General features: G+C 44.8%; 7 protein-coding genes and 65 non-coding genes across 78 annotated transcripts; 3 read left to right on the top strand and 69 right to left on the bottom strand.

The window, feature by feature from the left end:
* The first annotated feature begins 14,830 nt into the window (after positions 1-14,830).
* plekhf2 (pleckstrin homology domain containing, family F (with FYVE domain) member 2) lies at positions 14,831-48,988 on the top strand. 3 transcript variants are annotated; one of them, XM_046302350.1, is made up of 2 exons: positions 14,831-14,849; positions 44,867-48,988. In XM_046302350.1, the coding sequence occupies exon 2, from the start codon at positions 44,878-44,880 to the stop codon at positions 45,622-45,624; it is 747 nt and encodes a 248-aa protein (XP_046158306.1). In that variant the 5' UTR covers positions 14,831-14,849; positions 44,867-44,877; the 3' UTR covers positions 45,625-48,988. The 3 variants fall into 3 exon arrangements, with proteins under 3 accessions (XP_046158306.1, XP_046158305.1, XP_046158304.1); XM_046302349.1 differs by lacking the exon at positions 14,831-14,849 and adding an exon at positions 23,841-23,975; XM_046302348.1 differs by lacking the exon at positions 14,831-14,849 and adding an exon at positions 30,451-30,744.
* A 7,079-nt stretch (positions 48,989-56,067) lies between these two features.
* LOC123998357 (serine/threonine-protein kinase pim-3-like) lies at positions 56,068-62,122 on the top strand. Its single transcript, XM_046303489.1, has 7 exons — positions 56,068-56,208; positions 56,448-56,831; positions 56,914-57,008; positions 60,550-60,600; positions 60,770-61,148; positions 61,344-61,520; positions 61,772-62,122. Exons 1-7 carry the CDS (start codon positions 56,172-56,174, stop codon positions 61,861-61,863), a joined length of 1,215 nt encoding a protein of 404 aa, XP_046159445.1. The 5' UTR covers positions 56,068-56,171; the 3' UTR covers positions 61,864-62,122.
* A 10,729-nt stretch (positions 62,123-72,851) lies between these two features.
* LOC123997790 (T-cell differentiation antigen CD6-like) lies at positions 72,852-87,009 on the top strand. Of its 2 annotated transcripts, none has more exons than XM_046302345.1 (12): positions 72,852-73,096; positions 75,535-75,615; positions 76,647-76,946; positions 77,213-77,527; positions 79,765-79,824; positions 79,967-80,110; positions 80,643-80,756; positions 81,141-81,287; positions 81,532-81,615; positions 81,732-81,866; positions 82,068-82,169; positions 85,493-87,009. In XM_046302345.1, exons 1-12 carry the CDS (start codon positions 73,045-73,047, stop codon positions 85,633-85,635), a joined length of 1,677 nt encoding a protein of 558 aa, XP_046158301.1. In that variant the 5' UTR covers positions 72,852-73,044; the 3' UTR covers positions 85,636-87,009. The 2 variants fall into 2 exon arrangements, with proteins under 2 accessions (XP_046158301.1, XP_046158300.1); XM_046302344.1 differs by having other exon boundaries at positions 79,964-80,110.
* cfap418 (cilia and flagella associated protein 418) lies at positions 84,870-91,235 on the bottom strand. Of its 2 annotated transcripts, XM_046302347.1 has the most exons (8): positions 90,919-91,235; positions 90,549-90,645; positions 90,206-90,255; positions 89,639-89,704; positions 88,930-89,025; positions 87,755-87,908; positions 85,780-85,871; positions 84,870-85,610 (listed from the first exon to the last, which is right to left on the bottom strand). In XM_046302347.1, the coding sequence occupies exons 1-7, from the start codon at positions 91,098-91,100 to the stop codon at positions 85,797-85,799; spliced, it is 720 nt and encodes a 239-aa protein (XP_046158303.1). In that variant the 5' UTR covers positions 91,101-91,235; the 3' UTR covers positions 84,870-85,610; positions 85,780-85,796. The 2 variants fall into 2 exon arrangements, with proteins under 2 accessions (XP_046158303.1, XP_046158302.1); XM_046302346.1 differs by having other exon boundaries at positions 84,870-85,871.
* trnas-aga lies at positions 90,009-90,088 on the bottom strand. The gene has a single exon. It is a non-coding gene; the product is annotated as a tRNA-Ser (tRNA).
* A 27-nt stretch (positions 91,236-91,262) lies between the features above and the next one.
* Positions 91,263-91,344, bottom strand: trnas-aga. Its single transcript has one exon. It is a non-coding gene; the product is annotated as a tRNA-Ser (tRNA).
* A 4,490-nt stretch (positions 91,345-95,834) lies between these two features.
* Positions 95,835-95,916, bottom strand: trnas-aga. The gene has a single exon. It is a non-coding gene; the product is annotated as a tRNA-Ser (tRNA).
* A 579-nt stretch (positions 95,917-96,495) lies between these two features.
* Positions 96,496-96,567, bottom strand: trnae-cuc. Its single transcript has one exon. It is a non-coding gene; the product is annotated as a tRNA-Glu (tRNA).
* Positions 96,568-98,636: 2,069 nt separating this feature from the next.
* Positions 98,637-98,718, bottom strand: trnas-aga. Its single transcript has one exon. It is a non-coding gene; the product is annotated as a tRNA-Ser (tRNA).
* Positions 98,719-99,299: 581 nt separating this feature from the next.
* trnae-cuc lies at positions 99,300-99,371 on the bottom strand. The gene has a single exon. It is a non-coding gene; the product is annotated as a tRNA-Glu (tRNA).
* A 3,541-nt stretch (positions 99,372-102,912) lies between these two features.
* Positions 102,913-102,994, bottom strand: trnas-aga. The gene has a single exon. It is a non-coding gene; the product is annotated as a tRNA-Ser (tRNA).
* Positions 102,995-103,574: 580 nt separating this feature from the next.
* On the bottom strand, positions 103,575-103,646 carry trnae-cuc. The gene has a single exon. It is a non-coding gene; the product is annotated as a tRNA-Glu (tRNA).
* A 2,076-nt stretch (positions 103,647-105,722) lies between these two features.
* trnas-aga lies at positions 105,723-105,804 on the bottom strand. The gene has a single exon. It is a non-coding gene; the product is annotated as a tRNA-Ser (tRNA).
* A 580-nt stretch (positions 105,805-106,384) lies between these two features.
* On the bottom strand, positions 106,385-106,456 carry trnae-cuc. The gene has a single exon. It is a non-coding gene; the product is annotated as a tRNA-Glu (tRNA).
* A 3,557-nt stretch (positions 106,457-110,013) lies between these two features.
* trnas-aga lies at positions 110,014-110,095 on the bottom strand. Its single transcript has one exon. It is a non-coding gene; the product is annotated as a tRNA-Ser (tRNA).
* A 578-nt stretch (positions 110,096-110,673) lies between these two features.
* Positions 110,674-110,745, bottom strand: trnae-cuc. The gene has a single exon. It is a non-coding gene; the product is annotated as a tRNA-Glu (tRNA).
* Positions 110,746-114,318: 3,573 nt separating this feature from the next.
* trnas-aga lies at positions 114,319-114,400 on the bottom strand. The gene has a single exon. It is a non-coding gene; the product is annotated as a tRNA-Ser (tRNA).
* Positions 114,401-117,123: 2,723 nt separating this feature from the next.
* trnas-aga lies at positions 117,124-117,205 on the bottom strand. Its single transcript has one exon. It is a non-coding gene; the product is annotated as a tRNA-Ser (tRNA).
* Positions 117,206-117,785: 580 nt separating this feature from the next.
* trnae-cuc lies at positions 117,786-117,857 on the bottom strand. Its single transcript has one exon. It is a non-coding gene; the product is annotated as a tRNA-Glu (tRNA).
* Positions 117,858-121,420: 3,563 nt separating this feature from the next.
* Positions 121,421-121,502, bottom strand: trnas-aga. Its single transcript has one exon. It is a non-coding gene; the product is annotated as a tRNA-Ser (tRNA).
* A 580-nt stretch (positions 121,503-122,082) lies between these two features.
* trnae-cuc lies at positions 122,083-122,154 on the bottom strand. The gene has a single exon. It is a non-coding gene; the product is annotated as a tRNA-Glu (tRNA).
* Positions 122,155-125,722: 3,568 nt separating this feature from the next.
* Positions 125,723-125,804, bottom strand: trnas-aga. The gene has a single exon. It is a non-coding gene; the product is annotated as a tRNA-Ser (tRNA).
* Positions 125,805-126,383: 579 nt separating this feature from the next.
* Positions 126,384-126,455, bottom strand: trnae-cuc. The gene has a single exon. It is a non-coding gene; the product is annotated as a tRNA-Glu (tRNA).
* A 3,562-nt stretch (positions 126,456-130,017) lies between these two features.
* trnas-aga lies at positions 130,018-130,099 on the bottom strand. The gene has a single exon. It is a non-coding gene; the product is annotated as a tRNA-Ser (tRNA).
* Positions 130,100-130,679: 580 nt separating this feature from the next.
* Positions 130,680-130,751, bottom strand: trnae-cuc. The gene has a single exon. It is a non-coding gene; the product is annotated as a tRNA-Glu (tRNA).
* Positions 130,752-132,817: 2,066 nt separating this feature from the next.
* On the bottom strand, positions 132,818-132,899 carry trnas-aga. Its single transcript has one exon. It is a non-coding gene; the product is annotated as a tRNA-Ser (tRNA).
* A 581-nt stretch (positions 132,900-133,480) lies between these two features.
* On the bottom strand, positions 133,481-133,552 carry trnae-cuc. The gene has a single exon. It is a non-coding gene; the product is annotated as a tRNA-Glu (tRNA).
* A 2,066-nt stretch (positions 133,553-135,618) lies between these two features.
* Positions 135,619-135,699, bottom strand: trnas-aga. The gene has a single exon. It is a non-coding gene; the product is annotated as a tRNA-Ser (tRNA).
* A 580-nt stretch (positions 135,700-136,279) lies between these two features.
* Positions 136,280-136,351, bottom strand: trnae-cuc. The gene has a single exon. It is a non-coding gene; the product is annotated as a tRNA-Glu (tRNA).
* A 3,566-nt stretch (positions 136,352-139,917) lies between these two features.
* On the bottom strand, positions 139,918-139,999 carry trnas-aga. Its single transcript has one exon. It is a non-coding gene; the product is annotated as a tRNA-Ser (tRNA).
* Positions 140,000-140,579: 580 nt separating this feature from the next.
* On the bottom strand, positions 140,580-140,651 carry trnae-cuc. Its single transcript has one exon. It is a non-coding gene; the product is annotated as a tRNA-Glu (tRNA).
* A 2,065-nt stretch (positions 140,652-142,716) lies between these two features.
* trnas-aga lies at positions 142,717-142,798 on the bottom strand. The gene has a single exon. It is a non-coding gene; the product is annotated as a tRNA-Ser (tRNA).
* A 580-nt stretch (positions 142,799-143,378) lies between these two features.
* trnae-cuc lies at positions 143,379-143,450 on the bottom strand. Its single transcript has one exon. It is a non-coding gene; the product is annotated as a tRNA-Glu (tRNA).
* A 3,571-nt stretch (positions 143,451-147,021) lies between these two features.
* On the bottom strand, positions 147,022-147,103 carry trnas-aga. The gene has a single exon. It is a non-coding gene; the product is annotated as a tRNA-Ser (tRNA).
* A 580-nt stretch (positions 147,104-147,683) lies between these two features.
* Positions 147,684-147,755, bottom strand: trnae-cuc. Its single transcript has one exon. It is a non-coding gene; the product is annotated as a tRNA-Glu (tRNA).
* Positions 147,756-151,319: 3,564 nt separating this feature from the next.
* Positions 151,320-151,401, bottom strand: trnas-aga. Its single transcript has one exon. It is a non-coding gene; the product is annotated as a tRNA-Ser (tRNA).
* Positions 151,402-151,980: 579 nt separating this feature from the next.
* Positions 151,981-152,052, bottom strand: trnae-cuc. The gene has a single exon. It is a non-coding gene; the product is annotated as a tRNA-Glu (tRNA).
* Positions 152,053-155,609: 3,557 nt separating this feature from the next.
* Positions 155,610-155,691, bottom strand: trnas-aga. The gene has a single exon. It is a non-coding gene; the product is annotated as a tRNA-Ser (tRNA).
* Positions 155,692-156,270: 579 nt separating this feature from the next.
* trnae-cuc lies at positions 156,271-156,342 on the bottom strand. Its single transcript has one exon. It is a non-coding gene; the product is annotated as a tRNA-Glu (tRNA).
* Positions 156,343-159,900: 3,558 nt separating this feature from the next.
* On the bottom strand, positions 159,901-159,982 carry trnas-aga. The gene has a single exon. It is a non-coding gene; the product is annotated as a tRNA-Ser (tRNA).
* Positions 159,983-160,560: 578 nt separating this feature from the next.
* trnae-cuc lies at positions 160,561-160,632 on the bottom strand. The gene has a single exon. It is a non-coding gene; the product is annotated as a tRNA-Glu (tRNA).
* A 3,564-nt stretch (positions 160,633-164,196) lies between these two features.
* Positions 164,197-164,278, bottom strand: trnas-aga. The gene has a single exon. It is a non-coding gene; the product is annotated as a tRNA-Ser (tRNA).
* Positions 164,279-164,856: 578 nt separating this feature from the next.
* Positions 164,857-164,928, bottom strand: trnae-cuc. The gene has a single exon. It is a non-coding gene; the product is annotated as a tRNA-Glu (tRNA).
* Positions 164,929-168,488: 3,560 nt separating this feature from the next.
* On the bottom strand, positions 168,489-168,570 carry trnas-aga. The gene has a single exon. It is a non-coding gene; the product is annotated as a tRNA-Ser (tRNA).
* Positions 168,571-169,148: 578 nt separating this feature from the next.
* On the bottom strand, positions 169,149-169,220 carry trnae-cuc. Its single transcript has one exon. It is a non-coding gene; the product is annotated as a tRNA-Glu (tRNA).
* Positions 169,221-172,775: 3,555 nt separating this feature from the next.
* On the bottom strand, positions 172,776-172,857 carry trnas-aga. Its single transcript has one exon. It is a non-coding gene; the product is annotated as a tRNA-Ser (tRNA).
* Positions 172,858-173,435: 578 nt separating this feature from the next.
* trnae-cuc lies at positions 173,436-173,507 on the bottom strand. Its single transcript has one exon. It is a non-coding gene; the product is annotated as a tRNA-Glu (tRNA).
* Positions 173,508-177,056: 3,549 nt separating this feature from the next.
* On the bottom strand, positions 177,057-177,138 carry trnas-aga. Its single transcript has one exon. It is a non-coding gene; the product is annotated as a tRNA-Ser (tRNA).
* Positions 177,139-177,717: 579 nt separating this feature from the next.
* Positions 177,718-177,789, bottom strand: trnae-cuc. Its single transcript has one exon. It is a non-coding gene; the product is annotated as a tRNA-Glu (tRNA).
* Positions 177,790-181,340: 3,551 nt separating this feature from the next.
* Positions 181,341-181,422, bottom strand: trnas-aga. Its single transcript has one exon. It is a non-coding gene; the product is annotated as a tRNA-Ser (tRNA).
* A 580-nt stretch (positions 181,423-182,002) lies between these two features.
* trnae-cuc lies at positions 182,003-182,074 on the bottom strand. Its single transcript has one exon. It is a non-coding gene; the product is annotated as a tRNA-Glu (tRNA).
* Positions 182,075-185,632: 3,558 nt separating this feature from the next.
* On the bottom strand, positions 185,633-185,714 carry trnas-aga. The gene has a single exon. It is a non-coding gene; the product is annotated as a tRNA-Ser (tRNA).
* A 579-nt stretch (positions 185,715-186,293) lies between these two features.
* trnae-cuc lies at positions 186,294-186,365 on the bottom strand. Its single transcript has one exon. It is a non-coding gene; the product is annotated as a tRNA-Glu (tRNA).
* Positions 186,366-189,916: 3,551 nt separating this feature from the next.
* Positions 189,917-189,998, bottom strand: trnas-aga. The gene has a single exon. It is a non-coding gene; the product is annotated as a tRNA-Ser (tRNA).
* Positions 189,999-190,576: 578 nt separating this feature from the next.
* On the bottom strand, positions 190,577-190,648 carry trnae-cuc. The gene has a single exon. It is a non-coding gene; the product is annotated as a tRNA-Glu (tRNA).
* A 3,551-nt stretch (positions 190,649-194,199) lies between these two features.
* Positions 194,200-194,281, bottom strand: trnas-aga. The gene has a single exon. It is a non-coding gene; the product is annotated as a tRNA-Ser (tRNA).
* A 579-nt stretch (positions 194,282-194,860) lies between these two features.
* Positions 194,861-194,932, bottom strand: trnae-cuc. Its single transcript has one exon. It is a non-coding gene; the product is annotated as a tRNA-Glu (tRNA).
* A 3,553-nt stretch (positions 194,933-198,485) lies between these two features.
* On the bottom strand, positions 198,486-198,567 carry trnas-aga. Its single transcript has one exon. It is a non-coding gene; the product is annotated as a tRNA-Ser (tRNA).
* Positions 198,568-199,145: 578 nt separating this feature from the next.
* On the bottom strand, positions 199,146-199,217 carry trnae-cuc. The gene has a single exon. It is a non-coding gene; the product is annotated as a tRNA-Glu (tRNA).
* A 3,562-nt stretch (positions 199,218-202,779) lies between these two features.
* Positions 202,780-202,861, bottom strand: trnas-aga. Its single transcript has one exon. It is a non-coding gene; the product is annotated as a tRNA-Ser (tRNA).
* A 579-nt stretch (positions 202,862-203,440) lies between these two features.
* trnae-cuc lies at positions 203,441-203,512 on the bottom strand. The gene has a single exon. It is a non-coding gene; the product is annotated as a tRNA-Glu (tRNA).
* A 3,731-nt stretch (positions 203,513-207,243) lies between these two features.
* trnas-aga lies at positions 207,244-207,325 on the bottom strand. The gene has a single exon. It is a non-coding gene; the product is annotated as a tRNA-Ser (tRNA).
* Positions 207,326-211,524: 4,199 nt separating this feature from the next.
* Positions 211,525-211,606, bottom strand: trnas-aga. The gene has a single exon. It is a non-coding gene; the product is annotated as a tRNA-Ser (tRNA).
* Positions 211,607-215,809: 4,203 nt separating this feature from the next.
* Positions 215,810-215,891, bottom strand: trnas-aga. The gene has a single exon. It is a non-coding gene; the product is annotated as a tRNA-Ser (tRNA).
* Positions 215,892-216,471: 580 nt separating this feature from the next.
* Positions 216,472-216,543, bottom strand: trnae-cuc. Its single transcript has one exon. It is a non-coding gene; the product is annotated as a tRNA-Glu (tRNA).
* Positions 216,544-220,107: 3,564 nt separating this feature from the next.
* trnas-aga lies at positions 220,108-220,189 on the bottom strand. The gene has a single exon. It is a non-coding gene; the product is annotated as a tRNA-Ser (tRNA).
* Positions 220,190-220,767: 578 nt separating this feature from the next.
* trnae-cuc lies at positions 220,768-220,839 on the bottom strand. Its single transcript has one exon. It is a non-coding gene; the product is annotated as a tRNA-Glu (tRNA).
* Positions 220,825-230,700, bottom strand: LOC123997305 (CD83 antigen-like). Its single transcript, XM_046301449.1, has 5 exons — positions 230,673-230,700; positions 230,449-230,581; positions 227,860-228,025; positions 221,101-221,173; positions 220,825-220,931 (listed from the first exon to the last, which is right to left on the bottom strand). The coding sequence occupies exons 1-5, from the start codon at positions 230,698-230,700 to the stop codon at positions 220,825-220,827; spliced, it is 507 nt and encodes a 168-aa protein (XP_046157405.1).
* Positions 224,402-224,483, bottom strand: trnas-aga. Its single transcript has one exon. It is a non-coding gene; the product is annotated as a tRNA-Ser (tRNA).
* trnas-aga lies at positions 227,129-227,210 on the bottom strand. Its single transcript has one exon. It is a non-coding gene; the product is annotated as a tRNA-Ser (tRNA).
* A 23,059-nt stretch (positions 230,701-253,759) lies between the features above and the next one.
* LOC123997787 (CD83 antigen-like) lies at positions 253,760-256,127 on the bottom strand. The gene is made up of 5 exons (XM_046302340.1): positions 255,919-256,127; positions 255,689-255,825; positions 255,302-255,539; positions 255,036-255,136; positions 253,760-254,896 (listed from the first exon to the last, which is right to left on the bottom strand). The coding sequence occupies exons 1-5, from the start codon at positions 256,046-256,048 to the stop codon at positions 254,744-254,746; spliced, it is 759 nt and encodes a 252-aa protein (XP_046158296.1). The 5' UTR covers positions 256,049-256,127; the 3' UTR covers positions 253,760-254,743.
* A 21,776-nt stretch (positions 256,128-277,903) lies between these two features.
* On the bottom strand, positions 277,904-280,278 carry LOC123996788 (CD83 antigen-like). Of its 3 annotated transcripts, none has more exons than XM_046300486.1 (5): positions 280,150-280,278; positions 279,922-280,058; positions 279,532-279,772; positions 279,266-279,366; positions 277,904-279,120 (listed from the first exon to the last, which is right to left on the bottom strand). In XM_046300486.1, the coding sequence occupies exons 1-5, from the start codon at positions 280,175-280,177 to the stop codon at positions 278,968-278,970; spliced, it is 660 nt and encodes a 219-aa protein (XP_046156442.1). In that variant the 5' UTR covers positions 280,178-280,278; the 3' UTR covers positions 277,904-278,967. The 3 variants fall into 3 exon arrangements, with proteins under 3 accessions (XP_046156442.1, XP_046156443.1, XP_046156444.1); XM_046300487.1 differs by having other exon boundaries at positions 279,532-279,763; XM_046300488.1 differs by having other exon boundaries at positions 279,532-279,760.
* Positions 280,279-282,641: the final 2,363 nt, after the last annotated feature.

Here is a 282,641-nt window from a genome sequence, read left to right as displayed (position 1 = left end):
TTCACCTTAAAGAACGTCACAGAGGGCCAGGTCGTTCACCCAGGGTAGTTTTATTTATGATAAATGATGTATTGTCCTCCCTGTTGTGAATCATTAGTCAGTGTGTTCCAGACCCTGATGACCTCTTCAGACTAGGCTACCCTAGCTCTTCTGCCCTTAACAGAAGGGAAAGTCCTACCATCACTTTTTTTCTGGCTGGTCTCAATGATGCAGAGTGCTGTTGCATTCCAGGGATTCATTGGGTTCTATGTTCCCAAGCAACCCTCTGTGCTACTTCTGTCCCCTTAAGGCTGTTTCTCATTTATGCAAATCCCTGTGGCCATTCGTTATATCGATGTTTCATCCTACCATGGAAATCTTGATGCAGTCAATGGACTACTGATAAAATTAAGTTGGTATCATTCACTGGAAGCAATCCAGTGAAGTCCTGGACAAGTGCCATGTTTTGATGAGAAGGGCCTTGTACTTCCAAAGGGAGAGACCGTGAGGGAGAAAGAGGCTAGAAGAGACCTAGGATCAAAGGATGTTTGATATGTTGGTTTATACCTTCACCCAAGATGAGCGAGCATTGTCGCAATTTATCGATTTTTCGTCGCCAAGCCTGTGACGGCCAAAATAAAATAACATGCAAACAGGCAGAACTCAAATCAAATGCACCTTTTCTTTTGAACCAAGATGCCAGCATGTGATGGCCAAATATGGTGTGTGATGGCCAGTCAGTTCTCTATAGTACTACTACTACTACTACTGTCTCTTTCAGAGAGAGAACACTGGTATCATCCAAAGTGTTCTATTCCACATTGGTTCAGCGTCATTTCGTTTTATACACACATTTATTCAACCAGTGTGTGCCCAGTGGATCAGAATTAAACCAACTTGATTGTCACCTCGCCATTTGACTTCCTGCATTGTGTCGATGCATTACATTTACATACATTTAAGTAATTTAGCAGACGCTCTTATCCAGAGCGACTTACAAATTGGTGCATTCACCTTATGACATCCAGAGGAACAGTCACTTTACAATAGTGCATCTAAATCTTAAAGGGGGGTGAGAGGGATTACTTATCCTATCCTAGGTATTCCTTAAAGAGGTGGGGTTTCAGGTGTCTCCGGAAGGTGGTGATTGACTCCGCTGTCCTGGCGTCGTGAGGGTGTTTGTTCCACCATTGGGGGGCCAGAGCAGCGAACAGTTTTGACTGGGCTGAGCGGGAACTGTACTTCCTCAGTGGTAGGGAGGCGAGCAGGCCAGAGGTGGATGAACGCAGTACCCTTGTTTGGGTGTAGGGCCTGATCAGAGCCTGGAGGTACTGAGGTGCCGTTCCCCTCACAGCTCCGTAGGCAAGCACCATGGTCTTGTAGCGGATGCGAGCTTCAACTGGAAGCCAGTGGAGGGAGCGGGGTGACGTGAGAGAACTTGGGAAGGTTGAACACCAGACGGGCTGCGGCGTTCTGGATGAGTTGTAGGGGGTTAATGGCACAGGCAGGGAGCCCAGCCAACAGCGAGTTGCAGTAATCCAGACGGGAGATGACAAGTGCCTGGATTAGGACCTGCGCCGCTTCCTGTGTGAGGCAGGGTCGTACTCTGCGGATGTTGTAGAGCATGAACCTACAGGAACGGGCCACCGCCTTGATGTTAGTTGAGAATGACAGGGTGTTGTCCAGGATCACGCCAAGGTTCTTAGCGCTCTGGGAGGAGGACACAATGGAGTTGTCAACCGTGATGGCGAGATCATGGAACGGGCAGTCCTTCCCCGGGAGGAAGAGCAGCTCCGTCTTGCCGTGGTTCAGCTTGAGGTGGTGATCCGTCATCCACACTGATATGTCTGCCAGACATGCAGAGATGCGATTCGCCACCTGGTCATCAGAAGGGGGAAAGGAGAAGATTAATTGTGTGTCGTCTGCATAGCAATGATAGGAGAGACCATGTGAGGTTATGACAGAGCCAAGTGACTTGGTGTATAGCGAGAATAGGAGTTGGCCTAGAACAGAGCCCTGGGGGACACCAGTGGTGAGAGCGCGTGGTGAGGAGACAGATTCTCACCACGCCACCTGGTAGGAGCGACCTGTCAGGTAGGACGCAATCCAAGCGTGGGCCGCGCCGGAGATGCCCAACTCGGAGAGGGTGGAGAGGAGGATCTGATGGTTCACAGTATCGAAGGCAGCCGATAGATCTAGAAGGATGAGAGCAGAGGAGAGAGAGTTAGCTTTAGCAGTGCGGAGCGCCTCCGTGATACAGAGGAGAGCAGTCTCAGTTGAATGACTAGTCTTGAAACCTGACTGATTTGGATCAAGAAGGTCATTCAGAGAGAGATAGCGGGAGAGCTGGCCAAGGACGGCACGTTCAAGAGTTTTGGAGAGAAAAGAAAGAAGGGATACTGGTCTGTAGTTGGTGACATCGGAGGGATCGAGTGTAGGTTTTTTCTGAAGGGGTTGATAGAGGAATTTTTAATTCCCTTATGTTTTATTGCCAAAACCAATTAAATTCGCACTCATTTCTAATTCATGATAAGTTGTAAGTTTATCATTTGCATGAATTAGCAAGAGACCAGTCTTAAAAAACAAGTTCAGCATTTATTCTCGATGAGTACTGACCCAAAATACAAAGAACATTACATTTTAAATCTGAAGACATAAAATGACGTCATCAGTTACACCCCCTCTCCCAGTCTTACAATGGCGTAGTATTCGGTCCTGGAGATAGTTTCACTCCCCTCAAACTACATTCCAACCTGCCTAAAGGATATACTTCTCTCTGCTAATGGAATCCAACCAAAACATTCTTATCTGTTTGAAGTACTATCTTATCTCTGCTTTAAAACTTTCCCAGGAGACACAGACACAATTAATTTCTGCTTACATTTTCAGTAACAGTACAATTAAGAACCCATACTTTTCAAATCATAACATAATAGTATTAGCATGAATGGTTCTAATCATTAAAGTATACATAATTGATCATCTAAACATATTTTCCTCTATCAGGGTGCAACTCTCGCTCTCTTGAAGACGGAAGGGACGTAGCCAGCGGTCAGGGATGAGTTGATGAGTGAGGTGAGGTAAGGGAGAAGGTCTCCGGAAATGGTCTGGAGAAGAGAGGAGGGGATAGGGTCAAGCGGGCAGGTTGTTGGGCGGCCGGCCGTCACAAGACGCGAGATTTCATCTGGAGAGAGAGGGGAGAAAGAGGTCAGAGCACAGGGTAGGGCAGTGTGAGCAGAACCAGCGGTGTCGTTTGACTTAGCAAACGAGGATCGGATGTCGTCGACCTTCTTTTCAAAATGGTTGACGAAGTCATCTGCAGAGAGGGAGGAGGGGGGAGGGGGAGGAGGATTCAGGAGGGAGGAGAAGGTGGCAAAGAGCTTCCTAGGGTTAGAGGCAGATGCTTGGAATTTAGAGTGGTAGAAAGTGGCTTTAGCAGCAGAGACAGAGGAGGAAAATGTAGAGAGGAGGGAGTGAAAGGATGCCAGGTCCGCAGGGAGGCGAGTTTTCCTCCATTTCCGCTCGGCTGCCCGGAGCCCTGTTCTGTGAGCTCGCAATGAGTCATCGAGCCACGGAGCGGGAGGGGAGGACCGAGCCGGCCTGGAGGATAGGGGACATAGAGAGTCAAAGGATGCAGAGAGGGAGGAGAGAAGGGTTGAGGAGGCAGAATCAGGAGAAGAGGAGAGAGTAGCGGGGGAGAGAGCGAAGGTTGGGACGGCGCGATACCATCCGAGTAGGGGCAGTGTGGGAGGTGTTGGATGAGAGCGAGAGGGAAAAGGATACAAGGTAGTGGTCGGAGACTTGGAGGGGAGTTGCAATGAGGTTAGTGGAAGAACAGCATCTAGTAAAGATGAGGTCGAGCGTATTGCCTGCCTTGTGAGTAGGGGGGAAGGTGAGAGGGTGAGGTCAAAGGAGGAGAGGAGTGGAAAGGAGGCAGAGAGGAATGAGTCAAAGGTAGACGTGGGGAGGTTAAAGTCGCCCAGAACTGTGAGAGGTGAGCCGTCCTCAGGAAAGGAGCTTATCAAGGCATCAAGCTCATTGATGAACTCTCCGAGGGAACCTGGAGGGCGATAAATGATAAGGATGTTAAGCTTGAAAGGGCTGGTAACTGTGACAGCATGGAATTCAAAGGAGGCGATAGACAGATGGGTAAGGGGAGAAAGAGAGAATGACCACTTGGGAGAGATGAGGATCCCGGTGCCACCACCCCGCTGACCAGAAGCTCTCGGGGTGTGCGAGAACACGTGGGCGGACGAAGAGAGAGCAGTAGGAGTAGCAGTGTTGTCTGTGGTGATCCATGTTTCCGTCAGTGCCAAGAAGTCGAGGGACTGGAGGGAGGCATAGGCTGAGATGAACTCTGCCTTGTTGGCCGCAGATCGGCAGTTCCAGAGGCTACCGGAGACCTGGAACTCCACGTGGGTCGTGCGCGCTGGGACCACCAGATTAGGGTGGCCGCGGCCACGCGGTGTGGAGCGTTTGTATGGTCTGTGCAGAGAGGAGAGAACAGGGATAGACAGACACATAGTTGACAGGCTACAGATGAGGCTACGCTAATGCAAAGGAGATTGGAATGACAAGTGGTCTACACGTCTCGAATGTTCAGAAAGTTAAGCTTACGTAGCAAGAATCTTATTGACTAAAATGATTAAAATGATACAGTACTGCTGAAGTAGGCTAGCTGGCAGTGGGTGCGTTGTTGACACTACACTAATCAAGTCGTTCCGTACGTTACATGCGTTAAAATAACGACAATAGCTGGCTAGCTAACGTAGAAAGTCGCTCTAGACTACACAATTATCTTTGATACAAAGACGGCTATGTAGCTAGCTATGTAGCTAGCTACGATCAAACAAATCAAACCGTTGTACTGTAATGAAATGAAATGAAAATGTGATACTACCTGTGAATGCGACCGGGTTGTTGAGTCTATTCGGTAGACGTTCGCTAGCTGTTGGCTAGCTGTCGGCTAGTTGTTGGCTAGCTGTTGGCTAGCTGTTGGCTAGCTAGCAGAGTCTCCTACGTTAAGGACGACAAATAGCTGGCTAGCTAACCTCGGTAAATTAAGATAATCACTCTAAGACTACACACTCTAAACTACACAATTATCTTGGATACGAAGACAGCAAAGACAGCTATGTAGCTAGCTAACACTACACTAATCAAGTCGTTCAGTTGAGTGTAATAGTTCTACAGTGCAGCTAATCGGTGGACGTTAGCTAGCTGGCTAGCTGCTGGGCAGAGCAGTGAAGACTACCTCTTGAAAACAGTTTGTTTAATAATGTAGGAATGATGACTTTGTTGAAAAGTGACTTGCAGTCTGAAGGGTGACCTATAATATGCTTAGGAAAGATGTTTCTTCCAGTAGATGCCACTTTTCTTGTCTTACTAAGTATTGCTAGAATGTCAGTGGGGTGGTTCAAGGCTAACTGAACTGTGTGAATCTAGAACGATTGGTGTAGTGGCACTGCTGCTGGTACAAAGCATCTGGTCCTGTTATACTTCAAAGGAGGAGAGCATGAACCAGGTATGAGTCATCAAGCCCCCAACTAGAATGCTAATGATCAAGCATCATTAATAGGTCGTATTATGATCTGTTGCTGTGGAAAACTGCTCATCCTTCCAAGACTGATAAATTGTGTCAATGGTAAAGATGTTGATTGTTATTCTAAGTACTATAGGCACACTAATCCAAGAGATGTTGACCTGTGGTTTAGATGTACAACTTAATTGCATCAACGTGATGCCAATTTTACTTTTATATAACCATTTAGTGTCTAAATGCAGAATTGCATTTAATGGGATTGTCAAGCTAAATAAATTGCTGTGATGCACAACATATTGAGATTACATTTAAATTGTGTGCTGAACCCTATGTGACTTGACAAGGCTCCCTGTAGTCAAAAGCCTACTAATTCCATATTGCAGGAAATATAGGTCCATCCCAGCACTTGATCCATTCTGTACCAAACAAAAATATAAATGCCACATGGAACTATTTCAAAGATTTTACTGTATTACAGTTCATCTAAATTAGATTACGACCTAATGAAAATAAATTCATTAGGTCATTAGATGACTGGGAATACAGATATGCATTGATTGGTCACAGATACCTTTTAAAAAAGTAGGGGCATGGATCAGAAAATCAGTCCGTATCTGGTGTGACCACCATTTGCTATTTACCTCTTGAGCCGTCTATCCTCCTGACTGGTGTTTCTTTTTTTTAAAGAAACTTAATATGCTTCCCTGCATCTCTGCTAAAATCTGGGTAAAAGATTGAAAAGAATGTGAGTCTTATCCAGTACATTTAGTAGTTGCTTGCTTTTCTAAGGTCTACCAACCTTGCCAGCTAAAATACAGGTAACTGCCAAAATAATGGAAACACTTGAGGAAATGAGAAATACAAAATATATTGAAAGCCGGTGCTTCCACATGTGTGGTTCCTAAGTTAATTAAGTAATTAACATTCCATCATGCTTAGGGTCATGTATAAAAATGCTGGGCAGGCCATTATTTTCACTATTATTTTGGCTACATTTACATTTAAGTCATTTAGCAGACGCTCTTATCCATGTCTCTGCCCCAATAGGATCACAATGCCCCCATGCACAGGGCACAAGTGGTCACTGAATGGTTTGATGAGCATGAAAACGATGTAAACCATATGTCATGGCGGTCTCAGTCACCAGATCTCAACCCAATTGAAAACTTATGGGAGATTCTGGAGCGGTGCCTGAGACAGCGTTTTCCACCACAATCAACAAAACACCAAATGATGAAATTTATCGCGGTAGAATGGTGTCGCGTCCCTCCAATAGAGTTCCAGACACTTAGAATCTATGCCAAGGTGCATTTATGCTGTTCTGGCTCGTGGTGGCCCAACACCTTATTAAAACATTTTATGTTAGTGTTTCCTTTATTTTTGGCAGTTACCTGTAGTTGGACAAGCTAGCTACTGTAACTTGATTGATAGCATGAAATGGCTTTTTGGTAGCTAGTTATGAGGTTGGCAGATAGGTTTCCAATCTGGGCTAGCTTAATTAAGCCAACTTCATAAAATGCCAGTAGTATTACAGAAAAACAATACTTACATTTTTTTTTTAAACAGGACAAATCTGTGCCCCCTATGGGCATGACACCTCTGTATATGAACATACAGTGGGGCAAAAAAGTATTTAGTCAGCCACCAATTGTGCAAGTTCTCCCACTTAAAAAGATGAGGCCTGTAATTTTCATAGGTACACTTCAACTATGACAGACAAAATAAGGAAAAAAATCCAGAAAATCAAATTGTAGGATTTTTAATGAATTTATTTGCAAATTATGGTGGAAAATAAGTATTTGGTCAATAACAAAAGTTTATCTCAATACTTTGTTATATACCCTTTGTTGGCAATGACAGAGGTCAAATGTTTTCTGTAAGTCTTCACAAGGTTTTCACACACTGTTGATGGTATTTTGGCCCATTCCTCCATGCAGATCTCCTCTAGAGCAGTGATGTTTTGGGGCTTTTGCTGGGCAACACGGACTTTCAACTCCCTCCAAAGATTTTCTATGGGGTTGAGATCTGGAGACTGGCTAGGCCACTCCAGGACCTTGAAATGCTTCTTAAGAAGCCACTTCTTCGTTGCCCGGGCGGTGTGTTTGGGATAATTGTCATGCTGAAAGACCCAGCCACATTTCATCTTCAATGCCCTTGCTGATGGAAGGAGATTTTCACTCAAAATCTCACGATATATGGCCCCATTCATTCTTTCCTTTACACGGATCAGTCTTCCTGGTCCCTTTGCAGAAAAACAGCCCCAAAGCATGATGTTTCCACCCCCATGCTCCACAGTAGGTATGGTGTTCTTTGGATGCAACTCAGCATTCTTTGTCCTCCAAACACGACGAGTTGGGTTTTTACCAAAAAGTTCTATTTTGGTTTCATCTGACCATATGACATTCTCCCAATCTTCTTCTGGATGATCCAAATGCACTCTAGCAAACTTCAGACGGGCCTGGACATGTACTGGCTTAAGCAGGGGGACACGTCTGGCACTGCAGGATTTGAGTCCCTGGCGGCGTAGTGTGTTACTGATGGTAGGCTTTGTTACTTTGGTCCCAGCTCTCTGCAGGTCATTCACTAGATTATCAGTGGTCTTGTATGTCTTCCAGGTCCTAATAATTGCTTCCACAGTTGATTTCCTCAAACCAAGCTGCTTACCTATTGCAGATTCAGTCTTCCCAGCCTGGTGCAGGTCTACAATTTTGTTTCTGGTGTCCTTTGACAGCTCTTTGGTCTTGGCCATAGTGGAGTTTGGAGTGTGACTGTTTGAGGTTGTGGACAGGTGTCTTTTATACTGATAACAAGTTCAAACAGGTGCCATTAATACAGGTAATGAGTGGAGGACAGAGGAGCCTCTTAAAGAAGAAGTTACAGGTCTGTGAGAGCCAGAAATCTTGCTTGTTTGTAGGTGACCAAATACTTATTTTCCACCATAATTTGCAAATAAATTCATAAAAAATCCTACAATGTGATTTTCTGGATTTTCTTTTCTCATTTTGTCTGTCATAGTTGAAGTGTGCCTATGATGAAAATTACAGGCCTCTCATCTTTTTAAGTGGGAGAACTTGCACAATTGGTGGCTGACTAAATACTTTTTTGCCCCACTGTATGCCCAGTCACACCCAGAAACAACAGACAGTTAAATAATTCTGGAGGATCTATTGTGACTGTTGAAACCGAAGTTGAGAATGTGTCTGATAGGAAATGAAAAGTGTGAGGAAAAGTGTGAGGAACAAGGAGTTAGGAGTAGTAACTCGAAAACAACTCCTGCTGTTCTGTTCAACTTCTTCAAAGGAAGTGGTGGGTGAGTAGGGAGGCTCCTGATGCTTACCAACTTGAAAAGATGCACAATGGTTCCTGCCCTGTGCGTGGGGGCAGACTGGTTAGCTAATTGGAATTTTTGTGACTGATCCAGATTCTTGCCAGATAGGTTCATGCCAACATCAGATTGAAGCCTTTTTATAGCCACATTCCCTCAGCAGGATTGTATAATGAGACAAGAGGGGAAATCATCAGAGAAGAGTATACTGGGAATAGATAATGGAATAAACTGAGATTATAATTTCTCTCATGTCAAATCCACTATTCACATTTTATCCTTTGAAATGACTGGCAGGTAGAGATAATGAATATGTCACCCATACCAGTCACAGGACTTCTGTTGCTTCAAGCAGGTCCAAATAAACTGCATACTCAGGCCCTAGACATATTTAAATGAATGCAGTTTAATACATCTGGTCTCCTTCTGTAAACAGCATTTTTTATGAGTACATGAATCCTAGAGTGTTATGTAGCATAAGAATTATATTTCTGAGTTATCCTGCTGGACACACTGTTCCGGGTTTCGATTCATTTAGACGTTCGGTTTTTATGGAGATTACAAAATGTATCTCTGGGAAGTACTTAATACTCCCTGGTTCCCCCACAATAGATGTTTACAGAGGAGCTGTAAAGGACTAACTCTTAAACCACCTGAAAGGCCCTCCCACATGCACCGAACAAACACTACAATCCTTTTAGCCATAGATTTGATGTACTTCTTAAAGCAACTTGTAGATATTATTCTATGTCATTACTGTGATGTTACGTAAGAACCTCAAGGTTGTATGGGTTTATTCAGAGAACTTGGGTATTTCATGAAGTTCTACTGTTGCGTGGTTTACTGGTTGGAAACACTTGGTTAACGTTATGGACTTGATGTAGCCTACAAGATAGAAATGACAATCACAACAACCGTCTGCTGAATATACTGTAAGTAACGCTGGAGGAGACCACATGCTAAATCAAACACGTCAAAAAGGGGGCAACCGAATCAATATAATTAATATTTCATAACTACTTGCTGAGAAAGACAGCAACATCAATTTACACCCTTTAGTCGTGGCATCTTGCTTCTCAGATGTTCATATCTAGAGGAAATTACGTTAGTATACAGAGTGAAACATGGGGAAATATAGTACATTGTTTTTTATAAGCACTGGACACATACACTAAGTCTCTTAAAGCTGATAGTGTTTTGTCATTTAGGAGTGTCAAATTAAGAAAATGAAGAAATGGAAATACTGGATGAGCTCCTTTCGTCTGCTCCGCGGTTATGCGTGTAATGAAAATGGCTCTGTGTTCTACTCATTTATTTTTGTCACCAAGTATGCCTACTTTTCACATAATTGTTGTGGACTTCACCCCATTGAAACACTGTATGTGATAGGCTGTGAAAGTGCTTGACAGAAAGCTCAACTTTTATTCTTGAACTGTTACCCTTTTTAGCTGTTGTGTGAATAATGTAGAAGCCTGCTATGGCCTGCTATAATCACTTTATGGCCTTCTATAATCACTTTAGAGGCTACTTCTTGATAACCAATTTGTTCTTATTTTTACAGTATCAGCATGAAGCATGTTGGTTAGGCTAGTTAGTTAAGCTAGTTATAGCCATGGATAATGAAGGAAGAGTGGAAAACAAAATAATGACATGAGAGAGGGAAGACAAATGCCTTTGGACTCTCTTAGATTAAGGTCAATCTTATTCACTCAGCTGAGGAAAGGATCCTTATTCCCATCATTCGTTTTGCACTTTACAGTTTAAAAGGTATTTATTGAAGTGACGTAAACATGAGCCTTTTCATGTAAACAGCAAAGGTAATAATGCCACAAATGAAGTCTGAGGTATGTCAGCGCCATGTTGCCTGTTAGCTACTGAGAGACCCCTAATCAAAGGTTATTTCAGTAGAACTATTGTGTCTTTCTAAAGAGGACTGTAGGTAACTTCAATGTGTGTATGTGTGTGGTGTGTGAGAGAAAGAAAGTGTGTGCATGTATTATTGCAGGGCAGTCGCTCGCTCTCTCTCTCCCTCTCTCTGCGGTGACGTACACATGTCAACCTCACCATGTGTATGTACATGTATTGCAGTCACTCTCTCTCTCTCCCTCTCTCTGCGGTGACGTACACATGTCAACCTCACCATGTGTATGTACATGTATTGCAGTCACTCTCTCTCTCTCCCTCTCTCTGCGGTGACGTACACATGTCAACCTCACCATGTGTATGTACATGTCATTGCAGTCACCATGTGTATGTACAGTCACTCTCTCTCTCTCCCTCTCTCTGCGGTGACGTACACATGTCAACCTCACCATGTACATGTATTGCAGTCATGTACATGTCAACCTCACCATGTGTATGTACATGTATTGCAGTCACTCTCTCTCTCTCTCCCTCTCTCTGCGGTTACGTACACATGTCAACCTCACCATGTGTATATACAGTGCCTTGCGAAAGTATTCAGCCCCCTTGAACTTTGCAAACTTTTGCCACATTTCAGGCTTCAAACAAAGATATAAAACTGTATTTTTTGTGTAGATTCAACAACAAGTGGGACACAATCGTGAAGTGGAACTATATTTATTGGATATTTCAAACTTTTTTAACAAATCAAAAACTGAAACATTGGGCGTGCAAAATTATTCAGCCCCCTTAAGTTAATACATTGTAGCGCCACCTTTTGCTGCGATTACAGTTGTAAGTCGCTTGAGATATGTCTCTATCAGTTTTGCACATCGAGAGACTGAATTTTTTTCCCATTTCTCCTTGCAAAACAGCTCGAGCTCAGTGAGGTTGGATGGAGAGCATTTGTGAACAGCAGTTTTCAGTTCTTTCCACAGATTCTCGATTGGATTCAGGTCTGGACTTTGACTTGGCCATTCTAACACCTGGATATGTTTATTTTTGAACCATTCCATTGTAGATTTTGCTTTATGTTTTGGATCATTGTCTTGTTGGAAGACAAATCTCCGTCCCAGTCTCAGGTCTTTTGCAGACTCCATCAGGGTTTCCTCCAGAATGGTCCTGTATTTGGCTCCATCCATCTTCCCATCAATTTTAACCATCTTCCCTGTCCCTGCTGAAGAAAAGCAGGCCCAAACCATGATGCTGCCACCACCATGTTTGACAGTGGGGTTGGTGTGTTCAGGGTGATGAGCTGTGTTGCTTTTACGCCAAACATAACGTTTTGCATTGTTGCCAAAAAGTTCAATTTTGGTTTCATCTGACCAGAGCACCTTCTTCCACATGTTTGGTGTGTCTCCCAGGTGGCTTGTGGCAAACTTTAAACAACACTTTTTATGGATATCTTTAAGAAATGGCTTTCTTCTTGCCACTCTTCCATAAAGGCCAGATTTGTGCAATATACGAATGATTGTTGTCCTATGGACAGAGTCTCCCACCTCAGCTGTAGATCTCTGCAGTTCATCCAGAGAGATCATGGGCCTCTTGGCTGCATCTCTGATCAGTCTTCTCCTTGTATGAGCTGAAAGTTTAGAGGGACGGCCAGGTCTTGGTAGATTTGCAGTGGTCTGATACTCCTTTCATTTCAATATTATTGCTTGCACAGTGCTCCTTGGGATGTTTAAAGCTTGGGAATGATTTTTGTATCCAAATCCGGCTTTAAACTTCTTCACAACAGTATCTTGGACCTGCCTGGTGTGTTCCTTGTTCTTCATGATGCTCTCTGCACTTTTAACGGACCTCTGAGACTATCACAGTGCAGGTGCATTTATACGGAGACTTGATTACACACAGGTGGATTGTATTTATCATCATTAGTCATTTAGGTCAACATTGGATCATTCAGAGATCCTCACTGAACTTCTGGAGAGAGTTTGCTGCACTGAAAGTAAAGGGGCTGAATAATTTTGCACGCCCATTTTTTCAGTTTTTGATTCGTTAAAAAAGTTTGAAATATCCAATAAATGTCGTTCCACTTCATGATTGTGTCCCACTTGTTGTTGATTCTTCACAAAAAAATACAGTTTTATATCTTTATGTTTGAAGCGTGAATGTGGCAAAAGGTCGCAAAGTTCAAGGGGGCCGAATACTTTCGCAAGGCACTGTACATGTATTGCAGTCACTCTCTCTCTCTCCCTCTCTCTGCGGTGACGTACACATGTCAACCTCACCATGTGTATGTACATGTATTGCAGTCACTCTCTCTCTCTCCCTCTCTCTGCGGTGACGTACACATGTCAACCTCACCATGTGTATGTACATGTATTGCAGTCACTCTCTCTCTCTCCCTCTCTCTGCGGTGACGTACACATGTCAACCTCACCATGTGTATGTACATGTATTGCAGTCTCTCTCTCTCTCCCTCTCTCTGCGGTGACGTACACATGTCAACCTCACCATGTGTATGTACATGTATTGCAGTCACTCTCTCTCTCTCCCTCTCTCTGCGGTGACGTACACATGTCAACCTCACCATGTGTATGTACATGTATTGCAGTCACTCTCTCTTTCTCCCTCTCTCTGCGGTGACGTACACATGTCAACCTCACCATGTGTATGTACATGTATTGCAGTCTCTCTTTGTCACCTTCACCATTGGTCCAGATGCCTTAGTAACATATGTAATTCTGAGAAGAAAGAGGATATACAGTATACTGAACAAAAATATAAACACAACATGCAACGATTTCAATGATTTGACCTAGTTACAGTTCAAATAAGGAAATCTGTCAATGGAAATAAATAAATTAGGCTCTAATCTATAGATTTCACATGACTGGGCAGGGTGCAGCCATGGCTGGCGCCTGGGAGGGGATAGGCCCACCCAATGGGGAGTCAGGCCCACCCATTTGGGAGTCAGGCCCACCCAATGGGGAGTCAGGCCCACCCAATGGGGAGTCAGGCCCACCCAATGGGGAGTCAGGCCCACCCATTGGGGAGTCAGGCCCACCCAATGGGGAGTCAGGCCCACCCAATGGGGAGTCAGGCCCACCCAATGGGGAGTCAGGCCCACCCATTTGGGAGTCAGGCCCACCCAATGGGGAGTCAGGCCCACCCAATGGGGAGTCAGGCCCACCCATTTGGGAGTCAGGCCCACCCAATGGGGAGCCAAGCCCAGCCAATCAGATTGAGTTTTTCCCCACAAATGGCCTTTATTGCAGACAGAAATACTCCTCAATTCCATTAGCTGTCTGGATGGCTGGTCTCAGACGATCCCCCACAGGTGATAAAAGGCCGACTGGCAACATGTAAAGTGTTGTTACTGCCACATTTGATAAAAGAAAACGACAAAAATGTACCTCAAATAATAACATATTCTCTAAAAAATATAAAGGCAACATGTAAAGTGTTGTTCCCATGTTTCATGAGCTGAAATAAAAGATCCCAGACATTTTCCATACACACAAAAATGTACCTCAAATAATATGTTGTGCACATATTCTCTAAAACCACATTGTAGCCAAAAATATAAAGGCAACATGTAAAGTGTTGTTCACATGTTTCATGAGCTGAAATGAAAGATCCCAGACATAGAGAAATGGTAGAGAAATTAATATTAAGAGCATTTTAAATTGCGCGATGGTTCTCATGTGAATGGTCAGTCGCCACAAAAAGAGTGGCAAGCGCAAGGCTGGATATCAGAGAAGAAACTCATGATTGCAGCTCCGCGGAGCCGTAATCCCCAAAACGAAATTTAAGACCGTTTTAGAAAAATTCCAACTCTGCTCAAGATTACCACTGGCAACGTTTGAATATTTTCTCCCTGTGTGTTTGTGCGTACGCGTACGAGTGGGTGTGTGCGTAATCAGATTGACAATGATGGACACTTCGGCCTGCCTATAGGACACCTATAATAGAACAGACGCATTACACATCTTCATCATCATCGTATTCATTCCTTTCAGGCTACCATTTTAATAACCAACTATTATCATTTCTGCACAAAACAAATTCATATGCTGCCATGTTCTTGTTAATGTTGAGATTGACCCTCTGCGCCCTCACACGCCGCACTACCCCAAAGTAGCCTATCAGAGTGAGGTGAGTTGTAGCTCCCGTCTGTGATTATGGTGTTAATAGAAAGTGCAACTTCCACCCATATGAAAAGGCTCCATAAATTGTATTTGTAACAAAAAATACACGTATTTTTAATAGTCAGCGAGCACATTGTGTCAATAATACCACATATTTGAGAAAGTGTAGTACACACAGTTTACACGTTGACAAGTATTGCTGACTAAAAACAATAATTTCACATAATGGCTAAGTGTGCACTGAACATGACATAACCTAAGACACAGCTGCTATACCATCATATTTGAAAACGTGTTATGCTTTTATGATGTCATTTTATTTTTTATTTTTGGACATAAAATACTGGGAAAACAACGGCAAATCAGCTCCAAGTGATTTGAATGTTTGGTGTCTGTTCTGAAGTATTTCAAAAATCGGAGAAATATACACTGAGTAGACAAAACATTAAGAACACCTCTTTCCATGACATAGACAGACCAGGTAAATCTAGGTGAAAGCTATGATCGCTTATTGATGTCACTGTATTAAATCCACTTTAAGTAGTGTATATAAAGGGGAGACTAGTTAAATAAGGATTTTTAAACCTTGAGACATGGATTGTGTATGTGTGCCATTCAGAGGGTGAATGGGCAAGACAAAACATGTAAGTGCCTTTGAACAGGGTATGGTAGTAGTTGCCAGGCGCACCGGTTTGTGTAAAGAACCGCAATGCTGCTGGGTTATTCACGTTTAACAGTTTCCCTTGTGAATCAAGAATAGTCCGCCACCCAAAGACATCCAGCCAATTTGACACTGTGGGAAGCATTGGTTTTCCTAATGTTTGGTATACTGTGTATGTGATCGTAAACAAATGTAACCAATGTTTGAAATGATTGTTATAGTCAAATATGATCTATTTGGGTTTCATGCGGTAAATTTGTAGTCGACACATTATTTGTAATTATGTACCTGCCCCTTGACCAAAAAAATCTGCCTGCGGGCTGAACCTAGTTGATGATCCCTGCCCTAACAGGTGTGGGCGTAAAGCATCGATCACATAGATACTATAGCCTAGCATTTCTCTGTAGGCTGCTTTGATTTCGTTATTACATTGTCTTTGGTACCATTATCATAAGTCCGTCATTTCGACATGTACAGAAATGTCCAAATGGGATTAAGACAAAATGTCCACCGTTTTTGAGGTCCTGGAGACATTCTTGATTTGGGAAGGAATCAGAAGCTTGTGCGCGCGCAGCCTAAACTTCTGGTCTCTCACACTGTATATTATAACATTCCAACAGCTATTCGTAGTCAGTATCCAAAAAGCAAAAAGCGAAAAGTTGCACCATTCGTTTCCAATAACATTTCCCACGACAAAGACGGCAATGGGGGTGAAGGATAACGTAAAAGCCAGCGTTAAGGTCCCTATCGTTTTGGCAGCCTTGATATCAGAGAAAGTGGGTTTGGAGCCGCTTTCGCTTTCAGCCAGATGTTTTCTCTGCTTTGAGTTCTGGCGTATGCTAGACAATGAAATTATATTTATCACCACGGTTCCACCAAGGAGTGTGAAATCAAACGCGGGAAAGAGCAGGAGAATGTTCCATGCCTGGGAAGGAAACGTGTCGATGGTGCCCAGTGCGTAATTGCACATTCTACTACAAAGGTTATATTCTAGGGCAATTTCATTGCTGAAAATCATCGGAGACACAGCCAGAAAGAAACTTCCCATCCATGAGAAGAGTATGAGGATAGTTGTCCGTTTGCGCGTAATGACTGATTCCTTGTGCAACGGCCTCAAAACCGCGATGCTCCGTTCGATAGTAAGGAAAAATATAGTCGTAATGGACACAAAGGTGCAGCCAGCGAAAATGGGGCCAATTAAATTGCACGGGTGAAAAGTTGTTGCTTGTGAATTGTTCACGATCCATTCTGGCGCGGAGTTGTTCAACATAAGCGACACCTCTGCGTAAACGGAGACTGGCACCACAAATATCCCTACCGCCAAGTCAGCCACCGCAAGCGACGCTTTCAGATATCCCTGGGGCGTATGAAAGTGCTTAGTCCCGCACAGTACGGCTAATGTCACCGAGTTGCCGAACAAGATAGCAAAAATCAAGATGACCATAAAAACTACCATCAAAATCTTGTTGGTCACAGTCCAGCAACACAGAGTACAGTTTGTCGGCTCGGTTCCCTCCGGCAGCATGATTGGTCTATTTGAGAAACAGACCATTAACTGAAGTTACTGTAATAAGGATGACTATCCTCCTCTCTTCAACTGCATGTTACAGCAAGAACAGCTGTGGTAAACAGATTTGACTCCAGGACAGGGCACGCGCTGTGCTGTCTCGCGTCGAGCTGTCACTACGAGTAAGGCAATGACGTCTATTTAGTCATGACAGCAGCTGGAATAGTACATACAAATTGTATTATTGGTAAAGTGGATTTCATAACGGAAGTCTTGCAACCCTAATATTTGATATGAAAAAAAGACAATAAAATTTACTAAAAACATAATATTCTAGGCTATTGTTATACAGTAGGCCAATCGCTATTATAAGAGTCGTTATTGCAGATGATAGAAACAACTCACTTACTTTCAATAGATTTTCAAATGATTAGATATACAATTCACCAATATGCTTTATTGGGCGCACATAGGCCTACACAGTGGCTGCATCTTTTGCTCCAATTTAAATATTCCATATATAATCCCTCTCATAAAATAATGAAATATGGCAGATTACTATTCTCAAACCCACTTTTTCAGATGACTCTTGGAGACGAGGACCAGACCCAGTCAGTCCGGGACGATATGACTGGACAGGGCTTGAAGTCAGTATGACTGTATGTGCACTGCACTGCATGGTCGAATATTATAGGCTGAACTAGAGATTATATTTTTACGCAGTCAGATTCAACCCCATTGGCTGATGTCCTTGATGACAATATTTATGTTTAAATTGTATTTTTGACATATGACGTTTGCTTTGCACACTTTTGAGATGGCAAACCTGCTAATTTACAGTTGAAGTTGGAAGTTTACATACACCTTAGCCAATTACATTTAAACTCAGTTTTTCACAATTCCTGACATTTAATCCTAGTAAAGAATTCCCTGTTTTAGGTCAGTTTGGATCACCACTTTATTTTAAGAATATGAAATGCCAGAATAATAGCAGTGAAAATGATTTATTTCAGCTTTTATTTCTTTCATCACATTCCCAGTGGGCCAGAAGTTTACACACACTCAATTACTATTTGGTAGCATTGCCTTTACATTATTTAACTTGGATCAAACGTTTTGGGTAGCCTTCCACAAGCTTCAAATAATAAATTGGGTGAATTTTGGCCCATTCCTTCTGACAGAGCTGGTGTAACTGAGTCAGGTTTGTAGGCCTCCTTGCTTGCACACACTTTTCAGTTCTGCCCACAAATGTTCTATAGGATTGAGGTCAGGGCTTTGTGATGGCCCTCCAATACCTTGACTTTGTTGTCCTTAAGCCATTTTGACACAACTTTGGAAGTATGCTTGGGGTCATTGTCCATTTGGAATTCCCATTTGTGACCAAGCTTTAACTTCCTGACTGACCCAAGCAGAATTGTGGCTGTAATCACTGCCAAAGGTGCTTCAACAAAGTACTGAGTAAAGGGTCTGAATACTTATGTAAATGTAATATTTCATTTGATATATTCTTTTACTGTTTTTTCTTTGTCATTGTGGGGTATTGTGTGTCGATTGATGAAGGTGAATTTTTTGGGGGGTCCATTTTGGAGTGGGGCTGTGGCTTAGCAAGGTGTGAAGGAGGTCAAGGGGTCTGGATGCTTTCCGAAGGCACTGTATAACATTCTATAGGCTACACATACTGAGACAGAGAAGTGCTGTTTCACTGTCCAGACAGCATCAGATACATGGTCAACACATACTGAAACAGGGCGGTGCTGTTTCACTGTCCAGACAGCAAAAAAAAGAAGGAAAAAAGACTTCCTGACTGATGTCTTGAGATGTTGCTTCAATATAACCACATAATTTTCCTACCTCATGATGCCATCTATTTTGTGAAGTGCACCAGTCCCTCCTGCAGCAATGCAACCCCACAACATGATGCTGCCACCCCATGCTTCACGGTTGGGATGGTGTACTTCGGCTTGCGACCCATCCCCTTTTCCTCCAAACATAACAATGGTCATTATGGCCAAACAGTTCTATTTTTGTTTCATCAGACCGGAGACGATCTTTGTCCCCATGTGCAGTTGCAAACCTTAGTCTAGCTTTTTCATGGTGGTTTTGGAGCAGTGTCTTCTTCCTTGCTGAGCTGCCTTTCAGGTTATGTCAATATAGGACTCGTTTTACTGTGGATATAGATACTTTTGTACCTGTTTCCTCCAGCATCTTCACAAGGTCCTCTGCTGTTGTTCTGGGATTGATTTGCACTTTTCGCACCTCCTTCCTGAGCGGTATGATGGCTGCATGGTCCCATGGTGCTTATACTTGCATACTATTGTTTGTACAGATGTACATGGTACTTTCTGGCATTTGGAAATTGCTCCCAAGGATGAACCAGAGTTGTGGAGGTCTACAATTTTTTTCTGAGGTCTTGGCTGATTTCCTTTCCTTTTCCCATGATGTCAAGCAAAGAGGCACTGAGTTTGAAGGTAGGCCTTGAAATACATCCACAGGTACACCTCCAATTGACTCAAATTATGTCAATTAGCCTATCAGAAGCTTCTAAAGCCATGCCATCATTTTCTGGAATTTTCCAAGCTGTTTAATGGCACAGTCAACTTAGTGTGTGTAAACTTCTGACCCACTGGAATTGTGATACAGTGAATTATAAGTGAAATAATCTGTTTGTAAACAATTGTTGGAAAAATGACTTGTGTCATGCACAAAAATAGAGTGTGGAGTGGTTGAAAAACAAGTTTTAATGACTCCATCCTAAGTGTATGTAAACTTCTGACTTCAACTGTATATCGTATCCAGTGGAGAGATGAGGAGGAAAGTATCAGTTGGTTGTGATGATGTAAGTGACCAGGTTGGGAATTTATAAAGGACTATTAAAACCCCTATTTATCATAAAACTCCACTATCACTGTCCTGTGGTGTTGGAGTCATCAGATTAATGGCCCTATTTTTCCAACAGCAGCAACCTGATTTTGTCTACCCATCCATGTACCTAAAATCTACTAGGTCTGACCCTGCTAGATGAAAACCAGTAGAAGGATAGAGGTTGGTGTGGTTTGGTTGACTAAAATCATACAATACTGCACACTGATTAAACGTGATTGTCTATGTTCAGTTTTTAGCTTTGATTGGGTAGAAGTAGACACAAAGAATAACAAAATAATAATCTCATGCCATAGTGGGTGTAGTGTCGTGGTAATGCTCCCTAATCCAGGGTCACCACGTCTGACTCAGGTCCCAGCTCTGCAAAGCTCCATAAACAGAGGAAGACATGCAGCTGGCATCATGCCCATCTCACCAGATGCAACAGTCAATATTTCCTTTATCGCAATTCAACAGTGATAGGAGAGTACCTACCACTGTTGAACAACAGCGCCTCAAAACACATGTGGAATGTTAAAAATGGAAAACTTGAGAAATCTTATCACGGAGATGAGATAAAAAGAAATACAAGGGATTTAGAAAACACAAAAACATGGCTTTGGTGAAAAAAAGGTACTTTGTGTAAATTCCTTTAATGTCCATTAGTAGCTAGCTACCTGGAGAGACAAAGAGTCTCGAGAAAAGGTATTCACTTCCTTTTGGTTTTCTGTTCTACCTGATAATTAATTGCAGACACCCAGTGTCCCAGGTCTAAATCAGTCCCTTATTAGAGGGGAACAAATAAAAAATGCATGAAACTGGCTTTGAGGTCCAGAGTTAAATTTGACGGGTCTAGAGGATGAAGCTGGGATTGAACTAAATCTCCTTGAGGCCACTCGAGCTGATAAGAATGTTTATTTCTCCCTTTGCTCCCAATTTGTTTTTTGGAACTTGCCCAGAGGAGTCTTTTCCTTGTAGTCACCAGAGTACACACTTCAAATGAACAGACTTTCTTGTCGCTACACACCAGGTTTTCTGGACTACAATTTAACCTGTTGTGTGTGTTTATGATCAGTCAATGTAGTTCAGATGATAATCAGTGCATTATCATTGTGCTCTAACTCCTAGCCTGGCTCTATGCTCTAACTCCTAACCTGGGTCAGAATCAGCTGCTAGAGACTAAGGAATATGCTCCTCATAAAAGTGTGAAACATTCAGGTGCACTGAATTAGATGTACAAGTAATTGTACAGGAACATGTTTTCTGAGTGTTCTTGGATATCCCTGACCTACTAGTGCTATGTCTGTGTGTACTAGATGGTTGTCCATGCTTACATGATCCTCCAGGCTATATTCACCTCTATTAAGAGTGTGTTTCTTATTTAAAGATCTAGGCATTGGAGGATAAAGTTAAGAGAGGAGCAAGGATGTGGCATTCTCCTGATCCTCTTAACTACACAAAAATATAAATGCAACATGTAAAGTATTGGTCCTGTGTTTCATGAGCTGAAATGAAGAATCACAGAAATGTCCATACTCACTAAAAGCTTATTTCTCTCAAATTTTGTGCACAAATTAGTTTATATCCCTGTTCGTGAGAATTTCTCCTTTGCCAAGATAATCCATCCACCTGACAGTGTGGCATATCAAGAAGTTGATTAAACATGATCATTACACAGGTGCACCTTGTGCTGGGGACAATAAAAGACCACTCTAAAATGTGCAGTTTTGTCACACAACACAATGCCACAGATGTCTCAAGTTGAGGGAGAGCTCAATTGGCATGCTGACTCCACCAGCGCTGTTGCCGGATAATTGAATGTTAATTTCTCTACCAAAAGCCGCATCCAATGTCGTTTTAGAGATTTTCAACAGTACATCAAACCGGCCACACAACCGCAGTACACTGAGGAGTATTTCTGTCTGTAATAAAGCCTTTTGTGGGGAAAAACTCATTCTGATTGGCTGGGCCTGGCTGCTAAGTGGGTGAGCCAATGCCCTCCCAGGCCAACCCATGGTTGCACCCCTGCCCAGTCATGTGAATTCCATAGATTAGGGCCTAATGAATTTATTTAAATTGACGTATTTCCTTATATGAACTGTAACTCAGAAAAATCTTTGAAATTTTTGCATATTTTTGTTCAGTATAGAAGAGAAATCAGATCAGCTTGATGGGAAAGTGATGTATGTTATTCCGTTCCTGACGTAACGCTGCGTTCAAAAACTGGGAACTCGGAAATCTCAGACTTGCAACTTCAATGTGTTCAAGACAACTGGGAATTTGGGGAAAAAACTAGCTCCAACTGGGAAAAATAGTTTTGAATGGTCATCCAACTCGGCATTCCAAACTCTGGCATCTTTCTAGAGTTCTGACTTTCTGACCTGAAGATCACTGACATCATGATTTGACCTGTTTTTTCCCCCCATTTGTCTTGAAAGCACAATAGAGGCAAAGCAAAAAAAATAACGGTTGCGTGCCATCGACTGAAACATTGCTATATCATCTGGGACGCGTTCCTCTGACCAGGTGTTGGTGACGCATGTCAAATCTTACAATGCCTGGATAGGTACACTATATGACCAAAAGTATGTGGACACCTGCTCGTTGAACATCTCATTCCAAAATCATGGGCATTAATATAGAGTTATAACAGTGTCCACTCTTATGGGAAGGCTTTCCACTAGATGTTTTAACATTGCTGCAGGGACTTGCTTCCATTCAGCCACAAGAGCAAGTGCAGGCCAGTCAAGGCCTTCCCCATACTGTTGTCACAAAGTTGGAAGCACAGAATCATCAAGAATGTAATTGTATGCTGTAGCGTTAAATTTTCCCTTCACTGAAACTAAGGGGCCTAGCCCAAACCATGAAAAACAGCCCCAGACCATTATTCCTCCTCCACCAAACTTTACAGTTGGCACTATGCATTTGGGGAGGTAGCGTTCTCCTGGCATCCGCCATACCCAGATTCGGACTGCCAGATGGTAAAGTGTGATATATCACTTCAGTTTCCTCTGCTCCAGAGTCCAATGGCGGCTAGCATTACACAACTCCAGCCGACGCTTGGCATTGCGCATGGTGATCTTAGGCTTATGTGCGGCCGCTCGTCCATGGAAACCCATTTCATGAAGCTCCTGATGAACAGTTCTTGTGCTGACGTTGGTTCCAGAGGCAGTTTGGAACTCGGTAGTGAGTGTTGCAACAGAGGACAGACAACTTCGCGACTGAGCCATGTTGCTCCTAGACATTTCTATCTCGCAATACCATCACTTACAGTTGACCGGGGCAGCTCTAGCAGGGCAGAAATTTGACTAACTGACTTGTTGGAAAGGTGGCATTCTATGACAGTGCCACGTTTAAAGTCACTGAGCTATTTAGTAAGGCCATTCTACTGCCAATGTTTGTCTATGTAGATTGCATGGCTGTGTGCTCGATGTTATACACCTGTCAGCAACAGGTGTGGCTGAAATAGCCAAATTCACTCATTTGAAGGGGGGTCCACATACCTTTTGTATATAGTGTATTTTAAGTATTAGCCAACCACACTATATGTTATAGTAATCTGTCAGTCAATGACGTGACACGCAACCATTGGTTGATGCATGCAACATATGAGCAGGGGAACCCAACCTATAGGTGGTTAGCTGATAAATACCTATCATGCATTGTAAGATCTGTCAGAAACATCTAAGCAGTGGAACATGACATAAGTATTTACTCAGTAGGGAGTCCAGGCAGTTATCTTCTCTACTATTGTTAGATCCCAATTTACTAGTGGAGTAGCCTGCCTACTTTACAACAGGGTCTGTTGACTAATCCTAAAACAAATGATGGATAAGACAAATAAAGACCAAAAACCATTGTATGCCAGTGAGCCACAATATCCCCGACCCGTCCTGTTTATGACTGCACGTCCCAGTCCAGCACTCACTCCCATATTTTTTTGAATAAGTCAAGTGACGCCACTACTCCCTGTAGCCATATTGTTATTACTTTCAAGGCAACGAGTGAGCCGCTACCCGCGGACAGCAAGGTAGAGGGCGACTGACAAGTGTGGAATTTCATTAAAACGAAGTTACAAGTAAATTGCTGGCCGAAGTTAAAGTCGGGTATGTGCTTTGTTGGAATGATATCTCACTATTTATGTTATATTCTTAGCCATAGTCACAGCTACTGTAGCTAGCTAACGTTAACTCACCACTTGTCCACTGCGCTGCGCTAACACTACAGCAGCTAAGTTAGCTAGTAAGTTGGAAACGGGACCGAATGGAGGATTTAGCTAGCCTTTGCATTAACATTGTGGCTAATGAGCTTAGCTAGCAACTAACTAAGTTGATCTATACACCAATTATGTATTATATTGAGATAACATTAGCCAAGTTAAACACGCGAGTCATCTTAAACTAGTAGCTAATGTTAGCTAGTTAACCAGTACACCATAGACGTCGTTTGCGAACTATCTTATTTAGCGCCCATTGACGATAGTATCTGACTGGGGGTGTTTTGTTTAAGAGCCCCGACGCTTGTTCTAAACGTTAACGCATCGTTTGCGGTAGGGTTATGAAAACACAAAGTACGTATCTTTCATATCAGCAGGTGGGAAAAAGTACTCAGTTGTCATACTTGAGTAAATATAGCTTAATAGAAAATGACTCAAGTAAAATGGAAGTCACAGTAAAATACTACTTGAGTAAAAGTCAAAATATTTGGTTTTAAATATACTTAAGTAGCTATCAAAAGTAATTTGAATTGCCAAAATATCAAATCAGAGACAGTAGGGATGAACAGGGATGTTCTCTTGATAAGTGTGTCAATTGGACCATTTTCCTGTCAAAGTGTAACGAGTACTTTTGGCTGTCAGGGAAAATGTATGGAGTAAAAGGTACATGTTATTCAGGAATGTAGTTTCGTAAAAGTTGTAAAAAATATAAACCGTGAAGTACAGATACCCCAAAACTACTACCGTAGTACTTTTTTATTTATTTTTTTACTTAAGTACTTAACACCACTGTATATCATCAAGAAATAATTTCCTACAAACACAGGTTAAATTACACACACCTTTTATAGGGTTATGGCTCCCACAGAGACATTTCCATGTTACACCGCTTGTTTTCAGTAGTGATGGGGAAACAAAGCTTCCTGAAGCTTTGCACATTTCCAGCCAATTGTGTCAAATAGGTTCATTACTCGAGGCTTTGATCGACACTGTGCACACTAGTGGCACCTGGTTAGTCAAAACAATTTAGCACAGCCAATTTATTATAGATGAGATCCCACACAGTAAGGCACAGTGTAAGCTTTTTGTCATCTCCCAAAACAATCAGGTGTTTGGCGCCAGGTAGCCTAATGGTTAGAGCGTTGGGCCAGTAACCAAAAGGTTGCTTGGTCAATCCCTGAGCTGAGAAGGTAAAAATCTGTCGTTCTGCCCTTGAACAAGGCAGTTAACAGACTGTTCCCCGGTAGGCCGTCATTGTAAATAAGAATTTGTACTTAACTGACTTACAAATGATTATTTGTATTTAATTAGGTATGATGAAAAGAAGCTTCGGACGTCATTGATCACGTGCCTTTGATAAAGCATCTCCACACTGCTTCAAAATAAAGTGCTTAGCGATTGCCTTGGTGCGCCAGTATTAAACGTAACATCACTAGTTTATGGAAGACAGAGTGGACTAACAACTTGTGCTAATTAGCTATCTGCATCACTGACACCTGTGTGTAACAAACATCTTGTCACTGAAAAATACTGTCGGGTGCAACTGTGTTAACCGGTTAAAACATTGTACAGTAAGTGTGTATTTGTGAAATTACTTAGTTGTGAGATGTAAGTAGAGGGATTTCTGTTTCTAGAACTGTACTGCAATTTAGAATCAATTCTTTCTTAAGGGCCCTTCCCAACAATGCAGAGAGAGAAATTGATAAACAATTGAAAAATTGTAACACGAGGAATAAATATATAATGAGTAATGATAACTTAGCTATATACATGGGGTACCGAGTCGATGTGCAGGGGTACGAGGTAATTGAGGTAGATGTGTAATTGACTATGCAACGGGATATATAATTAACAGTAGCAGCAGCGTATATGAGTCCAAAGAATTGGTGTAAAAAGGGCCAATGCAGATAGTCCGGGTAGCCATTTGGTTAAATATTTACCAGTCTTATGGCTTGGGGGTAGAAGCAGTTCAGGGTCCTTTTGGTTCCAGACTTGGTGCATCGGTCCTGCTTGCTGTGCAATAGCAGAATGAACAGTCTATGACCTGGGTGGCTGGAGTCTTAGACAATTTTTTTAGGGACTTGGATGGCAGGGAGCTTGTCCCCAGTGATGTACTGGACCGTACGTACTACCATTAACACTTTGCACTTGGATGCCAAGCAGGTGCCATATTCAGTCACTAGGATCAGGATTAAGAAATTGTGATTACGACATTAGCTAGCTAGATTTTCACCAGGTCAGAGCATCAGCGTTGTACAATTATGTTAAAATTAGAGGTATCTAGCTGCTGCTTTTACACACACACACACACACACACACACACACACACACACACACACACACACACACACACACACACACACACACACACACACACACTGCTCACTTTACTGTAGAGTAGCAAAAGGACAAGGTTGTGCAAGTGTGTCAATAGGCTATTGCCTATTGAATACATATGCTGTCATATTTTTCCCCTCGTAGTTTCACGTGGTCAGAGGCAATGCATGAAATGTGCATCTGCAAAGAAGCACCTACAAGTAGTCTTTTGACAGCGGTTTTGTCCCTTGTCTTTTTTTTAGCTTAACAGTGTAAAAACAGTATTCTATGAGCTAGGCCTAGGTGAGGCTAAATGCAATCGACTTGCCCAGGAGGACTCATCCCAGCCTCAGGTAACTAGCTGCTCTGCCACACCGGTACAGGATGTTGCTCTGGTTTCTGTAATCCAATACATTTAATCCAATATGACACTGTTTATAAATGGATGCAGATTAAATACACTAGAATACTTCCCACTCTGAAACAAATAGGTTGCAGTCGCTTTAGCAGCTCACAAATATTGTTAACTTGCTAAAGTGATTGATGTAGTGTATGTCAATTATGCTAATCTTTCTCACCAGAAAGTGGTTATGTCACAGAAAGGCCTATAATGTATTGGTAAATAGTTTCCTGTCCCAACAGGAGGGTTCTTCATATTATGTAAGCGTTTCACTTCTGCATTTGTTGTGCCTGCCTCCCACCTGACGTTTTTGAAAAGGCACAATTCAGACTCACTTTTGCAATGCCCTTTACTTCTGATGTATTGTCTTTGTATGTCTCTGTGAGAGGATTTCACTTGAGAGCTTCACTTCTGTGAGAGGATTTCAGTTGTTAGAACTTCACTTTTATCCAAATGGGAGGTAAGCAAACAGTTAGCAAGATGGGACATGAGTAGCCTAGTTTTTTATTGCTATTAGAAGAGTTTTATTCAAAGTGGCTAACTGCAAGCCGTACCACTCAACCTTTTACCGTTCTCTGCTACCTTTTGTATTAAAATGTCCCAGAAGTGAATATGATGAACGAATGAGCACATCTGAAGGAGTGTAACAGATGTTGTTATGGTGCATTCCTGTGTAGCCAAACTCCTCTCTTGCTGGTTCTGCTCCTATGGTTGAGTTTAACGAGCGCTACCAAAAACCTGGAAAGAGTTTGGAAGAGCAGCCATTTCACATGTCATCAGAAAATAGCATGTGTTAATACTCAAACCGCATATGGAGAGCAGCTACCCTTTTTTTTCACTTTAAACATCAATCTGTAGTGAATGCTGTTGCCTGCTGCTGAGGGAGCGATCATAGCTTTCTGATTGAGTGGTATGAGTAACAACTTCTCCACATAGAAGCAGAGAGCTTAAGGGTCAACCACATGACACAGTACCCTTTGACCTTTACCACAACTCGGTCGGAAAGAGGCGTGTCAGTCGGACTCTTGATCTCCATGGTGATTTTACAACCCTGTGAGCGGTATGAGGCTGAGCTAATGCATAGACTTACTAAAGCTCCCACACTTCCTGTACTGGAAATTGTAGTGCTGGAAATTATGTTGTCAGCCTATAGGCCTAGCCTAAAAAATAATTTTGAGACAAAAAGGTACTTGGATCATACAGTTGAAGTCGGAAGTATACATACACTTTGGTTGGAGTCATTAAAACTCGCTTTTCAACCACTCCACAAAATTCTTGTTAAACTTTAGTTTTTGCAAGTCGGTTAGGACATCTACGTTGTGCATGACACAAGTAATTTTTTCAACAATTGTTTACAGACAGATTATTTCACTTGTAATTCACTGTATCACAATTCCAGTGGGTCAGAAGTTTACATACACTAAGTTGACTGTGCCTTTAAACCGCTTGGAAAATTCCAGAAAATTATGTCATGGCTTTAAAGCTTCTGATAGGCTAATTGACATAATTTGAGTCAATTGGAGGTGTACCTGCGGACATATTTCAAGGTCTACCTTCAAACTCAGTGACTCTTTGCTTGACATCATGGGAAAATCAAAATAAATCAGCCAAGACCTCAGAAAAAATATTGTAGACCTCCACATGTCTGGTTCATTCTTGGAGCAATTTCCAAACACCAGAAGGTACCACGTTCATCTGCACAAACAATAGTATGCAAGTATAAACACCATGGGACCGCACAGCCGTCATAACGTTCAGGAAGGAGACGTAATTCTGTCTCCTAGAGATGAACGTACTTTGGTGCGAAAAGTGCAAATCATTCCCAGAACAACAGCAAAGGACCATGTCAAGATGCTGGAAGAAACAGGTACAAAAGTATCTATATCCACAGTAAAATGAGTCCTATATCGACAACCTGAAAGGCAGCTCAGCAAGGAAGAAGCCACTGCTCCAAAACCGCCATAAAAAAGCCAGACTACGGGGACAAAGATCGTACTTTTTGGAGAAATGTCCTCTGGTCTGATGAAACAAAATTAGAACTGTTTGGCCATAATGACCGTCGTTATGTTTGGAGGAAAAAGGGGGATGTTCGTAAGCCGAAGAACACCATCCCAGCCGTGAAGCACGGGGTGGCAGCATCATGGTGTGGGGGTGCTTTGCTGCAGGAGGGACTGGTGCACTTCACAAAGGGAACATTTATGTAGATGTCTTGAGATTTGTTGCTTCAATATATCAGTCAGGAAGTTAAAACTTGGTTGCAAACAGGTCTTCCAAATGGACAATTACCCCAAGCATACTTGCAAAGTTGTGGCAAAATGGCTTAAGGACAACAAAGTCAAGGTATTGGAGTGGCCATCACAAAGCCCTGACCTCAATCCCATAGACAATTTGTGGGCAGAACTGAAAAAGTGTGCGAGCAAGGAGGCCTCCAAACCTGACTGTTACACCAGCTCTATCAGGAGGAATGGGCTATTATTCACCCAACTCATTGTAGGAAGCTTGTGGAAGGCTACCTGAAACATTTGACCCAAGTTAAACAATTTAAAGGAAATGCTACCAAATACTAATTGAGTGCATGTCAATTTCTGACCCACTGGGAATGTGATGAAATAAAAGCTGAAATAAATAATTATTTCTACTATTATTGACATTTCACATTCTTAAAATAAAGTGGTGATCCTAAGAGTGCATTTTTATTAGGATTAAATGTCAGGAATTCTGAAACTGAGTTTAAATGTATTTGGCTAAGGTATATGTAAACTTCCGATTTCAACTGTATATAGCGTGTCAACTTTTGGCGTAGAGGCAGCTGAAGTCAATTTGGGTCAGTCACTTAGTCAAAGACAATCTTTCAATGATTTCAATCAATTCAAATCGAATCCCATGGTCCATTTCCTGCTCCATTAAATTGTTTCAGAGGTTTTATATAGCCTAGCCCACAACACTGGGGGATGGCTTCCCCTCCTCTAGTCAAATTTAACATACTTTCTGCTTAATGCTTCTTTTTTTTTTACTAGCTTCTGAGTCAGCAAGTTATGGCAATGACGAAAGCTTTCCCTCCAAGGTTCTCAGTAGAGAATAGTAGCTGAATCATTATTTGCCATTTTAAGAGTAGGGTGTTTGTTTTTGTCCCTCCATAACCAGTGTTTTATTTTTTTAAACTCTCACCTGCGCAAGGTTATAATCTAGCCTTATCACCAGGAGGCTTCACTGTAATAGTTTACACCGTGGAATGTCCCACTCCACACCTTCACCTGAAGGTAGAGGTCCCCTAACAAAGGTTAGACTGAAATTCAAATAAAACATTGTTGCAATTGGATTGATAAGGGTATTCTATAAATACAGTGCATTGGACATGCTTTGGTTAGACTGCCCTCTTGCTCTGGTTTAGAGAGCACATTCACAACAGTCCCAAGCAATTGTGCATGTCATGAATTAGGCTTGGGCAGTATATACCGGGGTATTTGGAAAAGCCACGGGATATATTTGTAGATACTTTTTAAGTAAATACCCGCAGTCAACTTGTGCAATACTATAGGAGATAAAGAACATTGCGTTCTTCAGTTCCCTCTGTCACATTCTTATGAAGTTTACGGTAGTCCCCAGTCACGTGTCACATGGTGTTTGTTTACAAGAAAACGACGAGAGACTGGAGCTTTGTGAGTCACTCACTGTTGTGCAGCATGCGCCAGGGGATCTAATTACAGTATGGAATTCACAGCTAAATGTTTGCCAGCTAGATATATTTTATAACGTATGTTACATCAATGTGCTATATGTCTGCAGTTGTGCATTTGGTGTGCAAATTTAGTAGCTAGTTAGCTATCTAGCTAAGTGGTTAGCTTATTCCTAAATCAAGCATTCGCTTGGTAACAGCAGAGAATCCCCTCCTGGATCAAGAGCCTTGTGGGCAAATATTAGTTTTGTGCGTGCAGCAAAATGAGTGAGTAGTGTTTTTGAGTTACTTCTTTAGGTCCGAAACTGTACAAAATGTTTACAATGCGCTCTTTAGCATTTAGTTGGCATTCTCTATTGGGATTTCACAGTGCATTCAGAAACTATTCAGACCCCTTTCCCTTTTCCACATTTTGTTACGTTACAGTCTTATTCTAAAATGGATTATGTACATTTTTACTCATCAATCTACACACAATACCTCTTAATGACAACAGGTTTTAAGTCATTTTTGGAAACGTATTAAAAATAAAATACAAATCTTATTTACATAAGTATTCAGTCCCTTTGCAATGAGACTCAAAACATCCTGTTTCCATTGATTTACATTTACATTTAAGTCATTTAGCAGACGCTCTTATCCAGAGCGACTTACAAATTGGTGCATTCACCTTATGACATCCAGTGGAACAGTCACTTTACAATAGTGCTTCTAAATCTTTTAAGGGGGGTAGAAGGATTACTTTATCCTATCCTAGGTATTCCTTAAAGAGGTGGGGTTTCAGGTGTCTCCGGAAGGTGGTGATTGACTCCGCTGTCCTGGCGTCGTGAGGGAGTTTGTTCCACCATTGGGGGGCCAGAGCAGCGAACAGTTTTGACTGGGCTGAGCGGGAACTGTACTTCCTCAGTGGTAGGGAGGCGAGCAGGCCAGAGGTGGATGAACGCAGTGCCCTTGTTTGGGTGTAGGGCCTGATCAGAGCCTGGAGGTACTGAGGTGCCGTTCCCCTCACAGCTCCGTAGGCAAGCACCATGGTCTTGTAGCGGATGCGAGCTTCAACTGGAAGCCAGTGGAGAGAGCGGAGGAGCGGGGTGACGTGAGAGAACTTGGGAAGGTTGAACACCAGACGGGCTGCGGCGTTCTGGATGAGTTGTAGGGGTTTAATGGCACAGGCAGGGAGCCCAGCCAACAGCGAGTTGCAGTAATCCAGACGGGAGATGACAAGTGCCTGGATTAGGACCTGCGCCGCTTCCTGTGTGAGGCAGGGTCGTACTCTGCGGATGTTGTAGAGCATGAACCTACAGGAACGGGCCACCGCCTTGATGTTAGTTGAGAACGACAGGGTGTTGTCCAGGATCACGCCAAGGTTCTTAGCGCTCTGGGAGGAGGACACAATGGAGTTGTCAACTGATCATCCTTGAGATGTTTATACAACTTGATTGGAGTCTACCTGTGGTAAATTCAATTAATTGGACATTTGGGAAGGCGTGCACACCTGTCTATACAAGGTCCCACAGTTGACAGTACATGTCATAGCAAAAACCAAGGTCGAAGAAATTGTCCGTAGATCCCCGAGAAAGGATTGTGTCGAGGCACCGATCTGGGGAAGGGTACCATATCAACTGTAGTACCTGAAATGTGAAGTGAGAATGTCATCATGCCACTATATCATCAGAGACCATTAGGTCCAATGGTTTGTTTTGAAAGGTCACCCCCCTATATTTGCAGTGAGGGGTTTGACCTTAACTTAGCCCTGTCCTATTCAACAGTTGGAGCTCCGTCTTGCCGAAGTTCAGCTTGAGGTGGTGATCCGTCATCCACACTGATATGTCTGCCAGACATGCAGAGATGCGATTCGCCACCTGGTCGTCAGAAGGGGGAAAGGTTTGTTTTGAAAGGTCACCCCCCTATATTTGCAGTGAGGGGTTTGACCTTAACTTAGCCCTGTCCTATTCAACAGTTGGATGTGGCTGCACTGCACACCTGTTTAGATATCACATAAACAGCCACTTGACACAATATATTTACAACCCCCTTATCTCATATTGAGATCATGTAATCCTCTGTGTAGACATTCTGTGCTCATGGTAAGCCAGGAGTGTGTCCTCTACAAGGCTGAAGTTGTTTGTTGTAAGCTGATGATAACACAGTGCGGTAGTGTTGTCACGATACCAGAATTTTTGGGACTTTTTTTTACTCTATACCACAACAAATAAAGAAGGCATATCAGCCAAAGTCACAATGTCACTTGACCCAGACAGATCTTTTGAGTTCAATATCATTGCATTACAATTTGAGTTTTGGTAAAAAAAATAACGAATTACCTAAAGGTAATCATTTATTTAAATGGTAAATCTTAGGGATGTGTAGCTTTTTTTGGTTTTAAACGATTCGGAGCGATTTGGTTTGATTAGAGGAACGATTCGATGCACTAACATTTGTTGTATAAGCACATTAGTTTTCCATTCTAAATTCTAATGGAGTTTGAGCTGGGTGCCTTTAAGCTGAATCTGTCTGAGCTGACCTCTCACTGTGTGTGTGTGTGTGTGTGTGTGTGTGTGTGTGTGTGTGTGTGTGTGTGTGTGTGTGTGTGTGTGTGTGTGTGTGTGTGTGTGTGTGTGTCTATGGTTTCTGTCGGCACCTGAGCTGAGCCATAAGGATGACTCGGCATCTACCACCCCACTATCAGATAATGGGGATAATGTTTGCTTTTTGTCCCTAAACGTTAGATCTGAAACCCCATCACCCACTAATTATTTTGTCATTTTTGCAAATTCAAAGTGTTTGACCTAGTAATATATCAATATTCATGGTTACAAATTAGCTATGACATAGCCAATGACTATAGCACAATTTTGTATTTCAGCCGTGTCTCAATTGAATGGTTAGACCTTTTCTGATAAACAAAAATAATTAAATATGTATCTCCTGCCGCTTTGCCCATGCAAAAACTAGGGAAGTCAGTTAAGAACAAATTCTTATTTACAATGATGACCTACCCCAGGCCAAACCCTAACCCGGACGACAATGGGCCAATTGGGTACTGCCCTATGTGACTCCCAATCACAGCCGGTTGTGATACAGCCTGGAATCGAACCAGGGTCTGTAGTGATGCCTCTATCATTGAGATGCAGTACATTAGACCGTTGTGCCCCTCGGAAGTATCTTCTTGCAAGTGTTCTAGCCTGTAATGCTAATGAGTGCAGTGGTTCCTCAGGCCAGGCTAGCGAAGAGTAAGTGGAGCAGGCACGGTGCTCTCCCATTATAAGGGGACATCTGCTGCCCTGATAGACATACTTTATCCTCCTCAATCAGTAGACGACATGAGGCACGTTTGAGACTGACAGAAGTACCGAAAGTAACAAACTGGTTTTCATGTTCTATTACTGAAAAGGTACAGAAAGTTTGGTGTACTGTGCTACACTACAGTGAAGTGGTACTTCTCAGTCCCAAGGACTCAACATATTTTTTTCTGGCTGTCTGGTAAGTTCTGTCCTTGGTGATTGGGGCTGGCTGTTGAGTGGACAACTTGTGGTCCTCTGGTTCTTGGACTTCCTGCCATCCTTAAAATGAGGAGAATTTGATACCAAATGGAACAACTCTGTGAAATTGAGTCTACTACTTTTACCAAAATGCAGTGACTCTAGTAGAATCACCTCAGCACGGTATAAGAGGAGATTTGGATTGGAGGAGAAGGAAGAGCAGAGTTGGGTGTAGTGAAGTAGTAGCCTAAATTCTTTTGGAGGTATCTGGTCACTGGTGACATTCGTTCTCAGTGAGGAGGCATAGGCCTATAGCTGTACTGTACTTCAGCTTACATAAACACCTGCTGGTGGTGGTGGTGAAGTCAAATGTGTCACATATACAGTGAGGGTGTGCTTATCCTCTCATACAACCTGTGCTACATGGTCCAAGGTGTTGTGAATCATGAGCTTGGCAGACATACTTTCACTTTAATAGCTGAAATGCTTGAGGTGGATATTCTCTTCCTGTCTGGTTCAATTATGCTATCCTCCATCTTTCATCCAATGCAATGCTTCCTTCAATTAAAGGGGTAATCAGCAATTTCTACATCCATTTGAACTTATACACTGAGTGTACAAAACATTAAGAACATCCTAATATTGAGTTGCACCCCCCCCCAGAACAGCCTCAATTTTGCCCTCAGAACATGGATTCTCCAAGGTGTCGAAAGGGTTCCGCAGGGATGCTATGCCGTTTTGACGCCAATATTTTCCACAGTTGTCAAGTTGGCAAGATGTCCTTTTGGTGGTGAACCATTCTTGAAACACACTATTGGAAAACCCAGCTGTGTTGCAGTTCGTGACACAAACTGGTGCACCTGGCACCTACTACCATACTCCGTTCAAAGGCACTTCAAACTTTTGTCTTGCCTTTCACCCTCTGAATGGCACATACACAATTTATGTCTCAATTGTCTGAAGGCATAACAATCCTTTAACCCATCTCTTCCCCTTCATCTACACAGATTTTGAAGTGACATCAATTTGGGATCATTGATTTCAGCTGGATTCACCTGGTCAGTCTGTCATGGAAAAAGCAGGTGTTCTTAATGTTTTGTACACTCAGTGTAAATTTAATTATATGTTCCCATTTGATTCTTGAAGAATATAACTTAGAAATGACTTAAGTTCAACTGTCGTGCCCTTTCATAACCCCAAATATAAACATGTTTTACTCCCAATCTTTGTCAACAAAATAAATACAAACCCTATATAGCCTTAAAACATGGTTTAAACTATAATTTTGACATCATGGATGGTGAATCCTTGCATCCATAGCTCTATGAATTTGAGTGGTTACATTTCTCAAGCCCGATCCCTTAACTTTTTACTGAAACTTCTGGGTAGGTCGCTTTATTGTTTTAACTGCTGGTTTCTGCTTTAAGGTCATGAATTCGTGTTTTGGTGAAATGTGTAAAAATAACTTGATGCTCATCTCTTTAGATGAATGTGTGCAAGGTAATTACTTCCTCTGTAGGAGGCGGCTGTGGCAAACAAACTGTGCATAAAACAAACTGTGCATAAAACATGAGCCCCCCCAACAGTGATGTTGTTAAGCTACCACGCCACAAGAGTTTCTAAACCCAGAGGTGCAACATTGCGAGGCTTCCAGGAACGCTTGCGAAATAGACTGAGCAGGCTGTGGTTTGGTGTTTGAGAAGTCTTAATTGGTAGTTGAACGTGTTATTACTCCAAACTTGTGAAAGTGACAAACACGTTTTCATTTTTGTCAAAAACAACTTTATATCGAAGGAGTACCTTTACTTTGATGGCCTGCACATGTGCAGTTGTGCACCAGACGACCGTTAGACCCACTGACGTGTTTACGCATGAGCTTAGCTAGCCAATGTTGCCATGGCGTCACCTACTAGCGTGATCGGGGATTTCTTTTGGCGAAGCAGTTTCTGCCTGTCTTTGACCTCTCATATGCAAAAGCAGCAGCATCCTTGTCAGCAACCGAACCCTCTTAATCGATTTGCTTGTTTTGGAGGTTTCTGTTTGGGATAGAGCTAGAGGTCGACCAATTATGATTTTTCAATACCGATACTGATTATTGGAGGACCAAAAAAGCCGATACCGATTAATCGGCTGATTTAAAAAAATTAATAAATAATACATTGTAAAAAAAATTAAATTTTTAAAAAAGTATTTGTAATAATGACAATTACAACAATACTGAATTAACACTTATTTTAACTTAATATAATACATCAATAAAATCAATTTAGCCTCAAATAAATAATGAAACATGATCAATTTGGTTTAAATAATGCAAAAACAAAGTTTTGGAGAAGAAAGTAAAAGTGCAATATGTGCCATGTAAGAAAGCTAACTTTTCAGTTCCTTGCTCAGAACATGAGAACATATGAAAGCTGGTGGTTCCTTTTAACATGAGTCTTCAATATTCCCAGGTAAGAAGTTTTATGTTGTCGTTATTATAGAAATTATAGGACTATTTCTCTCTATACCATTTGTATTTCATTAACCTTTGACTATTGGATGTTCTTATAGGCACTTTAGTATTGCCAGTGTAACAGTATAGCCTCCGTCCCTCCCCTCGCCCCTACCTGTGCTCGAACCAGGAACACATCGACAACAGCCACCCTCGAAGCAGCGTTACTCATGCAGAGCAAGGGAAACGACCACTCCAAGGCTCAGAGCGAGCAACGTTTGAAACGCTATTAGCGTGCGCTAACTAGCTAGCCATTTCACTTCGGTTACACAAGCCTCATTTCGGGAGTTGATAGGCTTGAAGTCATAAACAGGGAATGCTTGACGCACAACGAAGAGCTGCTGTCAAAACGCACGAAAGTGCTGTTTGAATGAATGTTTACGCGCCTGCTTCTGCCTACCACCGCTCAGTCAGATGCTTGTATGCTCAGTCAGATTATACGCAACGCATGACACGCTAGATAATATCTAGTAATATCATCAACCATGTGTAGTTAAGTGATTATGATTGATTGTTTTTTATAAGATAAATGTAATGCTAGCTAGCAACTTACTGCATTCGCGTAACAGGCAGTCTCCTTGTGGAGTGCAACAAGAGGCAGGTCGTTATTGCGTTGAACTAGTTAATTGTACGTTTGCAAGAGTGGATCCCCCGAGCTGACAAGGTGAAAATCTGTCGTTCTGCCCCTTTTAAATGTTTTTTTTTAACCTTTTATTTAATAGGTAAGTCAGTTAAGAACAAATTCTTATTTTCAATGACGGCCTAGGAACAGTACCTGCTCAGGGGCAGAACGACAGCTCGGGGATCCGGTTACTAGTCCAACACTCTAACCACTAGGCTACCCTGCCGCCCCTGAACGAGGCAGTTAACCCACCTTTCCTAGGCCGTCATTGAAAATAAGAATGTGTACTTACCTGACTTGCCTAATTAAATAAAGGTGTTAAAAAAATGTTTTTAATCTGTAAAATTGGTGTCCAAAAATAACGATTTCCGCTTGTTATGAAAACTTGAAATCTGCCCTAATTAATCGGCCATTCCGATTAATCGACCTCTAGATAGAGCATACACATTGCTCTTTCTCTCTTCCTTCTGACACTTTCATTCTCTTAGTATCTGAGTCACTTCTCTGTCTTGCCAGAGTTCATGAGACGTGGCCGGTATAGAACTGCATTGCACTTTCAGACTCAGTGGTCCTCAGAGTATTCTAGTGTCTGAAAGTTAGTTAGGCTAAGAAATCTTGTAGCTCAGCACTGAGGAGAAAGGTTGAATGTCCCCTGCTGCCTCCCTCCATCTGCTTCATGAAGACAATTGTTTTGCAATGGTGACCCATCTGGGGAAACCTTGGATTATTTTTAGATGAACTGTCTCCCAATTTGAGACTGAAAGAAGACTGTTTTGCATGCAGTGCCTCTTCTGTTCAACGTTACAGGAAGGAAAGAGCAAGGAACCATTCATTATGAGAGCCAGGCCTTTTTAAACCTGCTGTTTATTGGCAGTGTCTCCTCCTATACCATTAGTTTATTATGACCATTACACCATGTGTGGCTTGGATGCCCTCCTGCCTATGGAAAATGTTAGCATTATTGGCCTTTATGTTGCCTCAGGAAGATGTAGGGTGGCAACTGTGTTCATTGGGCCCTCCCCACAAACTCATATAAACTTCACATAGAAAATGTTGTGGGGAGAAGAAGAAGAAGAAGAACTAACATCATGAGTGTTGACTTTTTGAAGAAGTCCTGTTTTCATGTCTGCATAATGTTGGGTGTATTTTCACAACCTCAATCTGATTCTGGGCAAAATGGCTAGAAAAATAAACCTGAAAGAGCGAGAGGACAGGGCTCGTAATCTATTAATCATGGGTTTATCTTTAGCTACTGCTTCTCCCGTAACCCGAGGTAGGCTATAGCAACAAGTGTCTGCGTCAGCTAACCGTGCCATTCAAAATTAAGTCTTTAGTCCTGTTACTCCAGCATCTAAAACTATGAAGAGTGCTCTGTAAAAGGTTGTCCTTTTCCCCAACCTGTCCAAGATCTGGTGTCGCTGATGACGGAGGGAAAGTTTGAGGTTCTGAAAGGACCAGCTGGTGATGGGGAAGCCCATAGTCAACCTGGTGCTGGGATAGAGGTGTATTCACCACCTTGCTACCCTCTGCTACCTGGCAACCTTCTCCCACCTGTCAACTTGGCAACCTGTACGTCCACTCAGAGACAAGAGGCACAAGAGCAACCAATCAGCACATGACAACCTAAAACACTCCCAAGTGTTGTTGCCACATGTTGCGTGGTGTCTGACCGGAGTCCAGATTTGTGTGAGGAGGTGGTTATCCTGCATGTGTTTTGGCGTGGTAGTTCTTTTGCAAAAAAAACATCATTTTTTGTTGTTGTTGATATTACTCTTGAAAATCTTTTTTTTATCTGTCATTATTTATAACAGTACTAAATATTTTGTGGACATACGCATGTGTTTGATTCGATGACTCGTGACTAATTACCCTGTTCCAGTGCATATTTTCTTTTGTCACTGATCATTTGGACAAATCACGATTTCACAGGTGTGCGTGCACATCTTTAAAATTTCAGAGAGGGGAGGGGTCATTTGGCCCATAAACTTGCCTGTAACCTGCAAGGCGAGGGGGTGGAGCTACAGCTCTGCTTCCCCTCGTTCTAGTATCTTTTCTGGCAAGTCTGCAACCAGAACTTAATCAAGCATCTGATGCAATTACGTGGGATTTTAGTTATGGATTTCCGAGATTACTTGATACTAGGTAGTGGACCCTGTGTACCCTAACCTATTTGACAGCAGAAGTACATGCACGCACATGCATAGTATTACAAGGTCTAAATGAATTCAGTCCGTATGTGCTTACTCTTTCAGGCAGTGCACTGGTTGACCCGTTGAGCTGAAGGTGGTGTATGGCCCGAGCTAAGCTGAAAGGACATGAGATGTTTTTCTGTCTTCCCCATCTGTTTACTGCGTGTCACACTGAAGAGGAGGCGGTGTGAAAGTGAGGCTGAGGTCATTCTGCTGTTATTTTGGATGAGAGCTGGAATCTGCATCTTCGGAACTAAATGTATTGAATCCACTGATTTGTACTATAGGCCTAAGACACGTTAAGCCTGTTACTTTATAAAGTTAATGCAAAATCTATAGCCTCACTGAAGCACTTTTCTCTGAAATGGCATAGGCCTCCCTCTCCACTCTGTGTTTAACCTTGCAAAGCAGAGGTGAGTCACTAGTTCACACAGTCACAACTAGGATTGGCAGTTGGTTTTGTCCCAACATGTTGGGCCCTTCAGATGAAAACTACCACGCCTAACCTGGTGGGCGCAGAACCTTGCGCCTCAATGCTAAATGTCAAAGCGTCCTCGTATTCCTTTGCCATTTACATGTAGGTGTTTGAATCGATGCCTCCATGCAGCCTCACCACCGCAAAGTATTTTTTTTTGACAGTGTAAAGTGATCAAGATCATCTGTTGTAATCAGATGTGTTGAAAGGTTTAGGCCTCTCTTTCTATTGGGCATTAAATACCAATGAAGAGACCAAGCAGCCTTGTATCTTTCTCTTAACCTAACTCCCTATGATTAATTTCCCTGACACAATCCTTCATCTCCTTTCCTTTTCTCTTGACTGCAGCTGAAGCTTGTCGTCATGGCAGTAGGCAGAGAGGCCTCACTAACAGGGCTAATATAATGACAAAGCAAAAGCAGGATTTTTGAAATTTTAGCCAATTAAAATAAAAATAAAAAACAGAAATATTACATTTACATAATTATTCAGACCCTTTACTCAATACTTTGTTGAAACACCTTTGGCAGCGATTACAGCCTTGATTCTTCTTGGGTATGACGCTACAAGTTTGGCAAACCTGTATTCGTGGAGTTTCTCCCATTCTTCTCTGCAGATCTTATCAAGCTCTGTCAGGTTGGATGGGGAGTGTAGCAGCACAGCTATTTTCAGGTCTCTCCAGAGATGTTAGATTGGGTTCAATTCCGGGCTCTGGCTGGGCCACTCAAGGACATTCAGACTTATCCCGAAGCCATTCATGCATTGTCTTGGCTGTGTGCTTAGTGTCGTTGTCCTGTTGGCAGGTGAACCTTCGCCCCACTCTGTGGTCCTGAGTGCTCTGGAGCAGGTTTTCATTAAGGATCTCTCTGTATTTTGCTCCGTTCATCTTTGTCTTGATCCTGACTAGTCTCCCAGTCCCTGCCTGCTGAAAAACATCCCCACAGCATGATGCTGCCACCACCATGCTTCACCATAGGGATGGTGCCAGGTTTCCTCCAGACGTGATGCTTGACATTCAGGCCAAAGAGTTCAATATTGGTTTCATCAGACCAGATAATCTTGTTTCTCATGTTCTGAGAGTCTTTAGGTGCCTTTTGGGGAGACACCTGAAACCCCACCTCTTTAAGGAATACCTAGGATAGGATAAGTAATCCCTCTCACCCCCCCCCTTTAAGATTTAGATGCACTATTGTAAAGTGACTGTTCCACTGGATGTCATAAGGTGAATGCACCAATTTGTAAGTCGCTCTGGATAAGAGCGTCTGCTAAATGACTTAAATGTAAATGTAATATGTCTCTAAACAATATCCCCTCCAGGCAGGGGCACACAAGGCCCTATACTCCATGGCTCCATATTACCGGTCGTCAATAGTGTTAGCTCTCTGGGCTAGGTGGCTAATGCACAGATAACTGTGAGCCTGTGTGCCCTCCCTGCCTGTAGCTTGGCCCCAGTGCTTATGTTAGTGTTAGCTTCTGCTGCTAATTAGCACAATCCCAGAGCAGCAACAGTGGGGCCAGGCCTGGAGTGGCATTGTGTTGCTATGATCCACTCCATATTACAGATCTGCCAGAGGTGTGTACCTAGGTTTGAATTTGTCTTGGTATCAACATCAAGAGATTGCCTAGTTGAGTAGACTGTGTATGCAATCTGTAGGCTTGATTTGAGATTGAGTGATCAAAAATAATGTGCCTATAGTATTGTATGCATCAGATGCATGTGCATCACCAGTTCAAACAACTGAAGTCTGTCCCTCTTGCAGGGTACAGGCCCACAGGGCAAACACAGCCCATCAATTACCTTTGACCTATATGAATGTACAATTACAAGCTCCTGCTCAGTGCTTTTGCTGGAAGTTGGGTCAAAGCAGATGAACTTCTGTGTTTGCTTTGCTAGTTTTGGATTCACTCCAAAGAGTGGGAGAGATGAGGGTAGCATTGTATTTGTCACATACGCCGAATAGAACCGGTGTAGACCTTACAGTGAAATGCTTACTTACAAGACCTTAACCAACAAAATGAGAGGTATAAAATAACAGTGGTGAGGCTACATACAGGGGGCACCGGTACAGTCAATGTGCTGAGGCACAGATTAGTCGAGGTAATTGACGTAATATGTACATGTAGGTCGAGTTAAAGAGACTATGCATAGATAATAACCATAGAGTAGCGGGAGGTAGCCTTTTGACTAGCTGTTCAGGAGTCTTATGGCTTGGGGGTAGAAGCTGTTAAGAAGCCTTTTAGACCTAGACTTGGCGGTCTGGTACAGCTTGCTGTGCGGTAGCAGAGGACATCTATGACTAGGGTGGAGTCTTTGACAATTTTTCGGGCCTTCCTCTGACACCGCCTGGTATGTAGGTCCTGGATTGCAGGAAGCTTGACCCCGGTGATGTACTCAGACATACGCACTACCCTCTGTAGTACCGGTCGGAGGCTGAGCAGTTGACATACCAGGCAGGGATGAAACCCTGGTGCAGCTGTAACTGTTTTAGGCTCTGAGGACCCATGCCAAATCCTTTCAGTCTCCTGAGGGGGAATAGGCTTTGTCGTGCCCTCTTCACAACTGTCTTGGTATGTTTGGACCATGATAGTTTGTTGGTAATGTGGACATTAAGGAACTTAACTCTCAACATGCTCCACTACAATGAATAGCATTCTCATGTAGGTTTTCCTTTTGTCCATGTGGGAATGAGCACTGTGGAGTGCAATAGAGATTGCATCATCTGAGGCGGTATGCAAATTGGAGTGGGTCTAGGGTTTCTGGGATAATGATGTTGTGAGCCATGACCAGCCTTTCAAAGCACTTCATGGCTACAGACATGAGTGCTACGGGTCAGTAGTCATTTAGGCAGGTTACCTTAGTGTTCCTGGGCAAATGGGGCTTTCTGGTTTCATGCCATGGTTCTGTGACGCTGCAGATGGAAGTGCCCTAAGGATAGAGAGAGTGAGGGAATTAGATTGGGAAAGACAGATGGTGTTTTCTGGGCAGAGAGCGAGGTTAAGGAGGTGAGCGAGTAACGGAGGTTGTCATCGTTATGAAAGTTAGATAGGAGCAGCTTGGTTTTTCTACTGGTACGTCAGAACCTGTTCGAATATAATGTCCCAGTGCAATTCTCTACTGGTACATCAGAACCTGTTAGAATATAATGTCCCAGTGCAATTCTCTACTGGTACATCAGAACCTGTTAGAATATAATGTCCCAGTGCAATTCTCTACTAGTACATCAGAACCTGTTAGAATATAATGTCCCAGTGCAATTCTCTACTGGTACATCAGAACCTGTTAGAATATAATGTCCCAGACAGTCATCATTCTACGTATGGGTGGTGGACATCAGATGCTCTACCAACTGAGCTACAGAAGGACCACCTGGTACATCAGAACCTGTTAGAATATAATGTATAATAATAATATAATATACTTACAGAATATAATGTCCCAGTGCAATTCTCTACTGGTACATCAGAACCTGTTAGAATATAATGTCACAGTGCAATTCTCTACTGGTACATTAAAGGGATAGTTCACCCAAATGACATATTGGTTTCCTTACTCTGTAAGTGGTCTATAGACAAGGTGAAAAGCACAGCAATCCATGCTTTGGTTTAGTTTCAACATTTTCCAAGTCATGGGACTGATATTAGCATTTTTCGTGCTTCGTGTTCAAAGCATCAATAAGTGACTTTATTGAGCTTTACAATCAATGTAGGATACTTTCACATGATTTGGATATGATGCGTGGGGGAAAAAAAGCTATCAGTCCCATGACTTGAATAGGATTTGTGCCACAAATGCTAAAACGTTAGCATGTGGAAACCGTGCCAGACGAACTAAACCAAAGTATGGGCTGTCATACCTTCTCCATCGACTGCTTACAGGGCATAATTAAGTAATTTCAGTGAACAATCTCTTAAAGACCCATATTAAACTCTCTCTTTTTTTTAACACTCATCTTCTGTGGACATCATTAATCTGCAGCTATCAACCTTCATTAAAATGGTTGTCCAGATTATTTTGTGGGGACGATGGGAGTTATTAATACTAAGCATTTGCTTCTCTGTGTGTGTGTTCCTTGAAGCAGTGTTTCCCCTATATTAATTTAGCAGCGGTGCCGCCACTGAAAAAAGAAATATAAATAAAATGCAGATTTCTGCCGAGACGCACTTTTTAAGATCAGAGTGACAAGTTACAACAAGTTGCTTATCTTCCTCAGATTTTCAGTAGCTCGCCCGAGAACCTCCAAGGTAACTTGAAATCCTGGAAGTGTAGCCAACCCATAGAGGGAGAGGATTCGAGAGCCCAAGAGCCCGTTTTTGCATGGGCAGCGCTATTGATGACTTTCACCATTTTGAAGTAGTTAGCAGGGTGGGACTTCTCATGAGTAAAGGAAGGATCACATAATTCCATCCAGGTCATCAGAAGGCATGAGCCAGTGAATTATACTTGTGTGAAAAGGTGGCAGTAAATGTATACCTGTTCAAACAGCACACTTCAGGTGGCAATATGCACCCTTTCACTTTGTTTACCATCTCATAGGAGTAGTAGAGGAAGAACATTTGACTACTTCAGAATGGAGATGGCCTCAATGGCGCTGCCCATGCTCTCACAGTTGCCGTAATGGGACAAATACAATGTTGCGTCCTCTAACTATCTTTTAGCCAACCTTATTAATAGCTGTATGTGATTGTTAACTAAGATAGTAACATTACACTAGCTAAATTACTTTTTGGGTTAATATGGAATGCTCTGGTGGTGTCATTGAGATCAAGAGAGAAAATGAAACTGTCCTCGATTTTCAGAAGTGTTTTTAAAGGAAGATAACATAATTACATGTTCATGTATTTTGGAGTAGGATGTCTAAAGCTCACTCAAAAAGGAGGATTTTCATCTTTTATTAAGTTAATAAAGCAGCTAAGTGAATGAGACTTCAGGACTTGTCCATGGACATTTTTCAGAGGTTCTCAATTGAAATTTGTCTGTATTGCCTGACATATTTCATATTCTTAAAATACAATGAGGATGAGACTTTTTTTTCCACTTTCAATATTTGTATCACAGCTTTGAAGGGGTATTTGCAAAACATTCAAATACAATAGTTTTCTCTCTCACCCTCCTCTCTCTGTCTTCTCCAGGCGAGGCTAAGATGGTGGACCGGCTGGCGAACAGCGAGGCCAACTCCAAGCGGATCCAGGTAGTCGAGGGCTGCTTCGGCGCGGCGGGCCAGCCACTGGTCATACCGGGCCGCGTACTCATCGGTGAGGGTGTGCTCACCAAGCTGTGTCGCAAGAAGCCCAAGGCACGCCAGTTCTTCCTGTTCAACGACATCCTGGTGTACGGCAACATTGTCATCCAGAAGAAGAAGTACAACAAGCAGCACATCATCCCGCTGGAGAGCGTCACCATCGACACGGTGGCTGACGAGGGCGACCTGCGGAACGGCTGGCTCATCAAGACACCCACCAAGTCCTTCGCTGTCTACGCCGCCACCGCTACTGAGAAGTCAGAGTGGATGAGCCACATCGGCAAGTGCGTGGGCGACCTGTTGGAGAAGAGCGGCAAGGCACCGACTGGCGAGCACGCAGCCGTCTGGATACCAGACTCAGAGGCCACCCTCTGCATGCGCTGCCAGAAGATCAAGTTCACGCCCCTCAGCCGCCGCCACCATTGCCGCAAGTGCGGTTATGTGGTTTGTGGCCCGTGCTCTGACAAGAAGTTCCTGCTGCCCAGCCAGTCATCCAAGCCAGTGCGTGTGTGTGAGTTCTGTTACCTGCAGCTGGCCTCCGCAGGAGGGGGGATGGGCTTAGGCCCACGCTCGGACTCCTACAGCCGGTCAGGGTCAAAGTTCAACAACGTGTCGGACGACGAAGATGAGGAGGACAGCAGTGACTGAGGAAGGCCCTCCTGACAGCCTTCCATCTTCCCCTTTTAGTAATCAATTAGCAATATTCCACTTATAATTATAGTTTTTTTCTCTCCACAGCAGGGTTTTGAAGAAAAGTTTTATTTTTTTCTTCTAGCTGAAATAAATGCTTTTTAATGATAATATAGTGAAATGCCTGATGGGAATTGTCGTAAGTTTGGTAAAAATATCCCACACACTATTTGTAGTATGGCTGCTTCCTGTATGGCGTGCTCCACAGTCATCCTCTTTGTTTTCCATTAAACAGTGGACCTTACTACAGGGGAGAATGATGCTAGGAGTCATGTAGCACCTCTCATTGTCCTCTCTGCTAATCTCATCCTCTTCTATTATATTCTTGATTTCATTTCCCTTTTTTTATTTTATTTTTTACAGATGAACCTTAAGAGGTACATGCCTAAATGCTGATATTTCTGCAGGGAGAAGCGATTAGCATTCAGTCACACGTCACATGGTCTACCTACCCATTTAAATATTTCAGGTAAAATACCTATAGTTGCTTTTTTTCTAGGTTTGTAGCTGCTTCATTATTTTCTAACCTAAATAACCCCTCCTTCACTAACCTCTCAAATGACAAATCAGCTAAAGCGTTATGATTGTATGGTGAAGCTCCTCTAGGTGTGTATGTCTTAGCATACAGTGTTGGCCAACTTTCAGTTTTGAAGTTGAAAGAGTTTTTCTACACAGCTTAGCTTGTAATAGCATGTATTTGAAATGCACATATTCAATCATCCCAAAAATGTACCTCACACAGACCTTAATTTTCACACAGTGCCTTCTGAGAAAGTGAGTTGTCTGGGCAGCCCTGTTTTAATGAGATATTGCATCAGACCCTAGTACTGTAACTTCTATTTTGAGGCTGTGTTGTCGGTATAACCCTAAGCTGAATAATGGCTGTAGGGAGAAGTTTGTGTGATCATTGTGTTGGTGTGTGTGTGAATGCGCTAGAAAGCTTTACTTCAGATATTTTTTACTAAATCATAGAAAACATGCACCTAAAAATATTGTCATGCTTTATAGAGTACTGTCCAGTGTTGGAGATATGTGTTAGGTTTTGGTTTATCTAAAGTATTTGGCAAGTTTCTGGCTGGAGTCTCCACTGAGTGCCTCTAGTGTGCTGTGAGAGCAGAACCTTGACCTGTGGTGATCAGGAAATCAGCCCATTGTCTTACTGTGGTCTCTTCAGTATGACTGCTTCCTAACCTGCCCTCACAGTTCCAGGGTATCATGACCTGTCAGAAAATAAAGCTGAACTGAACTTGCCTGAACAGAGAATGGGAAATCATTGCATAACGCACAGGAACTGTACAGGAAGTGTCTACCATCGACTTCTCTGAGGAACCAGGACTGTCCCTGCCCCCCTGTGGCCCTCTTTCAACTGTATTTCCCTAAAAGGTATGGCCATTCTGTGTCAGCTGACACTGACATGTGAAAGGCTTGTTGGAGGACTAATGATGACCTACCCGCAACCACCATCACTTTTTCACGCTGTGAAGCGAATGTCAAATGCACTAACCATTTCAGGTTTTACACTCTGGGACAGACAGATCTAATTCAATCACTTTCAGTCTGGGCATAGTTTATCTTCCTGTGTTTCCATGGGAATCCTTTCTCTCCTTTTTTAAAATCAGCTTGTTTTTACACCTAAGCAGTCAGGCTCACAGGTGGCAAAGACTTGAACTAATTTGCAGTCTTTCAGTGTAATATAGAACGTTTATCCTGAGATTTGTTTGAGTGACAGAACTGACAAAAGGGATCCTTTTTCTTTCCTTTTTTTATTTTTTAGCTTCTCTAAGAAGTAACTGTAGAACCCTATAAAAGTCCATCTCTTTGGCAAGCAATAAAACATGAGATGTCATACAGTACTTCGATGCAAATCACCTATCCCATTGTCTTTGATTATCAGGTTGTATTGTTGCAGATGCTCAAAATACTACATCCCTCACTCTTGAAGGTTTATCATTATACTCAAACAACAAACCGATATTGGGCACAACTATATTCATGCAAATCCTACCATAATCTGTAGTTTCCTTAATCAACTATTTTTTTCTTCTTCTTTCACCTCACTTAAGGAGTATTTTGAAATGACTTCTGTTGATTTTGTATATTTGTATAGTGTTTGGGGTTTGTTTTGTACAGTATACTATGTAGTTATACAAATGCCGCTGTTTCAGGTCTCCTTGTGCTCGTCTTACCTTCATGTATGGACCGGATAAAACACCAGCACTTTACTCTCTTTCTCTGGAGAGAGGTCGTAAACAAGAGCTACATTACCGCTGAGACCGTAAACTGACAGGACTGGATTTCCTGTCTGACATCACCTCAGGAGAGTGAGCTAGGGGTACCTACACAACCTGAGAATTAACATTGTACACCCGTTAAGCAAAAATGATGTCTGAACACAGAACAGAGGGAACAATGTGAGATTTCTGAAAGGAGCATACCATACTTTTTTGTTTGTTTTCTTTGCCTGCTTATCTGGTTTGGTTTGTTAACCTCTCAAGCCTCATGGAATTGAAGTTCTCTCCATTGCTATCGGGTGATGTTTTTTTGTTGTCTTCTCGACTATATATTTTCTTTTTCTGTTGCCATTTAAATTCTCGTTATAAAAGTCTTAAGGGCTTAAACCTGAATGTAATACAACATATCATCATTGGATACTAATTTTCTCTGAATTGAAATATATAAATACCATATTGCCTAAAATCTGTCTCTTCTTTGGCTCGCTGGAAAAAGTCCTCATGGCTACAGGGGGGAATGACTATTTACTATGGTGTTTAGAGGGAGCTTGCTAGGTGGTGGCGACAGTCTTCTCGGGGAGCTGAGAACTGACTGCTCCATGACCTCATAGGCTGCCTGATAGTCACATGGCCTGTAGTGCTCGTAACAATCATGCCATAATCCAGCAGCCAAACTGCTCTGTCAGTGCAGTTTTCAAGCCCTGTTTGTCCAGTGACTCAATGGGAAGCCCAGAAAATTCTGAGACTTATTTTGTTTTCCTTATGCATATCTTAACATTCGTGATCAAGTCACTTTTAGTTATGTAGTAGAATTTAATTAGCCACTGCTTTCTATTCCGAGCATCGCAGAATTCCTTGTGTATTGTGCAATTTAACCAATTCTTACACAATGTTGAGGAATTCTGCCAGGCTCTGCACCAAGCATTTCTGAATGCTATTTTACTCATTCTGAAGATGCCATGTTCATAGCTGTCCTTTCATTTATCTGATCGACATCTTACATTCATCCATTTCTGATGAATTATCAAGAGGCCCTCAACTGAGCCTGTGGTGTCTTGACAAAGTCAAATAAAGTGATGATTGATTATAGGGATGGTTGTTTGTCACATTTACCGTTCCCTGAAACAATAAATTATGTATGAAGCTTAACTTGTCCAACAAGTGCAAAAAGCATTCAAAAAATCTGGAATAGGAATATTTTACTGTCCATCTCCCCGCAGTACAGGTCTACCAAAACGTTCAGGTTGAAGTTGGTGAAATGCCTCCAAATCCCTCTTGATACACCATCCAGCCCAAGTCTTTCAGATACACCATCCAGCCCAAGTCTTTCTGATACGCCATCCAGCCCTAGTCTTTCTGATACGCCATCCAGCCCTAGTCTTTCTGATACGCCATCCAGCCCAAGTCTTTCTGATACGCCATCCAGCCCTAGTCTTTCTGATACGCCATCCAGCCCTAGTCTTTCTGATACACCATCCAGCCCAAGTCTTTCTGATACACCATCCAGCCCTAGTCTTTCTGATACGCCATCCAGCCCTAGTCTTTCTGATACGCCATCCAGCCCTAGTCTTTCTGATACGCCATCCAGCCCAAGTCTTTCTGATACGCCATCCAGCCCTAGTCTTTCTGATACGCCATCCAGCCCTAGTCTTTCTGATACGCCATCCAGCCCTAGTCTTTCTGATACGCCATCCAGCCCTAGTCTTTCTGATACGCCATCCAGCCCTAGTCTTTCTGATACGCCATCCAGCCCTAGTCTTTCTGATACACCATCCAACCCAAGTCTTTCTGATACACCATCCAGCCCAAGTCTTTCTGATACGCCATCCAGCCCAAGTCTTTCTGATACACCATCCAGCCCAAGTCCCACTCACTACAGCCCCTGGCTAATCTCCACTGTACAGTTCCCATGGAAACCGCAGAGGGCTGCAGCCTGGCTGTGATAATGACCCGTTGTTGCAACTTTGACCTCCGTCTGGGTAAGTTTAAGTGCTATTGAGGTTTTTACTGAGACTTCACAGCAAACTATTTTTGGGAAATCCTATTGAGAAAATAGGAAGGTTTAGTATTTGTATGTTGATACTTGAGATTTTTGTGGTAATGTTGCAGATGGTGTTATAGATTGACTCCTTTATCAGGCCAGTATAAACTTGTGGTAGTTATACATCTTAAGATTTTTCTTACTAAAATGATGTCAAGGATATTGACTGGGACCAAACTAAACCTAATAGTCCAAGCTGGGGGGGAGGGGGAGATTCAGCCCCAGCATGGCGACATAAAATAGTGTACAACATCTTCAGAAAAGCATTATTGATTGCTTAAAACCTACGACATCAAGCTGAGGAAACAACGGACAATCAGACGGGGAGCCATCCTCACTGATGTCCATCCGGCATCTAAAGACTGGCAGGTCGACCACCCATGACTGGTTGGGGGAAGAGAAGAGGTATCGATTAAGCTAGCTGCCAGTGGGATGTGGCAGTTTAACACGCCACTAAGAAAGCAAGATGTACATGCTCAGGTCAGGTTGGGTGTTGTGATCAGCGGGGAAGCTGGACCGCTTTGTCCGTGAACAACATGCAATAAATGCACAGACAACCGTTGAGTGGGGTGTTCGGTGTAAAGGTGAGAACTGCTTGTGTGTGACTACTCTCTTACAGATGGGAGCGATGGCTGGTCCTGATGCTGTAACTTCAAAAGCTGCATGGCACTTTCTACTGGCAGACGCTTAAACTGGACGCATGTAGCCTACTGTCGCAGTCTTCTACTAGGGACAGTGTTCCTACTGAGAATAGAAATTGACATTACCGCAGAAGGCTGGTGTGTTGGACAGTTTATGCCACACATGCTATACATCCTCTATTGCAGAGGTTTTGAACTGGAGGAGGTTGGAATGCCTTCTCCTGGCGTTCTCCTTTTCTACTTTCTTTTTGACATAGGGGTGCTACAAAATGCTATATTTAAAACTCATTTTCTATCTGAGAGTACCTTATTCATACTGCTTTGTATGAGAAACCGATTTCAAATGAATGATGGTGGAAAAGCTGTTTTGAAAAGCAGCTGTAATGGTCCATGTGTCATTCTACAAAGCCACGTTGTTTCACTCCACAGGTATTAATAGCCTTACTGTTGTAACAACTAAACACCTGTGCTCAGTTAGCCTGCCTTGCCTCTCCATGGTGGGGTCTGTGATGAACTACCCTGCATCGGAAACAGAGGTGCATTGTTTGAATAGTGATGGCTGTTATCGGAAATGCTTTACTTTAAAAGTGACTTTTATTGTGAGACCCCAACGGGCAACTTCCTCATTTATTTTAGTGATAGGAAATGCATGAACATACATGAGGAAGTTACCCGTTGGGGTCCCACAAAAGTCACTTCAATAATATGTCAGATACATTTCAAAAGACAGGGGCCTAGAGAACAATGCAAAAAGACAGGGGCCTAGAGAACAATGCAAAAAGACAGGGGCCTAGAGAACAATGCAAAAAAACAGGGGCCTAGAGAACAATGCAAAAAGACAGGGGCCTAGAGAACAATGCAAAAAGACAGGGGCCTAGAGAACAATGCAAAAAGACAGGGGCCTAGAGAACAATGCAAAAAGACAGGGGCCTAGAGAACAATGCAAAAAGACAGGGGCCTAGAGAACAATACAAAAAGACAGGGGCCTAGAGAACAATGCAAAAAGACAGGGGCCTAGAGAACAATGCAAAAAGACAGGGGCCTAGAGAACAATGCAAAAAGACAGGGGCATAGAGAACAATGCAAAAAGACAGGGGCCTAGAGAACAATGCAAAAAGACAGGGGCCTAGAGAACAATGCAAAAAGACAGGGGCCTAGAGAACAATGCAAAAAGACAGGGGCCTAGAGAACAATGCAAAAAGACAAGGGCCTAGAGAACAATACAAAAAGACAGGGGCCTAGAGAACAATGCAAAAAGACAGGGGCCTAGAGAACAATGCAAAAAGACAGGGGCCTAGAGAACAATGCAAAAAGACAGGGGCCTAGAGAACAATGCAAAAAGACAGGGGCCTAGAGAACAATGCAAAAAGACAGGGGCCTAGAGAACAATGCAAAAAGACAGGGGCCTAGAGAACAATGCAAAAAGACAGGGGCCTAGAGAACAATGCAAAAAGACAGGGCATAGCTGTCAGAAAAGCTTCAGCTATGCAATTATGATCTTAACGATGTTCTTTACTGACAGAACTACAATGGAACGAACTTGTAAAATAATGCATTGACCATTAATAAACAGGTAATGATAATAGTGACTATGATTGTGTAATCAGCAGTGCTTCACAATGATGAATCATAGCTAACTGAATACAGTAGGAGGTACAATGGCAAGATAATGTTGTACTTGACCTACAACAGTACAACCCTCCCCACACATTTTAAATGATGCCTCTGCTTTTTTCAAACATCTTGAATAGATTTAATTCCCTGTTTTCTGTCCATCACACTGATCTGACTTGACCGGTAACTGGCAAATAATGTATGTCTGTCCACCTCCGTATGAAGCAAATCACTGTAAAGCCAGGATCAGCAAGAGTGAAGCAGTTGCAGATCATTGGGGCACTAATTTCTATAGAAATACAGTAAATCAAATTCAATGTAATTCAAAGTTAAACTTCCACTTTCAAAGAGTTGCTTTGTCTCTGTCAAACAGGTCACATTTGATTAAATGGATGTCTTGTTGACGAGTGCAAAGATGTGTGAAGCACACCACCAACAATCACCCTTCGCCTGTCCTTGTCCATTAGCTCCAGTGAGCAACAGTAACAAGACGACTAGAGAGAGAGAGAGTCTTGACTTAGCTATTGCGAAGAAGAGAGACAGTGGAATGTTATTTTTTTGGACTAAGTGATCGTTTACTTTGGTCTTGTTATTCTGACCACTCGACACAGAACATCACAGCAACAGTTGGTGAAAGTGAGAATTGTTGTTGAGCCAAAGTCCCTTCTTCTGTAGATGACATAGGGTTTCTACAGAACTATCTGGGCATTAATCACCAACTTTGTGGGTGCTTACTGAAGTATGTGATCTGTAGTACAGGGATAACTGTATATGGAGAGTTGTGAGGCAGGGGTGTGTGCTTTGATACACCAATCCGTATCATCATGGAGACCTGACCTACAGTATAGTACTGTAGGGACTCAAAAGGGTTGTGAACCTGGTCTGGAGCAGGATCCATTGGGTAATGTGTTGCAGAGTTGTTACACAACCCTCCCCTATTGAAAAGCATGTCAACACTGACTAACTAGTCCTTCATAGGACTTCAGGAGTGATGGTTGTCGTGGTCACGATTCCACTTCTGCCACCAACATAACAAAGCTTTGGCCTCATGTATAATGGCTATACAGTATATTGGTCTTGTACTGTGTGTATAAAGGACACATTTTTGACAAAAGCACAAGACAAATGGACATCTACTGCCACCTCTTTAAGGAATACCTAGGATAGGATAAGTAATCCCTCTCACCCCCCCCCCCTTAAGTTTTAGATGCACTATTGTAAAGTGACTGTTCCACTGGATGTCATAAGGTGAATGCACCAATTTGTAAGTCACTCTTGATAAGAGCGTCTGCTAAATGACTTAAATGTAAATGTAAATGACATATATTGTTGTCTTCTTGGAACTGCTACAGCATGTCAAATGAGTTTGGGCCAAGTTCTGGGCCCAGGCCTTCTACAGGCCCTTCAGACTGAGGGAGTCTGTGTGTATGGTGCAACCACGTCAATCTCATGGTCAAAGGATTCATGATCAACTGAGGAGAACATCAGGGGTGTAATCATTAGTCCAAACAGTTTATATTGGACAGATTCCAGTAGGTCCCTCTGTTTCATTCCGTACTGGTTATGGGCGTACTGGAGGAGGTTTAATCATGTTGTGTATTCAATGACACCCATAGGATAGGATATTATTTGGTTACGAAATCACACACCTACTCCCTCCTTGGGCATTTGGTCCGAGGCTATATTGAACACTATACCTGAGGTCTCAAAGTGGTTTTGGTTGTGGTGGGAAATGCATCACAGATTTCTTTTGCTTTTTTTTGTAAACAGCCAGACTTAGCAGTCCTGTCTGCAGTCTAGCTGTTTTAGAGGGAGATGATAATGGTTTGTTATGGTAAAAGTGCATTTGTAAGTTGCTTGTCAATGTAGTAGGTAGTATATGAATGTGTTACCGTTGAAAAGGGTGTCTGTGTAAATATGCAAAACTATTCAAACCAATAATTGACACATTAATGAAATGTCTCATTAGATTATATAGGCACGTCTTCTATAACTTTCTCCAATTATAGCAAATTACGACCTTATGCCTCATGCAAATCAGTCTGTTGACATCCACCCAGCCCTCGAGTGGTTCAAGTTGCTTTCCTGTTCAAACCAGAAGCCCCATGGCGGTAGAAAATACATTTAGTTAGGGGGAAACCCTGAGTCTGATATCAAGCCTGGGCTGAGTGTCATTCCAAAAACTGTGGCCTTGTCCATCTGGCCTTAACCAACCTCTTTCACATTGGAAAAGACTGGACATTTGGCATAGGGGCATTGTCGTGCTGAAACAGGAAAGGGCCTTCCCCAAACTGTTGCCACAAAGTTGGAAGCACAGAATCGTGTAGAACGTCATTGTATTCTGTAGCGTTAGCATTTCCCTTCACTGGAACTAAAAAGCCTAGCCCAAACCATGAAACACAGCCCCAGACATTATTCCTCGTCCACCAAACTTTACAGTTGGCACTATGCATTGGGTGGGGCTGCTCGGCCATGGAAACCCATTATGATGAAGCTCCCAACTAACAGTTATTGTGCTGACGTTGCTTCCAGAGGCAGTTTGGAACTCGGTAGTGAGTGTTACAACCGAGGACAGGCGATTTGTACCCACTTCAGCACTCGGCGGTCCCGTTCTGTGAGCTTGTGTGGCCTACCACTTCGCGTCTGAGCCGTTGTTGCTCCTAGTCGTTCCCACTTCACAATAACAGCACTTACAGTTGACCAGGGCAGAAATTTGACCAACTGACTTGTTGGAAAGGTGGCATCCGTTGACTGTCACTGAGCTCTTCAGTAAGGCCATTCTACTGCTAATGATTGTCTATAGTGATTGCATGGCTGTGTGCTCGATTTTATACACCTGTCAGCAACGGGTGTGGCTGAAATGGCCAAATCCACTAATTTGAAGGGTTTCCACATACCCTGTATATATAGTGTATGATAACCACTTATTACTAAGAACAACAGCAGTTTGACTTCCTCCTCACTTTTTATATTTAGATCGCTTGGAGGGTGGAAACTGTTTGAACTGTGTTTGGAGGGAGCAAATCACAGGTGTCTTTGTCCATAAACACACACACACACACACACACAGAGCTGTTTTTAATCTCTCTCCACTGCTTTCTTTCATCCTTGTCTGAGGGTCATTGCCAACAAAGTGCAAATTAATATTTGGCCAATTTTCTCATGTTTTCACATTGGGTGTTTATGCAGAGCTTAAAAGGTATTGGGAAAAAATATATACCTAACTTATTTGTTGTGGATTCGGAGAGTTTAGGGGCATTTTTCTCAAAAACACAGAATTTACAAATATATATTTTTAAACAAAAATGTGAGATAAAGTAGGCCTAATGATGATGATTAAGTTTAACTATATAGTGTTAGGTCATATTAAGCTTTTTGTAACTGATTAAATTTGTCAAGGTTTTGTTGTTGATCAGCTATAGTTTCATCAATTGGTATGGATTAAAACAAAAGCCTGCACAGTATGTGGGTCTCCACTCTCCATGGACCAAGATTTAAAAAACAGTTGTAGGTGTGTGAAGATTTCGACATTTATAAAAAATAAGAAAAAAAAGAATGTGATATTGTTAGCATATGGCGTCACAAAATGCAAGGTAGGGCTGCTTTTATCTTGGCTTTGAACCTTTCTCTTCGTTTCTAATCATGAAATAGAGGAATGGGTAATCTCAGAAATTTTAGGTAAAAGCAACAATTTAAGGGGATTTTGAAAGAGCTAGCAGCGCCCCCTTTTGGATTTTCATGTACAGGCGCAATTGAACTCGTAAAGCAGGCAGTCATTGCTTGCAATAGGTGTGGGACACTTGGCGCGCACGACTCTTTGTTTTACATCATGGCACGTCATAATTGTCACTGTACATTACGTCAGAGCAATAGTGTTTTTTAAGGCCATGTGACAATCTGTCAGACGCAAATATCTGGTTTGATATCCGTTTCAGCCTACCTAAAATCATGGCTGATTTAAGAGGATAGAATTCAACCATGATTACTCGTAGCTCCCAGGAAGTTCTCTCTCCAGGTAAACGAAAATAAAAAGTAGTCTGGGTGCCTAGTCTTGTAAAGTAGGCTAGATAAATACATTGAGGCTATATTGTAAATGGGTATATGGAAGGAGATGGGATGGAAATGACAGAAGAAATGTTATAATCAAACTACATTGACCTTGTTGTTATTATCAAAAAAGTGAACATCCTTTTAAACAGATATTTAAATATTAGGTTATCATCAACTGTTTGCCCCTCTCTGTTCTCCCTATAGTCCCCAACAGCTCTGACCAGGGTTGCGGTCTGAATGGAGGCGGCAGGCGGAAGAGGAAAAGGTCTGGGTTCCACAACGCCAAAACGGCTTCCCCCGACTTAGAATGTAGAGGGTCCAAGGAGCCAAATGCTTTCCAGGATCTATTTGCTGTGCCGGCTCCCCCTGCACCCAAGGTCCTGTGCCGGCGTACAGGGAATGTTAGCCAGAGATGCAATGCTGTGACCTCCAGGGCCTGGGCCCCAGGCAGGGGGGGTTGGATGGAGCCTGTAGGCCATGGTCCAGCCCTGAACCAGACTCAAGGCCCCTGGCCACTGTGCCTGGTGGGGGCAAAGGATGACTGCCCCTCCACTTCCCGTCCTAAAGCCACTAAACGCCACCGCAAAGGTAAAAGTGACCACCAAACAGATTCAGAAATAATTTCCGGTCCCATCAGGAGGGAAGGAATCACAGCTTTGTTTCATTTCAGCCCGACTGGAAAAGCTGTATGTAAAGGGGCCGTTGCTGGGGAAAGGGGGCTATGGCTCTGTCTATGCAGGGACCCGCAAATCTGACGGCATGCAGGTGAGACAACACACAACTCTTCCCTCTCCTGTGAAAACACATGTAGTCTGTGTGACACTTAATATTGTTTTAGTGTCATACAAAATCTTAAGCCAGTCTGGTTACCCAGTCTGTTTCTGCCTCAGCTTTTAGTTTAGTTTATTTTATTTTTACAGGGACAGTGCACATTAATCAACATTTCAGTAAAAGTGCCGGTTTTGGCCAGCCGGCTAATTTTCAACCGCAGTCCCTGGGCAGGTTATTAAAAACAATTACAATATAGACAATAGCACCATAGAACAAGCAAGACATAGCAACATAGGACAAGCAAGACATAGCATACAGACAGAGCAACATAGAACAAAAAGCAGCAAAACAAAATTCATAAAAGCAACAAAGTGTTTCCACACCTCACAAGCTACAGACAACAGACAACATGGAAAGCGGCAACACACAGCTAGGGACCATGTTCACAAATCTGATTGACCTTTAGCCAGGTCTTCAAGCATTTTGTTAAAGTGTGCCAACTTGTTGTTGTCCTGCTTGTTTGGCAAAGCAACAAAGAACTGATATATTGTTGAAAGCAGAAACAGACTGGTAAGTCTTACACGTTTCTACTCTCTACACACTCGCAGAGTCGTCCTACTCGCACACTCGCAGAGTCGTCCTACTCGCACACTCGCAGAGTCGTCCTACTCGCACACTCGCAGAGTCGTCCTACTCGCACACTCGCAGAGTCGTCCTACTCGCACACTCGCAGAGTCGTCCTACTCGCACACTCGCAGTCGTCCTACTCGCACACTCGTCCTACTCGCAGAGTCGTCCTACTCGCACACTCGCAGAGTCGTCCTACTCGCACACTCGCAGAGTCGTCCTACTCGCACACTCGCAGAGTCGTCCTACTCGCACACTCGCAGAGTCGTCCTACTCGCACACTCGCAGAGTCGTCCTACTCGCAGAGTCGTCCTACTCGCAGAGTCGTCCTACTCGCAGAGTCGTCCTACTCGCAGAGTCGTCCTACTCGCACACTCGCAGAGTCGTCCTACTCGCACACTCAAGGGATCTTACCATCATAGAAAGCCTCACGCCCTTGCAAATTCTTATATTCTTATCGTTTGAGACATTCTGTCTCATCGATGCTATAGCTTTTGATTGTCGGCGCTCTATGGCGGTAGACTATTGATTTGTGTACCTTTTGCACAGTGCTTGACTTGGGCAGGAGCTCACTGGAGCAGAGTACCTGCTCCTCACATTTTCTACTGCTTAAACTCCTTTTCCTTTTATAGAATATTAGCTCAAATGTATTGTGTTGCTCCTGCACCTACATGCAAACAGTAACGGCACCCAAAATTAGTACCGCCACATATTTCCGTCCAAGTCAAGCAGTGCTTTTGCATGAAGCTACTGTAGCTTATTTAAGCGGCCAAGGGTATTTAAAACAAAGAGGCTGCTCTCGATTCCATCTTACACCTAAACTCCCATAACTCTTGTCCAGTGTCATGGATCAAGCACACACTCACCTTCCCTGGCCCACCAGGGGGCAAGATCCAACTGAGGCTGGTCTTCTCATACAGTTGCAATGGTAGTCTGAGATATTTTCTTGGTGAGAGAATGGATACAAAATATTCCTCTGGAGCAGTGGTTCACACTCTTTTGTACCGTGACATGGCCACCCCAAAGTCAATGTGACCTGACACAGGAACAAACCCAGGGCCCAGTATTGAGATATAACCCAATTGGACTGAGCTGTGACTAAGCATTTGAGACTGCTCTGCGGTAATACATGCCTTGGGCATGACAGGCCTATTCTCACCTAGGTCCTCCTGTTACGGTACATCTTATTTCCCCGTGGGCTGTCAGTCAATATAATTGTCCCCCCCCCCCCCTCTGTCTTTCGCTCCATCTATCCTCCAGATTTAGCCACTCTCCTTTCCTAACAGTGGCAGTGTAGGAAATTAGTTACCCAACCTCACTAAACTTTCCTTTTTCAATAGAAAATCTCTACTTTCTTTGCATTTAGTGAGATATTGCGTTGCTCCCTTGCAAATCAGGAAGACTGACCCAGTCATTAAACAAGCCTGTAATTATACTGAACAAATATAGAAATGCAACAGGCAATGAGTTACAGTTCATATGAAGAAATCAGTCAATTGAAGTACATTCATTAGGTCCTAATCTATGTATTTCACATAACTGGGCAGGGCTGCAGCTGTGTGTAGGCCTGGAAGGGCATAGGCCCACCCACATGGGAGCCAGGCCCACCAACTGGGGAGCCAGGCCCACCAACTGGGGAGCCAGGCCCACCAACTGGGGAGCCAGGCCCACCAACTGGGGAGCCAGGCCCACCAACTGGGGAGCCAGGCCCACCAACTGGGGAGCCAGGCCTAGCCAGTCAGAATGAGGTTTTCCCCCCATAAGGGCTTCATTACAGACAGAAATACTCATCAGCTGTCCTGGTGGCTGGTCTCAGATGATACCGCAGGTGAAGAAGCTGGATGTGGAGGTCCTGGGCTGGAGTGGTTACACGTGGTCTGCGGTTGTGAGGCTGGTTGCACATACTGCCAAATTCTCTAAAATGACATTGGAGGCTTATGTTAGAGAAATTAACATTTAATTATCTGGCAACAGCTCTGGTGGTCATTCCTGCACTCAACATGCCCATTGAGCACTCCCTCTAACTTTTGACATCTGTGGCATTGTGTTGTGTGTCAAAACTGCACATTTAAGAGTGCCGTTTTATTGTCCCCAGTACAAGAACCACCTGTGTAATGATCATGCTGTTTAATCAGCTTCTTGATAATACATCCACCTGACATGTGTGTCATATCTTGGGAAAGAAGAAACGCTCACTAACAGGGATGTAAACACATTTGTGCACAGCATTTGAGAGAAATAAGGTGTTGGTGTGCAATCAATTCATTTCAGCTCATGGAACATGGGACCAACACTTTACATGTTGTGTTTATATTTTTATTCAGTATATTTTATGTAAAATTAAGCAATAAGGCACGAGGGGGTGTGGTATATGGCCAATATACCACAGCTAAGGGTTGTTCTTAGGCACTCCGCAATAGCCGTGGTATATTGGCCATATACCACAAATCCCGAGGTGCCTTATTGCTATTATCCACTGGTTACTAAAGTAATTAGAACAGTAAAAATACATTTTTTTGTCATAGCCGTGGTATACCGTCTCATATACAACAGCTGTCAACCAATCAGCATTAAGGGCTGGAACCACCCAGTTTATAAGGGAAAATAACTCATGTCTGCTTTAATTGTACAGTGCAGCTAAGCAGCCTGACAACATTCCTTCATAATGGCTTTTTTATGATGGTGTAACTGCTTTTCCTTTAATAACTTTCATATATCTTCACCTTGTCATTTACTTCTTAAAGGCCCTTCGTCATACCTGACCAGCCTCAGCTGTCTCCTGTATGAGTTAATTTTGTATTATTCTCATGAAAGCACTGAGAATGTTATAACAACACATTTTTTATGTATTTTTATTTTTACATGTAACAGCTGTACTTAGACTGTTGTTGCTATTCCTGTCCCACAGGTAGCCATCAAGTATGTGTCCAAGGCCCAAGCTGAGGAGGAGCTGGACATTGTGAGTGTTAGTCTACTGGTTGATTTTACTGCAGGGGTTATATCAGTTATCTCTACTAATGCTAGCCTAACTGCAATTGCTAACAACAGTTCCCTCTCCCCCTCCTCCTTTGCACGTGCACACACACACACACACACACACACACGCACACGCACACGCACACACACAGCCTGGGCAAGAAGGGCCCCTGCCCCTGGAGGTGGCGTTGATGAAGCAGGTGAACGTGGCGCCACAGTGTCCCTACATCATGCAGCTGCTGGAGTGGTTTGACCAGCCATCGCGCTACATCATGGTGCTGGAGCGCCCCGAGCCCTGCCAAGACCTTATCGCCTTCTGCCAGGACCGGGGAGGCACCATGAGCGAGGGCTTAGCGCGCCAGGTGATGGTGCAGCTGTTGAGGGCGCTGAACCACTGCAGCGAGCGAGGGGTCCTGCACCGGGACGTCAAGCCAGAGAACCTGCTGATCCAGACTGACTCTCAGCACGTCAAGCTGTTCGACTTTGGCTGTGGAGACCTGCTGAAGAATACGGCCTACAAGGACTTTGCAGGTTAGAGAGTGTAAGGGAGGGAACGTGGTGGTTGAGAGAGCAGATCACTAAGAATTGCTCAGTGAGAGTGGAAGCAATATGACGGAAACTCCACTTAGCCCTATTGTTGATTTCAGCATGCAGCCTACGCTCTCAGTATGCTTTCAAAAAGGCTACTGAATAATAAGTTTCCTGTGTCTGTCCGCCCCCTCTCAGGCACCCTGGAGTACACCCCTCCAGAGTGGTTCCTACATAGACAGTACCTGGCAGGTCCAGCTACTGTCTGGTCGGTGGGCATCACCCTCTACAACCTGATATGTGGCTTCCTGCCCTTCAGCACCATCCGAGAGACCATCAAGGGCCGCGTGCGCTTCACCAAGGGACTGTCCCCCGGTCAGAGAAAGAGGGATGAGGGAAGGAGGGTTGGATGAAGTAGGGGAAGAGGTTTACATAAAGGGGTAGATGATGTAACCTCATACTACAATAGATGATTATAATATAATAATATATGCTATTTAGCAGACGCTTTTATCCAAAGCGACTTACAGTCATGTGTGCATACATTCTACGTATGGGTGGTCCCGGGGATCGAACAAATTATCCTCTGTCTAATCATATACCTGTTGTTACTTCCTCTCCACCAGAGTGCCGTCAGCTGATTCGCTGGTGCCTGAGCACTAAGGCAGCGGACCGACCAACCATGGAGCAGATCCAGCTCCATCCCTGGCTCCTGTGAGGGGCCACCCAGGCCAATAAAAGATACAATTATAACCTCAGTTCATTCTTGTCTTAGCCATTTGAGTCACTTTTAAGTACTTTAACCGATCACTTTATAGCGTGGTTTAAAAACCCCACCCCAAAAGACGAATAGCGAACGTGCATAAAAATGGCATTGTTTTAGCACCATCCAAAGTTTTTCAACAAAACCTGACACAAATGAAGATGGGTTTGGTGGAACGACTGGTGCTGCAGTTAAATGCTATACTTTTGATTGATTTCCCCTGGAGTCTTCCATTCTGAAAATATCAATATTTATAGGTTTAGTGCTTATACTTTTCTTTAAAAGTAACATTTTTACAAATATCAAATCTTTTATCTTTTTATATGAATGAAATCCTGAAAGTGAAGCTTTTTCAGAGTTAAAAAATAAATAAATTGAAACATGTCTACTGTCACTTCAATCCTAATGACTGTGGGCACTTACTCTCCAAGACCCCCACACACCCATCCACTCACACACAGGAAACAGGCAGGCCTAGGACATAGTTACACACAGACTGAGAAATTACGGGATGAACGGGAACAGAAGATGTGTCAACACAAATACCACTCTTATATCCGTCTTTACCTTCTCCGATACACTCACCACTACTATCATTTCAGTTCAGTCTTCAATTCATCTCCACCATCAATTCAAACTCCCACTGTCAATTACCATCCCCATCAATTCAAACTCCCACTGTCAATTACCATCCCCATCAATTCAAACTCCCACTGTCAATTACCATCCCCATCAATTCACAACAACGTCCAATAAACTGTCTTTACAGACTGTGGTGAAAAAGTACTCAATTGTCATACTTGAGTAAAAGTAAAGATACCTTAATAGAAAATTACTCAATTAAAAGTGAAAGTCACCCAGTAAAATACTACTTGAGTAAAAGTCTAAAAGTATCTGGTTTTAAATGTACTGAAGTACAGTGGTGAAAAAGTACTACATTTTCATACTTGAGAAAAGTATAAAGTAAATGCTATACATCAAATTCCTTATATTAAGAAATTAATTGTCCACAATTTGCTTATTTTTTTATTATTATTTATGGACAGCTCACTCGAACACTCAGACATAATTGTGTGTTTAGTGAGCCCTCCAGATCAGAGGCAGTAGGGATGACAACCTGTTATATTGATAGGTGCACCATATTGCTGTCTTGCCTGAGCATTTGCAAATGTAACGAGTACTTTTGGGTGTCAGAAAATGTATGGTAGTAAAAAAGTACATATTTTCCTTAGGAATGTAGTGAAGTACTCCTCACATTCAAGTTGCTGTATCAGACTGTCATGTTGGTTTGGATGCAAGAATATCTTGACCATCTTATTACCTTGCTCTCTTTCTTCCTTTAACCCAGATTTCTAGTTTGCAAAAAACATTCTTCACAAAACAGACTATGCATATGTCTGAAAAGGGGAAGAATTAAGGTAAAACTGTAAGTACATTTTGACCTCAGTTTGAAAGTCTGGTAAATTATCTAGACGTATTCAGAGTGTAGACTGAGCTTGGAAATGTTTCTAAAATGTTTGTTGGTTATTCAAGCATGACATTGGTTCCAATCTCTACTGTTTTCTGATAAGTACTAACCCTCTGCAAATGCTGGGGCTAGTTAAAAAAGTGAGATATATCTGTAAATGTAATGTTTGAGTTGTGAAAGATTATGTGCTTTATTTAAATGTCTATGTAAAACTTCAAAAAAATAAAGATGGAGTCAAAAAGACAAGTTCCAAAAAGTCTTAAATTCTCTGTGAAACAAATTCTTTACAAAACAAATCAAAACATGAATGCATGGAAGAGAGATAGTTAGAGACTGTAATCAACTCCTTTCATTTCTTTTTTAGATTCTATTCCATGCATTTAATTTTGCTGAATCTCGTTGATAATTATTTTGTTCGTATCCTCGTACTTGGCAACATATTAGCTGCACTACCAAATCAACATGCTTGGTATTCAGTCTGTGTCCAGAATGATCCATTTAATTTCAGTGGAGATGTGCCTCTGCCAGATGAGTTGATGATTTATATGAATGGCTTCTCTGTGTATCTGCCTTCGAGGTTACTGGCATTTTGTGAAGCATACATTTCCCAGACATTGCCTCAGAAATAGTTTTCCCATCAAAAACTGGAGAAGTTAGACATCAAAGCTACACACAATGAATGTATTTCCTAGCAGGTAGCTGTCCTGTAGCACAGCAGAGAAGACAACCAAATAGTTCTAACCTTCATGCATTTGAGTTTCTTCAAAACATTGTTTAGTTTTGGGAACAAAACAATTCTGCCAGTGCAAGAGTTGTTTTTATTAATACAATTATGTGATTGAATAGGGTTCCTAAGTTTACAAAGGGACACCAAAAGTAAGGTTAAATGGGGGGTGAAAGAGGCTAATTGTAATTGGAACATAAACAATGAACTTGTCAAAACATTTGATTTCATAATGCTGTACTATGTTGAATGCAATATTCAACCTGTTTGGGGTTTTGTTCATTTTGATTAATATGATTTCGTCTATATTATCACTCTGAAGCTGAAACACTGTTTCTTTCATTAATCAATAGGAATGGCAGGAACAGTAATAATAATTGTAATAAAAGAGACAAAGTGACCATAATACCAATGTCATTGGGAGAAACCGTGATCAATTGAATAAGATGCTCAAGCCCAACTCTGTGACAGGTAATCTCCATTTCCCATTGTCTGATTGTGACCACATTATGCTAATGATGGGTCGGCATTGCTTTATGCAAGGCCCTGAGGGCAGTGGGAGGCGATGAAGTCACCAGACTGGAAAGGTAGGTAGGAATCGTATTATCATATAAAAAGCAAGAGACATTTAGTCACGGGAACTGACCTTCATGGCATCATTTGGAGATACTCTGCAGGGATAACAATAAAATGTACTGTTCGACATAGAGCCTATAGGGAGGTCAGAGACCTGGCTGGGTGGTGCAAGAATAACAACCTATCTCTCAACGTAACCAAGACTAAGGAGATGATTGTGGACTACAGGACAAGGAGGACCGAGCATGCCCCCATTTTCATCGACAGGGCTGTAGTGGACCAAGTTCCCTTGTGTCCACATCAACAACAAACACCAAGACAGTCATGAAGAGGGCACGACAAAGCCTATTCCCCCTCAGGAAGCTAAAAAGATTTGTCATGGGTCCTGAGATCCTCAAAAGGTTCTACAGCTCCAACATTGAGAGCATCCTGACTGGTTGCCTTGTATGGCAATTGCTTGGGCCTCTGACCACAAGGCACAACAGAGGGTAGTGCGTACAGCCCAGTACATCACTGGGGCTAAGCTGCCTGCCATCCAGGACCTCTACACCAGGCGGTGTCAGAGGAAGGCCCTAAAAATGGTCAAAGACACCAGCCACCCCAGTCATAGACTGTTCTCTCTACTACCGTATTGCAAGCGGTACCGGAGTGCCAAGTCTAGGACAAAAAAGCTTCTCAACAGTTTTTACCCTCAAGCCATAAGACTCCCGAACAGGTAATTAAATGGCTACCTGGACTATTGCATTGAAAATAATCCTGCAGCAACAGGAAATGAGAATTATTATGTGGATTATAATTAATTTTAAAAATGTATAGGGGTTGATAAATCAAGTATCAAATTTCAAAGTGGAAATTACAATCTTCTGCCTTTTTAAACCTCAAATACACGAATAGTTTTACATTTCCTGCCATCTGTATGTTGACTGTATTTGTTATGGTTGATACAGTATGACGTTATTGTATTCAGTCAATCCCCAGGAAGGGAAAGTGAAGTCACCTCTCATTGAGAAGTGTATGTTTTCCATAAACATTTCAGACTCAATGGAGACTCATATAGCTTCTTCTGTGGCGCTATATGACGAATCAAATTAAATGAGAAGCCAACTGAATAGAAACACAATTCTAAAGGGTGGAGCAGGGTCAAGGTGTGTGAAGCATGATTCACTTTCTCTAAAGAGTTAAATGGATAGGGAGGTTGACTAGGCTGACTCTTGGGAGCTCAGCTGTGGTGGCTAAAGGCAGTTTGTATTGACTTCCCTAAGCCTGCCTCCAGGCTGCAACCATAGAGCCAGGCCTGTACTGGCAGCTTCAATAGTCCTAATTAGATTCACTGGAATAGGCCCGGTCTGTGTGGATGAGGAAAGTTCCACGATAACTTCCTGCCTGGCCCTCAGGTTTGTGAGGTGTCTTCAAGGACTGGAGAAATGTTTTTTTTTTTTTCAAATGAAATTACCTTGATGACCTTTGGTAATATGGGTACTCAATTATATTCAAGGTTATGGTACAGCCAAGGCCTTTTCCATTCAAGTTAAGTTCAGTTGCCTCACATAAAAGGAAACTTTTACTTGTTAGAGGTAGTCTTTATTGGTAATAATGGTGGCCTTTGCTTACTGAAGTTCAGGATGTTTGTGAAGTGCTATCATAAAATAGCCTTAAATAGATTCCATTACTGTGTATGGGGACAGCTTCTACACAACTCCTTTAATTGCTCAGACTGTCGAGGCAGACAGGCAGACCTTCCATGCCTTCCCCTACTCTGGGCCTATAATTTACCAACTGAATGGTATTGGAGTTGGTCTTTGTTCACAATCACACAAACAGTGCTTAAATTCTTCTCCAGCCCATGTAAAACACTGATGAAAATCTCTTCGCTTCGATCAATGTTTAATTTAGATAGTAATAATGCAGGTTTAGTATTGCCAGCGGCTACAGATTCTCTCAAAAATGTTCTGGCATATAAAGCTTTAAGTAAATCAATCAAAAATATTTATAAAGCCCTTTTTACATCAGCCAATGTTACAAAGTGCTGTACAGAAACCCAGCTTGAAACCCCAAACAGCAAGCAATGCAGGTGCAGAAGCACGGTGGCTCTGCAAACTCCCTAGAAAGGACAGAACCTAGGAAGAAACCTAGAGAGAAACCAGGCTCTGAGGGGTGGCCAGTCCTCTTCTGGCTGTGCCCCTGTGGAGATTATAACAGAACATGGCCAAGATGTTCAAACGTTCATAGATGACCAGCAGGGACAGATAATAATAATCACAGTGGTTGTAGAGGATGCAACAGGTCAGCACCTCAGGAGTAAATGTCAGTTGTCTTTTCATAGCCGATCATTCAGAGTTAGAGACAGCAGGTGTGGTAGAGAGAGAGTCCAAAACAGCAGGTCTGGGACAGGGTAGCACATCCAGGGAACAGGTCAGGGTTCCATAGCCGCAGGCAGAACAGTTGAATCTGGAGCATCAGCATGACCTGGTGGACTGGGAACAGCAAGGAGTCATCAGGCCAGGTAGTCCTGAGGCATGGTCCTAGGGCTCAGGTCCTCCTAGAGAAAAGAGAGAGAAAGAGAGAGAGAGAGAGAGAGAGAGAGAGAGAGAGAGAGAAAGAGAGTGAGAGAAAGAAAGAGAGAGAAAAGGAGAGAGAGAATTAGAGGGAGCATACTTAAATTCACACAGGACACCGCATAAGACAGGAGAAATACTCCAGATATAACAAGCTGACCCTAGCCCCCCAACACACAAACTATTGCAGCATAAATACTGGAGGCTGAGACAGGAGGGGTCGGGAGACGCTGTGGCCCTGTCCGACGGTACCCCCGGACAGGGCCAAGTAGGCAGGATATAACCCACCCACTTTGCCAAAGCTCAGCCCCCCCACACCATTAGAGGGATATCTTCAACCACCAACCTACTACCCTGAGACAAGGCCGAGTATAGTCCATGAAGACCTCCCCCACGGCATGGACCCGAGGGGGGCGTCAACCCGGACAGGAAGATCACGTCAGTGACTCAACCCACTCAAGTGACGCACCTCTCCTAGGGACGGCATGGAAAAACACAAGTAAGCCAGTGACTCAGCCCCCATAACAGGGTTAGAGGCAGAGAATCCCAGTGGAGAGAAGGGAACTGGCCAGGCAGAGACAGCAAGGGTTGTTCGTCGCTCCAGTGCCTTTCTGTTCACCTTCAGACAACACTCAATCATAGGACCTACTGAAGAGAGCAGTCTTCAGTAAAGACTAAAAGGTCGAGACCAAATCTGCGTCTCTCACATGGATAGGCAGACCATTCCATAAAAATGGAGCTCAATTGGAGAAAGCCCTGCCTCCAGCTGTTTGCTTAGAAATTCTAGGGTCAATAAGGAGGCCTGTGTCTTGTGACAGTAGCGTATGTGTAGGTATGTACGGAAGGACCAAATCGGAGAGATAGGTAGGAGCAAGCCCATGTAATACTTTGTAGATTAACAGTAAAACCTTGAAATCAGCCCTAGCCTCAACAGGAAGCCGATGGCTAGCACTGGAATAATATGATCAAATGTTCTGGTTTTAGTCAAGATTCTAGCAGCTGTGTTTAAATAAACTTCAGTTAGTGCTAGTGCTTTATTTGGGTAGCCGGAAAGTAGAGCATTGCAGAAGTCTAATCTAGAAGTGACAAAAGCATGGAAACATTTTTCTGCATCCTTTTTGGACCGAAAGTTTCAGATTTTTGCAATGTTATGTAAATGAAAAAAGCTGTCCTTAAAATATTCTTGATATGTTCGTCAAAAGAGAGGTCAGGCTCCAGAGTAACGCCGAGGTTCTTCACAGTTTTATTTGAGATGACTGTACAACCATCAATATTAATAGTCAGATCCAACAGGAGATCTCTTTGTTTCTTGGGACCTAGAACTAGCATCTCTGTTTTGTTTAAAAGTAAAATATTTTCCGTCATCCATTTCCTTATATCTGAAACACAGGCTTCCAGGGAGTGCAATTTTGGCGCTTCACCATGTTTCATTGAAATGTACAGCTGTGTATCAAATCAAATCAAATCAATTTTTATTTGTCACATACACATGGTTAGCAGATGTTAATGCGAGTGTAGCGAAATGCTTGTGCTTCTAGTTCCGACTATGCAGTAATAACCAACAAGTAATCTAACTAACAATTCCAAAACTACTGTCTTATACACAGTGTAAGGGGATAAAGAATATAATATATATAATATAAAGATATATGAATGAGTGATGGTACAGAGCAGCATAGGCAAGATACAGTAGATGGTATCGAGTACAGTATATACATATGAGATGAGTATGTAAACAAAGTGGCATAGTTAAAGTGGCTAGTGATACATGTATTACATAAGGATGCAGTAGATGATATAGAGTACAGTATATACTTTTGCATATGAGATGAATAATGTAGGGTATGTAACATTATATTAGGTAGCATTGTTTAAAGTGGCTAGTGATATATTTTACATAATTTCCCATCAATTCCCATTATTAAAGTGGCTGGAGTTGAGTCAGTGTCAGTGTGTTGGCAGCAGCCACTCAATGTTAGTGGTGGCTGTTTAACAGTCTGATGGCCTTGAGATAGAAGCTGTTTTTCAGTCTCTCGGTCCCAGCTTTGATGCACCTGTACTGACCTCGCCTTCTGGATGATAGCGGGGTGAACAGGCAGTGGCTCGGGTGGTTGTTGTCCTTGATGATCTTTATGGCCTTCCTGTAACATCGGGTGGTGTAGGTGTCCTGGAGGGCAGGTAGTTTACCCCCGGTGATGCGTTGTGCAGACCTCATTGCCCTCTGGAGAGCCTTACGGTTGTGGGCGGAGCAGTTGCCGTACCAGGCGGTGATACAGCCCGCCAGGATGCTCTCGATTGTGCATGTGTAGAAGTTTGTGAGTGCTTTTGGTGACAAGCCGAATTTCTTCAGCCTCCTGAGGTTGAAGAGGCGCTGCTGCGCCTTCTTCACGATGCTGTCTGTGTGGGTGGACCAATTCAGTTTGTCTGTGATGTGTATGCCGAGGAACTTAAAACTTGCTACCCTCTCCACTACTGATCCATCAATGTGGATAGGGGGGTGTTCCCTCTGCTGTTTCCTGAAGTGTGAGGTTATTTTCCTGACACCACACTCCGAGGGCCCTCACCTCCTCCCTGTAGGCCGTCTCGTCGTTGTTGGTAATCAAGCCTACCACTGTTGTGTCGTCCGCAAACTTGATGATTGAGTTGGAGGCGTGCGTGGCCACACAGTCGTGGGTGAACAGGGAGTACAGGAGAGGGCTCAGAACGCACCCTTGTGGGGCCCCAGTGTTGAGGATCAGCGGGGTGGAGATGTTGTTGCCTACCGTCACCACCTGGGGGCGGCCCGTCAGGAAGTCCAGTACCCAGTTGCACAGGGCGGGGTCGAGACCCAGGGTCTCGAGCTTGATGACGAGCTTGGAGGGTACTATGGTGTTGAATGTTGTTGAAGCTGTATGTTGAAGCTGTAGTCGATGAACAGCATTCTCACATAGGTATTCCTCTTGTCCAGATGGGTTAGGGCAGTGTGCAGTGTGGTTGAGATTGCATCGTCTGTGGACCTATTTGGGCGGTAAGCAAATTGGAGTGGGTCTAGGGTGTCAGGTAGGGTGGAGGTGATATGGTCCTTGACTAGTCTCTCAAAGCACTTCATGATGACGGAAGTGAGTGCTACGGGGCTGTAGTCGTTTAGCTCAGTTACCTTAGCTTTCTAGGGAACAGGAACAATGGTGGCCCTCTTGAAACATGTGGGAACAGCAGACTGGTATAGGGATTGATTGAATATGTCCGTAAACACACCGGCCAGCTGGTCTGCGCATGCTCTGAGGGCGCGGCTGGGGATGCCGTCTGGGCCTGCAGCCTTGCGAGGGTTAACACGTTTAAATGTCTTACTCACCTCGGCTGCAGTGAAGGAGAGTCCGCATGTTTTCGTTGCAGGCCGTGTCAGTGGCACTGTATTGTCCTCAAAGCGGGCAAAAAAGTTATTTAGTCTGCCTGGGAGCAAGACATCCTGGTCCGTGACTGGGCTGGTTTTCTTCTTGTAGTCCGTGATTGACTGTAGACCCTGCCACATACCTCTTGTGTCTGAGCCGTTGAATTGAGATTCTACCTTGTCTCTATACCTACGCTTAGCTTGTTTGATAGCCTTGCGGAGGGAATAGCTGCACTGTTTGTATTCGGTCATGTTACCAGTCACCTTGCCCTGATTAAAAGCAGTGGTTCGCGCTTTCAGTTTCACGCGAATGCTGCCATCTATCCACGGTTTCTGGTTAGGGAATGTTTATGTCTATGTTTATGTCTATGTTTATGTCTATGGGAACGACATCTTCAATGCACGTTGTAATGAACTCGCACACCGAATCAGCGTATTCGTCAATGTTGTTATCTGACGCAATACGAAACATATCCCAGTCCACGTGATGGAAGCAGTCTTGGAGTGTGGAATCAGCTTGGTCGGACCAGCGTTGGACAGACCTCAGCATGGGAGCTTCTTGTTTTAGTTTCTGTCTGTAGGCAGGGATCAACAAAATGGAGTCTTGGTCAGCTTTTCCGAAAGGAGGGCGGGGCAGGGCCTTATATGCGTCGCGGAAGTTAGAGTAAGAATGATCCAAGGTTTTTTCACCCCTGGTTGCGCAATCGATATGCTGATAAAATTTAGGGAGTCTTGTTTTCAGATTAGCCTTGTTAAAATCCCCAGCTACAATGAATGCAGCCTCCGGATAAATGGATTCCAGTTTGCAAAGAGTCAAATAAAGTTTGTTCAGAGCCATCGATGTGTCTGCTTGGGGGGAATATAGACGGCTGTGATTATAATCGAAGAGAATTCTCTTGGTAGATAATGCGGTCGACATTTGATTGTGAGGAATTCTAAATCAGGTGAACAGAAGGATTTGAGTTCCTGTATGTTTCTTTGATCACACCATGTCTCGTTAGCCATAAGGCATATGCCCCCGCCCCTCTTCTTACCAGAAAGATGTTTGTTTCTGTCGGCGCGATGCGTGGAGAAACCCGCTGGCTGCACCGCCTCCGATAGCGTCTCTCCAGTGAGCCATGTTTCCGTGAAGCAAAGAACGTTACAGTCTCTGATGTCCCTCTGGAATGCTACCCTTGCTCGGATTTCATCAACCTTGTTGTCAAGAGACTGGACATTGGCGAGAAGAATGCTAGGGAGTGGTGCACGATGTGCCGGTCTCCGGAGTCTGACCAGAAGACCACCTCGTTTCCCTCTTTTACGGAGTCGTTTTTTTGGGTCGCCGCATGGGATCCATTCCGTTGTCCTGGATGAAAGGCAGGACACAGGATCCGCGTCGCGAAAATCATATTCTTGATCGTACTGATGGTGAGTTGACGCTGATCTTATATTCAGTAGTTCTTCTCGACTGTATGTAATGAAACCTAAGATGACCTGGGGTACTAATGTAAGAAATAACACATAAAAAAAAAAAACTGCATAGTTTCCTAGGAACGCGAAGCGAGGCGGCCATCTCTGTCGGCGCCGGAAGTACAAAAATAAATAAATTAATAAATTAAAAAATTGTCCGCATAGCAGTGAAAGTTAACATTATGTTTCCCGAATGACATCACCAAGAGGTAAAATATATAGTGAAAAGAATGGTGGTCCTAAAACGGAACCTTGAGGAACACCGAAATTTACAGCTGATTTGTCATAAGACAAACCATCCACAGAGACAAACTGATATATTTTCCGACAGATAAGATCTAAACCAGGCCAGAACTTGTCCGTATTGACCAATTTGGGTTTCCAATCTTTCCAAAAGAATGTGGTGATCAATGGTATCAAAAGCAGCACTAAGGTCTAGGACCAAAAGGACAGATGCAGATTCTTGGTCTGACGCCATGTATTATTGTCTTCTCATGAATCCTAAAACAGAGTTATTTGGGTCCGATTCATTTTACATGCTCCTCTTTATCAACATAAGGAGATAATAGTAAGCCTCTTTAAAATTGCATATGAATTTGAGTTTGTTTGTTTATTCAACCTTTTTTGTGTGTTGCGTTGGGAGGTTAAAATCAGTTGTTGAGGGTGTTAGCCAACAATTGAACCTCTTGTAGTTGTGTGTACGGCAGTGGGTGTATCTCACAGCCAGTCTATGTGTCTGAGAAAGTAGTGTGCTCTACAGACAGAAGCCTATTTGATGTTGTGTCAGAGACGATGCTCATGGAAACCACAAGTTGCAGCAGTGCAAACAGAAATAGAGTGAGTACACAAGTTCTGACATATAGCACACTGCTTGACTCACGATAAGATCAGTAACGTGCATTATTTCTCATTCCATTGTTATTAATATGAAAAGAACAAAGTTGTTTCCGGTTGAGGAGTATTCTCAAAGGACCCCGGCCTGACTGTTTTCAGTGAGATGGAACTGTTCAGGACAACAATACTTCTGCCAGTTCTGGTCCTCTCTCAAGGTAACACAGTTTAATCTAATATTTCAACTTTTTTTTTTGTAACAGTATTTTTATTGGAATTTCACAATTTTCACCCATATTAAGAGATACAACAACAGAGACAAAGCACACAAAAAAAACACAAAAAACAGCACTCACTTACACATATCTACGTATATATATATATATATATATATACATACACACACATACATATACATATACTCATGCATATACACATATATACGCGCACGCACATACATACACACACATACATACGTACACCATTTCCCTCTTCCCGCTCGGTGCTTCTCTCACCCCATCCCCATCATTGCGTCTCTCAATACATACATTTTAAACAAACTTACAAACAGAAATTAAACAAAAAATCTCAGTTTAAACTAAGAGGTTAGGTTCCACACATGGAACGTACAGTGCAGTTCTGAAATACATAGATCCCCGCCATTCTAAGATAATCCTTGCAGCATAATAGCTGATACCTCAGGTTCTAGGTAATTTAGATAAGGTTCCCATACTTTGTAGAACTGGTCTGTTTTAGAATGCAATGTACATGTCAGATATTCCAGAGGAAACCAATTCAAATAGTATCTTATGCCAATCTTTAATAGAAGGAACCTTATCACCAATCCACTGTAAAAGAATGTTCATATTTCGACTTTGATTGTATTCAACTACATTATTTTCAGTGGCTCTTTTGATGGAAAGTATGACGGTTGTACTCATGTACATCAAACACAGCATCAAATGTATTTTAGAATTGTTTGTATGAGTTGTTGGATAATACTGAAGATATGCACATCAAAATAGTCGGCAGTGGAGTCAAATCAAATCAAATTTATTTATATAGCCCTTCGTACATCAGCTGATATCTCAAAGTGCTGTACAGAAACCCAGCCTAAAACCCCAAACAGCAAACAATGCAGGTGTAAAAGCACAGTGGCTAGGAAAAACTCCCTAGAAAGGCCAAAACCTAGGAAGAAACCTAGAGAGGAACCAGGCTATGTGGGGTGGGCAGTCCTCTTCTGGCTGTGCCGGGTAGAGATTATAACAGAACATGACCAAGATGTTCAAATGTTCATAAATGACCAGCATGGTCGAATAATAATAAGGCAGAACAGTTGAAACTGGAGCAGCAGCACAGTCAGGTGGACTGGGGACAGCAAGTCCTGGGGCACGGTCCTAGGGAGCCATCATGTCAGGTAGTCCTGGGGCACGGTCCTAGGGCTCAGGTCCTCCGAGAGAGAGAGAGAAAGAAAGAGAGAATTAGAGAGAGCATATGTGGGGTGGCCAGTCCTCTTCTGGCTGTCACATTTGGTTTTTTATTATGCTTCTACATCACCATATTTTTTAATGAATTTCTGTTTGCTTCTTATTCATGTCTGAATGTACAAGAGCATGTCGTTTTATTCTACTTGTTGACAGCACGTGTTGGTGTGTTCAAGCAAATAATAAAATATTCATACAAAAAAGGGGCTGACCGTAGTGATGCCAATTATGTGTAGGCTAAATGCTGCACAATCCTACAGAGGATTACTTTACTTCCCAATGTAAGGTGTTTACTGCAACAACCAATAGGATTCATCGAACACTAGCGAGCTAAAATTCAAAGGCTGCTTGAAGCAACATAAAAGTGCAGGGAATTCAAATCAACCAATAGTCAACAATGATTGGCTGAGGCGTAATTGTTTTTGTATGACTCACTAGTTTGTCACAGAGTGATACATAAACAAAGTGATAGTTCAAAATGAATTGCTTTCTGAGGAGGAGAGCTGTGACTGGGGATGAAAGCATGAACAATGAATTGCTTTCTGAGGAGGAGAGCTGTGACGGGGGATGAAAGCATGAACAATGAATTGCTTTCTGAGGAGGAGAGCTGTGACGGGGGATGAAAGCATGAACAATGAATTGCTTTCTGAGGAGGAGAGCTGTGACGGGGGATGAAAGCATGAACAATGAATTGCTTTCTGAGGAGGAGAGCTGTGACGGGGGATGAAAGCATGAACAAACTATTATTTTGCTTGACAAAGATGATGCATTATCTGCATTGATTAATTCAACAATGAGCCACAGATGTTATTCATGGCATACCCATCTAACAACTAAATTAACCAATTGAGGCAGTTGATAATAGCTGTTGTGAAAACCAGTGTAAATATAGTGATTTACAGAATCCATATTATATCCGTCTAATGGGACTATTGTGTAGCCACCTTGAAATACCACCAACAGACAGTTTACAAAATGGAAAAGATTATTCTGATTAGAGCCAAATTCAATAACTTGTTTGTAATGTATGTGCCCTGGGCTTCATGTAGCATTGGCAATATGAAGTAGGCTGAAATAACTGATTGGACAGTTGCATGAATACTCCCATCTACGCATAACCACAATAATGTGTCATTTATCTTAGTTTGTTGTTGTTGTTTGTCATATTTCAGCCTTTCTAAATAAAGACCACTCTGTTCCGGGGAACTTCTCTGGGTCCAGAGAGACCGATGAGCAGCAGACATCCAATCTAAGTGAGTTCCAGTTTTATTTAAATGGTTGGTATTATGCTAAAAAGATCCTCAGAACCCGAGCCTCCAATCAAGCTTCATTTGGGTCCGGAGGCGACTGCAATCTACATCGATCTTACTCTCTGAATACCACCCCCCATTCCTTCCTAAACCCCAAATTCCAATCCCTCGTGCCCATCCAGTCCAATTGCTAGGTGCAAAAATAGAGGGATGAATGGGTAAGGTGTCTGTGTGCTTCTTAGAGGGAGGAGACACAACCTCAAGCAATGATCCTGCAGAGAACTTGATTGCTCACAAGTCATTATACTGAGATCGAAATGAGATGAGGCAAAGGCTTTTTTTTTTACTATAATGATACAGGTCACCAGCAATTAAGCCATAGTGAGACAATATTTTAATTGTTCCCAGGGTGATGGTGATGCGCAAGGCTCCACTAGTGCAAAGTGGGAGGAACAACCCACACAAACATAAAATAAAAATAATGGGTCAATTGTCATTCGTGTCATAGAGGATATCAAATGGTCCAGTGGAGTCAGATTATTAAGGAAAATACTATCAATCAGTTATTCAGTTATAATCATACTACACTAACCTGGTTTTCATTCTCTATTTGTTGAACCTCAATGAAGTGCAATTCCATCCACCACATTTAAACAGGGAAAAAAGTGAAGACTGAAGAGTGAAATGCAGTACCAAAGGCTCCAGTGTCATACGGTTTGAAACCACTGAGAGTATTTGGTCCCGTGGTGTTTCTAGAATCAGGTTGGTCGACTTCAGTGTCCCCCTCCGAATTCACCACCCAGTGACATTTCCACAGGACATGACTCACAGGATGTGGCTGCTCTGCTGAACATCTGCAAATAGCACAGAAACCGATAGGCCAACAGACAGCTAGGGCATTCAATGTGTCTGGGTATGTGTGTGTACTATGCTGTATAACATGTACTGTATATGTGACTACACCACATGGGGAAATATCAACAGTCATCTGTATTTCACTCTCATATTGATTCTGCATCTCTCCATCCCTCCAGCCATATCTCACCCCCCCAGGCTATCTCAGCACTGCTCTGGGGTTGTTGAGGTGCTCCATCGAGGGCTGTGGAGGCCGGTGACCTTTGACCTTGGGTCTGCAGAGTGGGCCAAAGTGGTGGAGGACATATGTACCAACCTGAGCTGCGGGGCAGTGTATGAGCGCCGACAGAATGGCACAGCTACATTAAACTACTCCTACTCAACGTGTCTGAGCCAGTGTGTCTACAGAGACCTACTGGTGGAGAACTGTACAGAGCTCTCATACACGGACTGCTCTAACCTGACTGAGATAACCTGTGGTAAGACCGTCATTGCAAAGCTTATGCTTGGATCGGCAAGCATCTTGAGCAACCACAAACACGTTGTTGCAGTAACGCCTGCAAATTGCATGCAATGGAGAGCCATCGTATGGGCTCTCCAAGTGTTTTGTGGATGCTTTGCAACAAGTTCCTCCTTCCAGCGCGATTCCATTTTCAAGCTGCTTTTTCATGATGAGTGAGGCCCAGCTTCTATTGAGGTTAACTGATTATCTATGAACTGATTGGTTGATCTGTCCATTCCTCAGGGCGCCAGGCCGTGCGATTGGTTGGAGGCTCACACCACTGTGAAGGACGGGTGGAGTTGTGGAGAGAGGAAAAATGGGGAACGGTGTGTGACGATAGTTGGGACCTGAGAGATGGGGGCGTGGTCTGTGCCCAATTGGGCTGTGGCCCTGCCTTAAATGTGAGTGGACAGGACGGGTCCTTTGAAGCGGGTGTTGGTCTGGTTCTCTTAGATGAGGTGAACTGTGGGGGGAGCGAGAGGAACCTATGGGAGTGTCCCTCCCTGGGGACAGTCAACGACTGTGGACACAAAGAGGACGCTGCAGTGGTTTGTTCAGGTAAGCCTGTAGCTATAATATTATCATTGTCAGTTACTGTATTCACAATCATGTCATTTAAAAATGACATTTTAAATGTGAATAGAAGCTAAGTCAATGTCATGCCCACTACTTAAAATAGCTATGCTGTTACATGATGTGTGTATGTTCTCCTTAGATCGGTCTGAATACGGATAGTGCAGTAATAACATGTAAAACACATTATCATGACTGAACATCCGGTGTCTTGGTGGCGAACCAAGTCCCCATCATCTTAGCGCTGATTTTCAGCATGCTAAACGCTGTCGACAATCAGGGTTCTGATGATTGCGAATCAAGAATGATTTGGCTCGTGACCTTATCAGCCTGTCTGAATGGATAGCAGAGTCTCAGTCACTCTCAACACTGATACTGACGAACAAGCTTCAAATCCTCCTACAGTAATGCAGAGATCAGGTGATGTGAAAGGTCATATGCCGAAAAGAGACAGCTGCTTTGCATATTAATTATTGTTATTTTTATTAACGGGAAAAGAAAATGAAACACACAGGCAGCACAAAAACACACAGGCCAAAGTAATGCATGTCACTCAGAAAGTAGACATGTCAAACCATAGCTCTGTCTGAGGAAGACCCTCAATGAAAGATGTTCAACCTGGGAGCCAAGTTCAAGAGTTCCTTGGTGAGAAAACATCCAAACTGCCTTGACCTCAACATAACAACAGTTGTTTGGCACTTCCATGGGTTTTAAATCTTGCATCTAAATGAACAATTTTTTTTGACGATGTTTTAATTTTTTTTTAAAATAATTATTTATTACAGAAAACACAAGGGGTGTTAAAGTAATAGAACATGAAGGATAAACAATACAGCATCAAGACACTATCAAACATGTATCAGTCTTTCCACAACAGAGCCATCCTTATGTGTGAGGGAACATGTGCATGATAGTGATATAAAATATATGTCATAGTTTCCTTTTTCATGATCACAATCATGTGAAATCCGAACCCTCCAAGATCCCCCCACAATTCCCCAATAGCTGTCCCTCAACTATTCGTCCCCCAACCAAGAGAATGAACTAAAGAGAAAGAGAGGAAGAGACAGAAGAAAACAGCAAGCAACAATGCAAATTATTTATTTTTTAAATATTACATTTAAAACAAAGGACATCAAGAACAACTGAAATCATAACAGCAATGCCTACTTTATATGTTTGTGTGCATGTCTGGCACTATTACATGTATGTGTGTGTTCTTGTATGCGTTCATTTGAATGAGTGTGTGTATATGCGTGTATATGCATGTGTACTGCCACCTGCCTCCAGTTTTGATCCTTTAGATTGGGCAGACAGACCAGTTCCCTTCCTCCTCCTGCTGCCACCTGCCTCCTCCAGTTTTGATCCTTTATATTGGGCAGACAGACCAGTTCCCTTCCTCCTCCTGCTGCCACCTGCCTCCTCCAGTTTTGATCCTTTATATTGGGCAGACAGACCAGTTCCCTGCCACCTGCCTCCTCCAGTTTTGATCCTTTATATTGGGCAGACAGACCACCTGCCTCCCCTGCCAGTTTTGATCCTTTATATTGGGCAGACAGACCAGTTCCCTACCTCCTCCCACTGCCACCTGCCTCCTCCAGTTTGTATCCTTTATATTGGGCAGACAGACCAGTTCCCTACCTCCTCCCGCTGCCACCCGCCTCCTCCATTGTTGGGGCAATGCTGTAATCAATTGGTTGCACTCTTGGATTGAGCAGACCTTCCCGAACAACTCCATGAAGGACATAACTCTACCATCACAATATAATTTAAGAACAAAATACCCTTTTCAAACATCTTTCCCATAAATACAGGTATTTTATCAACCAGCACATTTGTTGACCATGCACATCAGAACACCTCAAGTGTTTATTATGTAGGCCTACTCAGAAGGCTACATCCATCAATCTAGGAGTCCTACACATTACAAGTACATTTTTTAAAGAAACACACACATTCCTTGCAGTAATTGCCAAATGACTGACTGCAATGTCTAACTCTTGAATAAGAGTCAGATATTGGTTCAGTAGATCATTAGATACACAGATGGACAAACACAACTCCTCTTGGATTTTCAATTGTTGAGCAAATGTTTTTGTTAAACAAACCTTTTCCCCGTCTTTCAAACAAGAGTGCCTTGTTTACTCAGGAGAAGTGAGCCATGCATCTGTTATACATTCTATTTCTCTAACACCCCTAGGACTTTTCCATTTCCCTGACAGGAATTCCATCTCAAGCAGGCAACGAGACGGCAGAACAGAACACCCAGACTTCAACCACAGGTACATTCAATAGATGCTGACACACATGACCCTCCATCTGTGTAATAATACACCAAGAGTGTCTGCTCTGCTCATTAGAACATGTCAAGAAGAATGTGTTATCTAGTTTGTACGCTGCACTATGATTTGTTGTTTCCAGCAGGCTCAGTTCTACTAGTCACCAGTGCAGAGAGCCGGTCCTCTCCTCCCGTAGCTGCTGTCTGGGGCTGCATCGCATTGTCTATAGCCCTCCTCCTCACACTCCTCTCCAATGCTTCACTCTTCCTGTCTTACAGGAGGAGAGCTGGTGAGTCATTGTTTTTCTCCATTTTTCTTTCTCTTTCATTGCCTCATACTCAACTGTCACTCTTCCCATTTGTTCACACCAACAACAACAAACATGCTATCATCAATGAGCAGTAATTAACACTGAGAAACTGCTTTGTCTGAAGGGTATTACATATTCTTCTCAATGGTTTGCCAATTATGATAATACAACAACACAATGCAATGTGATTCAATACAGTACACAAAGCAAATCACCCAACTGGAACAGTATTCATACCCCTGGGTTGGTTGATTGCTCATTAAGAGAGTCCCACCACCAGTGTTGTTTTCACACCAACTTAAAAAAGCAGCATATTTTATTTCACAGGGATGATAATGCTTTGAATATGTGCCATATGTGACGGTGGTCTAATTCAAATATTTAATTGGTTTTGAGATGTATTGTCCTTTTTTTCTTGTCCAACATCAAAGACAACAAAAGGCCAACAAATCTATTATCCTAGTTTCGGTAAAGAGGAGTTTCAAAGGCAAAACTTTCCCTTCATTACTAGCACTTCTGGTTCACCAAAGACAAGATGGCCGTCTGCTGTCCATCCAGTCTCAACACACTGACCGAGGGGAGAGAGTCAACCTCCTCACAGTCACCACAGACACAGCTGATTACAGTGAGTTCCTACTGATGCACTTGTCCTCTCTGTGCCCATTAGTTACTTGCAATTTCAGGAAATGTCTTATTAGTTCAAGTGTCCCATTTGTCAGAATACATTTTCTCTATGTGACCTTTCATGCAGCTCCACAGTACCTTTTCCAAAAACCCACTCAGAATGACACTGATGCCTCATGTGACTCTGACTATGAAAACTATGACTTCAATGACCAACCCTCTGTTGCCATGGCTACTGCACTTGGTCAGTTCATCTTCATAGTTTTGGATGAATAGTGCAATTCTAAAAGAAAAAAAGATGGAAAGTGACACATGGCTATGAAGGGAGAAAGTGGTCCAAGGTCTCACTCAGTGCCAACCAAATGGTCTTTTATGTTTTCATTAGTCAGGGTCCTTGACAATGGAGTGAGCACAAGCAGAGAGCCATGTGAAACCACGCAGACAGCAGAGACTTCTGACGCTCCTGAGAAATATAATATTGTTGCTGAGACAATCAACGGCATTGAGAGAAAAAACCCTGCCACCCAAAGTCGTAAGTTACTGTCGGGTTGGGTGAACCAGATTTTACCATGATCATACTGTGTCCATGTCCGACAGTTTTCTTCTTAGTCTTAAAAGGACATAATGTCCACTTAAAATCTGAGACTTTTCTACAACCGTTTGCAGGACAAGGAATCAGAAAAGGTATCATTTGCAGAAACTTGACATGGTGACAGAAAAGATGAATTAGAGCCCTATCGTAACATACTAACACTAACAACCATTTGTATGTCCAGTGCATTCGCTGGTGTCATCCAGCACGTCTTCTGGGGAATGCTATGAAAACATTGAGACACTGGAGAAGGAGCTGCTGGACTCAGGTCAGTCCAAAATGCTCAATGGCAAATGCTGCAACAGACTCAGTCAGTGCATCTATGAAATCCATTCTCATGAATCAATGATAACAGAGTAACTGTGTGGAATGCTAACCACCCAGGTCCAGATTTGAGAGAAACTGCCCTCACAGACTTGATCTGTGGAAGAGAGCCATCCTTGGGATCGAGTAGTAGTACATCATCAGGGGAATCCTACTACAACGTGGGGATGGCAGTGGAACAGCATCTACAGTCAGGTCCGTTCAAGTCAAATACACAGGAACAACAACACACAATTCATCTGGCTGTGTATAAACACTGGATGGGGTAGACACAACAGCAAAGGCTTTTTGCACTACAGAACAGTACATGAAAGTATTGTCTTGAAAGTTTTGGGGAGAAAGTATGTAGATTCGTAATTACTTCATTGGGAGCACATTTTCTCATTTTCTCCTCAGAGAACACCTATACACATTCCCCTGTGCAATCAACCAGTGCACACCAGGATCAGCAACAGCCTGTGAACAGCAACTTCCACCTACTGAGCAGTCAAAATCAAGGTACCTGATATTTCTGATGAGTCTCTGCATGTGTGTTTCAAAGGTGGGCAGAATTTCCATTGAACCGTGTGATGTTCCCTGCAGAGACTAATTCTCAGTCTCCTTTCTTGTGTCATATTGTGTTTCAAAACGTGCCAAATTAATTTGACGCCACCGGTGTAATCTCTGAAAGAAACAGAACAAATCATATTCAAAGGATTCTCTAAGTTTATAAGCCAATGTGATTTCAAGTTGTGTCAAAACTCAATTCAAAGAGCTAAAATAGTCTGACAGATGGGGCCATTGGGTATGGGGCATAAACATCTGTGAGGATTTAAAATGTACTTAATTCCTTTAGTTTTCGGCAGATTTACTATCACAGTGAATAATGGAAAGGGTAGTGTAGTATTTCTGGCGGGCATATGCTTGAATCCAACAGAGGGAGGGAGAGAGAGTTGAAGAGAGAGACGGTCCTCATTCAGATGGAGGAAATTGCCTGGCTCTGTTTTTCACTCTAATCTGCCATTAAGTTATGGAGAGCTACACCTCAGAATGACAGAGTCAATTAGATTACAGACACTAATACCCATTATAGACAGACTTTAAGGCATTTTGCCTGTATTTGTATTTATTTATCTGGCAATGTTTTACAGACCCAATTCACAGTCCCATTTTTACCACATTCTTGCCGAGATAAGCCTTTTATATCTCCCATGCACATGCCAGCATCATTAGGAGTGGGAGTAGATGTGGGTGGATGTCTGTTTTAATAAATTAATTAAATATACACCATCACAAAGAAATCCATAATGAATGAGTTTTTTGGCAGGTCCTAAGAGACATTATAGGACCAATACAATTTATTTTCAAAAGAATAGAATGGCATATTTAGAGTTTAATGATGTTTACTGGTCTGTGTAGCCCATAGGCTACATGGCTGTGCCATGCATATAAAATCAAGTTATTTTGTTCCTTAAACAGTCAACACACATATATTTTGTCGTAGGCTGGGAATATAATGAAATATAACAGAATAAAAGACATCATATTTTTCCCACACAACTTGCATCACAGCAACATGTAGAACAGCTGTCATATAAAAAAAGAGATTTTGAAACAGAGCCCAAGGCAAAGCCCATGCTTTTTTGATCCACGTTTCATCTCCTTTCTACCCTCCCTCCGCTTTGATAGGGAGCAGGCGTAGGGTCTTACATTGGGAGTATCTTCATCATGATACTGATAGAGAATAATAGCAATCTATATTTTCAAAAGCATGAGTCTCCTGTTCATATTTCACAACCTCTGCAGGCATTTGGAGTTGCCTATACACTATTGAGCATAACAATAGGCCTACGCTTGATTTAAGGTGCATTACTGCATGCTAAATGTTTCTAATCAGTGATAGATGAGCAAACAAATAGATGAGTTACCACCTCTACTTATTTGGTCAGCCAGAGAATTAACCAAATATACAGATGGAGAGTCAGTTGAACAAAATCACATTTACAAGTCACAGGCTTTCGGTTGGGAGTAGGTCTAGGCTGCTATGCGACTGTGAGTAAAGAGGAGTGCGTTTCTCTGCTCATTACAGGAGTAATTACGCCCTAGTTCTCTAATTGTGATTTTTATGTACGTATTATTTATGACTTCATTTCAATTCATTAGGGGGTGCTGCAGCACCACTATTTGCTGTGGCTATGCCGTTCATGCAAAGGGGTGATTAAAATGTTCAAACATTGATGCATTACGATTAAGGGTAGGTTCCCTTGACAAAGATTAAGCCTGGTCCTTGACATTAAGTCATGTTCAATGGCGGCACCAGGTACACGTATTCCCCTACATGGATCACAACTGTGCAGTAGATTCTAGAGTCATGTACTGTCTGTAATGTACATTGCCTTCATAAAGTAGTCATACCCTTTGACTTATTCCACTTTGTTACAGTCTGAATTCAAAATGGATAAAACAAATTAAAAACACATACCCCATAATGACAAAAGTGAAAAAATGTTTTTAGAAATATATAGTTTTTTAAATAAATAAATATCTATTTAAATAAGTATTCACACCCGAGTTAATACATGTTAGAATTACCTTTGGCAGTGATTACAGCGGTCAGTCTTTCTGGGCAAATCTCTAAAATCTTTGCAACACCTGGATTCTACAATATTTGCACATTATACTTTTTTAAATTATTCAAGCTCTGTCAAGTTGGTTGTTTATCATTGCTAGACAGCCATTTCTATAAGGGCACAAGGCGAGACCCAGATGCAGACACAGGAGGCATACAGTTTGAGTCTTTGATATTTATTAATAATCCAAAAGGGTTAGGCAAGAGAACGGTCGTGGAGAGGCAAAAAGTCTAAACCAGTTCAGAGTCCAGGAGGTACAGTGTGGCAGGCAGGCTTGAGGTCAGGGCATGCAGAATGGTCAGGCAGGCGGGTAAAGTCCAGAAAACAGGCAAGGGTCAAAACCGGGAGGACTATTAAAAGAGAATAGAAAAGGCAGCAACCACCATACTTGACAAAATTAAGAGTGGTACTCAGTGATGTGTTGGATGTGTCCCAAACATAACACTCTATATTTAGGACATAAAGTTAATTTCTTTGTCACATGTTTTGCAGTTTTACTTTAGTGCCTTATTGCAAACAGGATGCATGTTTTGAAATATATTTATTCTGTACAGGTTTCCTTTTTTCCCCCATTCAGGTTAGTATTGTGGAGTATGTTGTTAATCTATCCTCAGTTTTCTCCCATCACAGTCATTAAACTCTGTAACTGTTTTAAAGTTACCATTGGCCTCATGGTGAAATCTCTTAGCGGTTTCCTTCCTCTTCAGCAACTGAGTAGGAAGGATGTATGTTTGTAGTGACTGGGTATATTGATACACCATCCAAAGTGTAATGAAAAACTTCACTATTCTCAAAGGGATATTCCATGTGTGCTTTTGTATTTTTTAACCATCTACCAATAGGTGCCCTTCTTTACGAGGCAATGGAAAACCTAGAATGTCTTTGAAGTTGAATCGGTTTGAAGTTCACCGCTTTACTGAGGGACCTTACAGATAATTGCATGTGGTAGTCATTCAAAAATCATGTTGAACACTATTATTGCACATAGTGTTGCTACAAACATAATTCCACTTTGACATTATGGGGTATTGTGTGTAGGCCAGTGACACAAAATCTAAATTGAATCCATTTTAAATTAAGGCTGTGTAACCACATAATATGGAAAAAGTCAATGGGTGTAAATACTTTCTGAAGGTATTGTAGATGCAAATTGCTGAAAACATGTAGCTTATTGTGGATGTATGTAAATGGTAATGTGAGTCCTTTATACAGAAGATTCAAGCAGCTCATCTTCCTCTGAGCTTTATGAGAACATAGAAGTCCAAGATGAAGAGGGGATTGGTGATGTTACCGTGAAGGAAGTCCCGGACCAGTCTCTTTCTGACAGTGACTACGATGACATAACAAATTACTAGCTTTTCATCAAACATAGCAGTGAAATGAGAACTATAAAACAGATTCATTTACATATTAGCAGTTGTTATTATCCAGAAAGACAAACAGGAGCAATTATGTTTAATTGCCTTGCTCAAGAGCGCAGACATATTTTTCTCTCTCACCTCGTTAGCGTGTGGATTCAAACCAGCGACCTTTCGGTTACTGGCCCAACGGTCTTAACCACCTTCGCTTCTCCACTGCACAGAATGACCAGCTTTGTGAACAAACAGCACTGTCACTGATATTGATTCATACGGTGACCTGAGCCACACAACGCACAGTCAAACTTTTTAAACTTGAAATTCAATTGTGTTAATATTATCAAGGAGAAAAAGCAACAAAAATGAAGTGCATACTACATTTATTCAACTAAGACTTGATGTGAATAGCCTAGTGTATAAACGCATATGCAGATGCTTTGTACATAATATGAGCACATGTTTTGCAATCCAAAAGATCTACTTCTGACTGGGCTATCACAACAAATGTCTATTCTGACTGGGCTATCACAACAAATGTCAACTTCTGACTGGGCTATCACAACAAATGTCTACTTCTGACTGGGCTATCACAACAAATGTCTACTTCTGACTGGGTTATCACAACAAATGTCTACTTCTGACTGGGTTATCACAACAAATGTCTACTTCTGACTGGGCTATCACAACAAATGTCTACTTCTGACTGGGTTATCACAACAAATGTCTACTTCTGACTGGGCTATCACAACAAATGTCTACTTCTGACTGGGTTATCACAACAAATGTCTACTTCTGACTGGGCTATCACAACAAATGTCTACTTCTGACTGGGCTATCACAACAAATGTCTACTTCTGACTGGGCTATCACAACAAATGTCTACTTCTGACTGGGCTATCACAACAAATGTCTACTTCTGACTGGGTTATCACAACAAATGTCTACTTCTGACTGGGCTATCACAACAAATGTCTACTTCTGCCTGGGCTATCAAAACAAATATCTACTTCTGACTGGGTTATCACAACAAATGTCTACTTCTGACTGGGTTATCACAACAAATGTCTACTTCTGACTGGGCTATCACAACAAATGTCTACTTCTGACTGGGCTATCACAACAAATGTCTACTTCTGACTGGGCTATCACAACAAATGTCTACTTCTGACTGGGCTATCACAACAAATGTCTACTTCTGACTGGGTTATCACAACAAATGTCTACTTCTGACTGGGCTATCACAACAAATGTCTACTTCTGACTGGGCTATCACAACAAATGTCTTTGGAAGTTAAGCTTTTTTTGTGTGGGGGGGTGGGGGCTTCCCTAATGAATGAATTAGTAGATATTTAATAAACTATCCACAGACTACTTCATTTGATTATGATTCATTTATAAAGTATCAACTACTAGACTGTCAGAGTGAAGTGATTATTTTATCTTTAATGTTTTTCTTCTTCTAAATGTCTAGCACAGATGCAACAGGAAAGGTTTGGGTCATTTAACTTCACACTAACCTCACCTTCATACTATACACAATACATGAATGGTAAGATCAGAAATCCCTTAAAACAGAGAATGCATTTCACTCAAAGGGACAGAAGAGGAAATAAACAAAAGGACAAGGGAATTAGAAAGACAGAAGGAAAGGCTACAGAAAAGCATGTAACAGCATTGTATTTGAAATACTACCAGATAATGGAATGTCTTCATTACTATTTTTATTTTATACATAAAGTACTCTATTCAATTTAGCCTCATCTTTCCTAAGTACCGTTTTCACACAAGTATGGTCTGGCATATACCTGCTCTTAAAACTGAGCTAGCTAAAATCACATCTCTAAAGATAGCAGAAGACCTACCTTGTTCATTTACATTTAAACCCAGAACACACTAAATGTAATGCAGAGAAAGACCTACATCATTCTCAAGGTAGAAAAATGTGTGTTGGGATGTCTATAACAAGAGGACATTGGTTTTCAAGTAACTGAAAAGTGATGGTGTGTGTGTGTGTGTGTGTGTGTGTGTGTGTGTGTGTGTGTGTGTGTGTGTGTGTGTGTGTGTGTGTGTGTGTGTGTGTGTGTGTGTGTGTGTGATAGAGAGAAGGCTGTCATACTTCATGCTTCCCACAGACCCACTTGAGCTGGTGCTGTTCTCTCAGGTCGGTGAGGTCTCGAGCAGAGTGCCAGCTACACTGGCAGGCGTACGCCCGCGCCCCTTTTCTTCTCCTCAGCTTAGCCCGCAGCTTCTGACAGTCTGGCATGTTGTTCCTGCAGAGATACAAAGAGACAAGGCTGGTTAGCTAAGCAATGACCAGTAGGTGAATATCTCTCACAGTATTGGTATGTAGAGTTATAGATAGGATAAGTAGTACTAAATTCACAAAGTACTTGATTATTTAAGTTGGTCATGTGCATGGAACAAAACCAGCCTCCAATAACCCCTGAAAGATTGTGGAATGATTGGTAACATCACACATATTCAAGAGTTAACCTGCAATTTACAGCTGAAGGAATTAATCTGAGTGGAAGCATAATTTGCATAATACATTACGTTGCATTTAACAAGCACATTTAAATTATAAATGAATCCCCATGTCTTGAAGAGGAGCCCTGGGCTCTCAGACACTTAGTAACCTCTATACTTCAGCAAAAAGCCTGAAACCACCCAAGTGTCCACCAGAACAGATAATTAGTTCACTGCTGTGATAACACCGACAGCAAAACCCACATGCTTGGAACGTGCACCAAAACACCAACAACATTGTGATTGAGATAGCCTTCTTTGTTTATCTATTTTAAAATGTTTTTCTCCCATATGAGCACAGCCCTTCTGTCTGTTGTCTTTCTTAGTTTGCATTTCAAGTAAACTCTCACCAATTGTATCAAATTCGTGTAGCCTAGAAGAATTTAATTACGGTCTTGGTGTTAAGAGCACCAAATACCCATGCCTGCATACTCACACCGCTACTGCTATGAGGTCTTCCACTTCACTTCCTTAACTAAGCTTAAGTGTCAGTCTTTGTTATCATGGGCAAGCTCTCTGTCAGTGAAACAACACAATATTGAACCATTTTACATTAAGAATCAAATGAAGATTATTCCAGTTTATTTTCACAAAGTCCCAAAATAAAAAGGTTTACACTGCCCTCTTCTGTTCAAATCTGAGAAATTTGGGATTTTGTTTTCTGTATCAACTTCCAACTTGTTTCAAGATAATAACAATATTTAAATTCCGCAAATAGTTTGTTACCCCATAAAGATACATCAGGCCCAATGAGAGGAGGCTCACCTGAAGAAGAGGTAATCACAAGAGGGGTCCCATTCATGATCGTCAAACATGGCCACCCGAAAGTCACAGAAGATACATCTCAGCTGATCACACGACCTGTCAGCACATGTTAAACAGTGAGTCAAATTAAAATGTGATCCATGCTTTTACACACACTCACACACACACACACACACACACACACACACACACACACACACACACACACACACACACACACACACACACACACACACACACACACACACACACACACACACACACACACACACACACACACACACACACACACAAAATTACAACAGGGTTCCCCAACTGGCGGCCCTTAGGTGATTTTATTTGGTCCCCCGCGTTTTTTGAGCAAAATAAATAAATACATTTTATCATTTTATTGTTGGACATAAGACTGTAAAAACACCAGCAAATCAGCACCAAACAAGTGATTTTAATTTAGGAAATCTGTTCCAAAGAATTCCCACGCATAATATAGAGAGATACAGTATGTGATCATAAACAAATGAAAGCAGGGTTTGAAATGAGTCTGTTGTAGTTAAATATTATATCGGTTTGGGCTTCTTGCAATCAAGTTGCAGTTGACTAATTAACCGTAATTATGTTCTGGCCTCCTGACCATCCTCTCAAGAAAAAAAATGGCCCTCGGCTGAATCCAGTTGATGATCCCTGCACTACAATTAAACAGCACTTTTACCTTTGTGAAACAGCTGTTCCTACACCATTTTCAATGGAGCTTCCACCAAGGAAAACTGGGCAGCATCTGCTCACATAAGAACAAATGGGGATCAAAAGAGAGCTTTTATCAAATGCATGCTTTACCAAAGGCTCACTACTAGATTTTATGGCTCCCCGTGAATTACCATTTTGGTCTGCCTTAAATAATGACAACTGTAAAACATACAATTACATTGACTGCATGCAACAGAGATATACAGATGTCTTAGATAACATTTACTGGGTTTCAATAATAACGTCATATGAACACATTGAATTTTTGCAGTATACCACTGACAGAATGATACAGCCAGATATTATGATTCAACAGGCTGCAACACAAAATAAACCGTTGTCGGCAGGATTCGAACCTGCGCGGGAAGATCCCAATAGATTTCTAGTCTATCGCCTTAACCACTCGGCCGACAACTGCCTATATGTTCGACGACTCAGCCAGGATATGCAACTATGTTTGCACGAATAAGTTATGTTGTTTTATTAAAATGTTTTTTTTTTATTTTTTAAATAGGGTTGTAAGAAAACTTACTTTCTTGTGGACTGTGGCAATGTCTTCGTCATTTTAGGAAGCTGTCCAGTCTGCAAATGTGTAGAGTTAAGCAAATATGAGACCACCTTTTGCAATGTAACGTTAGCTAATGCATTGGAGTCAGAAGGACAAAGATGATAGCAACCTTCCCATTGGAAACAGGCTAAAAACAATCAAACATAGCCTCATCTTTATCTCATTATAGCTAGCTAATACACCAGTGTGATATCCAGACAGCTAACTTTAGCTAGCTACTACTACTGGACAGTAGATGCTGTTAGCAACAACAACAAAAAACTGCATTCAACAATGCAAGGCGATGTAGCTAAGGTTATTTACTCACGTTTAGCGCAAGGGAATCGAAATCATCGTCAAGTATGTCCTCAAGAAGGGCATCTATATCTTCTCTGTCCGTTTTTCTGGGTGTATCGTCAGTGGTGCTGACGGTGTGAAGCGAGGAACAGTTTTAGCAAGCTAACGTTACATAGCTAACTACGTGATTTAGCTAACATGCTTGATGAAATAACAATGCATTTTAGGAAGGCTGGCGTTTTCAACTACGTTACATAGCTATCGTCGTTAGTTACGTTGCATAAGCTTCCACTGTGTCAGTCATGGTCAACAACTTGGTTTGCTAACTTTAGTCCATTCCCCCGTACTAACGTTAGCTATCGTTAACGTTAGCCGGTTGACACTTGCATTTTACTACGCACCAGAGTTTTCTTTCTTTCCCAGTTTGGGTTAAACATTTCCCAGCCGTCGATAAATTTGAGGGAGCTTGAAGTTGTGGCGTCAATGAAACATTGCGACAGAACTTTGTTTCAACCTCATCTAGCAATTCGTCCAAATCGTCCGCCATAGCTTCAGGGTACTGCTGCTTATTGACTGTTGTCATGAGCAGGAGTGCGTGATTGACAGGCGTAACCTCATTTCAAGTAGGTAAAGATTGATACAATTTAGCTAGCGATTTATGTGGAGTGATACAATAACAGATACTGGCAATCTATGATACAATGTAAACGCCTGGGCATTTACCAATCACAGGAGAAAAATATCTCGTTGTCGGCAGGATTCGAACCTGCGCGGGAAGATCCCAATGGATTTCTAGTCCATCGCCTTAACCACTCGGCCACGACAACTGCTGACACTATCGAGAACAAAAACCGGTAATAGCCAACATGAAATTAGAAATATGTCAAAAACTGACATATTATGTTTTAGCTAAACTCAAATTACGTTTTCCAGGCTGTATCACAACCGTTCATCAAAAGTGTTGGAAAACTTGTCAATAATCAATTGACTGGCTTTCTTGATGTCTATAGTATTCTCTCTGGTATGCAATCTGGTTTTTTGGCTCAGGTTATGGATGTGTCACTGCAACCTTAAAGGTCCTCAGTGATGTCACCATTGCCCTTGATTCTAAGCAATGTTGTGCTGCTATTTTTATTGACTTGGCCAAAGCTTTTGATATGGTAGACCATTCCATTATTGTGGAGTATTGGTGTCTGAGGGGTCTGGATAAGAGCGTCTGCTAAATGACTTAAATGTAAATGTCTTTGGCCTGGTTTGCTAACTACCTCTCTCAAAGAGTGCAGTGTAAAAAGTCAGAAAATCTGCTGTCTCAGCCACTGCCTGTCACCAAGGGAGTATCCCAAGTCTCAATCCTTACTTATTGTTTAAACATAAAACACAGGAGATTGGTGGCATCTCCAAGTGGTTAAATCGTTGGACTAGTAACCGGAAGGTTGCAAGTTCAAATCTCAGAGCTGACAAGGTACAAATCTGTTGTTCTGGCAGTTAACCCACTGTTCCTAGAGTGTCACTGAAAATAAGAATTTGTTCTTAACAGACTTGTCTAGTTAAATAAAGGTAAAATACATTTGGGAGGAGGAGCTTGTGGTAATGGCTGGAAGTGGATTCAGTGGAATGGTATCAAACACATAGTTTGATTCCATTCCAGACATTATTAAAATATTGTCTGGGAATCATAAAAGTTATGAGTTCTGCTATCTTTAGATGGAAGAAAGAGTGGACGAAGATTGATATGATTAAGTGGCTAGACAAAGGCAATCTACAATACTGGAAATGTACATTTCCGGAAGAAAATGTGGTGTGCTTGCTAACTTGTTTTAAACTATGGTTTTGAAATAAGTTAGTGTAGTGGTACTGAGTGCAGTAGTAATGGTAATGACTGGTTATAGTTGAAAAAGTAGGTAGCTGTAAAAATGTATTGATTGGTTTGGTGTCTCTAGTTTGAACAGTTCAAGAGTTGTTTTATTCTAATTTATATAGAAATAGTTGTTAACCACTTCTAAGAATTTGAAGTCAGGATAGCCTAAACCTGTGAAAGTTGGTTTGGTGTATCTAGCATGAATGGTTCAAGAGTTACTGTCGGTGAGTGATTTAGTGCTAATTTATGCAAATGTCTATAGTTATAGTTAAAGTTTTTAAGAATTGGAAGTTAGGATAGCCTGAACATGTGAAAGATGGTTTGGTGTCTCTATTTTAATGTGGTGTCTCATAATTATGTGAGGTTTAATGTGTTGTTGGAGGTGCGTCTTGGTCAGTTTAGCTCTGAAAATGTCGCCCTCATCAATCCGCCTAATCCTGCCTATTATGAGCGAACAAATGTTGTGCTGAAAATCTCCCCCCAGTCAGAATTCTCCCCCTTTTAAGAATTCTCCCCCTTTTCTAATGAGGAACAGCTGGGGGAAGGAAAGGGAGAGAAGGTAACCTAATACAACCAGCAGGGGGAAACAAAGTGAAGAGAAAGAACAGGAACAAGACATAACATGACAATACATGACAGTACCCCCCCACTCACCGAGCGCCTCCTGGCGCACTCGAGGAGGACACCTGGCGGCAACGGAGGAAATCATCGATCAGCGAACGGTCCAGCACGTCCCGAGATGGAACCCAACTCCTCTCCTCAGGACCGTACCCCTCCCAATCCACTAGGTACTGATGACCACGGCCCCGAGGACGCATGTCCAAAATCTTACGGACCCTGTAGATAGGCGCGCCCTCGACAAGGATGCGGGGGGGGAGGGAAGACGAATGGGGGCGCAAAGAAAAGGGTTTAACACAGGAGACATGGAAGACCGGGTGGACGCGACGAAGATGTCGCGGAAGAAGAACTCGCACTGCGACAGGATTAATGACCTGAGAAATACGGAACGGACCAATGAACCGCGGGGTCAACTTGCGAGAAGCTGTCTTAAGGGGAAGGTTTTGAGTGGAGAGCCATACTCTCTGACCGCGACAATATCTAGGACTCTTAGTCCTACGCTTATTAGCGGCTCTCACAGTCTGTGCCCTATAACGGCAAAGTGCAGACCTGACCCTCTTCCAGGTGCGCTCACAACGTTGGACAAAAGCCTGAGCGGAGGGGACGCTGGACTCGGCGAGCTGGGACGAGAACAGAGGAAGCTGGTACCCGAGGCTACACTGAAAAGGAGATAGCCCAGTCGCAGACGAAGGAAGCGAGTTGTGAGCGTATTCTGCCCAGGGGAGCTGTTCTGCCCAAGACGCAGGGTTACGAAAAGAAAGACTGTGTAAGATGCGACCAATAGTCTGATTGGCCCGTTCTGCTTGACCGTTAGACTGGGGGTGAAAACCGGAAGAGAACCTGATGGAAGCCCCAATCAAACGGCAAAACTCCCTCCAAAATTGAGACGTGAATTGCGGACCCCTGTCCGAAACGGCGTCTGACGGAAGACCATGAATTCTGAAAACATTCTCAATGATGATTTGTGCCGTCTCTTTAGCAGAAGGAAGCTTAGCGAGGGGAATAAAATGAGCCGCCTTAGAGAACCTATAGAATAACAGTCTTCCCCGCTGACGAAGGCAGTCCGGTAATAAAGTCTAAGGCGATGTGAGACCACGGTCAAGAGGGAATGGAAAGCGGTCTGAGACGGCCGGCAGGAGGGGAGTTACCGGACTTAGTCTGCGCGCAGTCTGAACAAGCAGCCACGAAACGACGCGTGTCACGCTCCTGAGTGGGCCACCAAAAACGCTGGCGAATAGAAGCAAGCGTACCCCGAACGCCGGGGTGGCCGGCTAACTTGGCAGAGTGAGCCCACTGAAGAACGGCCAGACGAGTAGGAACGGGAACGAAAAGAAGGTTCCTAGGACAAGCGAGCGGCGACGGAGTGTGAGTGAGTGCTTGCTTTACCTGCCTCTCAATTCCCCAGACAGTCAACCCGACAACACGCCCCTCAGGGAGAATCCCCTCGGGGTCGGTGGAGGCTACAGAAGAACTGAAGAGACGGGATAAAGCATAACAAACTCGAAACGAGCGAAAAACAGCGCCCAACGAGCCTGACGCGCATTAAGTCGTTTGGCAGAACGGATGTACTCAAGGTTCCTATGGTCAGTCCAAACGACAAAAGGAACGGTCGCCCCCTCCAACCACTGTCGCCATTCGCCTAGGGCTAAGCGGATGGCGAGCAGTTCGCGGTTTCCCACATCATAGTTACGTTCCGACGGCGACAGGCGATGAGAAAAATACGCGCAAGGGTGGACCTTGTCGTCAGAAGGGGAGCGCTGGGAAAGAATGGCTCCCACGCCCACCTCTGACGCGTCAACCTCGACAATGAACTGTCTAGAGACGTCAGGTGCCTGGATTAGGACCTGCGCCGCTTCCTGTGTGAGGCAGGGTCGTACTCTGCGGATGTTGTAGAGCATGAACCTACAGGAACGGGCCACCGCCTTGATGTTAGTTGAGAACGACAGGGTGTTGTCCAGGATCACGCCAAGGTTCTTAGCGCTCTGGGAGGAGGACACAATGGAGTTGTCAACCGTGATGGCGAGATCATGGAACGGGCAGTCCTTCCCCGGGAGGAAGAGCAGCTCCGTCTTGCCGAGGTTCAGCTTGAGGTGGTGATCCGTCATCCCAGACATGCAGAGATGCGATTCGCCACCCGGTCATCAGAAGGGGGAAAGGAGAAGATTAATTGTGTGTCGTCTGCATAGCAATGATAGGAGAGACCATGTGAGGTTATGACAGAGCCAAGTGACTTGGTGTATAGCGAGAATAGGAGAGGACCTAGAACAGAGCCCTGGGGGACACCAGTGGTGAGAGCGCGTGGTGAGGAGACAGATTCTCGCCACGCCACCTGGTAGGAGCGACCTGTCAGGTAGGACGCAATCCAAGCGTGGGCCGCGCCGGAGATGCCCAACTCGGAGAGGGTGGAGAGGAGGATCTGATGGTTCACAGTATCGAAGGCAGCCGATAGGTCTAGAAGGATGAGAGCAGAGGAGAGAGAGTTAGCTTTAGCAGTGCGGAGCGCCTCCGTGATACAGAGAAGAGCAGTCTCAGTTGAATGACTAGTCTTGAAACCTGACTGATTTGGATCAAGCTAACGTTACATAGCTAACTACGTGATTTAGCTAACATGCTTGATGAAATAACAATGCATTTTAGGAAGGCTGGCGTTTGCAACTAATTAGTTATTGACTGTTGTCATGAACAGGAGTGCTTGATTGACAGGCGTAACCTAATTTCAAGTTGGTAAAGATTGATACCGTGGAGCTAGCGATTTATGTGTAGTGATACAATAACAGATACTGGCTATCTATGATACAATGTAAACGCCTGGGCATTACCAATCACAGGAGAAAAATATCACATTGTCGGCAGGATTCGAACCTGCGCGGGAAGATCCCAATGGATTTCTAGTCAATCGCCTTAACCACTCGGCCACGACAACTAGTGATACGTTTGAAAACCTGAAACCGGTAATAGCCAACATAAAATTACAAATATATCAGACACTGACTGATACTATGTTTTAGCAAAACTCAAATTACGTTGGTAACCATTTTTTACAGGCTGTATCACAACCGGCAGTGATTGATAGGCCCAGAGGGCAGCGCACAATTGGCCCTGCGTCATCCGGGTTTGGCAGGTGTCGGCCTTCATTGAAAATACGAACTTGTTCTTAACTGATTTGCCTAGTTAAATAATAAATAAATAAAAATAGCAATAAGGTACCTCGGGGATTGTGGTATATCGCCAAAGGGGAGATCAAGCTGATCCTAACTGTTATAGGCCTATTTCTATTTTTCCTCGTTCATCAAAAGTGTTGGAAAACTTGTCAATAATCAATTGACTGGCTTTCTTGATGTCTATAGTATTCTCTCTGGTATGCAATCTGGTTTTTCGTCTATGAGCCGTCCTCCCCCCAGCAGCCTACACTGATTTAACATTATCATAGTATTATGAAGAGAACATTGGTGAAAACTGTTCGTACAGAGAAAATCTGTTCAGAGCAAAGAAAAACATTATGTTCCCTGACCGGGAATCGAACCCGGGCCGCGGCGGTGAGAGCGCCGAATCCTAACCACTAGACCACCAGGGACCAGTTGTTTCGCTCATGTCGAAGGTCCACAATGGAAATAACTAGGATGGTATTGTTTTCTGATTGGTCTGTGGACTTATTGTACAGGCAACCTGCAAATGAAAAAATAATACACAAATCCTTGAGCAACACTGGAAACTTTAAAAGAGTATATATCAGCACAGAGGAACTCTCTGGGGTCCAATTTAAAACATCCACATGCAGTATACAGTTTGTTTACATACTAAAACAAGCACACAATGAGAATATAACACAATCACCTGTCACTCTGAGGTGAACCTGCCCCTCCTGGTTCTGCTCTCCTACAGGTGCTGCCAGGAGACACTTGTACTTCCAGGTAAAGAATTTTCTTCACATCTCCTTGCCGCATATTGACCTTGTGTTTTCAGCATCCTTCATAATCCTGCTGTGTAGGCAAACTGGAAAAATGTACATTTACATTTACATTTAAGTCATTTAGCAGACGCTCTTATCCAGAGCGACTTACAAATTGGTGCATTCACCTTATGACATCCAGTAGAACAGTCACTTTACAATAGTGCATCTAAATCTTAAAGGGGGGGGGTGAGAAGGATTACTTATCCTATCCAAGGTATTCCTTAAAGAGGTGGGGTTTCAGGTGTCTCCGGAAGGTGGTGATTGACTCCGCTGTCCTGGCGTCGTGAGGGAGTTTGTTCCACCATTGGGGGGCCAGAGCAGCGAACAGTTTTGACTGGGCTGAGCGGGAACTGTACTTCCTCAGTGGTAGGGAGGCGAGCAGGCCAGAGGTGGATGAACGCAGTGCCCTTGTTTGGGTGTAGGGCCTGATCAGAGCCTGGAGGTACTGAGGTGCCGTTCCCCTCACAGCTCCGTAGGCAAGCACCATGGTCTTGTAGCGGATGCGAGCTTCAACTGGAAGCCAGTGGAGAGAGCGGAGGAGCGGGGTGACGTGAGAGAACTTGGGAAGGTTGAACACCAGACGGGCTGCGGCGTTCTGGATGAGTTGTAGGGGTTTAATGGCACAGGCAGGGACCCCAGCCAACAGCGATTTGCAGTAATCCAGACGGGAGATGACAAGTGCCTGGATTAGGACCTGCGCCGCTTCCTGTGTGAGGCAGGGTCGTACTCTGCGGATGTTGTAGAGCATGAACCTACAGGAACGGGCCACCGCCTTGATGTTAGTTGAGAACGACAGGGTGTTGTCCAGGATCACGCCAAGGTTCTTAGCGCTCTGGGAGGAGGACACAATGGAGTTGTCAACCGTGATGGCGAGATCATGGAACGGGCAGTCCTTCCCCGGGAGGAAGAGCAGCTCCGTCTTGCCGAGGTTCAGCTTGAGGTGGTGATCCGTCATCCCAGACATGCAGAGATGCGATTCGCCACCCGGTCATCAGAAGGGGGAAAGGAGAAGATTAATTGTGTGTCGTCTGCATAGCAATGATAGGAGAGACCATGTGAGGTTATGACAGAGCCAAGTGACTTGGTGTATAGCGAGAATAGGAGAGGACCTAGAACAGAGCCCTGGGGGACACCAGTGGTGAGAGCGCGTGGTGAGGAGACAGATTCTCGCCACGCCACCTGGTAGGAGCGACCTGTCAGGTAGGACGCAATCCAAGCGTGGGCCGCGCCGGAGATGCCCAACTCGGAGAGGGTGGAGAGGAGGATCTGATGGTTCACAGTATCGAAGGCAGCCGATAGGTCTAGAAGGATGAGAGCAGAGGAGAGAGAGTTAGCTTTAGCAGTGCGGAGCGCCTCCGTGATACAGAGAAGAGCAGTCTCAGTTGAATGACTAGTCTTGAAACCTGACTGATTTGGATCAAGCTAACGTTACATAGCTAACTACGTGATTTAGCTAACATGCTTGATGAAATAACAATGCATTTTAGGAAGGCTGGCGTTTGCAACTAATTAGTTATTGACTGTTGTCATGAACAGGAGTGCTTGATTGACAGGCGTAACCTAATTTCAAGTTGGTAAAGATTGATACCGTGGAGCTAGCGATTTATGTGTAGTGATACAATAACAGATACTGGCTATCTATGATACAATGTAAACGCCTGGGCATTACCAATCACAGGAGAAAAATATCACATTGTCGGCAGGATTCGAACCTGCGCGGGAAGATCCCAATGGATTTCTAGTCAATCGCCTTAACCACTCGGCCACGACAACTAGTGATACGTTTGAAAACCTGAAACCGGTAATAGCCAACATAAAATTACAAATATATCAGACACTGACTGATACTATGTTTTAGCAAAACTCAAATTACGTTGGTAACCATTTTTTACAGGCTGTATCACAACCGGCAGTGATTGATAGGCCCAGAGGGCAGCGCACAATTGGCCCTGCGTCATCCGGGTTTGGCAGGTGTCGGCCTTCATTGAAAATACGAACTTGTTCTTAACTGATTTGCCTAGTTAAATAATAAATAAATAAAAATAGCAATAAGGTACCTCGGGGGATTGTGGTATATCGCCAAAGGGGGAGATCAAGCTGATCCTAACTGTTATAGGCCTATTTCTATTTTTCCTCGTTCATCAAAAGTGTTGGAAAACTTGTCAATAATCAATTGACTGGCTTTCTTGATGTCTATAGTATTCTCTCTGGTATGCAATCTGGTTTTTCGTCTATGAGCCGTCCTCCCCCCAGCAGCCTACACTGATTTAACATTATCATAGTATTATGAAGAGAACATTGGTGAAAACTGTTCGTACAGAGAAAATCTGTTCAGAGCAAAGAAAAACATTATGTTCCCTGACCGGGAATCGAACCCGGGCCGCGGCGGTGAGAGCGCCGAATCCTAACCACTAGACCACCAGGGACCAGTTGTTTCGCTCATGTCGAAGGTCCACAATGGAAATAACTAGGATGGTATTGTTTTCTGATTGGTCTGTGGACTTATTGTACAGGCAACCTGCAAATGAAAAAATAATACACAAATCCTTGAGCAACACTGGAAACTTTAAAAGAGTATATATCAGCACAGAGGAACTCTCTGGGGGTCCAATTTAAAACATCCACATGCAGTATACAGTTTGTTTACATACTAAAACAAGCACACAATGAGAATATAACACAATCACCTGTCACTCTGAGGTGAACCTGCCCCTCCTGGTTCTGCTCTCCTACAGGTGCTGCCAGGAGACACTTGTACTTCCAGGTAAAGAATTTTCTTCACATCTCCTTGCCGCATATTGACCTTGTGTTTTCAGCATCCTTCATAATCCTGCTGTGTAGGCAAACTGGAAAAATGTACATTTACATTTACATTTAAGTCATTTAGCAGACGCTCTTATCCAGAGCGACTTACAAATTGGTGCATTCACCTTATGACATCCAGTAGAACAGTCACTTTACAATAGTGCATCTAAATCTTAAAGGGGGGGTGAGAAGGATTACTTATCCTATCCAAGGTATTCCTTAAAGAGGTGGGGTTTCAGGTGTCTCCGGAAGGTGGTGATTGACTCCGCTGTCCTGGCGTCGTGAGGGAGTTTGTTCCACCATTGGGGGCCAGAGCAGCGAACAGTTTTGACTGGGCTGAGCGGGAACTGTACTTCCTCAGTGGTAGGGAGGCGAGCAGGCCAGAGGTGGATGAACGCAGTGCCCTTGTTTGGGTGTAGGGCCTGATCAGAGCCTGGAGGTACTGAGGTGCCGTTCCCCTCACAGCTCCGTAGGCAAGCACCATGGTCTTGTAGCGGATGCGAGCTTCAACTGGAAGCCAGTGGAGAGAGCGGAGGAGCGGGGTGACGTGAGAGAACTTGGGAAGGTTGAACACCAGACGGGCTGCGGCGTTCTGGATGAGTTGTAGGGGTTTAATGGCACAGGCAGGGACCCCAGCCAACAGCGATTTGCAGTAATCCAGACGGGAGATGACAAGTGCCTGGATTAGGACCTGCGCCGCTTCCTGTGTGAGGCAGGGTCGTACTCTGCGGATGTTGTAGGGCATGAACCTACAGGAACGGGCCACCGCCTTGATGTTAGTTGAGAACGACAGGGTGTTGTCCAGGATCACGCCAAGGTTCTTAGCGCTCTGGGAGGAGGACACAATGGAGTTGTCAACCGTGATGGCGAGATCATGGAACGGGCAGTCCTTCCCCGGGAGGAAGAGCAGCTCCGTCTTGCCGAGGTTCAGCTTGAGGTGGTGATCCGTCATCCCAGACATGCAGAGATGCGATTCGCCACCCGGTCATCAGAAGGGGGAAAGGAGAAGATTAATTGTGTGTCGTCTGCATAGCAATGATAGGAGAGACCATGTGAGGTTATGACAGAGCCAAGTGACTTGGTGTATAGCGAGAATAGGAGAGGACCTAGAACAGAGCCCTGGGGGACACCAGTGGTGAGAGCGCGTGGTGAGGAGACAGATTCTCGCCACGCCACCTGGTAGGAGCGACCTGTCAGGTAGGACGCAATCCAAGCGTGGGCCGCGCCGGAGATGCCCAACTCGGAGAGGGTGGAGAGGAGGATCTGATGGTTCACAGTATCGAAGGCAGTCGATAGGTCTAGAAGGATGAGAGCAGAGGAGAGAGAGTTAGCTTTAGCAGTGCGGAGCGCCTCCGTGATACAGAGAAGAGCAGTCTCAGTTGAATGACTAGTCTTGAAACCTGACTGATTTGGATCAAGAAGGTCATTCAGAGAGAGATAGCGGGAGAGCTGGCCAAGGACGGCACGTTCAAGAGTTTTGGAGAGAAAAGAAAGAAGGGATACTGGTCTGTAGTTGTTGACATCGGAGGGATCGAGTGTAGGTTTTTTCAGAAGGGGTGCAACTCTCGCTCTCTTGAAGACGGAAGGGACGTAGCCAACGGTCAGGGATGAGTTGATGAGCGAGGTGAGGTAAGGGAGAAGGTCTCCGGAAATGGTCTGGAGAAGAGACGAGGGGATAGGGTCAAGCGGGCAGGTTGTTGGGCGGCCGGCTGTCACAAGACGCGAGATTTCATCTGGAGAGAGAGGGGAGAAAGAGGTCAGAGCACAGGGTAGGGCAGTGTGAGCAGAACCAGCGGTGCCGTTTGACTTAGCAAACGAGGATCGGATGTCGTCGACCTTCTTTTCAAAATGGTTGACGAAGTCATCTGCAGAGAGGGAGGAGGGGGGGATTCAGGAGGGAGGAGAAGGTAGCAAAGAGCTTCCTAGGGTTAGAGGCAGATGCTTGGAATTTAGAGTGGTAGAAAATGGCTTTAGCAGCAGGGACAGGGGAGGAAAATGTAGAGAGGAGGGAGTGAAAGGATGCCAGGTCCGCAGGGAGGCGAGTTTTCCTCCATTTCCGCCGGCTGCCCGGAGCCCTGTTCTAGAAAAATGGAAGGCAAATGTCAAAACGAACCTTGATGGGCGGCCCTTAAAAAAAAAAGATAGAGGTCAATGAGAGTGTCGACTTTGGTCAACAAATCAAATCAAATTTGATTTGTCACATACACATGGTTAGCAATGTTAATGAACAGGGAGTACAGGAGAGGGCAGAGAGCACACCCTTGTGGGGCCCCAGTGTTGAGGATCAGCGGGGTGGAGATGTTGTTTCCTACCCTCACCACCTGGGGGCGGCCCGTTAGGAAGTCCAGGACCAAGTTGCAGAACGACAGATTTTCACCTTGTCAGCTCGGGTATCCATTCTTGCAACCTTGCAGTTAACTAGTCCAACGTAATAACGACCTGCCTCTTGTTGCACTCCACAAGGAGACTTCCTGTTATGCGAATGCAGTAAGCCAAGGTAAGTTGCTAGCCGGCCCTTTTGCAATGTAACGTTAGCTAATGCAGAAGGACAAAAATGATAGCAACCTTTCATTTGGAAACAGGCTAAAAACAATCAAACATAGCCTCATCTTTATCTCATTATAGCTAGCTAATACACCCGTGTGATATCCAGACAGCTAACTTTAGCTAGCTACTACTACTGGACAGTAGATGCTGTTAGAAACAACAACAAAAAACTGCATTCAACAATGCATGGCGATGTAGCTAAGGTTATTTACTCACGTATAGCGCAAGGGAATCGAAATCATCGTCAAGTATGTCCTCAAGAAGGGCATCTATATCTTCTCTGTCCGTTTTCTGGGTGTATCGTCAGTGGTGCTGACGGTGTGAAGCGAGGAACAGTTTTAGCAAGCTAACGTTACATAGCTAACTACGTGATTTAGCTAACATGCTTGATGAAATAACAATGCATTTTAGGAAGGCTGGCGTTTGCAACTAATTAGTTATTGACTGTTGTCATGAACAGGAGTGCTTGATTGACAGGCGTAACCTAATTTCAAGTTGGTAAAGATTGATACCGTGGAGCTAGCGATTTATGTGTAGTGATACAATAACAGATACTGGCTATCTATGATACAATGTAAACGCCTGGGCATTACCAATCACAGGAGAAAAATATCACATTGTCGGCAGGATTCGAACCTGCGCGGGAAGATCCCAATGGATTTCTAGTCAATCGCCTTAACCACTCGGCCACGACAACTAGTGATACGTTTGAAAACCTGAAACCGGTAATAGCCAACATAAAATTACAAATATATCAGACACTGACTGATACTATGTTTTAGCAAAACTCAAATTACGTTGGTAACCATTTTTTACAGGCTGTATCACAACCGGCAGTGATTGATAGGCCCAGAGGGCAGCGCACAATTGGCCCTGCGTCATCCGGGTTTGGCAGGTGTCGGCCTTCATTGAAAATACGAACTTGTTCTTAACTGATTTGCCTAGTTAAATAATAAATAAATAAAAATAGCAATAAGGTACCTCGGGGGATTGTGGTATATCGCCAAAGGGGAGATCAAGCTGATCCTAACTGTTATAGGCCTATTTCTATTTTTCCTCGTTCATCAAAAGTGTTGGAAAACTTGTCAATAATCAATTGACTGGCTTTCTTGATGTCTATAGTATTCTCTCTGGTATGCAATCTGGTTTTTCGTCTATGAGCCGTCCTCCCCCCAGCAGCCTACACTGATTTAACATTATCATAGTATTATGAAGAGAACATTGGTGAAAACTGTTCGTACAGAGAAAATCTGTTCAGAGCAAAGAAAAACATTATGTTCCCTGACCGGGAATCGAACCCGGGCCGCGGCGGTGAGAGCGCCGAATCCTAACCACTAGACCACCAGGGACCAGTTGTTTCGCTCATGTCGAAGGTCCACAATGGAAATAACTAGGATGGTATTGTTTTCTGATTGGTCTGTGGACTTATTGTACAGGCAACCTGCAAATGAAAAAATAATACACAAATCCTTGAGCAACACTGGAAACTTTAAAAGAGTATATATCAGCACAGAGGAACTCTCTGGGGGTCCAATTTAAAACATCCACATGCAGTATACAGTTTGTTTACATACTAAAACAAGCACACAATGAGAATATAACACAATCACCTGTCACTCTGAGGTGAACCTGCCCCTCCAGGTTCTGCTCTCCTACAGGTGCTGCCAGGAGACACTTGTACTTCCAGGTAAAGAATTTTCTTCACATCTCCTTGCCGCATATTGACCTTGTGTTTTCAGCATCCTTCATAATCCTGCTGTGTAGGCAAACTGGAAAAATGTACATTTACATTTACATTTAAGTCATTTAGCAGACGCTCTTATCCAGAGCGACTTACAAATTGGTGCATTCACCTTATGACATCCAGTAGAACAGTCACTTTACAATAGTGCATCTAAATCTTAAAGGGGGGGGGGGGGATGAGAAGGATTACTTATCCTATCCAAGGTATTCCTTAAAGAGGTGGGGTTTCAGGTGTCTCCGGAAGGTGGTGATTGACTCCGCTGTCCTGGCGTCGTGAGGGAGTTTGTTCCACCATTGGGGGGGCCAGAGCAGCGAACAGTTTTGACTGGGCTGAGCGGGAACTGTACTTCCTCAGTGGTAGGGAGGCGAGCAGGCCAGAGGTGGATGAACGCAGTGCCCTTGTTTGGGTGTAGGGCCTGATCAGAGCCTGGAGGTACTGAGGTGCCGTTCCCCTCACAGCTCCGTAGGCAAGCACCATGGTCTTGTAGCGGATGCGAGCTTCAACTGGAAGCCAGTGGAGAGAGCGGAGGAGCGGGGTGACGTGAGAGAACTTGGGAAGGTTGAACACCAGACGGGCTGCGGCGTTCTGGATGAGTTGTAGGGGTTTAATGGCACAGGCAGGGACCCCAGCCAACAGCGATTTGCAGTAATCCAGACGGGAGATGACAAGTGCCTGGATTAGGACCTGCGCCGCTTCCTGTGTGAGGCAGGGTCGTACTCTGCGGATGTTGTAGGGCATGAACCTACAGGAACGGGCCACCGCCTTGATGTTAGTTGAGAACGACAGGGTGTTGTCCAGGATCACGCCAAGGTTCTTAGCGCTCTGGGAGGAGGACACAATGGAGTTGTCAACCGTGATGGCGAGATCATGGAACGGGCAGTCCTTCCCCGGGAGGAAGAGCAGCTCCGTCTTGCCGAGGTTCAGCTTGAGGTGGTGATCCGTCATCCCAGACATGCAGAGATGCGATTCGCCACCCGGTCATCAGAAGGGGGAAAGGAGAAGATTAATTGTGTGTCGTCTGCATAGCAATGATAGGAGAGACCATGTGAGGTTATGACAGAGCCAAGTGACTTGGTGTATAGCGAGAATAGGAGAGGACCTAGAACAGAGCCCTGGGGGACGCCAGTGGTGAGAGCGCGTGGTGAGGAGACAGATTCTCGCCACGCCACCTGGTAGGAGCGACCTGTCAGGTAGGACGCAATCCAAGCGTGGGCCGCGCCGGAGATGCCCAACTCGGAGAGGGTGGAGAGGAGGATCTGATGGTTCACAGTATCGAAGGCAGCCGATAGGTCTAGAAGGATGAGAGCAGAGGAGAGAGAGTTAGCTTTAGCAGTGCGGAGCGCCTCCGTGATACAGAGAAGAGCAGTCTCAGTTGAATGACTAGTCTTGAAACCTGACTGATTTGGATCAAGCTAACGTTACATAGCTAACTACGTGATTTAGCTAACATGCTTGATGAAATAACAATGCATTTTAGGAAGGCTGGCGTTTGCAACTAATTAGTTATTGACTGTTGTCATGAACAGGAGTGCTTGATTGACAGGCGTAACCTAATTTCAAGTTGGTAAAGATTGATACCGTGGAGCTAGCGATTTATGTGTAGTGATACAATAACAGATACTGGCTATCTATGATACAATGTAAACGCCTGGGCATTACCAATCACAGGAGAAAAATATCACATTGTCGGCAGGATTCGAACCTGCGCGGGAAGATCCCAATGGATTTCTAGTCAATCGCCTTAACCACTCGGCCACGACAACTAGTGATACGTTTGAAAACCTGAAACCGGTAATAGCCAACATAAAATTACAAATATATCAGACACTGACTGATACTATGTTTTAGCAAAACTCAAATTACGTTGGTAACCATTTTTTACAGGCTGTATCACAACCGGCAGTGATTGATAGGCCCAGAGGGCAGCGCACAATTGGCCCTGCGTCATCCGGGTTTGGCAGGTGTCGGCCTTCATTGAAAATACGAACTTGTTCTTAACTGATTTGCCTAGTTAAATAATAAATAAATAAAAATAGCAATAAGGTACCTCGGGGATTGTGGTATATCGCCAAAGGGGGAGATCAAGCTGATCCTAACTGTTATAGGCCTATTTCTATTTTTCCTCGTTCATCAAAAGTGTTGGAAAACTTGTCAATAATCAATTGACTGGCTTTCTTGATGTCTATAGTATTCTCTCTGGTATGCAATCTGGTTTTTCGTCTATGAGCCGTCCTCCCCCCAGCAGCCTACACTGATTTAACATTATCATAGTATTATGAAGAGAACATTGGTGAAAACTGTTCGTACAGAGAAAATCTGTTCAGAGCAAAGAAAAACATTATGTTCCCTGACCGGGAATCGAACCCGGGCCGCGGCGGTGAGAGCGCCGAATCCTAACCACTAGACCACCAGGGACCAGTTGTTTAGCTCATGTCGAAGGTCCACAATGGAAATAACTAGGATGGTATTGTTTTCTGATTGGTCTGTGGACTTATTGTACAGGCAACCTGCAAATGAAAAAATAATACACAAATCCTTGAGCAACACTGGAAACTTTAAAAGAGTATATATCAGCACAGAGGAACTCTCTGGGGGTCCAATTTAAAACATCCACATGCAGTATACAGTTTGTTTACATAATAAAACAAGCACACAATGAGAATATAACACAATCACCTGTCACTCTGAGGTGAACCTGCCCCTCCTGGTTCTGCTCTCCTACAGGTGCTGCCAGGAGACACTTGTACTTCCAGGTAAAGAATTTTCTTCACATCTCCTTGCCGCATATTGACCTTGTGTTTTCAGCATCCTTCATAATCCTGCTGTGTAGGCAAACTGGAAAAATGTACATTTACATTTACATTTAAGTCATTTAGCAGACGCTCTTATCCAGAGCGACTTACAAATTGGTGCATTCACCTTATGACATCCAGTAGAACAGTCACTTTACAATAGTGCATCTAAATCTTAAAGGGGGGTGAGAAGGATTACTTATCCTATCCAAGGTATTCCTTAAAGAGGTGGGGTTTCAGGTGTCTCCGGAAGGTGGTGATTGACTCCGCTGTCCTGGCGTCGTGAGGGAGTTTGTTCCACCATTGGGGGCCAGAGCAGCGAACAGTTTTGACTGGGCTGAGCGGGAACTGTACTTCCTCAGTGGTAGGGAGGCGAGCAGGCCAGAGGTGGATGAACGCAGTGCCCTTGTTTGGGTGTAGGGCCTGATCAGAGCCTGGAGGTACTGAGGTGCCGTTCCCCTCACAGCTCCGTAGGCAAGCACCATGGTCTTGTAGCGGATGCGAGCTTCAACTGGAAGCCAGTGGAGAGAGCGGAGGAGCGGGGTGACGTGAGAGAACTTGGGAAGGTTGAACACCAGACGGGCTGCGGCGTTCTGGATGAGTTGTAGGGGTTTAATGGCACAGGCAGGGACCCCAGCCAACAGCGATTTGCAGTAATCCAGACGGGAGATGACAAGTGCCTGGATTAGGACCTGCGCCGCTTCCTGTGTGAGGCAGGGTCGTACTCTGCGGATGTTGTAGGGCATGAACCTACAGGAACGGGCCACCGCCTTGATGTTAGTTGAGAACGACAGGGTGTTGTCCAGGATCACGCCAAGGTTCTTAGCGCTCTGGGAGGAGGACACAATGGAGTTGTCAACCGTGATGGCGAGATCATGGAACGGGCAGTCCTTCCCGGGAGGAAGAGCAGCTCCGTCTTGCCGAGGTTCAGCTTGAGGTGGTGATCCGTCATCCACACTGATATGTCTGCCAGACATGCAGAGATGTGATTCGCCACCCGGTCATCAGAAGGGGGAAAGGAGAAGATTAATTGTGTGTCGTCTGCATAGCAATGATAGGAGAGACCATGTGAGGTTATGACAGAGCCAAGTGACTTGGTGTATAGCGAGAATAGGAGAGGACCTAGAACAGAGCCCTGGGGGACACCAGTGGTGAGAGCGCGTGGTGAGGAGACAGATTCTCGCCACGCCACCTGGTAGGAGCGACCTGTCAGGTAGGACGCAATCCAAGCGTGGGCCGCGCCGGAGATGCCCAACTCGGAGAGGGTGGAGAGGAGGATCTGATGGTTCACAGTATCGAAGGCAGCCGATAGGTCTAGAAGGATGAGAGCAGAGGAGAGAGAGTTAGCTTTAGCAGTGCGGAGCGCCTCCGTGATACAGAGAAGAGCAGTCTCAGTTGAATGACTAGTCTTGAAACCTGACTGATTTGGATCAAGAAGGTCATTCAGAGAGAGATAGCGGGAGAGCTGGCCAAGGACGGCACGTTCAAGAGTTTTGGAGAGAAAAGAAAGAAGGGATACTGGTCTGTAGTTGTTGACATCGGAGGGATCGAGTGTAGGTTTTTTCAGAAGGGGTGCAACTCGCGCTCTCTTGAAGACGGAAGGGACGTAGCCAACGGTCAGGGATGAGTTGATGAGCGAGGTGAGGTAAGGGAGAAGGTCTCCGGAAATGGTCTGGAGAAGAGAGGAGGGGATAGGGTCAAGCGGGCAGGTTGTTGGGCGGCCGGCCGTCACAAGACGCGAGATTTCATCTGGAGAGAGAGGGGAGAAAGAGGTCAGAGCACAGGGTAGGGCAGTGTGAGCAGAACCAGCGGTGCCGTTTGACTTAGCAAACGAGGATCGGATGTCGTCGACCTTCTTTTCAAAATGGTTGACGAAGTCATCTGCAGAGAGGGAGGAGGGGGGGATTCAGGAGGGAGGAGAAGATAGCAAAGAGCTTCCTAGGGTTAGAGGCAGATGCTTGGAATTTAGAGTGGTAGAAAATGGCTTTAGCAGCAGAGACAGAGGAGGAAAATGTAGAGAGGAGGGAGTGAAAGGATGCCAGGTCCGCAGGGAGGCGAGTTTTCCTCCATTTCCGCTCGGCTGCCCGGAGCCCTGTTCTAGAAAAATGGAAGGCAAATGTCAAAACGAACCTTGATGGGCGGCCCTTACGAAAAAAAGATAGAGGTCAATGAGAGTGTCGACTTTGGTCAACAAATCAAATCAAATTTGATTTGTCACATACACATGGTTAGCAATGTTAATGAACAGGGAGTACAGGAGAGGGCAGAGAGCACACCCTTGTGGGGCCCCAGTGTTGAGGATCAGCGGGGTGGAGATGTTGTTTCCTACCCTCACCACCTGGGGGCGGCCCGTTAGGAAGTCCAGGACCAAGTTGCAGAACGACAGATTTTCACCTTGTCAGCTCGGGTATCCATTCTTGCAACCTTGCAGTTAACTAGTCCAACGTAATAACGACCTGCCTCTTGTTGCACTCCACAAGGAGACTTCCTGTTATGCGAATGCAGTAAGCCAAGGTAAGTTGCTAGCCGGCCCTTTTGCAATGTAACGTTAGCTAATGCAGAAGGACAAAAATGATAGCAACCTTTCATTTGGAAACAGGCTAAAAACAATCAAACATAGCCTCATCTTTATCTCATTATAGCTAGCTAATACACCCGTGTGATATCCAGACAGCTAACTTTAGCTAGCTACTACTACTGGACAGTAGATGCTGTTAGAAACAACAACAAAAAACTGCATTCAACAATGCATGGCGATGTAGCTAAGGTTATTTACTCACGTATAGCGCAAGGGAATCGAAATCATCGTCAAGTATGTCCTCAAGAAGGGCATCTATATCTTCTCTGTCCGTTTTTCTGGGTGTATCGTCAGTGGTGCTGACGGTGTGAAGCGAGGAACAGTTTTAGCAAGCTAACGTTACATAGCTAACTACGTGATTTAGCTAACATGCTTGATGAAATAACAATGCATTTTAGGAAGGCTGGCGTTTGCAACTAATTAGTTATTGACTGTTGTCATGAACAGGAGTGCTTGATTGACAGGCGTAACCTAATTTCAAGTTGGTAAAGATTGATACCGTGGAGCTAGCGATTTATGTGTAGTGATACAATAACAGATACTGGCTATCTATGATACAATGTAAACGCCTGGGCATTACCAATCACAGGAGAAAAATATCACGTTGTCGGCAGGATTCGAACCTGCGCGGGAAGATCCCAATGGATTTCTAGTCCATCGCCTTAACCACTCGGCCACGACAACTACTGATACATTTGAAAACTGAAACCGGTAATAGCCAACATAAAATTACAAATATATCAGACACTGACTGATATTATGTTTTAGCAAAACTCAAATTACGTTGGTAACCATTTTTTACAGGCTGTATCACAACCGGCAGTGATTGATAGGCCCAGAGGGCAGCGCACAATTGGCCCTGCGTCATCCGGGTTTGGCAGGTGTCGGCCTTCATTGAAAATACGAACTTGTTCTTAACTGATTTGCCTAGTTAAATAATAAATAAATAAAAATAGCAATAAGGCACCTCGGGGGATTGTGGTATATCGCCAAAGGGGGAGATCAAGCTGATCCTAACTGTTATAGGCCTATTTCTATTTTTCCTCGTTCATCAAAAGTGTTGGAAAACTTGTCAATAATCAATTGACTGGCTTTCTTGATGTCTATAGTATTCTCTCTGGTATGCAATCTGGTTTTCGTCTATGAGCCGTCCTCCCCCAGCAGCCTACACTGATTTAACATTATCATAGTATTATGAAGAGAACATTGGTGAAAACTGTTCGTACAGAGAAAATCTGTTCAGAGCAAAGAAAAACATTATGTTCCCTGACCGGGAATCGAACCCGGGCCGCGGCGGTGAGAGCGCCGAATCCTAACCACTAGACCACCAGGGACCAGTTGGTTAGCTCATGTCGAAGGTCCACAATGGAAAGAACTAGGATGGTATTGTTTTCTGATTGGTCTGTGGACTTATTGTACAGGCAACCTGCAAATGAAAAAATAATACACAAATCCTTGAGCAACACTGGAAACTTTAAAAGAGTATATATCAGCACAGAGGAACTCTCTGGGGGTCCAATTTAAAACATCCACATGCAGTATACAGTTTGTTTACATACTAAAACAAGCACACAATGAGAATATAACACAGTCACCTGTCACTCTGAGGTGAACCTGCCCCTCCTGGTTCTGCTCTCCTACAGGTGCTGCCAGGAGACACTTGTACTTCCAGGTAAAGAATTTTCTTCACATCTCCTTGCCGCATATTGACCTTGTGTTTTCAGCATCCTTCATAATCCTGCTGTGTAGGCAAACTGGAAAAATGTACATTTACATTTACATTTAAGTCATTTAGCAGACGCTCTTATCCAGAGCGACTTACAAATTGGTGCATTCACCTTATGACATCCAGTAGAACAGTCACTTTACAATAGTGCATCTAAATCTTAAAGGGGGGATGAGAAGGATTACTTATCCTATCCAAGGTATTCCTTAAAGAGGTGGGGTTTCAGGTGTCTCCGGAAGGTGGTGATTGACTCCGCTGTCCTGGCGTCGTGAGGGAGTTTGTTCCACCATTGGGGGGCCAGAGCAGCGAACAGTTTTGACTGGGCTGAGCGGGAACTGTACTTCCTCAGTGGTAGGGAGGCGAGCAGGCCAGAGGTGGATGAACGCAGTGCCCTTGTTTGGGTGTAGGGCCTGATCAGAGCCTGGAGGTACTGAGGTGCCGTTCCCCTCACAGCTCCGTAGGCAAGCACCATGGTCTTGTAGCGGATGCGAGCTTCAACTGGAAGCCAGTGGAGAGAGCGGAGGAGCGGGGTGACGTGAGAGAACTTGGGAAGGTTGAACACCAGACGGGCTGCGGCGTTCTGGATGAGTTGTAGGGGTTTAATGGCACAGGCAGGGATCCCAGCCAACAGTGAGTTGCAGTAATCCAGACGGGAGATGACAAGTGCCTGGATTAGGACCTGCGCCGCTTCCTGTGTGAGGCAGGGTCGTACTCTGCGGATGTTGTAGGGCATGAACCTACAGGAACGGGCCACCGCCTTGATGTTAGTTGAGAACGACAGGGTGTTGTCCAGGATCACGCCAAGGTTCTTAGCGCTCTGGGAGGAGGACACAATGGAGTTGTCAACCGTGATGGCGAGATCATGGAACGGGCAGTCCTTCCCCGGGAGGAAGAGCAGCTCCGTCTTGCCGAGGTTCAGCTTGAGGTGGTGATCCGTCATCCACACTGATATGTCTGCCAGACATGCAGAGATGTGATTCGCCACCCGGTCATCAGAAGGGGGAAAGGAGAAGATTAATTGTGTGTCGTCTGCATAGCAATGATAGGAGAGACCATGTGAGGTTATGACAGAGCCAAGTGACTTGGTGTATAGCGAGATTAGGAGAGGACCTAGAACAGAGCCCTGTGGGACACCAGTGGTGAGAGCGCGTGGTGAGGAGACAGATTCTCGCCACGCCACCTGGTAGGAGCGACCTGTCAGGTAGGACGCAATCCAAGCGTGGGCCGCGCCGGAGATGCCCAACTCGGAGAGGGTGGAGAGGAGGATCTGATGGTTCACAGTATCGAAGGCAGCCGATAGGTCTAGAAGGATGAGAGCAGAGGAGAGAGAGTTAGCTTTAGCAGTGCGGAGCGCCTCCGTGATACAGAGAAGAGCAGTCTCAGTTGAATGACTAGTCTTGAAACCTGACTGATTTGGATCAAGAAGGTCATTCAGAGAGAGATAGCGGGAGAGCTGGCCAAGGACGGCACGTTCAAGAGTTTTGGAGAGAAAAGAAAGAAGGGATACTGGTCTGTAGTTGTTGACATCGGAGGGATCGAGTGTAGGTTTTTTCAGAAGGGGTGCAACTCTCGCTCTCTTGAAGACGGAAGGGACGTAGCCAACGGTCAGGGATGAGTTGATGAGCGAGGTGAGGTAAGGGAGAAGGTCTCCGGAAATGGTCTGGAGAAGAGACGAGGGGATAGGGTCAAGCGGGCAGGTTGTTGGGCGGCCGGCCGTCACAAGACGCGAGATTTCATCTGGAGAGAGAGGGGAGAAAGAGGTCAGAGCACAGGGTAGGGCAGTGTGAGCAGAACCAGCGGTGCCGTTTGACTTAGCAAACGAGGATCGGATGTCGTCGACCTTCTTTTCAAAATGGTTGACGAAGTCATCTGCAGAGAGGGAGGAGGGGGGGGGGATTCAGGAGGGAGGAGAAGGTAGCAAAGAGCTTCCTAGGGTTAGAGGCAGATGCTTGGAATTTAGAGTGGTAGAAAATGGCTTTAGCAGCAGGGACAGGGGAGGAAAATGTAGAGAGGAGGGAGTGAAAGGATGCCAGGTCCGCAGGGAGGCGAGTTTTCCTCCATTTCCGCTCGGCTGCCCGGAGCCCTGTTCTAGAAAAATGGAAGGCAAATGTCAAAACGAACCTTGATGGGCGGCCCTTAAAAAAAAAAAAAAAAAAAAGATAGAGGTCAATGAGAGTGTCGACTTTGGTCAACAAATCAAATCAAATTTGATTTGTCACATACACATGGTTAGCAATGTTAATGAACAGGGAGTACAGGAGAGGGCAGAGAGCACACCCTTGTGGGGCCCCAGTGTTGAGGATCAGCGGGGTGGAGATGTTGTTTCCTACCCTCACCACCTGGGGGCGGCCCGTTAGGAAGTCCAGGACCAAGTTGCAGAACGACAGATTTTCACCTTGTCAGCTCGGGTATCCATTCTTGCAACCTTGCAGTTAACTAGTCCAACGTAATAACGACCTGCCTCTTGTTGCACTCCACAAGGAGACTTCCTGTTATGCGAATGCAGTAAGCCAAGGTAAGTTGCTAGCCGGCCCTTTTGCAATGTAACGTTAGCTAATGCAGAAGGACAAAAATGATAGCAACCTTTCATTTGGAAACAGGCTAAAAACAATCAAACATAGCCTCATCTTTATCTCATTATAGCTAGCTAATACACCCGTGTGATATCCAGACAGCTAACTTTAGCTAGCTACTACTACTGGACAGTAGATGCTGTTAGAAACAACAACAAAAAACTGCATTCAACAATGCATGGCGATGTAGCTAAGGTTATTTACTCACGTATAGCGCAAGGGAATCGAAATCATCGTCAAGTATGTCCTCAAGAAGGGCATCTATATCTTCTCTGTCCGTTTTTCTGGGTGTATCGTCAGTGGTGCTGACGGTGTGAAGCGAGGAACAGTTTTAGCAAGCTAACGTTACATAGCTAACTACGTGATTTAGCTAACATGCTTGATGAAATAACAATGCATTTTAGGAAGGCTGGCGTTTGCAACTAATTAGTTATTGACTGTTGTCATGAACAGGAGTGCTTGATTGACAGGCGTAACCTAATTTCAAGTTGGTAAAGATTGATACCGTGGAGCTAGCGATTTATGTGTAGTGATACAATAACAGATACTGGCTATCTATGATACAATGTAAACGCCTGGGCATTACCAATCACAGGAGAAAAATATCACATTGTCGGCAGGATTCGAACCTGCGCGGGAAGATCCCAATGGATTTCTAGTCAATCGCCTTAACCACTCGGCCACGACAACTAGTGATAAGTTTGAAAACCTGAAACCGGTAATAGCCAACATAAAATTACAAATATATCAGACACTGACTGATACTATGTTTTAGCAAAACTCAAATTACGTTGGTAACCATTTTTTACAGGCTGTATCACAACCGGCAGTGATTGATAGGCCCAGAGGGCAGCGCACAATTGGCCCTGCGTCATCCGGGTTTGGCAGGTGTCGGCCTTCATTGAAAATACGAACTTGTTCTTAACTGATTTGCCTAGTTAAATAATAAATAAATAAAAATAGCAATAAGGTACCTCGGGGGATTGTGGTATATCGCCAAAGGGGGAGATCAAGCTGATCCTAACTGTTATAGGCCTATTTCTATTTTTCCTCGTTCATCAAAAGTGTTGGAAAACTTGTCAATAATCAATTGACTGGCTTTCTTGATGTCTATAGTATTCTCTCTGGTATGCAATCTGGTTTTTCGTCTATGAGCCGTCCTCCCCCCCAGCAGCCTACACTGATTTAACATTATCATAGTATTATGAAGAGAACATTGGTGAAAACTGTTCGTACAGAGAAAATCTGTTCAGAGCAAAGAAAAACATTATGTTCCCTGACCGGGAATCGAACCCGGGCCGCGGCGGTGAGAGCACCGAATCCTAACCACTAGACCACCAGGGACCAGTTGTTTAACTCATGTCGAAGGTCCACAATGGAAATAACTAGGATGGTATTGTTTTCTGATTGGTCTGTGGACTTATTGTACAGGCAACCTGCAAATGAAAAAATAATACACAAATCCTTGAGCAACACTGGAAACTTTAAAAGAGTATATATCAGCACAGAGGAACTCTCTGGGGGGTCCAATTTAAAACATCCACATGCAGTATACAGTTTGTTTACATACTAAAACAAGCACACAATGAGAATATAACACAATCACCTGTCACTCTGAGGTGAACCTGCCCCTCCTGGTTCTGCTCTCCTACAGGTGCTGCCAGGAGACACTTGTACTTCCAGGTAAAGAATTTTCTTCACATCTCCTTGCCGCATATTGACCTTGTGTTTTCAGCATCCTTCATAATCCTGCTGTGTAGGCAAACTGGAAAAATGTACATTTACATTTACATTTAAGTCATTTAGCAGACGCTCTTATCCAGAGCGACTTACAAATTGGTGCATTCACCTTATGACATCCAGTAGAACAGTCACTTTACAATAGTGCATCTAAATCTTAAAGGGGGGGGTGAGAAGGATTACTTATCCTATCCAAGGTATTCCTTAAAGAGGTGGGGTTTCAGGTGTCTCCGGAAGGTGGTGATTGACTCCGCTGTCCTGGCGTCGTGAGGGAGTTTGTTCCACCATTGGGGGCCAGAGCAGCGAACAGTTTTGACTGGGCTGAGCGGGAACTGTACTTCCTCAGTGGTAGGGAGGCGAGCAGGCCAGAGGTGGATGAACGCAGTGCCCTTGTTTGGGTGTAGGGCCTGATCAGAGCCTGGAGGTACTGAGGTGCCGTTCCCCTCACAGCTCCGTAGGCAAGCACCATGGTCTTGTAGCGGATGCGAGCTTCAACTGGAAGCCAGTGGAGAGAGCGGAGGAGCGGGGTGACGTGAGAGAACTTGGGAAGGTTGAACACCAGACGGGCTGCGGCGTTCTGGATGAGTTGTAGGGGTTTAATGGCACAGGCAGGGACCCCAGCCAACAGCGATTTGCAGTAATCCAGACGGGAGATGACAAGTGCCTGGATTAGGACCTGCGCCGCTTCCTGTGTGAGGCAGGGTCGTACTCTGCGGATGTTGTAGAGCATGAACCTACAGGAACGGGCCACCGCCTTGATGTTAGTTGAGAACGACAGGGTGTTGTCCAGGATCACGCCAAGGTTCTTAGCGCTCTGGGAGGAGGACACAATGGAGTTGTCAACCGTGATGGCGAGATCATGGAACGGGCAGTCCTTCCCCGGGAGGAAGAGCAGCTCCGTCTTGCCGAGGTTCAGCTTGAGGTGGTGATCCGTCATCCCAGACATGCAGAGATGCGATTCGCCACCCGGTCATCAGAAGGGGGAAAGGAGAAGATTAATTGTGTGTCGTCTGCATAGCAATGATAGGAGAGACCATGTGAGGTTATGACAGAGCCAAGTGACTTGGTGTATAGCGAGAATAGGAGAGGACCTAGAACAGAGCCCTGGGGGACGCCAGTGGTGAGAGCGCGTGGTGAGGAGACAGATTCTCGCCACGCCACCTGGTAGGAGCGACCTGTCAGGTAGGACGCAATCCAAGCGTGGGCCGCGCCGGAGATGCCCAACTCGGAGAGGGTGGAGAGGAGGATCTGATGGTTCACAGTATCGAAGGCAGCCGATAGGTCTAGAAGGATGAGAGCAGAGGAGAGAGAGTTAGCTTTAGCAGTGCGGAGCGCCTCCGTGATACAGAGAAGAGCAGTCTCAGTTGAATGACTAGTCTTGAAACCTGACTGATTTGGATCAAGCTAACGTTACATAGCTAACTACGTGATTTAGCTAACATGCTTGATGAAATAACAATGCATTTTAGGAAGGCTGGCGTTTGCAACTAATTAGTTATTGACTGTTGTCATGAACAGGAGTGCTTGATTGACAGGCGTAACCTAATTTCAAGTTGGTAAAGATTGATACCGTGGAGCTAGCGATTTATGTGTAGTGATACAATAACAGATACTGGCTATCTATGATACAATGTAAACGCCTGGGCATTACCAATCACAGGAGAAAAATATCACATTGTCGGCAGGATTCGAACCTGCGCGGGAAGATCCCAATGGATTTCTAGTCAATCGCCTTAACCACTCGGCCACGACAACTAGTGATACGTTTGAAAACCTGAAACCGGTAATAGCCAACATAAAATTACAAATATATCAGACACTGACTGATACTATGTTTTAGCAAAACTCAAATTACGTTGGTAACCATTTTTTACAGGCTGTATCACAACCGGCAGTGATTGATAGGCCCAGAGGGCAGCGCACAATTGGCCCTGCGTCATCCGGGTTTGGCAGGTGTCGGCCTTCATTGAAAATACGAACTTGTTCTTAACTGATTTGCCTAGTTAAATAATAAATAAATAAAAATAGCAATAAGGTACCTCGGGGATTGTGGTATATCGCCAAAGGGGGAGATCAAGCTGATCCTAACTGTTATAGGCCTATTTCTATTTTTCCTCGTTCATCAAAAGTGTTGGAAAACTTGTCAATAATCAATTGACTGGCTTTCTTGATGTCTATAGTATTCTCTCTGGTATGCAATCTGGTTTTTCGTCTATGAGCCGTCCTCCCCCCAGCAGCCTACACTGATTTAACATTATCATAGTATTATGAAGAGAACATTGGTGAAAACTGTTCGTACAGAGAAAATCTGTTCAGAGCAAAGAAAAACATTATGTTCCCTGACCGGGAATCGAACCCGGGCCGCGGCGGTGAGAGCGCCGAATCCTAACCACTAGACCACCAGGGACCAGTTGTTTAGCTCATGTCGAAGGTCCACAATGGAAATAACTAGGATGGTATTGTTTTCTGATTGGTCTGTGGACTTATTGTACAGGCAACCTGCAAATGAAAAAATAATACACAAATCCTTGAGCAACACTGGAAACTTTAAAAGAGTATATATCAGCACAGAGGAACTCTCTGGGGGTCCAATTTAAAACATCCACATGCAGTATACAGTTTGTTTACATACTAAAACAAGCACACAATGAGAATATAACACAATCACCTGTCACTCTGAGGTGAACCTGCCCCTCCTGGTTCTGCTCTCCTACAGGTGCTGCCAGGAGACACTTGTACTTCCAGGTAAAGAATTTTCTTCACATCTCCTTGCCGCATATTGACCTTGTGTTTTCAGCATCCTTCATAATCCTGCTGTGTAGGCAAACTGGAAAAATGTACATTTACATTTACATTTAAGTCATTTAGCAGACGCTCTTATCCAGAGCGACTTACAAATTGGTGCATTCACCTTATGACATCCAGTAGAACAGTCACTTTACAATAGTGCATCTAAATCTTAAAGGGGGGGGGGTGAGAAGGATTACTTATCCTATCCAAGGTATTCCTTAAAGAGGTGGGGTTTCAGGTGTCTCCGGAAGGTGGTGATTGACTCCGCTGTCCTGGCGTCGTGAGGGAGTTTGTTCCACCATTGGGGGGCCAGAGCAGCGAACAGTTTTGACTGGGCTGAGCGGGAACTGTACTTCCTCAGTGGTAGGGAGGCGAGCAGGCCAGAGGTGGATGAACGCAGTGCCCTTGTTTGGGTGTAGGGCCTGATCAGAGCCTGGAGGTACTGAGGTGCCGTTCCCCTCACAGCTCCGTAGGCAAGCACCATGGTCTTGTAGCGGATGCGAGCTTCAACTGGAAGCCAGTGGAGAGAGCGGAGGAGCGGGGTGACGTGAGAGAACTTGGGAAGGTTGAACACCAGACGGGCTGCGGCGTTCTGGATGAGTTGTAGGGGTTTAATGGCACAGGCAGGGACCCCAGCCAACAGCGATTTGCAGTAATCCAGACGGGAGATGACAAGTGCCTGGATTAGGACCTGCGCCGCTTCCTGTGTGAGGCAGGGTCGTACTCTGCGGATGTTGTAGGGCATGAACCTACAGGAACGGGCCACCGCCTTGATGTTAGTTGAGAACGACAGGGTGTTGTCCAGGATCACGCCAAGGTTCTTAGCGCTCTGGGAGGAGGACACAATGGAGTTGTCAACCGTGATGGCGAGATCATGGAACGGGCAGTCCTTCCCCGGGAGGAAGAGCAGCTCCGTCTTGCCGAGGTTCAGCTTGAGGTGGTGATCCGTCATCCACACTGATATGTCTGCCAGACATGCAGAGATGTGATTCGCCACCCGGTCATCAGAAGGGGGAAAGGAGAAGATCAATTGTGTGTCGTCTGCATAGCAATGATAGGAGAGACCATGTGAGGTTATGACAGAGCCAAGTGACTTGGTGTATAGCGAGATTAGGAGAGGACCTAGAACAGAGCCCTGTGGGACACCAGTGGTGAGAGCGCGTGGTGAGGAGACAGATTCTCGCCACGCCACCTGGTAGGAGCGACCTGTCAGGTAGGACGCAATCCAAGCGTGGGCCGCGCCGGAGATGCCCAACTCGGAGAGGGTGGAGAGGAGGATCTGATGGTTCACAGTATCGAAGGCAGCCGATAGGTCTAGAAGGATGAGAGCAGAGGAGAGAGAGTTAGCTTTAGCAGTGCGGAGCGCCTCCGTGATACAGAGAAGAGCAGTCTCAGTTGAATGACTAGTCTTGAAACCTGACTGATTTGGATCAAGAAGGTCATTCAGAGAGAGATAGCGGGAGAGCTGGCCAAGGACGGCACGTTCAAGAGTTTTGGAGAGAAAAGAAAGAAGGGATACTGGTCTGTAGTTGTTGACATCGGAGGGATCGAGTGTAGGTTTTTTCAGAAGGGGTGCAACTCTCGCTCTCTTGAAGACGGAAGGGACGTAGCCAACGGTCAGGGATGAGTTGATGAGCGAGGTGAGGTAAGGGAGAAGGTCTCCGGAAATGGTCTGGAGAAGAGACGAGGGGATAGGGTCAAGCGGGCAGGTTGTTGGGCGGCCGGCCGTCACAAGACGCGAGATTTCATCTGAGAGAGAGGGGAGAAAGAGGTCAGAGCACAGGGTAGGGCAGTGTGAGCAGAACCAGCGGTGCCGTTTGACTTAGCAAACGAGGATCGGATGTCGTCGACCTTCTTTTCAAAATGGTTGACGAAGTCATCTGCAGAGAGGGAGGAGGGGGGATTCAGGAGGGAGGAGAAGGTAGCAAAGAGCTTCCTAGGGTTAGAGGCAGATGCTTGGAATTTAGAGTGGTAGAAAATGGCTTTAGCAGCAGGGACAGGGGAGGAAAATGTAGAGAGGAGGGAGTGAAAGGATGCCAGGTCCGCAGGGAGGCGAGTTTTCCTCCATTTCCGCTCGGCTGCCCGGAGCCCTGTTCTAGAAAAATGGAAGGCAAATGTCAAAACGAACCTTGATGGGCGGCCCTTACGAAAAAAAAAAGATAGAGGTCAATGAGAGTGTCGACTTTGGTCAACAAATCAAATCAAATTTGATTTGTCACATACACATGGTTAGCAATGTTAATGAACAGGGAGTACAGGAGAGGGCAGAGAGCACACCCTTGTGGGGCCCCAGTGTTGAGGATCAGCGGGGTGGAGATGTTGTTTCCTACCCTCACCACCTGGGGCGGCCCGTTAGGAAGTCCAGGACCAAGTTGCAGAACGACAGATTTTCACCTTGTCAGCTCGGGTATCCATTCTTGCAACCTTGCAGTTAACTAGTCCAACGTAATAACGACCTGCCTCTTGTTGCACTCCACAAGGAGACTTCCTGTTATGCGAATGCAGTAAGCCAAGGTAAGTTGCTAGCCGGCCCTTTTGCAATGTAACGTTAGCTAATGCAGAAGGACAAAAATGATAGCAACCTTTCATTTGGAAACAGGCTAAAAACAATCAAACATAGCCTCATCTTTATCTCATTATAGCTAGCTAATACACCCGTGTGATATCCAGACAGCTAACTTTAGCTAGCTACTACTACTGGACAGTAGATGCTGTTAGAAACAACAACAAAAAACTGCATTCAACAATGCATGGCGATGTAGCTAAGGTTATTTACTCACGTATAGCGCAAGGGAATCGAAATCATCGTCAAGTATGTCCTCAAGAAGGGCATCTATATCTTCTCTGTCCGTTTTTCTGGGTGTATCGTCAGTGGTGCTGACGGTGTGAAGCGAGGAACAGTTTTAGCAAGCTAACGTTACATAGCTAACTACGTGATTTAGCTAACATGCTTGATGAAATAACAATGCATTTTAGGAAGGCTGGCGTTTGCAACTAATTAGTTATTGACTGTTGTCATGAACAGGAGTGCTTGATTGACAGGCGTAACCTAATTTCAAGTTGGTAAAGATTGATACTGTGGAGCTAGCGATTTATGTGTAGTGATACAATAACAGATACTGGCTATCTATGATACAATGTAAACGCCTGGGCATTACCAATCACAGGAGAAAAATATCACATTGTCGGCAGGATTCGAACCTGCGCGGGAAGATCCCAATGGATTTCTAGTCAATCGCCTTAACCACTCGGCCACGACAACTAGTGATACGTTTGAAAACCTGAAACCGGTAATAGCCAACATAAAATTACAAATATATCAGACACTGACTGATACTATGTTTTAGCAAAACTCAAATTACGTTGGTAACCATTTTTTACAGGCTGTATCACAACCGGCAGTGATTGATAGGCCCAGAGGGCAGCGCACAATTGGCCCTGCGTCATCCGGGTTTGGCAGGTGTCGGCCTTCATTGAAAATACGAACTTGTTCTTAACTGATTTGCCTAGTTAAATAATAAATAAATAAAAATAGCAATAAGGCACCTCGGGGATTGTGGTATATCGCCAAAGGGGGAGATCAAGCTGATCCTAACTGTTATAGGCCTATTTCTATTTTTCCTCGTTCATCAAAAGTGTTGGAAAACTTGTCAATAATCAATTGACTGGCTTTCTTGATGTCTATAGTATTCTCTCTGGTATGCAATCTGGTTTTTCGTCTATGAGCCGTCCTCCCCCCAGCAGCCTACACTGATTTAACATTATCATAGTATTATGAAGAGAACATTGGTGAAAACTGTTCGTACAGAGAAAATCTGTTCAGAGCAAAGAAAAACATTATGTTCCCTGACCGGGAATCGAACCCGGGCCGCGGCGGTGAGAGCGCCGAATCCTAACCACTAGACCACCAGGGACCAGTTGGTTAGCTCATGTCGAAGGTCCACAATGGAAAGAACTAGGATGGTATTGTTTTCTGATTGGTCTGTGGACTTATTGTACAGGCAACCTGCAAATGAAAAAATAATACACAAATCCTTGAGCAACACTGGAAACTTTAAAAGAGTATATATCAGCACAGAGGAACTCTCTGGGGGTCCAATTTAAAACATCCACATGCAGTATACAGTTTGTTTACATACTAAAACAAGCACACAATGAGAATATAACACAGTCACCTGTCACTCTGAGGTGAACCTGCCCCTCCTGGTTCTGCTCTCCTACAGGTGCTGCCAGGAGACACTTGTACTTCCAGGTAAAGAATTTTCTTCACATCTCCTTGCCGCATATTGACCTTGTGTTTTCAGCATCCTTCATAATCCTGCTGTGTAGGCAAACTGGAAAAATGTACATTTACATTTACATTTAAGTCATTTAGCAGACGCTCTTATCCAGAGCGACTTACAAATTGGTGCATTCACCTTATGACATCCAGTAGAACAGTCACTTTACAATAGTGCATCTAAATCTTAAAGGGGGGGGGTGAGAAGGATTACTTATCCTATCCAAGGTATTCCTTAAAGAGGTGGGGTTTCAGGTGTCTCCGGAAGGTGGTGATTGACTCCGCTGTCCTGGCGTCGTGAGGGAGTTTGTTCCACCATTGGGGGGCCAGAGCAGCGAACAGTTTTGACTGGGCTGAGCGGGAACTGTACTTCCTCAGTGGTAGGGAGGCGAGCAGGCCAGAGGTGGATGAACGCAGTGCCCTTGTTTGGGTGTAGGGCCTGATCAGAGCCTGGAGGTACTGAGGTGCCGTTCCCCTCACAGCTCCGTAGGCAAGCACCATGGTCTTGTAGCGGATGCGAGCTTCAACTGGAAGCCAGTGGAGAGAGCGGAGGAGCGGGGTGACGTGAGAGAACTTGGGAAGGTTGAACACCAGACGGGCTGCGGCGTTCTGGATGAGTTGTAGGGGTTTAATGGCACAGGCAGGGATCCCAGCCAACAGTGAGTTGCAGTAATCCAGACGGGAGATGACAAGTGCCTGGATTAGGACCTGCGCCGCTTCCTGTGTGAGGCAGGGTCGTACTCTGCGGATGTTGTAGGGCATGAACCTACAGGAACGGGCCACCGCCTTGATGTTAGTTGAGAACGACAGGGTGTTGTCCAGGATCACGCCAAGGTTCTTAGCGCTCTGGGAGGAGGACACAATGGAGTTGTCAACCGTGATGGCGAGATCATGGAACGGGCAGTCCTTCCCCGGGAGGAAGAGCAGCTCCGTCTTGCCGAGGTTCAGCTTGAGGTGGTGATCCGTCATCCACACTGATATGTCTGCCAGACATGCAGAGATGTGATTCGCCACCCGGTCATCAGAAGGGGGAAAGGAGAAGATTAATTGTGTGTCGTCTGCATAGCAATGATAGGAGAGACCATGTGAGGTTATGACAGAGCCAAGTGACTTGGTGTATAGCGAGAATAGGAGAGGACCTAGAACAGAGCCCTGGGGACACCAGTGGTGAGAGCGCGTGGTGAGGAGACAGATTCTCGCCACGCCACCTGGTAGGAGCGACCTGTCAGGTAGGACGCAATCCAAGCGTGGGCCGCGCCGGAGATGCCCAACTCGGAGAGGGTGGAGAGGAGGATCTGATGGTTCACAGTATCGAAGGCAGCCGATAGGTCTAGAAGGATGAGAGCAGAGGAGAGAGAGTTAGCTTTAGCAGTGCGGAGCGCCTCCGTGATACAGAGAAGAGCAGTCTCAGTTGAATGACTAGTCTTGAAACCTGACTGATTTGGATCAAGAAGGTCATTCAGAGAGAGATAGCGGGAGAGCTGGCCAAGGACGGCACGTTCAAGAGTTTTGGAGAGAAAAGAAAGAAGGGATACTGGTCTGTAGTTGTTGACATCGGAGGGATCGAGTGTAGGTTTTTTCAGAAGGGGTGCAACTCTCGCTCTCTTGAAGACGGAAGGGACGTAGCCAACGGTCAGGGATGAGTTGATGAGCGAGGTGAGGTAAGGGAGAAGGTCTCCGGAAATGGTCTGGAGAAGAGACGAGGGGATAGGGTCAAGCGGGCAGGTTGTTGGGCGGCCGGCCGTCACAAGACGCGAGATTTCATCTGGAGAGAGAGGGGAGAAAGAGGTCAGAGCACAGGGTAGGGCAGTGTGAGCAGAACCAGCGGTGCCGTTTGACTTAGCAAACGAGGATCGGATGTCGTCGACCTTCTTTTCAAAATGGTTGACGAAGTCATCTGCAGAGAGGGAGGAGGGGGGGGGGGGGGATTCAGGAGGGAGGAGAAGGTAGCAAAGAGCTTCCTAGGGTTAGAGGCAGATGCTTGGAATTTAGAGTGGTAGAAAATGGCTTTAGCAGCAGGGACAGGGGAGGAAAATGTAGAGAGGAGGGAGTGAAAGGATGCCAGGTCCGCAGGGAGGCGAGTTTTCCTCCATTTCCGCTCGGCTGCCCGGAGCCCTGTTCTAGAAAAATGGAAGGCAAATGTCAAAACGAACCTTGATGGGCGGCCCTTACGAAAAAAAGATAGAGGTCAATGAGAGTGTCGACTTTGGTCAACAAATCAAATCAAATTTGATTTGTCACATACACATGGTTAGCAATGTTAATGAACAGGGAGTACAGGAGAGGGCAGAGAGCACACCCTTGTGGGGCCCCAGTGTTGAGGATCAGCGGGGTGGAGATGTTGTTTCCTACCCTCACCACCTGGGGGCGGCCCGTTAGGAAGTCCAGGACCAAGTTGCAGAACGACAGATTTTCACCTTGTCAGCTCGGGTATCCATTCTTGCAACCTTGCAGTTAACTAGTCCAACGTAATAACGACCTGCCTCTTGTTGCACTCCACAAGGAGACTTCCTGTTATGCGAATGCAGTAAGCCAAGGTAAGTTGCTAGCCGGCCCTTTTGCAATGTAACGTTAGCTAATGCAGAAGGACAAAAATGATAGCAACCTTTCATTTGGAAACAGGCTAAAAACAATCAAACATAGCCTCATCTTTATCTCATTATAGCTAGCTAATACACCCGTGTGATATCCAGACAGCTAACTTTAGCTAGCTACTACTACTGGACAGTAGATGCTGTTAGAAACAACAACAAAAAACTGCATTCAACAATGCATGGCGATGTAGCTAAGGTTATTTACTCACGTATAGCGCAAGGGAATCGAAATCATCGTCAAGTATGTCCTCAAGAAGGGCATCTATATCTTCTCTGTCCGTTTTTCTGGGTGTATCGTCAGTGGTGCTGACGGTGTGAAGCGAGGAACAGTTTTAGCAAGCTAACGTTACATAGCTAACTACGTGATTTAGCTAACATGCTTGATGAAATAACAATGCATTTTAGGAAGGCTGGCGTTTGCAACTAATTAGTTATTGACTGTTGTCATGAACAGGAGTGCTTGATTGACAGGCGTAACCTAATTTCAAGTTGGTAAAGATTGATACCGTGGAGCTAGCGATTTATGTGTAGTGATACAATAACAGATACTGGCTATCTATGATACAATGTAAACGCCTGGGCATTACCAATCACAGGAGAAAAATATCACGTTGTCGGCAGGATTCGAACCTGCGCGGGAAGATCCCAATGGATTTCTAGTCCATCGCCTTAACCACTCGGCCACGACAACTACTGATACGTTTGAAAACTGAAACCGGTAATAGCCAACATAAAATTACAAATATATCAGACACTGACTGATATTATGTTTTAGCAAAACTCAAATTACGTTGGTAACCATTTTTTACAGGCTGTATCACAACCGGCAGTGATTGATAGGCCCAGAGGGCAGCGCACAATTGGCCCTGCGTCATCCGGGTTTGGCAGGTGTCGGCCTTCATTGAAAATACGAACTTGTTCTTAACTGATTTGCCTAGTTAAATAATAAATAAATAAAAATAGCAATAAGGCACCTCGGGGGATTGTGGTATATCGCCAAAGGGGAGATCAAGCTGATCCTAACTGTTATAGGCCTATTTCTATTTTTCCTCGTTCATCAAAAGTGTTGGAAAACTTGTCAATAATCAATTGACTGGCTTTCTTGATGTCTATAGTATTCTCTCTGGTATGCAATCTGGTTTTTCGTCTATGAGCCGTCCTCCCCCCAGCAGCCTACACTGATTTAACATTATCATAGTATTATGAAGAGAACATTGGTGAAAACTGTTCGTACAGAGAAAATCTGTTCAGAGCAAAGAAAAACATTATGTTCCCTGACCGGGAATCGAACCCGGGCCGCGGCGGTGAGAGCGCCGAATCCTAACCACTAGACCACCAGGGACCAGTTGGTTAGCTCATGTCGAAGGTCCACAATGGAAAGAACTAGGATGGTATTGTTTTCTGATTGGTCTGTGGACTTATTGTACAGGCAACCTGCAAATGAAAAAATAATACACAAATCCTTGAGCAACACTGGAAACTTTAAAAGAGTATATATCAGCACAGAGGAACTCTCTGGGGTCCAATTTAAAACATCCACATGCAGTATACAGTTTGTTTACATACTAAAACAAGCACACAATGAGAATATAACACAGTCACCTGTCACTCTGAGGTGAACCTGCCCCTCCTGGTTCTGCTCTCCTACAGGTGCTGCCAGGAGACACTTGTACTTCCAGGTAAAGAATTTTCTTCACATCTCCTTGCCGCATATTGACCTTGTGTTTTCAGCATCCTTCATAATCCTGCTGTGTAGGCAAACTGGAAAAATGTACATTTACATTTACATTTAAGTCATTTAGCAGACGCTCTTATCCAGAGCGACTTACAAATTGGTGCATTCACCTTATGACATCCAGTAGAACAGTCACTTTACAATAGTGCATCTAAATCTTAAAGGGGGGGGGTGAGAAGGATTACTTATCCTATCCAAGGTATTCCTTAAAGAGGTGGGGTTTCAGGTGTCTCCGGAAGGTGGTGATTGACTCCGCTGTCCTGGCGTCGTGAGGGAGTTTGTTCCACCATTGGGGGGCCAGAGCAGCGAACAGTTTTGACTGGGCTGAGCGGGAACTGTACTTCCTCAGTGGTAGGGAGGCGAGCAGGCCAGAGGTGGATGAACGCAGTGCCCTTGTTTGGGTGTAGGGCCTGATCAGAGCCTGGAGGTACTGAGGTGCCGTTCCCCTCACAGCTCCGTAGGCAAGCACCATGGTCTTGTAGCGGATGCGAGCTTCAACTGGAAGCCAGTGGAGAGAGCGGAGGAGCGGGGTGACGTGAGAGAACTTGGGAAGGTTGAACACCAGACGGGCTGCGGCGTTCTGGATGAGTTGTAGGGGTTTAATGGCACAGGCAGGGATCCCAGCCAACAGTGAGTTGCAGTAATCCAGACGGGAGATGACAAGTGCCTGGATTAGGACCTGCGCCGCTTCCTGTGTGAGGCAGGGTCGTACTCTGCGGATGTTGTAGGGCATGAACCTACAGGAACGGGCCACCGCCTTGATGTTAGTTGAGAACGACAGGGTGTTGTCCAGGATCACGCCAAGGTTCTTAGCGCTCTGGGAGGAGGACACAATGGAGTTGTCAACCGTGATGGCGAGATCATGGAACGGGCAGTCCTTCCCCGGGAGGAAGAGCAGCTCCGTCTTGCCGAGGTTCAGCTTGAGGTGGTGATCCGTCATCCACACTGATATGTCTGCCAGACATGCAGAGATGTGATTCTCCACCCGGTCATCAGAAGGGGGAAAGGAGAAGATTAATTGTGTGTCGTCTGCATAGCAATGATAGGAGAGACCATGTGAGGTTATGACAGAGCCAAGTGACTTGGTGTATAGCGAGAATAGGAGAGGACCTAGAACAGAGCCCTGGGGACACCAGTGGTGAGAGCGCGTGGTGAGGAGACAGATTCTCGCCACGCCACCTGGTAGGAGCGACCTGTCAGGTAGGACGCAATCCAAGCGTGGGCCGCGCCGGAGATGCCCAACTCGGAGAGGGTGGAGAGGAGGATCTGATGGTTCACAGTATCGAAGGCAGCCGATAGGTCTAGAAGGATGAGAGCAGAGGAGAGAGAGTTAGCTTTAGCAGTGCGGAGCGCCTCCGTGATACAGAGAAGAGCAGTCTCAGTTGAATGACTAGTCTTGAAACCTGACTGATTTGGATCAAGAAGGTCATTCAGAGAGAGATAGCGGGAGAGCTGGCCAAGGACGGCACGTTCAAGAGTTTTGGAGAGAAAAGAAAGAAGGGATACTGGTCTGTAGTTGTTGACATCGGAGGGATCGAGTGTAGGTTTTTTCAGAAGGGGTGCAACTCTCGCTCTCTTGAAGACGGAAGGGACGTAGCCAACGGTCAGGGATGAGTTGATGAGCGAGGTGAGGTAAGGGAGAAGGTCTCCGGAAATGGTCTGGAGAAGAGACGAGGGGATAGGGTCAAGCGGGCAGGTTGTTGGGCGGCCGGCCGTCACAAGACGCGAGATTTCATCTGGAGAGAGAGGGGAGAAAGAGGTCAGAGCACAGGGTAGGGCAGTGTGAGCAGAACCAGCGGTGCCGTTTGACTTAGCAAACGAGGATCGGATGTCGTCGACCTTCTTTTCAAAATGGTTGACGAAGTCATCTGCAGAGAGGGAGGAGGGGGGGGATTCAGGAGGGAGGAGAAGGTAGCAAAGAGCTTCCTAGGGTTAGAGGCAGATGCTTGGAATTTAGAGTGGTAGAAAATGGCTTTAGCAGCAGGGACAGGGGAGGAAAATGTAGAGAGGAGGGAGTGAAAGGATGCCAGGTCCGCAGGGAGGCGAGTTTTCCTCCATTTCCGCTCGGCTGCCCGGAGCCCTGTTCTAGAAAAATGGAAGGCAAATGTCAAAACGAACCTTGATGGGCGGCCCTTACGAAAAAAAAAGATAGAGGTCAATGAGAGTGTCGACTTTGGTCAACAAATCAAATCAAATTTGATTTGTCACATACACATGGTTAGCAATGTTAATGAACAGGGAGTACAGGAGAGGGCAGAGAGCACACCCTTGTGGGGCCCCAGTGTTGAGGATCAGCGGGGTGGAGATGTTGTTTCCTACCCTCACCACCTGGGGGCGGCCCGTTAGGAAGTCCAGGACCAAGTTGCAGAACGACAGATTTTCACCTTGTCAGCTCGGGTATCCATTCTTGCAACCTTGCAGTTAACTAGTCCAACGTAATAACGACCTGCCTCTTGTTGCACTCCACAAGGAGACTTCCTGTTATGCGAATGCAGTAAGCCAAGGTAAGTTGCTAGCCGGCCCTTTTGCAATGTAACGTTAGCTAATGCAGAAGGACAAAAATGATAGCAACCTTTCATTTGGAAACAGGCTAAAAACAATCAAACATAGCCTCATCTTTATCTCATTATAGCTAGCTAATACACCCGTGTGATATCCAGACAGCTAACTTTAGCTAGCTACTACTACTGGACAGTAGATGCTGTTAGAAACAACAACAAAAAACTGCATTCAACAATGCATGGCGATGTAGCTAAGGTTATTTACTCACGTATAGCGCAAGGGAATCGAAATCATCGTCAAGTATGTCCTCAAGAAGGGCATCTATATCTTCTCTGTCCGTTTTCTGGGTGTATCGTCAGTGGTGCTGACGGTGTGAAGCGAGGAACAGTTTTAGCAAGCTAACGTTACATAGCTAACTACGTGATTTAGCTAACATGCTTGATGAAATAACAATGCATTTTAGGAAGGCTGGCGTTTGCAACTAATTAGTTATTGACTGTTGTCATGAACAGGAGTGCTTGATTGACAGGCGTAACCTAATTTCAAGTTGGTAAAGATTGATACCGTGGAGCTAGCGATTTATGTGTAGTGATACAATAACAGATACTGGCTATCTATGATACAATGTAAACGCCTGGGCATTACCAATCACAGGAGAAAAATATCACATTGTCGGCAGGATTCGAACCTGCGCGGGAAGATCCCAATGGATTTCTAGTCAATCGCCTTAACCACTCGGCCACGACAACTAGTGATACGTTTGAAAACCTGAAACCGGTAATAGCCAACATAAAATTACAAATATATCAGACACTGACTGATACTATGTTTTAGCAAAACTCAAATTACGTTGGTAACCATTTTTTACAGGCTGTATCACAACCGGCAGTGATTGATAGGCCCAGAGGGCAGCGCACAATTGGCCCTGCGTCATCCGGGTTTGGCAGGTGTCGGCCTTCATTGAAAATACGAACTTGTTCTTAACTGATTTGCCTAGTTAAATAATAAATAAATAAAAATAGCAATAAGGTACCTCGGGGATTGTGGTATATCGCCAAAGGGGGAGATCAAGCTGATCCTAACTGTTATAGGCCTATTTCTATTTTTCCTCGTTCATCAAAAGTGTTGGAAAACTTGTCAATAATCAATTGACTGGCTTTCTTGATGTCTATAGTATTCTCTCTGGTATGCAATCTGGTTTTTCGTCTATGAGCCGTCCTCCCCCCAGCAGCCTACACTGATTTAACATTATCATAGTATTATGAAGAGAACATTGGTGAAAACTGTTCGTACAGAGAAAATCTGTTCAGAGCAAAGAAAAACATTATGTTCCCTGACCGGGAATCGAACCCGGGCCGCGGCGGTGAGAGCGCCGAATCCTAACCACTAGACCACCAGGGACCAGTTGTTTAGCTCATGTCGAAGGTCCACAATGGAAATAACTAGGATGGTATTGTTTTCTGATTGGTCTGTGGACTTATTGTACAGGCAACCTGCAAATGAAAAAATAATACACAAATCCTTGAGCAACACTGGAAACTTTAAAAGAGTATATATCAGCACAGAGGAACTCTCTGGGGGTCCAATTTAAAACATCCACATGCAGTATACAGTTTGTTTACATACTAAAACAAGCACACAATGAGAATATAACACAATCACCTGTCACTCTGAGGTGAACCTGCCCCTCCTGGTTCTGCTCTCCTACAGGTGCTGCCAGGAGACACTTGTACTTCCAGGTAAAGAATTTTCTTCACATCTCCTTGCCGCATATTGACCTTGTGTTTTCAGCATCCTTCATAATCCTGCTGTGTAGGCAAACTGGAAAAATGTACATTTACATTTACATTTAAGTCATTTAGCAGACGCTCTTATCCAGAGCGACTTACAAATTGGTGCATTCACCTTATGACATCCAGTAGAACAGTCACTTTACAATAGTGCATCTAAATCTTAAAGGGGGGTGAGAAGGATTACTTATCCTATCCAAGGTATTCCTTAAAGAGGTGGGGTTTCAGGTGTCTCCGGAAGGTGGTGATTGACTCCGCTGTCCTGGCGTCGTGAGGGAGTTTGTTCCACCATTGGGGGCCAGAGCAGCGAACAGTTTTGACTGGGCTGAGCGGGAACTGTACTTCCTCAGTGGTAGGGAGGCGAGCAGGCCAGAGGTGGATGAACGCAGTGCCCTTGTTTGGGTGTAGGGCCTGATCAGAGCCTGGAGGTACTGAGGTGCCGTTCCCCTCACAGCTCCGTAGGCAAGCACCATGGTCTTGTAGCGGATGCGAGCTTCAACTGGAAGCCAGTGGAGAGAGCGGAGGAGCGGGGTGACGTGAGAGAACTTGGGAAGGTTGAACACCAGACGGGCTGCGGCGTTCTGGATGAGTTGTAGGGGTTTAATGGCACAGGCAGGGACCCCAGCCAACAGCGATTTGCAGTAATCCAGACGGGAGATGACAAGTGCCTGGATTAGGACCTGCGCCGCTTCCTGTGTGAGGCAGGGTCGTACTCTGCGGATGTTGTAGAGCATGAACCTACAGGAACGGGCCACCGCCTTGATGTTAGTTGAGAACGACAGGGTGTTGTCCAGGATCACGCCAAGGTTCTTAGCGCTCTGGGAGGAGGACACAATGGAGTTGTCAACCGTGATGGCGAGATCATGGAACGGGCAGTCCTTCCCCGGGAGGAAGAGCAGCTCCGTCTTGCCGAGGTTCAGCTTGAGGTGGTGATCCGTCATCCCAGACATGCAGAGATGCGATTCGCCACCCGGTCATCAGAAGGGGGAAAGGAGAAGATTAATTGTGTGTCGTCTGCATAGCAATGATAGGAGAGACCATGTGAGGTTATGACAGAGCCAAGTGACTTGGTGTATAGCGAGAATAGGAGAGGACCTAGAACAGAGCCCTGGGGGACGCCAGTGGTGAGAGCGCGTGGTGAGGAGACAGATTCTCGCCACGCCACCTGGTAGGAGCGACCTGTCAGGTAGGACGCAATCCAAGCGTGGGCCGCGCCGGAGATGCCCAACTCGGAGAGGGTGGAGAGGAGGATCTGATGGTTCACAGTATCGAAGGCAGCCGATAGGTCTAGAAGGATGAGAGCAGAGGAGAGAGAGTTAGCTTTAGCAGTGCGGAGCGCCTCCGTGATACAGAGAAGAGCAGTCTCAGTTGAATGACTAGTCTTGAAACCTGACTGATTTGGATCAAGCTAACGTTACATAGCTAACTACGTGATTTAGCTAACATGCTTGATGAAATAACAATGCATTTTAGGAAGGCTGGCGTTTGCAACTAATTAGTTATTGACTGTTGTCATGAACAGGAGTGCTTGATTGACAGGCGTAACCTAATTTCAAGTTGGTAAAGATTGATACCGTGGAGCTAGCGATTTATGTGTAGTGATACAATAACAGATACTGGCTATCTATGATACAATGTAAACGCCTGGGCATTACCAATCACAGGAGAAAAATATCACATTGTCGGCAGGATTCGAACCTGCGCGGGAAGATCCCAATGGATTTCTAGTCAATCGCCTTAACCACTCGGCCACGACAACTAGTGATACGTTTGAAAACCTGAAACCGGTAATAGCCAACATAAAATTACAAATATATCAGACACTGACTGATACTATGTTTTAGCAAAACTCAAATTACGTTGGTAACCATTTTTTACAGGCTGTATCACAACCGGCAGTGATTGATAGGCCCAGAGGGCAGCGCACAATTGGCCCTGCGTCATCCGGGTTTGGCAGGTGTCGGCCTTCATTGAAAATACGAACTTGTTCTTAACTGATTTGCCTAGTTAAATAATAAATAAATAAAAATAGCAATAAGGTACCTCGGGGGATTGTGGTATATCGCCAAAGGGGGAGATCAAGCTGATCCTAACTGTTATAGGCCTATTTCTATTTTTCCTCGTTCATCAAAAGTGTTGGAAAACTTGTCAATAATCAATTGACTGGCTTTCTTGATGTCTATAGTATTCTCTCTGGTATGCAATCTGGTTTTTCGTCTATGAGCCGTCCTCCCCCCAGCAGCCTACACTGATTTAACATTATCATAGTATTATGAAGAGAACATTGGTGAAAACTGTTCGTACAGAGAAAATCTGTTCAGAGCAAAGAAAAACATTATGTTCCCTGACCGGGAATCGAACCCGGGCCGCGGCGGTGAGAGCGCCGAATCCTAACCACTAGACCACCAGGGACCAGTTGTTTAGCTCATGTCGAAGGTCCACAATGGAAATAACTAGGATGGTATTGTTTTCTGATTGGTCTGTGGACTTATTGTACAGGCAACCTGCAAATGAAAAAATAATACACAAATCCTTGAGCAACACTGGAAACTTTAAAAGAGTATATATCAGCACAGAGGAACTCTCTGGGGGTCCAATTTAAAACATCCACATGCAGTATACAGTTTGTTTACATACTAAAACAAGCACACAATGAGAATATAACACAATCACCTGTCACTCTGAGGTGAACCTGCCCCTCCTGGTTCTGCTCTCCTACAGGTGCTGCCAGGAGACACTTGTACTTCCAGGTAAAGAATTTTCTTCACATCTCCTTGCCGCATATTGACCTTGTGTTTTCAGCATCCTTCATAATCCTGCTGTGTAGGCAAACTGGAAAAATGTACATTTACATTTACATTTAAGTCATTTAGCAGACGCTCTTATCCAGAGCGACTTACAAATTGGTGCATTCACCTTATGACATCCAGTAGAACAGTCACTTTACAATAGTGCATCTAAATCTTAAAGGGGGGTGAGAAGGATTACTTATCCTATCCAAGGTATTCCTTAAAGAGGTGGGGTTTCAGGTGTCTCCGGAAGGTGGTGATTGACTCCGCTGTCCTGGCGTCGTGAGGGAGTTTGTTCCACCATTGGGGGCCAGAGCAGCGAACAGTTTTGACTGGGCTGAGCGGGAACTGTACTTCCTCAGTGGTAGGGAGGCGAGCAGGCCAGAGGTGGATGAACGCAGTGCCCTTGTTTGGGTGTAGGGCCTGATCAGAGCCTGGAGGTACTGAGGTGCCGTTCCCCTCACAGCTCCGTAGGCAAGCACCATGGTCTTGTAGCGGATGCGAGCTTCAACTGGAAGCCAGTGGAGAGAGCGGAGGAGCGGGGTGACGTGAGAGAACTTGGGAAGGTTGAACACCAGACGGGCTGCGGCGTTCTGGATGAGTTGTAGGGGTTTAATGGCACAGGCAGGGACCCCAGCCAACAGCGATTTGCAGTAATCCAGACGGGAGATGACAAGTGCCTGGATTAGGACCTGCGCCGCTTCCTGTGTGAGGCAGGGTCGTACTCTGCGGATGTTGTAGGGCATGAACCTACAGGAACGGGCCACCGCCTTGATGTTAGTTGAGAACGACAGGGTGTTGTCCAGGATCACGCCAAGGTTCTTAGCGCTCTGGGAGGAGGACACAATGGAGTTGTCAACCGTGATGGCGAGATCATGGAACGGGCAGTCCTTCCCCGGGAGGAAGAGCAGCTCCGTCTTGCCGAGGTTCAGCTTGAGGTGGTGATCCGTCATCCCAGACATGCAGAGATGCGATTCGCCACCCGGTCATCAGAAGGGGGAAAGGAGAAGATTAATTGTGTGTCGTCTGCATAGCAATGATAGGAGAGACCATGTGAGGTTATGACAGAGCCAAGTGACTTGGTGTATAGCGAGAATAGGAGAGGACCTAGAACAGAGCCCTGGGGGACGCCAGTGGTGAGAGCGCGTGGTGAGGAGACAGATTCTCGCCACGCCACCTGGTAGGAGCGACCTGTCAGGTAGGACGCAATCCAAGCGTGGGCCGCGCCGGAGATGCCCAACTCGGAGAGGGTGGAGAGGAGGATCTGATGGTTCACAGTATCGAAGGCAGCCGATAGGTCTAGAAGGATGAGAGCAGAGGAGAGAGAGTTAGCTTTAGCAGTGCGGAGCGCCTCCGTGATACAGAGAAGAGCAGTCTCAGTTGAATGACTAGTCTTGAAACCTGACTGATTTGGATCAAGCTAACGTTACATAGCTAACTACGTGATTTAGCTAACATGCTTGATGAAATAACAATGCATTTTAGGAAGGCTGGCGTTTGCAACTAATTAGTTATTGACTGTTGTCATGAACAGGAGTGCTTGATTGACAGGCGTAACCTAATTTCAAGTTGGTAAAGATTGATACCGTGGAGCTAGCGATTTATGTGTAGTGATACAATAACAGATACTGGCTATCTATGATACAATGTAAACGCCTGGGCATTACCAATCACAGGAGAAAAATATCACATTGTCGGCAGGATTCGAACCTGCGCGGGAAGATCCCAATGGATTTCTAGTCAATCGCCTTAACCACTCGCCACGACAACTAGTGATACGTTTGAAAACCTGAAACCGGTAATAGCCAACATAAAATTACAAATATATCAGACACTGACTGATACTATGTTTTAGCAAAACTCAAATTACGTTGGTAACCATTTTTTACAGGCTGTATCACAACCGGCAGTGATTGATAGGCCCAGAGGGCAGCGCACAATTGGCCCTGCGTCATCCGGGTTTGGCAGGTGTCGGCCTTCATTGAAAATACGAACTTGTTCTTAACTGATTTGCCTAGTTAAATAATAAATAAATAAAAATAGCAATAAGGCACCTCGGGGATTGTGGTATATCGCCAAAGGGGGAGATCAAGCTGATCCTAACTGTTATAGGCCTATTTCTATTTTTCCTCGTTCATCAAAAGTGTTGGAAAACTTGTCAATAATCAATTGACTGGCTTTCTTGATGTCTATAGTATTCTCTCTGGTATGCAATCTGGTTTTTCGTCTATGAGCCGTCCTCCCCCCAGCAGCCTACACTGATTTAACATTATCATAGTATTATGAAGAGAACATTGGTGAAAACTGTTCGTACAGAGAAAATCTGTTCAGAGCAAAGAAAAACATTATGTTCCCTGACCGGGAATCGAACCCGGGCCGCGGCGGTGAGAGCGCCGAATCCTAACCACTAGACCACCAGGGACCAGTTGTTTAGCTCATGTCGAAGGTCCACAATGGAAATAACTAGGATGGTATTGTTTTCTGATTGGTCTGTGGACTTATTGTACAGGCAACCTGCAAATGAAAAAATAATACACAAATCCTTGAGCAACACTGGAAACTTTAAAAGAGTATATATCAGCACAGAGGAACTCTCTGGGGGTCCAATTTAAAACATCCACATGCAGTATACAGTTTGTTTACATACTAAAACAAGCACACAATGAGAATATAACACAATCACCTGTCACTCTGAGGTGAACCTGCCCCTCCTGGTTCTGCTCTCCTACAGGTGCTGCCAGGAGACACTTGTACTTCCAGGTAAAGAATTTTCTTCACATCTCCTTGCCGCATATTGACCTTGTGTTTTCAGCATCCTTCATAATCCTGCTGTGTAGGCAAACTGGAAAAATGTACATTTACATTTACATTTAAGTCATTTAGCAGACGCTCTTATCCAGAGCGACTTACAAATTGGTGCATTCACCTTATGACATCCAGTAGAACAGTCACTTTACAATAGTGCATCTAAATCTTAAAGGGGGGATGAGAAGGATTACTTATCCTATCCAAGGTATTCCTTAAAGAGGTGGGGTTTCAGGTGTCTCCGGAAGGTGGTGATTGACTCCGCTGTCCTGGCGTCGTGAGGGAGTTTGTTCCACCATTGGGGGGCCAGAGCAGCGAACAGTTTTGACTGGGCTGAGCGGGAACTGTACTTCCTCAGTGGTAGGGAGGCGAGCAGGCCAGAGGTGGATGAACGCAGTGCCCTTGTTTGGGTGTAGGGCCTGATCAGAGCCTGGAGGTACTGAGGTGCCGTTCCCCTCACAGCTCCGTAGGCAAGCACCATGGTCTTGTAGCGGATGCGAGCTTCAACTGGAAGCCAGTGGAGAGAGCGGAGGAGCGGGGTGACGTGAGAGAACTTGGGAAGGTTGAACACCAGACGGGCTGCGGCGTTCTGGATGAGTTGTAGGGGTTTAATGGCACAGGCAGGGATCCCAGCCAACAGTGAGTTGCAGTAATCCAGACGGGAGATGACAAGTGCCTGGATTAGGACCTGCGCCGCTTCCTGTGTGAGGCAGGGTCGTACTCTGCGGATGTTGTAGGGCATGAACCTACAGGAACGGGCCACCGCCTTGATGTTAGTTGAGAACGACAGGGTGTTGTCCAGGATCACGCCAAGGTTCTTAGCGCTCTGGGAGGAGGACACAATGGAGTTGTCAACCGTGATGGCGAGATCATGGAACGGGCAGTCCTTCCCCGGGAGGAAGAGCAGCTCCGTCTTGCCGAGGTTCAGCTTGAGGTGGTGATCCGTCATCCACACTGATATGTCTGCCAGACATGCAGAGATGTGATTCGCCACCCGGTCATCAGAAGGGGGAAAGGAGAAGATTAATTGTGTGTCGTCTGCATAGCAATGATAGGAGAGACCATGTGAGGTTATGACAGAGCCAAGTGACTTGGTGTATAGCGAGATTAGGAGAGGACCTAGAACAGAGCCCTGGGGGACACCAGTGGTGAGAGCGCGTGGTGAGGAGACAGATTCTCGCCACGCCACCTGGTAGGAGCGACCTGTCAGGTAGGACGCAATCCAAGCGTGGGCCGCGCCGGAGATGCCCAACTCGGAGAGGGTGGAGAGGAGGATCTGATGGTTCACAGTATCGAAGGCAGCCGATAGGTCTAGAAGGATGAGAGCAGAGGAGAGAGAGTTAGCTTTAGCAGTGCGGAGCGCCTCCGTGATACAGAGAAGAGCAGTCTCAGTTGAATGACTAGTCTTGAAACCTGACTGATTTGGATCAAGAAGGTCATTCAGAGAGAGATAGCGGGAGAGCTGGCCAAGGACGGCACGTTCAAGAGTTTTGGAGAGAAAAGAAAGAAGGGATACTGGTCTGTAGTTGTTGACATCGGAGGGATCGAGTGTAGGTTTTTTCAGAAGGGGTGCAACTCTCGCTCTCTTGAAGACGGAAGGGACGTAGCCAACGGTCAGGGATGAGTTGATGAGCGAGGTGAGGTAAGGGAGAAGGTCTCCGGAAATGGTCTGGAGAAGAGACGAGGGGATAGGGTCAAGCGGGCAGGTTGTTGGGCGGCCGGCTGTCACAAGACGCGAGATTTCATCTGGAGAGAGAGGGGAGAAAGAGGTCAGAGCACAGGGTAGGGCAGTGTGAGCAGAACCAGCGGTGCCGTTTGACTTAGCAAACGAGGATCGGATGTCGTCGACCTTCTTTTCAAAATGGTTGACGAAGTCATCTGCAGAGAGGGAGGAGGGGGGATTCAGGAGGGAGGAGAAGGTAGCAAAGAGCTTCCTAGGGTTAGAGGCAGATGCTTGGAATTTAGAGTGGTAGAAAATGGCTTTAGCAGCAGGGACAGGGGAGGAAAATGTAGAGAGGAGGGAGTGAAAGGATGCCAGGTCCGCAGGGAGGCGAGTTTTCCTCCATTTCCGCTCGGCTGCCCGGAGCCCTGTTCTAGAAAAATGGAAGGCAAATGTCAAAACGAACCTTGATGGGCGGCCCTTACGAAAAAAAAAAAAAAGATAGAGGTCAATGAGAGTGTCGACTTTGGTCAACAAATCAAATCAAATTTGATTTGTCACATACACATGGTTAGCAATGTTAATGAACAGGGAGTACAGGAGAGGGCAGAGAGCACACCCTTGTGGGGCCCCAGTGTTGAGGATCAGCGGGGTGGAGATGTTGTTTCCTACCCTCACCACCTGGGGGCGGCCCGTTAGGAAGTCCAGGACCAAGTTGCAGAACGACAGATTTTCACCTTGTCAGCTCGGGTATCCATTCTTGCAACCTTGCAGTTAACTAGTCCAACGTAATAACGACCTGCCTCTTGTTGCACTCCACAAGGAGACTTCCTGTTATGCGAATGCAGTAAGCCAAGGTAAGTTGCTAGCCGGCCCTTTTGCAATGTAACGTTAGCTAATGCAGAAGGACAAAAATGATAGCAACCTTTCATTTGGAAACAGGCTAAAAACAATCAAACATAGCCTCATCTTTATCTCATTATAGCTAGCTAATACACCCGTGTGATATCCAGACAGCTAACTTTAGCTAGCTACTACTACTGGACAGTAGATGCTGTTAGAAACAACAACAAAAAACTGCATTCAACAATGCATGGCGATGTAGCTAAGGTTATTTACTCACGTATAGCGCAAGGGAATCGAAATCATCGTCAAGTATGTCCTCAAGAAGGGCATCTATATCTTCTCTGTCCGTTTTTCTGGGTGTATCGTCAGTGGTGCTGACGGTGTGAAGCGAGGAACAGTTTTAGCAAGCTAACGTTACATAGCTAACTACGTGATTTAGCTAACATGCTTGATGAAATAACAATGCATTTTAGGAAGGCTGGCGTTTGCAACTAATTAGTTATTGACTGTTGTCATGAACAGGAGTGCTTGATTGACAGGCGTAACCTAATTTCAAGTTGGTAAAGATTGATACCGTGGAGCTAGCGATTTATGTGTAGTGATACAATAACAGATACTGGCTATCTATGATACAATGTAAACGCCTGGGCATTACCAATCACAGGAGAAAAATATCACATTGTCGGCAGGATTCGAACCTGCGCGGGAAGATCCCAATGGATTTCTAGTCAATCGCCTTAACCACTCGGCCACGACAACTAGTGATACGTTTGAAAACCTGAAACCGGTAATAGCCAACATAAAATTACAAATATATCAGACACTGACTGATACTATGTTTTAGCAAAACTCAAATTACGTTGGTAACCATTTTTTACAGGCTGTATCACAACCGGCAGTGATTGATAGGCCCAGAGGGCAGCGCACAATTGGCCCTGCGTCATCCGGGTTTGGCAGGTGTCGGCCTTCATTGAAAATACGAACTTGTTCTTAACTGATTTGCCTAGTTAAATAATAAATAAATAAAAATAGCAATAAGGTACCTCGGGGGATTGTGGTATATCGCCAAAGGGGAGATCAAGCTGATCCTAACTGTTATAGGCCTATTTCTATTTTTCCTCGTTCATCAAAAGTGTTGGAAAACTTGTCAATAATCAATTGACTGGCTTTCTTGATGTCTATAGTATTCTCTCTGGTATGCAATCTGGTTTTTCGTCTATGAGCCGTCCTCCCCCCAGCAGCCTACACTGATTTAACATTATCATAGTATTATGAAGAGAACATTGGTGAAAACTGTTCGTACAGAGAAAATCTGTTCAGAGCAAAGAAAAACATTATGTTCCCTGACCGGGAATCGAACCCGGGCCGCGGCGGTGAGAGCGCCGAATCCTAACCACTAGACCACCAGGGACCAGTTGTTTCGCTCATGTCGAAGGTCCACAATGGAAATAACTAGGATGGTATTGTTTTCTGATTGGTCTGTGGACTTATTGTACAGGCAACCTGCAAATGAAAAAATAATACACAAATCCTTGAGCAACACTGGAAACTTTAAAAGAGTATATATCAGCACAGAGGAACTCTCTGGGGGTCCAATTTAAAACATCCACATGCAGTATACAGTTTGTTTACATACTAAAACAAGCACACAATGAGAATATAACACAATCACCTGTCACTCTGAGGTGAACCTGCCCCTCCTGGTTCTGCTCTCCTACAGGTGCTGCCAGGAGACACTTGTACTTCCAGGTAAAGAATTTTCTTCACATCTCCTTGCCGCATATTGACCTTGTGTTTTCAGCATCCTTCATAATCCTGCTGTGTAGGCAAACTGGAAAAATGTACATTTACATTTACATTTAAGTCATTTAGCAGACGCTCTTATCCAGAGCGACTTACAAATTGGTGCATTCACCTTATGACATCCAGTAGAACAGTCACTTTACAATAGTGCATCTAAATCTTAAAGGGGGGTGAGAAGGATTACTTATCCTATCCAAGGTATTCCTTAAAGAGGTGGGGTTTCAGGTGTCTCCGGAAGGTGGTGATTGACTCCGCTGTCCTGGCGTCGTGAGGGAGTTTGTTCCACCATTGGGGGCCAGAGCAGCGAACAGTTTTGACTGGGCTGAGCGGGAACTGTACTTCCTCAGTGGTAGGGAGGCGAGCAGGCCAGAGGTGGATGAACGCAGTGCCCTTGTTTGGGTGTAGGGCCTGATCAGAGCCTGGAGGTACTGAGGTGCCGTTCCCCTCACAGCTCCGTAGGCAAGCACCATGGTCTTGTAGCGGATGCGAGCTTCAACTGGAAGCCAGTGGAGAGAGCGGAGGAGCGGGGTGACGTGAGAGAACTTGGGAAGGTTGAACACCAGACGGGCTGCGGCGTTCTGGATGAGTTGTAGGGGTTTAATGGCACAGGCAGGGACCCCAGCCAACAGCGATTTGCAGTAATCCAGACGGGAGATGACAAGTGCCTGGATTAGGACCTGCGCCGCTTCCTGTGTGAGGCAGGGTCGTACTCTGCGGATGTTGTAGGGCATGAACCTACAGGAACGGGCCACCGCCTTGATGTTAGTTGAGAACGACAGGGTGTTGTCCAGGATCACGCCAAGGTTCTTAGCGCTCTGGGAGGAGGACACAATGGAGTTGTCAACCGTGATGGCGAGATCATGGAACGGGCAGTCCTTCCCCGGGAGGAAGAGCAGCTCCGTCTTGCCGAGGTTCAGCTTGAGGTGGTGATCCGTCATCCCAGACATGCAGAGATGCGATTCGCCACCCGGTCATCAGAAGGGGGAAAGGAGAAGATTAATTGTGTGTCGTCTGCATAGCAATGATAGGAGAGACCATGTGAGGTTATGACAGAGCCAAGTGACTTGGTGTATAGCGAGAATAGGAGAGGACCTAGAACAGAGCCCTGGGGACGCCAGTGGTGAGAGCGCGTGGTGAGGAGACAGATTCTCGCCACGCCACCTGGTAGGAGCGACCTGTCAGGTAGGACGCAATCCAAGCGTGGGCCGCGCCGGAGATGCCCAACTCGGAGAGGGTGGAGAGGAGGATCTGATGGTTCACAGTATCGAAGGCAGCCGATAGGTCTAGAAGGATGAGAGCAGAGGAGAGAGAGTTAGCTTTAGCAGTGCGGAGCGCCTCCGTGATACAGAGAAGAGCAGTCTCAGTTGAATGACTAGTCTTGAAACCTGACTGATTTGGATCAAGCTAACGTTACATAGCTAACTACGTGATTTAGCTAACATGCTTGATGAAATAACAATGCATTTTAGGAAGGCTGGCGTTTGCAACTAATTAGTTATTGACTGTTGTCATGAACAGGAGTGCTTGATTGACAGGCGTAACCTAATTTCAAGTTGGTAAAGATTGATACCGTGGAGCTAGCGATTTATGTGTAGTGATACAATAACAGATACTGGCTATCTATGATACAATGTAAACGCCTGGGCATTACCAATCACAGGAGAAAAATATCACATTGTCGGCAGGATTCGAACCTGCGCGGGAAGATCCCAATGGATTTCTAGTCAATCGCCTTAACCACTCGGCCACGACAACTAGTGATACGTTTGAAAACCTGAAACCGGTAATAGCCAACATAAAATTACAAATATATCAGACACTGACTGATACTATGTTTTAGCAAAACTCAAATTACGTTGGTAACCATTTTTTACAGGCTGTATCACAACCGGCAGTGATTGATAGGCCCAGAGGGCAGCGCACAATTGGCCCTGCGTCATCCGGGTTTGGCAGGTGTCGGCCTTCATTGAAAATACGAACTTGTTCTTAACTGATTTGCCTAGTTAAATAATAAATAAATAAAAATAGCAATAAGGTACCTCGGGGATTGTGGTATATCGCCAAAGGGGGAGATCAAGCTGATCCTAACTGTTATAGGCCTATTTCTATTTTTCCTCGTTCATCAAAAGTGTTGGAAAACTTGTCAATAATCAATTGACTGGCTTTCTTGATGTCTATAGTATTCTCTCTGGTATGCAATCTGGTTTTTCGTCTATGAGCCGTCCTCCCCCCAGCAGCCTACACTGATTTAACATTATCATAGTATTATGAAGAGAACATTGGTGAAAACTGTTCGTACAGAGAAAATCTGTTCAGAGCAAAGAAAAACATTATGTTCCCTGACCGGGAATCGAACCCGGGCCGCGGCGGTGAGAGCGCCGAATCCTAACCACTAGACCACCAGGGACCAGTTGTTTAGCTCATGTCGAAGGTCCACAATGGAAATAACTAGGATGGTATTGTTTTCTGATTGGTCTGTGGACTTATTGTACAGGCAACCTGCAAATGAAAAAATAATACACAAATCCTTGAGCAACACTGGAAACTTTAAAAGAGTATATATCAGCACAGAGGAACTCTCTGGGGGTCCAATTTAAAACATCCACATGCAGTATACAGTTTGTTTACATACTAAAACAAGCACACAATGAGAATATAGCATAGCCTCATAACACAATCACCTGTCACTCTGAGGTGAACCTGCCCCTCCTGGTTCTGCTCTCCTACAGGTGCTGCCAGGAGACACTTGTACTTCCAGGTAAAGAATTTTCTTCACATCTCCTTGCCGCATATTGACCTTGTGTTTTCAGCATCCTTCATAATCCTGCTGTGTAGGCAAACTGGAAAAATGTACATTTACATTTACATTTAAGTCATTTAGCAGACGCTCTTATCCAGAGCGACTTACAAATTGGTGCATTCACCTTATGACATCCAGTAGAACAGTCACTTTACAATAGTGCATCTAAATCTTAAAGGGGGGTGAGAAGGATTACTTATCCTATCCAAGGTATTCCTTAAAGAGGTGGGGTTTCAGGTGTCTCCGGAAGGTGGTGATTGACTCCGCTGTCCTGGCGTCGTGAGGGAGTTTGTTCCACCATTGGGGGGCCAGAGCAGCGAACAGTTTTGACTGGGCTGAGCGGGAACTGTACTTCCTCAGTGGTAGGGAGGCGAGCAGGCCAGAGGTGGATGAACGCAGTGCCCTTGTTTGGGTGTAGGGCCTGATCAGAGCCTGGAGGTACTGAGGTGCCGTTCCCCTCACAGCTCCGTAGGCAAGCACCATGGTCTTGTAGCGGATGCGAGCTTCAACTGGAAGCCAGTGGAGAGAGCGGAGGAGCGGGGTGACGTGAGAGAACTTGGGAAGGTTGAACACCAGACGGGCTGCGGCGTTCTGGATGAGTTGTAGGGGTTTAATGGCACAGGCAGGGACCCCAGCCAACAGCGATTTGCAGTAATCCAGACGGGAGATGACAAGTGCCTGGATTAGGACCTGCGCCGCTTCCTGTGTGAGGCAGGGTCGTACTCTGCGGATGTTGTAGGGCATGAACCTACAGGAACGGGCCACCGCCTTGATGTTAGTTGAGAACGACAGGGTGTTGTCCAGGATCACGCCAAGGTTCTTAGCGCTCTGGGAGGAGGACACAATGGAGTTGTCAACCGTGATGGCGAGATCATGGAACGGGCAGTCCTTCCCCGGGAGGAAGAGCAGCTCCGTCTTGCCGAGGTTCAGCTTGAGGTGGTGATCCGTCATCCACACTGATATGTCTGCCAGACATGCAGAGATGTGATTCGCCACCCGGTCATCAGAAGGGGGAAAGGAGAAGATTAATTGTGTGTCGTCTGCATAGCAATGATAGGAGAGACCATGTGAGGTTATGACAGAGCCAAGTGACTTGGTGTATAGCGAGAATAGGAGAGGACCTAGAACAGAGCCCTGGGGACACCAGTGGTGAGAGCGCGTGGTGAGGAGACAGATTCTCGCCACGCCACCTGGTAGGAGCGACCTGTCAGGTAGGACGCAATCCAAGCGTGGGCCGCGCCGGAGATGCCCAACTCGGAGAGGGTGGAGAGGAGGATCTGATGGTTCACAGTATCGAAGGCAGCCGATAGGTCTAGAAGGATGAGAGCAGAGGAGAGAGAGTTAGCTCTAGCAGTGCGGAGCGCCTCCGTGATACAGAGAAGAGCAGTCTCAGTTGAATGACTAGTCTTGAAACCTGACTGATTTGGATCAAGAAGGTCATTCAGAGAGAGATAGCGGGAGAGCTGGCCAAGGACGGCACGTTCAAGAGTTTTGGAGAGAAAAGAAAGAAGGGATACTGGTCTGTAGTTGTTGACATCGGAGGGATCGAGTGTAGGTTTTTTCAGAAGGGGTGCAACTCTCGCTCTCTTGAAGACGGAAGGGACGTAGCCAACGGTCAGGGATGAGTTGATGAGCGAGGTGAGGTAAGGGAGAAGGTCTCCGGAAATGGTCTGGAGAAGAGAGGAGGGGATAGGGTCAAGCGGGCAGGTTGTTGGGCGGCCGGCCGTCACAAGACGCGAGATTTCATCTGGAGAGAGAGGGGAGAAAGAGGTCAGAGCACAGGGTAGGGCAGTGTGAGCAGAACCAGCGGTGCCGTTTGACTTAGCAAACGAGGATCGGATGTCGTCGACCTTCTTTTCAAAATGGTTGACGAAGTCATCTGCAGAGAGGGAGGAGGGGGGGATTCAGGAGGGAGGAGAAGATAGCAAAGAGCTTCCTAGGGTTAGAGGCAGATGCTTGGAATTTAGAGTGGTAGAAAATGGCTTTAGCAGCAGAGACAGAGGAGGAAAATGTAGAGAGGAGGGAGTGAAAGGATGCCAGGTCCGCAGGGAGGCGAGTTTTCCTCCATTTCCGCTCGGCTGCCCGGAGCCCTGTTCTAGAAAAATGGAAGGCAAATGTCAAAACGAACCTTGATGGGCGGCCCTTACGAAAAAAAAAGATAGAGGTCAATGAGAGTGTCGACTTTGGTCAACAAATCAAATCAAATTTGATTTGTCACATACACATGGTTAGCAATGTTAATGAACAGGGAGTACAGGAGAGGGCAGAGAGCACACCCTTGTGGGGCCCCAGTGTTGAGGATCAGCGGGGTGGAGATGTTGTTTCCTACCCTCACCACCTGGGGCGGCCCGTTAGGAAGTCCAGGACCAAGTTGCAGAACGACAGATTTTCACCTTGTCAGCTCGGGTATCCATTCTTGCAACCTTGCAGTTAACTAGTCCAACGCAATAACGACCTGCCTCTTGTTGCACTCCACAAGGAGACTTCCTGTTATGCGAATGCAGTAAGCCAAGGTAAGTTGCTAGCCGGCCTTTTGCAATGTAACGTTAGCTAATGCAGAAGGACAAAAATGATAGCAACCTTTCATTTGGAAACAGGCTAAAAACAATCAAACATAGCCTCATCTTTATCTCATTATAGCTAGCTAATACACCCGTGTGATATCCAGACAGCTAACTTTAGCTAGCTACTACTACTGGACAGTAGATGCTGTTAGAAACAACAACAAAAAACTGCATTCAACAATGCATGGCGATGTAGCTAAGGTTATTTACTCACGTATAGCGCAAGGGAATCGAAATCATCGTCAAGTATGTCCTCAAGAAGGGCATCTATATCTTCTCTGTCCGTTTTTCTGGGTGTATCGTCAGTGGTGCTGACGGTGTGAAGCGAGGAACAGTTTTAGCAAGCTAACGTTACATAGCTAACTACGTGATTTAGCTAACATGCTTGATGAAATAACAATGCATTTTAGGAAGGCTGGCGTTTGCAACTAATTAGTTATTGACTGTTGTCATGAACAGGAGTGCTTGATTGACAGGCGTAACCTAATTTCAAGTTGGTAAAGATTGATACCGTGGAGCTAGCGATTTATGTGTAGTGATACAATAACAGATACTGGCTATCTATGATACAATGTAAACGCCTGGGCATTACCAATCACAGGAGAAAAATATCACGTTGTCGGCAGGATTCGAACCTGCGCGGGAAGATCCCAATGGATTTCTAGTCCATCGCCTTAACCACTCGGCCACGACAACTACTGATACATTTGAAAACTGAAACCGGTAATAGCCAACATAAAATTACAAATATATCAGACACTGACTGATATTATGTTTTAGCAAAACTCAAATTACGTTGGTAACCATTTTTTACAGGCTGTATCACAACCGGCAGTGATTGATAGGCCCAGAGGGCAGCGCACAATTGGCCCTGCGTCATCCGGGTTTGGCAGGTGTCGGCCTTCATTGAAAATACGAACTTGTTCTTAACTGATTTGCCTAGTTAAATAATAAATAAATAAAAATAGCAATAAGGCACCTCGGGGGATTGTGGTATATCGCCAAAGGGGGAGATCAAGCTGATCCTAACTGTTATAGGCCTATTTCTATTTTTCCTCGTTCATCAAAAGTGTTGGAAAACTTGTCAATAATCAATTGACTGGCTTTCTTGATGTCTATAGTATTCTCTCTGGTATGCAATCTGGTTTTTCGTCTATGAGCCGTCCTCCCCCCAGCAGCCTACACTGATTTAACATTATCATAGTATTATGAAGAGAACATTGGTGAAAACTGTTCGTACAGAGAAAATCTGTTCAGAGCAAAGAAAAACATTATGTTCCCTGACCGGGAATCGAACCCGGGCCGCGGCGGTGAGAGCGCCGAATCCTAACCACTAGACCACCAGGGACCAGTTGGTTAGCTCATGTCGAAGGTCCACAATGGAAATAACTAGGATGGTATTGTTTTCTGATTGGTCTGTGGACTTATTGTACAGGCAACCTGCAAATGAAAAAATAATACACAAATCCTTGAGCAACACTGGAAACTTTAAAAGAGTATATATCAGCACAGAGGAACTCTCTGGGGGTCCAATTTAAAACATCCACATGCAGTATACAGTTTGTTTACATACTAAAACAAGCACACAATGAGAATATAACACAGTCACCTGTCACTCTGAGGTGAACCTGCCCCTCCTGGTTCTGCTCTCCTACAGGTGCTGCCAGGAGACACTTGTACTTCCAGGTAAAGAATTTTCTTCACATCTCCTTGCCGCATATTGACCTTGTGTTTTCAGCATCCTTCATAATCCTGCTGTGTAGGCAAACTGGAAAAATGTACATTTACATTTACATTTAAGTCATTTAGCAGACGCTCTTATCCAGAGCGACTTACAAATTGGTGCATTCACCTTATGACATCCAGTAGAACAGTCACTTTACAATAGTGCATCTAAATCTTAAAGGGGGGGGGATGAGAAGGATTACTTATCCTATCCAAGGTATTCCTTAAAGAGGTGGGGTTTCAGGTGTCTCCGGAAGGTGGTGATTGACTCCGCTGTCCTGGCGTCGTGAGGGAGTTTGTTCCACCATTGGGGGGCCAGAGCAGCGAACAGTTTTGACTGGGCTGAGCGGGAACTGTACTTCCTCAGTGGTAGGGAGGCGAGCAGGCCAGAGGTGGATGAACGCAGTGCCCTTGTTTGGGTGTAGGGCCTGATCAGAGCCTGGAGGTACTGAGGTGCCGTTCCCCTCACAGCTCCGTAGGCAAGCACCATGGTCTTGTAGCGGATGCGAGCTTCAACTGGAAGCCAGTGGAGAGAGCGGAGGAGCGGGGTGACGTGAGAGAACTTGGGAAGGTTGAACACCAGACGGGCTGCGGCGTTCTGGATGAGTTGTAGGGGTTTAATGGCACAGGCAGGGATCCCAGCCAACAGTGAGTTGCAGTAATCCAGACGGGAGATGACAAGTGCCTGGATTAGGACCTGCGCCGCTTCCTGTGTGAGGCAGGGTCGTACTCTGCGGATGTTGTAGGGCATGAACCTACAGGAACGGGCCACCGCCTTGATGTTAGTTGAGAACGACAGGGTGTTGTCCAGGATCACGCCAAGGTTCTTAGCGCTCTGGGAGGAGGACACAATGGAGTTGTCAACCGTGATGGCGAGATCATGGAACGGGCAGTCCTTCCCCGGGAGGAAGAGCAGCTCCGTCTTGCCGAGGTTCAGCTTGAGGTGGTGATCCGTCATCCACACTGATATGTCTGCCAGACATGCAGAGATGTGATTCGCCACCCGGTCATCAGAAGGGGGAAAGGAGAAGATTAATTGTGTGTCGTCTGCATAGCAATGATAGGAGAGACCATGTGAGGTTATGACAGAGCCAAGTGACTTGGTGTATAGCGAGATTAGGAGAGGACCTAGAACAGAGCCCTGGGGACACCAGTGGTGAGAGCGCGTGGTGAGGAGACAGATTCTCGCCACGCCACCTGGTAGGAGCGACCTGTCAGGTAGGACGCAATCCAAGCGTGGGCCGCGCCGGAGATGCCCAACTCGGAGAGGGTGGAGAGGAGGATCTGATGGTTCACAGTATCGAAGGCAGCCGATAGGTCTAGAAGGATGAGAGCAGAGGAGAGAGAGTTAGCTTTAGCAGTGCGGAGCGCCTCCGTGATACAGAGAAGAGCAGTCTCAGTTGAATGACTAGTCTTGAAACCTGACTGATTTGGATCAAGAAGGTCATTCAGAGAGAGATAGCGGGAGAGCTGGCCAAGGACGGCACGTTCAAGAGTTTTGGAGAGAAAAGAAAGAAGGGATACTGGTCTGTAGTTGTTGACATCGGAGGGATCGAGTGTAGGTTTTTTCAGAAGGGGTGCAACTCTCGCTCTCTTGAAGACGGAAGGGACGTAGCCAACGGTCAGGGATGAGTTGATGAGCGAGGTGAGGTAAGGGAGAAGGTCTCCGGAAATGGTCTGGAGAAGAGACGAGGGGATAGGGTCAAGCGGGCAGGTTGTTGGGCGGCCGGCCGTCACAAGACGCGAGATTTCATCTGGAGAGAGAGGGGAGAAAGAGGTCAGAGCACAGGGTAGGGCAGTGTGAGCAGAACCAGCGGTGCCGTTTGACTTAGCAAACGAGGATCGGATGTCGTCGACCTTCTTTTCAAAATGGTTGACGAAGTCATCTGCAGAGAGGGAGGAGGGGGGGATTCAGGAGGGAGGAGAAGGTAGCAAAGAGCTTCCTAGGGTTAGAGGCAGATGCTTGGAATTTAGAGTGGTAGAAAATGGCTTTAGCAGCAGGGACAGGGGAGGAAAATGTAGAGAGGAGGGAGTGAAAGGATGCCAGGTCCGCAGGGAGGCGAGTTTTCCTCCATTTCCGCTCGGCTGCCCGGAGCCCTGTTCTAGAAAAATGGAAGGCAAATGTCAAAACGAACCTTGATGGGCGGCCCTTACGAAAAAAAAAAGATAGAGGTCAATGAGAGTGTCGACTTTGGTCAACAAATCAAATCAAATTTGATTTGTCACATACACATGGTTAGCAATGTTAATGAACAGGGAGTACAGGAGAGGGCAGAGAGCACACCCTTGTGGGGCCCCAGTGTTGAGGATCAGCGGGGTGGAGATGTTGTTTCCTACCCTCACCACCTGGGGCGGCCCGTTAGGAAGTCCAGGACCAAGTTGCAGAACGACAGATTTTCACCTTGTCAGCTCGGGTATCCATTCTTGCAACCTTGCAGTTAACTAGTCCAACGTAATAACGACCTGCCTCTTGTTGCACTCCACAAGGAGACTTCCTGTTATGCGAATGCAGTAAGCCAAGGTAAGTTGCTAGCCGGCCCTTTTGCAATGTAACGTTAGCTAATGCAGAAGGACAAAAATGATAGCAACCTTTCATTTGGAAACAGGCTAAAAACAATCAAACATAGCCTCATCTTTATCTCATTATAGCTAGCTAATACACCCGTGTGATATCCAGACAGCTAACTTTAGCTAGCTACTACTACTGGACAGTAGATGCTGTTAGAAACAACAACAAAAAACTGCATTCAACAATGCATGGCGATGTAGCTAAGGTTATTTACTCACGTATAGCGCAAGGGAATCGAAATCATCGTCAAGTATGTCCTCAAGAAGGGCATCTATATCTTCTCTGTCCGTTTTTCTGGGTGTATCGTCAGTGGTGCTGACGGTGTGAAGCGAGGAACAGTTTTAGCAAGCTAACGTTACATAGCTAACTACGTGATTTAGCTAACATGCTTGATGAAATAACAATGCATTTTAGGAAGGCTGGCGTTTGCAACTAATTAGTTATTGACTGTTGTCATGAACAGGAGTGCTTGATTGACAGGCGTAACCTAATTTCAAGTTGGTAAAGATTGATACCGTGGAGCTAGCGATTTATGTGTAGTGATACAATAACAGATACTGGCTATCTATGATACAATGTAAACGCCTGGGCATTACCAATCACAGGAGAAAAATATCACGTTGTCGGCAGGATTCGAACCTGCGCGGGAAGATCCCAATGGATTTCTAGTCCATCGCCTTAACCACTCGGCCACGACAACTACTGATACGTTTGAAAACTGAAACCGGTAATAGCCAACATAAAATTACAAATATATCAGACACTGACTGATATTATGTTTTAGCAAAACTCAAATTACGTTGGTAACCATTTTTTACAGGCTGTATCACAACCGGCAGTGATTGATAGGCCCAGAGGGCAGCGCACAATTGGCCCTGCGTCATCCGGGTTTGGCAGGTGTCGGCCTTCATTGAAAATACGAACTTGTTCTTAACTGATTTGCCTAGTTAAATAATAAATAAATAAAAATAGCAATAAGGCACCTCGGGGGATTGTGGTATATCGCCAAAGGGGAGATCAAGCTGATCCTAACTGTTATAGGCCTATTTCTATTTTTCCTCGTTCATCAAAAGTGTTGGAAAACTTGTCAATAATCAATTGACTGGCTTTCTTGATGTCTATAGTATTCTCTCTGGTATGCAATCTGGTTTTTCGTCTATGAGCCGTCCTCCCCCCAGCAGCCTACACTGATTTAACATTATCATAGTATTATGAAGAGAACATTGGTGAAAACTGTTCGTACAGAGAAAATCTGTTCAGAGCAAAGAAAAACATTATGTTCCCTGACCGGGAATCGAACCCGGGCCGCGGCGGTGAGAGCGCCGAATCCTAACCACTAGACCACCAGGGACCAGTTGGTTAGCTCATGTCGAAGGTCCACAATGGAAAGAACTAGGATGGTATTGTTTTCTGATTGGTCTGTGGACTTATTGTACAGGCAACCTGCAAATGAAAAAATAATACACAAATCCTTGAGCAACACTGGAAACTTTAAAAGAGTATATATCAGCACAGAGGAACTCTCTGGGGGTCCAATTTAAAACATCCACATGCAGTATACAGTTTGTTTACATACTAAAACAAGCACACAATGAGAATATAACACAGTCACCTGTCACTCTGAGGTGAACCTGCCCCTCCTGGTTCTGCTCTCCTACAGGTGCTGCCAGGAGACACTTGTACTTCCAGGTAAAGAATTTTCTTCACATCTCCTTGCCGCATATTGACCTTGTGTTTTCAGCATCCTTCATAATCCTGCTGTGTAGGCAAACTGGAAAAATGTACATTTACATTTAAGTCATTTAGCAGACGCTCTTATCCAGAGCGACTTACAAATTGGTGCATTCACCTTATGACATCCAGTAGAACAGTCACTTTACAATAGTGCATCTAAATCTTAAAAGGGGGGTGAGAAGGATTACTTATCCTATCCAAGGTATTCCTTAAAGAGGTGGGGTTTCAGGTGTCTCCGGAAGGTGGTGATTGACTCCGCTGTCCTGGCGTCGTGAGGGAGTTTGTTCCACCATTGGGGGGCCAGAGCAGCGAACAGTTTTGACTGGGCTGAGCGGGAACTGTACTTCCTCAGTGGTAGGGAGGCGAGCAGGCCAGAGGTGGATGAACGCAGTGCCCTTGTTTGGGTGTAGGGCCTGATCAGAGCCTGGAGGTACTGAGGTGCCGTTCCCCTCACAGCTCCGTAGGCAAGCACCATGGTCTTGTAGCGGATGCGAGCTTCAACTGGAAGCCAGTGGAGAGAGCGGAGGAGCGGGGTGACGTGAGAGAACTTGGGAAGGTTGAACACCAGACGGGCTGCGGCGTTCTGGATGAGTTGTAGGGGTTTAATGGCACAGGCAGGGATCCCAGCCAACAGTGAGTTGCAGTAATCCAGACGGGAGATGACAAGTGCCTGGATTAGGACCTGCGCCGCTTCCTGTGTGAGGCAGGGTCGTACTCTGCGGATGTTGTAGGGCATGAACCTACAGGAACGGGCCACCGCCTTGATGTTAGTTGAGAACGACAGGGTGTTGTCCAGGATCACGCCAAGGTTCTTAGCGCTCTGGGAGGAGGACACAATGGAGTTGTCAACCGTGATGGCGAGATCATGGAACGGGCAGTCCTTCCCCGGGAGGAAGAGCAGCTCCGTCTTGCCGAGGTTCAGCTTGAGGTGGTGATCCGTCATCCACACTGATATGTCTGCCAGACATGCAGAGATGTGATTCGCCACCCGGTCATCAGAAGGGGGAAAGGAGAAGATTAATTGTGTGTCGTCTGCATAGCAATGATAGGAGAGACCATGTGAGGTTATGACAGAGCCAAGTGACTTGGTGTATAGCGAGAATAGGAGAGGACCTAGAACAGAGCCCTGGGGGACACCAGTGGTGAGAGCGCGTGGTGAGGAGACAGATTCTCGCCACGCCACCTGGTAGGAGCGACCTGTCAGGTAGGACGCAATCCAAGCGTGGGCCGCGCCGGAGATGCCCAACTCGGAGAGGGTGGAGAGGAGGATCTGATGGTTCACAGTATCGAAGGCAGCCGATAGGTCTAGAAGGATGAGAGCAGAGGAGAGAGAGTTAGCTTTAGCAGTGCGGAGCGCCTCCGTGATACAGAGAAGAGCAGTCTCAGTTGAATGACTAGTCTTGAAACCTGACTGATTTGGATCAAGAAGGTCATTCAGAGAGAGATAGCGGGAGAGCTGGCCAAGGACGGCACGTTCAAGAGTTTTGGAGAGAAAAGAAAGAAGGGATACTGGTCTGTAGTTGTTGACATCGGAGGGATCGAGTGTAGGTTTTTTCAGAAGGGGTGCAACTCTCGCTCTCTTGAAGACGGAAGGGACGTAGCCAACGGTCAGGGATGAGTTGATGAGCGAGGTGAGGTAAGGGAGAAGGTCTCCGGAAATGGTCTGGAGAAGAGACGAGGGGATAGGGTCAAGCGGGCAGGTTGTTGGGCGGCCGGCCGTCACAAGACGCGAGATTTCATCTGGAGAGAGAGGGGAGAAAGAGGTCAGAGCACAGGGTAGGGCAGTGTGAGCAGAACCAGCGGTGCCGTTTGACTTAGCAAACGAGGATCGGATGTCGTCGACCTTCTTTTCAAAATGGTTGACGAAGTCATCTGCAGAGAGGGAGGAGGGGGGGGATTCAGGAGGGAGGAGAAGGTAGCAAAGAGCTTCCTAGGGTTAGAGGCAGATGCTTGGAATTTAGAGTGGTAGAAAATGGCTTTAGCAGCAGGGACAGAGGAGGAAAATGTAGAGAGGAGGGAGTGAAAGGATGCCAGGTCCGCAGGGAGGCGAGTTTTCCTCCATTTCCGCTCGGCTGCCCGGAGCCCTGTTCTAGAAAAATGGAAGGCAAATGTCAAAACGAACCTTGATGGGCGGCCCTTACGAAAAAAAAAGATAGAGGTCAATGAGAGTGTCGACTTTGGTCAACAAATCAAATCAAATTTGATTTGTCACATACACATGGTTAGCAATGTTAATGAACAGGGAGTACAGGAGAGGGCAGAGAGCACACCCTTGTGGGGCCCCAGTGTTGAGGATCAGCGGGGTGGAGATGTTGTTTCCTACCCTCACCACCTGGGGGCGGCCCGTTAGGAAGTCCAGGACCAAGTTGCAGAACGACAGATTTTCACCTTGTCAGCTCGGGTATCCATTCTTGCAACCTTGCAGTTAACTAGTCCAACGCAATAACGACCTGCCTCTTGTTGCACTCCACAAGGAGACTTCCTGTTATGCGAATGCAGTAAGCCAAGGTAAGTTGCTAGCCGGCCCTTTTGCAATGTAACGTTAGCTAATGCAGAAGGACAAAAATGATAGCAACCTTTCATTTGGAAACAGGCTAAAAACAATCAAACATAGCCTCATCTTTATCTCATTATAGCTAGCTAATACACCCGTGTGATATCCAGACAGCTAACTTTAGCTAGCTACTACTACTGGACAGTAGATGCTGTTAGAAACAACAACAAAAAACTGCATTCAACAATGCATGGCGATGTAGCTAAGGTTATTTACTCACGTATAGCGCAAGGGAATCGAAATCATCGTCAAGTATGTCCTCAAGAAGGGCATCTATATCTTCTCTGTCCGTTTTTCTGGGTGTATCGTCAGTGGTGCTGACGGTGTGAAGCGAGGAACAGTTTTAGCAAGCTAACGTTACATAGCTAACTACGTGATTTAGCTAACATGCTTGATGAAATAACAATGCATTTTAGGAAGGCTGGCGTTTGCAACTAATTAGTTATTGACTGTTGTCATGAACAGGAGTGCTTGATTGACAGGCGTAACCTAATTTCAAGTTGGTAAAGATTGATACCGTGGAGCTAGCGATTTATGTGTAGTGATACAATAACAGATACTGGCTATCTATGATACAATGTAAACGCCTGGGCATTACCAATCACAGGAGAAAAATATCACGTTGTCGGCAGGATTCGAACCTGCGCGGGAAGATCCCAATGGATTTCTAGTCCATCGCCTTAACCACTCGGCCACGACAACTACTGATACGTTTGAAAACTGAAACCGGTAATAGCCAACATAAAATTACAAATATATCAGACACTGACTGATATTATGTTTTAGCAAAACTCAAATTACGTTGGTAACCATTTTTTACAGGCTGTATCACAACCGGCAGTGATTGATAGGCCCAGAGGGCAGCGCACAATTGGCCCTGCGTCATCCGGGTTTGGCAGGTGTCGGCCTTCATTGAAAATACGAACTTGTTCTTAACTGATTTGCCTAGTTAAATAATAAATAAATAAAAATAGCAATAAGGCACCTCGGGGATTGTGGTATATCGCCAAAGGGGGAGATCAAGCTGATCCTAACTGTTATAGGCCTATTTCTATTTTTCCTCGTTCATCAAAAGTGTTGGAAAACTTGTCAATAATCAATTGACTGGCTTTCTTGATGTCTATAGTATTCTCTCTGGTATGCAATCTGGTTTTTCGTCTATGAGCCGTCCTCCCCCCAGCAGCCTACACTGATTTAACATTATCATAGTATTATGAAGAGAACATTGGTGAAAACTGTTCGTACAGAGAAAATCTGTTCAGAGCAAAGAAAAACATTATGTTCCCTGACCGGGAATCGAACCCGGGCCGCGGCGGTGAGAGCGCCGAATCCTAACCACTAGACCACCAGGGACCAGTTGGTTAGCTCATGTCGAAGGTCCACAATGGAAAGAACTAGGATGGTATTGTTTTCTGATTGGTCTGTGGACTTATTGTACAGGCAACCTGCAAATGAAAAAATAATACACAAATCCTTGAGCAACACTGGAAACTTTAAAAGAGTATATATCAGCACAGAGGAACTCTCTGGGGGTCCAATTTAAAACATCCACATGCAGTATACAGTTTGTTTACATACTAAAACAAGCACACAATGAGAATATAACACAGTCACCTGTCACTCTGAGGTGAACCTGCCCCTCCTGGTTCTGCTCTCCTACAGGTGCTGCCAGGAGACACTTGTACTTCCAGGTAAAGAATTTTCTTCACATCTCCTTGCCGCATATTGACCTTGTGTTTTCAGCATCCTTCATAATCCTGCTGTGTAGGCAAACTGGAAAAATGTACATTTACATTTACATTTAAGTCATTTAGCAGACGCTCTTATCCAGAGCGACTTACAAATTGGTGCATTCACCTTATGACATCCAGTAGAACAGTCACTTTACAATAGTGCATCTAAATCTTAAAGGGGGGGTGAGAAGGATTACTTATCCTATCCAAGGTATTCCTTAAAGAGGTGGGGTTTCAGGTGTCTCCGGAAGGTGGTGATTGACTCCGCTGTCCTGGCGTCGTGAGGGAGTTTGTTCCACCATTGGGGGGCCAGAGCAGCGAACAGTTTTGACTGGGCTGAGCGGGAACTGTACTTCCTCAGTGGTAGGGAGGCGAGCAGGCCAGAGGTGGATGAACGCAGTGCCCTTGTTTGGGTGTAGGGCCTGATCAGAGCCTGGAGGTACTGAGGTGCCGTTCCCCTCACAGCTCCGTAGGCAAGCACCATGGTCTTGTAGCGGATGCGAGCTTCAACTGGAAGCCAGTGGAGAGAGCGGAGGAGCGGGGTGACGTGAGAGAACTTGGGAAGGTTGAACACCAGACGGGCTGCGGCGTTCTGGATGAGTTGTAGGGGTTTAATGGCACAGGCAGGGATCCCAGCCAACAGTGAGTTGCAGTAATCCAGACGGGAGATGACAAGTGCCTGGATTAGGACCTGCGCCGCTTCCTGTGTGAGGCAGGGTCGTACTCTGCGGATGTTGTAGGGCATGAACCTACAGGAACGGGCCACCGCCTTGATGTTAGTTGAGAACGACAGGGTGTTGTCCAGGATCACGCCAAGGTTCTTAGCGCTCTGGGAGGAGGACACAATGGAGTTGTCAACCGTGATGGCGAGATCATGGAACGGGCAGTCCTTCCCGGGAGGAAGAGCAGCTCCGTCTTGCCGAGGTTCAGCTTGAGGTGGTGATCCGTCATCCACACTGATATGTCTGCCAGACATGCAGAGATGTGATTCGCCACCCGGTCATCAGAAGGGGGAAAGGAGAAGATTAATTGTGTGTCGTCTGCATAGCAATGATAGGAGAGACCATGTGAGGTTATGACAGAGCCAAGTGACTTGGTGTATAGCGAGAATAGGAGAGGACCTAGAACAGAGCCCTGGGGGACACCAGTGGTGAGAGCGCGTGGTGAGGAGACAGATTCTCGCCACGCCACCTGGTAGGAGCGACCTGTCAGGTAGGACGCAATCCAAGCGTGGGCCGCGCCGGAGATGCCCAACTCGGAGAGGGTGGAGAGGAGGATCTGATGGTTCACAGTATCGAAGGCAGCCGATAGGTCTAGAAGGATGAGAGCAGAGGAGAGAGAGTTAGCTTTAGCAGTGCGGAGCGCCTCCGTGATACAGAGAAGAGCAGTCTCAGTTGAATGACTAGTCTTGAAACCTGACTGATTTGGATCAAGAAGGTCATTCAGAGAGAGATAGCGGGAGAGCTGGCCAAGGACGGCACGTTCAAGAGTTTTGGAGAGAAAAGAAAGAAGGGATACTGGTCTGTAGTTGTTGACATCGGAGGGATCGAGTGTAGGTTTTTTCAGAAGGGGTGCAACTCTCGCTCTCTTGAAGACGGAAGGGACGTAGCCAACGGTCAGGGATGAGTTGATGAGCGAGGTGAGGTAAGGGAGAAGGTCTCCGGAAATGGTCTGGAGAAGAGACGAGGGGATAGGGTCAAGCGGGCAGGTTGTTGGGCGGCCGGCCGTCACAAGACGCGAGATTTCATCTGGAGAGAGAGGGGAGAAAGAGGTCAGAGCACAGGGTAGGGCAGTGTGAGCAGAACCAGCGGTGCCGTTTGACTTAGCAAACGAGGATCGGATGTCGTCGACCTTCTTTTCAAAATGGTTGACGAAGTCATCTGCAGAGAGGAGGAGGGGGGGATTCAGGAGGGAGGAGAAGGTAGCAAAGAGCTTCCTAGGGTTAGAGGCAGATGCTTGGAATTTAGAGTGGTAGAAAATGGCTTTAGCAGCAGAGACAGAGGAGGAAAATGTAGAGAGGAGGGAGTGAAAGGATGCCAGGTCCGCAGGGAGGCGAGTTTTCCTCCATTTCCGCTCGGCTGCCCGGAGCCCTGTTCTAGAAAAATGGAAGGCAAATGTCAAAACGAACCTTGATGGGCGGCCCTTAAAAAAAAAAGATAGAGGTCAATGAGAGTGTCGACTTTGGTCAACAAATCAAATCAAATTTGATTTGTCACATACACATGGTTAGCAATGTTAATGAACAGGGAGTACAGGAGAGGGCAGAGAGCACACCCTTGTGGGGCCCCAGTGTTGAGGATCAGCGGGGTGGAGATGTTGTTTCCTACCCTCACCACCTGGGGGCGGCCCGTTAGGAAGTCCAGGACCAAGTTGCAGAACGACAGATTTTCACCTTGTCAGCTCGGGTATCCATTCTTGCAACCTTGCAGTTAACTAGTCCAACGCAATAACGACCTGCCTCTTGTTGCACTCCACAAGGAGACTTCCTGTTATGCGAATGCAGTAAGCCAAGGTAAGTTGCTAGCCGGCCCTTTTGCAATGTAACGTTAGCTAATGCAGAAGGACAAAAATGATAGCAACCTTTCATTTGGAAACAGGCTAAAAACAATCAAACATAGCCTCATCTTTATCTCATTATAGCTAGCTAATACACCCGTGTGATATCCAGACAGCTAACTTTAGCTAGCTACTACTACTGGACAGTAGATGCTGTTAGAAACAACAACAAAAAACTGCATTCAACAATGCATGGCGATGTAGCTAAGGTTATTTACTCACGTATAGCGCAAGGGAATCGAAATCATCGTCAAGTATGTCCTCAAGAAGGGCATCTATATCTTCTCTGTCCGTTTTTCTGGGTGTATCGTCAGTGGTGCTGACGGTGTGAAGCGAGGAACAGTTTTAGCAAGCTAACGTTACATAGCTAACTACGTGATTTAGCTAACATGCTTGATGAAATAACAATGCATTTTAGGAAGGCTGGCGTTTGCAACTAATTAGTTATTGACTGTTGTCATGAACAGGAGTGCTTGATTGACAGGCGTAACCTAATTTCAAGTTGGTAAAGATTGATACCGTGGAGCTAGCGATTTATGTGTAGTGATACAATAACAGATACTGGCTATCTATGATACAATGTAAACGCCTGGGCATTACCAATCACAGGAGAAAAATATCACGTTGTCGGCAGGATTCGAACCTGCGCGGGAAGATCCCAATGGATTTCTAGTCCATCGCCTTAACCACTCGGCCACGACAACTACTGATACGTTTGAAAACTGAAACCGGTAATAGCCAACATAAAATTACAAATATATCAGACACTGACTGATATTATGTTTTAGCAAAACTCAAATTACGTTGGTAACCATTTTTTACAGGCTGTATCACAACCGGCAGTGATTGATAGGCCCAGAGGGCAGCGCACAATTGGCCCTGCGTCATCCGGGTTTGGCAGGTGTCGGCCTTCATTGAAAATACGAACTTGTTCTTAACTGATTTGCCTAGTTAAATAATAAATAAATAAAAATAGCAATAAGGCACCTCGGGGATTGTGGTATATCGCCAAAGGGGAGATCAAGCTGATCCTAACTGTTATAGGCCTATTTCTATTTTTCCTCGTTCATCAAAAGTGTTGGAAAACTTGTCAATAATCAATTGACTGGCTTTCTTGATGTCTATAGTATTCTCTCTGGTATGCAATCTGGTTTTTCGTCTATGAGCCGTCCTCCCCCCAGCAGCCTACACTGATTTAACATTATCATAGTATTATGAAGAGAACATTGGTGAAAACTGTTCGTACAGAGAAAATCTGTTCAGAGCAAAGAAAAACATTATGTTCCCTGACCGGGAATCGAACCCGGGCCGCGGCGGTGAGAGCGCCGAATCCTAACCACTAGACCACCAGGGACCAGTTGGTTAGCTCATGTCGAAGGTCCACAATGGAAAGAACTAGGATGGTATTGTTTTCTGATTGGTCTGTGGACTTATTGTACAGGCAACCTGCAAATGAAAAAATAATACACAAATCCTTGAGCAACACTGGAAACTTTAAAAGAGTATATATCAGCACAGAGGAACTCTCTGGGGGTCCAATTTAAAACATCCACATGCAGTATACAGTTTGTTTACATACTAAAACAAGCACACAATGAGAATATAACACAGTCACCTGTCACTCTGAGGTGAACCTGCCCCTCCTGGTTCTGCTCTCCTACAGGTGCTGCCAGGAGACACTTGTACTTCCAGGTAAAGAATTTTCTTCACATCTCCTTGCCGCATATTGACCTTGTGTTTTCAGCATCCTTCATAATCCTGCTGTGTAGGCAAACTGGAAAAATGTACATTTACATTTACATTTAAGTCATTTAGCAGACGCTCTTATCCAGAGCGACTTACAAATTGGTGCATTCACCTTATGACATCCAGTAGAACAGTCACTTTACAATAGTGCATCTAAATCTTAAAGGGGGGGGTGAGAAGGATTACTTATCCTATCCAAGGTATTCCTTAAAGAGGTGGGGTTTCAGGTGTCTCCGGAAGGTGGTGATTGACTCCGCTGTCCTGGCGTCGTGAGGGAGTTTGTTCCACCATTGGGGGCCAGAGCAGCGAACAGTTTTGACTGGGCTGAGCGGGAACTGTACTTCCTCAGTGGTAGGGAGGCGAGCAGGCCAGAGGTGGATGAACGCAGTGCCCTTGTTTGGGTGTAGGGCCTGATCAGAGCCTGGAGGTACTGAGGTGCCGTTCCCCTCACAGCTCCGTAGGCAAGCACCATGGTCTTGTAGCGGATGCGAGCTTCAACTGGAAGCCAGTGGAGAGAGCGGAGGAGCGGGGTGACGTGAGAGAACTTGGGAAGGTTGAACACCAGACGGGCTGCGGCGTTCTGGATGAGTTGTAGGGGTTTAATGGCACAGGCAGGGACCCAGCCAACAGCGAGTTGCAGTAATCCAGACGGGAGATGACAAGTGCCTGGATTAGGACCTGCGCCGCTTCCTGTGTGAGGCAGGGTCGTACTCTGCGGATGTTGTAGAGCATGAACCTACAGGAACGGGCCACCGCCTTGATGTTAGTTGAGAACGACAGGGTGTTGTCCAGGATCACGCCAAGGTTCTTAGCGCTCTGGGAGGAGGACACAATGGAGTTGTCAACCGTGATGGCGAGATCATGGAACGGGCAGTCCTTCCCCGGGAGGAAGAGCAGCTCCGTCTTGCCGAGGTTCAGCTTGAGGTGGTGATCCGTCATCCACACTGATATGTCTGCCAGACATGCAGAGATGCGATTCGCCACCCGGTCATCAGAAGGGGGAAAGGAGAAGATTAATTGTGTGTCGTCTGCATAGCAATGATAGGAGAGACCATGTGAGGTTATGACAGAGCCAAGTGACTTGGTGTATAGCGAGAATAGGAGAGGACCTAGAACAGAGCCCTGGGGGACACCAGTGGTGAGAGCGCGTGGTGAGGAGACAGATTCTCGCCACGCCACCTGGTAGGAGCGACCTGTCAGGTAGGACGCAATCCAAGCGTGGGCCGCGCCGGAGATGCCCAACTCGGAGAGGGTGGAGAGGAGGATCTGATGGTTCACAGTATCGAAGGCAGCCGATAGGTCTAGAAGGATGAGAGCAGAGGAGAGAGAGTTAGCTTTAGCAGTGCGGAGCGCCTCCGTGATACAGAGAAGAGCAGTCTCAGTTGAATGACTAGTCTTGAAACCTGACTGATTTGGATCAAGAAGGTCATTCAGAGAGAGATAGCGGGAGAGCTGGCCAAGGACGGCACGTTCAAGAGTTTTGGAGAGAAAAGAAAGAAGGGATACTGGTCTGTAGTTGTTGACATCGGAGGGATCGAGTGTAGGTTTTTTCAGAAGGGGTGCAACTCTCGCTCTCTTGAAGACGGAAGGGACGTAGCCAACGGTCAGGGATGAGTTGATGAGCGAGGTGAGGTAAGGGAGAAGGTCTCCGGAAATGGTCTGGAGAAGAGACGAGGGGATAGGGTCAAGCGGGCAGGTTGTTGGGCGGCCGGCCGTCACAAGACGCGAGATTTCATCTGGAGAGAGGGGAGAAAGAGGTCAGAGCACAGGGTAGGGCAGTGTGAGCAGAACCAGCGGTGCCGTTTGACTTAGCAAACGAGGATCGGATGTCGTCGACCTTCTTTTCAAAATGGTTGACGAAGTCATCTGCAGAGAGGGAGGAGGGGGGGATTCAGGAGGGAGGAGAAGGTAGCAAAGAGCTTCCTAGGGTTAGAGGCAGATGCTTGGAATTTAGAGTGGTAGAAAATGGCTTTAGCAGCAGAGACAGGGAGGAAAATGTAGAGAGGAGGGAGTGAAAGGATGCCAGGTCCGCAGGGAGGCGAGTTTTCCTCCATTTCCGCTCGGCTGCCCGGAGCCCTGTTCTAGAAAAATGGAAGGCAAATGTCAAAACGAACCTTGATGGGCGGCCCTTACGAAAAAAAAAAAAAAAGATAGAGGTCAATGAGAGTGTCGACTTTGGTCAACAAATCAAATCAAATTTGATTTGTCACATACACATGGTTAGCAATGTTAATGAACAGGGAGTACAGGAGAGGGCAGAGAGCACACCCTTGTGGGGCCCCAGTGTTGAGGATCAGCGGGGTGGAGATGTTGTTTCCTACCCTCACCACCTGGGGGCGGCCCGTTAGGAAGTCCAGGACCAAGTTGCAGAACGACAGATTTTCACCTTGTCAGCTCGGGTATCCATTCTTGCAACCTTGCAGTTAACTAGTCCAACGCAATAACGACCTGCCTCTTGTTGCACTCCACAAGGAGACTTCCTGTTATGCGAATGCAGTAAGCCAAGGTAAGTTGCTAGCCGGCCCTTTTGCAATGTAACGTTAGCTAATGCAGAAGGACAAAAATGATAGCAACCTTTCATTTGGAAACAGGCTAAAAACAATCAAACATAGCCTCATCTTTATCTCATTATAGCTAGCTAATACACCCGTGTGATATCCAGACAGCTAACTTTAGCTAGCTACTACTACTGGACAGTAGATGCTGTTAGAAACAACAACAAAAAACTGCATTCAACAATGCATGGCGATGTAGCTAAGGTTATTTACTCACGTATAGCGCAAGGGAATCGAAATCATCGTCAAGTATGTCCTCAAGAAGGGCATCTATATCTTCTCTGTCCGTTTTTCTGGGTGTATCGTCAGTGGTGCTGACGGTGTGAAGCGAGGAACAGTTTTAGCAAGCTAACGTTACATAGCTAACTACGTGATTTAGCTAACATGCTTGATGAAATAACAATGCATTTTAGGAAGGCTGGCGTTTGCAACTAATTAGTTATTGACTGTTGTCATGAACAGGAGTGCTTGATTGACAGGCGTAACCTAATTTCAAGTTGGTAAAGATTGATACCGTGGAGCTAGCGATTTATGTGTAGTGATACAATAACAGATACTGGCTATCTATGATACAATGTAAACGCCTGGGCATTACCAATCACAGGAGAAAAATATCACGTTGTCGGCAGGATTCGAACCTGCGCGGGAAGATCCCAATGGATTTCTAGTCCATCGCCTTAACCACTCGGCCACGACAACTACTGATATGTTTGAAAACTGAAACCGGTAATAGCCAACATAAAATTACAAATATATCAGACACTGACTGATATTATGTTTTAGCAAAACTCAAATTACGTTGGTAACCATTTTTTACAGGCTGTATCACAACCGGCAGTGATTGATAGGCCCAGAGGGCAGCGCACAATTGGCCCTGCGTCATCCGGGTTTGGCAGGTGTCGGCCTTCATTGAAAATACGAACTTGTTCTTAACTGATTTGCCTAGTTAAATAATAAATAAATAAAAATAGCAATAAGGCACCTCGGGGATTGTGGTATATCGCCAAAGGGGAGATCAAGCTGATCCTAACTGTTATAGGCCTATTTCTATTTTTCCTCGTTCATCAAAAGTGTTGGAAAACTTGTCAATAATCAATTGACTGGCTTTCTTGATGTCTATAGTATTCTCTCTGGTATGCAATCTGGTTTTTCGTCTATGAGCCGTCCTCCCCCCAGCAGCCTACACTGATTTAACATTATCATAGTATTATGAAGAGAACATTGGTGAAAACTGTTCGTACAGAGAAAATCTGTTCAGAGCAAAGAAAAACATTATGTTCCCTGACCGGGAATCGAACCCGGGCCGCGGCGGTGAGAGCGCCGAATCCTAACCACTAGACCACCAGGGACCAGTTGGTTAGCTCATGTCGAAGGTCCACAATGGAAAGAACTAGGATGGTATTGTTTTCTGATTGGTCTGTGGACTTATTGTACAGGCAACCTGCAAATGAAAAAATAATACACAAATCCTTGAGCAACACTGGAAACTTTAAAAGAGTATATATCAGCACAGAGGAACTCTCTGGGGGTCCAATTTAAAACATCCACATGCAGTATACAGTTTGTTTACATACTAAAACAAGCACACAATGAGAATATAACACAGTCACCTGTCACTCTGAGGTGAACCTGCCCCTCCTGGTTCTGCTCTCCTACAGGTGCTGCCAGGAGACACTTGTACTTCCAGGTAAAGAATTTTCTTCACATCTCCTTGCCGCATATTGACCTTGTGTTTTCAGCATCCTTCATAATCCTGCTGTGTAGGCAAACTGGAAAAATGTACATTTACATTTAAGTCATTTAGCAGACGCTCTTATCCAGAGCGACTTACAAATTGGTGCATTCACCTTATGACATCCAGTAGAACAGTCACTTTACAATAGTGCATCTAAATCTTAAAGGGGGGGGGTGAGAAGGATTACTTATCCTATCCAAGGTATTCCTTAAAGAGGTGGGGTTTCAGGTGTCTCCGGAAGGTGGTGATTGACTCCGCTGTCCTGGCGTCGTGAGGGAGTTTGTTCCACCATTGGGGGGCCAGAGCAGCGAACAGTTTTGACTGGGCTGAGCGGGAACTGTACTTCCTCAGTGGTAGGGAGGCGAGCAGGCCAGAGGTGGATGAACGCAGTGCCCTTGTTTGGGTGTAGGGCCTGATCAGAGCCTGGAGGTACTGAGGTGCCGTTCCCCTCACAGCTCCGTAGGCAAGCACCATGGTCTTGTAGCGGATGCGAGCTTCAACTGGAAGCCAGTGGAGAGAGCGGAGGAGCGGGGTGACGTGAGAGAACTTGGGAAGGTTGAACACCAGACGGGCTGCGGCGTTCTGGATGAGTTGTAGGGGTTTAATGGCACAGGCAGGGACCCAGCCAACAGCGAGTTGCAGTAATCCAGACGGGAGATGACAAGTGCCTGGATTAGGACCTGCGCCGCTTCCTGTGTGAGGCAGGGTCGTACTCTGCGGATGTTGTAGAGCATGAACCTACAGGAACGGGCCACCGCCTTGATGTTAGTTGAGAACGACAGGGTGTTGTCCAGGATCACGCCAAGGTTCTTAGCGCTCTGGGAGGAGGACACAATGGAGTTGTCAACCGTGATGGCGAGATCATGGAACGGGCAGTCCTTCCCCGGGAGGAAGAGCAGCTCCGTCTTGCCGAGGTTCAGCTTGAGGTGGTGATCCGTCATCCACACTGATATGTCTGCCAGACATGCAGAGATGCGATTCGCCACCCGGTCATCAGAAGGGGGAAAGGAGAAGATTAATTGTGTGTCGTCTGCATAGCAATGATAGGAGAGACCATGTGAGGTTATGACAGAGCCAAGTGACTTGGTGTATAGCGAGAATAGGAGAGGACCTAGAACAGAGCCCTGGGGACACCAGTGGTGAGAGCGCGTGGTGAGGAGACAGATTCTCGCCACGCCACCTGGTAGGAGCGACCTGTCAGGTAGGACGCAATCCAAGCGTGGGCCGCGCCGGAGATGCCCAACTCGGAGAGGGTGGAGAGGAGGATCTGATGGTTCACAGTATCGAAGGCAGCCGATAGGTCTAGAAGGATGAGAGCAGAGGAGAGAGAGTTAGCTTTAGCAGTGCGGAGCGCCTCCGTGATACAGAGAAGAGCAGTCTCAGTTGAATGACTAGTCTTGAAACCTGACTGATTTGGATCAAGAAGGTCATTCAGAGAGAGATAGCGGGAGAGCTGGCCAAGGACGGCACGTTCAAGAGTTTTGGAGAGAAAAGAAAGAAGGGATACTGGTCTGTAGTTGTTGACATCGGAGGGATCGAGTGTAGGTTTTTTCAGAAGGGGTGCAACTCTCGCTCTCTTGAAGACGGAAGGGACGTAGCCAACGGTCAGGGATGAGTTGATGAGCGAGGTGAGGTAAGGGAGAAGGTCTCCGGAAATGGTCTGGAGAAGAGACGAGGGGATAGGGTCAAGCGGGCAGGTTGTTGGGCGGCCGGCCGTCACAAGACGCGAGATTTCATCTGGAGAGAGAGGGGAGAAAGAGGTCAGAGCACAGGGTAGGGCAGTGTGAGCAGAACCAGCGGTGCCGTTTGACTTAGCAAACGAGGATCGGATGTCGTCGACCTTCTTTTCAAAATGGTTGACGAAGTCATCTGCAGAGAGGGAGGAGGGGGGGGGGGATTCAGGAGGGAGGAGAAGGTAGCAAAGAGCTTCCTAGGGTTAGAGGCAGATGCTTGGAATTTAGAGTGGTAGAAAATGGCTTTAGCAGCAGAGACAGAGGAGGAAAATGTAGAGAGGAGGGAGTGAAAGGATGCCAGGTCCGCAGGGAGGCGAGTTTTCCTCCATTTCCGCTCGGCTGCCCGGAGCCCTGTTCTAGAAAAATGGAAGGCAAATGTCAAAACGAACCTTGATGGGCGGCCCTTAAAAAAAAAAAAAGATAGAGGTCAATGAGAGTGTCGACTTTGGTCAACAAATCAAATCAAATTTGATTTGTCACATACACATGGTTAGCAATGTTAATGAACAGGGAGTACAGGAGAGGGCAGAGAGCACACCCTTGTGGGGCCCCAGTGTTGAGGATCAGCGGGGTGGAGATGTTGTTTCCTACCCTCACCACCTGGGGCGGCCCGTTAGGAAGTCCAGGACCAAGTTGCAGAACGACAGATTTTCACCTTGTCAGCTCGGGTATCCATTCTTGCAACCTTGCAGTTAACTAGTCCAACGCAATAACGACCTGCCTCTTGTTGCACTCCACAAGGAGACTTCCTGTTATGCGAATGCAGTAAGCCAAGGTAAGTTGCTAGCCGGCCCTTTTGCAATGTAACGTTAGCTAATGCAGAAGGACAAAAATGATAGCAACCTTTCATTTGGAAACAGGCTAAAAACAATCAAACATAGCCTCATCTTTATCTCATTATAGCTAGCTAATACACCCGTGTGATATCCAGACAGCTAACTTTAGCTAGCTACTACTACTGGACAGTAGATGCTGTTAGAAACAACAACAAAAAACTGCATTCAACAATGCATGGCGATGTAGCTAAGGTTATTTACTCACGTATAGCGCAAGGGAATCGAAATCATCGTCAAGTATGTCCTCAAGAAGGGCATCTATATCTTCTCTGTCCGTTTTTCTGGGTGTATCGTCAGTGGTGCTGACGGTGTGAAGCGAGGAACAGTTTTAGCAAGCTAACGTTACATAGCTAACTACGTGATTTAGCTAACATGCTTGATGAAATAACAATGCATTTTAGGAAGGCTGGCGTTTGCAACTAATTAGTTATTGACTGTTGTCATGAACAGGAGTGCTTGATTGACAGGCGTAACCTAATTTCAAGTTGGTAAAGATTGATACCGTGGAGCTAGCGATTTATGTGTAGTGATACAATAACAGATACTGGCTATCTATGATACAATGTAAACGCCTGGGCATTACCAATCACAGGAGAAAAATATCACGTTGTCGGCAGGATTCGAACCTGCGCGGGAAGATCCCAATGGATTTCTAGTCCATCGCCTTAACCACTCGGCCACGACAACTACTGATATGTTTGAAAACTGAAACCGGTAATAGCCAACATAAAATTACAAATATATCAGACACTGACTGATATTATGTTTTAGCAAAACTCAAATTACGTTGGTAACCATTTTTTACAGGCTGTATCACAACCGGCAGTGATTGATAGGCCCAGAGGGCAGCGCACAATTGGCCCTGCGTCATCCGGGTTTGGCAGGTGTCGGCCTTCATTGAAAATACGAACTTGTTCTTAACTGATTTGCCTAGTTAAATAATAAATAAATAAAAATAGCAATAAGGCACCTCGGGGATTGTGGTATATCGCCAAAGGGGAGATCAAGCTGATCCTAACTGTTATAGGCCTATTTCTATTTTTCCTCGTTCATCAAAAGTGTTGGAAAACTTGTCAATAATCAATTGACTGGCTTTCTTGATGTCTATAGTATTCTCTCTGGTATGCAATCTGGTTTTTCGTCTATGAGCCGTCCTCCCCCCAGCAGCCTACACTGATTTAACATTATCATAGTATTATGAAGAGAACATTGGTGAAAACTGTTCGTACAGAGAAAATCTGTTCAGAGCAAAGAAAAACATTATGTTCCCTGACCGGGAATCGAACCCGGGCCGCGGCGGTGAGAGCGCCGAATCCTAACCACTAGACCACCAGGGACCAGTTGGTTAGCTCATGTCGAAGGTCCACAATGGAAAGAACTAGGATGGTATTGTTTTCTGATTGGTCTGTGGACTTATTGTACAGGCAACCTGCAAATGAAAAAATAATACACAAATCCTTGAGCAACACTGGAAACTTTAAAAGAGTATATATCAGCACAGAGGAACTCTCTGGGGGTCCAATTTAAAACATCCACATGCAGTATACAGTTTGTTTACATACTAAAACAAGCACACAATGAGAATATAACACAGTCACCTGTCACTCTGAGGTGAACCTGCCCCTCCTGGTTCTGCTCTCCTACAGGTGCTGCCAGGAGACACTTGTACTTCCAGGTAAAGAATTTTCTTCACATCTCCTTGCCGCATATTGACCTTGTGTTTTCAGCATCCTTCATAATCCTGCTGTGTAGGCAAACTGGAAAAATGTACATTTACATTTAAGTCATTTAGCAGACGCTCTTATCCAGAGCGACTTACAAATTGGTGCATTCACCTTATGACATCCAGTAGAACAGTCACTTTACAATAGTGCATCTAAATCTTAAAGGGGGGGTGAGAAGGATTACTTATCCTATCCAAGGTATTCCTTAAAGAGGTGGGGTTTCAGGTGTCTCCGGAAGGTGGTGATTGACTCCGCTGTCCTGGCGTCGTGAGGGAGTTTGTTCCACCATTGGGGGGCCAGAGCAGCGAACAGTTTTGACTGGGCTGAGCGGGAACTGTACTTCCTCAGTGGTAGGGAGGCGAGCAGGCCAGAGGTGGATGAACGCAGTGCCCTTGTTTGGGTGTAGGGCCTGATCAGAGCCTGGAGGTACTGAGGTGCCGTTCCCCTCACAGCTCCGTAGGCAAGCACCATGGTCTTGTAGCGGATGCGAGCTTCAACTGGAAGCCAGTGGAGAGAGCGGAGGAGCGGGGTGACGTGAGAGAACTTGGGAAGGTTGAACACCAGACGGGCTGCGGCGTTCTGGATGAGTTGTAGGGGTTTAATGGCACAGGCAGGGACCCAGCCAACAGCGAGTTGCAGTAATCCAGACGGGAGATGACAAGTGCCTGGATTAGGACCTGCGCCGCTTCCTGTGTGAGGCAGGGTCGTACTCTGCGGATGTTGTAGAGCATGAACCTACAGGAACGGGCCACCGCCTTGATGTTAGTTGAGAACGACAGGGTGTTGTCCAGGATCACGCCAAGGTTCTTAGCGCTCTGGGAGGAGGACACAATGGAGTTGTCAACCGTGATGGCGAGATCATGGAACGGGCAGTCCTTCCCGGGAGGAAGAGCAGCTCCGTCTTGCCGAGGTTCAGCTTGAGGTGGTGATCCGTCATCCACACTGATATGTCTGCCAGACATGCAGAGATGCGATTCGCCACCCGGTCATCAGAAGGGGGAAAGGAGAAGATTAATTGTGTGTCGTCTGCATAGCAATGATAGGAGAGACCATGTGAGGTTATGACAGAGCCAAGTGACTTGGTGTATAGCGAGAATAGGAGAGGACCTAGAACAGAGCCCTGGGGGACACCAGTGGTGAGAGCGCGTGGTGAGGAGACAGATTCTCGCCACGCCACCTGGTAGGAGCGACCTGTCAGGTAGGACGCAATCCAAGCGTGGGCCGCGCCGGAGATGCCCAACTCGGAGAGGGTGGAGAGGAGGATCTGATGGTTCACAGTATCGAAGGCAGCCGATAGGTCTAGAAGGATGAGAGCAGAGGAGAGAGAGTTAGCTTTAGCAGTGCGGAGCGCCTCCGTGATACAGAGAAGAGCAGTCTCAGTTGAATGACTAGTCTTGAAACCTGACTGATTTGGATCAAGAAGGTCATTCAGAGAGAGATAGCGGGAGAGCTGGCCAAGGACGGCACGTTCAAGAGTTTTGGAGAGAAAAGAAAGAAGGGATACTGGTCTGTAGTTGTTGACATCGGAGGGATCGAGTGTAGGTTTTTTCAGAAGGGGTGCAACTCTCGCTCTCTTGAAGACGGAAGGGACGTAGCCAACGGTCAGGGATGAGTTGATGAGCGAGGTGAGGTAAGGGAGAAGGTCTCCGGAAATGGTCTGGAGAAGAGACGAGGGGATAGGGTCAAGCGGGCAGGTTGTTGGGCGGCCGGCCGTCACAAGACGCGAGATTTCATCTGGAGAGAGAGGGGAGAAAGAGGTCAGAGCACAGGGTAGGGCAGTGTGAGCAGAACCAGCGGTGCCGTTTGACTTAGCAAACGAGGATCGGATGTCGTCGACCTTCTTTTCAAAATGGTTGACGAAGTCATCTGCAGAGAGGGAGGAGGGGGGGGGGATTCAGGAGGGAGGAGAAGGTAGCAAAGAGCTTCCTAGGGTTAGAGGCAGATGCTTGGAATTTAGAGTGGTAGAAAATGGCTTTAGCAGCAGAGACAGAGGAGGAAAATGTAGAGAGGAGGGAGTGAAAGGATGCCAGGTCCGCAGGGAGGCGAGTTTTCCTCCATTTCCGCTCGGCTGCCCGGAGCCCTGTTCTAGAAAAATGGAAGGCAAATGTCAAAACGAACCTTGATGGGCGGCCCTTACGAAAAAAAGATAGAGGTCAATGAGAGTGTCGACTTTGGTCAACAAATCAAATCAAATTTGATTTGTCACATACACATGGTTAGCAATGTTAATGAACAGGGAGTACAGGAGAGGGCAGAGAGCACACCCTTGTGGGGCCCCAGTGTTGAGGATCAGCGGGGTGGAGATGTTGTTTCCTACCCTCACCACCTGGGGGCGGCCCGTTAGGAAGTCCAGGACCAAGTTGCAGAACGACAGATTTTCACCTTGTCAGCTCGGGTATCCATTCTTGCAACCTTGCAGTTAACTAGTCCAACGCAATAACGACCTGCCTCTTGTTGCACTCCACAAGGAGACTTCCTGTTATGCGAATGCAGTAAGCCAAGGTAAGTTGCTAGCCGGCCCTTTTGCAATGTAACGTTAGCTAATGCAGAAGGACAAAAATGATAGCAACCTTTCATTTGGAAACAGGCTAAAAACAATCAAACATAGCCTCATCTTTATCTCATTATAGCTAGCTAATACACCCGTGTGATATCCAGACAGCTAACTTTAGCTAGCTACTACTACTGGACAGTAGATGCTGTTAGAAACAACAACAAAAAACTGCATTCAACAATGCATGGCGATGTAGCTAAGGTTATTTACTCACGTATAGCGCAAGGGAATCGAAATCATCGTCAAGTATGTCCTCAAGAAGGGCATCTATATCTTCTCTGTCCGTTTTTCTGGGTGTATCGTCAGTGGTGCTGACGGTGTGAAGCGAGGAACAGTTTTAGCAAGCTAACGTTACATAGCTAACTACGTGATTTAGCTAACATGCTTGATGAAATAACAATGCATTTTAGGAAGGCTGGCGTTTGCAACTAATTAGTTATTGACTGTTGTCATGAACAGGAGTGCTTGATTGACAGGCGTAACCTAATTTCAAGTTGGTAAAGATTGATACCGTGGAGCTAGCGATTTATGTGTAGTGATACAATAACAGATACTGGCTATCTATGATACAATGTAAACGCCTGGGCATTACCAATCACAGGAGAAAAATATCACGTTGTCGGCAGGATTCGAACCTGCGCGGGAAGATCCCAATGGATTTCTAGTCCATCGCCTTAACCACTCGGCCACGACAACTACTGATATGTTTGAAAACTGAAACCGGTAATAGCCAACATAAAATTACAAATATATCAGACACTGACTGATATTATGTTTTAGCAAAACTCAAATTACGTTGGTAACCATTTTTTACAGGCTGTATCACAACCGGCAGTGATTGATAGGCCCAGAGGGCAGCGCACAATTGGCCCTGCGTCATCCGGGTTTGGCAGGTGTCGGCCTTCATTGAAAATACGAACTTGTTCTTAACTGATTTGCCTAGTTAAATAATAAATAAATAAAAATAGCAATAAGGCACCTCGGGGATTGTGGTATATCGCCAAAGGGGAGATCAAGCTGATCCTAACTGTTATAGGCCTATTTCTATTTTTCCTCGTTCATCAAAAGTGTTGGAAAACTTGTCAATAATCAATTGACTGGCTTTCTTGATGTCTATAGTATTCTCTCTGGTATGCAATCTGGTTTTTCGTCTATGAGCCGTCCTCCCCCCAGCAGCCTACACTGATTTAACATTATCATAGTATTATGAAGAGAACATTGGTGAAAACTGTTCGTACAGAGAAAATCTGTTCAGAGCAAAGAAAAACATTATGTTCCCTGACCGGGAATCGAACCCGGGCCGCGGCGGTGAGAGCGCCGAATCCTAACCACTAGACCACCAGGGACCAGTTGGTTAGCTCATGTCGAAGGTCCACAATGGAAAGAACTAGGATGGTATTGTTTTCTGATTGGTCTGTGGACTTATTGTACAGGCAACCTGCAAATGAAAAAATAATACACAAATCCTTGAGCAACACTGGAAACTTTAAAAGAGTATATATCAGCACAGAGGAACTCTCTGGGGTCCAATTTAAAACATCCACATGCAGTATACAGTTTGTTTACATACTAAAACAAGCACACAATGAGAATATAACACAGTCACCTGTCACTCTGAGGTGAACCTGCCCCTCCTGGTTCTGCTCTCCTACAGGTGCTGCCAGGAGACACTTGTACTTCCAGGTAAAGAATTTTCTTCACATCTCCTTGCCGCATATTGACCTTGTGTTTTCAGCATCCTTCATAATCCTGCTGTGTAGGCAAACTGGAAAAATGTACATTTACATTTAAGTCATTTAGCAGACGCTCTTATCCAGAGCGACTTACAAATTGGTGCATTCACCTTATGACATCCAGTAGAACAGTCACTTTACAATAGTGCATCTAAATCTTAAAGGGGGGTGAGAAGGATTACTTATCCTATCCAAGGTATTCCTTAAAGAGGTGGGGTTTCAGGTGTCTCCGGAAGGTGGTGATTGACTCCGCTGTCCTGGCGTCGTGAGGGAGTTTGTTCCACCATTGGGGGGCCAGAGCAGCGAACAGTTTTGACTGGGCTGAGCGGGAACTGTACTTCCTCAGTGGTAGGGAGGCGAGCAGGCCAGAGGTGGATGAACGCAGTGCCCTTGTTTGGGTGTAGGGCCTGATCAGAGCCTGGAGGTACTGAGGTGCCGTTCCCCTCACAGCTCCGTAGGCAAGCACCATGGTCTTGTAGCGGATGCGAGCTTCAACTGGAAGCCAGTGGAGAGAGCGGAGGAGCGGGGTGACGTGAGAGAACTTGGGAAGGTTGAACACCAGACGGGCTGCGGCGTTCTGGATGAGTTGTAGGGGTTTAATGGCACAGGCAGGGACCCAGCCAACAGCGAGTTGCAGTAATCCAGACGGGAGATGACAAGTGCCTGGATTAGGACCTGCGCCGCTTCCTGTGTGAGGCAGGGTCGTACTCTGCGGATGTTGTAGAGCATGAACCTACAGGAACGGGCCACCGCCTTGATGTTAGTTGAGAACGACAGGGTGTTGTCCAGGATCACGCCAAGGTTCTTAGCGCTCTGGGAGGAGGACACAATGGAGTTGTCAACCGTGATGGCGAGATCATGGAACGGGCAGTCCTTCCCCGGGAGGAAGAGCAGCTCCGTCTTGCCGAGGTTCAGCTTGAGGTGGTGATCCGTCATCCACACTGATATGTCTGCCAGACATGCAGAGATGCGATTCGCCACCCGGTCATCAGAAGGGGGAAAGGAGAAGATTAATTGTGTGTCGTCTGCATAGCAATGATAGGAGAGACCATGTGAGGTTATGACAGAGCCAAGTGACTTGGTGTATAGCGAGAATAGGAGAGGACCTAGAACAGAGCCCTGGGGACACCAGTGGTGAGAGCGCGTGGTGAGGAGACAGATTCTCGCCACGCCACCTGGTAGGAGCGACCTGTCAGGTAGGACGCAATCCAAGCGTGGGCCGCGCCGGAGATGCCCAACTCGGAGAGGGTGGAGAGGAGGATCTGATGGTTCACAGTATCGAAGGCAGCCGATAGGTCTAGAAGGATGAGAGCAGAGGAGAGAGAGTTAGCTTTAGCAGTGCGGAGCGCCTCCGTGATACAGAGAAGAGCAGTCTCAGTTGAATGACTAGTCTTGAAACCTGACTGATTTGGATCAAGAAGGTCATTCAGAGAGAGATAGCGGGAGAGCTGGCCAAGGACGGCACGTTCAAGAGTTTTGGAGAGAAAAGAAAGAAGGGATACTGGTCTGTAGTTGTTGACATCGGAGGGATCGAGTGTAGGTTTTTTCAGAAGGGGTGCAACTCTCGCTCTCTTGAAGACGGAAGGGACGTAGCCAACGGTCAGGGATGAGTTGATGAGCGAGGTGAGGTAAGGGAGAAGGTCTCCGGAAATGGTCTGGAGAAGAGACGAGGGGATAGGGTCAAGCGGGCAGGTTGTTGGGCGGCCGGCCGTCACAAGACGCGAGATTTCATCTGGAGAGAGAGGGGAGAAAGAGGTCAGAGCACAGGGTAGGGCAGTGTGAGCAGAACCAGCGGTGCCGTTTGACTTAGCAAACGAGGATCGGATGTCGTCGACCTTCTTTTCAAAATGGTTGACGAAGTCATCTGCAGAGAGGGAGGAGGGGGGATTCAGGAGGGAGGAGAAGGTAGCAAAGAGCTTCCTAGGGTTAGAGGCAGATGCTTGGAATTTAGAGTGGTAGAAAATGGCTTTAGCAGCAGAGACAGAGGAGGAAAATGTAGAGAGGAGGGAGTGAAAGGATGCCAGGTCCGCAGGGAGGCGAGTTTTCCTCCATTTCCGCTCGGCTGCCCGGAGCCCTGTTCTAGAAAAATGGAAGGCAAATGTCAAAACGAACCTTGATGGGCGGCCCTTAAAAAAAAAAGATAGAGGTCAATGAGAGTGTCGACTTTGGTCAACAAATCAAATCAAATTTGATTTGTCACATACACATGGTTAGCAATGTTAATGAACAGGGAGTACAGGAGAGGGCAGAGAGCACACCCTTGTGGGGCCCCAGTGTTGAGGATCAGCGGGGTGGAGATGTTGTTTCCTACCCTCACCACCTGGGGGCGGCCCGTTAGGAAGTCCAGGACCAAGTTGCAGAACGACAGATTTTCACCTTGTCAGCTCGGGTATCCATTCTTGCAACCTTGCAGTTAACTAGTCCAACGCAATAACGACCTGCCTCTTGTTGCACTCCACAAGGAGACTTCCTGTTATGCGAATGCAGTAAGCCAAGGTAAGTTGCTAGCCGGCCCTTTTGCAATGTAACGTTAGCTAATGCAGAAGGACAAAAATGATAGCAACCTTTCATTTGGAAACAGGCTAAAAACAATCAAACATAGCCTCATCTTTATCTCATTATAGCTAGCTAATACACCCGTGTGATATCCAGACAGCTAACTTTAGCTAGCTACTACTACTGGACAGTAGATGCTGTTAGAAACAACAACAAAAAACTGCATTCAACAATGCATGGCGATGTAGCTAAGGTTATTTACTCACGTATAGCGCAAGGGAATCGAAATCATCGTCAAGTATGTCCTCAAGAAGGGCATCTATATCTTCTCTGTCCGTTTTTCTGGGTGTATCGTCAGTGGTGCTGACGGTGTGAAGCGAGGAACAGTTTTAGCAAGCTAACGTTACATAGCTAACTACGTGATTTAGCTAACATGCTTGATGAAATAACAATGCATTTTAGGAAGGCTGGCGTTTGCAACTAATTAGTTATTGACTGTTGTCATGAACAGGAGTGCTTGATTGACAGGCGTAACCTAATTTCAAGTTGGTAAAGATTGATACCGTGGAGCTAGCGATTTATGTGTAGTGATACAATAACAGATACTGGCTATCTATGATACAATGTAAACGCCTGGGCATTACCAATCACAGGAGAAAAATATCACGTTGTCGGCAGGATTCGAACCTGCGCGGGAAGATCCCAATGGATTTCTAGTCCATCGCCTTAACCACTCGGCCACGACAACTACTGATATGTTTGAAAACTGAAACCGGTAATAGCCAACATAAAATTACAAATATATCAGACACTGACTGATATTATGTTTTAGCAAAACTCAAATTACGTTGGTAACCATTTTTTACAGGCTGTATCACAACCGGCAGTGATTGATAGGCCCAGAGGGCAGCGCACAATTGGCCCTGCGTCATCCGGGTTTGGCAGGTGTCGGCCTTCATTGAAAATACGAACTTGTTCTTAACTGATTTGCCTAGTTAAATAATAAATAAATAAAAATAGCAATAAGGCACCTCGGGGATTGTGGTATATCGCCAAAGGGGGAGATCAAGCTGATCCTAACTGTTATAGGCCTATTTCTATTTTTCCTCGTTCATCAAAAGTGTTGGAAAACTTGTCAATAATCAATTGACTGGCTTTCTTGATGTCTATAGTATTCTCTCTGGTATGCAATCTGGTTTTTCGTCTATGAGCCGTCCTCCCCCCAGCAGCCTACACTGATTTAACATTATCATAGTATTATGAAGAGAACATTGGTGAAAACTGTTCGTACAGAGAAAATCTGTTCAGAGCAAAGAAAAACATTATGTTCCCTGACCGGGAATCGAACCCGGGCCGCGGCGGTGAGAGCGCCGAATCCTAACCACTAGACCACCAGGGACCAGTTGGTTAGCTCATGTCGAAGGTCCACAATGGAAAGAACTAGGATGGTATTGTTTTCTGATTGGTCTGTGGACTTATTGTACAGGCAACCTGCAAATGAAAAAATAATACACAAATCCTTGAGCAACACTGGAAACTTTAAAAGAGTATATATCAGCACAGAGGAACTCTCTGGGGGTCCAATTTAAAACATCCACATGCAGTATACAGTTTGTTTACATACTAAAACAAGCACACAATGAGAATATAACACAGTCACCTGTCACTCTGAGGTGAACCTGCCCCTCCTGGTTCTGCTCTCCTACAGGTGCTGCCAGGAGACACTTGTACTTCCAGGTAAAGAATTTTCTTCACATCTCCTTGCCGCATATTGACCTTGTGTTTTCAGCATCCTTCATAATCCTGCTGTGTAGGCAAACTGGAAAAATGTACATTTACATTTAAGTCATTTAGCAGACGCTCTTATCCAGAGCGACTTACAAATTGGTGCATTCACCTTATGACATCCAGTAGAACAGTCACTTTACAATAGTGCATCTAAATCTTAAAGGGGGGTGAGAAGGATTACTTATCCTATCCAAGGTATTCCTTAAAGAGGTGGGGTTTCAGGTGTCTCCGGAAGGTGGTGATTGACTCCGCTGTCCTGGCGTCGTGAGGGAGTTTGTTCCACCATTGGGGGGCCAGAGCAGCGAACAGTTTTGACTGGGCTGAGCGGGAACTGTACTTCCTCAGTGGTAGGGAGGCGAGCAGGCCAGAGGTGGATGAACGCAGTGCCCTTGTTTGGGTGTAGGGCCTGATCAGAGCCTGGAGGTACTGAGGTGCCGTTCCCCTCACAGCTCCGTAGGCAAGCACCATGGTCTTGTAGCGGATGCGAGCTTCAACTGGAAGCCAGTGGAGAGAGCGGAGGAGCGGGGTGACGTGAGAGAACTTGGGAAGGTTGAACACCAGACGGGCTGCGGCGTTCTGGATGAGTTGTAGGGGTTTAATGGCACAGGCAGGGACCCAGCCAACAGCGAGTTGCAGTAATCCAGACGGGAGATGACAAGTGCCTGGATTAGGACCTGCGCCGCTTCCTGTGTGAGGCAGGGTCGTACTCTGCGGATGTTGTAGAGCATGAACCTACAGGAACGGGCCACCGCCTTGATGTTAGTTGAGAACGACAGGGTGTTGTCCAGGATCACGCCAAGGTTCTTAGCGCTCTGGGAGGAGGACACAATGGAGTTGTCAACCGTGATGGCGAGATCATGGAACGGGCAGTCCTTCCCGGGAGGAAGAGCAGCTCCGTCTTGCCGAGGTTCAGCTTGAGGTGGTGATCCGTCATCCACACTGATATGTCTGCCAGACATGCAGAGATGCGATTCGCCACCCGGTCATCAGAAGGGGGAAAGGAGAAGATTAATTGTGTGTCGTCTGCATAGCAATGATAGGAGAGACCATGTGAGGTTATGACAGAGCCAAGTGACTTGGTGTATAGCGAGAATAGGAGAGGACCTAGAACAGAGCCCTGGGGGACACCAGTGGTGAGAGCGCGTGGTGAGGAGACAGATTCTCGCCACGCCACCTGGTAGGAGCGACCTGTCAGGTAGGACGCAATCCAAGCGTGGGCCGCGCCGGAGATGCCCAACTCGGAGAGGGTGGAGAGGAGGATCTGATGGTTCACAGTATCGAAGGCAGCCGATAGGTCTAGAAGGATGAGAGCAGAGGAGAGAGAGTTAGCTTTAGCAGTGCGGAGCGCCTCCGTGATACAGAGAAGAGCAGTCTCAGTTGAATGACTAGTCTTGAAACCTGACTGATTTGGATCAAGAAGGTCATTCAGAGAGAGATAGCGGGAGAGCTGGCCAAGGACGGCACGTTCAAGAGTTTTGGAGAGAAAAGAAAGAAGGGATACTGGTCTGTAGTTGTTGACATCGGAGGGATCGAGTGTAGGTTTTTTCAGAAGGGGTGCAACTCTCGCTCTCTTGAAGACGGAAGGGACGTAGCCAACGGTCAGGGATGAGTTGATGAGCGAGGTGAGGTAAGGGAGAAGGTCTCCGGAAATGGTCTGGAGAAGAGACGAGGGGATAGGGTCAAGCGGGCAGGTTGTTGGGCGGCCGGCCGTCACAAGACGCGAGATTTCATCTGGAGAGAGAGGGGAGAAAGAGGTCAGAGCACAGGGTAGGGCAGTGTGAGCAGAACCAGCGGTGCCGTTTGACTTAGCAAACGAGGATCGGATGTCGTCGACCTTCTTTTCAAAATGGTTGACGAAGTCATCTGCAGAGAGGGAGGAGGGGGGATTCAGGAGGGAGGAGAAGGTAGCAAAGAGCTTCCTAGGGTTAGAGGCAGATGCTTGGAATTTAGAGTGGTAGAAAATGGCTTTAGCAGCAGAGACAGAGGAGGAAAATGTAGAGAGGAGGGAGTGAAAGGATGCCAGGTCCGCAGGGAGGCGAGTTTTCCTCCATTTCCGCTCGGCTGCCCGGAGCCCTGTTCTAGAAAAATGGAAGGCAAATGTCAAAACGAACCTTGATGGGCGGCCCTTACGAAAAAAAAGATAGAGGTCAATGAGAGTGTCGACTTTGGTCAACAAATCAAATCAAATTTGATTTGTCACATACACATGGTTAGCAATGTTAATGAACAGGGAGTACAGGAGAGGGCAGAGAGCACACCCTTGTGGGGCCCCAGTGTTGAGGATCAGCGGGGTGGAGATGTTGTTTCCTACCCTCACCACCTGGGGGCGGCCCGTTAGGAAGTCCAGGACCAAGTTGCAGAACGACAGATTTTCACCTTGTCAGCTCGGGTATCCATTCTTGCAACCTTGCAGTTAACTAGTCCAACGCAATAACGACCTGCCTCTTGTTGCACTCCACAAGGAGACTTCCTGTTATGCGAATGCAGTAAGCCAAGGTAAGTTGCTAGCCGGCCCTTTTGCAATGTAACGTTAGCTAATGCAGAAGGACAAAAATGATAGCAACCTTTCATTTGGAAACAGGCTAAAAACAATCAAACATAGCCTCATCTTTATCTCATTATAGCTAGCTAATACACCCGTGTGATATCCAGACAGCTAACTTTAGCTAGCTACTACTACTGGACAGTAGATGCTGTTAGAAACAACAACAAAAAACTGCATTCAACAATGCATGGCGATGTAGCTAAGGTTATTTACTCACGTATAGCGCAAGGGAATCGAAATCATCGTCAAGTATGTCCTCAAGAAGGGCATCTATATCTTCTCTGTCCGTTTTTCTGGGTGTATCGTCAGTGGTGCTGACGGTGTGAAGCGAGGAACAGTTTTAGCAAGCTAACGTTACATAGCTAACTACGTGATTTAGCTAACATGCTTGATGAAATAACAATGCATTTTAGGAAGGCTGGCGTTTGCAACTAATTAGTTATTGACTGTTGTCATGAACAGGAGTGCTTGATTGACAGGCGTAACCTAATTTCAAGTTGGTAAAGATTGATACCGTGGAGCTAGCGATTTATGTGTAGTGATACAATAACAGATACTGGCTATCTATGATACAATGTAAACGCCTGGGCATTACCAATCACAGGAGAAAAATATCACGTTGTCGGCAGGATTCGAACCTGCGCGGGAAGATCCCAATGGATTTCTAGTCCATCGCCTTAACCACTCGGCCACGACAACTACTGATACATTTGAAAACTGAAACCGGTAATAGCCAACATAAAATTACAAATATATCAGACACTGACTGATATTATGTTTTAGCAAAACTCAAATTACGTTGGTAACCATTTTTTACAGGCTGTATCACAACCGGCAGTGATTGATAGGCCCAGAGGGCAGCGCACAATTGGCCCTGCGTCATCCGGGTTTGGCAGGTGTCGGCCTTCATTGAAAATACGAACTTGTTCTTAACTGATTTGCCTAGTTAAATAATAAATAAATAAAAATAGCAATAAGGCACCTCGGGGGATTGTGGTATATCGCCAAAGGGGGAGATCAAGCTGATCCTAACTGTTATAGGCCTATTTCTATTTTTCCTCGTTCATCAAAAGTGTTGGAAAACTTGTCAATAATCAATTGACTGGCTTTCTTGATGTCTATAGTATTCTCTCTGGTATGCAATCTGGTTTTTCGTCTATGAGCCGTCCTCCCCCCAGCAGCCTACACTGATTTAACATTATCATAGTATTATGAAGAGAACATTGGTGAAAACTGTTCGTACAGAGAAAATCTGTTCAGAGCAAAGAAAAACATTATGTTCCCTGACCGGGAATCGAACCCGGGCCGCGGCGGTGAGAGCGCCGAATCCTAACCACTAGACCACCAGGGACCAGTTGGTTAGCTCATGTCGAAGGTCCACAATGGAAAGAACTAGGATGGTATTGTTTTCTGATTGGTCTGTGGACTTATTGTACAGGCAACCTGCAAATGAAAAAATAATACACAAATCCTTGAGCAACACTGGAAACTTTAAAAGAGTATATATCAGCACAGAGGAACTCTCTGGGGTCCAATTTAAAACATCCACATGCAGTATACAGTTTGTTTACATACTAAAACAAGCACACAATGAGAATATAACACAGTCACCTGTCACTCTGAGGTGAACCTGCCCCTCCTGGTTCTGCTCTCCTACAGGTGCTGCCAGGAGACACTTGTACTTCCAGGTAAAGAATTTTCTTCACATCTCCTTGCCGCATATTGACCTTGTGTTTTCAGCATCCTTCATAATCCTGCTGTGTAGGCAAACTGGAAAAATGTACATTTACATTTACATTTAAGTCATTTAGCAGACGCTCTTATCCAGAGCGACTTACAAATTGGTGCATTCACCTTATGACATCCAGTAGAACAGTCACTTTACAATAGTGCATCTAAATCTTAAAGGGGGGTGAGAAGGATTACTTATCCTATCCAAGGTATTCCTTAAAGAGGTGGGGTTTCAGGTGTCTCCGGAAGGTGGTGATTGACTCCGCTGTCCTGGCGTCGTGAGGGAGTTTGTTCCACCATTGGGGGCCAGAGCAGCGAACAGTTTTGACTGGGCTGAGCGGGAACTGTACTTCCTCAGTGGTAGGGAGGCGAGCAGGCCAGAGGTGGATGAACGCAGTGCCCTTGTTTGGGTGTAGGGCCTGATCAGAGCCTGGAGGTACTGAGGTGCCGTTCCCCTCACAGCTCCGTAGGCAAGCACCATGGTCTTGTAGCGGATGCGAGCTTCAACTGGAAGCCAGTGGAGAGAGCGGAGGAGCGGGGTGACGTGAGAGAACTTGGGAAGGTTGAACACCAGACGGGCTGCGGCGTTCTGGATGAGTTGTAGGGGTTTAATGGCACAGGCAGGGACCCAGCCAACAGCGAGTTGCAGTAATCCAGACGGGAGATGACAAGTGCCTGGATTAGGACCTGCGCCGCTTCCTGTGTGAGGCAGGGTCGTACTCTGCGGATGTTGTAGAGCATGAACCTACAGGAACGGGCCACCGCCTTGATGTTAGTTGAGAACGACAGGGTGTTGTCCAGGATCACGCCAAGGTTCTTAGCGCTCTGGGAGGAGGACACAATGGAGTTGTCAACCGTGATGGCGAGATCATGGAACGGGCAGTCCTTCCCCGGGAGGAAGAGCAGCTCCGTCTTGCCGAGGTTCAGCTTGAGGTGGTGATCCGTCATCCACACTGATATGTCTGCCAGACATGCAGAGATGCGATTCGCCACCCGGTCATCAGAAGGGGGAAAGGAGAAGATTAATTGTGTGTCGTCTGCATAGCAATGATAGGAGAGACCATGTGAGGTTATGACAGAGCCAAGTGACTTGGTGTATAGCGAGAATAGGAGAGGACCTAGAACAGAGCCCTGGGGGACACCAGTGGTGAGAGCGCGTGGTGAGGAGACAGATTCTCGCCACGCCACCTGGTAGGAGCGACCTGTCAGGTAGGACGCAATCCAAGCGTGGGCCGCGCCGGAGATGCCCAACTCGGAGAGGGTGGAGAGGAGGATCTGATGGTTCACAGTATCGAAGGCAGCCGATAGGTCTAGAAGGATGAGAGCAGAGGAGAGAGAGTTAGCTTTAGCAGTGCGGAGCGCCTCCGTGATACAGAGAAGAGCAGTCTCAGTTGAATGACTAGTCTTGAAACCTGACTGATTTGGATCAAGAAGGTCATTCAGAGAGAGATAGCGGGAGAGCTGGCCAAGGACGGCACGTTCAAGAGTTTTGGAGAGAAAAGAAAGAAGGGATACTGGTCTGTAGTTGTTGACATCGGAGGGATCGAGTGTAGGTTTTTTCAGAAGGGGTGCAACTCTCGCTCTCTTGAAGACGGAAGGGACGTAGCCAACGGTCAGGGATGAGTTGATGAGCGAGGTGAGGTAAGGGAGAAGGTCTCCGGAAATGGTCTGGAGAAGAGACGAGGGGATAGGGTCAAGCGGGCAGGTTGTTGGGCGGCCGGCCGTCACAAGACGCGAGATTTCATCTGGAGAGAGAGGGGAGAAAGAGGTCAGAGCACAGGGTAGGGCAGTGTGAGCAGAACCAGCGGTGCCGTTTGACTTAGCAAACGAGGATCGGATGTCGTCGACCTTCTTTTCAAAATGGTTGACGAAGTCATCTGCAGAGAGGGAGGGGGGGGGGGGGATTCAGGAGGGAGGAGAAGGTAGCAAAGAGCTTCCTAGGGTTAGAGGCAGATGCTTGGAATTTAGAGTGGTAGAAAATGGCTTTAGCAGCAGAGACAGAGGAGGAAAATGTAGAGAGGAGGGAGTGAAAGGATGCCAGGTCCGCAGGGAGGCGAGTTTTCCTCCATTTCCGCTCGGCTGCCCGGAGCCCTGTTCTAGAAAAATGGAAGGCAAATGTCAAAACGAACCTTGATGGGCGGCCCTTACGAAAAAAAGATAGAGGTCAATGAGAGTGTCGACTTTGGTCAACAAATCAAATCAAATTTGATTTGTCACATACACATGGTTAGCAATGTTAATGAACAGGGAGTACAGGAGAGGGCAGAGAGCACACCCTTGTGGGGCCCCAGTGTTGAGGATCAGCGGGGTGGAGATGTTGTTTCCTACCCTCACCACCTGGGGGCGGCCCGTTAGGAAGTCCAGGACCAAGTTGCAGAACGACAGATTTTCACCTTGTCAGCTCGGGTATCCATTCTTGCAACCTTGCAGTTAACTAGTCCAACGCAATAACGACCTGCCTCTTGTTGCACTCCACAAGGAGACTTCCTGTTATGCGAATGCAGTAAGCCAAGGTAAGTTGCTAGCCGGCCCTTTTGCAATGTAACGTTAGCTAATGCAGAAGGACAAAAATGATAGCAACCTTTCATTTGGAAACAGGCTAAAAACAATCAAACATAGCCTCATCTTTATCTCATTATAGCTAGCTAATACACCCGTGTGATATCCAGACAGCTAACTTTAGCTAGCTACTACTACTGGACAGTAGATGCTGTTAGAAACAACAACAAAAACTGCATTCAACAATGCATGGCGATGTAGCTAAGGTTATTTACTCACGTATAGCGCAAGGGAATCGAAATCATCGTCAAGTATGTCCTCAAGAAGGGCATCTATATCTTCTCTGTCCGTTTTTCTGGGTGTATCGTCAGTGGTGCTGACGGTGTGAAGCGAGGAACAGTTTTAGCAAGCTAACGTTACATAGCTAACTACGTGATTTAGCTAACATGCTTGATGAAATAACAATGCATTTTAGGAAGGCTGGCGTTTGCAACTAATTAGTTATTGACTGTTGTCATGAACAGGAGTGCTTGATTGACAGGCGTAACCTAATTTCAAGTTGGTAAAGATTGATACCGTGGAGCTAGCGATTTATGTGTAGTGATACAATAACAGATACTGGCTATCTATGATACAATGTAAACGCCTGGGCATTACCAATCACAGGAGAAAAATATCACGTTGTCGGCAGGATTCGAACCTGCGCGGGAAGATCCCAATGGATTTCTAGTCCATCGCCTTAACCTCTCGGCCACGACAACTACTAATATGTTTGAAAACTGAAACCGGTAATAGCCAACATAAAATTACAAATATATCAGACACTGACTGATATTATGTTTTAGCAAAACTCAAATTACGTTGGTAACCATTTTTTACAGGCTGTATCACAACCGGCAGTGATTGATAGGCCCAGAGGGCAGCGCACAATTGGCCCTGCGTCATCCGGGTTTGGCAGGTGTCGGCCTTCATTGAAAATACGAACTTGTTCTTAACTGATTTGCCTAGTTAAATAATAAATAAATAAAAATAGCAATAAGGCACCTCGGGGATTGTGGTATATCGCCAAAGGGGGAGATCAAGCTGATCCTAACTGTTATAGGCCTATTTCTATTTTTCCTCGTTCATCAAAAGTGTTGGAAAACTTGTCAATAATCAATTGACTGGCTTTCTTGATGTCTATAGTATTCTCTCTGGTATGCAATCTGGTTTTTCGTCTATGAGCCGTCCTCCCCCCAGCAGCCTACACTGATTTAACATTATCATAGTATTATGAAGAGAACATTGGTGAAAACTGTTCGTACAGAGAAAATCTGTTCAGAGCAAAGAAAAACATTATGTTCCCTGACCGGGAATCGAACCCGGGCCGCGGCGGTGAGAGCGCCGAATCCTAACCACTAGACCACCAGGGACCAGTTGGTTAGCTCGTGTCGAAGGTCCACAATGGAAAGAACTAGGATGGTATTGTTTTCTGATTGGTCTGTGGACTTATTGTACAGGCAACCTGCAAATGAAAAAATAATACACAAATCCTTGAGCAACACTGGAAACTTTAAAAGAGTATATATCAGCACAGAGGAACTCTCTGGGGGTCCAATTTAAAACATCCACATGCAGTATACAGTTTGTTTACATACTAAAACAAGCACACAATGAGAATATAACACAGTCACCTGTCACTCTGAGGTGAACCTGCCCCTCCTGGTTCTGCTCTCCTACAGGTGCTGCCAGGAGACACTTGTACTTCCAGGTAAAGAATTTTCTTCACATCTCCTTGCCGCATATTGACCTTGTGTTTTCAGCATCCTTCATAATCCTGCTGTGTAGGCAAACTGGAAAAATGTACATTTACATTTAAGTCATTTAGCAGACGCTCTTATCCAGAGCGACTTACAAATTGGTGCATTCACCTTATGACATCCAGTAGAACAGTCACTTTACAATAGTGCATCTAAATCTTAAAGGGGGGTGAGAAGGATTACTTATCCTATCCAAGGTATTCCTTAAAGAGGTGGGGTTTCAGGTGTCTCCGGAAGGTGGTGATTGACTCCGCTGTCCTGGCGTCGTGAGGGAGTTTGTTCCACCATTGGGGGGCCAGAGCAGCGAACAGTTTTGACTGGGCTGAGCGGGAACTGTACTTCCTCAGTGGTAGGGAGGCGAGCAGGCCAGAGGTGGATGAACGCAGTGCCCTTGTTTGGGTGTAGGGCCTGATCAGAGCCTGGAGGTACTGAGGTGCCGTTCCCCTCACAGCTCCGTAGGCAAGCACCATGGTCTTGTAGCGGATGCGAGCTTCAACTGGAAGCCAGTGGAGAGAGCGGAGGAGCGGGGCGACGTGAGAGAACTTGGGAAGGTTGAACACCAGACGGGCTGCGGCGTTCTGGATGAGTTGTAGGGGTTTAATGGCACAGGCAGGGACCCAGCCAACAGCGAGTTGCAGTAATCCAGACGGGAGATGACAAGTGCCTGGATTAGGACCTGCGCCGCTTCCTGTGTGAGGCAGGGTCGTACTCTGCGGATGTTGTAGAGCATGAACCTACAGGAACGGGCCACCGCCTTGATGTTAGTTGAGAACGACAGGGTGTTGTCCAGGATCACGCCAAGGTTCTTAGCGCTCTGGGAGGAGGACACAATGGAGTTGTCAACCGTGATGGCGAGATCATGGAACGGGCAGTCCTTCCCGGGAGGAAGAGCAGCTCCGTCTTGCCGAGGTTCAGCTTGAGGTGGTGATCCGTCATCCACACTGATATGTCTGCCAGACATGCAGAGATGCGATTCGCCACCCGGTCATCAGAAGGGGGAAAGGAGAAGATTAATTGTGTGTCGTCTGCATAGCAATGATAGGAGAGACCATGTGAGGTTATGACAGAGCCAAGTGACTTGGTGTATAGCGAGAATAGGAGAGGACCTAGAACAGAGCCCTGGGGGACACCAGTGGTGAGAGCGTGGTGAGGAGACAGATTCTGCCACGCCACCTGGTAGGAGCGACCTGTCAGGTAGGACGCAATCCAAGCGTGGGCCGCGCCGGAGATGCCCAACTCGGAGAGGGTGGAGAGGAGGATCTGATGGTTCACAGTATCGAAGGCAGTCGATAGGTCTAGAAGGATGAGAGCAGAGGAGAGAGAGTTAGCTTTAGCAGTGCGGAGCGCCTCCGTGATACAGAGAAGAGCAGTCTCAGTTGAATGACTAGTCTTGAAACCTGACTGATTTGGATCAAGAAGGTCATTCAGAGAGAGATAGCGGGAGAGCTGGCCAAGGACGGCACGTTCAAGAGTTTTGGAGAGAAAAGAAAGAAGGGATACTGGTCTGTAGTTGTTGACATCGGAGGGATCGAGTGTAGGTTTTTTCAGAAGGGGTGCAACTCTCGCTCTCTTGAAGACGGAAGGGACGTAGCCAACGGTCAGGGATGAGTTGATGAGCGAGGTGAGGTAAGGGAGAAGGTCTCCGGAAATGGTCTGGAGAAGAGACGAGGGGATAGGGTCAAGCGGGCAGGTTGTTGGGCGGCCGGCCGTCACAAGACGCGAGATTTCATCTGGAGAGAGAGGGGAGAAAGAGGTCAGAGCACAGGGTAGGGCAGTGTGAGCAGAACCAGCGGTGCCGTTTGACTTAGCAAACGAGGATCGGATGTCGTCGACCTTCTTTTCAAAATGGTTGACGGAGTCATCTGCAGAGAGGGAGGAGGGGGGGGGGGTTCAGGAGGGAGGAGAAGGTAGCAAAGAGCTTCCTAGGGTTAGAGGCAGATGCTTGGAATTTAGAGTGGTAGAAAATGGCTTTAGCAGCAGGGACAGAGGAGGAAAATGTAGAGAGGAGGGAGTGAAAGGATGCCAGGTCCGCAGGGAGGCGAGTTTTCCTCCATTTCCGCTCGGCTGCCCGGAGCCCTGTTCTAGAAAAATGGAAGGCAAATGTCAAAACGAACCTTGATGGGCGGCCCTTACGAAAAAAAAGATAGAGGTCAATGAGAGTGTCGACTTTGGTCAACAAATCAAATCAAATTTGATTTGTCACATACACATGGTTAGCAATGTTAATGAACAGGGAGTACAGGAGAGGGCAGAGAGCACACCCTTGTGGGGCCCCAGTGTTGAGGATCAGCGGGGTGGAGATGTTGTTTCCTACCCTCACCACCTGGGGGCGGCCCGTTAGGAAGTCCAGGACCAAGTTGCAGAACGACAGATTTTCACCTTGTCAGCTCGGGTATCCATTCTTGCAACCTTGCAGTTAACTAGTCCAACGCAATAACGACCTGCCTCTTGTTGCACTCCACAAGGAGACTTCCTGTTATGCGAATGCAGTAAGCCAAGGTAAGTTGCTAGCCGGCCCTTTTGCAATGTAACGTTAGCTAATGCAGAAGGACAAAAATGATAGCAACCTTTCATTTGGAAACAGGCTAAAAACAATCAAACATAGCCTCATCTTTATCTCATTATAGCTAGCTAATACACCCGTGTGATATCCAGACAGCTAACTTTAGCTAGCTACTACTACTGGACAGTAGATGCTGTTAGAAACAACAACAAAAACTGCATTCAACAATGCATGGCGATGTAGCTAAGGTTATTTACTCACGTATAGCGCAAGGGAATCGAAATCATCGTCAAGTATGTCCTCAAGAAGGGCATCTATATCTTCTCTGTCCGTTTTTCTGGGTGTATCGTCAGTGGTGCTGACGGTGTGAAGCGAGGAACAGTTTTAGCAAGCTAACGTTACATAGCTAACTACGTGATTTAGCTAACATGCTTGATGAAATAACAATGCATTTTAGGAAGGCTGGCGTTTGCAACTAATTAGTTATTGACTGTTGTCATGAACAGGAGTGCTTGATTGACAGGCGTAACCTAATTTCAAGTTGGTAAAGATTGATACCGTGGAGCTAGCGATTTATGTGTAGCGATACAATAACAGATACTGGCTATCTATGATACAATGTAAACGCCTGGGCATTACCAATCACAGGAGAAAAATATCACGTTGTCGGCAGGATTCGAACCTGCGCGGGAAGATCCCAATGGATTTCTAGTCCATCGCCTTAACCACTCGGCCACGACAACTACTGATATGTTTGAAAACTGAAACCGGTAATAGCCAACATAAAATTACAAATATATCAGACACTGACTGATATTATGTTTTAGCAAAACTCAAATTACGTTGGTAACCATTTTTTACAGGCTGTATCACAACCGGCAGTGATTGATAGGCCCAGAGGGCAGCGCACAATTGGCCCTGCGTCATCCGGGTTTGGCAGGTGTCGGCCTTCATTGAAAATACGAACTTGTTCTTAACTGATTTGCCTAGTTAAATAATAAATAAATAAAAATAGCAATAAGGCACCTCGGGGATTGTGGTATATCGCCAAAGGGGAGATCAAGCTGATCCTAACTGTTATAGGCCTATTTCTATTTTTCCTCGTTCATCAAAAGTGTTGGAAAACTTGTCAATAATCAATTGACTGGCTTTCTTGATGTCTATAGTATTCTCTCTGGTATGCAATCTGGTTTTTCGTCTATGAGCCGTCCTCCCCCCAGCAGCCTACACTGATTTAACATTATCATAGTATTATGAAGAGAACATTGGTGAAAACTGTTCGTACAGAGAAAATCTGTTCAGAGCAAAGAAAAACATTATGTTCCCTGACCGGGAATCGAACCCGGGCCGCGGCGGTGAGAGCGCCGAATCCTAACCACTAGACCACCAGGGACCAGTTGGTTAGCTCATGTCGAAGGTCCACAATGGAAAGAACTAGGATGGTATTGTTTTCTGATTGGTCTGTGGACTTATTGTACAGGCAACCTGCAAATGAAAAAATAATACACAAATCCTTGAGCAACACTGGAAACTTTAAAAGAGTATATATCAGCACAGAGGAACTCTCTGGGGGTCCAATTTAAAACATCCACATGCAGTATACAGTTTGTTTACATACTAAAACAAGCACACAATGAGAATATAACACAGTCACCTGTCACTCTGAGGTGAACCTGCCCCTCCTGGTTCTGCTCTCCTACAGGTGCTGCCAGGAGACACTTGTACTTCCAGGTAAAGAATTTTCTTCACATCTCCTTGCCGCATATTGACCTTGTGTTTTCAGCATCCTTCATAATCCTGCTGTGTAGGCAAACTGGAAAAATGTACATTTACATTTAAGTCATTTAGCAGACGCTCTTATCCAGAGCGACTTACAAATTGGTGCATTCACCTTATGACATCCAGTAGAACAGTCACTTTACAATAGTGCATCTAAATCTTAAAGGGGGGGGTGAGAAGGATTACTTATCCTATCCAAGGTATTCCTTAAAGAGGTGGGGTTTCAGGTGTCTCCGGAAGGTGGTGATTGACTCCGCTGTCCTGGCGTCGTGAGGGAGTTTGTTCCACCATTGGGGGCCAGAGCAGCGAACAGTTTTGACTGGGCTGAGCGGGAACTGTACTTCCTCAGTGGTAGGGAGGCGAGCAGGCCAGAGGTGGATGAACGCAGTGCCCTTGTTTGGGTGTAGGGCCTGATCAGAGCCTGGAGGTACTGAGGTGCCGTTCCCCTCACAGCTCCGTAGGCAAGCACCATGGTCTTGTAGCGGATGCGAGCTTCAACTGGAAGCCAGTGGAGAGAGCGGAGGAGCGGGGTGACGTGAGAGAACTTGGGAAGGTTGAACACCAGACGGGCTGCGGCGTTCTGGATGAGTTGTAGGGGTTTAATGGCACAGGCAGGGACCCAGCCAACAGCGAGTTGCAGTAATCCAGACGGGAGATGACAAGTGCCTGGATTAGGACCTGCGCCGCTTCCTGTGTGAGGCAGGGTCGTACTCTGCGGATGTTGTAGGCATGAACCTACAGGAACGGGCCACCGCCTTGATGTTAGTTGAGAACGACAGGGTGTTGTCCAGGATCACGCCAAGGTTCTTAGCGCTCTGGGAGGAGGACACAATGGAGTTGTCAACCGTGATGGCGAGATCATGGAACGGGCAGTCCTTCCCGGGAGGAAGAGCAGCTCCGTCTTGCCGAGGTTCAGCTTGAGGTGGTGATCCGTCATCCACACTGATATGTCTGCCAGACATGCAGAGATGCGATTCGCCACCCGGTCATCAGAAGGGGGAAAGGAGAAGATTAATTGTGTGTCGTCTGCATAGCAATGATAGGAGAGACCATGTGAGGTTATGACAGAGCCAAGTGACTTGGTGTATAGCGAGAATAGGAGAGGACCTAGAACAGAGCCCTGGGGACACCAGTGGTGAGAGCGCGTGGTGAGGAGACAGATTCTCGCCACGCCCACCTGGTAGGAGCGACCTGTCAGGTAGGGACGCAATCCAAGCGTGGGCCGCGCCGGAGATGCCCAACTCGGAGAGGGTGGAGAGGAGGATCTGATGGTTCACAGTATCGAAGGCAGTCGATAGGTCTAGAAGGATGAGAGCAGAGGAGAGAGAGTTAGCTTTAGCAGTGCGGAGCGCCTCCGTGATACAGAGAAGAGCAGTCTCAGTTGAATGACTAGTCTTGAAACCTGACTGATTTGGATCAAGAAGGTCATTCAGAGAGAGATAGCGGGAGAGCTGGCCAAGGACGGCACGTTCAAGAGTTTTGGAGAGAAAAGAAAGAAGGGATACTGGTCTGTAGTTGTTGACATCGGAGGGATCGAGTGTAGGTTTTTTCAGAAGGGGTGCAACTCTCGCTCTCTTGAAGACGGAAGGGACGTAGCCAACGGTCAGGGATGAGTTGATGAGCGAGGTGAGGTAAGGGAGAAGGTCTCCGGAAATGGTCTGGAGAAGAGACGAGGGGATAGGGTCAAGCGGGCAGGTTGTTGGGCGGCCGGCCGTCACAAGACGCGAGATTTCATCTGGAGAGAGAGGGGAGAAAGAGGTCAGAGCACAGGGTAGGGCAGTGTGAGCAGAACCAGCGGTGCCGTTTGACTTAGCAAACGAGGATCGGATGTCGTCGACCTTCTTTTCAAAATGGTTGACGGAGTCATCTGCAGAGAGAGGAGGAGGGGGGTTCAGGAGGGAGGAGAAGGTAGCAAAGAGCTTCCTAGGGTTAGAGGCAGATGCTTGGAATTTAGAGTGGTAGAAAATGGCTTTAGCAGCAGGGACAGGGGAGGAAAATGTAGAGAGGAGGGAGTGAAAGGATGCCAGGTCCGCAGGGAGGCGAGTTTTCCTCCATTTCCGCTCGGCTGCCCGGAGCCCTGTTCTAGAAAAATGGAAGGCAAATGTCAAAACGAACCTTGATGGGCGGCCCTTACGAAAAAAAGATAGAGGTCAATGAGAGTGTCGACTTTGGTCAACAAATCAAATCAAATTTGATTTGTCACATACACATGGTTAGCAATGTTAATGAACAGGGAGTACAGGAGAGGGCAGAGAGCACACCCTTGTGGGGCCCCAGTGTTGAGGATCAGCGGGGTGGAGATGTTGTTTCCTACCCTCACCACCTGGGGGCGGCCCGTTAGGAAGTCCAGGACCAAGTTGCAGAACGACAGATTTTCACCTTGTCAGCTCGGGTATCCATTCTTGCAACCTTGCAGTTAACTAGTCCAACGCAATAACGACCTGCCTCTTGTTGCACTCCACAAGGAGACTTCCTGTTATGCGAATGCAGTAAGCCAAGGTAAGTTGCTAGCCGGCCCTTTTGCAATGTAACGTTAGCTAATGCAGAAGGACAAAAATGATAGCAACCTTTCATTTGGAAACAGGCTAAAAACAATCAAACATAGCCTCATCTTTATCTCATTATAGCTAGCTAATACACCCGTGTGATATCCAGACAGCTAACTTTAGCTAGCTACTACTACTGGACAGTAGATGCTGTTAGAAACAACAACAAAAAACTGCATTCAACAATGCATGGCGATGTAGCTAAGGTTATTTACTCACGTATAGCGCAAGGGAATCGAAATCATCGTCAAGTATGTCCTCAAGAAGGGCATCTATATCTTCTCTGTCCGTTTTTCTGGGTGTATCGTCAGTGGTGCTGACGGTGTGAAGCGAGGAACAGTTTTAGCAAGCTAACGTTACATAGCTAACTACGTGATTTAGCTAACATGCTTGATGAAATAACAATGCATTTTAGGAAGGCTGGCGTTTGCAACTAATTAGTTATTGACTGTTGTCATGAACAGGAGTGCTTGATTGACAGGCGTAACCTAATTTCAAGTTGGTAAAGATTGATACCGTGGAGCTAGCGATTTATGTGTAGTGATACAATAACAGATACTGGCTATCTATGATACAATGTAAACGCCTGGGCATTACCAATCACAGGAGAAAAATATCACGTTGTCGGCAGGATTCGAACCTGCGCGGGAAGATCCCAATGGATTTCTAGTCCATCGCCTTAACCACTCGGCCACGACAACTACTGATATGTTTGAAAACTGAAACCGGTAATAGCCAACATAAAATTACAAATATATCAGACACTGACTGATATTATGTTTTAGCAAAACTCAAATTACGTTGGTAACCATTTTTTACAGGCTGTATCACAACCGGCAGTGATTGATAGGCCCAGAGGGCAGCGCACAATTGGCCCTGCGTCATCCGGGTTTGGCAGGTGTCGGCCTTCATTGAAAATACGAACTTGTTCTTAACTGATTTGCCTAGTTAAATAATAAATAAATAAAAATAGCAATAAGGCACCTCGGGGATTGTGGTATATCGCCAAAGGGGGAGATCAAGCTGATCCTAACTGTTATAGGCCTATTTCTATTTTTCCTCGTTCATCAAAAGTGTTGGAAAACTTGTCAATAATCAATTGACTGGCTTTCTTGATGTCTATAGTATTCTCTCTGGTATGCAATCTGGTTTTTCGTCTATGAGCCGTCCTCCCCCCAGCAGCCTACACTGATTTAACATTATCATAGTATTATGAAGAGAACATTGGTGAAAACTGTTCGTACAGAGAAAATCTGTTCAGAGCAAAGAAAAACATTATGTTCCCTGACCGGGAATCGAACCCGGGCCGCGGCGGTGAGAGCGCCGAATCCTAACCACTAGACCACCAGGGACCAGTTGGTTAGCTCATGTCGAAGGTCCACAATGGAAAGAACTAGGATGGTATTGTTTTCTGATTGGTCTGTGGACTTATTGTACAGGCAACCTGCAAATGAAAAAATAATACACAAATCCTTGAGCAACACTGGAAACTTTAAAAGAGTATATATCAGCACAGAGGAACTCTCTGGGGGTCCAATTTAAAACATCCACATGCAGTATACAGTTTGTTTACATACTAAAACAAGCACACAATGAGAATATAACACAGTCACCTGTCACTCTGAGGTGAACCTGCCCCTCCTGGTTCTGCTCTCCTACAGGTGCTGCCAGGAGACACTTGTACTTCCAGGTAAAGAATTTTCTTCACATCTCCTTGCCGCATATTGACCTTGTGTTTTCAGCATCCTTCATAATCCTGCTGTGTAGGCAAACTGGAAAAATGTACATTTACATTTAAGTCATTTAGCAGACGCTCTTATCCAGAGCGACTTACAAATTGGTGCATTCACCTTATGACATCCAGTAGAACAGTCACTTTACAATAGTGCATCTAAATCTTAAAGGGGGGGGTGAGAAGGATTACTTATCCTATCCAAGGTATTCCTTAAAGAGGTGGGGTTTCAGGTGTCTCCGGAAGGTGGTGATTGACTCCGCTGTCCTGGCGTCGTGAGGGAGTTTGTTCCACCATTGGGGGCCAGAGCAGCGAACAGTTTTGACTGGGCTGAGCGGGAACTGTACTTCCTCAGTGGTAGGGAGGCGAGCAGGCCAGAGGTGGATGAACGCAGTGCCCTTGTTTGGGTGTAGGGCCTGATCAGAGCCTGGAGGTACTGAGGTGCCGTTCCCCTCACAGCTCCGTAGGCAAGCACCATGGTCTTGTAGCGGATGCGAGCTTCAACTGGAAGCCAGTGGAGAGAGCGGAGGAGCGGGGTGACGTGAGAGAACTTGGGAAGGTTGAACACCAGACGGGCTGCGGCGTTCTGGATGAGTTGTAGGGGTTTAATGGCACAGGCAGGGACCCAGCCAACAGCGAGTTGCAGTAATCCAGACGGGAGATGACAAGTGCCTGGATTAGGACCTGCGCCGCTTCCTGTGTGAGGCAGGGTCGTACTCTGCGGATGTTGTAGAGCATGAACCTACAGGAACGGGCCACCGCCTTGATGTTAGTTGAGAACGACAGGGTGTTGTCCAGGATCACGCCAAGGTTCTTAGCGCTCTGGGAGGAGGACACAATGGAGTTGTCAACCGTGATGGCGAGATCATGGAACGGGCAGTCCTTCCCGGGAGGAAGAGCAGCTCCGTCTTGCCGAGGTTCAGCTTGAGGTGGTGATCCGTCATCCACACTGATATGTCTGCCAGACATGCAGAGATGCGATTCGCCACCCGGTCATCAGAAGGGGGAAAGGAGAAGATTAATTGTGTGTCGTCTGCATAGCAATGATAGGAGAGACCATGTGAGGTTATGACAGAGCCAAGTGACTTGGTGTATAGCGAGAATAGGAGAGGACCTAGAACAGAGCCCTGGGGGACACCAGTGGTGAGAGCGCGTGGTGAGGAGACAGATTCTCGCCACGCCACCTGGTAGGAGCGACCTGTCAGGTAGGACGCAATCCAAGCGTGGGCCGCGCCGGAGATGCCCAACTCGGAGAGGGTGGAGAGGAGGATCTGATGGTTCACAGTATCGAAGGCAGCCGATAGGTCTAGAAGGATGAGAGCAGAGGAGAGAGAGTTAGCTTTAGCAGTGCGGAGCGCCTCCGTGATACAGAGAAGAGCAGTCTCAGTTGAATGACTAGTCTTGAAACCTGACTGATTTGGATCAAGAAGGTCATTCAGAGAGAGATAGCGGGAGAGCTGGCCAAGGACGGCACGTTCAAGAGTTTTGGAGAGAAAAGAAAGAAGGGATACTGGTCTGTAGTTGTTGACATCGGAGGGATCGAGTGTAGGTTTTTTCAGAAGGGGTGCAACTCTCGCTCTCTTGAAGACGGAAGGGACGTAGCCAACGGTCAGGGATGAGTTGATGAGCGAGGTGAGGTAAGGGAGAAGGTCTCCGGAAATGGTCTGGAGAAGAGACGAGGGGATAGGGTCAAGCGGGCAGGTTGTTGGGCGGCCGGCCGTCACAAGACGCGAGATTTCATCTGAGAGAGAGGGGAGAAAGAGGTCAGAGCACAGGGTAGGGCAGTGTGAGCAGAACCAGCGGTGCCGTTTGACTTAGCAAACGAGGATCGGATGTCGTCGACCTTCTTTTCAAAATGGTTGACGAAGTCATCTGCAGAGAGGGAGGAGGGGGGGGGGGTTCAGGAGGGAGGAGAAGGTAGCAAAGAGCTTCCTAGGGTTAGAGGCAGATGCTTGGAATTTAGAGTGGTAGAAAATGGCTTTAGCAGCAGGGACAGGGAGGAAAATGTAGAGAGGAGGGAGTGAAAGGATGCCAGGTCCGCAGGGAGGCGAGTTTTCCTCCATTTCCGCTCGGCTGCCCGGAGCCCTGTTCTAGAAAAATGGAAGGCAAATGTCAAAACGAACCTTGATGGGCGGCCCTTACGAAAAAAAGATAGAGGTCAATGAGAGTGTCGACTTTGGTCAACAAATCAAATCAAATTTGATTTGTCACATACACATGGTTAGCAATGTTAATGAACAGGGAGTACAGGAGAGGGCAGAGAGCACACCCTTGTGGGGCCCCAGTGTTGAGGATCAGCGGGGTGGAGATGTTGTTTCCTACCCTCACCACCTGGGGGCGGCCCGTTAGGAAGTCCAGGACCAAGTTGCAGAACGACAGATTTTCACCTTGTCAGCTCGGGTATCCATTCTTGCAACCTTGCAGTTAACTAGTCCAACGCAATAACGACCTGCCTCTTGTTGCACTCCACAAGGAGACTTCCTGTTATGCGAATGCAGTAAGCCAAGGTAAGTTGCTAGCCGGCCCTTTTGCAATGTAACGTTAGCTAATGCAGAAGGACAAAAATGATAGCAACCTTTCATTTGGAAACAGGCTAAAAACAATCAAACATAGCCTCATCTTTATCTCATTATAGCTAGCTAATACACCCGTGTGATATCCAGACAGCTAACTTTAGCTAGCTACTACTACTGGACAGTAGATGCTGTTAGAAACAACAACAAAAAACTGCATTCAACAATGCATGGCGATGTAGCTAAGGTTATTTACTCACGTATAGCGCAAGGGAATCGAAATCATCGTCAAGTATGTCCTCAAGAAGGGCATCTATATCTTCTCTGTCCGTTTTTCTGGGTGTATCGTCAGTGGTGCTGACGGTGTGAAGCGAGGAACAGTTTTAGCAAGCTAACGTTACATAGCTAACTACGTGATTTAGCTAACATGCTTGATGAAATAACAATGCATTTTAGGAAGGCTGGCGTTTGCAACTAATTAGTTATTGACTGTTGTCATGAACAGGAGTGCTTGATTGACAGGCGTAACCTAATTTCAAGTTGGTAAAGATTGATACCGTGGAGCTAGCGATTTATGTGTAGTGATACAATAACAGATACTGGCTATCTATGATACAATGTAAACGCCTGGGCATTACCAATCACAGGAGAAAAATATCACGTTGTCGGCAGGATTCGAACCTGCGCGGGAAGATCCCAATGGATTTCTAGTCCATCGCCTTAACCACTCGGCCACGACAACTACTGATATGTTTGAAAACTGAAACCGGTAATAGCCAACATAAAATTACAAATATATCAGACACTGACTGATATTATGTTTTAGCAAAACTCAAATTACGTTGGTAACCATTTTTTACAGGCTGTATCACAACCGGCAGTGATTGATAGGCCCAGAGGGCAGCGCACAATTGGCCCTGCGTCATCCGGGTTTGGCAGGTGTCGGCCTTCATTGAAAATACGAACTTGTTCTTAACTGATTTGCCTAGTTAAATAATAAATAAATAAAAATAGCAATAAGGCACCTCGGGGATTGTGGTATATCGCCAAAGGGGAGATCAAGCTGATCCTAACTGTTATAGGCCTATTTCTATTTTTCCTCGTTCATCAAAAGTGTTGGAAAACTTGTCAATAATCAATTGACTGGCTTTCTTGATGTCTATAGTATTCTCTCTGGTATGCAATCTGGTTTTTCGTCTATGAGCCGTCCTCCCCCCAGCAGCCTACACTGATTTAACATTATCATAGTATTATGAAGAGAACATTGGTGAAAACTGTTCGTACAGAGAAAATCTGTTCAGAGCAAAGAAAAACATTATGTTCCCTGACCGGGAATCGAACCCGGGCCGCGGCGGTGAGAGCGCCGAATCCTAACCACTAGACCACCAGGGACCAGTTGGTTAGCTCATGTCGAAGGTCCACAATGGAAAGAACTAGGATGGTATTGTTTTCTGATTGGTCTGTGGACTTATTGTACAGGCAACCTGCAAATGAAAAAATAATACACAAATCCTTGAGCAACACTGGAAACTTTAAAAGAGTATATATCAGCACAGAGGAACTCTCTGGGGTCCAATTTAAAACATCCACATGCAGTATACAGTTTGTTTACATACTAAAACAAGCACACAATGAGAATATAACACAGTCACCTGTCACTCTGAGGTGAACCTGCCCCTCCTGGTTCTGCTCTCCTACAGGTGCTGCCAGGAGACACTTGTACTTCCAGGTAAAGAATTTTCTTCACATCTCCTTGCCGCATATTGACCTTGTGTTTTCAGCATCCTTCATAATCCTGCTGTGTAGGCAAACTGGAAAAATGTACATTTACATTTAAGTCATTTAGCAGACGCTCTTATCCAGAGCGACTTACAAATTGGTGCATTCACCTTATGACATCCAGTAGAACAGTCACTTTACAATAGTGCATCTAAATCTTAAAGGGGGGGTGAGAAGGATTACTTATCCTATCCAAGGTATTCCTTAAAGAGGTGGGGTTTCAGGTGTCTCCGGAAGGTGGTGATTGACTCCGCTGTCCTGGCGTCGTGAGGGAGTTTGTTCCACCATTGGGGGCCAGAGCAGCGAACAGTTTTGACTGGGCTGAGCGGGAACTGTACTTCCTCAGTGGTAGGGAGGCGAGCAGGCCAGAGGTGGATGAACGCAGTGCCCTTGTTTGGGTGTAGGGCCTGATCAGAGCCTGGAGGTACTGAGGTGCCGTTCCCCTCACAGCTCCGTAGGCAAGCACCATGGTCTTGTAGCGGATGCGAGCTTCAACTGGAAGCCAGTGGAGAGAGCGGAGGAGCGGGGTGACGTGAGAGAACTTGGGAAGGTTGAACACCAGACGGGCTGCGGCGTTCTGGATGAGTTGTAGGGGTTTAATGGCACAGGCAGGGACCCAGCCAACAGCGAGTTGCAGTAATCCAGACGGGAGATGACAAGTGCCTGGATTAGGACCTGCGCCGCTTCCTGTGTGAGGCAGGGTCGTACTCTGCGGATGTTGTAGAGCATGAACCTACAGGAACGGGCCACCGCCTTGATGTTAGTTGAGAACGACAGGGTGTTGTCCAGGATCACGCCAAGGTTCTTAGCGCTCTGGGAGGAGGACACAATGGAGTTGTCAACCGTGATGGCGAGATCATGGAACGGGCAGTCCTTCCCCGGGAGGAAGAGCAGCTCCGTCTTGCCGAGGTTCAGCTTGAGGTGGTGATCCGTCATCCACACTGATATGTCTGCCAGACATGCAGAGATGCGATTCGCCACCCGGTCATCAGAAGGGGGAAAGGAGAAGATTAATTGTGTGTCGTCTGCATAGCAATGATAGGAGAGACCATGTGAGGTTATGACAGAGCCAAGTGACTTGGTGTATAGCGAGAATAGGAGAGGACCTAGAACAGAGCCCTGGGGGACACCAGTGGTGAGAGCGCGTGGTGAGGAGACAGATTCTCGCCACGCCACCTGGTAGGAGCGACCTGTCAGGTAGGACGCAATCCAAGCGTGGGCCGCGCCGGAGATGCCCAACTCGGAGAGGGTGGAGAGGAGGATCTGATGGTTCACAGTATCGAAGGCAGCCGATAGGTCTAGAAGGATGAGAGCAGAGGAGAGAGAGTTAGCTTTAGCAGTGCGGAGCGCCTCCGTGATACAGAGAAGAGCAGTCTCAGTTGAATGACTAGTCTTGAAACCTGACTGATTTGGATCAAGAAGGTCATTCAGAGAGAGATAGCGGGAGAGCTGGCCAAGGACGGCACGTTCAAGAGTTTTGGAGAGAAAAGAAAGAAGGGATACTGGTCTGTAGTTGTTGACATCGGAGGGATCGAGTGTAGGTTTTTTCAGAAGGGGTGCAACTCTCGCTCTCTTGAAGACGGAAGGGACGTAGCCAACGGTCAGGGATGAGTTGATGAGCGAGGTGAGGTAAGGGAGAAGGTCTCCGGAAATGGTCTGGAGAAGAGACGAGGGGATAGGGTCAAGCGGGCAGGTTGTTGGGCGGCCGGCCGTCACAAGACGCGAGATTTCATCTGGAGAGAGAGGGGAGAAAGAGGTCAGAGCACAGGGTAGGGCAGTGTGAGCAGAACCAGCGGTGCCGTTTGACTTAGCAAACGAGGATCGGATGTCGTCGACCTTCTTTTCAAAATGGTTGACGAAGTCATCTGCAGAGAGGGAGGAGGGGGGTTCAGGAGGGAGGAGAAGGTAGCAAAGAGCTTCCTAGGGTTAGAGGCAGATGCTTGGAATTTAGAGTGGTAGAAAATGGCTTTAGCAGCAGGGACAGGGGAGGAAAATGTAGAGAGGAGGGAGTGAAAGGATGCCAGGTCCGCAGGGAGGCGAGTTTTCCTCCATTTCCGCTCGGCTGCCCGGAGCCCTGTTCTAGAAAAATGGAAGGCAAATGTCAAAACGAACCTTGATGGGCGGCCCTTACGAAAAAAAAAGATAGAGGTCAATGAGAGTGTCGACTTTGGTCAACAAATCAAATCAAATTTGATTTGTCACATACACATGGTTAGCAATGTTAATGAACAGGGAGTACAGGAGAGGGCAGAGAGCACACCCTTGTGGGGCCCCAGTGTTGAGGATCACCACCTGTGGGCTCAGTGGAGATGTTGTTTCCTACCCTCACCACCTGGGGGGCGGCCCGTTAGGAAGTCCAGGACCAAGTTGCAGAACGACAGATTTTCACCTTGTCAGCTCGGGTATCCATTCTTGCAACCTTGCAGTTAACTAGTCCAACGCAATAACGACCTGCCTCTTGTTGCACTCCACAAGGAGACTTCCTGTTATGCGAATGCAGTAAGCCAAGGTAAGTTGCTAGCCGGCCCTTTTGCAATGTAACGTTAGCTAATGCAGAAGGACAAAAATGATAGCAACCTTTCATTTGGAAACAGGCTAAAAACAATCAAACATAGCCTCATCTTTATCTCATTATAGCTAGCTAATACACCCGTGTGATATCCAGACAGCTAACTTTAGCTAGCTACTACTACTGGACAGTAGATGCTGTTAGAAACAACAACAAAAAACTGCATTCAACAATGCATGGCGATGTAGCTAAGGTTATTTACTCACGTATAGCGCAAGGGAATCGAAATCATCGTCAAGTATGTCCTCAAGAAGGGCATCTATATCTTCTCTGTCCGTTTTTCTGGGTGTATCGTCAGTGGTGCTGACGGTGTGAAGCGAGGAACAGTTTTAGCAAGCTAACGTTACATAGCTAACTACGTGATTTAGCTAACATGCTTGATGAAATAACAATGCATTTTAGGAAGGCTGGCGTTTGCAACTAATTAGTTATTGACTGTTGTCATGAACAGGAGTGCTTGATTGACAGGCGTAACCTAATTTCAAGTTGGTAAAGATTGATACCGTGGAGCTAGCGATTTATGTGTAGCGATACAATAACAGATACTGGCTATCTATGATACAATGTAAACGCCTGGGCATTACCAATCACAGGAGAAAAATATCACGTTGTCGGCAGGATTCGAACCTGCGCGGGAAGATCCCAATGGATTTCTAGTCCATCGCCTTAACCACTCGGCCACGACAACTACTGATATGTTTGAAAACTGAAACCGGTAATAGCCAACATAAAATTACAAATATATCAGACACTGACTGATATTATGTTTTAGCAAAACTCAAATTACGTTGGTAACCATTTTTTACAGGCTGTATCACAACCGGCAGTGATTGATAGGCCCAGAGGGCAGCGCACAATTGGCCCTGCGTCATCCGGGTTTGGCAGGTGTCGGCCTTCATTGAAAATACGAACTTGTTCTTAACTGATTTGCCTAGTTAAATAATAAATAAATAAAAATAGCAATAAGGCACCTCGGGGGATTGTGGTATATCGCCAAAGGGGGAGATCAAGCTGATCCTAACTGTTATAGGCCTATTTCTATTTTTCCTCGTTCATCAAAAGTGTTGGAAAACTTGTCAATAATCAATTGACTGGCTTTCTTGATGTCTATAGTATTCTCTCTGGTATGCAATCTGGTTTTCGTCTATGAGCCGTCCTCCCCCCAGCAGCCTACACTGATTTAACATTATCATAGTATTATGAAGAGAACATTGGTGAAAACTGTTCGTACAGAGAAAATCTGTTCAGAGCAAAGAAAAACATTATGTTCCCTGACCGGGAATCGAACCCGGGCCGCGGCGGTGAGAGCGCCGAATCCTAACCACTAGACCACCAGGGACCAGTTGGTTAGCTCATGTCGAAGGTCCACAATGGAAAGAACTAGGATGGTATTGTTTTCTGATTGGTCTGTGGACTTATTGTACAGGCAACCTGCAAATGAAAAAATAATACACAAATCCTTGAGCAACACTGGAAACTTTAAAAGAGTATATATCAGCACAGAGGAACTCTCTGGGGGTCCAATTTAAAACATCCACATGCAGTATACAGTTTGTTTACATACTAAAACAAGCACACAATGAGAATATAACACAGTCACCTGTCACTCTGAGGTGAACCTGCCCCTCCTGGTTCTGCTCTCCTACAGGTGCTGCCAGGAGACACTTGTACTTCCAGGTAAAGAATTTTCTTCACATCTCCTTGCCGCATATTGACCTTGTGTTTTCAGCATCCTTCATAATCCTGCTGTGTAGGCAAACTGGAAAAATGTACATTTACATTTACATTTAAGTCATTTAGCAGACGCTCTTATCCAGAGCGACTTACAAATTGGTGCATTCACCTTATGACATCCAGTAGAACAGTCACTTTACAATAGTGCATCTAAATCTTAAAGGGGGGGTGAGAAGGATTACTTATCCTATCCAAGGTATTCCTTAAAGAGGTGGGGTTTCAGGTGTCTCCGGAAGGTGGTGATTGACTCCGCTGTCCTGGCGTCGTGAGGGAGTTTGTTCCACCATTGGGGGGCCAGAGCAGCGAACAGTTTTGACTGGGCTGAGCGGGAACTGTACTTCCTCAGTGGTAGGGAGGCGAGCAGGCCAGAGGTGGATGAACGCAGTGCCCTTGTTTGGGTGTAGGGCCTGATCAGAGCCTGGAGGTACTGAGGTGCCGTTCCCCTCACAGCTCCGTAGGCAAGCACCATGGTCTTGTAGCGGATGCGAGCTTCAACTGGAAGCCAGTGGAGAGAGCGGAGGAGCGGGGTGACGTGAGAGAACTTGGGAAGGTTGAACACCAGACGGGCTGCGGCGTTCTGGATGAGTTGTAGGGGTTTAATGGCACAGGCAGGGATCCCAGCCAACAGTGAGTTGCAGTAATCCAGACGGGAGATGACAAGTGCCTGGATTAGGACCTGCGCCGCTTCCTGTGTGAGGCAGGGTCGTACTCTGCGGATGTTGTAGAGCATGAACCTACAGGAACGGGCCACCGCCTTGATGTTAGTTGAGAACGACAGGGTGTTGTCCAGGATCACGCCAAGGTTCTTAGCGCTCTGGGAGGAGGACACAATGGAGTTGTCAACCGTGATGGCGAGATCATGGAACGGGCAGTCCTTCCCCGGGAGGAAGAGCAGCTCCGTCTTGCCGAGGTTCAGCTTGAGGTGGTGATCCGTCATCCACACTGATATGTCTGCCAGACATGCAGAGATGTGATTCGCCACCCGGTCATCAGAAGGGGGAAAGGAGAAGATTAATTGTGTGTCGTCTGCATAGCAATGATAGGAGAGACCATGTGAGGTTATGACAGAGCCAAGTGACTTGGTGTATAGCGAGAATAGGAGAGGACCTAGAACAGAGCCCTGTGGGACACCAGTGGTGAGAGCGCGTGGTGAGGAGACAGATTCTCGCCACGCCACCTGGTAGGAGCGACCTGTCAGGTAGGACGCAATCCAAGCGTGGGCCGCGCCGGAGATGCCCAACTCGGAGAGGGTGGAGAGGAGGATCTGATGGTTCACAGTATCGAAGGCAGCCGATAGGTCTAGAAGGATGAGAGCAGAGGAGAGAGAGTTAGCTTTAGCAGTGCGGAGCGCCTCCGTGATACAGAGAAGAGCAGTCTCAGTTGAATGACTAGTCTTGAAACCTGACTGATTTGGATCAAGAAGGTCATTCAGAGAGAGATAGCGGGAGAGCTGGCCAAGGACGGCACGTTCAAGAGTTTTGGAGAGAAAAGAAAGAAGGGATACTGGTCTGTAGTTGTTGACATCGGAGGGATCGAGTGTAGGTTTTTTCAGAAGGGGTGCAACTCTCGCTCTCTTGAAGACGGAAGGGACGTAGCCAACGGTCAGGGATGAGTTGATGAGCGAGGTGAGGTAAGGGAGAAGGTCTCCGGAAATGGTCTGGAGAAGAGACGAGGGGATAGGGTCAAGCGGGCAGGTTGTTGGGCGGCCGGCCGTCACAAGACGCGAGATTTCATCTGGAGAGAGAGGGGAGAAAGAGGTCAGAGCACAGGGTAGGGCAGTGTGAGCAGAACCAGCGGTGCCGTTTGACTTAGCAAACGAGGATCGGATGTCGTCGACCTTCTTTTCAAAATGGTTGACGAAGTCATCTGCAGAGAGGGAGGAGGGGGGGGGGGATTCAGGAGGGAGGAGAAGGTAGCAAAGAGCTTCCTAGGGTTAGAGGCAGATGCTTGGAATTTAGAGTGGTAGAAAATGGCTTTAGCAGCAGGGACAGGGGAGGAAAATGTAGAGAGGAGGGAGTGAAAGGATGCCAGGTCCGCAGGGAGGCGAGTTTTCCTCCATTTCCGCTCGGCTGCCCGGAGCCCTGTTCTAGAAAAATGGAAGGCAAATGTCAAAACGAACCTTGATGGGCGGCCCTTACGAAAAAAAGATAGAGGTCAATGAGAGTGTCGACTTTGGTCAACAAATCAAATCAAATTTGATTTGTCACATACACATGGTTAGCAATGTTAATGAACAGGGAGTACAGGAGAGGGCAGAGAGCACACCCTTGTGGGGCCCCAGTGTTGAGGATCAGCGGGGTGGAGATGTTGTTTCCTACCCTCACCACCTGTGGTCCTTCTGTAGCTCAGTTGGTAGAGCATGGCGCTTGTAACGCCAGGGTAGTGGGTTCGATCCCCGGGACCACCCATACGTAGAATGTATGCACACATGACTGTAAGTCGCTTTGGATAAAAGCGTCTGCTAAATGGCATATATTATTATTATTATTATTACCTGGGGGCGGCCCGTTAGGAAGTCCAGGACCAAGTTGCAGAACGACAGATTTTCACCTTGTCAGCTCGGGTATCCATTCTTGCAACCTTGCAGTTAACTAGTCCAACGCAATAACGACCTGCCTCTTGTTGCACTCCACAAGGAGACTTCCTGTTATGCGAATGCAGTAAGCCAAGGTAAGTTGCTAGCCGGCCCTTTTGCAATGTAACGTTAGCTAATGCAGAAGGACAAAAATGATAGCAACCTTTCATTTGGAAACAGGCTAAAAACAATCAAACATAGCCTCATCTTTATCTCATTATAGCTAGCTAATACACCCGTGTGATATCCAGACAGCTAACTTTAGCTAGCTACTACTACTGGACAGTAGATGCTGTTAGAAACAACAACAAAAAACTGCATTCAACAATGCATGGCGATGTAGCTAAGGTTATTTACTCACGTATAGCGCAAGGGAATCGAAATCATCGTCAAGTATGTCCTCAAGAAGGGCATCTATATCTTCTCTGTCCGTTTTTCTGGGTGTATCGTCAGTGGTGCTGACGGTGTGAAGCGAGGAACAGTTTTAGCAAGCTAACGTTACATAGCTAACTACGTGATTTAGCTAACATGCTTGATGAAATAACAATGCATTTTAGGAAGGCTGGCGTTTGCAACTAATTAGTTATTGACTGTTGTCATGAACAGGAGTGCTTGATTGACAGGCGTAACCTAATTTCAAGTTGGTAAAGATTGATACCGTGGAGCTAGCGATTTATGTGTAGCGATACAATAACAGATACTGGCTATCTATGATACAATGTAAACGCCTGGGCATTACCAATCACAGGAGAAAAATATCACGTTGTCGGCAGGATTCGAACCTGCGCGGGAAGATCCCAATGGATTTCTAGTCCATCGCCTTAACCACTCGGCCACGACAACTACTGATATGTTTGAAAACTGAAACCGGTAATAGCCAACATAAAATTACAAATATATCAGACACTGACTGATATTATGTTTTAGCAAAACTCAAATTACGTTGGTAACCATTTTTTACAGGCTGTATCACAACCGGCAGTGATTGATAGGCCCAGAGGGCAGCGCACAATTGGCCCTGCGTCATCCGGGTTTGGCAGGTGTCGGCCTTCATTGAAAATACGAACTTGTTCTTAACTGATTTGCCTAGTTAAATAATAAATAAATAAAAATAGCAATAAGGCACCTCGGGGGATTGTGGTATATCGCCAAAGGGGAGATCAAGCTGATCCTAACTGTTATAGGCCTATTTCTATTTTTCCTCGTTCATCAAAAGTGTTGGAAAACTTGTCAATAATCAATTGACTGGCTTTCTTGATGTCTATAGTATTCTCTCTGGTATGCAATCTGGTTTTTCGTCTATGAGCCGTCCTCCCCCCAGCAGCCTACACTGATTTAACATTATCATAGTATTATGAAGAGAACATTGGTGAAAACTGTTCGTACAGAGAAAATCTGTTCAGAGCAAAGAAAAACATTATGTTCCCTGACCGGGAATCGAACCCGGGCCGCGGCGGTGAGAGCACCGAATCCTAACCACTAGACCACCAGGGACCAGTTGGTTAGCTCATGTCGAAGGTCCACAATGGAAAGAACTAGGATGGTATTGTTTTCTGATTGGTCTGTGGACTTATTGTACAGGCAACCTGCAAATGAAAAAATAATACACAAATCCTTGAGCAACACTGGAAACTTTAAAAGAGTATATATCAGCACAGAGGAACTCTCTGGGGGTCCAATTTAAAACATCCACATGCAGTATACAGTTTGTTTACATACTAAAACAAGCACACAATGAGAATATAACACAGTCACCTGTCACTCTGAGGTGAACCTGCCCCTCCTGGTTCTGCTCTCCTACAGGTGCTGCCAGGAGACACTTGTACTTCCAGGTAAAGAATTTTCTTCACATCTCCTTGCCGCATATTGACCTTGTGTTTTCAGCATCCTTCATAATCCTGCTGTGTAGGCAAACTGGAAAAATGTACATTTACATTTAAGTCATTTAGCAGACGCTCTTATCCAGAGCGACTTACAAATTGGTGCATTCACCTTATGACATCCAGTAGAACAGTCACTTTACAATAGTGCATCTAAATCTTAAAGGGGGGTGAGAAGGATTACTTATCCTATCCAAGGTATTCCTTAAAGAGGTGGGGTTTCAGGTGTCTCCGGAAGGTGGTGATTGACTCCGCTGTCCTGGCGTCGTGAGGGAGTTTGTTCCACCATTGGGGGCCAGAGCAGCGAACAGTTTTGACTGGGCTGAGCGGGAACTGTACTTCCTCAGTGGTAGGGAGGCGAGCAGGCCAGAGGTGGATGAACGCAGTGCCCTTGTTTGGGTGTAGGGCCTGATCAGAGCCTGGAGGTACTGAGGTGCCGTTCCCCTCACAGCTCCGTAGGCAAGCACCATGGTCTTGTAGCGGATGCGAGCTTCAACTGGAAGCCAGTGGAGAGAGCGGAGGAGCGGGGTGACGTGAGAGAACTTGGGAAGGTTGAACACCAGACGGGCTGCGGCGTTCTGGATGAGTTGTAGGGGTTTAATGGCACAGGCAGGGACCCAGCCAACAGCGAGTTGCAGTAATCCAGACGGGAGATGACAAGTGCCTGGATTAGGACCTGCGCCGCTTCCTGTGTGAGGCAGGGTCGTACTCTGCGGATGTTGTAGAGCATGAACCTACAGGAACGGGCCACCGCCTTGATGTTAGTTGAGAACGACAGGGTGTTGTCCAGGATCACGCCAAGGTTCTTAGCGCTCTGGGAGGAGGACACAATGGAGTTGTCAACCGTGATGGCGAGATCATGGAACGGGCAGTCCTTCCCCGGGAGGAAGAGCAGCTCCGTCTTGCCGAGGTTCAGCTTGAGGTGGTGATCCGTCATCCACACTGATATGTCTGCCAGACATGCAGAGATGCGATTCGCCACCCGGTCATCAGAAGGGGGAAAGGAGAAGATTAATTGTGTGTCGTCTGCATAGCAATGATAGGAGAGACCATGTGAGGTTATGACAGAGCCAAGTGACTTGGTGTATAGCGAGAATAGGAGAGGACCTAGAACAGAGCCCTGGGGGACACCAGTGGTGAGAGCGCGTGGTGAGGAGACAGATTCTCGCCACGCCACCTGGTAGGAGCGACCTGTCAGGTAGGACGCAATCCAAGCGTGGGCCGCGCCGGAGATGCCCAACTCGGAGAGGGTGGAGAGGAGGATCTGATGGTTCACAGTATCGAAGGCAGCCGATAGGTCTAGAAGGATGAGAGCAGAGGAGAGAGAGTTAGCTTTAGCAGTGCGGAGCGCCTCCGTGATACAGAGAAGAGCAGTCTCAGTTGAATGACTAGTCTTGAAACCTGACTGATTTGGATCAAGAAGGTCATTCAGAGAGAGATAGCGGGAGAGCTGGCCAAGGACGGCACGTTCAAGAGTTTTGGAGAGAAAAGAAAGAAGGGATACTGGTCTGTAGTTGTTGACATCGGAGGGATCGAGTGTAGGTTTTTTCAGAAGGGGTGCAACTCTCGCTCTCTTGAAGACGGAAGGGACGTAGCCAACGGTCAGGGATGAGTTGATGAGCGAGGTGAGGTAAGGGAGAAGGTCTCCGGAAATGGTCTGGAGAAGAGAGGAGGGGATAGGGTCAAGCGGGCAGGTTGTTGGGCGGCCGGCCGTCACAAGACGCGAGATTTCATCTGGAGAGAGAGGGGAGAAAGAGGTCAGAGCACAGGGTAGGGCAGTGTGAGCAGAACCAGCGGTGCCGTTTGACTTAGCAAACGAGGATCGGATGTCGTCGACCTTCTTTTCAAAATGGTTGACGAAGTCATCTGCAGAGAGGGAGGGGGGGGGATTCAGGAGGGAGGAGAAGGTAGCAAAGAGCTTCCTAGGGTTAGAGGCAGATGCTTGGAATTTAGAGTGGTAGAAAATGGCTTTAGCAGCAGAGACAGAGGAGGAAAATGTAGAGAGGAGGGAGTGAAAGGATGCCAGGTCCGCAGGGAGGCGAGTTTTCCTCCATTTCCGCTCGGCTGCCCGGAGCCCTGTTCTAGAAAAATGGAAGGCAAATGTCAAAACGAACCTTGATGGGCGGCCCTTACGAAAAAAAAAAGATAGAGGTCAATGAGAGTGTCGACTTTGGTCAACAAATCAAATTTGATTTGTCACATACACATGGTTAGCAATGTTAATGAACAGGGAGTACAGGAGAGGGCAGAGAGCACACCCTTGTGGGGCCCCAGTGTTGAGGATCAGCGGGGTGGAGATGTTGTTTCCTACCCTCACCACCTGGGGGCGGCCCGTTAGGAAGTCCAGGACCAAGTTGCAGAACGACAGATTTTCACCTTGTCAGCTCGGGTATCCATTCTTGCAACCTTGCAGTTAACTAGTCCAACGCAATAACGACCTGCCTCTTGTTGCACTCCACAAGGAGACTTCCTGTTATGCGAATGCAGTAAGCCAAGGTAAGTTGCTAGCCGGCCCTTTTGCAATGTAACGTTAGCTAATGCAGAAGGACAAAAATGATAGCAACCTTTCATTTGGAAACAGGCTAAAAACAATCAAACATAGCCTCATCTTTATCTCATTATAGCTAGCTAATACACCCGTGTGATATCCAGACAGCTAACTTTAGCTAGCTACTACTACTGGACAGTAGATGCTGTTAGAAACAACAACAAAAAACTGCATTCAACAATGCATGGCGATGTAGCTAAGGTTATTTACTCACGTATAGCGCAAGGGAATCGAAATCATCGTCAAGTATGTCCTCAAGAAGGGCATCTATATCTTCTCTGTCCGTTTTTCTGGGTGTATCGTCAGTGGTGCTGACGGTGTGAAGCGAGGAACAGTTTTAGCAAGCTAACGTTACATAGCTAACTACGTGATTTAGCTAACATGCTTGATGAAATAACAATGCATTTTAGGAAGGCTGGCGTTTGCAACTAATTAGTTATTGACTGTTGTCATGAACAGGAGTGCTTGATTGACAGGCGTAACCTAATTTCAAGTTGGTAAAGATTGATACCGTGGAGCTAGCGATTTATGTGTAGTGATACAATAACAGATACTGGCTATCTATGATACAATGTAAACGCCTGGGCATTACCAATCACAGGAGAAAAATATCACGTTGTCGGCAGGATTCGAACCTGCGCGGGAAGATCCCAATGGATTTCTAGTCCATCGCCTTAACCACTCAGCCACGACAACTACTGATATGTTTGAAAACTGAAACCGGTAATAGCCAACATAAAATTACAAATATATCAGACACTGACTGATATTATGTTTTAGCAAAACTCAAATTACGTTGGTAACCATTTTTTACAGGCTGTATCACAACCGGCAGTGATTGATAGGCCCAGAGGGCAGCGCACAATTGGCCCTGCGTCATCCGGGTTTGGCAGGTGTCGGCCTTCATTGAAAATACGAACTTGTTCTTAACTGATTTGCCTAGTTAAATAATAAATAAATAAAAATAGCAATAAGGCACCTCGGGGGATTGTGGTATATCGCCAAAGGGGGAGATCAAGCTGATCCTAACTGTTATAGGCCTATTTCTATTTTTCCTCGTTCATCAAAAGTGTTGGAAAACTTGTCAATAATCAATTGACTGGCTTTCTTGATGTCTATAGTATTCTCTCTGGTATGCAATCTGGTTTTTCGTCTATGAGCCGTCCTCCCCCCAGCAGCCTACACTGATTTAACATTATCATAGTATTATGAAGAGAACATTGGTGAAAACTGTTCATACAGAGAAAATCTGTTCAGAGCAAAGAAAAACATTATGTTCCCTGACCGGGAATCGAACCCGGGCCAGGGCGGTGAGAGCGCCGAATCCTAACCACTAGACCACCAGGGACCAGTTGGTTAGCTCATGTCGAAGGTCCACAATGGAAAGAACTAGGATGGTATTGTTTTCTGATTGGTCTGTGGACTTATTGTACAGGCAACCTGCAAATGAAAAAATAATACACAAATCCTTGAGCAACACTGGAAACTTTAAAAGAATATATATCAGCACAGAGGAACTCTCTGGGGGTCCAATTTAAAACATCCACATGCAGTATACAGTTTGTTTACATACTAAAACAAGCACACAATGAGAATATAACACAGTCACCTGTCACTCTGAGGTGAACCTGCCCCTCCTGGTTCTGCTCTCCTACAGGTGCTTTGCCAGGAGACACTTGTACTTCCAGGTAAAGAATTTTCTTCACATCTCCTTGCCGCATATTGACCTTGTGTTTTCAGCATCCTTCATAATCCTGCTGTGTAGGCAAACTGGAAAAATGTACATTTACATTTAAGTCATTTAGCAGACGCTCTTATCCAGAGCGACTTACAAATTGGTGCATTCACCTTATGACATCCAGTAGAACAGTCACTTTACAATAGTGCATCTAAATCTTAAAGGGGGGTGAGAAGGATTACTTATCCTATCCAAGGTATTCCTTAAAGAGGTGGGGTTTCAGGTGTCTCCGGAAGGTGGTGATTGACTCCGCTGTCCTGGCGTCGTGAGGGAGTTTGTTCCACCATTGGGGGCCAGAGCAGCGAACAGTTTTGACTGGGCTGAGCGGGAACTGTACTTCCTCAGTGGTAGGGAGGCGAGCAGGCCAGAGGTGGATGAACGCAGTGCCCTTGTTTGGGTGTAGGGCCTGATCAGAGCCTGGAGGTACTGAGGTGCCGTTCCCCTCACAGCTCCGTAGGCAAGCACCATGGTCTTGTAGCGGATGCGAGCTTCAACTGGAAGCCAGTGGAGAGAGCGGAGGAGCGGGGTGACGTGAGAGAACTTGGGAAGGTTGAACACCAGACGGGCTGCGGCGTTCTGGATGAGTTGTAGGGGTTTAATGGCACAGGCAGGGACCCAGCCAACAGCGAGTTGCAGTAATCCAGACGGGAGATGACAAGTGCCTGGATTAGGACCTGCGCCGCTTCCTGTGTGAGGCAGGGTCGTACTCTGCGGATGTTGTAGAGCATGAACCTACAGGAACGGGCCACCGCCTTGATGTTAGTTGAGAACGACAGGGTGTTGTCCAGGATCACGCCAAGGTTCTTAGCGCTCTGGGAGGAGGACACAATGGAGTTGTCAACCGTGATGGCGAGATCATGGAACGGGCAGTCCTTCCCGGGAGGAAGAGCAGCTCCGTCTTGCCGAGGTTCAGCTTGAGGTGGTGATCCGTCATCCACACTGATATGTCTGCCAGACATGCAGAGATGCGATTCGCCACCCGGTCATCAGAAGGGGGAAAGGAGAAGATTAATTGTGTGTCGTCTGCATAGCAATGATAGGAGAGACCATGTGAGGTTATGACAGAGCCAAGTGACTTGGTGTATAGCGAGAATAGGAGAGGACCTAGAACAGAGCCCTGGGGGACACCAGTGGTGAGAGCGCGTGGTGAGGAGACAGATTCTCGCCACGCCACCTGGTAGGAGCGACCTGTCAGGTAGGACGCAATCCAAGCGTGGGCCGCGCCGGAGATGCCCAACTCGGAGAGGGTGGAGAGGAGGATCTGATGGTTCACAGTATCGAAGGCAGCCGATAGGTCTAGAAGGATGAGAGCAGAGGAGAGAGAGTTAGCTTTAGCAGTGCGGAGCGCCTCCGTGATACAGAGAAGAGCAGTCTCAGTTGAATGACTAGTCTTGAAACCTGACTGATTTGGATCAAGAAGGTCATTCAGAGAGAGATAGCGGGAGAGCTGGCCAAGGACGGCACGTTCAAGAGTTTTGGAGAGAAAAGAAAGAAGGGATACTGGTCTGTAGTTGTTGACATCGGAGGGATCGAGTGTAGGTTTTTTCAGAAGGGGTGCAACTCTCGCTCTCTTGAAGACGGAAGGGACGTAGCCAACGGTCAGGGATGAGTTGATGAGCGAGGTGAGGTAAGGGAGAAGGTCTCCGGAAATGGTTTGGAGAAGAGAGGAGGGGATAGGGTCAAGCGGGCAGGTTGTTGGGCGGCCGGCCGTCACAAGACGCGAGATTTCATCTGGAGAGAGAGGGGAGAAAGAGGTCAGAGCACAGGGTAGGGCAGTGTGAGCAGAACCAGCGGTGCCGTTTGACTTAGCAAACGAGGATCGGATGTCATCGACCTTCTTTTCAAAATGGTTGACGAAGTCATCTGCAGAGAGGGAGGGGGGGGATTCAGGAGGGAGGAGAAGGTAGCAAAGAGCTTCCTAGGGTTAGAGGCAGATGCTTGGAATTTAGAGTGGTAGAAAATGGCTTTAGCAGCAGAGACAGAGGAGGAAAATGTAGAGAGGAGGGAGTGAAAGGATGCCAGGTCCGCAGGGAGGCGAGTTTTCCTCCATTTCCGCTCGGCTGCCCGGAGCCCTGTTCTAGAAAAATGGAAGGCAAATGTCAAAACGAACCTTGATGGGCGGCCCTTACGAAAAAAAAGATAGAGGTCAATGAGAGTGTCGACTTTGGTCAACAAATCAAATCAAATTTGATTTGTCACATACACATGGTTAGCAATGTTAATGAACAGGGAGTACAGGAGAGGGCAGAGAGCACACCCTTGTGGGGCCCCAGTGTTGAGGATCAGCGGGGTGGAGATGTTGTTTCCTACCCTCACCACCTGGGGGCGGCCCGTTAGGAAGTCCAGGACCAAGTTGCAGAACGACAGATTTTCACCTTGTCAGCTCGGGTATCCATTCTTGCAACCTTGCAGTTAACTAGTCCAACGCAATAACGACCTGCCTCTTGTTGCACTCCACAAGGAGACTTCCTGTTATGCGAATGCAGTAAGCCAAGGTAAGTTGCTAGCCGGCCCTTTTGCAATGTAACGTTAGCTAATGCAGAAGGACAAAAATGATAGCAACCTTTCATTTGGAAACAGGCTAAAAACAATCAAACATAGCCTCATCTTTATCTCATTATAGCTAGCTAATACACCCGTGTGATATCCAGACAGCTAACTTTAGCTAGCTACTACTACTGGACAGTAGATGCTGTTAGAAACAACAACAAAAAACTGCATTCAACAATGCATGGCGATGTAGCTAAGGTTATTTACTCACGTATAGCGCAAGGGAATCGAAATCATCGTCAAGTATGTCCTCAAGAAGGGCATCTATATCTTCTCTGTCCGTTTTTCTGGGTGTATCGTCAGTGGTGCTGACGGTGTGAAGCGAGGAACAGTTTTAGCAAGCTAACGTTACATAGCTAACTACGTGATTTAGCTAACATGCTTGATGAAATAACAATGCATTTTAGGAAGGCTGGCGTTTGCAACTAATTAGTTATTGACTGTTGTCATGAACAGGAGTGCTTGATTGACAGGCGTAACCTAATTTCAAGTTGGTAAAGATTGATACCGTGGAGCTAGCGATTTATGTGTAGTGATACAATAACAGATACTGGCTATCTATGATACAATGTAAACGCCTGGGCATTACCAATCACAGGAGAAAAATATCACGTTGACGGCAGGATTCGAACCTGCGCGGGAAGATCCCAATGGATTTCTAGTCCATCGCCTTAACCACTCAGCCACGACAACTACTGATACGTTTGAAAACTGAAACCGGTAATAGCCAACATAAAATTACAAATATATCAGACACTGACTGATATTATGTTTTAGCAAAACTCAAATTACGTTGGTAACCATTTTTTACAGGCTGTATCACAACCGGCAGTGATTGATAGGCCCAGAGGGCAGCGCACAATTGGCCCTGCGTCATCCGGGTTTGGCAGGTGTCGGCCTTCATTGAAAATACGAACTTGTTCTTAACTGATTTGCCTAGTTAAATAATAAATAAATAAAAATAGCAATAAGGCACCTCGGGGGATTGTGGTATATCGCCAAAGGGGGAGATCAAGCTGATCCTAACTGTTATAGGCCTATTTCTATTTTTCCTCGTTCATCAAAAGTGTTGGAAAACTTGTCAATAATCAATTGACTGGCTTTCTTGATGTCTATAGTATTCTCTCTGGTATGCAATCTGGTTTTTCGTCTATGAGCCGTCCTCCCCCCAGCAGCCTACACTGATTTAACATTATCATAGTATTATGAAGAGAACATTGGTGAAAACTGTTCGTACAGAGAAAATCTGTTCAGAGCAAAGAAAAACATTATGTTCCCTGACCGGGAATCGAACCCGGGCCGCGGCGGTGAGAGCGCCGAATCCTAACCACTAGACCACCAGGGACCAGTTGGTTAGCTCATGTCGAAGGTCCACAATGGAAAGAACTAGGATGGTATTGTTTTCTGATTGGTCTGTGGACTTATTGTACAGGCAACCTGCAAATGAAAAAATAATACACAAATCCTTGAGCAACACTGGAAACTTTAAAAGAGTATATATCAGCACAGAGGAACTCTCTGGGGGTCCAATTTAAAACATCCACATGCAGTATACAGTTTGTTTACATACTAAAACAAGCACACAATGAGAATATAACACAGTCACCTGTCACTCTGAGGTGAACCTGCCCCTCCTGGTTCTGCTCTCCTACAGGTGCTGCCAGGAGACACTTGTACTTCCAGGTAAAGAATTTTCTTCACATCTCCTTGCCGCATATTGACCTTGTGTTTTCAGCATCCTTCATAATCCTGCTGTGTAGGCAAACTGGAAAAATGTACATTTACATTTAAGTCATTTAGCAGACGCTCTTATCCAGAGCGACTTACAAATTGGTGCATTCACCTTATGACATCCAGTAGAACAGTCACTTTACAATAGTGCATCTAAATCTTAAAGGGGGGGGGGTGAGAAGGATTACTTATCCTATCCAAGGTATTCCTTAAAGAGGTGGGGTTTCAGGTGTTTCCGGAAGGTGGTGATTGACTCCGCTGTCCTGGCGTCGTGAGGGAGTTTGTTCCACCATTGGGGGGCCAGAGCAGCGAACAGTTTTGACTGGGCTGAGCGGGAACTGTACTTCCTCAGTGGTAGGGAGGCGAGCAGGCCAGAGGTGGATGAACGCAGTGCCCTTGTTTGGGTGTAGGGCCTGATCAGAGCCTGGAGGTACTGAGGTGCCGTTCCCCTCACAGCTCCGTAGGCAAGCACCATGGTCTTGTAGCGGATGCGAGCTTCAACTGGAAGCCAGTGGAGAGAGCGGAGGAGCGGGGTGACGTGAGAGAACTTGGGAAGGTTGAACACCAGACGGGCTGCGGCGTTCTGGATGAGTTGTAGGGGTTTAATGGCACAGGCAGGGACCCAGCCAACAGCGAGTTGCAGTAATCCAGACGGGAGATGACAAGTGCCTGGATTAGGACCTGCGCCGCTTCCTGTGTGAGGCAGGGTCGTACTCTGCGGATGTTGTAGAGCATGAACCTACAGGAACGGGCCACCGCCTTGATGTTAGTTGAGAACGACAGGGTGTTGTCCAGGATCACGCCAAGGTTCTTAGCGCTCTGGGAGGAGGACACAATGGAGTTGTCAACCGTGATGGCGAGATCATGGAACGGGCAGTCCTTCCCCGGGAGGAAGAGCAGCTCCGTCTTGCCGAGGTTCAGCTTGAGGTGGTGATCCGTCATCCACACTGATATGTCTGCCAGACATGCAGAGATGCGATTCGCCACCCGGTCATCAGAAGGGGGAAAGGAGAAGATTAATTGTGTGTCGTCTGCATAGCAATGATAGGAGAGACCATGTGAGGTTATGACAGAGCCAAGTGACTTGGTGTATAGCGAGAATAGGAGAGGACCTAGAACAGAGCCCTGGGGGACACCAGTGGTGAGAGCGCGTGGTGAGGAGACAGATTCTCGCCACGCCACCTGGTAGGAGCGACCTGTCAGGTAGGACGCAATCCAAGCGTGGGCCGCGCCGGAGATGCCCAACTCGGAGAGGGTGGAGAGGAGGATCTGATGGTTCACAGTATCGAAGGCAGCCGATAGGTCTAGAAGGATGAGAGCAGAGGAGAGAGAGTTAGCTTTAGCAGTGCGGAGCGCCTCCGTGATGCAGAGAAGAGCAGTCTCAGTTGAATGACTAGTCTTGAAACCTGACTGATTTGGATCAAGAAGGTCATTCAGAGAGAGATAGCGGGAGAGCTGGCCAAGGACGGCACGTTCAAGAGTTTTGGAGAGAAAAGAAAGAAGGGATACTGGTCTGTAGTTGTTGACATCGGAGGGATCGAGTGTAGGTTTTTTCAGAAGGGGTGCAACTCTCGCTCTCTTGAAGACGGAAGGGACGTAGCCAACGGTCAGGGATGAGTTGATGAGCGAGGTGAGGTAAGGGAGAAGGTCTCCGGAAATGGTCTGGAGAAGAGAGGAGGGGATAGGGTCAAGCGGGCAGGTTGTTGGGCGGCCGGCCGTCACAAGACGCAAGATTTCATCTGGAGAGAGAGGGGAGAAAGAGGTCAGAGAACAGGGTAGGGCAGTGTGAGCAGAACCAGCGGTGCCGTTTGACTTAGCAAACGAGGATCGGATGTCATCGACCTTCTTTTCAAAATGGTTGACGAAGTCATCTGCAGAGAGAGAGGAGGGAGGGGGGGGAGGATTCAGGAGGGAGGAGAAGGTGGCAAAGAGCTTCCTAGGGTTAGAGGCAGATGCTTGGAATTTAGAGTGGTAGAAAATGGCTTTAGCAGCAGAGACAGAGGAGGAAAATGTAGAGAGGAGGGAGTGAAAGGATGCCAGGTCCACAGGGAGGCGAGTTTTCCTCCATTTCCGCTCGGCTGCCCGGAGCCCTGTTCTAGAAAAATGGAAGGCAAATGTCAAAACGAACCTTGATGGGCGGCCCTTACGAAAAAAAGATAGAGGTCAATGAGAGTGTCGACTTTGGTCAACAAATCAAATCAAATTTGATTTGTCACATACACATGGTTAGCAATGTTAATGAACAGGGAGTACAGGAGAGGGCAGAGAGCACACCCTTGTGGGGCCCCAGTGTTGAGGATCAGCGGGGTGGAGATGTTGTTTCCTACCCTCACCACCTGGGGGCGGCCCGTTAGGAAGTCCAGGACCAAGTTGCAGAACGACAGATTTTCACCTTGTCAGCTCGGGTATCCATTCTTGCAACCTTGCAGTTAACTAGTCCAACGCAATAACGACCTGCCTCTTGTTGCACTCCACAAGGAGACTTCCTGTTATGCGAATGCAGTAAGCCAAGGTAAGTTGCTAGCCGGCCCTTTTGCAATGTAACGTTAGCTAATGCAGAAGGACAAAAATGATAGCAACCTTTCATTTGGAAACAGGCTAAAAACAATCAAACATAGCCTCATCTTTATCTCATTATAGCTAGCTAATACACCCGTGTGATATCCAGACAGCTAACTTTAGCTAGCTACTACTACTGGACAGTAGATGCTGTTAGAAACAACAACAAAAAACTGCATTCAACAATGCATGGCGATGTAGCTAAGGTTATTTACTCACGTATAGCGCAAGGGAATCGAAATCATCGTCAAGTATGTCCTCAAGAAGGGCATCTATATCTTCTCTGTCCGTTTTTCTGGGTGTATCGTCAGTGGTGCTGACGGTGTGAAGCGAGGAACAGTTTTAGCAAGCTAACGTTACATAGCTAACTACGTGATTTAGCTAACATGCTTGATGAAATAACAATGCATTTTAGGAAGGCTGGCGTTTGCAACTAATTAGTTATTGACTGTTGTCATGAACAGGAGTGCTTGATTGACAGGCGTAACCTAATTTCAAGTTGGTAAAGATTGATACCGTGGAGCTAGCGATTTATGTGTAGTGATACAATAACAGATACTGGCTATCTATGATACAATGTAAACGCCTGGGCATTACCAATCACAGGAGAAAAATATCACGTTGTCGGCAGGATTTGAACCTGCGCGGGAAGATCCCAATGGATTTCTAGTCCATCGCCTTAACCACTCGGCCACGACAACTACTGATACGTTTGAAAACTGAAACCGGTAATAGCCAACATAAAATTACAAATATATCAGACACTGACTGATATTATGTTTTAGCAAAACTCAAATTACGTTGGTAACCATTTTTTACAGGCTGTATCACAACCGGCAGTGATTGATAGGCCCAGAGGGCAGTGCACAATTGGCCCTGCGTCATCCGGGTTTGGCAGGTGTCGGCCTTCATTGAAAATACGAACTTGTTCTTAACTGATTTGCCTAGTTAAATAATAAATAAATAAAAATAGCAATAAGGCACCTCGGGGATTGTGGTATATCGCCAAAGGGGAGATCAAGCTGATCCTAACTGTTATAGGCCTATTTCTATTTTTCCTCGTTCATCAAAAGTGTTGGAAAACTTGTCAATCATCAATTGACTGGCTTTCTTGATGTCTATAGTATTCTCTCTGGTATGCAATCTGGTTTTTCGTCTATGAGCCGTCCTCCCCCCAGCAGCCTACACTGATTTAACATTATCATAGTATTATGAAGAGAACATTGGTGAAAACTGTTCGTACAGAGAAAATCTGTTCAGAGCAAAGAAAAACATTATGTTCCCTGACCGGGAATCGAACCCGGGCCGCGGCGGTGAGAGCGCCGAATCCTAACCACTAGACCACCAGGGACCAGTTGGTTAGCTCATGTCGAAGGTCCACAATGGAAAGAACTAGGATGGTATTGTTTTCTGATTGGTCTGTGGACTTATTGTACAGGCAACCTGCAAATGAAAAAATAATACACAAATCCTTGAGCAACACTGGAAACTTTAAAAGAGTATATATCAGCACAGAGGAACTCTCTGGGGGTCCAATTTAAAACATCCACATGCAGTATACAGTTTGTTTACATACTAAAACAAGCACACAATGAGAATATAACACAGTCACCTGTCACTCTGAGGTGAACCTGCCCCTCCTGGTTCTGCTCTCCTACAGGTGCTGCCAGGAGACACTTGTACTTCCAGGTAAAGAATTTTCTTCACATCTCCTTGCCGCATATTGACCTTGTGTTTTCAGCATCCTTCATAATCCTGCTGTGTAGGCAAACTGGAAAAATGTACATTTACATTTAAGTCATTTAGCAGACGCTCTTATCCAGAGCGACTTACAAATTGGTGCATTCACCTTATGACATCCAGTAGAACAGTCACTTTACAATAGTGCATCTAAATCTTAAAGGGGGGGGGGTGAGAAGGATTACTTATCCTATCCAAGGTATTCCTTAAAGAGGTGGGGTTTCAGGTGTTTCCGGAAGGTGGTGATTGACTCCGCTGTCCTGGCGTCGTGAGGGAGTTTGTTCCACCATTGGGGGGCCAGAGCAGCGAACAGTTTTGACTGGGCTGAGCGGGAACTGTACTTCCTCAGTGGTAGGGAGGCGAGCAGGCCAGAGGTGGATGAACGCAGTGCCCTTGTTTGGGTGTAGGGCCTGATCAGAGCCTGGAGGTACTGAGGTGCCGTTCCCCTCACAGCTCCGTAGGCAAGCACCATGGTCTTGTAGCGGATGCGAGCTTCAACTGGAAGCCAGTGGAGAGAGCGGAGGAGCGGGGTGACGTGAGAGAACTTGGGAAGGTTGAACACCAGACGGGCTGCGGCGTTCTGGATGAGTTGTAGGGGTTTAATGGCACAGGCAGGGACCCAGCCAACAGCGAGTTGCAGTAATCCAGACGGGAGATGACAAGTGCCTGGATTAGGACCTGCGCCGCTTCCTGTGTGAGGCAGGGTCGTACTCTGCGGATGTTGTAGAGCATGAACCTACAGGAACGGGCCACCGCCTTGATGTTAGTTGAGAACGACAGGGTGTTGTCCAGGATCACGCCAAGGTTCTTAGCGCTCTGGGAGGAGGACACAATGGAGTTGTCAACCGTGATGGCGAGATCATGGAACGGGCAGTCCTTCCCCGGGAGGAAGAGCAGCTCCGTCTTGCCGAGGTTCAGCTTGAGGTGGTGATCCGTCATCCACACTGATATGTCTGCCAGACATGCAGAGATGCGTCGCCACCCGGTCATCAGAAGGGGGAAAGGAGAAGATTAATTGTGTGTCGTCTGCATAGCAATGATAGGAGAGACCATGTGAGGTTATGACAGAGCCAAGTGACTTGGTGTATAGCGAGAATAGGAGAGGACCTAGAACAGAGCCCTGGGGGACACCAGTGGTGAGAGCGCGTGGTGAGGAGACAGATTCTCGCCACGCCACCTGGTAGGAGCGACCTGTCAGGTAGGACGCAATCCAAGCGTGGGCCGCGCCGGAGATGCCCAACTCGGAGAGGGTGGAGAGGAGGATCTGATGGTTCACAGTATCGAAGGCAGCCGATAGGTCTAGAAGGATGAGAGCAGAGGAGAGAGAGTTAGCTTTAGCAGTGCGGAGCGCCTCCGTGATGCAGAGAAGAGCAGTCTCAGTTGAATGACTAGTCTTGAAACCTGACTGATTTGGATCAAGAAGGTCATTCAGAGAGAGATAGCGGGAGAGCTGGCCAAGGACGGCACGTTCAAGAGTTTTGGAGAGAAAAGAAAGAAGGGATACTGGTCTGTAGTTGTTGACATCGGAGGGATCGAGTGTAGGTTTTTTCAGAAGGGGTGCAACTCTCGCTCTCTTGAAGACGGAAGGGACGTAGCCAACGGTCAGGGATGAGTTGATGAGCGAGGTGAGGTAAGGGAGAAGGTCTCCGGAAATGGTCTGGAGAAGAGAGGAGGGGATAGGGTCAAGCGGGCAGGTTGTTGGGCGGCCGGCCGTCACAAGACGCAAGATTTCATCTGAGAGAGAGGGGAGAAAGAGGTCAGAGAACAGGGTAGGGCAGTGTGAGCAGAACCAGCGGTGCCGTTTGACTTAGCAAACGAGGATCGGATGTCATCGACCTTCTTTTCAAAATGGTTGACGGAAGTCATCTGCAGAGAGAGAGGAGGGGGGAGGATTCAGGAGGGAGGAGAAGGTGGCAAAGAGCTTCCTAGGGTTAGAGGCAGATGCTTGGAATTTAGAGTGGTAGAAAATGGCTTTAGCAGCAGAGACAGAGGAGGAAAATGTAGAGAGGAGGGAGTGAAAGGATGCCAGGTCCACAGGGAGGCGAGTTTTCCTCCATTTCCGCTCGGCTGCCCGGAGCCCTGTTCTAGAAAAATGGAAGGCAAATGTCAAAACGAACCTTGATGGGCGGCCCTTAAAAAAAAAAAAAAAAGATAGAGGTCAATGAGAGTGTCGACTTTGGTCAACAAATCAAATCAAATTTGATTTGTCACATACACATGGTTAGCAATGTTAATGAACAGGGAGTACAGGAGAGGGCAGAGAGCACACCCTTGTGGGGCCCCAGTGTTGAGGATCAGCGGGGTGGAGATGTTGTTTCCTACCCTCACCACCTGGGGGCGGCCCGTTAGGAAGTCCAGGACCAAGTTGCAGAACGACAGATTTTCACCTTGTCAGCTCGGGTATCCATTCTTGCAACCTTGCAGTTAACTAGTCCAACGCAATAACGACCTGCCTCTTGTTGCACTCCACAAGGAGACTTCCTGTTATGCGAATGCAGTAAGCCAAGGTAAGTTGCTAGCCGGCCCTTTTGCAATGTAACGTTAGCTAATGCAGAAGGACAAAAATGATAGCAACCTTTCATTTGGAAACAGGCTAAAAACAATCAAACATAGCCTCATCTTTATCTCATTATAGCTAGCTAATACACCCGTGTGATATCCAGACAGCTAACTTTAGCTAGCTACTACTACTGGACAGTAGATGCTGTTAGAAACAACAACAAAAAACTGCATTCAACAATGCATGGCGATGTAGCTAAGGTTATTTACTCACGTATAGCGCAAGGGAATCGAAATCATCGTCAAGTATGTCCTCAAGAAGGGCATCTATATCTTCTCTGTCCGTTTTTCTGGGTGTATCGTCAGTGGTGCTGACGGTGTGAAGCGAGGAACAGTTTTAGCAAGCTAACGTTACATAGCTAACTACGTGATTTAGCTAACATGCTTGATGAAATAACAATGCATTTTAGGAAGGCTGGCGTTTGCAACTAATTAGTTATTGACTGTTGTCATGAACAGGAGTGCTTGATTGACAGGCGTAACCTAATTTCAAGTTGGTAAAGATTGATACCGTGGAGCTAGCGATTTATGTGTAGTGATACAATAACAGATACTGGCTATCTATGATACAATGTAAACGCCTGGGCATTACCAATCACAGGAGAAAAATATCACGTTGTCGGCAGGATTTGAACCTGCGCGGGAAGATCCCAATGGATTTCTAGTCCATCGCCTTAACCACTCGGCCACGACAACTACTGATACGTTTGAAAACTGAAACCGGTAATAGCCAACATAAAATTACAAATATATCAGACACTGACTGATATTATGTTTTAGCAAAACTCAAATTACGTTGGTAACCATTTTTTACAGGCTGTATCACAACCGGCAGTGATTGATAGGCCCAGAGGGCAGTGCACAATTGGCCCTGCGTCATCCGGGTTTGGCAGGTGTCGGCCTTCATTGAAAATACGAACTTGTTCTTAACTGATTTGCCTAGTTAAATAATAAATAAATAAAAATAGCAATAAGGCACCTCGGGGGATTGTGGTATATCGCCAAAGGGGGAGATCAAGCTGATCCTAACTGTTATAGGCCTATTTCTATTTTTCCTCGTTCATCAAAAGTGTTGGAAAACTTGTCAATCATCAATTGACTGGCTTTCTTGATGTCTATAGTATTCTCTCTGGTATGCAATCTGGTTTTTCGTCTATGAGCCGTCCTCCCCCCAGCAGCCTACACTGATTTAACATTATCATAGTATTATGAAGAGAACATTGGTGAAAACTGTTCGTACAGAGAAAATCTGTTCAGAGCAAAGAAAAACATTATGTTCCCTGACCGGGAATCGAACCCGGGCCGCGCGGTGAGAGCGCCGAATCCTAACCACTAGACCACCAGGGACCAGTTGGTTAGCTCATGTCGAAGGTCCACAATGGAAAGAACTAGGATGGTATTGTTTTCTGATTGGTCTGTGGACTTATTGTACAGGCAACCTGCAAATGAAAAAATAATACACAAATCCTTGAGCAACACTGGAAACTTTAAAAGAGTATATATCAGCACAGAGGAACTCTCTGGGGGTCCAATTTAAAACATCCACATGCAGTATACAGTTTGTTTACATACTAAAACAAGCACACAATGAGAATATAACACAGTCACCTGTCACTCTGAGGTGAACCTGCCCATCCTGGTTCTGCTCTCCTACAGGTGCTGCCAGGAGACACTTGTACTTCCAGGTAAAGAATTTTCTTTACATCTCCTTGCCGCATATTGACCTTGTGTTTTCAGCATCCTTCATAATCCTGCTGTGTAGGCAAACTGGAAAAATGGAAGGCAAATGTCAAAACGAACCTTGATGGGCGGCCCTTACGAAAAAAAGATGGCTGTCAGAGTGCAGTGTAACTGTAGTATGCTGCAAATACTGCATCCAAAATAACATTTTTTTTACTGCAGTAAATTTGCAATGTAGCTGCAGTTAGAGTGCAGTATAACTGCAATTTTGCAATTACTGCTTCCAAAATACCACAGTCGACAGAAGTTACTGCAGTTTCAAAACTGCAATCTTTTTTTTGTAAGAGAGGACATAAAGCCTCGTTAGCCCTAAAATGAAATTTGAACTTACCTAGTGCAAAGGCATGGAGAAAGAATAGGGTACGCATTTTTTGTTCAGCACCAACACGTTTTCTATATTTCGTTGTCTAAGTCAAGGCGTAGATTTATCCTACTAGAATATAAAAGTAAAAGTAGCCGTCAAAGTGAAAATATACTGGGCTATCTGTTGAGGAAGAGAAAGGGCCAAATCGGCGGGAAATCTGTTTCCCTCCAGCAGGTGGCGGTTTTTCGTTGTTTTGCCCACCAAGCAAAGAGTGTTGGTATAGAGGTCAATGAGAGTGTCGACTTTGGTCAACAAATCAAATTTGATTTGTCACATACACATGGTTAGCAATGTTAATGAACAGGGAGTACAGGAGAGGGCAGAGAGCGCACCCTTGTGGGGCCCCAGTGTTGAGGATCAGCGGGGTGGAGATGTTGTTTCCTACCCTCACCACCTGGGGGCGGCCCGTCAGGAAGTCCAGGACCAAGTTGCAGAACGACAGATTTTCACCTTGTCAGCTCGGGTATCCATTCTTGCAACCTTAACAGTTAACTAGTCCAACGCAATAACGACCTGCCTCTTGTTGCACTCCACAAGGAGACTGCCTGTTATGCGAATGCAGTAAGCCAAGGTAAGTTGCTAGTCGGCCCTTTTGCAATGTAACGTTAGCTAATGCAGAAGGACAAAAATGATAGCAACCTTTCATTTGGAAACAGGCTAAAAACAATCAAACATAGCCTCATCTTTATCTCATTATAGCTAGCTAATACACCCGTGTGATATCCAGACAGCTAACTTTAGCTAGCTACTACTACTGGACAGTAGATGCTGTTAGCAACAACAACAAAAAACTGCATTCAACAATGCAAGGCGATGTAGCTAAGGTTATTTACTCACGTTTAGCGCAAGGGAATCGAAATCATCGTCAAGTATGTCCTCAAGAAGGGCATCTATATCTTCGCTGTCCGTTTTTCTGGGTGTATCATCAGTGGTGCTGACGGTGTGAAGCGAGGAACAGTTTTAGCAAGCTAACGTTACATAGCTAACTACGTGATTTAGCTAACATGCTTGATGAAATAACAATGCATTTTAGGAAGGCTGGCGTTTGCAACTAATTAGTTATTGACTGTTGTCATGAACAGGAGTGCTTGATTGACAGGAGTAACCTAATTTCAAGTTGGTAAAGATTGATACCGTGGAGCTAGCGATTTATGTGTAGTGATACAATAACAGATACTGGCTATCTATGATACAATGTAAACGCCTGGGCATTACCAATCACAGGAGAAAAATATCACGTTGTCGGCAGGATTCGAACCTTCACAGGAAGATCCCAATGGATTTCTAGTCCATCGCCTTAACCACTCGGCCACGACAACAGCTGATACTTTTAAAAACTGAAACCGGTAATAGCCAACATAAAATTACAAATATATCAGACACTGACTGATCTTATGTTTTAGCAAAACACAAATTACGTTGGTAACCATTTTTTTACAGGCTGTATCACAACTGGCAGTGATTGATAGGCCCAGAGGGCAGCGCACAATTGGCCCTGCGTCATCCGGGTTTGGCAGGTGTCGGCCTTCATTGAAAATACGAACTTGTTCTTAACTGATTTGCCTAGTGTTGATAAAAGGATATGGTGAAGGGTGAGCCGGTTAAGGATCGATTCAGACAAGGTGTTAAAATTGTACGACAAGCGACAGTTTATTCAGAGTTAGAATATCTGGTACACGTAAATACGGCTCTCCCATTCGCTCGCACAGAACAGCAGGAAAAGAGAAAGAGTGAACCGTTACAATACAATTTATACAAAACAGAAAGAAGGTTGATCCTGGGAGATCGGATCTTTGGATTGGTTCAGCTGGGGTGTAGTCTGTAGTCTTCCGCCATTGGCTCAGCTGGGCCGTCCGTCACTCTAGAATCCCGCCGTCACATCCGTTCAGCTAAAGGAGACTATGTGTGTGCGCTGGTTTGGCAGTCAGTGTGTAATGTGGGAGCTATCCTGTAGGGAATCGAACCCGGGCTGCTATCAACAGCCGTTACATTGGGCAGGAAGATATCAAAATAATTATCAGCCAAAAGTTCCACTTTACGCTCCAGGCCTGAGTACCATTGGGCGGTGCTGTTAGGTGATAGCCTCTTCATCAATAGACCAGACTCCTTATTAGAGGGCTCCTCACCCAGCTGGAAGAAAAGGGTGTGAGGTTACTTTATGCCTCTAACAGCTGGTCTTAAAGCATTTAATTTTGTAAATAAATCCAAGACACTACATTTTTGTTAAACCTTACCTTTATGTAACTAGGCAAATCAGGTAAGAACAAATTCTTATTTTCAATGATGGCTTGGGAACAGTGGATTAACTGCCTTATTCAGTGGTAGAACAACATATTTTTACCTTGTCAGCTCAGGGATTCAACCTTGCAACCTTTCGGTTACTAATCCAACACTCTCAGCACTAGGCTACCTGCCGCCCCACATTAAGTATGATGTTACGTTTTGTATGGTATATTTTAATTCGTGGATGTTGGTCACCCATTTTGTATGATAAATTACAATTCTTATTATATGTTACAAATTTGCAAAACGTATGTATGATATGTTAGGAATTCTGGCTATTTTAGCTAATGTTATCTAGGCTATGGGTTAGGGTTAAGTTTAGGAGTTAGCTAAAAGGGTTAGGGTTAGCTAACATGCTAAGTAGTTAAAAAGTTGCTAATGAGCTAAAATTGTCGATGGTGAGATTCAAACTCGCAACCTTTGGTTTGCTAAATATTTGTGTTATACTACCACCTATTCAACCCGACTGCAAGGGCAGTATTGAGTAGCTTGGATGAAAGGTGCCCAGAGGTGCCTAGAGTAAACGGCCTGCTCTTCAGTCCCAGTTGCTAATATATGCATATTATTATTCGCATTGGATAAAAAACACTCTGAAGTTTCTAAAACTGTTTGAATGATGTCTGTGTGTGTAACAGAACTCATATGGCAGGCAAAAACCTGAGAAGAAATCCAAACAAGAAGTTGGAAATCTGAGGTTGGTTGATTTTCAACCCAGCCCCTATTGAATACACAGTGGGATATTGGTTATGTTGCACTTCCTAAGGCTTCCACTAGATGTCAACCGTCTTTAGAAACTTGTTTGAGGATTCGGCTGTGAAGTGGGGGCTCATAAGGGCTGTTTGAGCCAGGTTTCTGGCAGAGTCCCACAGGCTCTGAGGCGCGGTCATGAGAGAGTTAGCTCTCGTTCCATTGCTTTTCTACAGGCATAGGAATTCTCCGGTTGGAACATTATTGACGTTTTATGTTAAAAACAGCCTAAAGAATGATTCCATACCTCGTTTGACATGTTTCTACGGACAGTAACGGAACTATTTGACATTTCATCTGCAACTAGGGAACGCGCTTCATGACTTTGGATTTGTTTACCAAACGTGCTAACAAAAGTAGCTCTTTGGACATAAATGATGGACATTATTGAACTAAATCAAACATTTAATGTGGAACTGGGATTCCTGGGAGTGCATTCAGATGAAGATCATCAAAGGTAAGTGAATATTTCTAATGCTATTTCTGACTTATGTTGACTACCCAATATGGCGGATATCTTTTTGGCTGCTTTGTTGTCTGAAATCTGTACTTAGATTATTGCATGGTTTGTTTTTTCCGTAAAGTTTTTTTGAAATCTGACACAGCGTTTGCATTAAGGAGAAGTGTATCTATATTTCCATGTTTAACAATTGTATTTTCATCGACATTTATAATGAGTATTTCTGTAAAATGATGTGGCTCTCTGCAATATCACCGGATGTTTTTGGAACTAGTGAACGTAATGCGCCAATGTATACTGAGATTTTTAAAATATAAATATGCACTTTATCGAACAAAACATATGTATTGTCTAACATGAAGTCCTATGAGTGCCATCCGATGAAGATCACCAAAGGTTAGTGATTAATTTTATCTCTATTTGTGCTTTTTGTGACTCCTCTCTTTGTCTGGAAAATGGCTGAATATTTCTGTGACTTGGCGGTGACCTAACATAATCGTTTGTGGTGCTTTCACTGTAAAGCCTATTTGAAAGAGGATACTTTGGTGGGATTAACAACAAGATTACCTTTAAAATGATATAAAATACATGTATGTTTGAGGAATTTTAATTATGAGATTTCTGTTGTTTGAATTTGGCGCTCTGCACTTTCACTGGCTGTCATATCAATCCTGTTAACGGGATTGCAGCACTAAGAAGTTTTTAAGTAACCATCTGTCTAATGTAACCATACCAAACGTAACATATTACAATAAATGGAGTGTCTCAGATTTACGTACAGAATAATACAAAATGCTCTGAGACAAGTTGCTGGTCTAGGACCAGTGCTGTATATTTTTTGCATATAAATAATGGTTCAAAACACCCAGTTTGTGCTATCACAATAATAGAAAGCTTACCTTGTAGTCCTTCTGTAGCTCAGTTGGTAGAGCATGGCGCTTGTAACGCCAGGGTAGTGGGTTCGATCCCCGGGACCACCCATACGTAGAATGTATGCACACATGACTGTAAGTCGCTTTGGATAAAAGCGTCTGCTAAATGGCATATATTATTATTATTATTATTATTAGTACCTCACCGCCCGGTATTGGAACCCAGGCTTACATATTGCTTTACATTTCAGAATTGAGTCCTCTCCACAAACTGACTTCACCTCTTCTGTAGGCCTATCCTGTGTGAGGCCACCTTGCACAGAGGCAGATATAGACAAACACAAGGTAAATCATTATTCCAGATGAGTCTGCAGTTAGACTGATATCAAAGTCATTGTTAAAAATAAATGACAACATACCTAGAATGCAGACGACTTGAAAAAACATATTTGTAGAACTACAGCAATGAAGATGATGATCGAGAACAGAAGTGAATCAGTTTATATAATAGGCTAAAATGGAAGTGAAACTATGGGGATTCCCGTAGAGTGCTGTCCGTCTGCAAAGGACTAAAAACATGCTTGTGCTTCGTCATAGTGGGTGTAGACGGGTAAGAAATGAAGACAGCCAGGGTCAATGTGATCCCATAGAATTACATATTTTGGTGTGATCGTCTCGGGTGTGTGTGCAATTCTATGGGATCATATTTACATCATACTGAAGTGGAAGTGCCCGTCTACACCCACTGTGATGAAGCATATGTCATGTTTTAGTCCTTTGCAGACGTGCAGAGTGCACACACACCTGAGACGATCACACCCAGAATGTCATTCTATGGGATCACGTTCACACCTCATACAGAACCCTGGCTGTCCCATATGGGGGTGATACATGCCAGAATTAAGCCTCGTGAAGCTATTGATACCTCTCACCAAGTCACCTAACGTCTTCCTAGCGCCATAAAATAATGGCATGAATTAACATGGACTGTCAATGGAGACAAGTTTGTTTCTGAAGGCGTCAAACTGCTGACGCGTTCATGTCACGTGACACATACACATCATGTAGACATTTTTTATTATTAACAAATCAATATAGAAAGTACATGAGGGAACACAAGTATATGTAGATTTTATACAATGCACAATCAAGCTAGGGGATATAATATCACATACAATACACAAGGACCTTAAGGGACATATATACACTTATAATTCTAACAGCTTATTTGTTAGTAGAGTATTTAATTGTCTTAAAATACAGTTCAATTTCGTTTTGTAGGGTAAGAACGTGTTTTTTTGTTTGTAAATGTACATTTGTGTATGTAAAATTTGGCCAAAAGAATAATGAAATTAATTACAATAAAATGTTTCAGGTTATTTCTATCATATGTAAAGAATCCAAGCAGTACATCTCTCCACAATAGTGTAAAATCTTCATAAATGTGTTCAATTATAAATCTACTGATATCTTGCCAGTTTTCTTACATGAATACAATGCCCAAAAAGATGCAACACTGTTTCTAGGTGGTCATTACAAATGTCATGCAGGTGAATGAGGACCCAAAAGCGACTTGGCGAAAACAGAGTCTTTAATCCAGAAAAGTAATTCTACAAACATAAGACATAATTCCACTCGTAATGACGAGAACAGACTGGAGACTCGATCAAGAACTGCAGGTTGCCTCGGGAAGGCACTTGAACCTAGCAGACTCAGACACCTGCTCTCCACGCAGCATCTGAGGGAAACACGACACGACAGGGCGATACACAGACACAGCACGGTGAACAATAGACAAGGATCCGACAGGACAGGAACGGAAAACAAGGGAAGAAATAGGGACTCTAATCAGGGGAAAAGATAAGGAACAGGTGTGGGAAGACTAAATGATTGATTAGGGGAATAGGAACAGCTGGGAGCAGGAACGGAACGATAGAGAGAAGAGAGAGAGGAAGGGAGAGAGAAAAAGGGGAACGAACCTAAAAAGACCAGCAGGGGGAAAATGAACAGAGGAAAAGCAAAATGACAAGACAATTTAAGACAAAACATGACAGTACCCCCCCCACTCACCGAGCGCCTCCTGGCGCACTCGAGGAGGAATCCTGGCGGCAACGGAGGAAATCATCAATGAGTGAACGGTCCAGCACGTCCCGAGACGGAACCCAACTCCTCTCCTCAGGACCGTAACCCTCCCAATCCACTAAGTATTGGTGACCCCGTCCCCGAGAACGCATGTCCATGATCCTACGTACCTTGTAAATAGGTGCGCTCTCGACAAGGACGGGAGGGGGGGGGAGGGAAGATGAACGGGGGTGCGAAGAAAGGGCTTGACACAGGAGACATGGAAGACAGGATGGACGCGACGAAGATGTCGCGGAAGAAGCAGTCGCACAGCGACAGGATTGACGACCTGGGAGACACGGAACGGACCAATGAACCGCGGAGTCAACTTACGAGAAGCTGTCGTAAGAGGAAGGTTGCGAGTGGAAAGCCACACTCTCTGGCCGCAACAATACCTAGGACTCTTAATCCTGCGTTTATTGGCGGCTCTCACAGTCTGTGCCCTGTAACGGCAAAGTGCAGACCTCACCCTCCTCCAGGTGCGCTCACAACGTTGGACAAACGCTTGAGCGGAGGGAACGCTGGACTCGGCAAGCTGGGATGAGAACAGAGGAGGCTGGTAACCCAGACTACTCTGAAACGGAGATAACCCGGTAGCAGACGAAGGAAGCGAGTTGTGAGCGTATTCTGCCCAGGGGAGCTGTTCTGCCCAAGACGCAGGGTTTCTGAAAGAAAGGCTGCGTAGTATGCGACCAATCGTCTGATTGGCCCTCTCTGCTTGACCGTTAGACTGGGGATGAAACCCGGAAGAGAGACTGACGGACGCACCAATCAAACGACAGAACTCCCTCCAAAACTGTGACGTGAATTGCGGGCCTCTGTCTGAAACGGCGTCTAACGGGAGGCCATGAATTCTGAACACATTCTCGATGATGATTTGTGCCGTCTCCTTAGCGGAAGGAAGTTTAGCGAGGGGAATGAAATGTGCCGCCTTAGAGAACCTATCGACAACCGTAAGAATCACAGTCTTCCCCGCAGACAAAGGCAGACCGGTAATGAAGTCTAGGGCGATGTGAGACCATGGTCGAGAAGGAATGGGGAGCGGTCTGAGACGACCGGCAGGAGGAGAGTTACCCGACTTAGTCTGCGCGCAGTCCGAACAAGCAGCCACGAAACGGCGCGTGTCACGCTCCTGAGTCGGCCACCAAAAGCGCTGGCGAATAGACGCAAGAGTGCCTCGAACACCGGGATGACCAGCTAACTTGGCAGAGTGAGCCCACTGAAGAACAGCCAGACGAGTGGAAACAGGAACGAAAAGGAGGTTACTAGGACAAGCGCGCGGCGACGCAGTGTGCGTGAGTGCTTGCTTAACCTGTCTTTCAATTCCCCAGACTGTCAACCCGACAACACGCCCATAAGGAAGAATCCCCTCGGGATCAGTAGAAGCCACAGAAGAACTAAACAGACGGGATAAGGCATCAGGCTTGGTGTTCTTGCTACCCGGACGGTAAGAAATCACAAACTCGAAACGAGCGAAAAACAACGCCCAACGAGCTTGACGGGCATTAAGTCGTTTGGCAGAACGGATGTACTCAAGGTTCTTATGGTCTGTCCAAACGACAAAAGGAACGGTCGCCCCCTCCAACCACTGTCGCCATTCGCCTAGGGCTAAGCGGATGGCGAGCAGTTCGCGGTTACCCACATCATAGTTGCGTTCAGATGGCGACAGGCGATGAGAAAAATAAGCGCAAGGATGAACCTTATCGTCAGACTGGAAGCGCTGGGATAGAATGGCTCCCACGCCTACCTCTGAAGCGTCAACCTCGACAATGAATTGTCTAGTGACGTCAGGAGTAACGAGGATAGGAGCGGACGTAAAACGTTCTTTTAGAAGATCAAAAGCTCCCTGGGCGGAACCGGACCACTTAAAACACGTCTTGACAGAAGTAAGAGCTGTGAGAGGGGCAGCAACTTGACCGAAATTACGAATGAAACGCCGATAGAAATTAGCGAAACCTAAAAAGCGCTGCAACTCGACACGTGACCTTGGAACGGGCCAATCACTGACAGCTTGGACCTTAGCGGAATCCATCTGAATGCCTTCAGCGGAAATAACGGAACCGAGAAAAGTAACGGAGGAGACATGAAAAGAGCACTTCTCAGCCTTCACGTAGAGACAATTCTCTAAAAGGCGCTGTAGAACACGTCGAACGTGCTGAACATGAATCTCGAGTGACGGTGAAAAAATCAGGATATCGTCAAGATAGACAAAAACAAAGATGTTCAGCATGTCTCTCAGAACATCATTAACTAATGCCTGAAAAACAGCTGGCGCATTGGCGAGACCAAACGGCAGAACCCGGTACTCAAAATGCCCTAACGGAGTGTTAAACGCCGTTTTCCACTCGTCCCCCTCTCTGATGCGCACGAGATGGTAAGCGTTACGAAGGTCCAACTTAGTAAAGTACCTGGCTCCCTGCAGAATCTCGAAGGCTGATGACATAAGGTGAAGCGGATAACGATTCTTAACCGTTATGTCATTCAGCCCTCGATAATCCACGCAGGGGCGCAGAGTACCGTCCTTTTTCTTAACAAAAAAGAACCCCGCCCCGGCCGGAGAGGAAGAAGGCACTATGGTACCGGCGTCAAGAGACACAGATAAATAATCCTCGAGAGCCTTACGTTCGGGAGCCGACAGAGAGTATAGTCTACCCCGAGGGGGAGTGGTCCCCGGAAGGAGATCAATACTACAATCATACGACCGGTGAGGAGGAAGGGAGTTGGCTCGGGACCGACTGAAGACCGTGCGCAGATCATGATATTCCTCCGGCACTCCTGTCAAATCGCCAGGTTCCTCCTGAGAAGTGGGGACAGAAGAAATGGGAGGAATGGCAGACATTAAACACTTCACAGGACAAGAAACGTTCCAGGATAGGATAGAATTACTAGACCAATTAATAGAAGGATTATGACATACTAGCCAGGGATGACCCAAAACAACAGGTGTAAAAGGTGAATGAAAAATCAAAAAAGAAATAGTCTCACTGTGGTTACCAGATACTGTGAGAGTTAAAGGTAGTGTCTCAAATCTGATACTGGGAAGATGACTACCATCTAAGGCAAACATGGGCGTAGGCTTGTCTAACTGTCTGAAAGGAATGTCATGTTTCCGAGCCCATGCTTCGTCCATGAAACAACCCTCAGCCCCGAGTCAATCAAGGCACTGCATGTAGCACCCGAACCGGTCCAGCGTAGATGGACCGACATAGTAGTACAGGATCTAGATGAAGAGACCTGAGTAGTAGCGCTCACCAGTAGCCCTCCGCTTACTGATGAGCTCTGGCCTTTTACTGGACATGAATTGACAAAATGTCCATCAAATCCGCAATAGAGGCACAGGCGGTTGGTGATCCTCCGTTCCCTCTCCTTAGTCGAGATGCGAATACCTCCCAGCTGCATGGGCTCAGTCTCTGAGCCAGAGGAGGGAGAAGGTTGCGATGCGGAGCAGGGAAACACCGTTGACGCGAGCTCTCTTCCACGAGCTTGGTGACGAAGATCTACCCGTCGTTCTATGCGGATGGCGAGAGCAATCAAAGAGTCCACACTGGCGGGAACCTCCCGAGAGAGAATCTCATCTTTGACCACTGCGTGGAGTCCCTCCAGAAAACGAGCGAGCAGCGCCGGCTCGTTCCAGTCACTAGAGGCAGCAAGAGTGCGAAACTCTATAGAGTAATCCGTTATGGATCGATCACCTTGGCATAGGGAAGCCAGGGCCCTAGAAGCCTCCCTACCAAAAACTGAACGGTCAAAAACCCGAATCATCTCCTCCTTAAAGTTCTGGTAATTGTTTGAACAATCAGCCCTTGCCTCCCAGATAGCTGTGCCCCACTCTCGAGCCCGGCCAGTAAGGAGTGAAATGACGTAAGCAACCCGAGCTCTCTCGCTAGAGTATGTGTTGGGTTGGAGAGAGAACACAATATCACACTGGGTGAGAAAGGAGCGGCACTCCGTGGGCTGCCCGGAGTAGCAAGGTGGGTTATTAACCCTAGGTTCCGGAGGCTCGGCAGGCCAGGAAGTAACAGGTGGCACGAGACAAAGACTCTGGAACTGTCCAGAGAGGTCGGAAACCTGAGCGGACAGGTTCTCCACGGCATGGCGAGCAGCAGACAATTCCTGCTCGTGTCTGCCGAGCATGGCTCCTTGGATCTCGACGGCAGTGTTACGAACGTCTGTAGTCGCTGGGTCCATTCTTTGGTCGGATCCTTCTGTCATGCAGGTGAATGAGGACCCAAAAGCGACTTGGCGAAAACAGAGTCTTTAATCCAGAAAAGTAATTCTACAAACATAAGACATAATTCCACTCGTAATGACGAGAACAGACTGGAGACTCGATCAAGAACTGCAGGTTGCCTCGGGAAGGCACTTGAACCTAGCAGACTCAGACACCTGCTCTCCACGCAGCATCTGAGGGAAACACGACACGACAGGGCGATACACAGACACAGCACGGTGAACAATAGACAAGGATCCGACAGGACAGGAACGGAAAACAAGGGAAGAAATAGGGACTCTAATCAGGGGAAAAGATAAGGAACAGGTGTGGGAAGACTAAATGATTGATTAGGGGAATAGGAACAGCTGGGAGCAGGAACGGAACGATAGAGAGAAGAGAGAGAGGAAGGGAGAGAGAAAAAGGGGAACGAACCTAAAAAGACCAGCAGGGGGAAAATGAACAGAGGAAAAGCAAAATGACAAGACAATCTAAGACAAAACATGACAACAAAAGGAGCAATTTGAGTTAATGTTTTCCTTAAACTTCTTCATATAATGGTTGGCAGGATAATATTTATGAATAATTTTAAAGGAAATCTCCTTAATTTTGTTAACAAGTAGGTATGTGTGTGGCAACATCCAAACTTTTTCCCAACAGATATTATCAATACATTCATTCCAATAAGGCATGACATCCTGCTGAAACAAGGATCGTATCGCTCTGTAGTTGAATGGACCAAAAGAGAAACAAATCTTTCCTACTGATGAGTCAACAGGGTCAATAGAAGGTAGGCTCTGAGGGTCAGGTCTTGTCACGTTCCTGAATAACAGAGCAACACTAGAGGGAATGTTATCTAAAACAATTGCAAAATCTTTAGGTGTTACAGGGACCTTGTAAAGTGATAAAAATTCCTTATAACTGAGTAAAAGACCCTCTGCATTTACCAGTTGGCTCACCAATAGGATATTATTTTGGAACATATATTCTAAAAACAAAGAGGTATTTTTATACAATATATCCTGATTGTTCCATATATAATATCTGTGTGCAGAAAATTTGTGTTTATAAATTAAGGACCATGACAAGAAAACCTGCCGATGAAAATAGAAAGTTTCACTGGAACTTTGTCAATATTATAATTGCAAAACAACATGAAGTTAAGGCCACCAAAAGTAGAGAAAACACGAGGAATAAAATTCCACATAGAAGTGGGTCTTCTTAGGAATTGTTTTATCCAATTGATCTTAAAAGTATTATTTAAGGTAGTAACGTCCAGAAAATTCAGCCCACCATTCTCATATGTGTTCATTACAACAGTTTCCCCTAATGTAATGGGTACGGTTTCTCCACAGAAAGTTAAACCATCTGGTCTATCTCCTTGCTTATTTTACTGTCAAGATATGAAGATAGAGCGCCATATGTTAGTCTAGAGATACCTTCAGCCGTCGGTATTAGGACTCTTCCTTTTAAAGATAAGTCCCTCTGTAGCCATTGATTTAGCTTCTTCTGGGGTTTTTTAATAAGAGGGTTAAAATTTAGTAAGCCTCTAGACTTCTGTTCCTTTGAAATGATTATGCCTAAATATGTACAGTGGGGCAAAAACGTATTTAGTCAGCCACCAATTGTGCAAGTTCCCCCACTTAAAAAGATGAGAGAGGCCTGTAATTTTCATCATAGGTACACTTCAACTATGACAGACAAAATGAGAAAAAAAATCCAGAAAATCACATTGTAGGATTTTTAATGAATTTATTTGCAAATTATGGTGGAAAATAAGTATAGAAAAGATTCTGTCCAATCTATAGTGCAAATCAATCCCAGAAGAACAGCAAAGGACCCTGTGAAGATGCTGGAGGAAACAGGTACAAAAGTATCTATATCCACAGTGAAACAAATCCCATGTTGACATAACCTGAAAGGCCACTCAGCAAGGAAGAAGCTACCGCTCAAAAACCGCCATAAAAAAGCCAGACTACGGTTTGCAACTGCACATGGGGACAAAGATGGTACTTTTTGGAGAAATGTCCTCTGGTCTGATGAAACAAAAATAGAACTGTTTGGCCATAATGACCATCGTTATGTTTGAAGGACAAAGGGTGAGGCTTGCAAGCCAAAGAACACCATCCCAACCGTGAAGCACGGGGGTGGCAGCATCATGCTGTGGGGGTGCTTTGCTGCAGGAGGGACTGATGCACTTCATCAAGAGGAAGGACAATTATGTGGAGATATTGAAGTAACATCTTAAGACATCATTCAAGAAATGAAAGCTTGGTCGCAAATGGGTCTTCCAAATGGACAATAACCCCAAGCATACTTCCAAAGTTGTGGCAAAATGGCTTAAGGACAACAAAGTCAAGGTATTGGAGTGGCCATCACAAAGCTCTAACCTATATAAAATTTGTAGGCAGAACTGAAAAAGCGTGTGCGAACAAGGAGGCCTTACACACCTGACTCAGTTACACCAGCTCTGTCAGGAGGAATGGGCCAAAATTCACCCAACTTATTGTGGGAAGCTTGTGCAAGGCCACCCAAAAACGTTTGAAGTTAAGTTTAAAAATTTAAAGGCAATGCTGCCAAATACTAATTGATTGTATGTAAACGTCTGACCCAGTGGGAATGTGATGAAAGAAATAAAAGCTTAAATAATTAATTCTCTATAATATTATTGACATTTCACATTCTTAAAACCCCACCTCTTTAAGGAATACCTAGGATAGGATAAAGTAATCCTTTCAACCCCCCCCCCTTAAAAGATTTAGATGCACTATTGTAAAGTGGCTGCTCCACTGGATGTCATAAGGTGAGCGCACCAATTTGTAAGTCGCTCTGGATAAGAGCGTCTGCTAAATGACTTAAATGTAAATGTTAAAATAAAGTGGTGATCCTAACTGACCTATAACAGGGAATTTTTACGAGGATTAAATGTCAGAATTGAGAAAAACTAAGTTTAAAGGTATTTGGTTAAGGTGTATGTAAACTTCTGACTTCAACTGTAGCTAGGCAGGCTAACGTCAGTTAGCTAATTAATATGCTAGCTATAATAGAGTAGGCGTATATTAATAATTATATACACTACAGCTCAAAAGTTTGGGGTCACTTAGAAATGTCCTTGTTTTTGAAAGAAAAGCAAAACATTTTGTCCATTAAAATAACATAAAATTGTTCAGAAATACAGTGTATACATTGTTAATGTTGTAAATGACTATTATAACTGTAAACAGCTGATTAAAAATAAAATGAATATCTACATAGGCATACAGAGGCCCATTATCAGCAACCATCACTCCTGTGTTCCAATGGCACGTTGTGTTAGCTAATCTAAGTTTATAATTTTAAAATGCTAATTGATCATTAGAAAACCATTTTGCAATTATGTTAGCACAGCTGAAAACTGTTGTCCTGATTAAAGAAGCAATAAAACTGGCCTTCTTTAGACTAGTTGAGTATTTGGAGCATTAGCATTTGTGGGTTTGATTACAGGCTCAAAATGGCCATAAACAAAGAACTTTCTTCTGAAACACGTCAGTCTATTCTTGTTGTGAGAAATGAAGACTTTTCCATGCAAGAAATTGCCAAGAAACGGAGGATCTCGTTCAACACTATGCACCTACTCCCTTTCACAGAACAGCGCAAAAAGGTGTGAACTTGATCCCATAGGATGACATTCTGGGTGTGATCGTCCCAGGTGCGCGTGCACTCTGCACGTCTGCAAATGACTAAAAACAAGGAATGTGCTTCGTCACAGTGGGTGTAGATATAATTGCACCCTGCACACACACACCTGAGACGATCACACCAGAAAATGTAAATATGTAATTATATGGGATCACATTGGCCTTGGCTGTCCAGTCTTAATTTCTTACAGAAGTCGAAGTGCCCGTCCACGCCCACTGTGACGAAGCACAAGCATGATTTTAGTCCTTTGCTTTCGTCACTCTACGGAAATCCCCATAGTGTCATTTCCACTTTAGCCTATTGTAACGACCCTGGGTTTATAAAGGCAGATATCGACTCTGCCGCTTGAGCATGCTTTTGCGGCACAGTCGATAGCGCGCCGAACCTCGTGCTAGAAGGTCGAGGGTTCTGTTATGGGTGTATAAACTGATTGACTTCTGTTCTGGATCGTATTCATTGCTGTAGTTCTACAAATATGTTTTTTCAACTCGTCTGCATTCTAGGTATGTTGTCACTTATTTTAAACAATGAGACTGATATCAAACTGTGCAGGCTCACCTAAAGTGATGATTTACTTTGCTTGTCAATAGAGTCTGTGGACCTTTTTTATAGATACTTTCTCAATGTAGAAATAACCTTTTGATGAACAAAACAGGTTTTTTTCTGGTTAGCCATTATATTGTTACATTTCCATAAATTCTGTTGTGTTAATTGATTTAAATAAGGTGTGCAAACTCTGGAACAGCTGAAGGATCCTGAGGAGTGGTTTGAGAACTGATTTTAGACCACAGTTCTCATTTGATGCAAGGTGTCTGTGTAACAGTATAACGTCCCCTCGCCCATACCCAGGCGCAAACCAGTGACCCTCTGCACACATAAACAGTCACCCACGAAGCCTCGTTACCCATCGCTCCACAAAAGCCGCGACCCTTGCAGAGCAAGGGGAACTACTACTTCAACGTCTCAGAGCAGGTGACGTCACCGATTGAAACGCTATTTAGCGCGCACCGCTAACTAAGCTAGCCGTGTCACATCTGTCACAAGACACCTTCACTGGCCATATTTGTATTTATTTATTTTATTCCCAATTTAGTGGTATCTAATTGGTAGTAGTCTTGTCTCATCGCTGCAACTCCCGTACAGACTTGGGAGAGGTGAACCTCGAGAGCCATGCGTCATCCGAAACACAACCCAACCAAACCGTGGTTGCACAAAAAGAGATCTGAGCAAACCACAACCCCAAAAAATATTTGAATGAGCTGCCGCCCCTACAGAGAGGAAGAGGCAAAGCCAGAGGTTTCACTTGCCAAAATCTGTCCAAAATAAACCCAATGCCCAACGACTCCCATTGTTAGGGTGGAAACATGAGCGTCTCGCCATTATTAACAGATATCTCTTATCACTAAAAGAGCAAAAACACTTTTTGTGAACTGCAAAGAACCATTGAAGGGCTCAAAGGGTTATTTGTCAGTATGGTTCCACACAGAACCATCACCCAGTTTCTTAGTGTGTGACTTTGGTCGTTCGAGTAATTGGGCTGTGTCAGATTAGGTTACATCTCACGCGTGCGTTGGTAGGCAAATTCAGAAAAAAATACATCCCGAAAATAGTTCACGCATGCTGAAAAGGGAATATGAACAGCCGCCTAGTCATACCTAATTTAGGACATGCCGTTTGCATTGTAATGTAGCAAATCTCATTCTCAGACACTTCCGCCCAGCTTGGCCTTCATTACTGTTGACGTCTTATCTTATGTCAACATCTTATGTCATCTCATTGCAGTGTTCCCACAAGGACCACCGGTCATTTCAATAAGTATGCAGTAGGCCTATGTACTGATGTAACCAATTGGATTTGAGCCTAGGTTGTTTTCACAAGACTCTTTTAGCCCTCTGATTTCATGGCTTCGCTTGGAGGAGCTAACACAAGCGCTCCGCTTTCTTGACAATTGGGCCAGAACAGAGTAGCACGGCAGGCCCTTAGATGTACACGGAGAGCCAGCATTGATAATATGCATGTCAATCTCTCCTGGCTCAGGGTGGAGGTGAGATTGACGGCATCAATGCTTGTTTTTGTAAGAGGTATTGGCATGTTTAAATCACATATAACTCAGTCAAGCAGTAAAATCAGATTTTAAAAAACAGATAAAACAACACTTTATGGAACAGCGCTGTGAAGAGACACAGGCACACACACAGCATCACAAACACATGCTAACACGGGCACTCTACACACACATACATTAGAATATTGTTATTTTGCTGTATTATGGATTTTGTATTGTAGATGTATTATGGTAGAGTAGTGTGTTGTATGTATTTGTGATTGGACCCCAGGAAGAGTAGCTGCTGCCTTGGCAGCCCCTAATGTGTATCCAGAATAAATCCAAATAGACTATAGTGACCACCTCCGTTAAGCTGACACTGCCTAGTATGCTGCATAATACAGTGGCTTTAGGTCGACATGATCCTTTCTTGGGGTGAGGTGGATTCCCATCCCTCATTTCCTTTTTCTTTATTCACTTTTCAGTCTCCGTATTCTCAGTCTCAGTGTGCGCAGCCTCAGTAGGGGAGAAGCTGGTTTCCTACACATGTCAAGAGGGTACAAACACACTTGAAGCACCATTTGGAGCAGTGGATCCCCAATGTGATCAGAGCTGGACCACTAGCAAAAAGGTAATCTATTTTCTACAGTATGTGGTCATGACAAGTAGATACAATGTGATAAAGATATCTTTATTAGAGCCATTTTTTTTACATATCACCATTGACAGTACGAACATTGCTGCACTCACTACTGTAATTCACTCTGGATAACAGCATCTGCTAAATGACGCATGTTATGGCAGGGGCCATGTCAATTGAGACATGACATGTGAAAGATTATTTATTCACTACAGCCCATTGCCTACTATGAAAATGGCAAAGGTGAATGCAGTTTTTCATGCGAAGAAGTGTTCTCTGGCAAAGTCATCCTCCGTGAATGTCCCAATGTCACATTAACTATTGGTTGCACCACCAAGGTAGGTCAACTCATACAATTCACCTTCCTCTTCTCTGTTACTACCTACCAAATGCCAACCTAGTAAACATTTCTAAATATTTCCACCTTTCTCTTTCACAGGATGGGGTATATGAAGAGACCAGGTTGCACTTCTCAGGTATGGTTGTTCCTGATGTTATTGGTGTATAACACAACATACCATTGATGTTCATATAAAGCGTTGTTGTCATCATATTGCTCATGTCACTCTTTTTGCTCCATCAGCGATAAGCAGACCAGCTGTCTCTATGACAACCACTAACACTGCAAACAATCATATTGCACATTATGGTAAAGTATATATATTTTTTAAGATAATGAATTACGTGGTATTCTGGGTTTGAGCCCAGGCTCTGTCACATTCGGCCACGACCGGGAGGCCCATGGGGCAATGCACAATTGGCCCAGCGTCGTCCGGGTTAGGGAGGGTTTGGCCAGCAGGGATATCCTTGTCTCATCGCGCACTAGCGTCTCCTGTGGTGGGCCGGGCGCAGTGCACGCTGACCAGGTCGCAAGGTGTACGGTGTTTCCTCCAACACTTTGGTGCGGCTGGCTTCCGGATTGGATCTGCATTGTGTCAAGAAGCAGTGCGGCTACGTTGGGTTGTGTTTCGGAGGACACATGGCTCTTGACCTTCGCCTCTCCCGAGTCTGTACGGGAGTTGTAGCGATGAGACAAGACTGTAACTACTACCAATTGGATACCACGAAATTGGGGAGAAAAAAATACATAAAAAATAAGGAGAGCATGTCACACCACAGACACAAGTGAATGATGTGAGTACTCTACAATAACGATGGCTGGTTGAAGAACCACACTTAGATGATTCGTTGAGAGCCATGAGATAAAGAATACAAACACTTTTTATCGCAAAGCTACACCACCTTAGTCTACATGACAAACAACAGATGTGTGGAATGGGTCACAAGTTTAGGATTCGTGTAAATTATTAGTATCCGCTGTAAAGACTGTTCTCATTGTGTAGAAACCAGGGTCTGGCCCCCAAAACAAGACGCAATACAGTTCTAAGAGACCCCTATTCTGTTGCATAAAACAACCATTTGATGCAATAACAGTTTTATAACAATCTTGTAATTTCGTTCTCACAAGAGTCACTCTACAAATTATCACAAACCCAAACAGGTCTATAATAGATTAAAAGACTAAATGTGTTACAACTTCCCACGGTCTCCCCTTATTAATAGTGAGCGTACATCTTTCAAACAATGTCCCCTACTCTTCCCAACACCGAATCATCTCAATTCTGATGAGCACGATAAAATTAGGATATTTTTCTATAACAATAAAATACAGTTACTTTACGAGTAAAGTAGGAAGCCCAGGTTGCAATAGGCAAAAATATATTGTGTCATGTAAGGAGTGTAGATATTTGGCCTGGCGAAGCGGTTTTATGGGCTGACTGAATAGGAGCTGATATTTGAGTTTTTCACTCTGCTGGTCTTGGCAGATTAGCAGTCCTCATTGTCCAAGACAGAATCAAGACTGAGTAAAAATGTATCCGACACCGAGACAATCAATACAGATGTAGGATCTTAATTGTATCACCTTTTTTTGCAGAGGATTTGCATGTACAGCTTGTAATTCCCACTTTTAAAATGTCAACTTCATTTTCCCTAACAAAACATGTATAAACCCCTACAGAAAATGTCCATTTAATTATAATCCACATAGTTCAAATTTCCTCTTAATTCAGGATTATTTTTCTGCTGTAGCAAACTGGCTCAAATGTAAGATCCTAAGGTCCAGACCAGACTCGAGTTCTGTTCCAAACACAAAAACCGAATATACAAAACACAGTGGGATATGAAGTGGACAATACCAGGTGGGAAAACGACACACTTCTTTTGAGTTTAAAATGAAGAAAAATTGTAGGAGGAGACCCTCCCACAGTTCAGAATCATTCGCATATTTAAGCAATAATGCCTGAGGGTTGTCTAGGGCAAGAAAGTTGTCTCCACTTCTCTGGTAAGGTTTCCTTCGATTTCAGTGCCTTATACCATTAGCCATTATTTTATCATATTGCTCATATTATTTATTTTCTCCTTTTTATAGGGATAAGTGTCAGCAACCAAGCTTTGCCTCCAAAAACTGCCAGCACTGCCTCTACAAACGTTCAACATGCTCATTATGGTTAAGTATAGAGTTTTATTTTATTCGTTACACCAGTGGTCTCCCAACAGGTCGATCGCGAGCTACCAGTAGCTCGCAGCCCACCTATGAGTAGCTCGCCAAACAATTCTTGAAGGACATGCAATTTTCACATGTTCCACGGCAAACTGTCATAAACAAATCTCACAAGTATCAGACACTGCAAACTCCCAGCTACTTACTATCTAACAAATGCAACATTGACATTATCCAACACCTGGTTATCCACTATTGTCTTAAAAGCCAAACCTAACACAATATATGCCTATTACCTTAGCCCCTGTCTGTCTATTTGGTGCTTGAGTTTGTCTATTGTGTGTAGTCAGTGGATGTGATACAGAAATACTTTCCCCAAAACCTTCAAATTAAATTTTAACTGCAAAGTACGCTTACCTGGCAGACTAGTCTATACCATGAGTAAGTACAGTGCATTCGGAAAGTATTCCGATGCCTTGACTTTTAAGGCTGTAAAGTATTATTTATTTTTTTATTCTAAAATGTATTAAATATTATTTTCCCCTCATCAATCTACATACAATACCCCATAATGACAAAGCGAAAACAGGTTTTTGGAAATGTTTGCTAATTTACAAAAAAACAGATACCTTATTTACGTAAGTATCCCTTTCCTATGAGACCCTATGACCCTATGAGACCCTATGACCCTAAGAGACCCTATGACCCTATGAGACCCGTTTCCATTGATAATCCTTGAGATGTTTCTACATATTTATTGGAGTCCACATGTGGTAAATTCAATTGATTGGACATGATTTGGAAAGGAACACACCTGTCTATATATGGTCCCACATGAGAGTGCATGTTGGAGCAAAAACCAAGCCATGAGGTCAAAGGAATTGTCCGTAGAGCTCCGAGATAGGATTTTGTCGAGGCACAGATCTGGGGAAGGGTAACAAAAAATGTCAGCAGCATTGAAGGTCCCCAGGAACACAGTGGCCTTCCAGAAGGACAACCATCTCTGCAGCACTCTACCAACCAGGCCTTTGATGGTAGAGTGGCTAGACGGAAGCCACTCCTCAGTAGAAGGCATATGACTGCCCGCTTGGAGTTTGCCAAAATACACCTAAAGACTCTCAGACCATGAGAATCAAGATTCTCTGGTCTGATGAAACCAAGATGTAACTCTTTGGCCTGAATGCCAACCGTCAGGTCTGGAGGAAACCTGGCACCATCCCTACGGTGAAGCATGGTGATTGCATCATCAGCAGCAAGGACGGGTGAAAAGCTGCTCCAGAGAGCTCAGGACCTCAGACTGGGGCAAAGGTTCACCTTCCAACAAGACAACAACCCTAAGCACACAGCCAAGACAACGCAAGAGTGACTTTGAGACAAGTCTCTGTATGTCCCGATTTGAACATCTCTTGCGAGAGCTGAAAATAAGCGTTGTTCCCCATTCAACCTGACAGAGCTTGAGAGAATCTGCAGAGAAGAATGGGAGAAACTCTCCAAATACAGACGTGCCAAGCTTGAAGTGTCATAACCAAGATGACTTGATGCTGTAATCGCTGCCAAAGGTACTTCAACAAATGACTGAGCAAAGGGTCTGAATACTCATGTAAATGTAATATTTATGTTTTTTTTTTTTTTATACATTTCTTAACATTTCTAAAAATCTGTTTTTGCTTTGTCATTATGGGGTATTGTGTGTAGATTGATGAGGAAAAAAATATTAAATCAATTTTAGAATAAGGCTGTAACAAAATGTGGAAAAACTAAAGGGGTCTGAATACCTTGTGAATACACTGTATATCATTTGTATCTATTGTGTTATTTGCCAACTTTACCATTAAATGAGCAGCAGCAGTACTGAACTATTGATTGACCAGCACATTAGATGGCACATTCCTCACTTGCTAGATGCACAATTAAAGAGCCAGATGTGCAATAAAATGGGAAATTACACTCAACAAGAAAAAGTTTGTTTTCTACCCGACTTTAAAAATCATGATCTTCTGATGTAAGGTAATCATTTTACATGGAACCAGAACATCCAATTGTATTGTTTCTCTATGAATAATTGTAATTTTGTGAGTGAAAAAGCAAAACAAATCCAAAACCAGGAGGGGGTGGGGTGAAGAAATCACACATTTTGTAGGGCCCCCCTTAGAGTTGTTTGTTAACCATTATTTTACCATGTATATTGACAGAAAAACAGTGCACTACTTTCTCTTGTACACTAAGGACCTGGGGAAGAGTTGCAGGGTAGAGGAAAAGAATGTGCCTATTTTTGAAAGCTAGAAAAAATGAGAAGCTCATGACATGTTTTATTTTCCAGAAAGTTTGGAGACACATGCTTTTTACATTTGGGGATAGATTGATAGTACAAACATGTGGAACTGTTACATAAATATAAGTGGAATGCAACAATGTGACTATCAGTTTTACAACCATCTACTGTATTGTGTATCATGAATCAGCTCCACTCCAATATCGCGTAAATTCTTGATGTTCTTCACATGGATATATTAAAATGAGATGTTTTTAAATACCATACAAGAAGCCTTTTTGGAAAAACGTTGTACTGTCATAATAATAATAATATCTTAAGTGCTTTTCATACACTATGCTCAAATCGCAATGTTACCTTATTTGCGGGTGAACTTCCTCTCTTGAAGCATCTCCAGTTCCATTTCCCATTAATTTATTGACAAATGTTATGCTCTGTTTATATTTCAGGATTAATTATATTCTCGGTCCTGTCACCTCTGGTTATTGTGATCAGCGTGATCATCAGCCGTTACTGCAGATCTCGTCCAAATGAAGGTGAGGAGGCTTCATCCATGGTGTTGTAATCCCCCCCAAAGGACCAAGATGACATCTATCCTGCCAATGAAGAATCCTGAATCAGGCATTATCTTACAATTTAGCCAGTAGGATTATTGACAGGTAATCCTTTCAGGACTGCTGCTCTACCTCTCAAAAGGGAAAGAAAATGAGCTTTTCGACCATGTAGGTTTTTAGTTTCTTTGCAGACTAATGAAAATGATGTAGTTCTGTGAAGCACTCAATGTTATGCACTTTCCTGCATTCTCTTTTAATTCCAATGCTCGAATGACCCCGTAAACTTGTTTACCAGTGATGCAGAAGACGTTGGCAGTCTTTTCACCTAAGACAGGAAGGAGAAAAGCCATTAGATCTTTTTTTGGGTGAAAATGTGTTCTTGCTGCTAACATTTGAAACTGCTCTGCATCACAATGCTGGGACATATAGCTAGTGTTGTAGTATTAATGTAGTAACAAGTATTTCCAATCTATTTATTGCTGACAGATGTATACGTGTAAAATGAGGAAAGTATGGTATTTCTAGGTATGCCAACAGTACAGTAATTGTTACACTGTACATTGCCATTTCTCTCTTACATATTTGTGAAAACTGTTAATATGACAGTTAGCTACAGTAAGATGGTAGCGATGCCAAGCAGTAACAGAAAGCACTCAATGTTCATCAGTTCACCTTGGGCTTGGAAGTGATGAAATGAACCAGCAATTGGCGACTTACTCGTCTGAAATCCTAATGCTATTGAGTAAGGTACTCAACCTGTGGGACCAGTGTCTATGGCAAGACTTGAAAATGGCTGTCTAGCAATGATCAACAACCAACGAGACAGAGCTTGAAGAATTTTTAAAAGAATAATGTGCAAATATTGTACAATCCAGGCGTGCAAAGCTCTTAAGAGACTTACCCTGAAATCGCTGCCAGAGGTGAAGCTAACATATACTTATGTAAATTAGATATATCTGTATTTAATTTATTTATTCTAAAAACAGGTTTTACATTTGTCACTGTGGGGTATTGTGTGTAGATGGGTGAGAGAATAAAATCAGGCTGTCACAACAACATGTGGAATAAGTCGACAGCCTAAAGTATTCATACCTATCCATTTTAGAGATTTTAGAGATGAGGTAACAGAAAGTGTTCAAGGTTAATCGTTCAACTTTGGCTTGGAAGTGATGAAGAGCTGGCAATTGGAGAGTTACTGGTCTGAAATCCTAATGCTGTTGTGGCATGAGAAAGGTGCTGTGGGACCAGTGTCAAAATGAGCAAGGATAAAAATGTTAAAAGCATTTTATTATTGGTTGATATCACATTTCATGGACACTTACCAAACATCTGTTATTCTAATTCTTCTTATATTAACTGACAAACTGAATTTGATACAGCATTACATGAGCTGCAAATAAGCTCTATTTCCTTTTTTAGGTCTGTTGCTTTGCATTTGTATGCATTTGTATTAACAACTGCTAACCATGTGTATCTGACCAATAACATTTGATATGATTTAATTCTGTTAAGATTATTATTATTATTGTGAAATGATGTGTTGTGTGCTATGATCACACGGGTGTCATGAAAAAATGTCACTGTTATTTTATATGACCCATATCCATGCACTCCTCATGTCAAACCTGTCCTGTGATATGGTGATGCAATAAAAATAAAAATACATGTAATTCTATAGTATTACATTTTTTAAGCTACATGGAATTTTGTAAAGGATTTTCAATGTTTAGATCAGTGGTGTAAAGTACATTAGACCAGGCACCACAGGTGAATAGGCATTTTTTAAAGTCTAGTCTCATCAGACTGAAACTTTACCAGTTGAAAGTATACATAAATCCAAGATATTATTGTATTACAAGTTCTAATTATTTTAAAATAAAATATGCAAATGAGGCAAACCGTCCTTAAATATGCACTCATTTGCATATTACGAGAATCTGTTTTTTTACACATTGCTTCAAGGTAGAATGTGTTTTTTTATTATTGTGATAAGACATTCAATGGTCAGACTTATGGATCAGTTCATCAAAATATTGTCATTACATGGAATTTTTTTAACACTTTGCATGTATGACGGGTGAATATTTTGCATATATTTAAACAAAATTAGACAAGATTAAAACGACACAAGATATTTAAAAAAAACTCAAAGTCTGACTATAAGACCTAAGAACCTGTGTGTGGAATAATGTGAATGTACGTCCTTTGAAGACTGAGAAAAATGAATTGGCGCACCGGGAACATGTCATTTTGAGAAAATGGCCGATACAGATAGGCCAATGGAATTAAAATGTACTTTCCATAAATATATTCATTTGTCACATTAATTAAAAAGAAACAAAATAGACCTTTTATGTTTCAAGCAATAGAGCATATCCTTTGAATACTGGTATGTTGGGCAAATATGCAGTTTTGGGCAAATTTTCATATCACTTTGCTCAGTTTCTCACATACAAGGCTTTTGTATGGCTGTTGAAATGTGCAGAACATTTATCAGCTATGCCTGCCCCATATCTAAGGCCCTCTTTGAGTTGTTGCTGGTGCCGCTGTACTTTCTTGACTGTGTCATGTGACCTGCGCCTACGCTTGGCACACTCCCATTGAAGCAGCATCCGCTCTCACAACTCCTTGCTGATTGCTTCCAGTGTCCCCAAAGTGCTGTCAAGCCACAATTTGTTCATCCATTTTCTGTGCAGCCTCTATTAAAAATATATGCCCTCCAAGGTTTTTGTGACAGGGTGGATCTTCTCCTTTTTCTATGGCTCTGTGCTGGTACCAGCACCAATGCACACACCTATCCCTTTGGTTGGAAGTAAATCCTCTCTTGTGCCAAGTGCCATCAAAGGATACATGAATGTCTATGATGGCATCCTCATCCTCCTTCTGCAACTCTGCTATGTCTGGGTCTATATCTGCATATGCTCTTCTAATTATCTTTGCAGCACTCTCCATTGACTGTAGCCCTCTGAATTTCTGAAACTAAAGTGGGGGGAAAATGACTTATGTCTGTCGACATTACAGTCATAACTGCATGACTAAATATCAGCATGTTATCCTATGTAAATATCAGCATGTTATCCTATGTAAATATCAGCATGTTATCCTATGTAAATATCAACATGTTATCCTATGTAAATATCAGCATGTTATCCTATGTAAATATTTGCGTATCAGCATGTATTTACTTTATGTAAAGCTAATTTCTCACTAATCACATCAGGTTACAGCCCTATGACACTGTAGGCCTATATTACAGTCTCATTATATAGTTATCCTGTCACTCTGTTTTATTAACTTTGAATAAATTTGCTGGAGCAAGGAAATACATATTATTTATACACAGCAAGTCACCTGACAATATTGGGCAACTCTCCCTTTTTATTTACCTGTCATTCTGTCATGTCTCTGATATGAGCTGAACGCTTATTTTATTTAGAGCTGCATAACCAAGTCCAAGTTCATGGGCTAGAAGAACCAACCTCATATCAAATGCACGATTCAACATGGAAAGTTTTAATAATAATGGTTGAAGTTCTTCATGAAACATGCTATCAAGAACGACATTTATGGTAGGTGTAGTTGACGGAGTTGGGATAAAATGATACAAATAAAGTATGTATATATTTGTACATGTTGTGAAAGTATGGAAGTTACTGTTGCAAAATATCCAAATATCTGAAAATTTACAGATGAAAGCAAAATCACATTTTTTTCCTGTGTTGTCGGCCTTGAGTAAAAATACTTTAAAGAAAGTATTGTGCTTTTTACTCCATACATTTTCCCTGACATTTTCCCCGATCACAAAGTACTCGTTACATTTTGAATGCTTAGCAGGACAGGAAAATTATGAAATTCACGCACTTATCAAGAGAACACGTGGTCATCCCTAGTACCTATGGTGTGGTAAACTCACTAAACACAAATGTATCTTTTGTAAATAATGTCTGAGTGTTGGAGTGTGCCTCTGGCTATCCGTGAATTTTAAAAACAAGAAAATGGTACCGTGTGCTTTGCTCAATATAAGGAATTTGAAATTATTTATACTTCTATTTTTTATACATAAGTATATTTTAGCAATTACATTTACTTTTGATACTTAAGTATATTTAAAACCAAATACTTTTAGAATTTTTCTAAAGTAGTATTTTACTGGGTGACTTTCACTTTTACTTGAGTAATTTTCTGTCAGGAGAATCCAAATGATAATAACTGACAATCAATAGCTCTGACCAATCCCTGAGATCTGTAAAACCACGGGTTTAATAATAATTAGTCAAAGACTCAGCTTTGGCAAAAAGATAGTACAGTTTATTCAGAGAACATTCTAAAGTCCATTATACAAAGACATCCATTTTATTATTGGGCACATACTTCCACACACAGTAGGTGAGTTTTATCCTTCTCTATAGTTCTCACCACTGTGTATCACTGCCCAACCAACAGTTCCATTCCCCCGAGATTAGGGAAACCTTGAGAAGTACTCCCTATGCTATCATGGGTTCCTCAGAGGCCTAGCCAGGTCGGTCCAAACACAGTTGAACTGTTCTCATCTTTTTCTTCTTCGGCACACACATACAAGTTCAAACCCTAAACTACGCCTTGCTCAGACAGTCTGTGTTTTTCCACTATACAGATACATTGTTTAACCTAATTCTGACTAAAACTGCACATATCATCAGATTATAATTTTATGATTCTAATCAATTTCATACAGTTAGAAGGTTTCAGAGTGGAATTATTTGATCAATATCTTTCAACATATACATTATTTTATAATTTTCTATTATGGTATCTATACTTTTACTCAAGTATGACAATTGGTTACTTTTTCCACCACTGGTTTAGATCGAATGTAACCTGGATTCCATTGGATGCTGTATGATGTTATTACTTTGTAACATGTTTGGGGTAATGTGATTGTCGATCACAATGACAGAGACTTCACAGACTTGTTGTCACTCAAAAGATTAGTGATATGTATGTATTTAACAATAACAGCTATCCAAAAAAAAAAACTTTGTGTTAACCCTTGAGGATAATTGTTATCATCCCTTTAAAATGTGCACATTACAACATTGACAGGTGATGGAAATTACTAATATCAAGGTACAGTATATGTACCATGTGTAACTTTGTGTTGTTGTGTCGAACTGCTTTGCTTTATCTTGGCCAGGTCGCAATTGCAAATGAGAACTTGTTCTCAACTAGCCTACCTGGTTAAATAAAGGTGAAATAAAAAATGTTTTAAACGAGTGTAAAATATTACAGAATGTGTTGCGTGAAATAGGTAGAGATTTTTTTGCCAGACATTTAGCACCTCAAACAGTATACTATGCAGAAAAATAGTTATGTATCTAGTTTGTAAGCCTCTGTAAAATGGTAGGGTAAATAATGTATCTTAATAACATGAAGTATTCTGAGTAACAATCAACTTATCTAAGAGAAACATCACTACTGTGGTGACTAAAAAAGTGAGGACTCGTCTTAAGAAAAAGTTCAAGAACATTTATCTAAGAACCATAGCACATGTACGTCAGAAACAGTACGTTACAACATGATTTACGACTTCATTATTTTCAATGTATCCACACAATTGCTGATCATGTTCAAAAACCAAATATTCACCAAAGCCCACTTTCATAATGCTTGGAGGAAAATAATATTTTTGGGTTCTGTATACAAGATTAATAAAATAATGTTTTGGCCTCACAAAATAACAAAAACTTGTCAATAATGCCTGAACATTAGAGTTCATTGAGAGATTTGCTTGGCTCATATGGAATGCCATATTGGTTGGTTTCATCTCTCTGTGCAGAGTCCAGCGTGCCCCACCAAATCCTTCCAACACGGGAGCCCCATAAAACAGTGCTCAGATCAATTCCATTTCATTACCAGTCAATACAGGAATTTAATTAGGCATGAAATGCCATGTAGTACACATTGGTAATTTTCCAGTTCAACATCAATGTCAACTTCAATTGACTGAAATGCAAATGGAATTAACCCCAACATTGCCATAGAGCGACCCTGCAGAATGACCCCTTATCATTAATTATTCCTTCTCCCTTTCCTGAAGTTCCTTGATGGGGTTAGATCTTGGGACTTAGATCATGGGGTCCCCTCACAAGGCCCTGCTCCTTGCGCATCACAGGCACATGAATGCTGCAGACAGGCACTCGTTGCTGGAGAACTGCTGCTCTAGCCTGGCTGTACTGCTGTTTGGCTGCATGAGTGAAAGGGTGTAGGTTACTGTTTCTGCTTCATTTCTTTGAAAAGCTTAAATATCTTAGTTCTACAGGACCAGCCAGAGGGTTGTCTGCCTCCATCTGCTCTAAAGATGAATTATTCTCCTGGAAAGTAGATATAACTCTTAGGCTCCTTGAACAGCTTCAAACGTGCCCTAGTCTTTCTCTGCATTTCCTCTTTACGTTCAAGTATACAATGAGCCCAAACTAGCAGAACAGGCTCTCACACACAGACATGTTTTATGGAACCCTGTCTCGACCAGTTTGGCCCCAGAGTGTAAATCAACATTAAATCTTTCTTCTCAAGGGGTGCATCTAGAAGTGGTTCTTGTGGATACTTCTTACTCCTTTGCAATAACATATTCCTTAGGATGACCTATGGTAAGAATGAGGATTATTGAGGCAATAACTGTAACATTTCAAAGAAAATGAAATACACGAAAACCATAAAATGTTTGTTTCTTTTATCTGTTAAAAATAATAATAGAGGAACAGCTGGCAGTGTTGTAACTCACATAGCTGATGGTGAATATCAGCAATGCCGCCACAATCCCCACAATGGAAAGAACTAGAATGGTATCCCTTTCTTCTGATTGGTCTGTGGACTCAAGGCAACCTGCAAAACAAGTATCCACAAATCCTTGAGCATCACTAGAAACATTTTTAAAGAATTTAGCAGCATAGATGAACTCTCTCTGGGTCCAATTTAAAACACTCACATACAGTATACAGTAGGTCTACATACTAAAATAAGCACACAATGAGAGTAGAACACACGTACCTGTCACTCTGAGGTGAACCTGCCCCTCCTGGTTCTGCTCTCCTACAGGTGCTGCCAGGAGACACTTGTACATCCCGCTATCAACAGCCGTTACATTGGGCAGGAAGATATCGAAAGAATCATCAGCCAAAAGTTCCATTTCACGCTCCAGACCGGCGTACCATTGGGTGGTGCTTTTAGGTGATGATAGCCTCTTCATCAATAGACCTGTCTCCTTATTAGAGGGCTCCTCACCCAGCTGGGAGAAGAGGGTTTGAGGTTACTATATGCCCTTAACAGCTGGTCTGGGACCAGTGCTGTATGTTTTTGGCATATATTGCACTTGTACAGAATTTGGTCAGATGGTTCATAACACAGTTTGTGCTATCACAATAATAGAAAGCTTACCTTGTACCACCTCACCGCCCGGTATTGGACCCCAGGCTTACATATTGCTTTACATTTCAGAATTGAGTCCTCTCCACAAACTGACTTCACTTCATGGGTAGGCCTATCCTGTGTGAGCCCACATTGCAAGGAGGCAGCTATAGAAAAACACAAAATAAATTATAATTTCAAGTGAGCCTGCCCAGCTGGACTAATATCAAACTCGTTTAAAAGAATAAATGACAACATACCTATAATCCAGACGAGTTGAAAAAACATATTTGTAGAACTACAGCAATGAAGATGATGATCGAGAACAGAAGAGGGGCAGTTTATATAAAGCCAAATGAAAGTGAAACTATAAGGCTGGGGATTTCCCATACGGAGTGCCGCCTTGAGTTCCGTTCGTTTAGTGGGTGTGGCCTGGATGTGACCATTTGAAATCGCAAAACTCGTAGCACCATACAATCTCCCTCTGGTTCACCATAATCATGCGGTTCTTTCGTACTCAACCGATCCCCGACATTTCGCTAAATTGAAGGTGCTACGTCACAGTACTTGTGTATATCATTTGGAATAAGCCGCGAGCCTCTCAGTTGCGCGTGTACTCTCTTCACAGGCTCGACTGCAATTGGTTATATTGACCACCATGCTGATACGTCGCGGCACTCTCCTGATGTGTTTGGGTAGGCTATGATTCTCATACATTGTTCAACTTAAGCAAACGTAAAATGTACACCGAGTGTAACAAACATTATGAACACCTGCTCTTTACATGACAGACTGACCAGGTGAAAGCTATGATTCCACTTGTTAAATCCTCTTCAATCAGTGTAGATGGAGGGGAGGTGACTGGTCAAATACGTTTTTTAAGCCTTGAGACAATTGAGGCTTGAATTGGGCATGTGTGCCTTTTAAGAGGGTGAATGGCCAAGACTAAGTGCCTCTGAACGGCGTATGGTAGGTGCTAGGTGCACCGGTTTTTGTCAAGAACAGCAACGCTGCTGAGTTTTTCACGCTCAACAATTTCCCATGTGTTTGAAGAATGGTCGACCACCCAAAGGACATCTAGCCAATTTGACAACTGTGGGAAGCATTAGTCAGCATGGCCAACTTCCCTGTGTAACGCTTTTATTATGCATCTGCCTGCTGGCGTTAAACGGGTTAATCTGTAGTGTAGAAGAGAAGGCGTTAAAATAAGATTTAAAAAAATACATAATAGCCTACATATAAAGATATAACTTATCTTTGCAAACTGAAAGATAAATTCACGGTTGGCCATTGCCTGAAAATCCCCTAAACTCCCCTGGCTGATTGAGCGTCATAAAATATTATAGGGAATCCCCAAGCCAGAGCCAGGAATCCCCTGAACCAGAATTACATGGTTTATATGCCAACTCTCCTTTATACACAGGACGCAGCCATTCAACTTCTCATTCACCAGCCTTTTAAGTTTAATCATGTAAAAATACAATCGTTACTCACGAAATATGGAGTTTCGATTAGCAACTATTGTCATTTAGGCCTACAGAAGGCTGCAGACACGGCCGGTATGTAAACATCCAATAACACAAGCAACAGAAAAAATGCCAATTCGGCACCTCCATAACAAGGTTTAAGCATCCGAAAAATAAATGAGGTGCCGAAGAGGCATTTTTTTCGGTTGCATCGAACTTTTTATTTAGACCTTTTTTGGAAGTACAAAAAAATGTCTTATTTCAAATTTGTTTAATTACAAGATGTCAACAGACATGGTTGGTGTGTGTCTTGTCAAGCAGTGCAAAGTGGGTGTCATGTCCCCATTTTTGGATATGTTTGGTTACAGTTAGAGATATTCACTGATACAAATTATACAAATATCAGTTTAAGCAAAAACATCACATAGGATTATCAGATATTAAACACTTCCTCTCCGTGTGATGCGTTTTAAAAAAATGACAACGTTAAATGGAGATACTCCTAATTTCAATAACTAAGTCTATGGTTCCTAATGGAATGGCATTTCACAGTGGCCATGCCCCGACTGGGGTACAGACTAGTTTTCCTTGATTTGATTTAGAACATTTTCTTCCTTTATTTATGTTTTACTCTGCATTGTTGCTTAAGGGCTTGTAAGCATTTCACTGTAAGGTCTACCTTGGGGTTACAGCAGTTGTATTCAGCAGATGTGACAAATAAAACGTGATTTGATATTTCACAGTGGTTTAGATGTTACAAATATTTTCTACACAATGGCTGCTTGTTTTGTCACATTAACAAAAATTAGGTGAACTATTAGAATTTTAGCAACCAGGAAATGGTGGAGCGATTTCGGCATATTGCATCTTTAAATTAAACACCATGACTGTTTTCTCATTAACTGTGAATGTTGTTTGAAATGTCCAATACAAAATATGTTGGTGATATCGTTATCAACCAACTGCATAACCCTTAAAAAACTAAAATGTTCACGTGCAGGGTATGCAATTAGCATTCCAAGACTCATTAAATGGCGACCGTACTACCTGAATTGGCCTCGTTTTGAAGATTGCTCATTATGAAATGCTAGCTGCCATGACTAAAGCCATACAAGAGTAGTCTTTGAGGTGTGGTTTGCATATCATACCCTGGCGGTACTGTTTGTCCTTCCTAAGGCACCGTAGCATCAACAAAGCGACTTCCTCAAAATAGTAACTTCCTTAAAACGGTCAGAATTCATCTAAGCTAAATCAAAAAATCTGTAATTAATTTAGATGCTTTTGCAGAGGTCTTAGTCACACAATTTTGAATCTAGCTAAGCTGTTTGGTGCAGTATTTTTCAAGTAAAAAATGTTGCATGAAAAAATAGTCTGTGCATACAGTCTATTGGGTAGGGAAAGTCTGGCTGCATGCAGGACTGATGCTCAGGACTGATTTTTGAGAACAATAATATGTATACAATTTCATCATCTGCAAACTGTCAAACTATCATCAATAAAGCACAAGCTACACACTTTATCAGTGCACAAAATCACTTGCTAGCTAGCTACAACTCTGTGTTTGTCAATTAAGCTAGCAAGTAGTAGCTAGCAGGCACACAGTAAGCTTATCAAGTCACTAGCTAGTGGCGACGTGTGTGCTTCGGTGCTGTTTTATTTACACATTTCTCACTCTTACCAGAGTGTAAGTCTGTCTGGCAGTGTTTCATAGGAAATCATGTTACAAAACAGGTCTCGGGGGACACACAAGATGCTTGCAAATGGGTTTTGGAATATTGACAAGTTGCACTTGGGATACAAGTGCGCTCTGAACATGTCAATTCTAATTTTGCCCAATAAAGTGGCAGACTCAAGTGATTGATACTATCAAACACATCAGCAAACGCCACTCCATAAAGGGCTTAGGGCAAAGAGTTATTTCAGCATAACATTGGCCATGTGTTGTCTTATGTAAACAAGTCTGAGGTGCTGTGTAATGGGCAGGTCTGCCTCACTGTCTGGAGGTTCTGGCTGCTATGATTGGATAGTGTGCACAGCTAATGGAGTGCAATCAGTACAGCTGCTTCTCTCGTGAGTGTGCACTGGGAAAGTGGACATGACCATAATCTATACCCAACCCTTGAGTAAGTGGTGACAAACTCACTTACAAAACTTTTGTTGGACGAGACTAAATGACACAAATTATCTGTCATCTTTCAACTTTGACACGAATGAATGTTTCTGAGTCCTATCAATGCCACATAGGCTGTTTAAAACCACAGAAGTTGGTTTTAAGGGGCAGTTGACCTTTAAGACAGACTGGTAGGATAGTTAGCCATTGCTAGAATTCAATGGTGGAAGTAACATTTGAGTGTAGTAGAGTTGACTGATGACAATGACATGAATACTGTGTACACTCAGTGACCAGCTTATTAGTACACCCATCTAGAACCGGGTCAGACCCCTCTTTGACTCCAGAACAGCCTGAATTATTCAGGGCATGGTGTTCAATTGTTTCTCAATTGGTATCAAGGAACCTAATGTGTGCCAGGAAATCATTCCCCACACCAGTACAGGCGTGGGTGGGCCTGGGTGGACACAGGCCCACCCACTGAGGAGCCAGTCCCTGCCAGGCCCACCCAATCAGATTGAGCAAAAACAAAACAATTATGCATTATTTATTTTTTAACTCCTCAGCGCTTAGGTCAATTGTTTTGCCCATTTTAACATTCAATCAAACAGTAACTGAATGCCTGTCTGCCTGCTTTATACAGCAAGCCACGGCCACGTGCTGTCTGTAGAAGCGAACCGGGTGGTGTACCTAATTAACTGAGTATGTATAATACACAACATTTGGATGGGAGCTATAATCCAGTTATATTGCTTGAAATCAGGCATGGCAGCTTTAAATGGGGAAAGATTGCTTCCATACCCCACTTTTCCCCACTTGCGTGAATTTCATTGGAAAAACGTCACTTTGCCGTGTGTACCCGTGTGCTGATATGCAACTGGTATTTGAGCCTAGGTTGGGAGTGGAAAACTAGCTGTTATTGGCAGAGAGGTTTGGAACTCTCTTTCTTAATGGTCTAGTCATTAATTTACTGCCTAGATGTCACCAGCCAGGCCAAAACGCCATCCCACCAATTTCAGTCTGTATTTTCAAACATTAAAAGGGCATTAACATAATTTTCACAATTTCACAGTATTATTCCAACCTCATAGTATGGAAATACATATAAAACACAGGTGAATCATGTTTTTCACTGCACTGGACCATTTAAACTGACACTTTGCCTAGTATGCTGCATAATACAGTGGATCTAGGTTGACATCCTTTCTTGGTGTAAAGTGGATTCCCAATCCGCCTCATGTCTTTATTTATTCACTTTTCAGTTGCTGTGTTCACAGCCCCTGTAGTGGAGAAGAAAATTGCCTACACATGTCAAGAGGGTACAAACACACTTGAAGCACCATTTGGAGCAGTGGATCCCCAATGTGATCAGAGCTGGACCATTGTCAAAAAGGTCATCTATTATACAGCACCAGTCAAAAGTTTGGACACCTACTCACAAGGGTTTTATTTTGACTATTTTCTACATTGTCGAATAATAGTAAAGACATAAAAACTATGAAATAACACAAATGCAATCATGTAGTAAAAAAAGTGTCAAAATATATTTTAGATTCTTCAATTAGCCACCCTTTTCCTTGACAGCTTTGCACACTCTTGGCATTCTCTCAACCAGCTTCACCTGGAATGCTTTTCCAACAGTATTGAAGGACTTCCCACATATGCTGAGCACTTGTTGGCTGCTTTTCCTTCACTCTGTGACTTGAACTCTGAAGCATTTATTTGGGCTGCAATCTGAGGTGCAGTTAACTCGAAATAATTTATCCTCTGCAGCAGAGGTAACTCTGGGTCTTCCTTTCCTGTGGCAGTCCTCATGAGAGCCAGTTTCATCATAGTTGTCATGATGTTGCCCTCTTTGGGTACAGCGAGCACTACCCCCCTCCCTCTGCACCAGCCCTTTTCTATCCACCATCCCCCTACCCCCCTGTCTCCTACACCCAGGCTGCTGTGGTCAGAGAGGTCGTAAACTCCTCCAGGAATTTATCTCCTCATGGCCACAGTATATAGAGAGAACAAAGGAATTTCTTCCACCTTACAGAACTTGATGTCCGAACAACATTTATGTTCTGGAGAAGGTATAAAAGATCCGTGAAGAATCCAGCTAAGAACTGGCCTGTTTGGTACAATTTTGTGAAACTCATGGGAGACAATACAGCCACATTACCATAACGCTGTCTATACAATAGCCTCAGCTATGAAGCTTACATCTAATTGTTGTACATGATGAATCAGGAAAGATTTAACTATTTGTGAAATAATGGGTGCTATGTAAAGATGTAATGTGAGAGAATTGTATTTCTGTGTAAAGTTTCACTTAAGTCACTGGCATGTCCCCATGAACACAGTTAGGACCTGGTGTCATGAGACAGCCTTTTTATGATCTTCTGAATAAAACCCCCACCTTGAGAATTTCTCAGCAGACCATGTTTCTCTCAATAACGAGAGGGCCAAAGTTTGAGACCAGACTGCTGAATCTTTTAACCATCCCACGTGGTTAAACTCTTAAGACTATCGATACCGACAGAATAAGAACAAGTCTTTTGATATTTTTATATATATAAATATATATGAGAGAAGTTATTTCCCCCCTTGGTGCCCCGACTTCCTAGTTAATTAGTTATTTGATAAATAAGTCATGGTTTTTGCGACTGCACATGAAGAAACTTGACATTTTCCGTATTGACTGACCAGCATGTCTTAAAGTAATGATGAACTGTTGTTTCTCTTTGCTTATTTAAGCGGTTATTGCCATAATATGGACTTCTCTACCTTGTCACAACACAACTGATTGGCTTAAATGCATTAAGAAGGAAAGAAATTCCACAAATTAACTTTTAACCAGACACACCTGGTAATTGAAATGCATTCCAGGTGACTACCTCGTGAAGCTTGTTGAGTGCCACGACTGTGTAAAGCTGTTGAGGCAAAGGGTGGCACTTTGAAGAATCTCAGATATAAAGTGTTTAATATAAAGTGTTTAACACTTTTTTGTTTTTGGTTACTACATGATTCCATATGTGTTATTTCATAGTTTTAATGTCTTCACTATTATTCTACAATGTAGAAAATAGTAGAAATAAAAACCCTTGAATTAGTAGGTGTGTCCAAACCTTTGACTGGTACTGTAAATGTGGTTATGACAAGTAGATACAATGTGAAGTCAGACATTTTTATTAGCACTATTTAATTTTTTACACATTACCATTGATAGTATCATCAACAATATGCAGAGGGGCAGGGGCCATTTCAATTGAGACATGACGTGAAATATAATTTTCTTCGCTACAGCCCATTGCCTACTACAAAAATGGCAAAGGTGAATGCAGTTTTCCATGTAAGGACGTGTTCTCTGGCAAAGTCCTCCTCAGTGACTGTGCCGATGTCATATTAACTACTGGTTGCACCACCAAGGTAGGTCAACTCATACAATTCACCTTCCTCTTCTCTGTTACTACCTACCAAATGCCAACCTACTAAACATTTCTAAATATTTCCACCTTTCTCTTTCACAGGATGGGGTATATGAAGAGATCAGGTTGCACTTCTCAGGTATGGTTGTTCCTGATGTTATTGGTGTATAACACAACATACCATTGATGTTCATATAAAGCGTTGTTGTCATCATATTGCTCATGACACTCTTTTTGCTCCATCAGCGATAAGCAGACCAGCTGTCTCTATGACAACCACTAACACTGCAAACAATCATATCGCACATTATGGTAAAGTATTTTTTTATATAATGGATTACATTTTGATTGCACAAATAAGTGGCACTGTTATCAAAAAATACATACTAGCAGCACCCTGCCCTTAAGGGTGGTAAATCATTGCAAATTAGTATATTGATTAAATGCAATTCCCCCCTCCTGCAAAACAAATAGCCTATCAACCTTCTCAACTCCAGAGCAACTTGTTGGAGGCTACTGTTTTTGTAGGCACTTGCTTTCTGGACCATTACAGACGTCAGTGAGATGTGCGATATTCCCTGGCACATGTTTCGTCAGGCTTAAACCATGTTATCCATATCTGTTTAAACAGTAGCCTACAATAGAAAATGAATTTTGTGATGCGTAATGATGTACCTTGCTTTATTTGATCTCCATTATTTCAAAGGATTTGAGCCTTAGTTTAAGAGTTGGGAAAAACAGGACTATGGGTCATGAGATATGCTGTTGAAGATTTTCCACACAGGCCTTCCATAGACTATAAGTGCTCCGGCGCAGTTGATAGGATACTGTACCTTGGATACCGCAGATTGCTGGTTGCATTAATACTAGTATTATGATGCATAATTGCCATGGTAATTTGGAATGTCCAGTCCGTAGGCGTGAGACTCTGTTTGGACACGGCCGTGGTGGCAGCCTGGCGCGCAGTACGCACCTTACGACTTACCACCTCATCACTGTCATCTTCTCTTGGGTTCCCCTTTAGTGGCCTCTTATTGTTATACCCACTGAGTGGCTGGACCTGCACTTTTATAGGCCTGGGCTTTGCCTTGGAAGTGAAATGATGTCATAATTGCATTGACAAATCAAATGTATTTATATAGCCCTTCAACATCAGCTGATATCTCAAAGTGCTGGACCGAAACCCAGCCTAAAACCCCAAGCAGCAAGCAATGCAGGTGTAGAAGCACGGTGGCTAGGAAAAACTCTCTAGAAAGGCCAAAACCTAGGAAGAAATCTAGAGGAGCCAGGCTATGAGGGGTGTCCAGGTGTGCCGTGTGGAGATTATAACAGAACATGGCCAAGATGTTCAAATGTTCATAAATGACCAGCATGGTCAAATAATAATAATCACAGTAGTTGTCGAGGGTGCAGCAAGTCAGCACCTCGGGAGTAAATGTCAGTTGGTTTTTCATAGCCAATCATTAAGAGTATCTCTACCACTCCTGCTGTCTCTAGAGAGTTGAAAACAGCAGGTCTGGGACAGGTAGCACGTCCGGTGAACAGGTCAGGATTCCATAGCCGCGGGCAGAACAGTTGAAACTGGAGCAGCAGCACGGCCAGGTGGACACGATGCAATAGTAACTGAGCCATTCCAAACCAGTGTTGTTTGATTCCACCTAAAGAGAGACCAATTCAAAACCAAGACAAATCGAATCAGAGTCAAGACCGAGACCAGGAGGGGGGTTAGGGGTCCGATACCAAGACCAGAAAAATGCGAGTCCAATTCAAGACCATTAATTGTGTCAAATCTCCACCATAATAAAAGCTCAATGTCCAGTATTTCTGTGTTGATATGTATTCTTTAGGCATTCAGAATGGTGAGAAAATATGGGCTGACGGCAAATAGAGCCACTTTACAAATGATCACAAACCAAACAGGTCTATAATAGATGAAAGGACAAAATATGTTACAGCTTCCCTCAGTTTCCCCTTACTAATAGTGAGCATGCAACTTTCAAACAATGTCCCATACTCTTCCCTACCAGCAAATAATTTCTGACAAACGCGACAATATTTGAGGATACATTTCTATGAATGTGAAGGACATTAGTGTTATGAGTAAAGTAGAAAGCCCAGGTTTCAATAGACAATAATATATTAATGTGTCATGAAAGGAGCGTGGTTATTTGGCCTGGCGAATGGGAGCTGATAATTATTTATCAAGAATTTTTCACTCAGAATCAAGACGAAGTAAAAATTTATGTGACACCGAGACAAGACCGAGACTCTCAATACAGATGTAGGATCTTAATTTGATCACTCCTTTGTTGCTGAGAATGTACCTGCACAGCAGGACATTCAAACTTGTGTATTCAAGGTTTAAAAAGTATTCTAAAGTTAGTTATTTCCAGATTTGATTTGCCCTAATGAAGAATTTATCAACCCTTACAAAAAATGTCCATGAATTATAATCCACATAATAATTCACATTTCCTGTTGCTGCAGGATTAGTTTACTGTTGCAAACTGGCTCAAATTAAGATCCTACATCTGTATGTGGTCTCGAGACCAGACTCTGTTTGGAACTACTTAACAACAATACAAAACACAGTGGAATATAAAGTGGACAATATCATGTGGGAGGACGATTTATTTATTTTGAAGCTTAGAATCATTAACTTATTCTAATTTATATCAGAGCTCTATTATTATCAAAAACAAGTTTCGCTGTTACAGGAAAATGCCTGATGTTCTAACTACAAGGATAGATTTTTAAATAAACAAAATAACTTATTACTTAACAGTCTTCTGTTTATATTTTAGGACTTTGGACATTCCTGATCCTTGGGGTCCCTATGATCATACAATTTGTACTGTAGATGTGGTCTGAAGGGGCTCTCGCATTGGGGACCAACAATCTAGAACCAACAAAGAACCCAGATGACATCCTTTATCCTGCCAATGAAGAACAGTTGGGCATTTGTAGTTGGTGGGACACACTACACCATCTAACATCAAAGTTAAGCAAATAGTATTATAGACATCTATCTACTCAGGACCTTGCTTTTTAAAGGACGAATATGACTTCTTCCGCCATGTCCAGCCTCTAATTGCATGTTTTAGTCTCATTGCTACCTTCTACGCACTTTTCTACCTTTTTGTCTCAGTACTCTGCTAACTAAACCAAGTGTACCTGTATGATGGGTGACGTTTACATCATGTAGTTTCACCTAAGAGAGGAAGAAAGAAAGCCATAGTGTTTATTTTTTGACAGAACAGAAAATGTTTGCTGCTGACCACCTAGAGTATAATCTGCACTGCCTCATCATGCTGTGCCATGTAGACAGTGTTGTTTATGAAATATATTTATTATGCTATTTATTACCTATTCATTCTAAAAAAAAGCACAAATGACAAAGTATGAATGTACAATTAGCTAGAAAAACAAGCTGTGAACTTGTCCGTTACAAGCCAATCATCTCTCCCATGGCCCATTTTGTTGTCACAAAATGGCAGTACTTCACTATGCCTTGGGACCAATGTCAAATTGTGTGTGTTTTTATGTGCCATCAAATTAAGGAATATATTTTGCAAGATTAAGAATATATATTTTAAAGTAGTGTCCTTTTAAAAAATAATAATACTTTGCCTTGGACCATTTTGTATTGGTACAAATATAGCTACACCTACTCACCCCTAGATCAGAGAATAAGCTTAGAGACGAGTGACTCGATTGATTTCACCAGAGAGATGTACTGTACAGTAGTGTTTAACACTTGGTAATGATTCTTCTTACCTCCTTCCAGTCCATAAAACCAAACACTTTTATATGAACTGACAACCATCATTTTACACACTAAGAGGAGCCCTTTTGAACACGAGCAGCGTTAAACATTTTAATAAGGTTTATTTTCTTGTGTTCATTCATGTGTACTTTCATAGCATAGTTATACCAATCATGTTTAGCATGCTTTTGATGAGAGATAATCACCCATTTTCATGCTCTGCTCATTTTCTACTTTGTCCTGTGATGTGGTGATGCATTAAAAAGAATTGTCTCCAAACATTGTGATGCTTTTGTATCAGGGATCTGATTGCCAACAAAAGTACAAATGTTAAGAACACGTGTGTGATATACTTGAGTTTACAGGGCTATGTTTCCGTCTTGTAATGTGTTGGGATGATTCTCAATGAAGATTGGCAAAAATATCAATTAAGAGGTGATGAGAGTTGAACGTCCTGTTCATGTGAGTTATTTATGAATATAGTTCATTTAATTTAATTGACAGACATTTTGTGCTGTCCTACAAATCATTGCCAGATTTATTATACAGTATTTGGATTTCAATGTGTTATTTTGAATATGAAAACGTAAAAAAAAAAAAAAACTTTATATTGATCAATGTTGTCTGTGACCATTTTATCTAAAACCGTGATACTTCAGAACACACAGTACATGTGCTTGTGATACTTTACAAAATGATTTACTTCACTTTATTTTCAATGTATACACAGCATTGTTGATCATATCAAAAACAAAACCTGACTTGTAGCCAGAGACTCCTGCCAGTTTCTCAAGCCCCTTATAGTTTTGCTTGGAGGAAGACTATTTTCTTTCTTGTTTCTGCATAAAGAAATCACAATGTATTGTTTTTGCCTAGCAAAAAAAGTTTTAAATTATGCCTAAACAGAGTTCATTGAGAGCCTTGCTCAGATGGAATGCAGTCAAGGTTGGTTTCATCTCTCTGTGCGGAGTCCAGCATGTTTCACCAAACCGTTCCAACACTGGTGAGTGCCGTGGAACAGTGCTCAGATCAATTCCATTTCAATACTAGTCGATACAGCAATTGAATTAGGAATGAAATTCAAAAAGATCAATGCTGTACACATTGAGGTTTGGTCTGGGAATGGAGCAATGTCAAGTGAATCTGGAAGTGATTTACAGATACTTTCCAACAATTCTAACACAAGCAGTTTTGCGGTAGACCTGAGAGTTTCACACCAGTGGAAACTGTCCTACCTCTGAGGCCTTGATGCCCATCGTGTCCTGGCAGTCTTTTACCAGACTCACCTCCTTTTCCTTTTGGACCTTTTATTCCTGTGGAGTAGAACAGAGATCATGCCTAATTCAACTCTGAAGCTATGCCACTAAAAAGGTGCTCCACTAATTTTCACTTGAATTAGCCTTAGTCATCAGGGTTAGTTTACCTGGAATCAAGTTTGGAACAACTATGTCTATTGGTTGGATTTACATACAGTGCCTTGCGAAAGTATTCGGCCCCTTGAACTTTGCGACCTTTTGCCACATTTCAGGCTTCAAACATCAAGATAAAACTGTATTTTTTGTGAAGAATCAACAAGTGGGACACAATCATGAAGTGGAACTACATTTATTGGATATTTCAAACTTTTTTAACAAATCAAAAACTGAAATTGGGCGTGCAAAATTATTCAGCCCCCTTAAGTTAATACTTTGTAGCGCCACCTTTTGCTGCGATTACAGCTGTAAGTCGCTTGGGGTATGTCTCTATCAGTTTTGCACATTGAGAGACTGAAATGTTTTTCCATTCCTCCTTGCAAAACAGCTCGAGCTCAGTGAGGTTGGATGGAGAGCATTTGTGAACAGCAGTTTTCAGTTCTTTCCACAGATTCTCGATTGGATTCAGGTCTGGACTTTGACTTGGCCATTCTAACACCTGGATATGTTTATTTTTTAACCATTCCATTGTAGATTTTGCTTTATGTTTTGGATCATTGTCTTGTTGGAAGACAAATCTCCGTCCCAGTCTCAGGTCTTTTGCAGACTCCATCAGGTTTTCCTCCAGAATGGTCCTGTATTTGGCTCCATCCATCTTCCCATCAATTTTAACCATCTTCCCTGTCCCTGCTGAAGAAAAGCAGGCCCAAACCATGATGCTGGCACCACCATGTTTGACAGTGGGGATGGTGTGTTGCTTTTACGCCAAACATAACGTTTTGCATTGTTGCCAAAAAGTCCCATTTTGGTTTCATCTGACCAGAGCACCTTCTTCCACATGTTTGGTGTGTCTCCTAGGTGGCTTGTGGCAAACTTTAAACGACACTTTTTATGGATATCTGTAAAAAATGGCTTTCTTCTTGCCACTCTTCCATAAAGGCCAGATTTGTGCAATATAAGACGGATTGTTGTCCTATGGACAGAGTCTCCCACCTCAGCTGTAGATCTCTGCAGTTCATCCAGAGTGATCATGGGCCTCTTGGCTGCATCTCTGATCAGTCTTCTCCTTGTATGAGCTGAAAGTTTAGAGGGACGGCCAGGTCTTGGTAGATTTGCAGTGGTCTGCTACTCCTTCCATTTCAATATTATCGCTTGAACAGTGCTCCTTAGGATGTTTAAAGCTTGGGAAATCTTTTTGTATCCAAATCCGGCTTTAAACCTCTTCACAACAGTATCTCGGACCTGCCTGGTGTGTTCCTTGTTCTTCATGATAATCTCTGCGCTTTTAACGGACCTCTGACACTATCACAGTGCAGGTGCATTTATACGGAGACTTGATTATACACAAGTGGATTGTATTTATCATCATTAGTCATTTAGGTCAACATTGGATCATTCAGAGATCCTCACTGAACTTCTGGAGAGAGTTTGCTGCACTGAAAGTAAAGGGGCTGAATAATTTTGCACGCCCAATTTTTCAGTTTTTGATTTGTTAAAAAAGTTTGAAATATCCAATAAATGTCGTTCCACTTCATGATTGTGTCCCACTTGTTGTTGATTCTTCACAAAAAAATACAGTTTTATATCTTTGTTTGAAGCCTGAAATGTGGCAAAAGGTCGCAAAGTTCAAGGGGGCCGAATACTTTCGCAAGGCACTGTACCTCTTTCACCCTCTGTCCCCTTCTGACCATCCACTCCTGTGTCCCCTTGGAGCAATCAATCAACCAAGCAAGTAATCAATCGATCAATCATTCAGTAAATGTTCTTGCTTTATATGGGTCAATGTAAAATAAGGGGGAAACCCTTCCTTCAGGCAGACTGGAGTTGGTTCCTGATACGCACAGGGGCACCTGGCACTCCTTTAGGTCCAGAGCCACCTTTGAAGCCCAGGTCACCACCTGGACCTGGCTCTCCTCTGGAGCCTGGGATGCCAGGGGTTCCACTTAGTCCAACAATGCCATCAGGGCCGATGGTACCTCTCTCCCCTTGCTGCCATTCAGAGATGAGGGGAAGGAAGGAGAGAGACAGACAAAGGGGGGACATTGTTCAGTCACTAAACACAAAAAGTCACGATTTAAACTCAATCTCACTACTTGTACCAAATCAAATAATTTAATTCTCAATACTTCTACCTAATTAAATCATTGAATTATCAATACTTGTACTTGATTAAAACAGTTCTCTTAGGATATTATGATATAACAGGAACTCAACACTACAGTATATGCTGTTGTATCTGCTGTCATCTAGGAACAGCATAAAGTGTCAGTATTGTGGTTTTTACATGACATAAAATGAGTTGGGGTGAAAAAACTCTTTTATAAAATGGATTGTAGAAACCTGTCCTTTGTCACCACGTGCTCCAAAACTTCCCTGTTTGGAATGAGGAACAGAAACATTTTTGGTAAGAAAAACAGTCCCACTACATCAATGGAAACAGGAAGTAGATGTGAGAGTGACGTAGCCTCGGCATTGTCAAATGATTACCGTGTCTCCTTTCTCTCCCTTCACACCAGTTCTTCCAACCCCACCCTGACGAAGGAACAATCAGCACATTAGATAAGTCAGTAAGATGCCATGGCAATGATAGGACTGCTTATTACAGCTCATCAGTCACAAAGGAAAGACCCAAACATAAACAGTAGATGACCAATACACATCCACTTTCACTTACTGGTGTGTGTGTGTGTGTGTGTGTGTGTGTGTGTGTGTGTGTGTGTGTGTGTGTGTGTGTGTGTGTGTGTGTGTGTGTGTGTGTGTGTGTGCGTGTGTGCGTGTGTGCGTGTGTGCGTGCTTAACTGTGAGAAATTGACTGGTAATTTAGCGGTGTGATGGGGAATGTAAATAAAAGGTTACCTTCTCACCATCAGGTCCTGTCTCCCCTTTGGCTCCCTAGAAACAACGTATTAAATCAACAATTGTATAATCACAAAAGTCAATGATGATAATTGTAGTGGTAATGACAATGTTGGAGTAATGACATATACACACAGGCTGGGCCTGCAGGCCTTTAGGTCCTGGTTTCCCTGGAATTCCTGCATCTCCTCTCGCTCCTTGAGGCCCCTGTAATATGAAACACACACATAGGTAAACTGCTGCAAACACACACACACACACACACACACACACACACACACACACACACACACACACACACACACACACACACACACACACACACACACACACACACACTTTATAATGAGAATCTTTGTTCAAAAAGAGTAATTTAGTTAAATGTCAATGAATGCCATAACATCTCTGACAGTTTTTCTCATTAAAAAAAAAAGAATACTAAAACCAGCATGACCATCTGTGGTTTTACATGACACTGAAACCTTTTTGGGGACTTTACTAACATATCTGTTACCTTCCTTGTTTAAATGTCAACAATGTCACATGGGTGTCTGTCCACCCACACGAAACGCTCAAGCAACATTACCAACAAACCCGGACTGCCTTGTCTCTACGCACACGTGGTTCCCATTCCTCCTGATTAGTAAGTGTATATATGTGCCCTCCATTCCCCATTGTCCTTGTTGATTATTGTTCCATGTCCGTTGGTCTTGTGAGGATCTGTGCTCTGTTGTCTCGGCTTACGTGTAAGTGTGCACTTGTTATTACGGATCTCATCCTGTGTATTTATTAGAGGTTTATATTTCGTTCTTTGGTTTGGGTTACAGCCCTGTGTTATATAATACGTGTTTGTTTTGTCCCCGTAATGTTCCTGACGTACTCTATTTTGGGTAGTGAAATAAAAAGAAACGATGTCATATTCCTGCGCTTGCCTCCTTTCATTGTACAACGTGACAAGCTCCTACTCTCCCACACCACGATTCCCTCTCGCGCCCTAGGACAGAAGACTGGCCATTATTCACAAAGTACTAATTTACAGTTGAAGTAAGAAGGTTAGTTGAGGTTGGAGTCATTAAAACTCGTTTTTCAACCACTCCACAAATGTCTTGTTAATAAACTATAGTTTTGTCAAGTCGGTTAGGACATCTACTTTGTACATGACAAAGTAGATAAGTAATTTTTCCAACAATTGTTTACAGACAGATTATTTCACTTAAAATTTACTGTATCACAATTCCATTGGGTCAGAAGTTTACATACACTAAATTGACTGTGCCTTTAAACAGCTTTAGGAGCACCTGATAGGCTAATTGACATCATTTGAGTCAATTGGAGGTGTACCTGTGGATGTATTTCAAGGCCTACCTTCAAACTCAGTGCCTCTTTGCTTGACATCATAGGAAAACCATAAGAAATCAGCCAAGACTTCAGAAAAAAAGCTGGTTCATCCTTGGGAGCATTTTCCAAACGCCACGTTCATCTGTACAAACAATAGTACGCATGTATAAACACCATGGGACCACGCAGCCATCATACCGCTCAGGAAGGAGATGCGTTCTGTCTCCTAGAGATTAATGTACTTTGGTGCAAAAAGTGTAAATCAATTCCAGAACAACAGCAAAGGACCATGTGAAGATTCTGGAGGAAACAGGTACAAAAGTGTCTATATCCACAGTAAAACGAGTCCTATATCGACATAACCTGAAAGGTCGCTCAGCAAGGAAGAAGCCACTGCTCCAAAACCAGCATAAAAAGTCAGACTACGGGTTTCAACTGCACATGAGGAGAGATCCAACTTTTTGGAGAAATGTCCTCTGGTCTGATGAGACCAAAATAGAACTGTTTGGCCATAATGACCGTCATTATGTTTGGAGGGAAAAGGGGGGAGACTAAAGAACACCATCCCAACCGTGAAGCACGGGGGTGACAGCATCATGTTGTGGGGGTTCTTTGCTGTAGGAGGGACTGGTGCAATTCACAAAATAGATGGCATCATGAAGTAGGAAAATTATGTGGATATATTGAAGCAACATCTCAAGACATCAGGAAGTTCAAGCTTGGTTGCAGATGGGTCTTCCATTTACATTACATTACATTTAAGTCATTTAGCAGACGCTCTTATCCAGAGCGACTTACAAATTGGTGCATTCACCTTATGACATCCAGTGGGACAGTCACTTAACAATAGTGCATCTAAAACTTAGGGGGGGGGTGGGGTGAGAGGGATTACTTAACCTATCCTAGGTATTCCTTAAAGAGGTGGGGTTTCAGGTGTCTCCGGAAGGTGGTGATTGACTCCGCTGTCCTGGCGTCGTGAGGGAGTTTGTTCCACCATTGGGGGGCCAGGGCAGCGAACAGTTTTGACTGGGCTGAGCGGGAGCTGTACTTCCTCAGTGGTAGGGAGGCGAGCAGGCCAGAGGTGGATGAACGCAGTGCCCTTGTTTGGGTGTAGGGCCTGATCAGAGCCTGGAGGTACTGAGGTGCCGTTCCCCTCACAGCTCCGTAGGCAAGCACCATGGTCTTGTAGCGGATGCGAGCTTCAACTGGAAGCCAGTGGAGAGAACGGAGGAGCGGGGTGACGTGAGAGAACTTGGGAAGGTTGAACACCAGACGGGCTGCGGCGTTCTGGATGAGTTGAAGGGGTTTAATGGCACAGGCAGGGAGCCCAGCCAACAGCGAGTTGCAGTAATCCAGACGGGAGATGACAAGTGCCTGGATTAGGACCTGCGCCACTTCCTGTGTGAGGCAGGGTCGTACTCTGCGGATGTTGTAGAGCATGAACCTACAGGAACGGGCCACCGCCTTGATGTTAGTTGAGAACGACAGGGTGTTGTCCAGGATCACGCCAAGGTTCTTGGCGCTCTGGGAGGAGGACACAATGGAGTTGTCAACCGTGATGGCGAGATCATGGAACGGGCAGTCCTTCCCCGGGAGGAAGAGCAGCTCCGTCTTGCCGAGGTTCAGCTTGAGGTGGTGATCCGTCATCCACACTGATATGTCTGCCAGACATGCAGAGATGCGATTCGCCACCTGGTCATCAGAAGGGGGAAAGGAGAAGATTAATTGTGTGTCGTCTGCATAGCAATGATAAGAGAGACCATGTGAGGTTATGACAGAGCCAAGTGACTTGGTGTATAGCGAGAATAGGAGAGGGCCAAGAACAGAGCCCTGGGGGACACCAGTGGTGAGAGCGCGTGGTGAGGAGACAGATTCTCGCCACATGGACAATGACACATGGACAAATGGACAATGACCCCAAGTATACTTCCAAAAATGGCTTAAGGACAACAAAGTAAAGGTATTGGAGTGGCCATCACAATGTCCTGACCTCAATCCCATAGAAAATTTGTTGGCAGAACTGAAAAAGCGTGTGTGAGCAAGGAGGCCAACAAACCTGACTCAGTTACACCAGCTCTGTCAGGAGGAATGGGCCAAAATTCACCCAACGTATTGTGGGAATCTTTTGGAAGGCTACCCAAAACATTTGACCCAAGACAGGGACTTTTTACTAGGATTAAATGTCAGGAATGGTCAAATAAAACTGAGTTTAAATGTATTTGGCTAAGGTGTATGTAAACTTCCGACTTCAACTGTACATGCTAAAAATCGCCACTTAACCGAATACAATATCTGCCTATTTTCTTCCAGCAATTTAGCCCCTGTCTATGTGATGCGAGAGTTTGTCTATCATGCTGTGTGTAGCCAGAGGATGTGATACAGAAATGCTTTCCCCAAAACATTCTCAATCACATTTTAACTGCAAAGTAGGCTTACCTGGCAGACTAGCCTATATCATGAGTAAGTATATCATTTGTATGTATTATTTGTTATTTGCTAACTTTACCATGAAATGAGCAGCAGCAGGACTGAACCATTGCTAGACCAGCACATTAGATAGTACATTCCTCACTTCCTGTATGCACAATTATAGGGCCAGATGCGTAATTAAATGGGAATTACACAAAAAAATTATCTTCTGATGTAATTTAAGCATTGACATGTACTCAGAACACCTAATTCTGCTGTTTCTCTATGAGAAATTGTAATTTTCAGAGTGAAAAGGCTAATACACGGCCTCCTGGGTGGCACAGTGGTTAAGGGTGCTGTACTGCAGCGCCAGCTGTGCCATCAGAGACCCTGGGTTCGCGCCCAGGCTCTGTCGTAACCTGCCGCGACTGGGAGGTCCGTTGGGCGACGCACAACTGGCCTAGCCTCGTCCGGGTTAGGGAGGGCTTGGTTGGTGGGGATGTGTGCGCTGATCAAGGTTGCCAGGTGCACGGTGTTTCCTCCGACACATTGGTGCGGCTGGCTTCTGGGTTGGATGCGCGCTGTGTTAAGAAGCAGTGCGGCTAGGTTGGGTTGTGTATCGGAGGACGCATGACTTTCAACCTTCGTCTCTCCCGAGCCCATACGGGAGTTGTAGCGATGAGACAAGATAGTAGCTACTACGACAATCGGGGAGAAAAAGGGGTAAAAATTCAACGACAAAAAAACAACAACATTTTTGGTGAATTTATTCCCCCAAGTTCTATTTTCCCAAATTCTGTTTTCTCAATTTTTTTTTTCCTGGTTCAAGAACACTGAATGATAGCAGTCAATATTAATCGTCCTTCTGTAGCTCAGTTGGTAGAGCATGGCGCTTCTAACGCCAGGGTAGTGGGTTCGATCCCCGGGACCACCCATACGTAGAATGTATGCACACATGACTGTAAGTCGCTTTTGATAAAAGCGTCTGCTAAATGGCATATATTATTATTATTATTATTATATTAATTCAGTCTCATCTGAAAGTGGTAAATTCTTTCGGGACTGCTGCTCTACCTCTCAAAAGGGAAATAAATCAGCTTTTAGACCATGTAGGTTTTTAGTTTCTTTGCAGACTGATGAAAATGATGTAGTTCTGTGAAGCACTCAATGTTATGCACTTTCCTGCATTCTCTTTTAATTTCTCCGTCATTAATATTACCTGATTGAGCTAATCATGTAAATGTAATTAACTAGAGTCGGGCACCACAAAATAATATTTATAGAGCTGTTATCTTCCGAATAAACTTTTAAAGACCTAGTAATATTTTATATCAATAGCAGTCAATATTAATCGTCATCTTAATTCAGTCTCATCTGAAAGTGGTAAATTCTTAGTTAGCTGCACGAACCCTAACAAGTTGAATCAGCAATACAAAATTGGGTTTAATTATTTATTGACTAAATACCTAACTAAATCACACAGAATTACACATACACATAATTCAATCATAACTTGATTACAAATTACGTCATAAAGGAAAATGTCCCTAGCGGGCGGAGCAGATATGACAGCTTGTTACACAAAAGAAAAGGAGCTGGGTTTGAGTGAAAGAGCGGGAAGACTGAGGAACAAAGGGCGAAGCTGTGCTATCATAAATACAGTATCTAAATTATCGGCCATTTGGAAAAGGAAAATGCAATAAATATTTACTCTGAGCAGCGCTTCGGTAGGTTGGTGGTAGATGGAAGGCCGTGTTGCCCAACCGAGTCCTTTGTCCTTTGAAGAATGTCTCTGCTGGTAAATCGAATACGTTGTAGTAACGTCGTTGTGTGGTAGACGGGATACTCTGTCTGTTCCTTCCTAACCCTTGTTTGCAGCGGCTGTTGCTAACTCAACGGCTAGGAGGTATCACTTCTGTAGTGAATAAGAGTTCAAAGTTCATACCATTTGCAACCAAAGCTCACGCTGATGTTGGCTTTGTTCTGTAGTTATTATCTGAACCATTCTGACATCGGACCGTCCTCGGAACAGGAGGTTATATTGCCATCAAGGGCTTATATAGGAAGGGAGAGGAGGGCGTGTTTGAAAAGTTTTATAGCCCATGTCCCTTCACAGGGGCGGGCCACTGATTGAGCAGAGCCCAATCAATTATGAAAACCCAAATCTCACATTTTAGAAGCTAAAATCACATTTCATCCCATCACAAATAATTTCATATTCAAACATTTTAAATTGAACAACAATTCCATGTGAATCCGATAACTCTGTGTAGACTTTCCACTGTAGAGTTTGTCATCTTATCATTGATGAGAATGTCTCAGATGACAACCGAACTGACATCATATTCATTAAGTACCAATTGTTCGGATTATGAGAATATAGTTCATTTCCACCCACCTTCTGATGTTCCCAGAATCTCTACGTTAACCAAGGGTTTTGCAAATGTAACATCAGTAGGGTAGAGAGAGGAAAAAGGTGGGAAGAGGTATTTATGACTGTCATAAACCTAACCCCAGGCCAACGTCATGACACTGTACATTGCCTTTTCTCTCTTCCATAATATATATATCCATATTTGTGGTAAAAACAATGTTAATATAACAGTTAGCTACAGTAGATGTTAGAGATGCCGAGCAATAACAGAAGCGCTCAAGGTTCATCAGTTCATCTTGGGCTTGGAAGGGATGAAATGAACTGGCAATTGAAATCCTAATAATTTTGTGCCAATGAGAAATGTACCTGTGGGACCAGTGTCAAAATCAACGAGGCAAAAAAACAACGTATTTTTATAGTGTCCACTCTGTAATTTGTTATTGTTACAGAAATAAATTTCTTGTTGAAGTTACAAGCTACACTTACCCCTAGATCAGACAATAAGCTTAGAGACAAGTGATTACTTGAATATGTTGATATCAAGCTTATTATTATTGTGCAATAATGTATTGAGTGCTATGATCAGACAATTGTCATGAAAAAGGTCAGTTATTGTATATGACCCATATCCATGCACTCCTCATGTCCAATCTGTCCTGTGATGCAATACATTTTAGTTATTCTATAGTATTAAATGTTTTTTAACTACATGGAATTTAATGTTTGTAAAAGATTCACGTGTTCAATGTTGTTTAGATCATATGGCTTAACCTGGCTTCCATTTTATGCTGTTTGATGTTACTTTGTAATGTGTTTGACGATGACAGAGACCTCACACAATTGTTTGTCACTCAAAGGATTATTAGCAAAGATGTATTTATGTATTTAACTATTAAAACAGCTATCCAAAAATATAATTGTGATCATCCCAATAATTGTGATCATCCGGGCTCAAAATTGGCACATTAGTCATTTACGTCACCTGTCAATGTTGTAAAGTCAAGGTACAGTATATAACTAAAATAAAAAATGACAGAATGTGTCTTGTGAAATAGGTAGAGATTTGTTAAAAGCCATTTAGCACCTCAGACAGCATACATCAGATACAGTTAGTTACCAAATTATTTACAAGGCTTCTTTATTTTCAATGTATCCACAGAATTGCTGATCATGTTTAAAAAACAATACAAGTTCATTTTCTGCCAATTACTTTTCACCAAAGCCCACTTTCATTTTGCTTTGAGGAAAATTACACATTTCCCAGTTCAAAGTCAATGTCGACTTCAATTCCTGGGTTGACTCAAATGTAAATGGGATTAACCCCCACGTTGCCATGGAGCAACCCTCCAGAATGACCCCTCATCGCGGACCATTCCTGCACCCCTTCCTGAAGCTCCTTATTGAGGTTAGATCGTGGGTCCCTTCAGCAGGCCCTGCTGCCTGCGCATCACAGGCGAGTGGATGCTGCAGACGAGCAATCATTGCTGGAGAAATGCTGTTCTAGCCTGACTTTGTACTGCTGTTTGGCTGCCTGAGTGAAAGGGTATAGGCTACAGTTTAATTACTTTGAAAAGCCTACACATATTGGTTCTATAGTCCCAGCCAGAGGATTGTCTGCCTCCATCTGCTCTAGAGGTGAACTCTTCTCCTGGAAAGTACAAGTATTGGGTTGTTAGTTTACCTGAAATGAACAAGGTCCTCTACTCTGACAATTAATCCAGAGATAAAAGGGTAAGCTTAGTTTGTTTCTAGTAATCTCTCCTCCATCAGTCTTCTTCTGACTTTATATTGCGTTTGACAACCAACTTTAAGGTGCATTACCAACACCAACTGGGCTGGAGTGAGTGTGGATCGCAGTTCATCTTTCAATCACCCATGTGGGTATATGCTCTGAAAAACCAATGAGGAGATGGGAGAAGCTGGACTTGCAGTGCATAAAGCGTCTATTTTAGCACCTGGCTACGCAGGCGCCTGTTGATGCGCGCGAGCAGTTTGGATGAAATTGCTGAATAACAGGTATGTGTACATTTATTTTGCCACGCTCACAACGCAAGCGGTGTGGTCAGCATGATAGACTCGTTGCTCAGCTTCAAACGTGCCCTAGTCTTTCTCTGCATTTCCTCTTTACGTTCAAGTATACAATGAGCCCAAACTAGCAGAACAGGCTCTCACACACAGACATGTTTTATGGAACCCTGTCTCGACCAGTTTGGCCCCAGAGTGTAAATCAACATTAAATCTTTCTTCTCAAGGGGTGCATCTAGAAGTGGTTCTTGTGGATACTTCTTACTCCTTTGCAATAACATATTCCTTAGGATGACCTATGGTAAGAATGAGGATTATTGAGTCAATAACTGTAACATTTCAAAGAAAATGAAATACATGAAAACCATCACCATAAAATGTTTGTTTCTTTTATCTGTTAAAAATAATAATAGAGGAACAGCTGGCAGTGTTGTAACTCACATAGCTGATGGTGAATATCAGCAATGCCGCCACAATCCCCACAATGGAAAGAACTAGAATGGTATCCCTTTCTTCTGATTGGTCTGTGGACTCAAGGCAACCTACAAAACAAGTATCCACAAATCCTTGAGCATCACAAGAAACATTTTTAAAGAATTTAGCAGCATAGATGAACTCTCTCTGGGTCCAATTTAAAACACTCACATACAGTATACAGTAGGTCTATATACCAAAACAAGCACACAATGAGAGTAGAACACACGTACCTGTCACTCTGAGGTGAACCTGCCCCTCCTGGTTCTGCTCTCCTACAGGTGCTGCCAGGAGACACTTGTACATCCCGCTATCAACAGCTGTTACATTGGGCAGGAAGATATCGAAAGAATCATCAGCCAAAAGTTCCATTTCACGCTCCAGACCGGCGTACCATTGGGTGGTGCTTTTAGGTGATGATAGCCTCTTCATCAATAGACCAGTCTCCTTATTATTAGAGGGCTCCTCACCCAGCTGGGAGAAGAGGGTTTGAGGTTACTATATGCCCTTAACAGCTGGTCTGGGACCAGTGCTGTATGTTTTTGGCATATATTGCACTTGTACAGAATTTGGTCAGATGGTTCATAACACAGTTTGTGCTATCACAATAATAGAAAGCTTACCTTGTACCACCTCACCGCCCGGTATTGGACCCCAGGCTTACATATTGCTTTACATTTCAGAATTGAGTCCTCTCCACAAACTGACTTCACCTCTTCTGTAGGCCTATCCTGTGTGAGGCCACCTTGCACAGAGGCAGCTTTAGACAAACACAAGGTAAATCATTATTTCAGGTGAGCCTGCCTCATTGGAATATCAAATTCATTATTAAAAATAAAATGACAACATACCTAATATGCAGACGAGTTGAAAAAGCATAATTGTAGTACACAGTAAAGAAATGACGATTTAGAACAGGAGTGTTTATATACTTCTGAAAGAGAAGTTAAACTGGGATTTCCCCGACTGCGTCACATTCTGAAGTGCGTGTGCACTCCCTCCACCCACATGACCGGTTGCGAATCTGCAGACATGAGACATGCTCACCACAGCTCTTTGCAAAATAAATGTACACACAATATACCCACATGGGTGATTGATAGATGGATTGAGGTCCACACCGCCAGGTGGTGGTGGTAATGCACCTTAAAGGTGGTTGTCAACCGCCATATAAAGTCCAAAAATAATAGATTCTTAGAAATGTACTAGGTTTACCGTTTCATCTGTAGAGTAATTGTCAGAGTAGAGGATCTTGTGCATTTCAGATATATTAACAACCCAATGTTTATATCCCAGGGTAAATTAGGTAGCTAAATTGGCATGAATGTTTCAGGCGTTTTCCACGTGCGTGTCCTGATCAAGTCTGGTGTGGATGGACAAAATTAACATGCGCACATGGATGTACGAGCGCGCCGGCTCTGTCATCATGAGTCAGTGGAGATATGATGGCGATGCGTTGGCTCATTCTCCAGATGTGTTTGGGTATTTTTTTCAATGAATCTGGCGTTAAATTTAAGAGAACGGAATTTTAGTTACTGGGAGTCGTTGTTATTTCAGAATGTTAACTCAATACTTTATTTCGCAGTTTATTAGTTTTATTCTACATCATTGCATCATATCCTGATTTGTAGAAGGCAATTTTACACAAGTGCTTGTAATGTATGGCCGTAACGTTAGTGTCGTGCCTATGATTTTCTTTCTGTTGAAGGTGTTAAAATAGATAGAAATACAACATTACAATATAGGAAAAATATTAAGATAGGTCTACACTATATTAACCTTTGGACTGGTTTTTGCTACCTGAAAGTGAATGTTTGGGGTGGGGGAATTCCCAGTGAATTCCGCGATCAGACTTCCTCAATTAGATTTGGTTTATTCGTAACGTGTCGAGTGGGTCGTTGGAGTAATTATAGCTGTCTGTGTCAGATTACATAACGTCTCTTATAGTGTATTAGGTATTTTAGTTAAAAGACAATCATGGAAATACACACTTCATTGACAAGTATGTGGGCACCTGCTCATCGAACCCCTCATTTCAAAATCATGGCCATTAATATGGAGTTGGTCCCCCTATTTCTGCTATAACAGCCTCTGCTCTTCTGGGAAGGCTTTCCATAAGATGTTGGAACATTGCTGAGGGGACTTGCTTACATTCAGTCACAAGAGCATTAGTGAAGTCAGGCACTGATGTTGGGGATTAGGAGTCTGCGTTCCAATTCATCCCAAAGGTGTTAGATGGGGTTGAGCTGCTCTGTGCAGACCAGCTAAATTCTTCCACAACGATCTCAACAAACCATGTATTTATGGACCTCGCTTTGTGCACAGGGGCCTTGTCATGCTGAAACAGGAAAGAGCCTTTCCCAAACTGTTGCCACAAATTTCGAAGCCCAGAATTGTCTAGAATGTTATTGTATTGTGTAGCGGTAAGATTTCCCTTCACTGGAACTAAGGAGCCAAGCCCGAACCATGAAAAACAGCCCCAGACCATTATTCCTCCTCCACCAAACTTTACAGTTGGCACTATGCATTGGGGAAGGTAGCATTCTTTTGGCATCCACCAAACCCAGATTCTTCCGTCAGACTGCCAGATGGTGAAGTGTGATTCATCACTCGCGAGAACATGTTTCCACTGCTCCAGAGTCCAATGACGGCGAGCTTTACACCACTCCAGCCGACACTTGGCATTGCGATCTTAGGCTTGTGTGTGGCTGCTCTGCCATTGATACCCATTTCATGAAGCGCCTGATGAAAAGTTATTGTGCTGACTTTGCTTCCAAAGGCAGTTTGGAACTAGGTAGTGAGTGTTGCAACCGAGGACAGACGATTTTTATGCACTACTGCTCCAGCACTCGGCTGTCCCATTCTGTGAGGTTTTGTGGCCTACCACTTTGCACCTGAGCCATTGTTGCTCCTAGACGTTTCTAGCACTTATAGTTGAACTTGGCAGCTCTAGCAGGGCAGAAATTTGACAAACAGACTTGTTGGAAAGGTGGCCTCCTATGACGGTGCCACATTGAAAGTCACTGAGCTCTTCAGTCGGGCTATTCTACTGTCAGTGTTTCCTATGGAGATTGCATGGCTGTGTGCTCTATTTTATACACATTTTTGCAATGTGTGTGACTGAAATAGCCAAATCCACTCATTTGAAGGGGTGTCCCCATACTTTCGGCCGTGTAGTACAGTTCACTCCTGGTACATGGTGATATCATGTACTTTTTGACCAATAGTTGTTTTCTTTTGGCTTGTTTCTTCCGTTTTTCAGTTTTGTCCTTTAACCAATGTATGTTAAAATAAATAGCTTAGATACAATAGTGAAAACAGATAAACAGTTCTACAACTGAAC

This window comes from Oncorhynchus gorbuscha, linkage group LG15 (assembly GCF_021184085.1).
Source record: "Oncorhynchus gorbuscha isolate QuinsamMale2020 ecotype Even-year linkage group LG15, OgorEven_v1.0, whole genome shotgun sequence".
In the NCBI taxonomy this organism is placed as follows: domain Eukaryota; kingdom Metazoa; phylum Chordata; class Actinopteri; order Salmoniformes; family Salmonidae; genus Oncorhynchus; species Oncorhynchus gorbuscha.
This window is presented reverse-complemented; position numbering and strand designations above follow the sequence as displayed.

Coding starts and splice junctions, on each gene's coding strand:
- LOC123996788 (XM_046300486.1), bottom strand. CDS start 280,177: ATGCTTTTTCAACTCGTCTGCATATTAG. Junction 280,059..280,149: donor TCAACTCGTCTGCATATTAG/GTATGTTGTCAT, acceptor GTTTGTCTAAAG/CTGCCTCTGTGCAAGGTGGC. Junction 279,367..279,531: donor GGTTCACCTCAGAGTGACAG/GTACGTGTGTTC, acceptor CTTGTTTTGTAG/GTTGCCTTGAGTCCACAGAC.
- LOC123997790 (XM_046302344.1), top strand. CDS start 73,045: ATGGAACTGTTCAGGACAACAATACTTCTGCCAGTTCTGGTCCTCTCT. Junction 80,111..80,642: donor GTCTTACAGGAGGAGAGCTG/GTGAGTCATTGT, acceptor CTTCATTACTAG/CACTTCTGGTTCACCAAAGA. Junction 80,757..81,140: donor CACAGACACAGCTGATTACA/GTGAGTTCCTAC, acceptor TGTTTTCATTAG/TCAGGGTCCTTGACAATGGA.
- LOC123997787 (XM_046302340.1), bottom strand. CDS start 256,048: ATGGGAAATCCCCAGCCTTATAGTTTCACTTTCATTTGGCTTTATATA. Junction 255,540..255,688: donor GGGCGGTGAGGTGGTACAAG/GTAAGCTTTCTA, acceptor CTCTTCTCCCAG/CTGGGTGAGGAGCCCTCTAA. Junction 255,137..255,301: donor GGTTCACCTCAGAGTGACAG/GTACGTGTGTTC, acceptor CTTGTTTTGCAG/GTTGCCTTGAGTCCACAGAC.
- LOC123997305 (XM_046301449.1), bottom strand. CDS start 230,700: ATGTTTTTTCAAGTCGTCTGCATTCTAG. Junction 230,582..230,672: donor TCAAGTCGTCTGCATTCTAG/GTATGTTGTCAT, acceptor GTTTGTCTATAT/CTGCCTCTGTGCAAGGTGGC. Junction 228,026..230,448: donor TACCGGGCGGTGAGGTACTA/ATAATAATAATA, acceptor CACCCTTTTCTT/CCAGCTGGGTGAGGAGCCCT.
- cfap418 (XM_046302346.1), bottom strand. CDS start 91,100: ATGACAACAGTCAATAAGCAGCAGTACCCTGAAGCTATGGCGGACGAT. Junction 89,026..89,638: donor GGAACAGCTGTTTCACAAAG/GTAAAAGTGCTG, acceptor ATGTGCTGACAG/GTCGTGTGATCAGCTGAGAT. Junction 85,872..87,754: donor GGGTCTGTGGGAAGCATGAA/GTATGACAGCCT, acceptor TTGTTCACAAAG/CTGGTCATTCTGTGCAGTGG.
- LOC123998357 (XM_046303489.1), top strand. CDS start 56,172: ATGATTACTCGTAGCTCCCAGGAAGTTCTCTCTCCAG. Junction 56,209..56,447: donor CCAGGAAGTTCTCTCTCCAG/GTAAACGAAAAT, acceptor TTCTCCCTATAG/TCCCCAACAGCTCTGACCAG. Junction 61,149..61,343: donor GGCCTACAAGGACTTTGCAG/GTTAGAGAGTGT, acceptor GCCCCCTCTCAG/GCACCCTGGAGTACACCCCT.